This window comes from Phalacrocorax aristotelis, chromosome 16, assembly GCF_949628215.1.
Source record: "Phalacrocorax aristotelis chromosome 16, bGulAri2.1, whole genome shotgun sequence".
Lineage (NCBI taxonomy): Eukaryota > Metazoa > Chordata > Aves > Suliformes > Phalacrocoracidae > Phalacrocorax > Phalacrocorax aristotelis.
In genome coordinates this window covers 9538182-9815949 of record NC_134291.1, presented here as the reverse complement: position 1 = coordinate 9815949, position 277768 = coordinate 9538182, and the positions used below count along the sequence as shown (strand labels likewise).

The window sequence follows — 277768 nt, the reverse complement described above, 5'->3', positions numbered from 1 at the left end:
AGCTCTGCTGAGGGAAGCGTAACTCCCCTGCTCTCTGGGCTGTCGGTGTCTGGTGAACGGGTGCCCTTCTGTTAGGTAAAATTATTTTATGTATGTAAAAGCATTTTATTACTTTATATTATGTAAAATTATTTTTTAAGAGACACCCCTGAGGCGGAGTTTGCAGCAAACCAGCAGGCGCGTGGATGAGCCCCCCTCCTGCAAACAGGACCCCGAGTAAAGAGTTTTCAGAGGAGCCGCTCATAGCTCGTTGGGGGAGGCTTATCCCAGCTCGATCCAGCGCTGTGCAAAGAAAGGAGAAGGCTTATCTGCTCTGACAAGGGGCGGTGCGGGGTTGCTGGGCTGCCGGACCGTTACCGCCTCGCCTCGCGCAGCACCGGGGGACGGCGACGCGGCGGTTGTCACCGGGTCGGCCCTGCCCGGCGCCGCCGCGGACCTTGGCCGCCGCTCCGGCGGAGGCGGCCTGAGGGGCGGCACAGCGGCGCCCGCTGGGGCCGCGGGAGGGGACGGGGCGCCCCGGGCCCCGCTCCGGTTCCTCATTTTCCTGCCGGGGCTGCGCCTCACGCAGAGCTGCGCTCCGCGCCGAGCACCGAGCGGCGATGATGGACCGCGACCGCAACAAGACGCTGCTGCTGGAGCTACAGAGGGCCGCCGGCACCGGGAACGACCGCTGCGCCGACTGCGGGGAGCCAGGTAACGGCGCTCCGCCCGGCAGCGCGCACCGCCCCGCTCCCCTCCGCCCGCCCGGCGCGTTCCTGACAGGAAAGCGGGAGTGAGTGAGGGGCCCGCCGGGCCCCTCCGGCTGTGCCGCCGTCCCGGCGTGCGTCCGTCCGTCCCCGCTCAGCCTCCCGCCGTGCCGCTCTCTGCTTCCCTCAGCTCCCGAAGCGGGGCCCGCCGTCACCTTTTGCTTCACGTAGGGCGGAGGCGGAAGCAGGTGGTTTTCCGCGGCGGGCCGCGCTCCGCCGTGCGGCTCCCGGCGGCGGCCGTTCGGGCGGGCCCCGCGGGGCGGCCGGGCTGCGGGCGGTCCCGGCACGGCTCTCCTCAGCCGGGCAGGGCCGGGAGCGGCGGCGGGAGCCCCGCGGGGCGCAGGGGGGGACAGCATGGGACGGGAAGTGGCCTCAGCGCCCCGGCAGCTTCCTCAGAGTTATTTGTAGTCGGTGCACAAGGCTGGAGGAGGGGAGCCCGCTGGGTGGCTTTCCAGCTCTGAGGGGAATGTCTCTGCACGGGGGTTTTGGCGCAAAGGCACCAAAGAGCCTCCCAGAAAGCCCGTATCAGGCCGGCGCCCTGCGCTTGTTCGAGGTGGGAGTCACTCTGGCCGAAGCGAGCAGCCTGTCGGTAGCCTACAGCACTTGGGAGAGACGACAAGTAGCTTCTGTTTGATGCGATAAGGGAGAAGTGGAGGGCGACATGGTGAAAGTGGCTATCTAAGGAAACGGTCTTGCCAGAGCTCTGCTCAGGATGCCTCTCAGCATCGACTTGTCAAAGTCGCTTCAGGATGCAGTAGCAGGCAAAAGCATGCGCTTTCGTGGGCTGTGGAGACGACTCCTTGCTCTGGGTGGCTGTGCTGTGTCGTACGCTCAGTAGTGCTCACAGTCCACAACATCCTTCCATTGTTGATTCAGCAACAGCAGCTTTCCATGCAGAACTAATAATTAGCAGAGCTTTTACATCACCACCCAGCTGCCTGTGCAGTCACATTAATTTTTAAACAAATAGTCGGTGAAAGAGGCTACAAATGCAGGGGCTACATTATTCATTGGAGAAAGCAGGTGCTGTTCCTCTGAACACAGTGAAGTGACAGCCATAAAAAATGGAGTGGGATTTGATGTATTATAATGTGCAAAGCCTGGGCTGTGCATCAGATGGGCTTTTTTGCCCTTGCTGTGTCTTTTCCCATGCATTAGTTCATTCTTTTTGTTTGTACCTAGATCCAGAGTGGGCTTCTTACAAACTTGGAATATTCATTTGTTTGAATTGCTCTGGAATCCATCGCAACCTTCCTCAAATCAGCAGGGTCAAATCCCTTCGGCTTGACTTCTGGGAGAACGACCTTATAGAGGTACAGAGGAAAAAGCAGTAATTCACTTTTTTCCACATTTCACCATAGCCTCCTCTGCCTCATCATTCTTATGTCGTCCACCATGGACAGAGGAACAAAGCCACACAGAGCAATGTTAACTCCATGGGTAATTTTAGGATTTTTTTTCAATTATCTGCTCAATCAAATTACAATGATAGGTGTTATAACAGGTGCTTTTAACAGCCTGCAGTGTATTTTTTTTTATTAGAACACAGTAACTCCTCATTCTGGCTTAGAAGCCCACAGATATTTCCAGATAGTATGTTGTATTCGGTGATCAACATACCTTTCTTAAATATTGTTTCAGCCTCTCATCTTTCAATTGAATTTTGCTAATAATATAATCACAGTTAATGTCTAGGAGGAGGAGATTAAGGTATAAGGAGATCATAAATACCTTTTCTCCTAATTTTCTTTTGTTCTTGTAATAACAACCGCAACCTTGCATTCCTCCCCATCTGGTTCAGAACTGTAAATACTGGAAAAGGCTCCGCCACCTAAAAAGTGCAAACTATAGTGCCAAAGGGAATTTATAATTATATATATAGATGCACTGAGAGTTATGGCAAGACTGAGCAAAAAGTGCAGTGCTCCGTTTGATACAAGGTTAATTTTATGTTCCTGACATGGTATTGATTTTGTAGTTGCACACCTAACTGTAACTCCTCTTGTATTTCAGTTTATGAAGACGCATGGGAATCTCTGTGCCAAAGCTAAATATGAGGCGAAAGTCCCTCCCTACTATTACATCCCTCGTTCCCATGATTGCTTGTAAGTTGATGATGTATTTACTGCTGCAGACTATTGAACTACTGCTTTCCTCTACAGGTCTCTTTGGTTGGTTGGTGAAAATAGAATAGAGGCAGATTAGCTTTATCCATGTTTTCCTCTTTCAGGGTTTTAAGAGAGCAATGGATTAGAGCTAAATATGAGCGTGAGGAATTTGTTGCCACCCAAGTCTGCCAAGATCCTTGTTCTGCAGGTAAGAGTTAGGATTGTCAGGGAAAAGGTGTTACTCTTAAGGCCGACAGCAGAGTGTTATGTTTGCAACTTCGAAGATCTTTAAGGTTGGCTTGTCATATTTGAACTGTTGGATGTGTGCAGGCCTTGCTTTGAGTCTAACTTTGAGAAGAAACTCCTAAAAAAAAGGCACCTAGACAAGTGCAAGGGTGTATTCAGATCTTACAGTTCTCTAGTTCTCCACTGATTTTTTCATGAGGTGAAAATACTCAGGTGAAGAAGAGGCTTGAAAATCTGTGCCACATCACCATATAGATAGACAATGCTGCTATTGTGCTGCCCTTCTCTGACACATATCTTGGCCCAATCTGCAGGTAGCCGTGAAGGATTCCTCTGGAAGCGTGGGCGGGAAAGCAGACAGTTCCAGAAGAGACAATTTCTCCTATCAGCAAGGGAAGGGGTGATGAAGTACTACATCAAAGAAGTGAGTTCTTCAGCCAGAGTTGGCTGAGGTAGCTGGTCAACATCCAACCTCAGATCCTGCTCTTCACCAGCAAAATCCAGCATAAATAGCTTTGTCTCTAGTTTTGCAGCCAGCCTAGCCTGTGTTTGGAGCAGCCCAGATGTTTCCCCATTAACATTATGTGGTATCTTAGGCAATTGCTCTTTTGGATTTAGCCCTTTTCCTCAACCCTTATCTTAGCCCTGCAGCCTCCTTTTGCTTAGTGAACAAAGGAAATGTATAATAGCAGTTGAACAGCAAGATGAAGAAGAGATCTGTCAGCAGCTGTTACCTCTTATATTACCAAAATATTCTCTCATGAACTGATGCAGCATCATCCTCAACATTTCTCTCTTATGTGGGAGAGTGTAGCTAATTGTTCTCCAACTATGAGGCTGGAGACAGAACCTGTCCCTTGCAATTCAGACACATCCCTCTCAAATAGCGACCAGCATTTGTCAAGGAAAGTGAGTCACTCTTTGCAAGTGATTTTATGTAGCATGTAATTAAGGCTTTATATTTCAGATACATCCAATATTCAGATATTTTAGGATGCCCACTTTCTCTTTAGTAGGGATCTAGTTCTCATACAGCTAATCTGTCCTCTATTACCTTCCCTGAGAGCACTTTAATACAGTGATGCTTTTCATTTCACAGTCCAGAGGTCCAAAAGCCATTATCAGCATTGAGAATCTGAATGCAATGTTCCAGACAGAGAAAATCCAACATGCTCATGGGCTGCAGATCACATACAACACAAACGGTCAAACAAGAAACCTTTTTGTCCATCACGAAAGTGGAAAGGTGAATACCATGGAGATATTGGAATAAGTCAGGTGCTTAGATGTTGGATTTATATTTTGGAAGAGATACCCTGGTTTTATTTGAAGTCACTATGACTTGTAGGATATAGAAAGTTTGCAAATCAACTGATTAGTTGACACTAATCACTGATTAGTGCCAAATGCAGGATTTGACACTAATAACTACAACATCTCGATCCTGTTCTGTTGGGGTATATATTCAGCTTCACACCCTGAATAGTGTTAAGGCCTCAGTGGGGCACATATGTAAATCCCTGTAAGGTAACTGCCTAACGGTTTTATACAATTCTGTGGTTCTATTCTTTGAAGCCTCCTTGACACGCATAGAAAATATTGTTGTTCTGCATGATTTCCAAGCAATGATCATTTTAAGAAGTATGTCTTTGTGGTTTATTAGATTTCTGTTTCTTCCCTTGTCACAGTTCTCATGTCTTTCCAGGTACAAAGGTTTTTAAACAATCCATAAATGAATCAACTGAAAAAGCCTGTGTACACAGACTTGGGTGACTCTCCATGCAGAGAATGTCTGGGACCTCCCTGGTGGGGCGGTTTTACATTATTTTGGAGGCTCGGTGTTTTTCAGGTGCCTGGGACAAGTCACTGACTCTCTCTGCCCCTTGGGGAGAAAGTACGTCTTTGCAAAGAGGAAGAAAGGCATTTCGGAGAGACAGCACTCTTACTCCTTCTTGTTGTTCTTGTCTTTATGTTTGTATTTCCTGTTTTCCCTAGGAGATCGTTGACTGGTTCAATGCCATTCGGGCAGCACGCTACCATTATCTCAGAACGACCTTCCCATCTGTCCCTGAGCCTGAGGTGAGAACTGAACAGGGCTTGAAGTAGTCTATGCAAACATAGCATGGGAAAACATTTTCTCACTTCTTCTGCCAGAGTCAGGTGCTCAAACAGCAGCAGGATCTTGGGAATGGACAGAAGAGGTAGAAGGAAAGGCCATACTAGATAACATGTGAAAACAGAGTCAACATTTAAGGCCTAAAAGTCTCCATGTGATCCTTATAAAGTGTAATCTTTCAAAAACCTTATGTTCCTTCTTATTTCAGATCTCTTTTTACTGAGCATCCAAAAAAACCCCAGGCCCCAAAAGCCAAAACTGATGGTGATTAGCTTTGACAAAAACAGAACAGAAAAGCAAGCTTGAATGAGACAGACTTTTTTGTGTGTTTGTGTCCTCCTAGCTCATACCCAGGATCACAAGAAATTATGTCAAAGAAGGATATATGGAGAAAACAGGACCAAAAGTAAGTGCATACTTGGCAGTACACAAACAGGATTATTCCAGATGGAGAACATTTGATAATTCTATAATGTTTACTAGTAAATTATTTGTTGAGTGACTATATGTTTCCTGGGTTGATAAAAGACATTACATTCAAGCATGTCATGTTTTTTGGGATCATGTTTTATTTTGTGTGGAAAATAAGACTGGGAAGAAGAATCCCCCTTGAAGAGTAAGCAAGATGGATTAGGTGGCAGTGGATGTGCAAAGTACTGTTACGCAACACTGGATGGATTGCAGTATCTGCTAACTGCAGCTCTAGAACAGCAGCTCCTGCTAGAACAGAACATCACATGCTGACTCTTCTACTTCCCTATTTCTCTAAAGTCAGTACCATGTAAGTCACATCTGCTTATAGCAGCAAAGTATGATTGAGCAAATTCTCTACAGTGAAACCTGTGGTTTGGTTTGGATTTTGTGGGAAAGTATATGGGCCACTACTCCTGTAGGAGATTTCAGGCTCTGCTGAAGGAGGAGAAAAAGATCTGAGGTCTTGTTTGAGCATTACCACTTCTTGCCTTGCTGTCCTCTGAGTGAACTGTGCAAAGTACCATTAAAACGTTCAGTGGTGTAATGCTGATATTGAATATGCTGGGGTTTTGGCCCAGCGCAGTGCTAATGTCCTAATATGTCTTCCTGCAGGCACTTGCACAGAGAATATTCACAGCTACAAGCGTGCCTAAATTCTGCTCAAACTGAATTTGGGCCCTAGGAGAGGACCCTTCAGTTCAGCACAGAGCAATGTACAGCTCAGGGAATGGTCAGATGAGTATAGTTGATGGAATTAGCACTTTTTAAAAAACCTGCCATTTGTCCCTACCATCGTGCATCCCGCAATGCAAGCCCCCAAACCAAAATGCTGAAATTGCACACTCTCATTATGGCCACTGGATCATTCTCTGCAGTGCTTTCAATTAATCTGTCTGCTGCAACTTCCTTAATCCTGGTACTTTGATCGCTGGTAGAACCAAACTTCCCTGCCTTACCCAAAGGATTGTCACTGAATGCAGATCTCTAGTGTGAACCCAGGGAGAAGGGAGCTGAGGGCTGCACACAGCAGGGACTCACCTTTTACCAGTTACAGGGATGAATGAAATGGGACTCGAACTCCGAGTCATTTAAGCAGTCCAGGGATCTGCCTTGAGTAGGCTGAACGTCCCTCTGGGACTTGGTCTTTAAAGAACTTCTACCATCTCCTTGCAGCAGAAGGAAGCCTTTAAGGTGCGCTGGTTCTGCCTGGATTCTCAGGAAAGGAACCTGATGTACTTTAAAACTCCACTGGTAAGAGGAGTGTTCTTTGCTGTTCCACAAGCCCCTTCATGAAGTTGGGTGGGGAGGAAGGGTCTGTTCTCGTCCAGCTCTTCCAGTGGCTGTGCAAGGCTGCAGCAGGCTCAGTCTCAAGAGCCAATCTCCCTTGTCAATGGATCTCTTTGAAGCTGAGCTGTTTGAGAACTCTGGCCCTTACAGTGGCAGTGAGGGAGATCTAAGTCTTTTAAAAGTAGCTGCTACTGCCTGTAGTGTTTATAGCCCACTCTCTCCCAGCCCTATTGTGCCTGTGACTTTAGGCAAGATGCACAATGTACCAATAACAGAGGCTTGGCAGCCCCAGTATCTTGCTTCCTAGCCCTGCTCTAGCCATGAGAATATCTTTCCTTCCTCCTTCTGGACACCCACTAACCAGCTTTGTAAGGATGGGTCCCTCCCTCCTTCTGAGAATGCTCGTGAGCATAAAAAAAAACTCGGGTGTGTTTCCTGCTGCCTGTCACCAAACTGGTGTCCCTTTCACGCATCCCCAGTTCCTGCTCCTTGTCAAGGGAGAGAATAGTGTCTGCTGGAGCTGCACTGTCCGCTGGCTAACGGCTGTCTTCTGCTTCCTTCTTTCTAGGATGCGTTTGCACAGGGCCAGGTTTTTATTGGAAGGATGGAAGAGGGATACAAAGTACAAGCTGGCTTGCCCCAGGGAGTCCGGGTGAAGAAGAGGAAACCAGCGATCACTGTGGTCACGCCAATGAGAGAGTTTGTGTTTATATGTGAGAATGAGAGGGAGCAGAGGGAATGGATAGATGCCTTAAATGGAGTCATTGCCCAGCCTTTGTCTGGTTAAGACTAGCACTGAGTTCTGGTGAACTGCATTTCTTGGGCTGTGTTCAGCACTGCTCTGTGGCCTCTTCCTGTTGGCAAGGATGGTGCTCAAGGCCCTGCAGTGACTCTAGTTTACAGGGCTTCTTCCTTCAATGGCCACAGGCACAGGAAGGGTGGCAACAGAGAAATGAGTAAGAGGGAGTGCAGAGACTCAGAAATTATCTGTGCCCCTGCAGAACCTTGCTTGAAGTGCCTTCTCTCTTCCTACCCTTCTCTGCTTTTAAGCAGAGGAGACCTTCCTAGCCTGACATAGGGATGAATCATCCAGTGTTGTCTTCTGAGAAAAAAACCCAAAGTCAATGAAGAAAGTCTGACCACAGAAGGGCTGACATTCATTTCCTTGAGGACTCCTGCAGGTGCTGTTCTATCAGTTCCTCCTTTTCTTGGCTTGGTCTGATGTCAGAAGGACTCCTGTACATCCTGAAAGACATACCTGACAATGCAGCCAGTGGCATATATCTTGCCAGTGCATGGTGTCATCTGTCGCATGAGTACACAGGGACAGTGACCGAGAGGCAAAGGTATCATCTGTCAAGAAGATGCAAGGTGTGCTGTTGGGTACATCTAAGATACCATTCATGCTGGAGTCACTGGAGATCCTTCTCAGGTATGAGCAGAGTCAGGCTGCTACACTCCACCGGGCTGTGGCTCCTGTCCAGACAGGGACATGGTTGTTTTAACAGGGTGGGTTTAATGTCTTTTACAGTATTACATTTCTGACACAGCAAAAAATAAAAGCCAGGGTTAAATTGTGGAGGATACTGTAATGGAATCACTCTAACGACAAGTACTCCTAGCTTCTTGCTTTCAGCAGTCTTTGCTGTTTGAACTTTTACGAATGGTAAATTCAACTTGTGAACACCAAATTTTCCCAAAGCAACCCCACACAGTGCCCCAGAAAACACATCATGAGTACAGGATGAACATACGCTGATCTGTCTCGCCTCCTAAAAAACAGATGAAGCTTGATGAGCTTGATTAGTCTAAAGCAGAAACTAGTCCTAAAAGTGTTGTCTTCAGTGACTTGCTTGAAGACACTCGATGAATGAGGACCAGCGCTGGAAGTGGGGGGCGAGTCCCTCCTGCTCAGGTACCACTTACATCTATTCTGTGCAGGAAGTGGTGAAGATCTGCACTAGCTGATACAGCGCACTGAGTATTATCTTGCCTCAAGACCAAGTCCGAGATTTTGTTCTACGAAGAAACCAGTTGTTTAGATATTTAATTCTTCTTTTCAGATAGCCTTAGTCTGCAAATCAAGAGGAAGTCCTACAGACTAAGTTTCTGGTGGTGCTTCCACCTTTTGCTGAAAATTGCCAGCCAGTCTGAGATACCCAGAATAGTTTTCTTCTGCAGAAATGAGGAAGTGCCAATACTTGCAGGGATTAGTGAGATTAACTCTTTCCCCCCCACCCCCCCAATAGCGCAGAAGAATTGGTTGAGTTGGATCATCGTTCTGCCTGTCTCAGCCAGCTCATCACCATTCAACTCTGAGCAATCTGCAGCAGTTTGGCTTGCTGATATGGTCCCATAAACTTCCCTGTGTCCCCACACTCTTTTCTGATTCATTCTAGGTCACGTGCAGGTTCGGCAAATCTTTACCAACTTAATCCTGCAACCCTTGGAATCAATAGCAAAGCACCTTCTGACTTGTACAAGGACAATGTTAATTGCTGTTTTGAGATGAACTGGGTAACCCAGGACAACCTCAGAAGAGTTCGGTCCATGTGGTAGCCTGAACTTCTCACGGATGGGGCTCTGCAAGTCCCACTGTGCGGTTTCACTTGCTCAGTTGCTGCGTCACTACTTGGTCAGTAGACCAATCACGTCAGCAAATCTGATGTGACTTCTTACAAACCCGGGAAATTCCCTGTGAAAATGAAATCGTGTAAATAACTGTTTTGGGGAGTCATTGAAAGTCAAAGCCCGGTCACGGGGAGCTCTGCGACCTGCTTCATTCCTACAGCCAGCCCAAATCCTCGGTCCAGGCGGCCGGCGGAGGAAGGGCCGGGCCGGGCCGGGCCTGGGCTCTCTGCCTGCCGCGGGGAGCTGCCCGGCTGAGCTACCCCGGCATCGCACCGCGGACAGGCTCGGCGGCGGGGCACCCCTGCCGGTACAGCGCAGCGGGCCCTAAGGGCGCCGGGCTCGGGGAGAGCCGCCCAGCCCCGCCGCTCCCGGCGCCCTCCAGCTCCGGGCGCACGGCGGAGCCTCCCGGGGGGCGGGAGGAGCCGCCCGGGGAAACGAAACTGAGCGGCTCCGCTCCGCCCCGGGCCGGGCCATGGCCGCTGCGGTGGGCCTCGACCGGCTCCTGCGCGCCGTGGACCTGAGCTGCGCCTGCTGCCTGCAGCTCTTCACGGACCCCGTGCGGCTGCCGGCCTGCAGCCACAGCTTCTGCCGGCCCTGCATCGAGGAGTACCGCAAGGGGAGGCAGCGGGGCGGCTGCCCGCTCTGCCGGGAAGGCTTCGAGCTCAAGGACCTGCGGCCCAACCGGGAGCTGGCCGCTTTGGTGAGCTTAATCTCGCAGGAGGAAGCGGGAGAGTTGGAAACGCGGGACGAACCGAAACCCTCCGGAGCTGTTGCCTGCGACAACCCCAGCCCGGCAGAGCGGCGACCTCGGGAGAAGGTATGGCCGGAGGCATCCTGGGGCTCCTCCCCGCGGCACCCCCCGGGACATCCCGAGCTCCTCCCCGCGGCACCCCCGGATAAGTCCGGCCACAACTCCAAACACCTTACGAGGGTCATTAGCCTTGTCACAACAATCTCGTGTACGCTGGGCAGGTGGGTTTAGCTGAAGCAGTGGTTGTGGTTCAGGGGTGGTGAGGACGTGGAGCACTGCATAGCTGATTTAGAAGAACAGCTGTACGTATTCAGCTGCTGTACAATAGTAACAACTAACGGTTCTTTGTGCTGGGTGTTATTTATTGCACAATATAGCATTGGAGACTCCTGAAAGGGCACATAACATTATTATACAGTGCTGCAGCTCCACCCAGCTGAATGGCACAAAATGGACTGGTTCTAGATCTCCACTTAAAATAACTCCCAAACTTGGAGGAGATGAGAAAAATCTATTGACCTTCATTATTTTAGCACATATGTATCTAAAAAGTCTTCAGTCTCTGCAGTTGAGCCAAAGGCTTAAGCTCATAATGATATTTGAACATGTAATTGATGACTGTTGTATGGTGACTTCATTGCGACTATTCCTATTCAGAATTAATTGGGTCTTCCAGACACCTCTCAACCAGCCCAGTGCTTAACTAATGTCCATGATATAGGTATTTTTATTATCCTGCTGCTTAACCTAGTCATGCTTTCTTTGAGGGTTATGTAGATAAATGGTCTAACTTTATCTCTTCCTCACTTTAAAGGAGGAAGAGATATGGGACCTCTCCAAGCAACTAGAAATGACTGCAGAGACCATCCAACTCTTGAAGGAAGATCTCGCTAAAGCAAAGGTACACATTGTACATGTACTACCCGCAGTTAGCGTCTGTTTCCGCTGCCACCTGGAGACGTGATTGACTCCAGCATAGCCTTCCAGCCCAGAGTGGGAATCTGCCTTTTCCTTCTCTTGCTGTCACAACTCTGTTTTTATTGATGAGTATGAACTATGGTGCCAGCTATACTAACTCCTGCCTTGGCTGGCACAAAAGCCACTGGATTTGTGCATTGTTGCCTTTTTCTGCCTACCCCAGGAGCAGCCCAAATGTTTCTGGAACTCTTAGATGCAAAATGCAAATCATAAAGTTTCTAAGTTGTCAAGCCAAGGCTGCTGGCCATAAAGTAGTCAAGATCCTTAACGTGCCCAAAATCTCATTGCAGGTAATGCAGGATAGCGTCAAATGTATTTTATTCCTTTGAATAAAGGTAGCGGTTCCTGGTCTGCAGGGGTCAGTCAAAGTGCATGTTAGATGGGGCAGTAGGTTCTCATATTCCACACATCTTTTCTAACAGCACAATGAACTCCATGTTTTCTGCCTTTCAGGAATATGCATCTCAGATCAAAAGCCAGATTACTGAAGATTTCTGTTGCATGAAGGAATATGTTGAAAGACAGGAGAGAAACACACTGATGTTTATTGAACAAGAGGAAAAAGCAGCTCAACAGAAAATTGAAGAGACTATTCACCAGCTCTGTGTTGAAGCGTACGAGCTCACAGACATCAAAGACCAAACAGTAAGTGATGAAATAAAGTGGCAGAATATGAGTAGAAACTCTTATGCTAAATGTCTCAGACAGCTGAACACGTACAGAGCACTTTCGTGTCCCCACTGCACTGTTCTCGCTAGAGACAGTGATACTGATCCACAGACAGTGCTGTTACCAGGGGAAGTCTGGAGTGAGAAATTCAGAGGGACACGTACTAAAAAAGACATAGGGTGAGGATGCAGTTCAGAACTAGATTTGTTCCAAGCATGTTGGTGAGCTGGAGTGAAGTGGGGACTGCATTGCTTAAATCCAGTCCTGAGTCATGTTGAAGGTTAAGATAAGATCCTCTGTTATCTTTGTATTTTCCAGAATACATATATATGCATATGTATGCAAGTTAAAGAACTCACAAAGTTATTAAGTACTTTCTAACAACTTTCTTGGGGAAAATATGTCAAGAGCTTTTAAAAGAGGCAGTTAAAGCACTTCAAATTCTGTAGAGCCCATTTTGATGTTGAAAACAATTCCAATGATGCAAATTAGCTAGCAGGAATTTGGAGTGGGGCTCACAGGGTGTGACAGTGCCGAAAGACAGAAGTGGACTGCCAAGGCACAAAGGCCCACCTTGGAATTCACCTCGTGTAACTCTGTATTTATACCTCATCCAGAGTCCTGTTATGGGCAATGAAAAGAAATGGGTACTTTTAGAGCGTGAGTCATCTGGCCTACTTGAGACGCCCACCTGCAAATGAGATTAATCGAGCCTTCAAAAGGCCTGTTTCTTTCCACAGACTATAAAGGCAGACTAAGAGAACAAGCTCAGATGTACATTTCCACATTTTCTAAATTTAGGCAAATGAGGCTTACCCTTTTGTGGGTATTTTATGCTAGATCTTATACTAACACATTTAAAAACTTTTTTTGGGGGGTTCTAGAACAAGAAGAAAATTTAAAATGGGAAAGTTTGTGTATACGTATGGATACTTAAGGAAATTGTAATATATAGAAGTAAAAGTACTCCAGTTCTTAGTTTTCTTGGGGAAAACAAATTCTTTTAAAATTAAGAATAAACTATCCTTTTATATCTTCTGTAAGATTTCAGGTTAGTTCTCTCAGATAAGTATCCTACAAAGGAGGCGCTCAAGATAAAAAATAAGATTTTAGAGAGAGCACTGCTGTTTTTCCACTCTGGCTTTATAATATAATCTGATATGCTAGATGACATAACTGCTACTGTTTACCTCTTCCCCTTGATTCTTTGATGTCATTATTAGAGTAACTTACTCAAGAGACATAGGTACCCAGGCTCACCTTCAACAATGCATAAAATTACACTTGATGAGAAGCTTAATGTCGTCAAAAGTGCTGTAGAAGATCTTAAGAGAAAGATGGAAATTTTACTCTTGGAGAAGTTCACTTGGCAGTTCCCACCGGGTGAGTTTTCTTTATTTTGAGATCTCTTTTTATAGAGGCACTGAGTCTAACAAGGTCCTGCATGTGACCCCCCCTCAATTCACTCCCTTGCACAGGGGGGTCAGGCTGCTGTAATTTGACACTACTTTGACCCCACACTGAAGATTTGTATGAAGGAAGTATTCTTACAAACAGGTAGGTCTGCAACTTTGGAAAACAAACCAAAAACTTCAGAGAAATCAGATGTGCATGTGTGTGATTATTATAAAGCCACTTGCAGTTTTGGAGACAACGTGATTAATTTATACTTCTTTCATGGGAGCCCAAAAGAAAAGAACGGACTGACATGCAGATTAGTAATGGAAATTAAACATAATCCATTTAATTTTTTGTTTTTTTCTAAACACAGAGTAATGTAACCACAAAGTCTTTGCTAAGAGCAGACATAAAATTCCCTCCCACCAAAAGCTGTGTCTAAGCAAAGCTTTAGATCTGGAATGGCCTTTGCTATGGAGATCTCCTTCTCCCAGCACTGTCCCTCTACTGTAGAAAGACCACTGAGTGGTTGTGAGAGCAACTTAAGACTGACCTAAAACCCCACTGCCACTGAGGGGCAATCCTCTCCTTCCCATCCTTTCCAACACTACCTGCACTGATTCTCAAAACCCCCAGATACTTAACCCTATTTTCACCTCAGGGTTTTTCTTATCTTGATCATTTCAGCAACTGAGTTTACAGCTTTGCTCCACAATAATTTTCACTAGCAAAACCAAGGAATCAGTGGGCAGAGGTGTGGGGCAGGATCTTCTAAGGATGGCTTTCATGATGAAACCAATGTATTATGCAACTATACCAGACAGTGCTTGCAAATGAGTCTTGTAAATATGTGCTACAGTGTCACAGAAAAATAAAAACAGCCCTTAAAGTGGTAGATCTGAATGTCAGGCTTTTTGGTCAGCAATTAGAGTGAAAAATTACTTTGCTTATGAAATGCATGTGCAAGTAACACAAGAAACACATGATAGAAAAAAATGAAGAACACTCTAAATGCGTTTATGACAGAAACTGGCTTATCTGCATAGAAAGATCCAACTGCTTTACCCATTCGACTTTTTTGACTGCTCCATTCGGACCGCACTCAGGGCAGCAGCGTACATTTTTGGATAAAAATGTTTGCCTACACATCCTTTGATAATTTATACAGTCAAAATCTTTGTTTTGTAATTTAACCACGAGCTAGGTTTATTTAATGTAAGATTTCCTTTAGAAGCATAAATACTTGCTATCTGCATTTTGAAGAAGTGCCTTAAGCTTTAATTTTTTCTTATTTAGTGCAACCTCCAGACTTACATCCAGAGGCAAATGTCTGCTCATTATCTCCAGAGCCTGCAGCTACAAATCCAGAACCAATGATTTCAAGCCAGTTTTCTCAGTGTAAGTATGCAAGCCAGCATGACTCTTCAATAACAACATTCAAGTGACTACGGGACTGTGGATTTGCTGAAGAAAACTGTACTTACAAACATCAGCAGGAGATCTGGCTGTTTACCCAAAGCACAGAAACACAAAGAAGTTGCTAGGAATTAATCAGTTACTGCAGCATAATGCAATGCTATACCTGACTGCATATGCAAGGTAAAAAGGATAAGAAGCCTGTTCCACAGAGGCACATAGGCTGCGTCGTAGCTTGTGCTGGTCCCAGAGCCTGAGTTGGTGTATGGGCAGTTACTGCACTGTTTTGCCCTTTACGCTGTTAAGCTGTAATGACTCCAGTTGTTGCCTGAACTCTGCATCATTTTTACAGAAATATTTTCACAGTCAACACACAGTACTACAGCTGTAGCTTGAGACACAGTACACTCAGGATACAGTTGTTAGTGTTTGGTTGTGGATTCTTGCTGATTTGCAGGATTGAGTTTTGATTAAGGTTTATTGTACGGTCATTGGTTTTCATTTCTGTCCTTGCGTAGGGATGCACATCCACTATTATTTAGGATGCATGTAAATGCTGAGGTGATCTGTCTTGCTGCCTGCAGGTGAGAATGTTTTCCCTTCTCTTTTCTAGGGGCAGATGACGTGACTTTTGATCTCACAAGAATATATAAGCGGTTAGCAGTCACAGCCCAGAACAGGAAAGTGATGGTTTCCAGCTACCTCACTGATTATGAACCATCGCCTAACAGATTCTGCATCAGTCAAGTGATGTGTTCACAGAGCTTCTCTACTGGGTGCCACTACTGGGAAGTAATTACCGGGGACAGTGATGGATGGGCTGTTGGAGTTGCTCATGAAATGATTGGTAAAAGGGACAAATTAGGAAGAACAGAGCATTCCTGGTGCATAGAATGGCTTGGTCCTGAAAAGCGGCTGTCAGCATGGCATGGGGGTCAAGAAACATTATTACACAAGGAAAAACCATTGAAGGTTGGAGTTTTCCTGGAGCTACAAAAGAAGATGGTGTCATTTTACTCCATTGCTGACACAGAAATGCTTTTGCATACATTTGAAATCAATACCTCAAATCCTCTTTACCCTGCTTTCTGGCTGTGTAGTCTAGAAAGAAATGGATCTTTAACTATAAATCACACAAACGGGAGATAAAGCCTGTTCAGAAAAGTGACAGTTTTGCCCACGACTTCAGTATTCAGCACAGGAATTTACCAAGGAGTGTACAGGTACCCAGGCTCTCCTGGAAATTGGCAACTGATACTTGCTCTGCTTTTCTTCACGCTGTACTCTGATCTTGCCATACTTCATTAAAGCAATTCCAGTGTATGCTAAAGGTGGTAACCATCCCTGTGGGAGCGCGGTGGATATCTTAGGCAGCTGTAAATAGTCCCAGGATATTCCCAGGAAGGAATGTACCAAGGAAGCTCCGAGGCTGGGGATAAGCCCTTCCCATGGACCTAGTTTTTCCAAAAATTTTGGACCTAATTGATCCAAAAAATTACAGGAGGACAGATGATGCCTTTATATTCGGTCAAGTGACTTCCCTTAGAAAGATGTGACTGAGTAAGGAATGCTCAGAGGGCAAGAATGTTACTGATCTCATGCATGAAAATCTTTCTCTTTTGAGTAGGTACTAAACTACAGGAAACAGGCTTTGTATTTGAGGACCTGATACTTCAGGGAGGTCTCCCAGAAGAATATGGTGTAAATTTGGGGTTGTCCTGTGCAGGGACAGGAGTTGAACTTGATGATCATTCTGGATCTCTTCCAACTCAGGACATTTTATGATTCTAACATCATCTCAGTGGCACCGTATCTTTTTGTAGTCTTGCCCAGGCCAAAGGGTTGATAGTCCTGGTGGTGGTGTGACCACAGGAATGGTTTTGGAAGCAGATATTTTCAAATGTGTTTGTACCAGCTAATAAATCACGTGGTCACTTTATTGCTCTTTCAAAGAGCCAGCAAACAGGACTGTGTCATGGAAGGGACCATCTTTTCTTCCAGGGGGCCACAGGAAACAAGAGATTCTATGAGTTTCCTTGCCAGCATGCAGGCAATGTTTCCACCCTTGTTTGTCACATCTTTCTGCCTGTAGGGAGCTTCCTGTTGCCTGTGTGGGGTGAAGGGGCCAGAGCCAAGGAGATGCTGCAAAACCTGCAGACAGCTGAATTTCTGAGAGCACTGCTGCTTCATGCAGACAAACTGAAAACAGAGCTCCCAAGAAGCGAAAGCTTTTTCAGGAAGGCAGCATCATTCCAGAATGAACAAAATACGTTTAACATGAATAAAGCATTTGCCATTCAACTAGCTCATTTAGCCAAACAGAACTCCATAGCTTTTGAAGTTATGGACAGAACTGCTGCTAATCGTCAAGGTTACCCTCCTTTGCTGTCACTGCACACTCTGAAAGCACTTTGGACCAAATGCACATTTGTGAAGGTCTCAGAGGTGCGTGCATCAGCTTCTACAAGGCTGGGGGTAGCTCTGTGTCGGTGTCGCCAACAGTGTAACGCCTGGCTAATACTGCTGGCTCTCGTTAGGACCGCGGCGTCCTTCCTGCTCCGCCTGCAACAGCACGATGCACTCACTGGCCATCTCTCATTTCCCAGATACGAGTTGTGCCGTACTGCCCAGCAGCTGCGGTTTGTTAGGGCTTGCATCATAAATCACCACACAATTTGAAAGGGCGTGCGTTGTCTTGGTGCCGATGTGTTCCTGCGCGCCGGACGCGCTCGGCTCGCGCACCGCCGCGGCCAGCGCCGTTTCGTTACAGCACGCGAAATCCGCATGATGGCTGCTTAAGGGCAGGAAACCGAGCCACCGTCCCGGGGCAGCCCCGAGCAGAGCCGCCCCTGGAAGGGCATGGGGAGCAGAGGACGGCCTCCCGCCCGGCCCGCGACGGAGGGCGGCGGCGCAAATCGCCTGAGGGCGGCGCGCAGGCGCGCGGGCCGGCGCTGCCTGGCGTGTCCCTCGCCAGCCGCCGTAGGCCGCCCGCTCGGCGGCGGGGAGGAGGCGGCGTGGGGCGGAGCGCGGGTCGCGGCGTGAGGGGATCCCAGGCCGCGGCGGCTCCGCTTCCCCCGCCGAGCTCGATGTGAGCCGCCCCTCGCCGGGGCCGGGGCGCGGGGCCATGAAGAAGGACGTGAGGATCCTGCTGGTGGGAGAACGTGAGTGCCGGAGGGGCAGGGCGGGGGGCCGCTGGCGTGAGGGGAGCTGCCGTCGCCGTGGCGCCGGCTGTCACATCGCCCTGGGGCGGGGCAGCGGAACCTTGATCTCTGCCGGGCTCCTCCGCCCCGGCGCGGCCGGAGGGGAGCCCCGCCGGCCCTGCCCGGCTGCGGCGGTCGGGGTCGGGCGCGCCGTGACCGCTCCGTACTCGGTGGCCGCGGCGGTTGGGAGGCGCCGGCAGGCCCGGGAGGCTGTCCGCTGTCCCCCGGCCCCCTCCCGGAGGCGGTCCTGCCCGGGGCCGCGCCTGGCGTCCCGCGCCCCTTTGCTGGGTACCGAGCTCCCGGCGGCGGAGTCCGTCCGTCTGCCGAGTCGGTGTGCTTCCTGGGCGCCCTGGAGATGAAACTGCGTAGAAATTCTTGCCCTGTATTTGGCCGCGTCCTGTTTAGGCTTTTATTTTTGTGGAAACAGAACTTAAGTCTTTACTGAGTTTGTAAATCCGTGGCCAGGTGCGCTGCCGGCGGTTAGCAGTCGGGTGTTGTGGCTGGGACAGGGAGACGGGTCCCTGCTTCTGCCATTAGCTTGCTGCGTGACCTTGAATGAACAGCGCGCACTTCTGTGCATGCCAGAGTTCCAGTGGGTCTGTGTTTTCCCATGTGCTTCTGAGATTATGTCCTTAAGTTAACACTTAGGTACCCAAATAAGTGGCTGGGCTTTCAAAGATACAGCTTCTTACTGATGTGAATAGCAGCGACGCGCTTCTGTTTTGTTAGTTTGTAAAGCGTGCTTAAGTTGCTCACGGGAAAGAATACGGAGCAATTGCCAAGTGTTATTAGTCAAATTACCTAATTATACTAAGAGTGTAGTAATACTAACTAGTACTAGAATTGAATGCCTCATTTACTTTTATAGTGTAGTTCATGCAGATATTTTGTAGTGCAGGTTGACTCTATACTGCCTAGAAAGATCCTCTGTGACTCCTTTAGAGAGGAATCATGAGGGAGGTGATACCACGCAGAAAGAGGTAACTCACTAATGTTGTATTTGGCTAGTTTTACAAGACTCAGTTTGTTTAGAAATATATTTGTGGAGTTGAATACACAGCTGAATTCCTCTTCAGAATACATGCCCTATTTACCTTATTTTCTTTAGCAATGGTGTGTTCTGAAATGCTCCCGTGCAGTGTTTTAAGTGCAGGTGCAACAGGTGCTTTGATTTGGCAGCTAGGTTCACAGTGGGTTCAGCTGGAAATCTTAAAGATCCAGGTCTCTTAAATATAGCAATATATAGTACATGGCACGCGTCAGAGGTTGTGAGCATCTTGATATTATATTTTTGTTGGAATTGTAATGGACAGAAGGATAAACTTGCTTTACAAATCGGTAAAACTTGTCAGTTATGCTGTTAGTACTGGTTTGTGTATGTTTGTATTTATATATCTATTACTCTGAAAGCACAAGTTAGTCTAGACCATGTAATACTTGTTAGATGACAACAGCAGATCGTCAGGTTCAGACTCTGAAATATCATGTGAAGATCTTTTGTTGAAAGTCTGTGCCAAAACACAGCCTTTTTTATCCACAGTGGTCTACATTTTAGGCTTACAGTTGTTTTAGTCCTAGTATCCAGGGTGCAAACATCAATTTTTAATAGCCAGTAATTTTCAGAATATGTTCAGCATGTTATTTTATGCAGCGTGACCTAAAAGACTTATATAGGAGGAAAAAGATGAGTTAATTACCACAAAGCGCTGTGCTGTTTTCTTCATCCTAGTCAGCCAATACTGTTTACGCTGTTACTTCTAAGACTATAAACAGAATTGGAAAGGCAAATGTTTGACCTAGATTCAAGCAAAATAAATCTCTACACTTGAACCTATGGATTTTTCTAAAAAAACAATTGTAGAACACTTGGAAGTGTATCAGAAGCTTAGAAACACTGAGCATCTTCACTAACCAGCAGTCCATAATCTTCTATTTTCAGTCAAACAGCATTAACAAAATGAGTTTCTATGTCTCAAAGCCAACATGTTTTGTCACCGTTTCAAATTAAAGCTGACTTGGTCAGATGCAAAATATGCTGCACCATTTTCAGTAATTATCTAATAACTTTATTTGCCTGTCTGTAAGGTACTTATTTATGGAAGTAGGAGAGCTTTTAAAGTTCTTTTGATTCTGTCAGGATGAAACTTAAGATGTAGTTTATGCAAGAGGACACCTGGCAGCGTAAATGATGGTTTTAGCTCATACGAGTATCTTTGATGAAAACCCAACCTTATTGCTCTTAAGAAACCTGCATTGTACTGCTCTCCAGCTAATACCCCTGGTGAAAAATATACAACTGTTTTCCCTAAGGAAAACAAAAGTGGTTTTCCCCAGGATACCTTTTTCTTTGCTTTTCATAATTTTGGAATAACAACTCTTTTAATTTACCATGCTGAAGAAAAGCTTTTATTTCTGGATGTTAGAAGGCCCTTTTTTGTTATACCAAAAATAGGCGTGGGTAAGCTGAATGTACTTTGACTAGATCATCACTTCAGTAATATCGTTTTCTGCACAAAAACAATTAGTCTTAATTTCATCTCTTCCTCCTCCCATATTCAGAATTATATACAATTAATAGACAAGTGTAAGTGCAGTGACATTAGCAAAACAACTTCTGTCAGTTGGTGATATTATATATTGTTTTCAGTAGGAACAGTGATGCAGTCTCTGACTGACTGCCAGCAGTGTCTTGGTTGGTAAAAAATGCGTGCTAGAGAAGATGCTATACAACCAGCACGAAACAGGTCTTGGCTTGAATTGAGGGCTGTCAGAAATACACAATCCCAGATAATATTTGAATCTGAACATTGTGTTTTTTAAGAAAAGTCTCAAACAAGTAAAGCAATTTATTAGTCATCCAAGGCTTTCAAAGGAACAGGAAGTTGACAGATGAAAGTTTTTAGAGCGAGGGGAACCCTGAGAAAAGTTACCAACTCTTAATTTTAAATGGTCACATTAAAGATTCCCAACTGTGATATCAGAAGTCTGAACTTTGCAGGTAAACTTTGAGTCATGTACTTGATCAAATACAGTTAAATATTGAAGCAGAGATTATCATCATCCTCTTGGATTAAGAAAGCTGTGACTTAAGAAGTGTTGGTAGTTTGGGGTTTTTTTTTCTGCTTTTTGTGGGGAGGACAGCTCCTTTGTATCAAGCTGATTATGCTCTTGCGCTTTCAAAGTAGTCAAGCTAGTTTGTGGAGACTTTGTCTATTGGTGATAGAGCCATGCTTTCTTGTCCAGCTCTTATCCTTGTAGTTTAGTACTAAAGCACAGTGATTGTATCAAGAATACTATAAAAATAGTTAATTCCTAAATTCTTTTCTGTGTGCTTTCTTTTTTTTTTTCTATTAAGTTGTATTGGTGCATTTCCAGTTTGTTTTGAATTTTTGTTTGTTTGCTTAAGTATTCTGTATTAAGCTTAAAACCTGCTAATTCTTTTGGTGTAAATCAGAGCAGGGTTTGATTCCCTTCTGGAGGAAGTGCAGAAGTGTTGTAAAACCTTAGGATCCATTTCAATAAGAGAATTAGGAGAGAATTGCTGTCATCTGTATTTAGTATGTTTAAACGACAGATGAAAAAACAGATAAAAAGCCTTTAACATGGTCAGTTGGAAAATGTTTTTAAAATACTTACCATTTTAAGGTGGGATGCAACTATTGAGAGTAACAAAACCAAATTATCTAATCTTTGTTTTTAATGCTTTGCAGCCAGAGTTGGGAAGACATCACTAATTATGTCTCTTGTCAGTGAAGAATTTCCAGAAGAGGTAGAGCATCCTTATTATTTTTCTATGTTTTATATCTATCCTGGTGTATAATTTTTTTCAAGGACTGAGTTAATAGGCTCTGCTTTATTTTTTTTGTAAATAGGAAACTTTAAAATAAAGCCTAGAACTGCAATGATGACTTCTGAAGAGTTATGTAGGTTAGTTTAAATACACCTTTGTGTGAATATTAGGAATTTAAATTTTATCTAAGTTCCTTCCTTGTTTTTCGCATGGTTAATTAAACTAAATTTTTGATATCTGAGGAGTGGTAGGGGTTTTTAAAGCAGTTGAAACTGGTCATAACTGGCTGCATATTTCAGCAGTAGAGAGTCATAAATGGGAAGGTGCTGAAAGAGGCAAGACCCTCAAATTTTTTTGGAGTGTTAAAGAGCAAGTAGATTGAAAAATGAATGAGAACAAGGAATTAAAAAGTCACGTTGTATAACTTATAATTAACCATATTTTTGTAATTGAGACATTGCTTTATTTCTATTTTTGAAGAATGTTTTCCTGGCTCGAAGTAAAGAAATGCCAAAAACTGTTACTGCTTTCTTCCAGAATAAAAGTAAAGCTACTTCTACATTTCATTCCTTTAAAAAAACAGCACATAGTTCTCTTTATACCTTGAAAAGAACTGCAGCTGCTGCAAATAGTTAAGCTTTTTACATATAAACATGGATGTTTATTTCTTCTGATCACAAGTCTTAAAATAGACATCATGTGCTGCTTTTTGAATCTACACTGCGCTGTGTTTAATGCAAATCAGTAGGTTACCACAGTTCATGAGTCAAGATTAGATTGTTAACATAATTGAATTTAATTCCCAACCTTGCAGGTGAAAAGGAGCTCCAGTTTTTGTTTGTTCTTAAACTGCTCAGGGACCCATTCCTTTGACAGATTTTGTTGATGTATATAATGAATTTTAGGCCTCTATTCACTTCTCAGCATCTTCCTGCTGTATAATCTAGAATATTTCTCTAAAGTCCTGTGGAGAGAAAAAGCATCAATTATACATAACACAAAATCTGCCTGAAATTACAGAAATAACTTCTAAAAAGATATTTCATCCTATATAAACTGCTGAAAGAGACAGGTACAATTCTTGCAGGTCAGTCATGCAGATCGGAGCTCTATGGGTGTGTGTAAAGCAGACATTTCAGACTTTGAAATAGTGTTTAATAGACTGGGTATTATCAGTAATCATTCTTGATGAAGACATAAGTAGAGCCTGAAGCTTTACAAAGAGCCATTCTTCCAATGATTGGCTTTTCTTTTTTCTTTTTTTTTATTAAAAGAAAACAAAAGTATCATGAACGTTCAGGGTCAGCAGGTAAAAGGCAATAAATAAATTATTATATTACTTAAAAAAAATGAAGTTGTGCATTAAAATTAGCTTTAAGTTGATTCTTTCTGAATATGGATTAGTGTTCTCTGGAAAAACGGCCAGCAGTCATAGCCAATATTTATGCAATATTTACAATATTTTGCAGAACACACTTTTTATTAGTATCATGTTTTGCTTTGCAGGCTTTTCTGAATTTAAGGTTTAGCGCTCTGTCAGAAGCAAGGAACTTGTCAGGTTATGACTGTATAAAAACTGAGGCTCGTATTTTGTCTGTCATGCTCGTTTGCTGTATCTTGAACATTTTCCTTTTAACAACTCATGCGCTGTTTGCAAGGGTAGTTCTTGTATTGATTTCAGTGGGAGTAGGATCAGGATATCTAGGGCAAAAATTAAAACGTTTAAACATAGATTAAACAGTATTTGTCAATAATGGCATGCTAACTCTGATGTGACTCTCCTGCTGGAGAATATGCAGCCCCTTGAAGGAATTGGTTGAATTTCATAACACCCCAAACTGTAGAACTCCTATTTAGATGACATTTTTGTTTAAAGTAAATTGCAATTCAGGTTTTGTTTATAGTTTTCACTATTAAAATAGTTCCCTGTAGGTGGTTGGGTGTAGTGGATTTGAGTTTTATAGAAATGTTCACTGAGTCCCTTAACAGCATTGCTTTCTTGCAAAGCATGCAAGGAGTTCCTTATTCAGTAAGTAGACTAATAAAGAATGAGAAAGTAGCAGTGACTTCCAGTACACTGCAAAAAAAGCTCCCCCCCCAAAAAAACCCCAAAGTACTTGAACTACTAATAAGTTGTCCTATTTAAAGCTGACTAATTGGCAGGTGCATTATTGTATATGACTTTTTGACCATTTGGATTTTCTGGATTATCTTTAAAGGCTTTTTTTACTGTTTCTCTACAAACCAAGGTTCCGCCACGAGCTGAAGAAATCACCATTCCAGCTGACGTCACCCCTGAGAGAGTGCCAACCCACATAGTGGATTATTCAGGTAAGGACTACACAATACCGTTACTGTTTGGCTGATTTGGTACGGAATTGTTTATCTAACTCTGTAGCCTCTTTAACAGTCATACTCGTACGGGACCAAAGCTACTTGTAGAAAAGACTAGATTAAGTAGAAACTCATGGGATAAAACTAAGGCAGATGATGAGGGCTGGTCCTACTAATTCAAAGCCTACCATTAACTGCTGTTGGTACTTCCATGAAAGACAGTCGTAACAATATTCCAGTGATGTTTGTATTCGTTGTGTGAGGGACCTATTTACTGGTTCAGACAAATATGGGTACTTTAATGGATTTCAAAGCTATTTTTCTTCCTTTCAGTGAAGAGTTTACTAAGATGCAGGAGACTTTACATACCTTATATTCTATGTCTTTCTAAATTTCTAAGTTTGGACACCTTAACCTTCTGTGTCAGTTTCATATTTTGTATTTTCAGTGTTTGATATATTCTGATCTTCTTGACCGTACTGAATAGATAAATAGGCTCAGTAGAGAGGGCTCATATGCTATCATAAATATATGCAACTATTTCACAACTAGAAAAATCCTTCCACCATTTATAATAGAAGCCAAGAATTAGACCACTTAGCAGATGCCTTCCTGTCTTCTCTCGCCCACCACTGCTGAGGAAATATCTTTGGTGTGTTTACCTATTTGGAACAAAAAAACAATGTGGGTTTTTTTTTGTTGGACTTGAGCTTAAATTTATATGGAGTGAGTTTTTCTTTCTGTTGGATGAAGTGTTTCATAGATTCACTTAACAGAAGCATGGTCTCACTAAAAAAAAAAAAATCAACACTGGAATAAAAGTAACAGATGTCATATTCTGGTGTAAAAGTTTACGTTATATGTCAATATTGATACTTATTAACCCAAGAAGGGGCTGTTGATAAATACAGGGGGATGCAAACTATGACTTATTCCAGAAAAAAACCTGTCTACAAATGTAATTATTCCTCTTTAAAATAGCTGCTAAAAAACTTGTGTGCAACAGACTGTTTGTCTTGCAAGATAATGGATCAATTTAATTATTGTTACAGTAGAAGCACTCTTTAGTGCATTTTATAAAAAGATGTATAAATAACAAGAGCCTTCACAAGGCTGTCTTATGAGCATTACAAAATACCCTACTTCAGTTACTTAGGTTTTTCAGTTTTGTTGGCAAAAATGTTTGTTTAGTATTAATGAATGGCTTATTCTATTGAATGCAGAAGCAGAGCAAAGTGATGAGCAGCTTTACCATGAAATCTCACAGGTAAGCGTGTTTTAGTGTTTACTAGAAAAGAGTTTCTGCTTTTGGAGAAATATTTCAAGTTCTCTGCATTAGATGAGCTTCAGTTTGAATTGAAAAAAAACGCAGCCTATCTTGGTTTTTATTTCTTGGCATTTCGTTTTGTTTTGTGCCGTGTGCTATAGTAAACCTTTCTTTATTTAAGAAAAGTAGGTACTGCCACTGTGTTGGTGAATTGAGCTTAAGCTTTGTGCTTCCAAGGGAAAGGACAGCACCTAAATATCTTTTAATCAGAGGTCAAGGGATTGACAGTTTTTGTGAAGAAGCAATCCTACCTGGGAGAGATCACTTTTGGTTCTTTCTGTCATGCTGTACAACTGCATTTATGAATAGCAGGGGATTCGTGGTAATTGTATAATTCCTTCTGTTTCCTATTTTCAGTTCTTTCTGAGCACCTTTGCACATTTTCTGTACAGTCTGTCACGGTGTTGTGTTCTATTTCTGGCATTTAGTGTGGTACTTGGGTGGAGGCTGCAAATTATGATCCTTCAGTTTAGATTTCCTGGTAGCAAAGGTCTCTCTGCAGACATAAGCTGTGAATGTCACACTGCAAGACATGCTTTTTGGTACTTCTCAACATCTAAATAATTTGGTGTTATTTGGTGTAGCTGTTGTCAGGCTACAAGTGGCTTAAGCAAGTCAGGGACACAGTCTTTGACTAATGGTGGAACTGTTCTTACTCTGATGTTGTTACATGTGGACCTTAATTGTCTCTGTTGCTCTAGAGGCTCTAAACAGTGGAATTTCATGCCTTTCTTCTCTTTTCATTTTAGGCAAATGTGATTTGTATAGTATATGCTGTTAACAACAAGAATTCTATTGATAAGGTACGGTAATATATTTTACCCAGTTATTGCTTGAGATGTAACTTGTGAACTGTTAATTATTGGCAAGCTGAAAGCTGTATTAGACATTTAAAATGCATAAGATGGTGTTTTGAGATCGAGTTGTTAGGAGAATGTACAGGTATATTATTGCTTCAAGTCCATTTCAACATCTGGGTTTTCAGTTATTTCAGTCATCTGAGAAAGTTGCTCATTAATCAACTCCAATTTTTGTTTCCTCCTTTGTGGGTAAATATGTGCCCTCTGGGGAAAGAAGCAGTAGCAGTTGTAGTTGAACTTGTGCACAGTTCAGTCATATAAAATTTGAAAATGTATTTTTCATGTTTGTTTTTAACCCCACTTTAGGTAACAAGTCGATGGATTCCTCTCATCAATGAAAGGACAGACAAAGATAGCAGGTGCATAAGTAAAGATGAGAAGTGTGAATTAGGCTGCACATCGATGGGTGTCAATGGACAGTGTTGAGGATGTTAATTGTTTAAGAAAATCAAATTCTAAACTTAAAGTTTATATGAGAAGTCCAAGCAACAAGAGATTTAAAGTATGTAGGTCTGTTACATATGCCAGCAATGCTATTTATTTTGAATTTCATGGGCAGCTTTTACCAGGTGTGTTCATATTTGTTATGGTGTGACTAGTTGTGCCACTGTGGTCTGTATAGGTTTCCTGCTGATGCTGGTTTTGTATAATAACATGATCAGTTACTTTTGTGTTTAACTGTGTGTTCTATATAGTATCAACAAGTACATTTCTGTCTAAGTGTATACCAAAACAATTTGCTTAAGACTGCTATTGTTTAGTTTTGCCTGTTGGCTGCCAGTGCTATTTAATTACATAGTGAAAATAATATAATGGCTTCCAGTGGGAGGTGGCATGCTAAATTGAGATAGATCTTTTTATCCCTTTGTCTTTAAAGCTCTTAACCTTTTTGTGTTTTCAGGCTGCCTCTTATATTAGTTGGAAACAAGTCTGATCTAGTGGAATACAGCAGTATGGAAACTATCCTTCCCATTATGAATCAATATACAGAGATAGAAACGTGTGTAGAGGTATGGAAGACTTTCTGAAGTTAGAATGAGTAACAAAAAAAATCCATTCTTGCCAAGCATGTATGGCAACTTTCTTTAATAGAAAAGGTGATTTTAATTTTTGTTAAAAAAATATTCAAATAATGTCATTATCTTGGTGAGTTTGTATGTTATTTTTCTTTAGAGAAGATTATACTATTGCATAATCAAATGTTACTGTTAAATTCTTCTAATATTTAGAGCTTCCTTCCATCCTTGCCTTCAGCACATGTTTTAAATTTGATATTAAGCCAGACAGATGTCTGCAAAGTGTTAAAAATTGAATTAATTGAATTAATATGTGTGAATATGCCTCTCTTCCCCCCCCCCCCAGTAGATACAACTTTTTGATTTATCTGTTATTCGTGCAACAGTAAAGAAGGTCTCACTACAATTTGCTAATTACTGAACAGTTACAGGGGCTAGGTGTCTTTCTTCCAAAACAGCACTGTACCCACAAGAGGGGGCTAGATCTTTAAAACTTTGATGCTTGCTTAAATTTCGGAAGAAACCACCAGATAGTCAAGAAACTAGCTAATCAATGTAAGGATTTCTCTTGCAGTGTTCAGCCAAAAACCTGAAGAATATTTCTGAGCTATTTTATTATGCACAGAAAGCTGTTCTACATCCTACAGGTCCTCTTTATTGCCCAGAGGAGAAAGAGGTATTTATACATAGATTCTAAGAATAAATAATATGGGGGGGAGGAAATTAATCACTTTCCTGTTCTTTCCTTTTCAGTGGATTTTGCATTTCTTACTGTGTTCTGTTACCACCACCCCACCTTCAAGTGTCAAGTATTGTATTAGAGAACCATGGTGATTGTGTTGTGTTGTATTAACCCGATCTGCCTTTCCTCTTCATTCAGAGCAACAAAGACAGTTTTTTGTTGCCCATATGAATTCCTAAGTTAAATGAGAAGCTTTGGTAATGGCTGTAAACCCAATGTAATGTGAACAAGATCATGTGTTCGATTCAGTTCTCTTTCAGATATGTTTCACAGTAACTCCATTTATTTCAGGGAAACTACTCCAAACTTGGCCTGATGTAAGGGATAGAACTTCCCTGAGCATCTTGTGAGACTTTGGCAAAAGGGATAAGAAACAAGTGATGCGGCTAGTTTTTAAATAACACAGGAAGTTAGCTCAGAGTATTATGGAGTTTGTTTTTTTTTTTTTAAATTCATGGGGAAATACAAATAAAATCTTGAACCATAATGCCTGTGTAGTATTGGGCAGTAGGAAAGTTGCTTCAATCATAAATACTTCGTTAAGTAGAGAACCAGAGAATAACCCTGTTTTGATTTCTTTCATCAGAATCATCTTTATGAGTTAGTAATGTTGTGCTAAAATTGTTGTGCTGAAATCTTTTTGGTTTTCCAAACCCAAACTCTATGCAATCTGTGTGACCTCTGTGAAGAGAAGAGTCCATCATCACTGTAGTTGTTGGGAGAGAATTACCACTGTCTGTTTTCCTTCACTCGGAAGGTATCCCAGCAATTCTTTTGTCATAGAGATAGTCCGTATGATCAATGCTTTGCCTCATAGATGAATGAGCTCTGTGAAGATTTTCAGTATTTGATATTTGAAGCCTTCTGAAGCCATAGTTGAAATAGCAATTAGAGATAGTGTGCTTGGTTAGAAGGAGTTGACTGTAGTTCTAGAGCTGTTTGTTTCTGCAAGGCACTGGGATTGCAAGGCTTCTTTTTTTCCCCACCAAAAAAATGTTTGGAGGGGAAAAAAAAAAAATCAGTGTGGGTTTTTTTAAACCTTTCTGTAGTCTGAATTTAGAGAATGGATTTTTTTTTTGTTGTTAATAACTAAGTAGTGCCACCTTCAGCTTGTGAAGAGCTTGAGGCTCTTCTAATAATTGAATAGAAAGACATTTAGTGTGGAATAATTGCCTTAAATTTATGGCTATAAATTTCCTAGATCAGGATTTTGTTCCCTCTTGCTTTTTATTTTTGTGTATGTGTATGAATGTCTCAATTCTAAAAATGAAAAATGAAGGCTAGTATTTGTTTTAATGTGATTCAGTGTTCAGCCTGATGTTATTCAGTGTAATCTTTTTATATTCAAGCTTAGAAAGATACTGAACTTTCTTTTATTCCTTAGATGAAACCTGCCTGTATTAAAGCTCTCACTCGCATTTTTAGAATTTCTGATCAGGATAATGATGGTACTCTCAATGATGCAGAGCTCAACTTCTTTCAGGTAACTCTTGCATGACTTTTCACCATGCTTAATAGTTGAACTATGTAATTCTAGAAAAACAAGTGATTGTTTTTGAAGGAACAGTAGTAAGGTGAATTACAAGGGAATCAGGTGTAAATATTAAAAGTCTCAAGTGCCGCATAGAAATGGTATTAATTTTATTTCTAACAATTGTTTGAGTTTTAGTTTGAGAGCAAAATAAAAAGATCTGTTTAAATGAACAAGCCCTAGTGCTGGTATTTAAAAATAAAATAAAGTTTGTACACCTCTGTTTCCACTAAGAAATTGGATTGTCCTTTACTAGCTTATCAGAATGTTTAAGGCTGTATTTCATACAGGACATGCTGTTTGTCCAGCTTAGTAGCCAGTGGTCCTAACACGTTCTTTTTGGTTTTTTTTTTTTGTTAGAGAATTTGTTTTAATACACCACTGGCACCTCAAGCTTTGGAAGATGTAAAGAATGTAGTCAGGAAAAACCTAAGTGATGGAGTTGCAGATAATGGATTAACATTAAAAGGTAAGCCTTATTTAACTCTTAAAAGATATGTCTTTTGTACAGTTGATAATCACTCTTACTTTAAAAAAGCTAGTCTTTTGGAGTATGATCTCTGTCTTGCTTCTTTTAGACTACAGATGTTGGGTGTAGTGGCAGTATGATATCAAAGGATGATCTAACTGAGGAATACCGGAGTGAATAAAATAAGGTCTTTCTTACTTCTTGTTACAGAGCTTGGAATCCAAATAAGCATACTGATTCAAAGGAGGTTGTCTCCTAGATAAGTTTGTGACTTGTCTCTAGGCTCAGTATCTGCAACACTTGTCAGCAAGGTGTGGTGTCTGTCAACATTTTAACAGCTGTGTTGTACAGATTTGCTCAGAGCATATGGCGAAAGTGAAAGGGGAAAAAATGTTTTCCTTCTGAGCATCAGTGTAACTGTGGAGCTTACATATGCAATAGGACTCGTGAGAAATTGTAAGGAGTGGGAATCTTAAGGCATAGCCTTACTAAACAGTGAAATCTCAGCGTTCATTAAGCCCTGAAAAGTGCTAAACAAAAATCCTACCCGGTTATTTTGATACAGGAAAAGTAAAGGCAGTCTTCCATGAGACTACTTAAGGCTTACTATTTTTAATTGTTGAAGTATTGTTGTCTTTACTTTCATACAGCTAGGTTCTTCTAAAATGCTGGTACTGGAAGAAGCAAACAACAACAGGAAACCAAGTGGGTTGTTTTAAGGAAACAGTTTCTTGAAGGGCACTTCTAGAAATAACAGGTTTTCTGAATCTTTGGTCTGTGTAGGTAATGCTGTAATGTCACCCAGGAGGTCTAAAATTGGAATGTGTATTTCAAGCTTTTTTGTTTTCAGTGTGATACTGATTGTATTAAAAATACTTCTAGCAGATAAAGCACTTCAGGGCCTTAACATTTCGTCATTTGATTTTTTTAGGTTTCCTTTTTCTACACACACTTTTCATTCAGCGAGGAAGGCATGAAACAACTTGGACTGTTTTACGTCGCTTTGGATATGATGATGACTTAGAGCTTACACCAGAGTACTTGTTTCCTCCGTATGTGTCACTTATTTTATCTTTCTTTAACTTACATGCATTTAATTTATGCTGCCTCCTGCTTTGGCAGGAGAAACGGGTTATTGTAGTGTATTTAACACATTGTTACAGCAAGTATCTCCCTTACTTCATGACCTACCAGCCAAAATCCAAGTGACTGAAAATTCCAAAAGAGCAACTCCTGTCTCTTGTGCCAAATAGTGTACTCTATCTCTCTTGATAAGAAAGATGGCAAAAGAGACCCTTAATGAGCAACTGCTCAGATTTATGTTCTAGTTTTGTATTGTATGTGGCTACAAATTAGAAAAGGCTTGTCAGTATTTTCATAGTACATGAGATCCTTTGAAAATCTCCAAATTAAAAAGTTAAGAGATTGACCAACTCTGTGGCTTATTTGAAAAAATTTAACTACATGGTTTTCTGTTAAACCCCTCAAAACGCCAAACAACCAAACCAAACAAAAACCTGATTACTGTGTAGCTATGTATTATGTAATAAAAAGACTCACTCATAAGTTCAGAATTCCTAATAAAAAGTATGTGCTTTGATCTCTTTAAAGACAAATTAATAAAGCTAAATGCAAAGGTCAAATACCAAATGTTGTAATTCAAAAAGTTAGTATTTTGAGTTTTAATATTCCGTATTTCATAACGACATTTAACACTTCTTGTATTTTCAATAAACAGGCTAAAAATTCCTCCAGACTGTACAACAGAATTAAATCATCATGCATACTTGTTTCTTCAAAGTATTTTTGATAAACATGATTTGGTAAGCTTTTACTTCAAGAGCATGCATGTCCTTGTACTTTAGAGCCTAGTTTGCTCACACTTTTGCTGGCTAAAAGTGTGGTTTTGTCATTATGTCATTTCATTCAGAAAGCGGCTGTAGCTTTGCAGTCAAAACTAGCCGACTGTTTATATTTCTGTCCACAAGGAGAGTGGGCAGTTAGAGTTGTACTACCAAATTTTTTTAACTAGCCCATATATTTAGTCTTATTTAAAAACAAGAACAATGATTAAAAATAAAGCAGCTCAGTTTCTTATAGCCGGTTTCTTGAATCTTGCAAGTGTACAGCAAGAAAATATCAGTTTAGAATAGACATGAATTAAGTGATTTATGTCTGATATCCCATGCTTGTTTTCAGGATAGAGATTGTGCTTTGTCTCCCGATGAATTGAAAGATTTGTTCAAAGTCTTCCCTTATATGCCATGGGGACCTGACGTTAACAACACCGTTTGTACAAATGAAAGGGGGTGGATTACATACCAAGGGTTTCTCTCTCAGTGGACGTAAGTGCGATGCATTACATTTTAGTAGTTGAGGATGTTGGGTATGCATTTGTAGGTTGTTCTTAAAAATCTAGTAGAAAGAGTGGAAGTATAATAGTTGAAAATTGACCCAAGCAGTCATGTTTTTATAGCCACCCAGTGGCCTAATAAACAGTTGTTATAACCTGTTCAGGATTTGGCCAGTACTTAGTGCTAACTATGAACAAGTGTCTCTTGAAACTGGGGAATTCTCCCTGAAACTGGTCAAAATATTAATTTCTGTCGTTCTACTCTTTAGAGACGGCATGAATAATGATGTTCAATAATGAGGTGGGTTTTCCTATTGAAAATACAGAAAATGAGGAAAACGTTATTTGCTGAGGAAGAAAATATGGTGTAAGTTTATAGGCCTCAGCAAGTGCTGCCTTCATAGTGTTGTGCTGACTATTAAGAGCAGTCCAGTTGGCACCATTTACCTAGTACATAGTGCCAGGAATACTTCTGTCATGTCAATCTGGAGATGGGAGGAAAAAACTTGTTTCAGTACTGTAAAGGACTGCTATCACAGATGCTGACAACTTAGAAACTTCTTTCTATCCCTGCTGCTAGACTAACCACATACTTAGATGTGCAGCGTTGCCTGGAGTACCTGGGTTATTTAGGCTACTCAATACTTGCAGAACAAGAATCTCAAGCATCAGCAATTACAGGTAATTCAGAAAAATTTTTGGTACAATTCAGGAATTTAAATTTAGAAATCTGCTCAGGGGTAAATTGTTTGAACAAATGGTCTTTTTCACTTATATTCTTTTTTACTTTCTGCTCAAGTCAAACATTCGATTTAATATTTTTGATTGTTTTGTGTGCATTTTAATGTAAGTGGACAATTAATGCTTTCACATACGTGCATGTACATCTTGTGAAAAATATTTTGTGTTTTTTCAAAAGTAACAAGAGATAAAAAGATAGACCTCCAGAAAAAGCAGACTCAGAGAAATGTTTTCCGATGCAATGTTGTTGGAATGAAGGGCTGTGGGAAAAGCGGAGTTCTTCAGGCTCTTCTTGGAAGAAATCTAATAGTAAGAAACCTTTTGCTTATATTCACCTAAATATGGTTTTGAGTTAAGGTTAAACAGCAAAACCAATTGATCCTAAAGCTTTAACGATTACTGAGTTTGGAGAGTTCTGTGAGGGAATACAGAATTATTGGTTGGTTTTGTTTTGTTTTGTTTTTGGTTTTGTTTGGAGGTTTTATTTTTGTTCCTTTCTTTTTTTTAGCAAATGGCTATTGTGTTCAATAATGACTTGTGGTAATTAGATCAAGGACTATAGCTATGCATTTAATTGCAAAATAAACCACAGATTACTGTAATTTTCATTCACTAATAAATGGAGTAAAACAGCTGTTCACATCTAACTTAAAGGGGCAAGTTGCTGTGGTCTAACATGAAATTCTTCATTTTCAGAGACAGAGGCAAATACGTAAAGAACACAAATCTTACTATGCCATTAATACAGTCTATGTATACGGCCAGGAAAAATACTTGCTGGTAAGGTTGTCTCATTATTGTTTGCATATGACTGCTTAATCTTATAATTCAGTGAATTATTTGGAGCCTTCTGCAAACAAATTTCAGTTTTAATTGTCTCTTCTTCATAAATATGGATCATCCCCCCCCTCCCCCCCGGGCTCGGGTAACTTCTGGTTTTACATGTTGTTAATACTTTAAACTGAACATGTTCAGGACCTGTTATTTTTGAAACCATGACCTAAATTGTCCCAGTCCATTATGTTTATGCTGGAGGACATCAAATTATAACACATGATAGATTATCAGCAGCAATCTACCTATTTAGTAAAGAAGAATCTGTCACATAGGGTGATTAGGATGGCTGAAGTTAATCTTCAGTGGGTGAAATGCTCTCTTTAAAGCTCGTTCCACTGTAGTTTTCCTTTATGATAATATGATATATATATTTTATATTTTTTTTACCCCCAAGATCTAGTCCTCTGCTTGGTGGTTTTCCTTTGTAGGACGAATGCCAGTTTCTATGGGAATCTAAGACTTTGTGTTAAATTAAATGTAACTTTTTATGCTGAGGTTGTGATTGCCTGCAGATGTGATGTTAACAGCTCACATATGTTGGCTGTATGGTAAATTCCTACTAATTCTTTTTCATTAATTCTGCTTATAGTTGGTCCATTAGTTCTAAGGCTACATAAAAATGAGCCTTACTTTTTCTCATAATTTTTAAGTTATAAAACTCTTAACTGCATAATGACAATGCTTTTTTCCCTCTCTGGCCATATTTTTTTCCAGCTACATGATGTCAGTGACTCTGAATTTCTAACTGACGCTGAGACCATATGCGATGCTGTCTGCCTGGTATATGATGTCAGTAACCCGAAGTCCTTTGAGTACTGTGCCAGGATTTTTAAGGTTTGTATAGTTCATATATACAAACCTTTTACATTTACATATCTTTTCACTGACAAGATACTCAGTTCCATTACTGGTCCTATACACAAGTTGTAGTGTTTAAAATACATTTTATTTATGAGTGCTGGTTATATATGGCTGATGCATTAAAAATGCAGTTTTATTATTCACACAAAGCTAACATCGACTTGTGTCTATAAAATATTCTGCTTCTAGAAATGCCTGACTTTTGTGCAATTAATATATCTTAATGCTGCTACAGACAGTTCAACTCAGGCTGTTCCAGGTTGAACGTTGTTATATTCTGTTTATTTCACTCTTTTTTCTTTAAATTTGCAGCAGCACTTCATGGATAGCAGAATACCATGCTTAGTAGTAGCTGCAAAGTCTGACTTGCATGAAGTTAGACAGGAATATAGTATTTCTCCTGCTGAATTCTGCAAAAAACACAAAATGCCTCCACCTCAAGCCTTTACTTGTAATACGGTTGATGCACCGAGTAAGGATATCTTTGTTAAACTGACAACTATGGCAATGTATCCGTAAGTACTTGAACCATTATATTTTTCATATTGCATGGGTCACGCATAATACCACTGCATGTCATTGTTAGCCACGAGGATGGAGCTGCCTCACTGAGACTTAGCAACAGAGAGACATAAGTGAGTTTAGGAGAATCTTCAAATTCTTTCGGATTGAGGAAGTTGGTGTGTATCTAACATAGAAATCAGCATCAGCTATTGTTGCTAAGGTATTTTTTTAAAGAATATGCTACTTCATCCAGCTTCTGTTGCAAATTCCATTAAATATGTGGGGTTCTGTTCTGTCCTTACCATGAATGCATAACTCAATGTCAGTATTCGAATCTTGGTATTATTGAGATACTTGTAAATAAGTTGTACTGTAACCCTTGTTAATAGCTCACCTGACAGTTGATTACAAGTAATGACACTCTTTAGTGAGCAACAGTTCCCCCAATGCACTGCTTGAAGCTTTTTTTTTATTTTCAGGGTGTTTATTGCTATGTTTTCCAGTTCATTAATAGATCTTATATTTTTTTAATTTCTGTATAAACATCTTCTGGACTTCAGATAGAAGATACACATTCTTCTTCACTAGACATCTCACTGTTGCTAAGCTCACTTTGCATCTCTTTGGTGGGTGGAGCTTTTAATATGGTGTTGAACTACATATTACAGCAAATGGAGTCTAGTATGACAGCTGACATTTGCTTTAAAGTAAATAGAACTAATGTCACTTTCACCCAAAATAATAGGATTTTTTTAAATGTTTGAAATTGAATTCATTCAATTAGATTTGTAAAGCTTTTGTTGTGGTTTTTTTTTCTTGTATTTATTTTGTAGCACTGGAATACTGGGAAACCACTAAAGTGTAGCACTGACCAAATGTCTTGTCATATCAATATTCTTGCTTCTCCCTTAGTTTTCAAGCATGTGTGTTTGTTAGGGTGGGAAAGATAGAGGTTAACTGTCACTTTGTAAAGTGTGCATTCAAAGTGGTAGAACATGTGGCTTACTTTCCTTTGAAAAAGGGGTGTTACCTATTGCTGTGCAGACATACTCAGAAGCCTTTAGATGCTTTCCTTACAAACTGAAACAAATTCAGCAAACATTTTCATTCATGTTTGTGCATTGCTGTTAAGATCTGCATACGGTGGTAATGCCAAAATGTCCACGATGTAGAACATCGGACCTCAAAATTCTGCACAGCTGTAGTTGTACCCTTGCTTCCCCGGTGTATTTTTTTTTCTTCTCTCCTTACTCATTCAAATGTACCTTTTATTCCTAAATCTCTCTTGGTTGTGGCACAGTCCTAATGTGCACCTGATTTTATGAGCAAGATTTCAACTCCTGTCCTTCTGTGTGTTTTCGCAGCCATGCCCGGTTACGCTGTATGTGCGCCTGCAACAGGTGTACATTTTGCATCTGTCAGAACTTCCTCAACTCAGACTTGCTGCAATCTGTAAAGAACAAACTCTTCACTGCAGTTCTTAACAGGTCCTTAACTTTATTTACTAGGTACCAGGTGTGCTTTTAAAATAAACGTTTTTTGAAAAAGCAATTGGTAACCTTATATACTGCAGATTTTTCACTCCATAGCCACAAAATAGGCAGGTACTTTAATAATTGTCATAGAATTGTCATACTTTGTTTAACCTGAAGGTACTTATGAGCTTAGTCCAGTGATTTCTTTGAAACATTACCAATTTGGTAGTTGATTCAGGCACTTAGTGATTGCAAAAATACTATGGAGGAGTTAAGACTGTGTTTTTAGGGAGCTGGTAACGGATGTTAAGTAGTGTCTATAAATCTGTGTAATGTGTCTCACTTGAGGCATTATAGGTTTGTTTAGTATAGATTAGAGGTAGTGCCTCTTACATATCAGTTACACAGATACTTTCATAAAGGTTCAGCTTGACTTATAGCAGCATCGTATAACATATTACATGTGTTTAATTGCTAGTTTGATATTTGGGAATTAATAGATTTTTCTCTGTGTGTTGTGCTTGGTTTACACAAAGAGTGGATGTTTTGTATTTTAAAAAAAAATCTAGAGCTTTTAACATCCAATTCCTCTTTGAATGGAATGCAACATGTAAGAAGTGGTAAATGGTTAAACACTTGCATTTGCAGATACCTTGGAAAAAACCAATTGATAAAGAGAGAGAACTGGTTTTTGGCATCGAAAAGAGTGCTATAGCTTGTCTTGTGTGTACTACAGGCAGTTTTTCGCACACAATTTACTAACACCTCAGCACTTGTCATTGCACCGCAGAACGGGAGTTCAAACCAAACAATGTTTGTAGTGTAGTGGTTCCATTCTTTATAGCTTTCTTGGAGGCAACTATGATAAATGTGTTTATTTGAAAGCTGTGGTTGGAATATCCTGACATGGTGCTGGTCCATGTATGTTACTACTTTTTACTGTTTTCAGATGTGGCTCCTCCAGATAAGAGTGGCTGTCTCCTTTAAATGCAAGTTATGCGCATGGGAGGCCTACTGATATACCCACCTACAGTATTGAGCATCTTTGTGAAATACCACTTTAATCCAAGATAAAAGTGTTAACCACAGAGCGAGAGTTCAGAAAACGGTGAAAAAATCATGAGCTTAAGAAAAAACTGTGAATCTGGGACTGTTCATGCTGCATCTCTTCTACAGGAGTCATCTCTTGAAACAGCAGTCTGTTTGCATATTGTTGCTCTAAAACTTCATTCAGCAGTCGCTACTAGAAAATCCCAGCTCCTCATTACTGAGGCTGAAATCACCTTTGTAACACATCCTCATTTTTTGGAATGATGATGGGTTGCTACATTAGCTGTTGTGGCTTGTTTCTCTCTTGTATGGGCCAATGGTTTTTTTGAGTCCTGCATTAGACATTGCACTAATGTTCCTCTGAAATACTGTCAGGGACTCGAGGTATTGAAATCTTTTTATGAGAAGTCTTGGGATGCTGTCATTCCACACCTTGTCACTAAATAGCGTGGAATAAATATAGGAATGCACTACTGCCTAAAAGAGTGTGTAATTTGAGGTAAGGAGAATTCCTCGTAGCCTTTTCTATTGACCCTACAAAAAGGAAAAATTATTTGCTAGAATATCTTTGTCTCCAGTCATTCGGTTTGTCACTAGGATTTTATTGCAGGTTCCCAGCATGCTTACTTCATTTCACAATCTCTCTTCCAGTTAGGTCTTTGGGGTGTTTCCTTACAGAACACGTTGCTGCAGGTGATTCGCCATTCAGTACATGGAGTACTGTATAACTGCCTATATAGTAGAGTTGAGATACCTGTGAGCAAGAGGGAATAGCTCCTAATTGTAGACTTAGGAGGGTAAAGATGGTTTACTTGATGAAAAATGTTAGCTCCTTAGATGTGTTTTTAGTCTAATGATTTGTGATAAGATTAGAGAAAGCATTTGAATCAAGGAGGACTTTCTGATACAGTTTATGTGACTTTTCTTGTTTTGCCCTTACATGTGCTTACCATTAGGCCAGGTAGTTGGGCAAAAGTTAGGTAACTGATTTGTAAAGGAGGTTTCCCAAGAGGATTTGTTCTCCTGATCCCTTCCTAGTCTGAAGCTTTAGACAGGAAGTAGGTAAACTGAAATTTTCCAGAATGGACCCTTCCCATATTATTTGTTGCTAAGTAATGCTTAAACATCGCTGCCAAGGCAAAATATCATATCATATTTGAATAGTCCCACTTTAGCAATTAAAGGAAGAACATTGCCTCTATGCGACTGAAAAATCTAGTCATGCCCACCTGCAGTTTCTCTTCTGCGACAAACTTTAGAGACTCTCCTTGGGGTTTGTAGGCTGTCAGAAAGGCAAGTTCAACGAATGTGGAAGTTCAGCTTGGAGATGTTTATTGTGCAGGAAGGGGATTGTTGGTTTGAACTACCCAGGATCACACTTTATTGGTTCTTTGAGGAAGAAGGCACTGCATTGAAAGCACTGTACATGCATGTATGAGACTTGTTACTATCCTGTAGTATTTTTATATTTTTAACTTGCTCTTTCCTTTAGGTGTTCATTTGTATTTGTCTGGCTGGCACTTAATCTCTCTTTACTACATTGTTTTACTGCTTTTTAAAAGGAAGGTTTCTGCTTGTGTCATTCTAACCCTTTCTTTAATGATGAGCTTGGATTTTTGCCTTTTTTTTATTTAACTCCAGAGCATCATTTTTAATTGTGTTTTTCTGCTTTCTTAGTTTTAAATCATTCACTTGTTGCCTTTTGCTTGTATAGTAGTGGCATTTTTCTGACAGCTAAGTTAATTTCAAAATAAAATTATTCTAATGTACGAGAACTGTGTTCAGTGAGGGAAGACTTCTCAGAGTATGTTTTTTCTTGGAAACTTTTTAAATATTGTGGAATAGAAGTGAAGTTCTACTTGTATATAAAACATGGTGGTTTCAGGAATTATATGTAAGATTTCCCCCCTCAAAAAAACCCCGTCCTTCCATGAAATTAAAGTTAAGGCAATAGTTTCACTTCCCTGTAATAGGAAAGTTTTAAGATGATAGCCCAGGATTTATTTTTCACTGTATGCAGTGTATGCAGATTATTTTTCAAAACTATAGTATGTTGTCATTAAACTTAATTGGAGAGATCTGTCTCTATACTTAGATGTCCCCCAGATTGCGACAGTATAAGAATATTTTATTCACTTATTTTCATCCTTCTCTAAACTCTTCACTGCCCCAACCCAAGTAGAAGTTTGCAAAGCTGTGTCCCCTGATTTCTTTCCAAATAGAATATACTGAATTGGCATTTTACATTCTTTTTAGATTTTGTAGATAGTAAGATGTACTTGAAGCTTTTCATGTTTTAGATGACTAATGCATGGGGGAAAATTCTAACTGCCAGAAACAGTTTGCATCCTGGGAAAATACGTGCCTGAAGGGAAGCTGCAGCGGCTTGCGCATGTTATGCGATGGTTTTGGAATTCAGTTGCTTATATTTTATTGTTGGAACCTATTGTCTGTCAGAGCAGGCTGCTGCTGCTTGCTGGCTGCATTAACTTGCTTATAATTTTGGTGTGAGTAGCCATGTGACTAGCCTGTTGGCCTTGCCACTGTGCTCTTAAAATGCTTTTGTAGTTATTACAGGAATGTTTTTGAACTTTCATAGTTAAGGTTAAACTTTCCCAGACCTGGGATTCTTCTGCTGCTGACATAGGGAAAAGTGTCAGTATTGGCCTGTAACTCCACAATTTTCTGTGTGTAACCATGACAGGCATGCTCAGTTAACCTCTTGGTAAGTGCATGTTGCAAACTTGGAGTTGTTAAAGTCTCTTAGAAGAAAGATTGTACAGATCTCAAAGATCTTATTCAACAAGTGACAAGTAACTTGGCTCACTGTTAAGGGTAGATTGAATAAAAATCTGACTCTTCCAAAATGTGCATTAAAATCTGAAATTTATGCCAAAGCTAGTTGTTACTAATAAGCAAGAGTTCCAAATACAGCTTCATTTATGGAATCCTAACTATTGCTACTCTGCGTGTGTGTATATGTGCACATCCATATAGAAGTTTAACCCTTGAAGAGAATAATTTTTCTAATTCAGTTTCTCTCTTACTACAAGGAAGCAATAATTTCTACCTCTGGTGAAAATTAGTTTCATAAACACAACTGCACTGAAATTAAATTTGAACATTATTTATTGAAGAGATAGAATTTTTTTAATATGTATTGAGAAAGTTTTTCTGTATTATAGCCACTTTCAGTCAAAGAACCTGTGCTGGAAACAAATTGTTGAACCTTTTTTATTATTTCAGACAGATTTTTTTTTTTCCTTTAATCCCTAATATTGTTTAGCTGCCGTTAAAGTTGCAAAAGTGGAATTTATGACAGCATAAGGAACATTTAAGGAAGAAAAAGTGGAAATTTTTTTAAAGGTGCAAAGCAATTAGACATCCATAGGGTTCTGAATTTCAGGAATTATTTTTGGGCTTTGGATTTTTGGGCTGAGATGTTCAGAGGGCCCTAATTGTTTCTTACTGAAGTCAGTAGATTTCATTGAGGTAATAAAACAAACCCCTGCTTTGATTTAGTTCCTTTATTTAAATGAAAGAGTCAGTTACTGTTAGGCTTAGAAAAAGGATCAGAGTCAATTTACTCTCCCTTTAGACATGAAAAGAGGATTTTATCATGACTGAGAATATGTTAATTGTTTTTAAAAGGATGAAGCATGCTCAGCAAGTTTCTTGCATACCATTAAATATGGACATGTGCAAAAGTCAAAACAAGGCAAATTACAGGAATCAAAATTTAGATGTGAGAGTGCTTTATGAGGCAATGCAAAAGCATTCGTTTGCAATTTAAACAGTGATTTGCACTTTTAAAGGGGTGCTTTTTAAACTATACAAATAGTTGGGCATTTGAATTAACCAAATTAAACTCGAGAGTTGTTAGTTATACAAATATTTGCCCAACGGAGCTTGTCCCATAATTTATTAAAATCATGTTACATAGAAGTGATTTATTTTACAACTTACAGATCTGAAGACAAGTGTTTTATAGTATTACTAAAAAAACCCACACACAAATTCTAAAGCTCTTAGTAGTGATAAAATGTAGTCTTGAATTCAATTATCAACAGTAATGAGATCTTGTCAGTTTAGGGCTGGTGTGTTGGAGTCACTCCAGTGTGTTTATCACAGGTACTCCAGCTCGTGTGTATGGTGCAGGAGTATTGCAGTATCCTCTTGATACGTGAAAGCTGAGGCTTTGGGGTGGAGTAGGAAGAGATTCAGTTTCTTAAGCCGTTTTCTTTGTCCTTAAAGCAATGACACTTAGCTACATAAAATATTTTTTTTTTACTTCATCAAAAGTACAAACTCGTTTACATGTTTTTCCCCAAGAACTAAGTTTTTAACAACTGCACAAGAATCGGGCTAGATGGCTAAAAACTATAAATTCTCTGGGCTTTGTCATTTGAGCATATTTGAGACACTTGCTGTTGTTGAGCCATGCTATGAACTGCAAACTATGCATGTGTGTAAAAAGGTTAAGACCCTACATAGATGAGTTGGGGGCCATGCTGTTAGCAGACGAGGAGAGCAGTATTATGCAGCAGGTGCACGCCGTCAACTCGGTAGAAGATTCCATCTTCATGGAGTCATCTCTTGGTCCACGTTTACTTGAAGACAGGTAACAGCAGCCAAACTAAGGTGACCTTGCCATTGCCTTTTCTCTTTGTTCCCCATAGAAAACCATTTGACATATAGTTTGCAGAGAGTGTGTCAAAACTAGCTGTAGAAGAACTAATGCTTGCAGGAATTAATGAATTTGAGCTGTTCTGTAACCCAGCAAGATATTCTTAAATAAGATTAGGATTTTTTAAGGACCAGCTGTGTTTTGCTATCTGTGCACTGAAGAGCCTGTTTTTCAGCATGTGGTATGACAGTACACTGATTATCTATATGGCTTTTGTTGCTCCTGCAAATGTCTACTAAAGAATGCCCTAAACTGGTTTTGTGTATTTTGATAGCAAGTAACAATTCCCGCTTTGTTAAACAGCTTGTATGCTATAGATCTGCAGTTCACACTGTATCAACTCTCTTGTGCACCGTCTACGCTTAGGATCTCTGTATGCTCTTTGTACTTAATACTCCTCCAGCTTTCACTGAGTAACCTGTGATGATTAATACAGGCTAAAATACGTAGGCTAGTGAAGCTCTCTTGTAAGTTCTATCTTAAACAAAAGCAAACAAACAAAAAAACCCTTTACTATTGTTTAGGAACTTCTTGTGCTTTGAATTATGGCATTTATGATAACTTGTTTTAAACAGTAGCTCCTGCTTTATGGTAAGCTGTCATACTTGAGACTACTTTTGAGGATGGCTAGACATGTTTAACTGAGCATGCTCAGACTTCTTGCAATATTTGGGAGAGTTGGGTCATTGGCTGTCTACTGTCATGCAAGATGTGGCTTTTTGTGTCATACAGTCACTTCATACTGTTGTTACATCTAGTCTTTTTCTGTTGATGCCATTGTCACTGCTTGTTTCACTAGCACTTTATATTAGCTTTCAGCTTGGTGTTGGATGACTTTCTATTGCTGTTCTTGTGACTGTACTGGGAAGAAAGGGATTTACAGATGGTCCTTCTCTTGATTCTAGCTTTTGGAAAAATATTACTTGCTACTTGTCAGTAAACTTTTTTTTTAAGAACTAGATATTCAACAGGACTGGAAAGATTTTCATGAAAAAGCAGAAATATACAAACTCAACAACAACAAAAAAAGATTTTTCTGGACAGAGTTGTTCTCACTATGGGTTATTAATTATTTGCTAGCTGGTTTTGTTTTCATTTTCTGAATGCTTGGTGGTACTCTTAAAGAAGACATGCTGCCCTCCCCACATTCATGACTACTGATCTGCTCTTGCAGTTCTCCTCAGCTGTGTGAGCTCTCTGACTTCAGTGAGATCTACTGATGTGATCAGGGCTGCAGATCAAATCCTAAGCTTTTAAGAAAAGTTAAATGACTGCGTACGTACTTGTAAGGCTGAATTGTAGGCTGCTTGCCTGTGACAAGTGTAGTGATGACTTTCCAAAAGCAGAGTAGTTTAGTACAAGTTGTCTGATATTCCTGTCAGGGAATTAACCTGGTTTTGTATGTGTGTTAAATTTCAGGCATGTGACACAAGCGGACCTCAAGAGCTCTACGTTTTGGCTCCGAGCAAGTTTTGGTGCTACTGTCTTTGCAGTTTTGGGTTTTGCTATGTATAAAGCATTACTAAAGCAACGATGATCTGAGAAGAAGCACATCTGGCCCTACCAAATAAATAAATAAATAAAACTTTTATGTACATTCTGAATGCTTTAAATTCTGCTAGAAATATTTATATATGCAGAGTTACTTTATTAATATTTGTAATTCATGCATAAGATTATTTTAAATTATAGCTCTAACTACAGTATTGCATAATGTGTGGGGAAAAAAGAATTGCATCTTAAGAGCCAGCTAAAATGGCTCAACTTGTGAGGCCAAAAGGGAATTTGTTGTAAATAACTTGTACATATTAAAGCAGTAAGACATTGCTTCCCAAAAAAGCTATTCAAAATATTGTTCTTGGATGTTTCACCATGGTGACATACTAGTGTATAGTTGAAATTAATTTTTGGTTGAGTAGGTTCAACTCAAGGATCATATTCCTCAAGGATTGCTTATTTATTTCACATTCATCTGAAGTGACTTCATCATTTTGGACTATAAGCTATACCAGGTGGAATTTGTCATTTTTCATTCTTACCTATTCTTTTTAACTGATGAACAAATTTCCCCACTAACTGTGTGTTTCAAGACAAAGTCACTGTTGCTGTCCTGGCCTATGATTTTGTATGTAACATGACCAGGGACACATTTAGCAGTCTGATACTTCTTTTAAAAGGAAAAACTGCCAGATTAACTTCGTATGCTGTGTGTAATTCATGTTTTTCATTTTCCACTATGTTCTGTTTTATAACCCTTACGAATCAGATGAGCAAATTTGTATATTATAAATGTTTATAATTCAAAAGTGTTGCTGTTTAATTTCTCACATTTTTCAATCATACCTGTTGAAAGCTGTGTATAACCTAAAACTAAAATAGTACACAGTGCCTATTCTACTGTAGTATATTAGTTGCATGGACCACAGTGCATTCTGTAACTGGCTGGAATTACATATAGACGCAGCTTTTTTAATGATCAAGTAAATCAAACATTAATTCCTCATGACAAACCTATTTTTCCATTGCTGGCCTTTTCAAGTATTTCAATAAAATAACTGTGTACTGTGTTTGTGGGGTTTTTTTTCCTTTTTTCTTTTTTCCCCTTTCTCCTTCCCCTGCCCTTGAAGGGTGGACTTTATAAAACCTTGTCCTCTATCTGAGAGAATACTGTCCACGTCTTCAGTTGGTGGAGCTTTAATGTCTCAGCTATATAGTTTCTTTGATTTGTCTTACAACTGTGCTGCCTCCATTAGAAGTATATTTCTGATTTTTATCAGAAGACAAAAGTGACTTCTGTGATATTTTTAAAGCAGAAACCCAAATGCATAGTCAACCATGAACTCTGTGTTTACTGTCAAGGACAAAATAGAGTAGGACAGGAAAGTCAATAGTTCAGTGTGTTGTTTGGGAGAGCTGATGCCTGTGTATTACGCTGACCTTCTAGAAAAGTGAGGCGAGAGGAGGTGAATGAGAAAGTTCTATCAACAGAAAATTAGAAAGCTCCCAATCTGGAAACTATTACACTCTGCTTAGAAAATTATTAATTTTCAAAAAGTTTTTGAAGAAAGGAGGGCTAATACTTTTCTGGGGAGGTATGCATGCTGATATATAAAATCTTATTTTCCCTGGGAAAGTGATCATGAGAGACCATCTCTATCTATATCCTCCTCCTACCAGGTAACTGGCGACCACAGAAATTAGATTCCCCCACATTAACTTGCTCTTAAGACTGGAGAAGTCCTGGTCTCTCAGCCTCTCTCTATTTCCTACCTGTTCAGTGGCCTTCTGCTAGTGGACTCGTTCCAGTATGTCATTGTTGGTCTTGTACTGGGAAGCTGGAACTGGACACAAAACGCAGTATGGTCTCACAAGTGCCAGTTTCTGAGTAGGGCTGTGGATAGTGCTTGTGGAAGGTTTGTCAGGGAGGTGAGCAGTATTTCCTACTGTTTTGGTGAGATGCCTCGTGGCATCCATGCTGCAGAAAATAAATGCATTCATGTTATGTAGAGCTTTGGAACGGGTGGCCTGAGCAAGCACGTTTCCCTGTCCCTGAATTTTTACAGTACTTGTAGCGAGCTCATGGTGCTGTGGAGCTATGGCATGTGAAAGCTGAAGAGTGCACGAGGTGTTCTCAAGAGTTGACAGATCACTTGTTTTGTAGTTTGTTTTTTTTTTCCTTTAGTTACAACATGCCTTGGTAGAGGGAGACCAGACTGTGATAGAAAATAAGAAGGAAGACCACTGTGACAGTGTAACTTAATCTGTGGGGATCTTTGCTCATCTGGGCCTGTCGGTCTTTTAACATCAAAGCAAGCAGGGAAAACCAGATATTTACATGCCTTGAGACTTCTTTGTGTTTCTAATAGGAAATTCTAACTTAGTAGATCTTAACGCTGCTGATTATTCCCACCACCACTCCTCAATGCCATTCTGAAAGGATATTTCAGGACTTCATTTCTCACAAGTTTATCTCAGACTGTGTACTGATGCTGAAGTGCCTTTAGAGAGACCAATGGCCCTGCGGCACTGCCTGGCACATCTCCGAGGCTGGAGTTCTGCAGAGAGTCTGCTATTTTAAATGAGTCTGTGGCTGTTGGCTCCAAAACACTTCTGAGTATCTGACACTACGTTCTGGATTTCCAGTTAGGATTCCCTCACCTTCCAGAAGTGCCCCCTCTTTAAGTATTATGTTAATGACACAGCTCCTCTGTGCCAAGTACGAGAGCGTTGTAACTGCTATTCCAATTATTCCGTTTGTTATATCTATTTATTATACAGTTTTCAAACCTGTCTGTATTGAGCCCATTGCCGTATTTTTCTGCAGGGGAGGCTGGTGTGGACACCTGGATCTCCCTGGAGCAGTTGGCCTCCGCTGTGGGATGGCCCACGCGTGCCGTGCGTGCCGGCCTAGGCCGTCCACACACATCGGCCAAACGGAGCGCTTTTCGGGCTCAGCAAATAGAATTGTTGGCTTTCTGTCAAGGGCTTGTTTGGCGAATATTTTCGTGTTAATTGTGCTCGTCGCCCACGCAGCGGAGAGGCCCTTCTGTGGGAGTACGGCCGGCCCTGGGCAGGCGGGCCTGCGGAGCCGCCGGGAGCGGCCGCCAGGGGGCGCGCTGCCGCCGAGCTGACAGGCCGCGGCTCCGCCCGGTACTGCCGCCAGAGCAGAGCGGGGTGGGGGACACCCACACACCGGTGGGGAGCGGCTTTGCTGTGTGAAACGGCCCGGTCAGCTCGGCCGGCCCTCGGAGCCCGGCGGGGGAGAGCCGCGGTGGTGCTCCCTGGGCCGTCCCGCACGGCCGCGGCCCGACCGCCCCGGAGGGAATCCCGTGTCCGGCCGGCAGCGCCCAGGCGGGGTCGTGTGCGGGGAGAGGAACGTCCCTGCCCCGGGCGCGGCTCTGCCCTCCCTCACGGCCGGGCCTCGGGGCTGCCGGCCTGCAGGTGCAGGCCACGGCAGATCGCCGCCTACCTTTACACCAGGTATAAACTAGGCCTTCTCCATTGGTTTAGAGGCAGGAATTTGCTTAGACTGAAAGCTGGGAAGAGAACACAAGTCCTGGTACCTAACTGCTGCTGCTGTCTTTGGGCAGTGGCTGGTGCCCTTTGTGAAAACCCGTGTAGCTGTGCCACTAGGTAACAGCTACGGTGTTCACTGTATCACTGCCCAAGACCTCCTGGGTCCTGTGTGGATTATAGTCACTGTGAGGGAAAAGCATTCTGCTCGTGGAGCACATGAAGACCAAACAGTTGAGCTAATGCTGTTGAGTGCTGGCTGGTGCAGCCCAGTCAACTCTGCTCCCTCGCACTTCCTTAACAGTGATTTGTTTTCTTTCCTCTGATCCTGTCAGTTTGCTAACAACTTCTTTCATTGCATTTTCCAAAACCAGACTCCATCTCCTCTTCCTCTTCAGTCCGATGTGGGAATTGCCTGGCCGTGGTATAAAGTCACTGCATGGACAAATATCTTGATTCATCTTCCTTGGAGACGCATCCTTCGCCCCTCAGCTTTGACCTCCTGTCTGAAAGCTTGTCAGTTCAGGATTAATTGTAAGCATGACTTGATTTTATGTTGGAAATTAACCTTGAGTTACTAATTGGTCTCCATTTCAAACAATTATTTTACTTTGGAATGAACCTACCAATGTGTGCTGTGATCCCATCAGGTGACAGTTAAAAAGGAACAGAGACATATTTATAAATACTGTATGGCTGGCCTGATACGAGAGCTCCCTCTTAAGACAACTACACAAAAAAGGATTAGGGGCAGATTTAATTCTTTCCCCAGCTATAACCAAAAAGACAATTAGAACTAGCTGCAACCAATAACAGTTACTGGGGCAGAAGAGGGTGTCAGGTGGAAAGACTAGAGTCTACTTTTTCAGTGCCAGAATTGAAAAAGTTCTAAGTATAACATGCGGAATAGGGAGGCTCAGGAGGGTAGTCTTTCAACACAGGTCAGAAATCAGAGGAGAGATTGAACCTTATTTTTTCCCCCCACAATTCCTTCCCTTCAGGAGGGAAAGTATCCATGAATCACGGAAAAACCAAAAGGCAGCACATGTAGTTTAATTCATAATGATCGTAAAAGGTGAGCTCATATTGTCCCAGCCACAAGGAATATCAGTGATACTGAAAGAGTCCTTTGGCACTGTTACCTTTTGGACACAGTTTAAATCCCAATCTCATACTATCTGTGGTCCTTAAAGATCTTTTGCCATTTTCATGAGTCTGAAAGAGTTAATCTGACTGGTCTGATCCAGTCCCAACTTTATGTGTGCTATCTAACTTCTGGCTAGAGTTGTGTCTGGGTGCAGTGTTTTTTACTTCAGAAGTTGCCTTCCAGGGCTGGCCGAGCTCTGGTGCAGTAACCAAGCAGGGTAGGTTGCTCCATTTAGTTCCAATTGTGAGAGCTGGGCAGTTTTGTAAAAACCCTTTGAGGTTACTTTGGGTGGAAAAAGGACCCATGAACAAACTGTTTTGATTTGCTCTAGGAGGCTTAACTAACAGATGTTGGCTGGGTCCCTACTTTGAGGGCTTCTTGTTGCATATTCATGAGCTGATCTTTTTAGCCACTTCCAATGCAGGAAGGATGTATATCTACATTTTGTCTGCAGGGTTAGGAATATAAAAGATTGCCTACTTGACTGAATGTGAAAATGGATTAGGGTTTATTATTTCAAGTTCTTTCTGTCCAGGTGTCTTCTGATGCCCTTCTGTGTTCTGTCTGCATCTGCTCTGTGGTAGCCCACAGTTCCCTAGTTTCTCTAGCAATTACTGTTTTCCAAGGTAGAGTCACTAGGGTATGCAATGGGGAGAAATGACAGTCTAAATTAAGAGGCTCTCACAGACTTGGAAGATGATAATTTGTCTGTAACAAAACTAACTCCTCATTAGAATACTGTTAATTTCCTTTCTGTGACAATTATAGCACAGCACTAGCTCATATGTGCAATGTGCAGAGATATTTCCCTGAAAAAAAAAAAATCATTTCCACTAGTGAAAAACATTCCTTAGAGGAGAAAAATGAACTTGTAATTTTGCAGCAGTTTTCCAGTTTAGTGGGAGTTTGGTGTTAAGGTAAGGTTTTGGGGTTCTCTGTCTCTCTCTCTGGCATTTATGTTAGACTTCACGGTTAGCATTTTCCCGCTAGCATCTGGAATCAGAGGTGATTCAGAGCGTTTGACATGGCAGTCCCCAACTGTGTGGAACCTGTTACCCCTGAAATGCAGCTCATTTATTCTCTCTTTATGTTAAAAAACTCACCTCCCACCTCCCTACAGACATCTCTAATGATTGCTGTTTCTTTCTATTGGCATAGCATATTTCTGCTTATCCATCTGTTTTGAAGTTTTGATGAGGTTTAGCTTTTTAATCAAAAAGAGATTGTTTTTATAATAGCTGTTTAGTGCCTGGAATATTTTGGCAGTGGTAGTGTTGTGCAAGTGAACTGGGTTAGTGTTTCTCAGAAGTGCTGTGTTTGGTAGCCTGTTCTTATGCTTTGGGAGAGCAGGCTGGACAGGCTTTAGACAAGTGAGAAGTGGATGCTCTGCTGAAGGAATCACCTTTAAACCTGAAGAATGTGTGCTCTGTTTAACTGATGATGACAGTTTTGCTCATTAAGGGGAGAGAAGCCCTCTTGTTCATCACTTGCACTGGAAGCCCCTGAGGACCTTTTATTTTGTTGTCATTTTACCACCTGAAGCCAGAGGTAGAAAAGTTCTCCGCTTCAGGTCCAAAGGTGTTTGGTTTACTTCTTGCACTTGCTTTAAAACTTTAGCTAGAATCTTCAAAATACTGAAGGGAACATTTCTTTAAAAACTATCTTTTGGCTAGGATTGTGATCATCTGGGCTCAGAACCATGAACAGAGGGAAGTTTTTTACCTTAGCCCTCCTTGAAGATACCAGATTCCTTTCTAACATTTGTTCAGTATGGGGTATCTAGGCAGTACTACAGGATAAGGTTATCATCTTAACGCTTTCATTTGTTCCCCATATACAGATCATTTGCAGGATAGAGTTTTCCTGTTGCTCTTTCTAAGGAATCAGACCAAGTGACAGAGGAGATCATTGCCTTTATTTGACCTTGCTCGGTTGCATGGGATGATATTGGCCCTGACCTTAAATTAGTGCCAGGCATGCAGGATGCTAAGATGTGGAAACCTGCTGTTCCCTGGTGGCTGTAGGTTTGTGTAGCTCATGTGGGCACATGGAAAGAACTTGGCACCATTTCCCTTTTCCTGCAGAAAAATCTTTGGTAACTAAGAAGCTAGGACCCAGCACGGGCCTGCATGGTTTTGCATCACTGTGTGGGATAAATTTGTTCCAGATCAAAAGTAATATGTAGTATGGGGTTCATGACAGCTGTGGATGGGAGAGACAATCTCTGCTGTATACTCTGCTACTGTTTGTTAGATGGAAGATCCCATTCAGATTCCAGAGGTATTCTATCTGGGTTTTTTGCCGTTGCTTTTTAAAACAAGCTTGTAGGGAAAACAGAGACTTCTAGCTGGCTCTGTCCTTGGGGCTGAGGTGCATCTGATCTGGTGTTGGGGCTCTTAGGTCAAGAAAACGTGGCCTGCAGTGCTGGGTGCTCTCTGCTCTGACTCTGGGCTCGGTCTAGCTTTGGCTGTCAGCACAGCAGGAAGCAGAGGCACTGGCACCATGTGGATCAGCCTGGCTCTGCTCGCCCTTCCCCCTTGCCAGCCTGCTATTTCTGTACTTGATGGGAAGAAGCTAAAACTGCTGGATTTTTGCCTTCAGCCAAGGCATTCCTCAAGTTCCTAGTCCAGGCTCCAGATGGCCCAGATACCCATATTGATATATAGGAAGAAATAATTATGGTAAAGAGTTTAAAACCCCACACCAACCCCGAACGGTGGGACTCTCCGGAAGGGAGAAGTTGGCTTCAGAAAGCCTAAGCGCGCCATGCCGCCTGCCCACCCTGGCTCAGACTTGGGCCAGGACCCCAAGGGCAGGCAGCTGGAGGCGGGACGGCAGGGGGCGAGGGCAGGGAGGAAGGGGCTGGGGGCTGCCCGGTGCCGGCCGACCCCCGGCGGGTCGCTCCGCCTCCCCCGGCCGCGGGCAGGGGCGACCCGGGGCTCCCCCGCTCCTTTCTCGCCGCCTCCCAGCCCGCATCCTCGGCCGTGTTGCAGCTCCGGGCTCTGCCTCCAAGAGCCCCCGGGGACGCGCAGCCCCCCCCCTCCCCGGCCCGGCATGGCTCGGGGGAGGCGCCGGCCGTGCCCCGGGCTGGGGCTGGGGGCCGGGGCTGGCGGCGGGAGGGGGCCGGTGCCCGACCGGCGCTGGGAGGGGTCACCTGCCCCGTCCGGAGCCGGGATGCTGCCCGCGCTAATTGGATGTTCCCTGGATGGAGGATTTCCTCCCCTCCCGGCTGCGGGAGTCATGAAGACAGGCTCGGCTGCGCTTGAAAGTTTGCCAAGCAGCAGCGAGGTTTAATTTCTTTAAGGATCTGGGGAGAAGGGGGGGGGGGGGGGGCGGGGGCTGGAGGGGGACCGTTTCCAAGCATGGGAGACAGGCTGCCGGAGCCTCACGCCAGCTCTTCCCCTGCTGTGGCTGCCAGCTCGGAGGCGGAGGAAATCGAGGTGCTGGACTCCGAGGATGTCCTACCTATGGCCGCAGAGGATGTAAGTTTGCTCGGTGTCTTTCCCCCCCTCTCCCCCGGGCCGGGTTAATCGGCTCAACCTATTTATAGACGAAGTCCGGGATGGGGGGGGAAGAACGGGACCGGTGACCCTCCGGGGCGAGGGAAAGCCGCCCCCCCGCCGCCCCCGGCTCTCCGCCGGGCCGTCTCCCTCCCCGGGGCCGCAGCTCCCCTCTCGCCCCTGGCCCGGGGAGCCCCGGCGGCAGCGGCCCGGGGAGGCAGCCGGTCCGCCCGGTGCCCGAGCCCGGGGCGGTGCTGGCTAGCTGCGGCTGGCCGGGCAGGGGCCGCGGTGCCGCACACAGGGCCGTCTCTAGAGGCTGGAGAGGGGCTGGCGCCTCGGCTTGAGGGGCTTCCTGGGGACGGAGAGCTCCTCCAGAGTCCCGGCCATCCGGAGGGTGACAGATGTGAAACGCTCCCACTCTCGGGAGCCTGTTTCCTCTTCCAGCCCCCGAGCAACAAACAGCCGAGGAAGTTTTTTCCCTGGCTCGGCAATGCTGATAGCGTCTCTCCACCCTCTGAGCCCTGACTGCACCTGAGCGTGGGATAACTTGGCACCGAGTGTCTGCCGCTGCTCATCCAGCCTAGAAGGACATCAAGTGGTCCTGCGTGCTCTGAATCTGCTCCTGCCAGGCTGGGCAGCAAAGCCTGCAGAGCTGAGGCAGTAGTTCTGCATCTACTGGTCTTGGAGGCAGGAGCTTGCTGTGCACCTGCCTGGGAGCAGTGAATGTGAGCAGATCCTGCGTTCCTGGTGCATCCCAGGACTGCACGCAGCTCTCCTTCCCAGCAAACTCTGCTGGGATGAGGGCTGTGCAAAGCGCTCAGTCTGCAGAGGTGAAGCGCAGGCTCTGTTCCTGCCAATGGAGGGATGAAACAGTGATACTAAATGTCTTTCTGAAGCAGACTCTGTCTCGGGTCTTGCACTGATATGAAAGCGGCACTTGTGAACTAAGCCTCCAGCAGTGGCATATCCTCTTTCCCCTCTACTTTTATGACACTGATGGAGGAACCCGCCTGTGGCTGCTTAAGGGCAATGCTTGCTCATCATCCCCCAGCCCTTCCTTCTGAATCGCCTAGAATTTGGTTGCTGTTGGATTTTCCTCCCAGAGGGTGGTGGAGGAAGTGCAGTTGCCTGGTAGAGCTGCATTCCCCAGGCTGTACTCCTGAGCACTGTACAGTCAGGAGGGAACGTATGATGATGCAGTTTGACCTCTGCTACAACTCTGCCAGACGGTCCTAAGAGTAGCATGCCTGACCCAGGAGCAGCTTTCACTCAGAAAGGGTGGCTTTCCAGGAGCTTTCACAGCCCATGTTTCCAAATCCCTGTGCTTGCTTACCTCAGACTGTGACCTTTACTTCCCTGACGAATTTTCTGCTTGCCTGGATGGTCTACAAGAAAAATTTCCTGTTGTGATACACATGGGCCCCTTGGAGTTACTCCAGCCTCTACGTGAACACAGCCATTAGCAATTCAATCCTGCCAGGGGCCCAGGAGATGCTGAAGTGCTGAGTGCCTGGCAGGATTGAGCTCCTGAGACAGGCGACCATGAGCTTTCCTTGGTGAAATCTAGATTCTCATCCTAGTTCTGCTACTGACTTGCTGCTTGACCTTGAGGTAGGACAGCTTGGGTCTGATCCAGCTCACAGCCTCTTGCCATTACTTATGCTGGGATCTGCATGTTATTTGACTCTGGTAGCTTGTTTTCTGCAATCAACAAAATGGAGCTAGAGCCTGCAGTTACTTATGGGAAGCTGCTGAGACCTGGCAATAGATGATGTGGCAGAAGCCTGAGGTATTGTATATCATCTGCAAGTCGGAAGAGCAGGAAGTGGTGTAAATGGCCCCCCTCCTCCATGGCCAAGATTTCCTGCTGAAACAAGCAGGCTACAGAGCATCATCTATGAAAATTCAGGCTGCTCCACACTAGGAGCGTGACCCCCTGAGACCTCACTGGGGGTTGATTTTCTGTTATTATTACATTTGAAAGCTTGATGTCAGCGCTCTGGCTTGGCCAGCAAGAATTGACACAAGGTCAGTTCTTTATGTGTTATTAACAACAAAAATATTACATGGTGGAGGTTTGGCTGTCACAGGCTTGACAGTGTGTAACAGCTGAGCTGTGATGTCATTACAGCTCTTGGAGCAGCGTTCCACAAACCCAGGGTTCAGGCAGTCCCAAAATGTTCTGTTAAAGTGCTGGGCTGATTTATGATGATAAATGGGAGTTTATAAATGGATAGAAGCATGGGGAGGAGGGGAGCCAACAACTTAACTGATTAAATGGAATTCAGTGGCCTGGCATCCCGCTGTCTCCCCAGTCAATTCTGCATTAGATCTGCCTACCATGTGAACGGAAATGTTCTTCCAGGACTAGGTAAGACTTTCACCAGAGCTCTGCTTTGCATATAGCACAGTGAGGAGACTTGGTTCTGTGAGTCTGATGTTTGTTATTTTTCTCATTTTGCTCTTCTGGGAAGGTGAGTGAGGCAGAAACAAAGTGGTGTGTGAACAGCACTTCAAACAGGAGAGCTGGATGTGTGTGGTTTTCTTCTGGGGACCCCAAGCTGGTGGTTACCCTACTGTTGCCTCATGAAAGCTGCTCTCTTCTCAGCTGGACCCCAAATCCAAGAGAGACAAGAGAGAGCCTTAAACAATTCATTAGGAATTTCCTCTGTTCCATGGAACTGTGAGGCAGCAAGCCTGGGGCAGGGAGGTGACCTGATGTCAGTCTTTCTACAAAGCATAAATTGGAGCCAGTTGCCAGCTTGTTTTTTCTGTTCCCAAGTGACAAGGACTAGTGGAATGTTCGCATGGTCATCTGTGTTGAAGTGGAGCTTCTGCCTATACAGAGCTTTTAAGGCAGATCTGCTAGAACCGAAGTTGTGGGGTAAATCCTTGCAGTGGGCTCTCTCCAGGCTTCCACCCTCCCACCTTGCACAAGAGGAACTACCTGTTTTTCAGATGTGGACATGTGAGGCTCAAAGAACTGATGGGTTATCAAAAACCTTGCAGCAAGTCCCTGCCAGAGTTAGGAGCAGGCAGCAGAAGAGGCTCTGACAACCTGGCAAGGTGGTCTGTGAGTCGGTGTGGGGCCACAGGACCTCCAGAAAGTGATCTAAAAAACCATTGCTAACTCCTCCCTCCCCTCAGTATATACCAAGCTTTCTTGATCCCTGTGAGTAAAAAAGCCTTTTATTCCTTGCTTGCCCGCAAGTAGACAAAGCAGGGGAAAACAGAATTAACACATGAATGTTCTGAGTTCATCCTGATTTGGATTTGTAAATGAAAACTGTCTTCCCTGTGGTTGGTAGATTCCCCCTGCCTCCTCCCCCGGAAGGGTAGGTGATTCTGGGATGAAGAAGGATGTTGGAAATGGCACTAAATCATTTGGTTGTTCCTCTGTTAGAACATACTTCTACAGTTTACTGCATGTTAATGCCGTTGCTCTTAAACCTTCTTTTTCTTCTTTTTCCTCCCTTATGCATTGCCTCTCAGCACTGGAAAGCCCTATTTGATCAGGTATGTGAACAACTGATATATTGTCTCTGTCTTGTGAGCAAAGAGTCTAACCTCCAGTTAATTTCCTCTGTACTAGATTTTCCCTGCATTTAAGATACAGCCTAGGAGTAATGTGCTCCATGCTCCCAGTTCCCAGGATGCTGGTGTGCAAGTGGTAATGATCACTACTGCTTTGGGCCTTCCTCTCAATTCCTCTTTAGAGTAGCCAGGGACAGAAGCAGGCCCAGCCTGGCCATCCCCCCTAGCACAGGGTCTGAGCCGAGATGCTGCAGCAGGTGCTCTGTTTGCTGCCAGTTGTGCTGTCCTTGCTCTGTGGATTAAAGGTTCTCCTACTCTTTGAGGCAGAGAAGCTAAGACCTGTAAAACCAGCACTGTGTTCTTTGAAATGGCTCCCCAGCTGCTAAGCTGACTTCTGTGGGGTTACAACCTCCAGGGGAGGACCCGCTGCTTTAAACTTGCACAGAATTAAAGTATCTGTTTCTGCACCAACGCTATGGTTGTATCACGTAAATGCCTTGGGTTGGATCTGTAACTGGCTGAAATCAGCATGGCTCTGTTGAGCTCCGAGTTACAGCTGCTGAGAATTTGGATTGTGGATCTAGTTTGTAAATTATGTTTTTAGCTGCTTTAACTGACATGTTTGCTTTGTGGTATTTCTTCCATCTGCCAGGTTGAAATGTGAAGCAGCTATAAGCTGAAGGATTTTTCTAGGGTTGAGTTGCTTCTAAACTGCAGCACTCTCTTGATGTCATAAACTTCTGTGCTGTTGTGTGTGCGTGTAAACGTCACCTTCTGTAAGGGAGCTTACTCTGATGCTGGCATTGTCCTGGCAATACTAAAGTTCGATGGGATTTCATTCCTGCTTTATGAGGCGATAATCTTGCTTCTGCATCTGGCTGAACTGCAAAGCCAAAAGCTGTGGAGAGTCTCCACGAAATGATGTTCTTGGTACCCTGGGGGTCCTGTTATCATTCAGCTAATAACTGGACTGCCTGTTCTGATGAGTGCTCCTTTATACCCAGTTAGCTGGGTCTGACCACTAATCCATGCGTCTGGATTGCAGTACATTTGTTTTTGTACAGTCAGGCAAGCTGGCAGTCGGGAATTGGATTACTATAATTGTTGATCACACCTAAATTGTGTGGTGTATTGAATTTGCTGGGGCTCGTAGGGTATGCTGCCACTCAAAAGGTGGATGCAAAATAAATTCCTTGTGGTCTGGGCTGAATGTTGGTTTCAGCTACTTTGAATTCTCTCCCGTCTCAGACATTGCCCTTAATTTGGAGTCTGATTCTACAAGCATCCTTTGAAGTCATTGAGTCCTTGTGGGATGGGGCTTTTGGCTGGTAGCTACCTCGGGCTCAAAGAGAGGAATCTGTAATTTCCCAATGGACTTGCTTGAATAATAGATGGGATTTTTTCCCTTCTTTTTTTTTCTTTTTAAGAGAGGGAAGAGTTTGACTGTTGGATTTACAGAACATTACCCCAGTGACAAGGGAATGGGCTGTAAAGGCAGACCTTCAATAATTAGCTATGTTTCAATTAGGGCTGCAGCTGAAGTTTAAGCCTTGTCTGTAAGGCTTTATTATGAAAGAGAATGCAACCTGTGACAACTAGTTGTAAGTCCTGAATAAATCAATAATGTCCTTGTTGCCTGTGGGCAAAGCCAAGGAGCTGACGTCTTTCTCGAGTGTTATATCGGCAATGCAATGCAATTAGTCCTGCAGTGAATTGCAAGATGCTGTTTTCATGGAACAAGGTTGCTATTCCCAGCAGCTCCACGCTGGTAAGAGAGGGGAGCATTTTGTTTAGCCCTGATTGGCATCCATGTGAAGTATGAGGGCAGCCTTAATAACTAGGGAAAGCCTGTATGTTGAAACTTGGAACACTTGTGTCTCTGCCTGGGAGATATGACCTGGCCTTATGTGTGCTTAGAGTGGAAATGGGTGGCCAAAGATACATGTGCCCTGTGCATTGGTGACTCATGGGCTGGGACTGAAGTTTGGTAGCCACCTTCTCAGCTGAGACGTGTGGGCCTCTGCATTCATCACCCCCCAGGAGAGCAGCAGAGCAAGAGAAGGCTCTGGAGAAAGTGTTGGAGCCATTGGGAATTCACAGGCTGGGTGTCTCCAAGTGTCTTGTTTCTGAGGTGGTGGAGTATGAGGGCAAACAGTGCAAGGGAGGGGTCAGCACTTCCCCCCCTTGCCTTTGGGGGAGGGAACTAAGTTATTATTAATGCTTTTTTCTTCTGTGGGGAGATTTTTTTAAAAAATACTTCTGTTTAGGTTTACTGACAAAAAAGCAAGTTTCTATTTAGACACACAAAATAAAAGGGTTTGGGTTTTTTTATGACCCTCCAACACCTTAAATTAAAAAATCAAAACTTCTTGATGAAAATTGCTGCTCAGTCACAAAGCAGTTCTTTTTGCTTGTTTATTTTGGGGCAGAGGAATGAGTGACAATGCTTTCTGGAGGAGTTTTATTTGTTTTAATCCAGCTCTAATCTGTCACACTGGGAACTGTCAGTGACTCAAGCCAGTATCTCCAGCCCCTTGCAGGTTGCTTCTTTTTAAGAAGTAAAAGAACTTAAATATGGCAAAAAGGCAGATCCAGAACTGCTTCTTAGGCTTTGAGGTTCAAAAAAGCCCATTCCAGGGCAAAATCCTGACAACAGTGAAGCAAGTACCGAAACTCCTCCTGCATTTAGGGGGGTCAGTGCTTCACCCAAGAGTTCGGGAGCACGCAGACTCACAGCTTTCCAGTGCTGCAGCCAGGCAGTTACAGTACAGCTGCTGCTTCATACTGTGCTTATGAGATGCGTTTTTTATTACGAGGTCATGGCCCTCGAGCAGCTTTAAGTCATTTTATATGGGAACTTTTATAGGGATTCATGCATTTATTTATTGTGCTTATAAACACCCTCCACCCACACACACACATTAGCTCCACATCTGCTGCCTTCTGCAGAGCCCGCAGTGTCGCTGAGCGCTCCACGCTATCTCCGTGAGGAATCCAAGCTCTGAGCAGAGCAAAGTATTGCCTCTCTCCATCCCTCTGCAATCACCTGGGATTTTCTTCGTATGTTCTTCACTGGTCAAACCCCCTTTTTAGTTAAACTTTTGGTAAACTTAAAAATGCAACAGTCCCAGGACGAGGTTCCTGACAGTTTCACACTTTTCTGTGCTAATAAGATCCCTTGTTAATTGCCTTGCACGCAGACATGAGAATATCTCGCTGTCCTTGTTGAAGCCAAGGTGTCTGGTGGTTAGAGGTGAGTCTGCAGATGAGTCTTGTGAGGGACTGTCCCTGCTTTGCTATGTCCTTTCTAGGGCCTTGGGTGCCCTTCTTTGCCTCCATGTCCCCAGTGCCCCTGCTTTAGAGAGGACTGCAGCTAATCAGTATTATCCAGCCCTTGGTTGTGCTGGGTGAAAGGGGTGATCTACAAGGATGATGTTCATTATTAGGGCAGACCTGCCTTCTGACGGTGGCTTTTAGCCGTGTTAGATGCCACGAGCTTGTATGATCTTCTCTGTTTCCCCATCCCCATGGCTTTTGAGATTTCTAGGGTGAGTTATCAGCCCTCATCTTGGAGTTCTCACTTCCTCTTACCCATACTCTGGTTTGTAGTCATGACAACAAACTTGTTTTAAATAGACACACACAAAACTCTCCAAAAAGACCCTCCTCACTGGCTCAGCACCTTGATCCTATTGCTTGTCAATCTAGGCTGTGTTTTTGTTGCAGCTGCTTTAGAAACCCTGTATTCCTTCCTGAGACTTGTATGTGGGTGTGATGGCAACAGATGAACAGAGTTTATAGGGAATGCAGAGAGATGCCAAGTTACCCGGTCTGTGTGGGCAGCTAATGGAAAACTTGAGCTCAGAACCAAGGCTGTAGAGATATCCTGGACCAGATGCACACTTGCCAGGAAGAGTTCAGTTGCCAACACTACCAGCAGTGGGTGCAGCTGAACCTGCTCTGCCATGGTCTCATAAAACATTAAAATATGCTTGAAAATATGCTGACTTGGCAGCCTTCTTAAACCCAGGGCTGGTTCCTGCACGACTGAAATTGCTAAGCAATCCATAAAATCAGGTCAGCTATGACCATGGTTGGTGGTAGCCGAGAAAGGGAATTACGTTGAACTCAATGATCTTTTATGTTAACTGTGCCCCTTTTCTCTGGATGACCTTTAACACAGGCAGGACGAGCTATTTCCCACACTGTAAAAGAAAATCCACTTTGTTTACTGGGGCACTGTTGAGCTAAACATCACACTTCACTTTGAATAGTTTCCCTGACTGTTGTTGCTGGCTAACCCCTGCTGGCTGTGGTGGGAAGACCTTGCCAGGCAGGTCTCTCTGAACTCTAGGCTGTGGTTTGTGCCTGGAGATTTTACCACTTTCTCTGACAAATTGCCTGTGTCTTACTGTTGGTTTGTGTGGATCACTGGGAGCAGGAGAAGCAGAAATTGCAAGATGGGGAATAGGAAGTGGTGGCAGAGAGGTGATGGAGTCACTATCCCTGGAGGTGTTAAAAAACTCTGTAGTTGTGGCACTTCAGGGCATGGTTTAGGAGACATGGTGGTGTTGGGTTCGCGGTTAGACTTGATGATCCTACAGGTCTTTTCCAACATTAATAATTCTGTGATTTAAGTGGAGTGGTGCTGTGCAGAGGAGATTATAGGAACTGGAATTGGGAAATAGTCATAGACTTCTTACTTCATCTTGTAATGTGAACTGGAGAATCTGAAGTGCTGGTGGGAAGACTGCCCTTGGTGATAAGAGATTAGCATCCAGGCCCTAAAACCAGGGTCTGCCTTGTCTGCTACATTAGATGCTTCTGTGAGCGTGACCAAAAATTTGCCCCCTTCTCCCCCTCCACCGAGCTGTGCATTGTAAAGGGGAAAGACACTTTAAAAGCTACAAGGGTCTCTTGGCAATGCACAGAGGGGGTTCTGCATCTGCCCTGCGCCTTGAAGTCTAATCTCATTTGCAGTTGTCAGTGTGGGCTGCTGGAGGAGATGAAAGGCAGGGGACAAGGAGGGAGAACAGATTAGTCTCGAGCAGAGGGCACTGGGAGTGCACCTGCCTCTGCCCCGCTACCTTGAGGAGGGGCGGCAATAGCAGCTGGGCATGTGTCATCTGCCGCTCTTTGAGGCACCCAGCCATGGAGCACACGATTAATGACTCAAGGGGCTGGGCTTTTGTGAGTGATAAAGCCCTGGGATTTAGGCAGGGCTCTTGGGCCTTTTTTTCTGAGCAACACCATCGCTTTACATTTCTCAAGTGGCGTTTTGGTCCCAGGGAGCTGCTGTCTGGCCACAATGCTTCCCTTTCTCCTCCCTCCCCAAACTGGGCTGACCTTTGTCATGCAGCATTAACCCTTTGACTCCTCCACTTTGGGTTATGGGGTTGGGAAAAAAAAGAGAGTCCCTTCAAATTCATTGCCCTGTGGACAAACTTGAGGGGAAGAATGGGCTGGTAAGAGAGGATCTGTTTTTGCTGAAGGAGATTGGTTTGCTGATGCTGTCTGGATTATCAACCCCTCGCTGCCTTTTGCCAGAGGCTCTTTTGAATACAGCAGCCCACAGGAAAGAGGGGAGGGGGATTTACCCTTCGTTCAGTCAAGGAGAGAAACTGAGGCACTGAGCAGCAAATAGATGTCTGAGAGACTATTCCCTCTGCAAGGTAATGCCTTGTCTTTCACCATGCCTGGATTAGCCTGCGTCTGTCCCCAGTGTTGTTACAGTGGATGGCAATGTCCGAGCACTTCAAGGCTTATACCCAGATTTGGCTTTTAGCCACGGTACCCTGGAGTGATGGCTCAGCATGAAAAAGCTACCTGGAGGTCATTAATGATCTTCCCGCTTCTTGCAGGATGAAAAGCAAAAATTCCCCAACTTCATCCTTAATCTTCTAATACCTCTGTACTCTGAACAACAGCCAGCCCCTAAGCTGGATGGGAGTCCCTGGGACTGTCTGTATTTACACGTTCCCTGAAGCATGAAGGGTTTGTGATCAGCTGCTCCATTTCCACTTTCCCTGGCTATTCGGATACTCCTCTCTCCAGTCCCACCAGCCTGTACGCAGACCGTGGGCTTTGATGCTTTTTGCTGCAAAATGTTGGGAGTAGAAGCCATCAATATGAACCAGACATCAGCAGTGTAGCAAACACAGCGCTATTAAGCGTCTGCTGGTAGAAGTAGGCATCTCCTGAAATGTTTCAAGGAATCATAACAAACACACCGAAAAGCACATGGAGGCTGAGTCAGTCTTACACAGCCCGTGAGTTACTGGCAGCTTGATGTCTCTAGATTTGTAAAAGACTCGGGAGGCTTCCTACTCATTACACATTTGCTGCTGTCGTGCTCTCATCAGCTTCCTGGGAACCTGCACATTATAGAGTGCAGTGTCCAAGAGGGGTGGCAAGCTGCATTCAGACCGTTGTATCTTTCTCCTGCCTCCTGATCCCAGCTGCAGTGAGAGGCTTTTTGTAGCGTATGCTCTGCCACTTCAGCTGAATGTGCGGGGAGGTTTTTAGGCACATAGATCCTTGCTAATGAATTGATCTCAAACCCTGTCTTGCGCATAGAAAATCACTGAAGCAATAAGAACGTTTAAGCCTGCATGTTTAAAGAGAAAGGCGGGGGGAAAACCATAAACGCAGAGTGGATTGATGCTGTTCTGCAAATCAGCTGGGGCATTGTGCTCTGTGGCTGTATGCTCTGCTATGACGGAGGAGGGAAAGAGATCATCCTGTCTCCAGAGGAACAAACCAGCTGCTTAGCAGGTAGAAACAGTTTGGATGTGCTTTTCTACACCATCATCACTTATGCCTGTAACATTTACAGGGCTTTTAAAGTTACTCCCTACCAGACATGGAAAGCAAGTGTTTCTCCTCTGCGGTAGGAAGTATGATGTTCCTGTTGCCTTCCAGTATTTGCAGTCAGTGCAAGTGTACCGGGGCACGTTTGCAAATTAAATGCAGCAGTGGGCGTGTTTGAGTTTGACAGCAGCCAAGGAAGCTGTGATCTCTTTCTGCCTTCTCGCTAGGTATTGTACAATGTGTTGATCTGGAATCAGCTTGGTACCAACACACCATGAGACAAAGCTATGGGGTGCAGGTGATGATGGGCTGTTTTCCTACATCATTGTACATACAGGCTGCTGAGGAAAGCTGATCTCTAAATGCTCTGGATTTTTATGTGATTCAAACCTTGCAGTGTTTGCCTGTTCAAGCTGTAGCACTTGGGACAGTCACTTCTTTTCCTCTCCTCTCCTAATCTCCTGAGTGGTGGTATCCCCCCCAACTCAGGTACTCATGGTGACCCTTGGGATATTCAGTCGCTAGAGACAATATGTCTCAGTGCAACGTGTAGTGAAAGTCTTGAAAGTCCTGAACAAGTACCTGTCCTGATACTTGTTTTTGAGACCAGTCATGATCTTTGCCCTGGACGGATTCCAGCTGGCTAATTGTACTTCTCTGACAGTAATTTCAGATGGAAGAGTTGGCTTTTACTTTCTGTTGTATGGGGTGAAGATCAGCCAAAGGAATCCATGAGATCTGACCATCTGACTCATGGTAAGCCTAGAAAGTGTTTCTCTTGGATGCTGTGTTGGAGTTAGAGAGCCTGGAGATTGACTTCTGCCTTGAGCTGTCCCTGTGTTATGTGGGTGTCTTGTGCAAGGGCTACTGTCATGCTCTCATCACCTGCTCTGGGACCAATCCAGAACTTCCCAGTAGAGACTTCTCTTCCTTCTTTAGAATGCACAAACCAGTAAAGAACTGTAGGTTCTCTGGAAGTGACCTTAATTAGCAGTGACTATTTATTGGTGCCTGTAGTGTGGGGCTGTCCTCTGTGCTGGGGAATCATGAAGAGATTGTACAGAAGCCTCTCTTGGACCTTGAATTCCTTCAACTCTAAAACTAAAACCCCAGCACTAACAAGACACAGAAAATGTATGTATTTTTAGTGTATGTTCCGGTTGCTTAGGAACAGCTGTCTACAGTGACCCTGTGTTGCTGGTGAGAAGAGTAACGATGTGTGAAACTGATGTTAAACAAGCAGGATCAATCTTACCCCTAGGGACTGTTCTTCATGTTCTTTGATATGTGACATACTCTAAGTAGCGTATTCTCTGGAGTTTCCTGAGGGGAAAAATAAACAAGGCTGCTGGAGGCAAAGCTGTTCGACTGCCATCAAACCTCCGGTCTCATGCGCTTCTTCAGGGCAGTGTTCCCCAAGGAAGCATCTCTTTAATCATGAAGGTTCATGGAGGCAGGTGCCAGTGATGATGGAGACCCTGCTTTGTGTAGCATACTTGTTTGTGATGTATGATTGTAGTGAAGTGCTTGTTGATGACAGCCTACAGCCAGTGAGACATAGCCATGCTTACCTCTTGGCAGAGAAAGGATTAATATTATAAAAAGTGAAAAATTGAAAGTTTCACAAAAACTACTGGAGGACTTGATCCTGTGTGCTCTGACTTGGTCTAGCAAAGCACTTGAAAACAAGTGTGGCAACTGTCCTGGACCCATTATTTGTCTAATATCAACTGTATGTTTTGCTGGGGCTGGTACCAGGACAGCATGTGCCCTAAAGGGTTTGGAGAGCAAATTGGGTTTTTAGTTCTGCCCCTTGGCTCTGAAATGAAGCCAGATGCTTGTTTTCCTCCTCTGGCTTCCTGCCACTCCTCTTGCACGTTTGTTTACCCTCACACTGAGAAATGATGGGAAGTGGGCCTTGAGCATCTCTCATTGCTGCAGGCTGTGGCCTCCATGGAAGGATGTTGCTTTTTAGCCTTGTTGTCTGCACTGGGGAGGAAAATGAAAGTGTTTGTTGTGGTTAGTTCTTCCATTTGAATTACTGCCTTTTCCCTTAGCTACCCTCCCTTGGTTGTTAATAGAGGAGTTGCTTTTGCACACAGTCTTGTTATCATTGGATTTATGTTTCTGGTTTGTTCTCTTTCCTGTCAGCAGGGAAAGCACAAACATTTTTCCTTTGTGTGTCCTCTGACAATAGTATGTGGGTTTTGGGGAAACATTTATTTTCATTGATTGGTGCATTTAGGGAGCCCCTTCCGGGGGGACTGCTGTGAGGAGCATGGGAGATGCTCCTGCTGCTGCTATCTGTGGTCTCTGAACTGTTCCTGGTGACCATGGCTGAGGAATAGCTTCCTTCCAATCTAAATACAGTGTCTAAAGAATCTTTGTAGAGCTGCATTTTTGCTTTATCATGCATGGACTTGCCAGCCCTGGGAACTCTTTGGGGATGTCTTGTGCATATGTGTCCAGGATTGCTCTTGTGCCTTCAACATGTTCCATATTCTGGTGTTGTATCCTCTAGAGCATTATAAACTAGAGTGTACATTGGCTTTTTTCAAGGATTCTCCAGTTTTGGGCATCCCCACCAGAGGTGTTTGCTCTTGCAATGCTTTTCAGTCAGTCTGTATCCCAGAGGCTGTGTTGTGCAGGCTTGCTTGTGAGCTCTTCACCTGACAGGAGCCTCCTGCCTGCAGTTGTTGCCTTCTACAGCATTTGGAGAGGCCAAAGCCATGTCTTTTTATGAATGATTGCAATGGCCAGTGTATCTGCCTGTCAGGTGTGACAAGAAACCGTTTTTGTGGTGGAGAGAGCGGCAGCATAGCTTCACAGTTATATGTGAGAACTGAAGCTGGCTGGAGTGTGAATGCTGTACAGTCCCCTTCAGCAAGGCAGGCGCATTGGGTGACATCTGCCAGGGTGGCGATAGCCAAAATGTCTCCCAAAGAATTGTCGTATGCGTCTTAAACAGCATTTTCCAGCCCTATTCCCTCTGTTGCCCCTGAGCTGAGAGCTGCCGTTGCTGCATTGATTTATGGGATCTTTTAGGGTTGGTACTGATGGCCAAGAAGAGCTGGTGCAGAAAGTAATTTGCCAGCTGCTGATTTATGGCCCTAGTAAATGCTCCTGAAAAGCATAGTGAGAATTTTCTGGACCTTACGCAGTTCCAGCTGACTGGAAGCTCCAGGCTGTTATTTGACCATGTGGAGTAATAAAACTGTGAAAACTAATTAACTTTTGGGCTGGCTGCAAAACAAACTAGTTCATGCAAAAAATTACTCCATACTTGCAAGCAACAGAGACTTTATGGGCTTATAAGCCTGTATTTAATGGCCAAGCATGCAGTATGATGTGTGAAGTATGTTCCTTTTGCTGACTTCTAAGGCTGAACGGAATATAACAAGTTCTGCTGACCACTGAGGATCTGAATACCAGCTTGGGATAATGTTCTCTTTCGTCCTTATCATGTGTGGGTGGAGATTTGACACAAAGCTGCATTGGACTGTTACTTGTAGTCTAAACCAGCCTGAATTATGCACACCCAACCTAAGCATCATTCAGGGAAAGATGTTCTCCGCAATGTCGGTGCCGTAGTCTTTGAGGTCATTCTCTGCTCACTGTTCCCCATGAGGTGTAGCTGAATGAGGTCTTTCCCAGTGGGAACACCAAGGGGTTTTTCTGATGTTAGCAGGCAAAGAGTCAGCCCTGCTCAGGACCTGCCTCCTGTGATGAGGATGTTCTCTGTGTGCCAGTTGTGGTGGTGACATCAGAGAAGGGATGTTTCCAAGTGCCCCAGTATTCTGTTCTGTGCCAATGATGAGACACTTATCAACATTGCATAGATGATCCAGCCTCTGTCATCTTACACTGATTTGAAGGGAGGGAATGACTGGGCTTTCTCCCTGCTTAATTCAATTACTAAAGTAACCTCCCTCCTGTCCCATTGCTCCTGCATTACTCAGTAGCTCTTAATACTGGATGTCTAACTGCCTGTGTGTTAAAGTCAAACTGTGCCTGCTGACTCCTGTTCTCCTTTGCTAGGGTCTGTCAATTTATCTGGTGGCAGAGCTTTGTGCAGAGCCTTTGTTCACTGGGACACATGGTGCAGCTTTGCTGTTCTTCTCTGGTTGATAACTTATCACCCCAAGGGCAAAGCTCACCCTTTTGCAGGGCATGGGCACTCTGGAGCAAGCTATGCAGTTGTGTGCTATACTTGAGCTGTGGTTTCTCAGAAGGCTGCGGGCAGTGCATGGCCTGTCTTCTCCCCCTGTTGAGAAGGGAGGGGAGGAAGGCTGAATATTGTACCAGGTCCCTTTGCTGCCCCACTACATGACTGTGGAGTGAGGGAGCCTGATCTGGAACTACCTGCCCAGCACCCAACTACAGGCTGTGTGCTGGCCGGGTCAGTGCCCACACCAGGGTCACACACACAGAGCGTCTCATATCTTGATAAGATGCTTGTCATGATTACTGATACAGGAGCAGGTATTTGGAATCTGAGGGAGAAACCGTCTTAAAGGCAGAACAACTATGATGTGACGAGATTTAAATTTATTTTTTTTAAAGTTTCCCCCCTTCTTTTTCTGAGGGATGCACTTGAATTGTTGTGTTACTCAGTACCATAGTACCAGCTAGCATGGGTCTATCCCAAACTTTGGTTTTCTCAGCTAAGCTAAGTATTATTGCAGAGCTATTATTTGACCTAAAATAAGCGTGTGCATACTTGCTGCTATAGAATTCTGCCTTTTCACGCAACATACTAAGTCTCTGTGGATTTTCACCTCTCTCCCAGACCTGGCAGACAGTGCAAAAGGGAGCTATTTTTAATCTGAAATGTTCTCTGTTTCGAGTCCAGAGTATAAAATGTAGTTTTTCTTTTGACAAGTTTCATGGCTGATTGCTATAAAAAATCCTTGTCTTTAAAGGAAGGATAAAACTTCCTACTGGAAGGGCAAAAGTTCTGATTTTGGGTGCTATGGATCTTCATTCCTTTGAGAAACTGAAAAACAGTGGCAATCACTGTCCTTAGACTGAAGAATTTACCAAGAAGGAGGAACAATTTAGCAAAGGAGTCCAGCAAAGTCCAGTGTGGTAGAGTGGTATCAAGAAACGCATTACCCTCCAGGAGGGGAGATGATGGTCACTGGATTAGGAATCCTCTGCCTGAAACAACATTTCTGGCAACCGATGAGATCAGCGTAACTGGAAGAACGGTGTATACACACCTTTCATCATCTTCTTGCTGACACTACCATTCTATCATCCCACTGGAGTCACTGCCCCATCTGTCCTCTTTGAAAGGCTGGCATGTATTGTCCAGGAGAGAAGATGACTATCTGGTTGGAGTGTTCTCCCTGCCCACAAGAAACGGGGACAGAAAAAGTTTCTTCCTCTCCGTACTGTATGGGTGTTCTGTGCCTCAGCCCAGTCTGATGGGTCAAAGGGGAGGTCACTTTCCAGAGCAGGTCCATCCTCTGTGCTGACTGTCCTGCACCCAGGGGTGTGATGATGAGGACAGCAAGTTGTTGCCATCAAGGTACAGACACCTGTCTAACCAATAAGGGCTGAGACTGCTGGCTTCCTTTTGCTGTAAAGGGAGGAGGAGGGAGAGAAGTAGAGCAGATCTAACTACAGGCAGGCTTGAGTTGGGGGAAAGCAACATGCTTGGTTTTGCCAGGTAGCTTTAGGTCAGGACTTCAGGCCAGGCAGTAGGCTGGATGCCTTGGGTGTGACAGGAGCAACGTTGCAGCTAATGAAACACAAGGTGAGAGGAGCTCCTTGCAGTTGTATAGGCAGGATTTTTCCTTGCTGAGTAAATTTCCATCCTGGTTACCAACCTGGCAGCACCCTGCAGACATAGCATTGGCCTTTGCTGTAAGGACTGCCTAATGCAGCCCGTCGGTCACAGCATCTGGGCATCTGATAAGGCTTAATGGGACAGCCAAGCTCTGAGCCCAGCAGACCACCCACAGTACTACTGCCCTGCAGTGTGCTCCCGTCTTTTCTGCCTGATGCAGCAGGGAAACAGCACTCATCTCCTGGGGCTAGCTACAGCGTTGATGTTTCTTCCTGGCCCTTGTCTCACTGGTGTTGCTCACCAGACATGTCACTAAGCAGCAGCAGAGAGAGACCCAACGGCTCAGATCTGATTAACCTCTACAACTTTATCCTACATCTTAACTGGATTAGCTGCAGGGGGGGTTGGTTTTGCTGTTGTTCCTGTTTTTTTCTTAAACAGGTACTTATCACTGTGACATCTGATGCAAGCAACAAGTTAGAGTAGCAAGACCTGTGAATAAACAAGTGGTGTTTGCTTCTTCCCACTGCTCAGCTAGCAGCTCCTGCCCTTCCTTTCTGCAAAATTACGGTAGCTGGTGGCCCTGAGTAAGCCCTGCAGTTGGAGCTCTTGGGAGGTGTGGATCTCACTTTACAGCCTGGATGCCAGACCAAGAGCCCCGAATTTGCTAACTGCAGTTCTGTCACTTTTGGAGAGGTTTTCTGATAACACTTTGAAATGTTCAAAGCAGTATTAACTTTCCATGCCCAGTTTCTTTCATCTTTTCTCTAAGCTTTTTAGTTTCCCTTGAGGCCTGATTCTTCTGTACCTTAGCCTTTCTGCTTGTATCACTGCAGTGGCTGTGGGCTGTAGGGAATTGGCCTTATTCAGCACTGCAATAGCCCTTCCTCTTCAAGGACTTCAAAGATCATTCCTCAATATCAGTTCATCTAGTTTCACAGGTGGAAACATAGAATAAAGAGATCAGTGATCATATCCTGTTACAATGATGGACAGGCTGCTACAGAGCTAAAAAAGGCATGGAAACGATTTGATTGTGGGATTGCCCCTCATTCCTCAAGCTGCTGTCTACTTGCAAGGTGCCCAGCTGAGAAAAAGGAGAACCAGTTTACAGGAGACTGTCCCCCATGTCCATCTTTCTGCCTGCAGCACCCAGTTACCTCTTCAACAAGCTTAAAATAGAAGCCTTTCTCCTTGCCATAGCTATAATTGGCCCTGGATGGGGTACTGGAGAGGGTCATTCACCTCCCTGGGATGACAGAAACGGTGCGTGCTGCTGAGAAGCTCTCTCTTATATCTGTTTCTAGATAGCTGTGCACAAAAAGAGTGAATTGTAGGTGTGATATCAGAGCACAGCGCTGTTCCAGGAGGAATAATAGATGTACCAGCACCACTTTAGCTGTTACAAGATCAAAAGTGCTGTTGAGTTAAAGCTGGTAATACTGCCTGGCTTGACAAAAGGGCTGAGAAGTTGTTCCAGGGTTTTAATGTATGTTCACATAAACTGTCTTCCATAACGAGGATCTTTGAATTGAGTCCGTGTACGTTAGCATGGGTTTTAGTGACTTGGTGAAAATGTAACTCCAAGGAATTCCCTCTTTGCACGGGGCTTGAATGTGATTCAGCTGTGAACTCTGTGTGCATCACAGTTATAGTCTCTAAGTAGAGGGTTCAGTGCTGCATTGCATCTGGGGGGTCTTTATGGGGTGTGTGGTCGTCAGGCATGGACTCTGCTGCTGCTCGTAAAGAAAACATGATCATTAAGTTGAATTATGATGGACATTAGTTTACTTTTCCAGATTTAATGTATTCACGTATTTTGTGTCCATTGGCCCCTCAGCCGCTTGCAGGCTGGATATGTAAATTGGTAGCTGCAGAGGATGACTGATGCATTAATAGGTGGAATTTGATGCTTATAAAAATGAATGCATGTAATATTGTGTGGCACTGGTTTGCTTAAATTTTTAAGTCGCCTGAGGATTTTTTACTTGGAATTTCGTGGCTCAGGCTGTATTTGTTACAAAAGCAATACAAGTGGAGAGGCCCTGTGGTTTCAGAAGGTTGGCTGTTCTTTTGTGTGTGTGTATCACTTACACTTTTTCCATATCAAATGTTATTCCAAGGAAGCTGTGAAGATGTGAAATACAATGATATCTGAAAACAAAGCATTGCAGTCCAAATTCATTGCATCCACAGAAATGTCTGGTTTTGGAGATCTGTTCAGATTTTTTTTTCCCAGGAAAAGCCAAGTTTTAGTAGATAATTTTTCATTATTAGGTTTTCATGGAGGGATGTAGAGGGCTAAAAGGATTTGGCGGGTCATTAAAATAAGCACAGATCTGCCACTGGGGTTTTAAACACCAGATGAAATCCTGGCCCCTCTGAAGGGGCCTCATTTGCTTCCTTTGGGCCCCATGCTAATTTCATTACTGATTTAAGAGGGGTAAGGACTTCCCCTGATTTTAATTTTACAGTGTTTCTTTAAGCATGCAAGCATAAAAATATTAAATTTCTTTTGCTGAGGGTTTTATTAAAGGAAGCTCACACAACATGCACCCCTTCCATGGTAGAGCGTTTGTGTGATAAATCTCATTTTTCATGAGGTGGTGATGATCCCTCAGATACTGAGAGAGGCTGCACTCTGAAAACGTTGGCGCTTCTTGCTTTTCCCTGTAGCCCTGAGAGACACATACTTCAGCTCTTCATCACTTATGCAGGCCTGGCCTGAAGGGACAGTAGCAAATATGAAGGGAGAATATCATGATACGCACCATAAAGTTGTGCCAAGGAAAAAGGAATATCCAAGCTCAAATGATCTTTTCCCCTGAGCCTTCATATATTTTATTTTAATTTTTTCTAAGGTGAAGTGCTGGCTCCAAGTCCTGCTAACAGCCAGCATCTTTCATGTCAGGGAAAAAGTTCTTTGCTTGTGTCTTCCTTGGCCACAGCCTCTCTAAGTGCTGGTGATTTCAATGCAGCAGAGTTTGGCTGTGGAAAGTCTATTGTTACTGTAATAATGTACAGCTCTGCGGTTACTGCATCCGTCTCTGACTGATCTGTTCTCATAAGAATGTATGCCAGGGTTAGACTGAACAGTGTCTCCGTTTTGCAGCCTGAGGAAATGCCCCTGGTTTTGTGTGTTTCTGAGAAGGCAATTGAAAGAACCAGATCTGCTGAGTGGGCAGTGGGAATAGAACCAGGGTGAAGTACCAGTGTGGGGTGGCTGGGGGTGTGGGTGGCACCTTCATGGCACTTCTTCCCAACACTGTGGTGTTTGGGGGGGGAAATCCCCTAGAGGCAAGTAGGGGTGCTTGGTTATGATGTCTTGCCTAGCTAGTTGTGGTTGCAGAGATCTGCAGCCTGCTATGGGCTGGTATAAGCCCATCTTTAAACTTGTAAAAAAGCTGCTGTGTTTGCTTGAAGGACATCAGGCAAGTATGCAGGCAAAACCCAGGTGCTTTTCTTCTGAAGGTTTGGTTTCTCAAATAGTTAGTGCCCATGGTTTTTGGGAATCTTAAATCAGTGAATTCAGTGGCAGCTGAAGATGTTTGACATCTTTGGGTATCAGTCACTCTTTGGAGCTGCAGAAGGCAGCATTGCACTGAGGATGCTTTGGCCAGGCCACTCTAACCACCAGTTCCTTGTCAGAGAGGTCTGGCCTCCTTCGTGTGGGCTGGGCTGCAGCACACAGCTCCACACACAGCAGCCAGCCAGTATGACTCAAAGGTAAAGGCATGGTAAGAAGTATAGGACTGAAAAAGACCTCAAAAAATTTTCTTCCCTTCTCCATCAGCCCACCATCACAGATCAAAGTTATCTAGGCTGTCCCATTTCTTTGTTGTAGGAGGGATTCTCTCTTTCAGCTTGTCTGAGCCCAGGTCCACAAGGCCTGGGAACATGAGTGAATGGAGAAGCTGTTCACCAGGACCTGCTTCTTATTGTGGCACCAATGGCAGTTTCTGAAATAATTTTTACTTTAGCTGCCCCCAAACTCTGTAGAGGTGAGAACTGGAGCAAGCAAAACTGGTCAATTAAAATGCCGTATAATTTTCATTGCCGTAATAAAGACTAATGTAAAGTAAAGTTAATTATTTTATGTCATGGGACAGGAATTAATCTCATCTAAGCAACCCAGTCTGTTGTACGTAGCTACTTGCTACAACAAGCGGTTATCTATGCAGTGACATTTTCTAGCACAGGAATGCTAAGGGAAGAGTGTGCTCTGTGCTGAACACAGCCATGGGAGTTGGACCAGCTTGTTTTCTAGCTGTGTTCTCTCCCTTGGTTGACAGGCAAAGAGGCTGATGGCCAGCTTCCAGTTAACAGTTAATACGGGTATTTTGCTAGCTTGCATGGTAACTATGCTGAAGATCCTGCTATTGCCTGAGTAATCTCATTTCTGAAGAGGGATTCTGTTGAAATCTTTGTCCATGGAATGAGCTGAGTCAAAACTCTAGTTTCCCCTCCATGCTCAGGAAATACCCAGACTAGGGTGCAAATCCTCAAATGAGCAGGAGCTCTGTGCCTATCCTACATGGGACAGAAGTACTGCAGAGCCCAAAGCAGCTTCACAGCTGGGCCACAGCTACTTTCTTTCTAGTGAGAACAAGCACCATGACTGACTTTGTCACTGGCTCACGTCTGTCTCTGGGAGTGCAGTAAGATTTGCTGTCCCATGCATGCTTATGTGTAGTATTTTACTGCAGAGCTGAGTAAGGTTAAAATCTTGCCCGTGTATCTCCTGTCTAGCTCCTCGAAGTTGCTCAGTGTGATGAGCAGAGCCTGGTTATATCTGTTCTCCATCTGTCTCTTCCTCCCTCATCTTTCTATCATTAATTGTTAGTGTCTGTCTTGAAGGATTGCCTCTTACTGTGGTGCTGATGGGATCTTTCTGCAGAGGATTAAGTCTGGGGTGGATTGACAGGAGACCATATCCTTGCTGTGGGAAGTTTGCCAACTGTGTGCAGGCTCAGTGCTGCTGCTCTTCCAGTTGCTCCAGTTCATGTCAGGACATAGGCAAGTGTGATTTGCAGCTCCACGCACCCTCACCAGGACCAGCTGGCCACATGTGGCCCAGTGCACTGCGTGCTGGGTTTGGGAGAGGCCTCCTGCACCCGGCTGCAACATGTGGCCTTTGTCAAGACTTCCAGTCTGTCTGCATCCGCTGCACCATCCCATGGAGGTGATTTCATACCTGGCTCATCAGGTGGTTTCCACTGTGCAATCACAATGCTTTAATCAAGGATGTAAATAATGACAACAGCATTGTGAGGAGTGCTGGCAGTAGAAGTTGAGATGTCATTTCTTACTGTATCATGCTCCCTAGGTGGCTAATGTGTTGGTAAATCACAAAAGTGCTTTCCTGTAGCTTTGCTTTCTGTTACTGCCTCAGCTGCCAGGATTTCATGGGACTCAGATCTCAGCTTTTGGCAAAAACACAGCCTCCTTTCCTTGTAAAGGTACTTAGTATGCATTTCCAGGGCCCTGAGGCATAGCTGAAGGCCATACTAAGCTCACTGAATGAATCCAGGCCCTGAGAGATGATATTTCATTTTGCTTTATTTGGTTTGCTTTCCCATGGAATCTGTATTTTTTCCTGTACATGCATGGGGAGCAGGGGAGAATCTGTTGGCACTTCAGAACTTAGGAGTTTCCCTTTACCTCATTGGTCTCCTAATCTGCTCCTAACAAGTCTTTGGAGACCCCTGTTGCTTTTTCCCGAAGGTGGTATGTGTCTGCAGTAACCAAAGGGTAGCTGTTACCTTGCAAGTTCAGTCTGGGACCTGGGGGCACATTTACTCCTTGCTGCCAATAGCATAGGTGATGACTCTCTTTTTCCATAGTTGGGACAGACTGGTAGAAACTTCCTGTGTTTTGAAGCTATCACACTGGGGAGGGTTTCCATGTGTGTTGATGCTGTCTACAGCTGTTGCATAAAAAGTATTCTCCCTTCTCTCAGTCTAAAGGAAAACTTTCATATCTAATCTGTCTCACACTTTGAATTTCAAAGATAGCCAAGTAAAACCAGCAGAGTTGGCACCAAAGGGCTCAATTTTGTGGGCTTCTTGGAGAGAATGTTAAAAGGTGTTCACAGGGTTTAGAAGCATTGTTAGATTTATTTTTTGGGTTTTTTTTTTTTTGTATGAAAAATCCCACTGGATGGTATTCCCATGTCACTTTAAACCACTGAAGATAACATTTCTTTTGCTTCTTTCATTAAAACTATTTTTATCCGGGCTTGTGGGACTGTGCAGGTAGAAATTAAAACACTGCTTGATATTTCCTTGCCCATCCTATCTGTTCTTCATCCCCAAATCCTTTTAGCTCTCCCCAGCTCTCCCCCCTTCTCTCCCCAGCTTGCCTTGAAGGGCTGGGAAAGCCGGTGCTGGCGCATTATGTTGCCTGTCTGATTGTTGTGGGGTTGTGTTTGTGCGGAGAAGGTCACGAGACAAAAAGACCACCAGGCAGGGGTGGGGGGGGCGGGGGTTCAGTCCCTCTCCATTCAGTCCTTGTGGCGATGGGTGGGAAGAGTCTTGTTTGCATGACAAGATTTCAGGGGGCGATTGCTTTTTTGTTTAGGTTTCTTCCATGGCTGCTGCGTGGGCCCTAGAGGCCTACAACAAAAGTAGAGCATATATATGAGATTCATGGGGCTGAAGCGTGCTGAGATAACCAAGCGGCAAACCCATCAGTGCCGGAGTGACCAAGCCAAAGCCACCTACTCTGTGTTTGCGGCCTGGAGACTGTCAGCAATTGCTCTGGGTGGGGTGTTTGTGCTATATCCAGTCTTGGCTCTGGTGGGAGCTCTTCTTGGGTGTCTGAATCCTGTGGGCTGAGATCCTTAGCTGGATGAATGCTGTGGGAATTTTATGTCTGTGGAATGCGGTGGGGGGACAGCTCCATGCACCTGCCACAGTGGCTATGCTTCCCTGAATATTTTTGAGACTTCCAACCAGTGGCTTTTATTTTCAGCATCTGCCTCCTTCTTTGCTCATCAGTTCCACAATTCTGATAACATCCTTGTGTTTCAATAGTGCTTGCTTCCTTATCATCCCTCTGAGAAGCTGAGATGCTGTCCCTCAGTGCAGCTCTCCCCTCACCCCCCATCCTTAGAAAGCAGCTCAGTCTATATTTACCACTGATGTGCACAAAGGCAAACATTGTCAGGGATTCATTGTAACTGTCCCAATTACCCCGAGTTCATTTGCATAAGAAGATTGACCAGCCTGTAGTAGTGGCTTTGCCTTGGCTGTTTGATATGGGACACTGAGATTTGGGGAGCAAAAAAGAACTGGAGTTCCCAGACTGGATGTGGGACAGAGAGAGAGTGACGGTTTTGGTCCCTAACAGCATGGGTGCTACAGCAGCTCTTCCTGGAAGGAGGGTAACTTGTCAGCTCCCAGCCTCCGGCAGCACAGGTCTGCCTGATTCAGTGGTAGTAGCTGCCAGTTTCCCAGTGATGCAGATTCAAGGAACCCCAATCATGCCTGAGCTCCTGGCTGACCCATCTGAGTAAATCCTTCTCCTGTGTAGTGTGTATTTATGTATTTATTTTTAGTAGGTGTTGACCCTGCTTGAATGCTTTCAGACTAAGCAGTGACCTGCCTTGTGTTGTCACTTCCCTCAGGCACATGGAACCTCTCCTCATGTTTGGATTTCTTCTGGAGAGCTAGCTGTTCCTGCAGGCAGGCACTAATGGGAGAGGAAAGCAGCTGGGATGAAGCATAAGTCAGGAAGCAGGCTGCAATGGTATGATCTCTTGACCCAAAGCAATAGCTAGTGCTGTTAGGGCTTGCTTGCACTGCAGCAGCTGCGCAGCTCACATGCCTTTCACTGAATTGAGAATTATTCATATTCTCTTTCCCTGCTTGCCAGTGCCATTTGTAACATGATCTGCCTGTGCCCAGGCTGGCAGATGGAAAAGCAAGACACTGTTCTGTTTGGAGTGATGGTTCTTCATGGGCTCAACTGGTCTGCAAAGTTGCTATGTTCAACCTGTCAGCTTTGGCAGAGCAGCCTTTCTGGAGCCCCTTATAGTCCCTCTGCCACTGCTGCGTGTGTGCATATACCTGTGCAAACACAACGTCAGTCTCTTAATCTCCCTCTGCTTCCAGGAGACACTCTCATACTTGGACATCTTGTTGATTGTGGATATCACCCAGCTTTTACTAGTCAGTTATTAGGTGGCAATGTGGAAATGCTTCATGGAGGTGGCTGGAGCACAGGCAGCTCGTCTCAACTATAGTAGTATTTTAAGACTCTTGCATCCTTGGGTGAATTACTTCACCTCTTTGCCTTGAGTTTCCCAGTTCATAAAGTAGAACTCTGTCTGCTGAGCCAATGGCAGTGTTACCACTGTGAATCATAAAGAGCACAAATTATCCTTTCAAAATGCACCATGTGCGAGAGACCTGATTGCTAAGGGCCAGATCCCAAGCCTGTGTTCTTTATTTTTGGACCTTTCTGAGAGGGATTGATGATCCAACCCAGACTTCTCAGGATTGCCTTTGCTATTTCACTGGGGTGAGGAGTGGGGGGAGAAATCCTCATGTCTTTTCTCAGATGAATTGCTGCTTGTGCTCTGACTCCAGGACACACATTTTTTGCCTGAAATTAACTGCATTGATATTGTTATGTTTGCTTGGTGCAAGAAACATCAAAAAAGAAGGGGGCAGAACCAGAGTCTCCAGTTGAGGCACAGATGGGCCCCTTGTGGTTCCTCTAGCAACGCTATAAAAGCCAGTTTGTATGTTTGGCTTCCCTGATGTGTTGAAAAGGCAAAGTAGGGTCAAGTCTTAGATTTAAATTTGTTTTCCTTTCCATTGTGTTTGTTTTTGAGGGCTGTGTCAGCTTCTACTGGGTTTCTATGACCTCTCATTTTAGCTTGTGTGACAGTGGTATCTATTTATAAGCGAGCGAAACATGAGCTTCAGACACTGAATTAGCTTTTAAATGGTCACTCCTGATAAATAAGAAAGATTTTCTCAGCATGAAGTAAAGGGCTACAACTTAAAGACTTATGCTATCCCTTTTAGAGTGAGTCACTGAATCTTTTCCTTTGCAGTTGGGAAAATTAGGTTTGGCACAGGATCATGTAATGGGTGACTGATAGACCTGGGAGGATAAGGGATACCTTGGCCTATCTAAACCTGCACACCCAAAAGGGATGGGAGTGTATCCAGTTTTCAGCTCTGCCAGTGAGGTTCAAGTAATAAGATGTGTCCTTTCTGAACACTTTATTTTCCCCAGCTGTGAAAAGAGTGGAGATGGGTGAATAACGATATATAAGGTTTTGTTTGCAGTTCCCCAAAAGATTGGGAAAAATGCTTTTTGTTTCCCTTTGAGCAAAATATTTAGTTTGCCTTGAGCCAAGCCATCTGGGCACTCTTAAACAGAAACATAAATGCAATTTTCTAATGAAACTTTTTGAAAATGGTAATGTCCAGTATTTTGGCCTTGTAGAATCTGAGGGAACTTCTAAACAAACTGTGTTCAAAGCTAAAGCAAAATCACAGGAAAGTCTTGGCATGGCTGAAATCTCCAAGTTTTTACTTGGGAAAGTTTTGGTTTGTTATCCTGGCTTTAGAAACAGGAATGCCCTGCAAATAACACTGATGATAAACAGTGTTTCTATGTCACGCATATAAAATGCATCTTGTCCCCCCTTTAGGGTAGCATTACACTTGCATCTCTCAGGCTGCCTCTTTTAAGTATCTTGGTGCTTTATCCCATCAGCTGTTTCCACATCATTGGCTCAGTTTTGCCTTTGATGGCTTCCTCTAGCCTTTGGTGGCTGCTGTTTTTTGTTGCTCTGGGTTCATGAGAATTTGACTGGGAGCAAAGAAGGTGCCTGATGTTTGGCGGAATCGTACAGGGACATACGACGGTAATACTGTCTGCTCCAGGCAGCTTTTCTGCTCCTGCATTAAAGTTCATGCTGTGTTACTTGTCTTTCTCTCTCAGGCCTTGTCAAGTCCATGTGGGAAGCTATTCTGCCTGCACTGTTCACTCTGTGCTGCTCAGCGCTCTCTCTGCCTCATTTCTCCTCCCTCTTTCCCCTTGTATTCAAGTGGCATCTTTCAGTCGTCCCCATTCAGGTCTGTCTTTGCTCTCTGCCCTATGTAAAACTTCCATGCCCTCCCTACCATTTATCACCTCTTGCTCATTCATGTCCCTCCTTGCCTTTCTCCATTCATCTGGGCTTCCTCTCAGCCCGTCTGGGCTGCCCTCTCCTCCTGCCCCTTCCACAGTCCTCCCTTTGTGTCTTCGCACTCCCTTCCCTGTCACCGTCTGAAGCACAGCAGTCTGCAGCATGCTCCGTGAGGATACTCTGCTAGAAGTTGGCCCCACTTAAAGGGCTAATTAGTCCCCAGTGGAAGCCAGGTGGGATTGTTTTGGGTGGATTTGGCTCTCTAGTTACCCTGCAGGTGAGATTTTTTTTTCCCCTCCCACTCTTTTCCTGCTTCCCAGAGATGCATCATGATGCATGAACAGGAAGAGTATTGCCATTTCCTAACCTTCCTTTTCAGCATGGTCTTTCTGTCTCTCCCTCTTGGCTTCTTTCCTCTTTGTTTGCAGTTGTTGTATTTCTCAGGTGACTCTTTTGGGTGTGTCTCTGATTTCCTCATTACTGAGGAGTGTAACATGCATTCTCTCAATTATGCTAGCTCTCTAATTATGGTTGTTACCTGTGCCTTCTGCTTCCTCCTTCTGATCATCTGCATTTGGGTCGTATCAGTTTTGGAGAGCCATGTCTGCACTTGAAAGTGTGATTTAAGTGTCCCCCAGAAAATAGAGCTCGAGAATCATTGTAGCCAGGGCTTGTTGTTTCTAAGTCTTAATGCAGCCACAACCTGTGCTTGTGCTGCAGACTCAGCAAATACAGACCACGGGCCTCTGCCAAAGATCCCTCAGCCTGCTGTGCACCTGGTTCCCTGCAGCTCACACCCATGCCGGTGGCGTGCAGACATCACTGTATCCTACTGAGGTAGCAGGCCTCTTAGCTTCCCTGCCGCACTGCAGCAAAGCAGGAGGTCTGCTCGCCTGAGGGTGCCCGTGGGGGCTTCAGCTTTGAATGGTTAAACTGCGTTCAAGCCAGCCTGGTCAAGTAAAAGGGGAATATTAGAGCTTGGGAAGAGTGCACAGATTTGTCAGAGGAAGCAGGTGCTCTTTAAAGCATGTGTGAGCCCTGTACACGAGAAATCTGATCAGTTCAGTAAAGAGGCAGAAAAGAGGTGGAGGCAGGCAAGCAGAGGGGCTCTGTGAGTCAGTGTGGGTTTGACTGACAGGACGAGTGCTCTGTTGTGTGGGAGGCTGTGAAGGGAGTATCCGCTGCTTTCTCCCAAGGCAGTAAGGAGTCCCTGATGTGGCTTAAGCAGGGCCAGGCTCTGTGAGGACTCGTTAATGCTGTGCAAAGGATCCTGTCCCCTGATAACTGTCTAAAAGAGGGATTTCAAACTATCTGCGGTACCATTTATTGTCAGGCTGGTGAATGTGTAAAAGGGATTCCCTACGCACTGTGTTTGGGCCCCACAGAGATGTAACACCTTGCAGGGCGCAGCTAGCCCCAGGCCAGCCCTTCATTTTGTCACCTGCAGGGAGAACTGCTCCACTCCAGCTGCAAAGCTTGGGCTAGGGACCTGCATGGACAGCACTTCTTCCTTTGAAGTTGCATTCCTGTTGTGGAGACAGTGTGTCTGTTTGAAAACTGTGGCAAAGAGAAGTCTAGAAACAGTGTGCCTTGCCTTGCATTGGTATTCAGTAAGGGCCTATAAGAAGCCAAAAATGCAGCTTGACTTTTCTGATTTGTGGTTATGCAGCTTTGGCACTTGGACACATCTCTTCTACCCTTAAGCCAAAGTATATTTGACATAGCAAACACTGGGAAAGTGCAAACACTGCAGACCTTACCCTTGCAGTCCTCCATGCAGGGATCCTGCAGTCTGGGTGTCATCCAGGACTGATTTGGGTGTATCTCCTAAGAAACAATGTGAACCACCACAGCTTCCAGCAGTCTGGCTCCTTACTGCAGTTGAACACCCTGTGATCATCCTGGAAAGACACAAGCTAGAATTGCTTGCTCTCAAGCATTTAAATGATAGATGTTAGAATAATAATTAATACTCCCAGCTCCGGGCTCCATTTGGAACCAGCCTGCGTAGAGTACTTCTGAGATGGTTATGTTGTTGCAGTGTAATGCCAGATGCCTACAAGGCATTGCAGGGAATCATGCGATACCTCTGTCTCCTCTTCACAAGGCTGACATTATTTTCTGCCCCAGTTCAGCCTGGAAAGCAGAGGAGTTTCTTTGGTAACTTCTAGTGCCCATGACTGAGCAAAGCCAGATGTAAAATCAGGATGAGTTAAATACATTTCCCGGTCTGTTTAGTAGTTTTGCTCTGTGGTGGTTGTTCTAACCAGAAGGGTGGTTGGAATTCCAGTATAGGTGGGTCATTCGGGTTATGCATGTGTCACGGTGGTTGTTAGTTCGGACTTTAAATATATCTGTTTGGCGTAAATTTTTCTGAACCCTAACGACTTGCAGTCAGGTCAGAAGGGAACTGTTGGGATCGTTTAATGGACGATGTCATAATGAAGGCTAGAAGATTTTCCGAGTAGTCTTCTGCCTGACCTCAACCATACCCCATCTCCTAGGAGAACTTGCAATTCAATTTCAAAACTTCTGGCGAAGTTAGTGACACATTTCACTTGTTAATGGTAAAAATAATCGACTTATTCTAATCTAAAGCTGCCCAGCTTTGACCTCTAGCCCCTAGATGTGATTATACTTTTGTCATAGTGGAGAATCCTCTACTGCCAGATTTCTGTTCCCTTTGTGGTTCTTCTGGACAGTGATCAAGTCATTGCTTAACCTTCCCTTTCATAAGCTAATGAATTGAGCCTGTCAGTGAAGCTAGTCAGACTATACCAGTAACAAAGTGCCAAATGCAGAGGTAATGTCATCTCATTTACAAACCTGCAGGTTTGTTTCCTTTTTTGAAAGGCAGTGTTACCTTGAGAGCACTCAGTGTAACAAACGAGGCTTTCCCTTCCCCCCCAGAGTGGCTGTTTCTGAAGATGGCATTCCCCATCCTGTAAGCTGGCTGGCATTCCTGGCGCCTGGCCACATGGCTTTCCGTTTGTTTTTACTGTAATATGTATTGTTTGCAAGCACTCAGCTTTACCAAAAGACCCAGCTCATGCTTAGTAACTTGCTGCTTTAGCTCATCTGTGAGCATGATGCAGACTTATCTTACGCTTTCTAAGTCACTAATGATAATTCTGCAGAGGCAAGAATGAATTCTCATAAGATCCCATTAGTGGCACCTCCATATCTCTCTAGCTTAGTTTTATTGTTGAGACCTGTCAAATAGGTAGACTTTAGCATGTTGAATGTGTGACAGCCTGAGTTTGTGTCACACTAAGTCCTCAAACACAGGGCTGTCTGGGGATGTCAGGTGCCCTGCAGAACTCAGTTATACCAGCCGTCTTGTCTGATGATATGCGCCAAGTTTGTATTCTCATCCAGATATTATCAGCTGAATATAATCTATTTTCTGTAGCCTATCCTGACTGATGTTAGACCCGCCCTCCTTCAGTTATGCATTACTCAATATCAGTCATCTGTTTATTTGCTGTGGGTTGCTATTAGGCCAACAGACCTACTTTGTCCCATTAAATTCTTGTCACAGCCCTGCAATTTTAGGAGGAGTGTGGGTGCCTGTCACCATGTTTCAACGGGAGTTTTGGAGCCATGGTTGGACTGGCTGCATTGCTGATTCAAAGCTGGAAGAAAGGTAAAAAGCAGATCTTGATGTTCCTCCAGTGTTCCCAGACTTGCAGAAAATCATTATTAGTACTGGCTTTTAAAAATCTTTTGGGTGCAAGTTACCTTGCCCTGCTGATTCAAAACTATCTAACTTTAGCAGCTGCTGTGTAACATTCTCCAGTTACTGGTGGGACAGAAAGTGTATCATTATTGTACGGTAGAGATAATTCATTGGGTTTTTGTCCAGATACAGAACAGAAACATTTAAACTACTGATTCTTCTGCACTGGTAACGCCTATGCTACTTTTCCCAGATAATAACAGACCAAACCCCTGTTTTGAATGAGAAGACATGTCTGCCTCATCTGTACCAGCAGAGACGCTGCTGTGACAGGAGATATTGTCAGTAGCATTGAATTTTACAGAAATGCTTGTGTATGTTTAGTTAACCTGGAGGTGAGCAGGGATCTGACTGTAGGAGCTTGACCTGAAATACAGCCCTAGCTGAACAGCTATTCTGACCGTTGGGGATTTTTTGGGGGGTTGTGGGTTTTTTATTTGTTTGGTTTTTGTTTGTTTGTTTTGTTTTCTCCTTGTAGCAATAGTGATTAGAGCCTGCCTGTCTCCAGGCTGTGACGCTGACTGTGCATGGTATCCCTTCTCTTGAGTTACGTAGTCCAAATAAATGCAGTGTCCCACTCAGAGTGTATTGTATTGCATTTCAGCTCTGAATGAAGTGGCTTATGCATTATGTCCCCTCACGATGTAGAAACCCTGAGAGATGTAATTAATATTGGTACAGGAGTTTGAGATTCTCCAATAGGACATGACTAAGAAGACGTAAAAAAGAATTATGTGGTGGTAAATGAGAATATTTTATGTCATGGTAGTACGGGTATTGCTGTTTTCAGCTTTTGATATTTAATGTGCCTTACACTGTCCAGATGAAAAGTGGGTTTTATTTTAATTAGACGGCAGAACTCATTGCGTCAGGAGATTGTGGAGCCCTAAAAACTCGATAAATTCAAAAGGGAGAGCAAGAGACCGGGCATTTGTACATATAATAATGTCTGGGCCAGTGCTGACAAGCAGATCTGGAAAGAGTACTAAACCTCTTGCCTAAGGATTTAAGAAAAGGTTTTAACTGTTATGGTGGGTTTGGTCATGGCAGTCACTCAGCGCTCTCTTGTAGGCTTCATCTTGTCCACAACCTCAGAAGTGTGCAGATGGTCAACACCAGAGCTAGGCTGGTGATGTAAAATACACGCCTTGCCAGTCTGGGCTGTAACCTGCCCAGCCTGTTGCTGCAGCTGAGGGCATCTATCCAGTGAAATGTGCAAGGTTCCCAGTGCTGGGTCAAGATGAAAAATTATATTTCCACCTAAAAAAACCTCCACCACTGTTTATAGTGCCTCAGCTTCTTTCCATTAGTCTTAATGCACTTACATAAATAATAAAAGAGGAAGAAGCAGAGCTGGAGAAGCCTCAGTCTATAAACATGTCTCTTTGCATTAAGCCTTGTGGCATAATGGAGGGCACCTCCTGCCATCCATGCTGTCTCGTTATTCATGTAATTACCTCCCTCACTTTCAGTGCTGCATCTCCTTCCTCGTCTGTGCTGCTCATAATGGCGCTTCTATTTACCTTGGCTTCTTTCTGGGGAGTGGCTTTGGTTTCAAAGCCAGCACAGTGGCATATTTTGAATAATTTAGTTCTGGGTGGCTTGTACACCGTGTGTAATTCCCCAGCTGAGACTGGAGGCTGATTCCTGTGAGTGTTCTGCCAGGAGGCTGATGTGGAGAGAGGCAGTAGGATCACTCAGCATGGTGGGTTGTCGAGACTGCAGAGGACTGAAAGGTAGCTCAACAGATCCTGTGAGTGCATCTCTATCCTCACTGTCTTAGCAGGGACTTGCAGCAAGACACCCACAGGCAGTGAAAGGATAGGGGAGAGAGTTGCATTAAAAATGTGTGTAGAGAGAGAAACATGGATTTGGGTACCTGGCTGAGCATGATAGGCTTCCCCAGGAAGCTGTGGGCCAGAAATTCCCGGGGTCTCAGAGTGCAGGATTTGTTTGGCCTGTGGTGGCTTGGACTGGGATCTGAACCTCTGTGGAGTTAGAGTTCAGTGTGGTGTCCAGCTGTTGTTGGTTTTGGTAAGTCTGATATGTTTCTGTACATGAAACCTTGGCAGAAGGCCAGCTCTGTCATATTGTCCCTGTGCTGCTTGGCCTTGTGGCTTGCTGATTGCCCTTTGCCACTGCAGCTATCATCTAGTCATGCTCTGTAAGCATTCCACAGTCCTCGCTGTGCTGGGTCATGCAGGCACAGGTACGTTGCCTGTGCCTTGTAGATGACGAAGTCAAGGCACTACAAGAGGTGCCTTGGCTCACTCCAGAAATCTTGGCAATACCTGGGCCCAGAGCCCTCTTTCCTGTTTAACAACTGAGCAGTGGTGCACTCCTGAATCTTTTCATTCTCCTGTTCATGTTGAATCTGTGCTTCCAGTGCCTGTCTAGATGAAGTGCTTTTGCAGAAGGTAACAACAGATGGTAGTAATGTCAGTCCTTTTCTTGTCTTTGTGCCTAAGACAGTAGGAGAAATAAATTAGAGCAGAAATGCCTCTACAGATTGGCCAGCTAGCTGATGGACCTGGTCCTTCAGGCTACTCAGCTCTTCAAGGGAAAGGGAATCTAGACCAGCTCCATCCATCTCCACTTTGCCATGCGCTGTGTGCAGAGAGACACTTGCCCAAATCCAGGTGATGGGCCATCTGCTTTGTGAACACCTCCCCGCCTAGGTGAATGCTGAGCTGGGGAGCTCTGTGCTCTCTCACCACAGCTTTACAAGGTGCAGGTCTGTCTGTGGACCCTGTTTGGTGAGTTAGTGAGGGTATATCCTCTGTGCTTAAATGCAATCTGGCTTTTGAGAGCTGGATGATGTTCCCAGCCCTTGGGTTCACCTCGGGTCAAAGCAATCTAACATGCACTAAAAGTACTGCTGGACAGCCCTTAATCACTTTATATTGTCTGGGCAGTGGTGGCTAAATTCATTATTTACAGGGAAAGAGAGTGTGCGTCACTGGAGCCAGCACTAATGTTTTGCCACACATGGTCAGGCAACTCAGATTAGGTGACTTTTAATGGTAAGAAGCTGGCTTCTGAGGTGGAGGGATATGCACTACCTTTGGCTGGTCACCTTCTCTTCTGGATCAGGGTTTCTCCTCTCACATGCACCTCCCACTATTGGAAGAGAGAGCAGGATCATTAAGCTGTTTGGAAGATCATCACCACCAGACAATGGTGAAACTCCTGTTGAAACAGCCCCTGCTTTTTGCCCTCTTATTTGGATTATAAGGCAGACTTTCATCTTCTGCCTTGTCATTCCTTTAATCTTCATCAAAGCAGCAAATGCTACATATACTGTTGCCCCATTGTTTTGGTTTGGGGTGGTTTGTGTTTTTTGTTTTGTTTTTGGTTTGGGTTTTAAAAAGCATGGCCCCAGAGACTGTGGAAAGGTAGAGAATGGGCTCTGGTAAAATGTGTGACTATCTTGAGGAGAGTTTCAATGCCTATCTTTAAATGTCGTTTCACAGCTTCACCCTGGAGTCTGTCAATTCCATGTATTGACTTGGAGACTCTTGATTTAACTACAGCATGGCCCTTGAGGCTGGAGATGGTATGCTTGGTTCCAAAGCTTGCTAGCATCCCTGGATTGCAGAGACTATGCCATCTAACGGTCTGAGTTTAAGTGCACAAAGCTCAGGGTGGTTTCTGAAACCCTTGGAGATAAACAGTTTTTGCTTGTGATTGACTCCCTCTGTCCAGTGGGAGAGGGCCTATGTGTGAGCAAGATGCAGGCCTACTATTGATAGCTGCTTTCTGGTGGGAAATAAAGCTGCCATTGTCATCTCCATATAATAGGAGGGGAAGCTAAAGCTCAGGGCAATTTATTTCCAGAATCTGCCTCCTAGCCTGGAGCAAAGCTGGGGTCAGTGCCAGGAGGCCTGACTGCCAGGCCACTCTCTCCCAGAAGTAAGGATACCACCAGACCATAGAATGATTCAGATTCGAAGGGACTGATCCAACTCAAAGCCAACTTCCAAATTAGGTGAAGTGGCTTGGAGCCTTGCCCATTGCAAAGACAACTTACAGCTTAGGTGATGCCAAGACAAAGCCCCTCAATGGCAAAACAGTGGGTGGTAACAAGTTCTTCGTTCCTGCAAGAGATGTGCAATCCCAAAGCCAGCCAAGGGTCCTCGTGTTGTGCCCAGTTCAGCTGTTGACTCTCCAGCTGCTCCAATGCCCCAGAGGGCTGTTTGCCATGGAGGAGAGGAGCAGCTGTCTGCGCTACGTGAAATGTCTGTGTTTTCCCAAGATACCCATTGTCTGTCTGCAGCACCAGCCTCCACCCTACTTGCTCACTCAGCCATGGCTGATGTGTCTTTAATTAAAGAGGAGGAACAATTTAAGATTTCATTTTCTTTTCTTAACCGTATTTCCTATTTCCATCAGAGTTTGCAGGGCCTCCTCCCCTTGTTTTTGTCTTGTAGTTTTGCTGCGGGGCCTTCACTTTATGGTGTGTCTGCTCTAAAATAAGGAAGAAATAGGAAAACATAGCTTGTTTTGGGCCAGGGAATGACGATCCTCGGTCAGATGGCTGTTACGGTCATTAACATATTTACATTTTTGCTTAAGAGCCTTGCTGAGGATCAAGGGAGTTAAGGGTGATTGTCATTGAAATGCGGAGGAAACCTTGCATGAAATTGCCGTTAGTGTCCTATTGTTCGGGGGTGGGGGGGTGGAGGGGGGGCAAACGGCCTTCCTCATCCCTGCACCCATTTGGGCTTGTCTGCCCGAGTAGATGGGGAGAGGCAGAAGTAACTCTGCTGAAGGAAGCCAGTGTGCTGACTTAGCTGCTGGGAGGCTTTGCCTGGGGAGCATTCCCCGTGGGGCTGGACCTGGGGCTCAGCGCAGCCATGCTGCTGGCTGCCGGTCATCGTCTGTCCTCTTGGTGAGACAAAGGTGCTCGGCTGGGCTTGTGGCACAACTGCCCCTTAACAACATCATCATGGATAAATACATGAAGCGTCTAGCAAAGGTCAGTTGCCTCTTTTATAATTGATGGACCCAAGTGTTTTGAGTGTGCCATCACATGTTGTTTTTCTCATGTGTGGGGGCACATGTTCTGCAGGACCAGCTCAGCCCCTTGAGTTTTGTGGCTAGCTGAGATATCAGAAACAGGGTTTGAGGCAGTTTGAAGTGTTGGGGTAGATTTTGAGTGCTGTGGTGACAGATGAGATTTTTATATACTGAAAAATATTATTTAAATGTAAATAAGAGAACTCCATTACAGCTGGGGTTTATAGTAAAACAGGTTGTGGAAGCAGTGGTCTAGTCCTGCTCTGAGGCAGGTCTTTTTAGTTCAGATACCAGTTGTTCATTGTTCACCTCTTAATCTTTCAAGCTGTTCAGATCCACTGTTTTGGTTTAAACCTATTTCTAATTAGTATCCTTAACTTAGTGCCAAAAAGAAAATTATACATAGTAATATGAAAGAGGAGAACAGGCTCCCTAGAATGTTTACAATACTGAAAATACTAGCTACCTTCTGTCACTGCTTTGATTTTGGTGGGACAAGCAGCAAGACAGTGAGCTGAAGGAGGAATGCTGGTGCCTATTGGTGTGAGAAAGAAGCATCCTTGGAGCAGAGGCTCGTTCACAGCCACCAGACAGGCTTCAGCTGTCTGTCTGTTTGGAAGGCCAGGAGCCAGTAACAGGTATGGACAGTACCATCTTGAGTGACAGGATCATATCCACTCTAGCACTAGTGAGTCTGGAGTCATTAGCGTGTCCTTGTGGGATGGTTTGAAGCTCTGAAGTGGTTGTGTAATTTCTGTTCTTGGTTACAAAATATGTCTTTTTGGAATGCTTTAAAGCAGAGCAGTCTGGGAAAAGTGGTTTATGATCTGAGCAGCTCTTGTGCTTCGGGAGCCTGTGTGCTTCAGCTCTGTATCTCGTCTGCCCTTTGAAGGAATAGCCACGTTCCGCACTGCTGTGACCATTGGTCTTTCCTACAAAGTCAGAGAGCACGCAACGTGGGGAAGAGAGTTCTGTGCTTCAGTCAGTGACCCTCACCCTCAAAGCAGGTTTTTAAGCCTTCAAGGAGCAAATGGTTTTGTCCTAGACAAGATAGGTTCTGACATCATAAATGTCAAGATATAGTTAAAGTGATGCAGTTAAGTAAGGTGCTGATTAGGTCAAATGTTTTCAGGAAACAAGGATGAACACAGCAGTATCTATGGGATTGCAGGTGTTATCCATTACCCGAATGACTCATCTCCCAGCTTCTGCAAATTCCCCTTCAGAAAGGGGGTATTATACTAATAGTACTTTATTTCCTGGGTATCTGTGCCTCTGGGATTGGGCACTGCACACTTAGGCTGGCTTGGGAGTCCCAGCAAGAGCCAAAAAGCATCAGAGCCAAGTCTGATTTTGGAGCTGGTTTTAGAATTTAATCTGTTAACTCAAAGCATGAGAATGGGCTGATGGAGTAGGGGAGCTAAACTTCTCCAGGGGTTAATACTAAGCCCTTGTTTAACAGTAAACAGCTGATGAGATCCAGCTTTGGCTCTGGGTGCTAGCTGTCAGGAAGGTACATCCAGGCTAGCTCACAAAGGCAGAACAACCCTTGGCAGTGGGCGGGGGAGACTGCCCAGCTCTGACTGCCCAGGTCACTTGGTTTGTTTTGTTTTGTTTTGTGTAATCCTCTCACCCCAGCAGCTTCCTCACAGACGGGCAGCTGCTTTGACAAAATAGCAGACCAGCCCTGCTGCAGCAAGGGGCTGGGAACAAAGGTGCTCTGATGGGAGGAGATGAGCCAGATCCTTGCACACTTGGGCACTGTGTCCTCTAACTAAGCTGCCTGTGCCTGAGGCTGGTCTGCTTTATAGCTGCTCTATTGCTGCAGAGCAGTGCCAGCCCTGCGGCTGGCAGCCTGCATCCTCTGCCACATCCCTCTTCTCACCTCCTCCCTTGCCAAGGCAGCCTTTACTGCGCTGCGTCAAATCAAAGGCCCAGTGCCTGTTCAGCTTTTGCTCTGTGTTAGGAAAGAGCGAGGATTGTCAGGGCCTTTTTGGCTCTGCCAAGGCCTTTTATGTCCCAAATGTTTCCATGAAAAGACTCCCTCCTGACCACCCTGCCCCCTGACAGCCACTCAATCCAGCCAACAAGCTTGATATCATTATTTACAAAAGGAGGCCAGTGAGTACCAGGGTCCTCACAGCCAAGTTTGGGAAATCAAAGGCAAATCTCCCAGCAACAGAGCTGGCAGAGATGGGGCTGCACCACAGCTAGTGTGGGCTGCTCTGGCAGCTTGCGTCCACTAGTTTTCAAAGCACAAAAGAAATGCGCTCAGCATGTTGTTAGTGCTGGCTTTGTCTGGGCTGGGGTGGTGCCTGCCTGTGAGCTGGCAGCCCCTCGAAGCATGCCCTGGGGAGCTCAGGGTGGGTTAGAGGCCACTGGAAGCAATCATAAGTTTGAACAGCCATGCAAAGCTGTCTCTTTTCAGTCCGTGGCATTTCTGGGAGATTAACCACTTAGTCTGAGGGAAAACAGTGATGTTTTTGGTCAGAGTGGGATTCACTCCAAATCTCACCTGGAACTTTCCTTCAAATGACTGGTTTACATTCTGAAAATGGCATGTGGCTGCCTTGTCACTTTTAGTTTGACATAATGTTCATCTGCTTTGCTCCCTGTCTGAAGACTTTCTTTCCAATCCATCTTAAAATATAAAGCTCTTCAGCAGTGAAAGCACTTGCCATTTTGAAGGTATCTGTAGAGGTGATCTGGAAAGGTGACTGTCAGAAACACTGAGCACAGAAAGGGCTCGAGGATGGATGGCATGTTCCCATGTTGCAATTGTTCTAGGAAATACAGGAGTAAAACTGTTTTCAGTATGTTTTATCTCACAGACTGCATCTGTGGTTTGCTTGATATCCAGACAGAGAGGGATACAAAAAACAGCCAAGAAAAATGATGATGCAGAGGGAAGGAAGGTGAAGGGAGCTGACTTAGCTGAAGCGTGGGTGGAGATGAGATGGTGGTGTGGATGATGATGCCTGGGTTCACCCTTTTCTGCACCAGGGTGCTTTGTAGTCCCTGGGCAGTGAAAGGAAGTTGAAGATGAGGTGATTGTAGGGCAATGTGTTACCAAAGCCTAGAGCAACCCCTGGGGTCCTGTGGGTTTGCAGTGATTGATGAATGCATGATGAATGTAGAGCTGTGTGTAACATGGAATGGTTAATCCTGGCACTTCCCATCCTATCCCAGTTCGATCCTGACAACACCGGCTACATCAGCACTGAGAAGTTTCGGTCCCTTCTCCAGAGACACGGCTCGGAGCTGGACCCCCACAAGCTGGAGGTCCTGCTGGCCCTGGCAGACAGCAACTCTGAGGGGAGGATCTGCTACCAGGACTTCGTCAACCTGGTGAGTGCTCTGGCTGGCAGAGTCTGTCAGTCCTTGGCTCTGCTTGTAACTTCGCTGTTGAGAGACCAGTTGCTCTCCCTCCCTGCCCATATCAACACCAGTGTTTGCTGTGTCCGGGCATTGCGTTCTGCCTGGGCTTGCTGAAGCATTCAGTGGTGACTGAATTCTCAAGCCGAGAGTAAAGTTGCTTCTGATTTTTCCAGGGGAAAAGTTTGCATAGGAAGAAACTGTGGGAGCTGTTTTAAGAGCATGGAGCAATAGTTGCTGCTAGTTCAGAGGCTTTTGCTCTCAGTATCAGTTGGTAGCTGTCATAAGGAGCCATTTGTTTAAAGCAGAGGTCTGTCAGTCTGCATGTCTCCTGTTTTATCTAGAGACTTCACCACTTCCAGACAAAAATACATAGATAATGTTGTGTTGACTTGCTGGGTGGAGTCACATTGCACTGCTGTAAGCATAAACAGCAACAGGGATAAGGAGTTTCTAGGTCATGTTCATTTTATCCCAGGTGAGATGTCTCAGACTGCATGAGTCATGATCTGGATACCTCTCTATCTCTGCTAATGAGTCAATTAGTGAGGGGATCTCTCTGTTTCTTGTCAAGGCAGTTTGGTGAGTCAACACAGATGCAGACATGTGGTGTTAGATGCCCAGGATGGCCTAGAAACATTGTTTGCAACATACCTATCTTGAACAGTGGCCATTCCAGAGCTTTTGCCCTGTTCTTGCTCTGTCATTCCCCACCTGAGTCCCAGCAGATTTAGTGCAGCATTAAGAGAAACCTGGGTGATGCAGTCAATGAGCAATGAAAGTCAGTGATGTCTCCAAGGTTTTGCTGGAAAGCTGCATGTATTCTTTATTGCAGAGTACAATAATTTGCATCTCTGTGTGTTCCTGCAATCAACATGGGGATCTGATCCCTCCATTTGTCATGGTCACTCATGCATGTGTTCTTGGTTTAGAAAGAAAGGGTCTTCCATATGTCCTGTCTTTACATTAATCAGAAAAGTATGAGAACAGGGCACAGCTGTCAAGGATCCAGGTCACAACCTCAGTCAGGCTGTGGTCAGTGTGAAGGTGGAATTACTGTGATGCAATGACATAGATCTGCTCTATCTAATCAAGTTGTCTTGTTAGCCCTTTGCATGTATTTAGGTATAGAGTGAAATAAATGTAGCAGCTGTTAAATAGATCACAGTGAGTGTGAGGTTTTCCTCAGCTTCAGCCTAGCAGTGTGGTCAGTAGTACTCTGATCAGCAGTGTGTTTATAGTGACAGCTGCTTGTTCTACACTTTGGTATATTCAAAGTTCCATACAAGCATTCACTAATTGAGCTGCACAACACTTAAGTAGCAGGAAGAAGTATCATCTAATTTCTTTTACAGAAATGATGGCCTAGGGCCAGCCAACACGTTGACTCAGGAATAGAACTGGGTTTTTTCCCTGTTCTCCTTGCTCCACTGAGCTTGGGAGCAGCACAAGCCAATGAGAGGCAGGTGGGAGGTGAAAGGCTTGGACATCCTCTTCCTTTGGGGAATAGGAGATTGTGCCAGCTCACGCCCACCTGATGTGATCTCTGCAAAATGGCAAATTTCCTTCACTACTATTGAATGACTCATGTAAAGAAGCCATTGATTTTTCTGTAATCAGTGTCTCTATCCTCATCTGCATTTTTTGCACTTTCTAATCAATAGGCAATGGAAATGCCAGAATATTAAACTAACTACAGATGACATCTCTCTTCTCACTCCTCCTCTAGTTGCTATTGATTTCCAACATCCAAACTTCTTAGGGCTCCTTCTCTTTTCCCCTAGTTTCCTGCTCCCAAACCTGCCTTTTGAACTTCCTGATGGAAAGAAATAGCATAGTTGACACAGAATCACTGTGAAATTAATTATTTCCTTCACTTTATAGCTGTCAATCCTGGAAACTGTGTGGTGGTGTTTAAGTCCGTGCCTGTGCTTCATGATCATCAGCCATCTCTTTTTGCTCAGGTTAATATGTCTGTTTCAGAAGCTTAGCAAGAATTGATCTGCTCCCAGTAATACTGGTGCTGGATGTGGGGAAGGGAAAGGCTGACCTTTTACTAGATCCACAGAGGTTTTACCAGTATGGCTCTGTGTGTGTGGTTTTCCTTTTCACCATCAATATTCATGAGCAAGTACTCTGACATGATCAGAGAATCTCATGGCCTCTCAAATGTGTCCAAGGTACTGAAACTTTGAGCGAGAGGTAAAATTGCATTAATAAAGCTCTGACCACTGGAGAGGCCTTGAGGGGAGGCGTGGGGCTGGGTATCAAAGATGCATTACAGTGCAGTTGTCAAAGCAGAGGTGTGGAAGGAGGGAGACTCCTCTGTCTGTGTGTGTCTCACAAGCAGTTCTTTTGGTTTCTTTCCAAGCATGGGGATGGAAGGAGCTGATGAGCTGCCTGCTCAAGCTACTATGAAAAAAGTTAACTGTATCCCAGCCAAAACTAGTACAAACATGTGCTGTCTCACAGAACCCAGCAGAAAGTCGAGTTTAACCACTGGCCATCAAGAGAATTCTATCTTCAATGGTCAGCTCCTGGGATATAATATCTTCTCTGTTTTTTCTCTCAGCTTTGCTAATGTTGATGAAAATCAAGCAGGGGGTGTCTTCCTTTTTTTTTTTAGTGTTGTAGAACCCTTGATCTTTGCTGCATCCCCTGGAAGTATGACAATGTGATGCTGCTTATTGTGCAGGGTGCTTGGCTATTTACTAGAGAGTCCGATGCTGAGAGATGCTATTAGTGACCACAGAAGCAGCTGTAACTATGAAATTATTATTTCCAGAAAGCACTACAGGCCATAAACCTCACAGAGCAATAGTGTTAGCACTTTGTTTCCTTCAGGGCACTGCATGTCCCAGAGAGGGCAGTAAAAAAAATGCTTGCACCCATGTGCTCCAACATCATCCTGAGCACCAAGAGCTCTGCCTGCTCTCTCAGACACTGTGATCCCCAACTAAAGGACTGCTATTGAGCAAAGCTGTGTTATCCCCTCATGGCCAAAATGTATTATGAACTTCTAGATGCACCAAAAATGTAATTCTAGGACTTCTCACCTTAATAAGGAGACCCAGATATACCCACACAAAATATATGCCTGGTCTCAACACAGCAAAGCAGCTTAAACTTCTGGAATTGAAAATTTTGCAGGATGATAATAGACCCTATAAATCACTCAGTAAATAATTTGGGTAATGAATAAATTCAAGGAAGCTGAAGACTCCTGGTGTGATCTGCAAACACAATGGGCCAAAAAAAAATCAGATGGGCAACTCATTGGAGATTATTTCTCCTCTGTACGTATGAGATTCATCTCACATGGTTATAAAATACAATGCTGCAATCATATCCATTTCTGTTTCTACACTAGGGCTTGCAAGAAAGTGGTTTCAGATGGGATTTCTTATCCTGTGTCTGAAACAGTGCAGAATAACAAAAGTGTTTCCTGTACAAGTGGAGACATCTTGTGCATTTCTGTTGTCTGGTTGCTTTTCTGCATTGTGAAGAGAGATGCTAAAAATACACAGTGAGGATTCTGGCTATGAACAGCACGGGCCACAGGAGGTCATAATTAACAAAGCTGTTTAACTAACTTTTGCTACTTTTAGAGAGAAGACAGCCAGGAGGTAATTATAGGTGAGATGTTATTTGCTGGGATCCTTGCTGAGCAGTGGTTGCTGCTGGCAGTCCTGTTCTACTTCACATAATATCCTGTGAACTGTAACAGCTGAAGAGCAGAGCAGCAAGGCCCTGGAGAGACTCAGTCTATTATTCTCTGGCTAAACCTTTCTTGTTTTATCTGCCTGGGAATGTGGATTGTTGCTTTGGACAGGCTGGATGGTGGCTTTACCACCTCCTCACACTCTTGGTGTGTTCCTCTTCAGATATGAGCGGAGACAAGGGGGTGCAGTGGAGCTTCTGACACCTTACTTTGCTTGATGGAGAGGCAATATGAAGCCAGTTCAGGCTGTGGTAGTAGCTTATATTCTCTTGTGAAAATCAGGTAGGTGACTTGTAGCCTTGCTCTGGACGAGGAAAAGTTTTAAAGAACCTTGTGTTTAAAAGCAACTCTACAAATCACTGCTGAAACAACTGTGTTGTAAAAGCTGACCTCAGTGCATTCATCATGGTTCAGATTGGATCTGCCAGCCTGGGGCAGGAGGGCTTGAGGAGAAGAGAATGTGGCTGTACACTGGCACTACCCTGGGAGTTGTCCCTAGTGCACACTGAAGGTTTCACTGTCCCTGCTATGGATTTCATGTTCAAAGGGCCAGACTGGAAGTCAGGTGGACCTAAGTTTTGTTCCTGGCTTTGCAATAGACTCACTGTGAAACTTGTGGAAGCCTGTCTATGCCTCGTGGGTCTGTTTCTGCAGCAGATGGGAGGAGGTAGGAGTTGCATCTCTTTTGGGGTTCACAGTTTTGTCAAAGTCAATGGCAGTTCTCCAGCGGAAGAAGACCCAGGTGCTGGGGAACCAGCTCTCTGATGAGCATTTGCTTGAGGAGCTGTGTTGGGTCTAGAAGAGCTGAGGACAAATGCTGTTTCCTGAAGGCAACAGTATTTCAGCATGTTTGGGAGGAATCAGTAAGCTCTGAGGCAGAGTTCATGGCACTTAGGAAAAACAGAACATGCTGCTTCCAACAGAAGTGTTTAGTTGTAGCTTTGTAGTAACTTGAAGCTGATGTAGTATCTCAGTAGTGAGTAGAATATATTAACTAATTTAAACCCACATCTTTTGTTTTCCAGATCAAGAATTAACACCTGCCTTGCTTTCCCTGACCTTGCTGGCTTCTAGGGACAGGCTAATTCTACCTCATTTTCAGTGAATACCACGTTTCTGTTTTTGTTGTTTGTTTTTTTTTTTTTCTTTCTAATGTACTGTGTAACTATAATCGGGTCACCCTAATGCAAACTTTGCTGGTGCTAGGACACGTTACCCTCCAGAGAAAGATTTCCTTTAGTTTTTGTGATTTCCTTTCTGGCTTGCTCAGTGTGCTGCCAGACTGCAAATACTGTCTCTTCAAGTAAAGAAATAAAACTGCAGATGCAGGCTAAGAAATCTGCAGCCTTATAAATGACAGATACGCAGGTCTGTTGGCCATCAGAGGGGGTGAGAGGAAGATATCTTTGCAGAATTTTGTTTCTTCATGGAAGAGCGTGGAACATGATTAGCTGTTGGTGGAAGAAGGCTGTCTTGTGTTATTGCTGTCGAGCTGGATGTTCAAAGGGGCAGTTGTTATGGCAAAATACTGTTGGAATCATAAAACTAAGATAAAATATGGGATGTGAAGGAGATGAAGTGACTACCCAGAGTCTTATGGTCTGTCTACGCCAGTGGATGCTATAGAAATACAAAGGTTAAGATTTAGATGCTAACTTTTCTGTCCTTGGCAGGGTGATCTGCATAGGCGTTTGAAGAGGAAACAAGACTGGCTGAAGGGATAAAATACTTTGGGATTGTGTAACAACCCACAACCAAAAGCAGTGAGCCCAAAGTGGGTTGTGGAATGTTATAAGCGGGAAACAAGCTGGTTCAATGGACGCTTCGGCTTGCGCTATACAGCTTCACCAGTCTATAAAGCTTATTTCGTGGCTTATCCTAATGAAAAAATATATCAAAATAATGAATTCCCATTTTAGTTTTAACACTTTTGTAGACTTGTAAGAGTCTGTAATGCAGTATAGAAAGATACTCAAAGATGCACTCAATTTAAGGATGATTAAACTTAAGCACGTGCTTAAAACAAGCTAATGCCTTTGCACAGCCCTGGGTTGAAGGCCTGTGGGTGTGTAATTAGCATGCCTCGATTTAGTGAAGTTGTGTTGGAAACTTTCCCTTCTAGGCAACTTATTTGAAACTTGTTAAGGATAAAACCTCTAAAATGGCATTGATGGTGTCATTAAATGGTGTTCTCTTGAGGATGTTTCAACCATATTGACTGCAATAGGAAGTGGGGAGTGAGGTTTTTTTGCTCTTTTTCTTCAAAGAGCCAATGGAGTTTAATGAGATTTTAAGCCAACCTATGAAACTAGGAATTAGCAGTCTTGTTCCACAGAGGGATGGCAGTTTTCTCTCTGGTGTCCTCAGTGCTTTTCCCTTTGCTTTGTGAAAGGCACAGAACATAGGCTGGTAGCCATTAAAATACATGTTGTCTTAGAGGTTGCAAAGGTCTTCCATCTGTGAGAGTTTTTTTCTTTGTTCCTTTTTTTTTTTTTCCCCAGGGCCATGTATTTTGCAACTGTTCCACAGACCTGCTGGCCACTTATGCCTCTAAAAGGGGGCATTAAAGCACCTTTTCTGACTTGTGAGTTTTTCTTTTGCAGAGATCTGAGATAGCAGCACACCCTCCCTATCAGTATTCACCAAATGAAAAGTTCACATTGTTTGCATCTGTGGAAAGACTTTTGTCCAAATTCTCAATGTGTTGTTTTATCTTAACAGAGTAGAGGTGGGACATGCCTCCAGGTGGGCATAGGATTTAGTAGGCAATATCCAGCTATGTCAGAAGGATCAGTTCTGCAAGGTGCTGAATGCTTCCCGCTGTTCCCTTAGCTCCCTATTCCCTCTTGCTCCGACTCCAGCCTGCTTTTCCATTGCTTTCCAAGGCTTCAAAAGAAGCTGCGTATATCTTGCTTAAGACATTTTTCAATAATGCATGGCTGGAAGTCATTTGTTCTTATTAGCCACTTACAGCGATAAAAGCAAGGCTTGGTTCTGTCCCTTGTGTGGGTTGGGTGCCTGTAGATTTTTCATGGCTGTCCTTTCTGCTTTGAAAGGTGCATAACTCTTGCCTTTGCTGTTTCAGTGCTTGCAATAGTAACACTTTTACTTGGGATACTTCCTCCAACCTGTCTTGAACTGAGATGAGGGGAAACAGTGAAAGAAGAGCTGTAGCTAGGAAAAGAGATTACTTTTTTTAAAGGAGAAAACATTCAATTTTATCTTTTGGCTTTGTGAGTGTGTTTGGGACAGCACCAGGAGGGCTGCTTTGTCTTCGTGGAGGTGAGCTTTCAAGAAGTTTCATACTGCATTCTTTCTGTTGGATAATGTGGAGGTGAGAGAGTTCCTCTACACCATGGTTTGCTTGGGGTTTTTTTTAATGGTACTTAGAAGTACTTTGTAGCACAGTCATAAAGCAGCTATAAATTCCACTTCAACTGTCTTTGCATGTCCTTTACTGAACCAGTTGACAGCCTGCATAGGAGGCTTAGGTGAACAAGGCATTGCAGGAACTGTATATAATTCTTTATTATCTGAGTCACTGGGAAGATAAGCAATAAAGCCTAAATCTCCAATCCTCAGGGGAATCCCCAGGCAAGACAAGTTTGCCAAAATTAATATCTCCTCTTCCTGCTACATTCTTGTTCATTTTCTAGTGAGTATTTTAAGCTTAAAAGGCCATTGCAGAATAACCCAGGACCGAAGTTCTAGCGGTCTTGTCTGGTGTTTGTCATTTTGTTCTCACTGTTGCTGATCTGGAAATGTTTGTTGCAGTCAAACCTGCAGGTTTTGTAGCTCTATTTCTTCCCCTCTGTGCTTCTAATTAGCTGTGCTGTTGAACTGTGGCAGATCCTCGGCCAAACATCAAAAGGACTTCCATCTGGAGTCCTCTGGGATGTCATTGTTTCCAATGGGACACCCATTTAAGTGCTTCCACTGTCCTTGATTCACTGTCTTGGCTGAAAGTATAGGATTCCTGAGCTCTCTTCCTGGCCTTTATTCAGAGTTACAATAATAAATATTTAATTTTTAAATGGTTGAAAATCTCTTACTCCAATATTTGATCTAATATTATGCTATTATGAGTAAGGAGGAGGTTTTCTCAAGAGATAGATGAGAGTGGTCATGTGATGGTGTCCTTATCCTCCTCTTACCTCTCAATGTATTAAAGCCCTTATTGAGGTGCAAAGTTCTTACTCCAGGGAGTGTGTCCAGAAGGGATACCCCTTCTGCCTTCATGTTGTTTTCCTTCCCATTTTGAAGAAAACTGGTGATTTTTGTTGTTCCAAGAGCCATGTGCATCTCCTGAGGAGGGAAGAAAAGCCATCAGAGGGCCAGGTGAGTATCTTGAAACTTAATAACTGGGATGCAAGAGCTGCTTTTGGAGTGTGATCACCTTGTACGTTGATCAGAGTCCATTAGATACTGGCTACACGTAGCAGCAGAAGAGAGAACTTTCTTCCAAGTGAACTAGTCTGGCAAATAATCATTATGCCAATTAAAGGGGAACAACATAGAAATTTCCATCCTTAACCATCATTCCTCAGCTGTTTCTAATCATGTACAGTTCAAACTTGAGAAGCATGGTGTCAACTTAAGTGGTCGTTTTAATTGTGTATGTATCTAAAATACACACTTGAGTGGGAAATGTTATAAAGATGTTTTAAAAATTTTTGCTTCAGAAAATAAAATCTTGATTCATTTTGGTTGTGGAATCCCTCCCAGCACCAATGAAAAATGGAACAGGTATTGGGGGGGGGTTTGAAGTTTCAAACTCGCTGTGTTTTGACACAACGTTATTTGAACTACAATGTTAGTCTTGTCCTGCAAGCAGTGTTCTCGCAGTTAACCTTGAAATCTGAATGTAGTTTACCTTTTCTAATGGAAGTGCTGGAAAGTCTAAGCCTGGCACATTTATTAGGAGTCCAGATGAAACCTTGAGCAGGGAATGCTTCTGCAATGACCAGGATAATTTATTAGGTCTCTCCTGCCTCTAACTTTTCTTGACTCCCCAGAATAAACCACTGCTTGATCAGAGCAAATCAGGATGTTGGTATTTGCTTTTTTTTTTCCATTTGATACTGTTTGGGAAAGTGCTACCAGGTTGGCTTAGAGGATGTGAACATCTGTGATGGATGAACTTGATGCTGAGCTATGTGTTTTGTGAGAAGCAGTCTTTACCCACATTAGCATTTTGTAGAAGTGCAGAGTGAGGGAAGGAAATAAATGTGAATCTTGAAAGCAAAATTGATTGGAAAGGCTGCATTTGTAAGTAAAGTGGATTATAAAACTGGAGCTGACAGAGTCTTTTAAAAAGCTTGTGCTAACTTCTGATTTAGTGTTCTGTGTCTTGAAGGATCAGAGCTGGAGAGCCGAATGCATTGCCCGTCATAGTGTGGTATGTTTAAAAATAGCCATAGACCAGCCTCAAAGATGCCAATACATAATGGGCAGAAATCCATGTTTTTCAAAACCTCCTGTGTGAGGCTGAATTAAAAGCCATAAAAAGGGTACTGTGCCCCACTCAAGCCATGAAACTGGAGATGGGGAAATGCTACATGACTTGGCTATTGATTATCTGGGGCAGCAACAGTAATACAGGTAGCCAAGAAACCCAGAGAAATTAGTCTGCCAGTGGGAATTGACAGCTTCCATTGCAAGTTGCAGATTTTCTGGGACTAGTTCTAGATTGGTGTGTGTCCTGAACGAGAGTAGGGCTTTTAACTTTACCAAAGTTTGGCACTGTCCCACAGTAGACAGTAAGGACTCTTATCCTAAATCTTGACATTTTCAATGTTGAAGACAGGTTTGGATCTAAGTAGGAAAAAATTTTCCTTTCTGGCAGATGTATCAAACCCATCCTTTGGGCAGAGCTATAGCACTAAGCCCTGTTTTGTTTTGGTATGGTAATACCGAAGGGCAGAGGTGACAGTACATGGTTACCAGTCATGTCAGCTTGGCTATTCTGCAAGGGAAATTTCTTTCTGTCTGCATAATAACTTTTAGCAGGCACAAAGGACTAAGGGAGTGTGTTGTTCCCCACCACTACCTTCATCCCCCACATACTGTTTGCTGTACCCATCTGCCTGCAGCTTTAATATCATGCTCATTAAAGAAGTCCCAGATCAATTGCGTGAAGAGAAGTGGGGTGGGCTGCCCTGAGCTTCTGGAGCCATAATAATGTGCAGGCCAACAATGGGGCTAGTGTTCTTTCAGCTGATGAATAAATACTTGGCTCATAAATACCAATATTATATAATTCCAAAATCAAGTCAGCAAATTGTGACCATATGGGAGACTCTCTGTTTGGGAAGATCTGAGTCTTCCAAAGACAGGCTGAGGAAAATAAGCTTCTCATCAAGAGTTGGTGAGAGCAGCGGTAGTGACTTAATCCTCTGTCTCTCCTCATGCCCATTCCCGCCTAGTTTGAGGTCAACAGCATGATTCAAAGGCCTGTTGGGTTATGTGAGTGGGCCTAAGACTGTTGTGTTGGCTTGAGCCCTGGCAGTGAGCTGTGCTGCCTCTTTGGAGACATTTTCCTCATTAGTGTGATGGGCAATGATTGCAGGTAGGGCACCAGCAGGGTGTGGTCTTACTGAGAGGCCTAATTTTAACAAGTGCTCAGCACATCCAGTCATCCACATTTTAGTGGATTGTGGGGGCTTTTCAGCATGTGTTAGTATGCTCCTGACATTGTGGGTCCCTGCCTCATCTGGGTGTAAAACCACGCCAAAGCTACAGCATTTTGAGGGAACCTGGACCTTCTTTCCGTATCCTCTGCTCTAAAGGAGGCCTGACAAATATTTTTATGTCCTGTCCTGGTGGCAAGAGGTTTAGTTAGTGGTAACAGCTCTGAAGAGTTACAGTTGTAATTATGGGTACCAAAGGCTTTAATTTTCTAGGTAAATTGAAATCTGGCTCCCACTGACACAGCACCTACTGCTGTTGGTGGATGCAGGGATTATCTTGCTCCTTGTCAGTCACGTTCCTTCCAAGGAATCTGCTGGAGTGTCACAATTTGGGAAGAATACACTTGGTGCTGGATACCTCCATGTGTTCTGCAAGACTGCAGCAGTTCGTGACCTGCTCCATTTAATTTGCAGGCAGTTTTCTTGTTGCCTCTTTGCTAAGAGCTGATGAATTTGAATACCCAGTAGACCCTCTATCCTGGGAGAGGATTCCAGCCACCTAAGAAGTTGACTTCAAAGGTATTTTCCACCTCTGAACACTTTGATCCCATGACCTCATATGTGAGTTAGCCATAAATGATTTCTTAGGCATTTGCTTTTGATAGTATTGACAAACCCTAGAAACTCTTAATCCATTTATTTGTTTTTCTGTGCCTATCTCACGGTATCTGGGGGGTCTACCAAAACTCAATTAGGAGGAAGAGGCTGTGCCTTGCTACTTACAAGTGCAGTTGATGTGATACATCATACCTGTTGTTCTGAGAGGCTACCAATGGGCAGTGCCTCATAGTGTATAGAAATAATCTTGCGTGTGTTCAGGCATAAAAGGTCTTTCTCCAGCAGTCGCATGTGCTCCACAGATAGCTGTCAGCATTTCGCCCAACAGCTTCCCTTGCTTTTGTAATATCAATATTTACTGGTTTTTTTCATTACCACTTTAAATAACTCTTGGCATTTTATCATCCAGATGCGGCCAAAAACAACCAATATGGAACACCCTGTAAAAATAATGGGGTGTGAGAACAGGTAGTTGAGAGAACAAAGCTATGACTGTCTTTCGTCATTCCTTGGAAGAAATCACATTGTCATGAGCTTCCATTTTAGCTTCTATGTAGGGTGTGGAAAGTCCTGTGTTTTGGTTTTGTTTTGTTTTTTTTTCACTTTCTTGGAGGAGGGAGGCAGAGCTTTCTGTTGAGCAGAAGGGCTTGAAAGCAGTGCGGCCTAGTGATCAGAGAAGTCCTGCAACATGGATTCTTCTAACTCTAGCGTATGTCCTTGGGCAAGTCACTTAGTGTTGTGAGGTCCAGCTTCCCACCTTCCCAGGAGAACCAGAGGCTTTGTTCATCTGAGGTACAACTTCACAGAATCACAGAATGGTAGGGGTTGGAAGGGACCTCTAGACATCATCTTGTCCAACCCCCCTGCTTGAACAGGTAAGGGATCCTGCAATATCTTGTTCTTAACAAAACTAAGATGGCCTTTCCTGTCTGTTTTGGTTTTAGTATGTTGAAGAACACCTTCAGAAACATCATGCTGATGAATTTGCGTTGCCCTTGCTGTTACTTGAGCTCTTTGGCCAGCATTAGCAGTAATGCAGAGCAGGACACTGAACTGATGGGGCTTTGCTGAATTCAGATGATCGAACTGACCAAGTCCCTTTTTGCCATGCTCAGCAATAACAGACAGGTTCATGGTGCCTGTGTTAGGATCTTCTGCTGAACAAATGCACAGAAATTTCTGTTGTGAGCCTAGCACAGACACAAATGTTGGCAGCCTTTGGAGTTCCCTGCCCATCTCTTTCACCAGTCTCTGCAGTGATGAGGTGATCGTCTGCAGAGAGTGGTCAGCACTTCTTGGTGCTGAACTGCAATGATTTGCTTTGGTTGACTCTGGAAACAGTTATATTTTCCACTGAAGTGCTGCAGCAGGGAAAAGCACTGCCCATTTTGAGGTTAGAGGAAAGTCATGCATACCACTGTAGTTAGAACAAGCATATCAGCAACTTCAGACAACTGTCCGGTATCTTCCTCTGTAGCAGGCAAACTTATAGTTGCAGTCTGAGTTTATTCTCGTCTGCAAGAGGAGCAAAGACAGAGAGAACAGAATGAACTCTGCGAGGGACCATGTACAGTACATCTCTGACAGGCTGTTCTGAACGAACACGGAGCGAAGCCGCCTTCTGTGTACACAGTGAAGTCATTAGGTGGCTAAAGCATCTCACAAATGGGAAGGAAGGCCTTGCACCTGGTGGACGTTTCTCAATGAAAATACTGTCTTTCAATATGAGCAGGCTTTCTTAATGCAACAGATGATCACCAACATTTTTTTCCCCCCTCATCTTCCCTAGTTTTACATAAAAGCTTTTGGATGATAGACTTAAGACTGGAAGAAAGATTTTTGTGGATTTTATTTTTTTTGTTCTTCTTCTTTGCCTTTTCTGCTTTTTTTGCCAGAAGTGTTCTTTTACAGGTGTTTTATGAGCGAAGGAAAGAGAGCACAAAGGTTAAATACCAAGAAAGGAGAAAGAGTTTTTAGGGTAAACCTTTTCCTCACTAAAACAACTCAAAAAGAGCAACAACAACAAAGTTTTCCTCTTTTTTTTTAAAAAAAACTTTAAATAGATCCATTGCCTGTCAACTTTGCTCACATCCATGAATTTCTGCATTGGAGGGACAGGCTGCAAACGGAAGGCTAAGGAGGGATGGGCAGCTGCTGGGAGAGCGGGTTGCAATGCCATCACCTCAGATGGCCCCTTTGCCTCCCTCCAGTGATTATCAGGAGGTGGCTCCCTGCAATGATTACTGTGTTTTAAGCAGCTTGGTCCAGCTTGGAACAATTACTCGGCTGCCTGGGCACTGAGAGCACAAGCCCTGGGCTTTGCTGTATTTGGGTTATTAGTTGAAACCAGTGTGATCCAAGACAACTGGAAGCCAACGCTCTTGAATGTCATCTCTTATTTGGTTCTGGGAGACTGAAAGTGCTGGTCATTTCTGAGATCAGTTAGCAGTCCTTTCAGAAGAAGGACCAGGCTGTCACATTTGCTTTGCTGCCTTTTACTGTAAAAAGTTCCCCCTACAGTGGTCTTTATGCATAGTTAACCTTTCATGCCTTCCTGCCAAAGATTCAGCCAGTACAGATAGTGACTCTAATGCAGCAGATTTGTTTGACATCAGGGCTAATTAGCAATTATCCAAATCTTGGCGCAAGCACTCTCAGACCTGATTTTTATTCCTTTTTTTTTTCCTCCCCGTCAAGCAGGCTAGGCATAAAATTCCATCTGCCTAATTTGCAAATGCAGTTGCTTTAATTATGCACCCAAATAGGGAAAGTGTATGCTCAAACAAATAGATAGCTAATTCTATGCATGTAAGATGATAATGCATATATAAATTAGCTGTATACTCCAAAGCCTGTACCATCTCAAAACCTGCCCCCTCTGAAGATAACTGTTTTAAAAGAAGAAATCCTTTCCTCTTGCAAGTTCACAGCAGCCAAGACAGCCTGTACACCAGTTGAGTTTGTTCTTTCATTGCTGTTGCTCGTGCAGTTGTTTTTTTAATACAAAGGGATAATTTTCTTTGCCCAGAGCGAACTCCTGCCAACAAGGACCAGAATACAAGGGTTAGATGCTGTGAATGTACCTGCTGCTACGCTCAAGAAATTCTCTGTCCCAAGAGATGGCAAGTGCAGGGAAGTGTGATAGAACAGGAGGAGCCAAGGGAAAGAGGACACAGAAATGTGGAGTCATAACTGATGGTGAAGACAGTGGATGGAAGGCTGGCGAATGGGCCAGAGAGCTCAGCCAGGGGCATCAGCAGCCTCTGCTCTGCCTTGCCAATGTTCCACCCTGACCTCATTTATTGGCATTGTAATAGCACACTCCAGTACTGCTTTTCCTCATACCCATGTAGGTCACTCTATGATCATCCTGAGACTTGGTTCCTAAAGCTCCAGCCTAGTGGTGGCTTTCCGGCCTGCCTGGACCTGGTGCTGCCAAACTGGCACTAATCTCCCCGGATGGTTGTGCTAGGCCTTGCTTTGTCCTCATGGTTTCTTTTTTTTCTTTTTACTCAGATGAGCAACAAAAGGTCAAATAGTTTCCGCCAAGCCATCCTTCAGGGGAACAGGAGGCTGTGCAGCAAGGCACTGCTGGAAGAAACGGGACTGAGCCTTTCACAGAGGCTGATACGGCATGTTGCATACGAGACCCTGCCACGAGAGATAGACCGCAAGTGGTACTATGACAGTTATACCTGCTGCCCTCCACCCTGGTTCATGATTACCATCACTATTGTAGAGGCAAGTACCTTAATTCCCTCTCTCTTGGAACCCACACCACACTGCCAGAGGCTTTGCTGGGATGTCATAAAGGGCTAGAGTGGGACTCGTTTAGATCCATACAAGGATAAGTGTGAAGCTGATAGCGGTTTTGGCTTACCTCTGTGTGTGTGTTTAAGTGGAGACTGTGATCCTATCTGTCTCCAAGCATGGTTGTTAGTCATTGAAACAATTTGTATATGAAACTGCAGAATCTGGGAGACTATAGCAAAACTTTTTGAGGAGTGAGGATCTGGGCAATTCTAGGCAAACTGGTAATTCAGGTATTGGAATTAGAAGAAAAATTCCCATACAGTTACCTCTGTTCTGTGATTGGAGAGAAAAAGGAGGGAAGAGAAACTGGATTAAATATTCCACCTTGCTCATCTGTTGCCCAAATGAGATCTTTGGACAGTTGCCAAGTGATGCACTGGAATAAGCGCAGAGCAGGATATAATATGGCACTAATCAGTAGGGTGCTGAGTTCCTCTGGCTCAGTGACTGGTGTGTTACAGAAAGCCATGTATAGTTATACCCATGTGTTGCAGGTTCCTTAAAACAGGGAACTCATGCTGTGTGAAGCTGTAAAATGGGAGAAAAGTTATTGTATATTTTACTTTCTTCTCCATGATTTTGAGCTGCAAAGTGCTTTTCAGTGAGAGAAGGCATTTGCTAACCAAGGAATCTCCCTGCTCTTCTAGGTCGCCTTTTTTCTTTACAATGGAGTGGTATTAGACAGATTTGTGCTGCAAGTCACCCATCCCTTATACCTGAAGAATGCATTACTTTACCATCCTCAGCTCCGTGCTCAGGCTTGGAGGTACCTTACCTACATATTCATGCATGCAGGGTGAGTACTTCCAAACCGTGGAGATTCCTTACAGCTCAAATTCCCCAAAGAGAGGGAGGAGGAGGAAGTGACAGAATCAGCTCAGAAGTAATTTTTTAAAACTCGATTCTAAATTGTGTATAAAAATGTGAAGCTGTCATGGAGTGTTGGGCCATGATGGGCAAACCTTCGCAGCTCTCTGAAGGGAGGAGGCAACATAAGGAACTTAACAGATGCTGCTCTTCTCCCCAGCAGTGTTGGGACCACACCTTCCTCCTATTGTACATTTTCCAGTGTGTGCTTCCTGAAACTCAGCAGATCGAAGCCCAGTGTCACCCTAGAGGAGCTGTGCAAGTGGTATAAGAAGTCTGCAAAGATACTGGACTGGTATTTAAAAACTACATGGTGCATTCTTGCTAGGCTTCCTAGTTGAGGTTGGAAAAGGCAATTAAATTCCCTGTGCCTAGGGTATGTCATCACTCAGTAATGTTGTCCCTTCTTTAGGGACTGAGATAATGCCTAGAAGCCTGAGTCAAGATCGAACTCCCATTTTGTATGCATTGTACAAAAACCAGTGTTCCTGAAGAGCTGATGATCTTGACTGACCGGATGGACGGAGAGTGGTCCATCTAATGTAAAATGAAGGGGCACAGTAAAATGAATCCTCCTTCATCCTATGGGAGGTGTGTAGCAGATTTGGAAAGAGAATGCAAAGTGTGGGTGTTCTAATTCTGGGCTTCTCAACTGTGCTAGTCCTCCCAAGATTCAGGGAGACTTAATTGTGTGATGTTTGTGATGCCGTGGTGATGAGAGTGTGTCACAGGAAAGTTGATCCCTGTACAGAACACTCTACCTCCTCTGAGCAGTTTCTCAGATCATTATCTTCACACATTCCTGGCAGATAATTGCAATTTTCTTTAATTCTGTCATTGAAAAATCACAGCAACAAGCTTTTTAGCAGTAGTTTGTAGTTTGAAACTGGATAAAGAGTCTTTGTTCTTAAATAGAACAAATATTCTTATCAGTCAATGTTCTCCTATGAAGGGCCAGAAAGATCAAGCTGATCTGTTCCTTTTTCCATGTCTCTGGTGGAAGACATGCTGTTGCCTCTTCTCTGCCATGGAATAACTGCCTAAGTGTGTAACTGCCTTTGAGCACAGATGTGCCCCAGATCTCTGGATAAAAATCATAGGACAGAACAGACTCCACCCAAGGGGAGAGTAGGAAAAAATTTATAGATGAAACTTCTGAACGTGGCAACATCTGTATTCTACATGCTAAATCGCTCCAGAAAGTCCTGTATACAGGTTTATACCTGTATACAGGTTTCAATATGCAAGTGGAGACTGTTTGGCTTAGCTGTGAGGCTGGTTATGTAAAGTGAGAATTGGAAGTTTCCATCACTGAGGATGTGGGGAAAAACAGACTTGTAAAAGGAAGAAAGGCTTGATTTTATCTAATGTTAGCTAATTTGTATCTGGGTTTTCTTCTGGTGGTGTTGTTCTATTATATAACTTATATAACCGCAGATTACTTTGGGATACTTTTGAAGAGAAGCACCTGCACAAGGACAATTCTTGCAGCATTTAAATGTCTTCCAGTATCACCTGTGGCATGCTTTCCTAACCTGTGCAAGGTCACGCTTTCCTGTAGCAGGCAGTACTTTGGCACTCTTCACACTTACTGGCTGAAAAGTAGCTCAGGTTTATTTCACATCTGTGGCTGGCTCAAAGTTGAACAGAGGGGAATGTGGTGTGCAGGAGACTCATTGGTTTTTGTGATGGATTCCAAGTTCTTTAGCTACATAGCCTTCAAAACAATGGGGGGTCCTGCTGGAACAATAAACCCCATGATTTATCTACAGTATCTGGAGTTAGGCTAAATGTTCATTTATTGCTAACTTCTGTGAGTTAAGTTCCTTTCATATCAGGAGAACAGATAAATCTTGGAAAGGTAATAACATTTGTTAGTGGAAGCCCATCATTCTCCTCTTGGTTTCAAATGAGAGGCTAACACAATGCCGCGGGGTCTATTGTTATCCTGCTTCCAGCTGAGACTTTAAAATGGTAATGCAGGCTGCTCCTTAATTTAGTGCACTCAGTCTGGTTTTTCTGAAGAGCAAATGACAGCCGGAAGGTGTCAGTGAAGACAGCAGTTGCTAAGGTTTGGCTGGCTGTGCCTCTAGAAAGATTCCAAAAATGCATGGGCTGTGTGTTGGTCCTGACGGAGGGAGCTTTGTCAAGGGCTGAAAAGGCAGGCAAAGTTGTAAATTCTGCCCTTCTGCTTTCATGGAAAGCAGACGTTGATTATCTGGGGCCCACGCATTTGTAACACTGCCATAACTAATGACTTGCATTGATGCTCGGTCCCATTTGTTTGGTCCCGGGGAAGGAGTAAGTCTTTAATAAATCAATGAAATTGTCATTTCAAGAATGACGCGTTCAGCACTGGTAAAGGCTAATTATATTTTATGGGTGCTTATTGACTGTGGAGCCTTCAAAGCTCTTAGCATGATGGGAAGGAGAATTGAATGGGATTGCTCCTGGAAAGTCTTTTAAGAACAGCTGTGAGCCAGGGCAGTCACTCTGGAGTCTAGGATAAACTTTGCTGAGCTCTTACAAAAGCTTCCTTTGAAAAATAAGGCCTGGTGCTTTGTGTGAAGCTGTCAGGTGCTGCCTCATGACGTTGACTGTGTGCCAGCCAAAGCTTCTTCCCCCCGCTCTGTAAAAGGGCACTTGGATGCTTTGACTCTTTTCTGTGATCACAGTTTGACCTTTGCTGGTTGTTACTAATTTAGTTCCTAAGTTCTGCGAACACACAGGATCAGAACGGGTGCCAGAATATGCCTATGCCCAGTGGCTTCAGAAACCTTGAGCAGGGTAATAAAAACACTCAGTTACATGCAGGAGTTTCCCATGATGACAAAATGCAGTGCTGAGTGTCTTCTGCAGGAGAGAAATTTATCCTTGGAGAGAAAGTCAGTGGAAACAAACCTACTAAGATATCCAGAATTCACCGTTTCCTGCAGTATCATTTCTAGCGTTTTTTTGCAGTCCGACTTTAAATTCTCATTTATGAGACTGTTCTGTCATTACTGCATCTCACCATCAACGTTTTTCTCTGATGTATATGGGAAATTGCTATGGTAACATGAAGAAAGACCAAAACAGTGAAAATGCACATAACTTAAACCAAAGATTGCTAGTGGCTGTCTGTGAGCATCCTTTTCTTGTATAAAATAGGACGTAGATTTTTAGTACTTTAGCTATTTTGCGCTCTTTCACCCAAAAAAATGCTAGTCTTCTGTGCTAAGAGTACCACTGTGCCATTTAGGTCCACCTGCTTTGTAAGCAGATTTGGGCACTCTTCATACAGAGAGCACTACAGCCCTGGGTCCAGTGTGATGTGGCCATTCAGCAAGGTCACAGCCCCGTAGGCCCAGGGTAAATCTCAGACACTAGGGCAGTGTTGAGAGGGACCCTGTTCAGGGGCCTGGTGCTGCTGTTACATCACTGGAAGATCCTGAAGATGGCAAAGGCGCAGGTAAATATTTGTATTGAGCTTTGAAAAGTAGCAAGACAGTTTTGTTAAGTACTGTTGATTAGAACAACAAAGAACTTGCTTTGAAGCTATTGACACAGTACCGGAAAAAACTGCTGCACTGGAGTCTTTATCAAATAAGCACATCTTAGCTGTGCATATTGCAGCCTCTAGGCTGCAAGTGGTCCTGCATGTCCTGATGTGCACAGCAGGGTTTTTTCTACAAGAGCAGCCTTGGCCCAGCTTTCCCCCTTCTGTTCAGCAGGAGTTTTGCTATTGACTGCAATGGGAACAAGGGTAGGTGAACAGAGGGCTTCAGTGAATACATCTTGTGTCTCACTGGGCATCTAACCAGAGTCAAAAATGCCCTCTGCTTCCCGTTCTGACCATGACCACATTGAAGCAGGGAGAGCAGAAAAGGGCAAGGGTCAGATAGCAGAAACAGTAATGTGGCATTATGTGCCATAAGAAAATGGCAGCTGTCTTAGGACTGCTAGGCTTACCTTGCTCTTGACTTAATATCTCCTACCCATCATGGCAGTGTAATATATGCAGGGAAAGGCTGTATCATTAGGAGGGGAGAAGAAAGGAGCAGGTCAAGTTTCTGGCTTCTGTTCCAGGCTTTGCTGCCATCTTGCTGCTTTTTTTGGATAAGTCATTTAACTTCTTCAAACAAACAAACCAAAACAAACAACAACAACAACAAAAGCTTACTAAGAACCAAACATGCTATGAGGTCTGTGGCTGAAAGGACCTGAGAAGAAGATAATGAGCAGCAGGAGGGAAGAAACATTGCTGCTCTCAGTCTGATTTTTTTTTTTTCCCCAGGAACCATTGTTTTTTCCCCAGTGTTACAATCTGCTTTCATGAAGCGGGTGCTATTTGATTTCCTTTCCATGATATCTCTGTCTCAAGTGTAGAGAAGGGAGACAAAGTTAGAAAAGAGGACAAATGTTGTTTTTCCTTGCCACAGGATAGAACACCTTGGACTCAATGTTGTCCTTCAGCTCTTGGTTGGGGTTCCCCTGGAAATGGTGCATGGAGCTGCAAGGATCAGTTTTGTGTACGTTGCTGGAGTTGTGGCAGGTACGTGACACCTCTGGATGCCCCAGATGGAGAAGCATCTGAAAATGGTCTGTGCTGACTTTTGTCTAGGAGAAATGTTTTGTGACATTTGAGTGTAGGAGAAGAGCAGTCACTGATCTTCTGTGAGTTGAAATTCTTTTGGAGGCTGGAAGTGGGAAATATGCTATAACTTGACATCTGTTTCTAACTAGCCACGGGCTCTGTGTTTAGGAGACCTGCAAAAAGAGCACCAAAAACCTGTTACTTTAAAATAGCCTGGATTTAGATGGTCTTCCTGAATGTGGAGGTCATGCTGTTCCTTTCCTCTTGTGTCCCACAGAGGCCTAGAAGAAAGGCAGCATCACAGGCATCCCTGCATGAAGAGTCTTTTTTTTTTTTTTTCCAGGTCCTGTGCCAGTTCTTTCCTCCATTTGTCCTGTGCTGTCTGCTTTCTACAGCCTGAGTAAGCAAGAAGTATTTGGTTGTAGGTTGTGAGCAGTGCACAGGAATCTGGAAATTAATTTAATCATGAAGCCAGGGGTTTTGATTGATTTTTAGTTTGTGCTGTATTGCTTTTATTTATGTTTGGCATTTCCAGCAGTTTGGAGGTGATGGGAGTTAGCTGACAATAGATCAACATCTAATTAAAACAGGAGGAGAGTGTGAGAACAGCCAAAGGCTTCACAGTGGAACTCAGACAATGATTGACTGCCTTAGTGCAAGATTTATAGTGATTTTTTTTCCAGCTACTTAACTTTATTTTTTCCATAATGAGCAGATAAAGCCTGTGTAAAATAGGCTGCATTGGGTGCTAATAAATCCTACCAGGAGAGTGACTGTGGAAACAATAATTGGACTAGGACACAGGGCTAGGCATGGTACAAACACCATGCTATTTAATGCAGAGAAAGGAGTTAGAAGACCACCTCCACTGTCCCTTGCCTGTTATTTTAATAAGCACTAAAGCGGTCCCCAATCTGCAACTTTCCAGACGTAAGCTTTCCTTCATAGATACATGTACCAAACCCTGGGGCTTCATTTATATATCTGTAAATACACATAACCCGTCTGTGCCAAGTAAGCAGACCAGGTTGGCATTGAATCTGCTGCAGCTGAGCCCAGGCAAGCACTGCGAGTTGCTAGTTACCTCTCAGATTCCTGTGGCTGTGGACTTGCTGGCAGGGTCCACAGGGCCAGAGGCAGGTTTTACTGGGCATTGGGCTGGGCTGAACACCCAGAGCTCTGGAGGCTTGTAGCCAGTGCCTGAGTGAGGCCTACTAGCCCACTTAGTGTTATTGGTTCATTTCTGCTACACAAATAATCCTTTTTTTTTTTTCACAGATGAGCTATCACATCCTCATAGGCTTGTCTTTCACACCTTACCAACCTATCAATTGTGGAAGAAAGTGCCAAATGGAAAGGGGAAACTTCCCTTCTTAGTGCAGGATGGAACAACAAATGTCACCGAATAGTCCCACACAGAAAAGCATCCCATGATACCCTTCCTTGTTTGAGTTGTTAGCCAATTACTAAACATGCTTTATTCTTTGACATGCCAGGAGAGAGAGAAAGAGGCATACTTATGCTGAGGATCTGACAATATAAAGATAACACAGCTCTTAAACAATCGGGAATAAACAGTAAAATGTAGACACAGGCCACAATGGCCACTCCCTACTTTTTATGTTTGTTTTTTTTTTTCCTCAGTCTGGCTTTACTAAGAAGACATATTGAGACTGAGATTGAGAGACTTAAGGTATATGCTCAGTGCAGTGTCCAAGGACTTAACTGCAGGTTCTCATTACTCCTTTCTTAACTTCTCATTAACTTTTTCCTTAATGGCAGTGTTTAAGAACTGAGAGCCTCAGGCCATACAGTGAAGGAGGGACCTAGCAGCAGAGTTGGCTGGTGGAACCTCAGCACTTTCTTGACCCAGAATCAGCGGAGCAATTGGCAAAGAAATGTGTTAGATTACGTACTACCGAGGACGCTCTCAAGATTTGCCATTGTGTTTTTTTTCCCATTCCTGCTCTTCACAAAGATCTTTGTTATCCCTGCCTTGTGACACCAAGTCTGCCTTTGTTTCTCTATCTCTTAAATTACTCTTAAAGTTTGCAGCAAAAGGAGCTTTGAGCAGATCCAAGCCTCCAGCTGGGATAAGGAGCAGTGTCTGTGTTTGGATGTATTGATATTAGTGGTGTCTTTACGTGACTGACCTGTCATTTTGCTATCTTGTGTTTACTGCCTCCATCCAGGTTATTTTTAGCTAGTTTTACTCTGAAGTTTTATAAGTAACCGGCTGTGCTTTGATCAGAGGCCTGTGCTAAGTTACAAGTTCCCAGTTCCTTCTCACTGTGCAAATATTTGTCTTGCCAGCACGGGAGCTACTTCTATTTTATCTTCAGGTGAGGAACAAGACACAGGCATTTGTCTGTCTCCTGCATCCTTTTTATTTTAATCAGGGTATAAGTGCCTTTTTGCAGCATAGGTTTGAAGACACGTTGCTGCATTATTTGGCTGCTTTTAAAGTAGGTGCAACAGAATCAATCCATCACTGTCTTGGCAGTACTACAGGACTGAGTTAGCTTCACAAATCAATTGATTCCCCGCCCCCCTTTTGCCCCCTTCTCTTTATCTGTATATTACTGACCTGAAGCAATTAGCAAAAAATAGACAGTAGCAGGGATGTAGGGTAGGAAAGAGTGTGTTTATTTGGCTGGCAATTGTCACAAAACCTTGTTCTTTCTTTCAGGGTCCCTGGCAGTGTCAGTAGCTGATATGACTGCGCCTGTGGTGGGCTCCTCTGGAGGCGTGTATGCTCTTGTCTCAGCTCACTTGGCCAATATAGTCATGGTGAGTACCAGAATGACTGTCTAACCTCTTCGGAAGTGAGTCAGGTCTGGTGGCCCAAAGGGATTGGGAATAGGGCCTAAGCCAGCTGTTGGTCATTCAGAGCTTGCCCCAGTCAAGAGTCTTGTCCTAGCAGTGTGGTCCTGGAATGGAAATGTTATGCTGCAGTTGGTGCCATGACTGGCAGCTTGCCAGGAGAGGCCAAAGATGCTGGTAATCCAAGATTTATTAGTGTACTCCAGGCTATCAGCTCTCCTTGCAAGGGCTGACAAATGTTTGGAAGAGCTGCTAACCGGCTCTGCAGAAGCTGCAGGCTTGTTTCTGTCTGCATGCGCCATGTGATGTTAGCAGCTACCTAAGGAAATTTAGTATTTGGTGAATTTGTATGCAGAATATCCCTTATCTCCATTTGTAAAACCCAGGCTGAGGCTGAACCCTGGGCATACTAGTGATGCATCTTTTTGCCATTTCACCTAATGAAGTACTTTGAAAAGGCCAGTGAATACCAGCATTGCTATTCCTCTAAGATCTGGAAACAGGACCTCATCCAAGGTCTTCAGCTAGGTGGTGGCAAAGCCCAACGTATCTGCCTGTGTGACTCCTAAGCTGACTGCTGGGCAAAAATGGCTTTGCTGAGAGACCTCATTTTTCTGTGGTTAGGATTTGTGTGGTGGTACAGGGCTGCATGTCTGTCCTGTACCAGCAATGTCAGAGCAGGATAACCATAAAAATGATGGTAATGTGGCCTGCCCTGGGGTGTGAGTGGGAAGATAACGTGGGTCGGCTGCAGTAGAGACAGGAGGTCTGTTACGAGTGCTGGAAAACATGTCAGTGTGGCAGCACTTGTGTCAAGCCTAAAAGAAACCCTTGTATTTAATGCTTGTATGCAGTGATGTCAGCAGTCTCGAGCGCAACTCACAGTGGTGCTGTTCCAGGCAGCCTTTGTAGCAGCTGGGAGCAGGGAAGTGAGTGGTGTCCTGAGCAGAATAGGTCTCCTTTGCTGTCTTCAAGCTTTTTAGAGCATGAATGATCTGGGGGCTGTTGCCAGATTAGGACAGTAGAGTGTCTGGCAGAGAGATAGGGAGCAGAGGAGAGGTGCTACCCCTATGCCACGGCGTTTCTCCTGGCAAAATGCCTCCTCATGTACAGTTATTTTCAGTATGATTTGTGTTCCCTGCCACTGGGCCAACAGCAGCAGCAGGGAGTTTCCTCTGCCTCACAGGATGGTAACACAGACACAGGGTTTCTTCACAGTGAGATTCACAGGGTCAGAGGGAGACATTGGAGGAAATTTTGGTTTGCTTTAGAGGAAGAGGCTCTGCCAGAGGTGTGTGGAGACTCTTCACCAGTTGCCTTACCAGACTTCTTAAAACAATGCAAAGTGGCCTGTCATTTTACTACTCATCGGCCTCCTCCAAATCTATTTAGCAATTACTACCTTAGCATCTATATTTCTCCATTTTCCACTGCCTCTTTTCTCATCTGAAAGTACTTTTACCGCCCTTCCCATTCTGGAGGAGATTTTTGCTTTACTTTCCCTCTCTTCTCTCTCTCTGCTCACTTAGTATCTGGATGTGATGCTTCTGCATGGTGAAAGACATGCTGGCCATTTGCTGGTAAAGCACACAGTCTTGCACAGGTGCTTTGAGTGTGCTGGGAAGAGGAGGAACTGTTGCAGGGAGGGTCTCTTGAATCTCCTGTTCCCTTGTGCCTCCTGGTAACCAAAGGAAATGAAAACATTCCTGCTTGTAAAAAGAAGTTTTCTTGGAATTAAATACATAAAACAACCAATGGGGAAGCAATAAAGCATGTCACCCTAAGGAGAAGAGTAAGAGGAGGAACTGTAAACAGCTACATGGAAATGAAAACTGAAGGAAGCAGCACACTATTAATCAGCATGAGTTCAGAGCCTTCTGACTGGGTTAGGTGTCTCAGTGGAGAGACAAAATGAGTTACTTATTTTGTATGATTGCATTTTTGCAGTCACAGAAGTGGTTTATGGACAGATCCCACACAAACCTTGAATATATGTATAATGTATTGCGGAGTATTTCTTTAGCAGGCTGAAAAGTCACTGGGTGCCATTAAGGTTAGACTGAAGAGTTTACAAGCATTTCTTCTTTTACTTTCTCAGCTAACCCTGTATTCCTTCTGGCTAACTTGGTATCTCACACTGCTTTCAATGGGCAAAATTTTATTTAGTCACTTAATGTTGGCATACATCTGAGTTCACCAGAGCATGATCTCTTTTTCTGCTCGGAAATTTTGTGCAAGTGTAAAAGGAGGAATTTAAACATTTCTCCCAGAATTTCTGACTGTCATTCAGAGATTCTTATTCCACTATATTGATTAATGACCAAGCCTGAAGACAGAGGAGGCCAAATGCAGGGTTTCTTATGGCACTGTTTCCTTGGTATGCTTTAACTGAGGTCTTTATTTTTTGTGGGTGCTCTGCAGAAGATCCAAGTTGCAGAATTTAAGGGAGCCTGAGGTGCAGGCAATAGCACTGGAAAAGTGCAGTAGGGCTTGAATGCACTGAGAAATTGCCTGACAGGTGACAGTGTTGGGCTTGCAAGTGATTCATGATGAGCTGTGTGATGTTAACCAGAATGATGCTTGTGTTGAATGCTAGCTACTACTTAAAATAATTTTATTTGATGTGGCCTTAATACAACAGGGTTTTGCTGGGTAGGTAAATTGAAATATTTTCAGAAGTCAGAATTTAAAGTGAAACATCATACTAACATGTTAAAAATTAGTCAGTCTGAAGAACAGAGAATAGCAAGGATCTCAGGCAAGAAAAGTCAGTAAGACTGACAGGCAAAGAAGTTGTGGACTGTCCATAACTTGGACATGTCTGTATTATATCCTTTATGATTATGTTCTCTGAGATTGACAGAAGTGTGTTGAGTGGAGAGTTCACAGCTAGGCGGCAAAGGCAATGAAAGGGGCTTGTTTTAAGGGATGGTCACCCTTCATGCTCTTCCATTGCAGAGCTGAATGTAAAATCCCTCTAGGTTTGCATGCAGCATCACTTTGTTTTCCTTGTCTCTTTTCCAGAACTGGTCAGGAATGAAGTGCCAATTCAAACTTCTGCGCATGGCTGTTGCCTTGATCTGTAGTAAGTATCATGCAATACTTGGCCCACATGCAATCCTGTTTCATTCGTCCTTGTTATAAGAGTTCATGCTGATTCAGAGAGTTTTGACTTTGCAGCAATTTTGCTAGGAACTTGCGGCTGGACCTTCTGGCAGCAGAAGCCACATCACTCGCAAAAATGCAGATTTTGGCTTTCAACACAAGCATTTGTAAATGAGGATTTGTTGTAGCTTCTGGCATTTGTGAAGACCTGGGACTTAAATGTCTTTTCTTTGAATTCACAAACAAGCATTGCTTTTGTAATGATAATACTTAGGTTTCCTAGAGCACTTCCTATCTAGGATGGCAACAGCATTATACACCCATTAATGATTTATCTTCCGGTCATATCCCTAGGGTGTCACGATAAGGGAAACTAGGCTGTGGATTCATCTTAGACAATTGTCTTCAAAGTCGTAACTTTTTTGTTTAATGGTTCTGGTATAAATTTTGGAAGGCGAGTATTCCCCCACCTGTCTATGCTCCCACAAACCCAGACCACTTACCAGCCACTGGGGAGACCTCATGCCTGTGCACCACAACCCTTACATAGTCGCAGCTTCCCAGCTCTCCTCTGCTCACTGTACAAGGCAGCTTCTCCCTTTCCATCTCTTCAGGGATGCAGCATGTTGCCTGCAAGATGGACTTAAGATGGGATAGACCTAGACAATTAATTCCTTTTCCTTCTTTGTTCCAGTGAGTTTTGAATTTGGAAGAGCTGTGTGGCTGCGATTCCACCCCTCTGCTTACCCACCGTGCCCACACCCCAGCTTCATGGCTCACCTAGGAGGAGTGATGGTTGGAATCACCCTCGGTGTCATCATCCTGAGGAACTATGAGCAAAGACTCCAAGATCAGACTTTATGGTGGATCTTCCTTTCTATTTATGTCATTTTTGTCTTGTTTGCCATATTCTGGAACATTTTTGCCTACAGCCTGTTGGATCTAAAGCTACCTCCCCCTCCTTGAAAGCATGGGACAGAAAACTCAAGAGCGGAAGTCATCTGTCAGCTATGTTAAATGTGTGAAGATGGAGGATCTATTTTTATATTTAACTTAGGGGAGGATAATTCTTCTGAATGCAAGTGTTTTGCTGGAGGAGATGCTTAAGATCTCATGAAAGCATGGGCTGATCAGTTTGTTCACAAATCTAGCAGGTATTGTAGTACTGGCTGGCCTGGACCCTGCAGTTTCTCCACTGCCAGGGCTCCCACTGGGTAGCTTGTACCTGGGCACTTGTCACTTGGTTTGTTAGCACACATCAATATTTTGTATGAGGTATTTGTATTTTCCAGGCCAGTGCTGGAATTATGGCCAGTTGTTGAATGAATCTCCTCAATGTTACTGAACACTAAAAGGGAAAAAGAGCAGAAATTTACTAATTAGAGACTCGCATGGTACTCACAGGCAGCTTGGGTTTGGTTTCTATGGACACATCTGACTGTTCAGCCATACCAGTGCCACTGTCTAATTACTTGAATGGTTCCTAAGATATTTTAGCCTATGGTGAAACCTGTCTTATGCACCTTTCAAAGGAATCAGCAGAACTTGATCACCCAAAGTGATGGAGACTGGTCTTCAACTACAGGTCAAATGAAATTGCACTATAAACCTTGGGAACTCTTAGAGTGTTGTGGATACCCAGCCAGAGGTGACTTCTACTGTGCATGTTTCACTTGATTTTAATTTTCTTTTTCCCCTAGCCTGCTGTGGCTAGAGGGCATGACTGGGTTTCTTTTCTGAGAGATGGAGAAAAGGAGGGCAAACGTTCAATTGTGTGTTTATCAGCTGACAATCAGATGCTGTTTTCTTCTCACTTTGTTTCTGGCCATGTTGATCTAACACCTGGCCTGCAGTGAGCTCCTGGCAAGGAACTCAACTCTTCCAGCAGGTTCTTACTCGAAAAGTGGGACCAGGATCACCTGTAGCAGCACAGGGTGGGAACTTTCTAGTCTTTACAGCCATACAGTCCATTTGAGGCCAAATCTGTCCACTGAAGTCAGTGGAGTTAAATCAGGTTGTATGTAGCACTTGGTTTCCCACTGAGTGGAAAGAGTGTTACAGTGATCATTGTGAAACTGATAAAACTGGTTTTAAATTGACTGCTAATTTTGAGGATGCCTCTTCCTGAGGCAATGGATGTTCAGGGGCTCCAAGCAACAGTTAATCGCAGTGATGCCTTTTTCTTTAACATTGGTCAACCCCAGGTTTTAGTAACCTGTAACTGGTTTGTAGCACAGTCTGCACAGCTGCCTGCATGGACTTGGGGACCAGACGGGAACATCTGTAGCACAAGCAGTGCTTATAAGTATGCTTCTCTGTAAGGGGCGTATGTTATTTTGCTTCTCACTTTAGAAAGCTGCCAAACTACAGTCCAGGAATGCGGATGCCCTCCTTTTCTCTCCCCTTTTGCCCACCTAGTTTGATGGCCTGGATAAAGCAGCCATAAGAGTCTCTCTAGACTAGCTCCTTTCTTCCTTTGTTTTTCTATTTGCATGCTGGTGCCCAGGCACTAGCCGCCAGAGCCTTCCACAGCACATCTCACAGGCACTGTAGCAGTTGTGTGTGTTCTGTAGCGAAATGTCTCTGTGTCGTGGGCTTTATTCTCTCAGCTGTGTAATCGGTGCTGCCAGATGTTACCACAAACTAGTAGGAGTCTGTCTTTCTAGAGGGGGAACATTCACAAGTGCTTATCAGCTGCCCCTTTCTTTGCCTCTTACAAGAAAAATCTCTCTGGAAGGGTGAAGTTCTGCTCCCACAGTATGCACTAGTAAAACTCCCGTTGCCTCTGGGAAAGGCAGGGGTGAGAAAATAAGTGTTTCTACAATGTAGAATAAGCCTTACCTGCAAAATAAGCAAATTTTGCTACCTTTGTGCACAGGAATGGGATCTCTGAGGGCAACTACACCATTGTTGTTCTGCAGGGCTAGTACGTTGCTCATGGGCCCTCAGCAAGGAACAAAAGGGAGGGATAAGGGTCAGAGCTCTGCTCATTTTGGAGAAGAGGATTGGTTCCCTATGTCGTTTTATCTCTGCAGTTTGGATCCAGATCAAAGCAGTCGTGAGAGTTTGCATACGTCGTTACAGGTCAGGAGCTGGCCAGTGAGTTTCGTCTGTGGAGATCATCTCCTAGGAAGCAGCAGACAAGCAGGAGAGCAGGGAGTTAGGAGAATATTGACAGAAGCATGGTTAACACGTAAGGAGGATATTCCTTTCCCCATCTGTTGCTAAGTCTTTCTATTTACAGATGCCTTTACACATGAGGTGAGCAGAAATGGGAGTTCCCCTGGAAATTTTAGGAAAACATTCAAAATTTTGGTAGAAAATTCCAGTCGCAACAAAACCCAGATTATTTTGCCTATAATTTACCAGAGTATAGTATGCACTGATTCACTTTTATTTTTGGTTTCTCAACTGAAAGCTAGTTAATGCCCATCAGTTTCTCCCCAGGAAAGGTTTCTGTGCCTGCCAGTGATGTGTTCTGGGGTGAAGGAGCAAGCTGCAAGTTCAAGGGCCACCTGTTTCTCTTTCAGCCTGACCCTGGCCAACATATCTTTGCCTCTGCTCAGGAGTAGGATGAAGCTGAACAGAGTAATCCAGGTGCCCTTCTTTCATCCTTTATCCATAAATGAACATAGTTTACATGAACTGGTCAAAAATGGCTCTGAGGTTGATCTTATGACTTGTTCTTTTTAACTGTTGTTCATCTTTCTGACTTCCATTCTGTGTCCCCATGCCCTGCCTGAGCAAGTCTACCAGCAACACCGGGGATCAGAAAGACCAGACTTTAAAGCACTACTAGATTTATTGTGGGTGAAGAAATGAAACCCTCTCACATTTGCGTTCATCACAGCTGAAATCTCTTCCTATACATAGACCAGGTTGTACACAAAGCCTGTTTGCTAAGAATCTATTGGCTCATGGAGTCAGGAGCAGCACAAAGTACTTAAGCTATTGTATTTCTTTTTTAATCACTGAAATTATAGTGTGAAAACTTTTTATGTTTTTACAGAGTATCAGGAAACCCAGATATGTTGTCTTCTAATGCACCCAGGAGTGCCACAGTGCTGCAGCACCAGAGAGCTAATAGCAAACAGGCTTTTTTTTTTACCTCCAGATGTCCTTGAAGCTGCTGGCTTATGTCAGAGACGTAATATTCTCCATTCTGCTATTTTATGGTTCTAGCTTGTCACAGTCAGCAACTTGTTCCTGAAAGAGCCGTCCACAGAGGGGCTGGTTTTGGTGATTGTTTTGATTTTATTTCAGCTGCTGCCAGGATTTTACATCAGTGTGATAAAATGTGAATCTGTTGAACCTTACAGATGAGCAGTGCTAGAGCAAAAGGCAAGGACTGTTACCAATTCACAGATTTCAACAGTGTGTGTTAGAGGAAGTTATTTTATGCTTGTGTCTTTGAGTGAGGACACAACACCTGGGGGAGAAAAAAAGCACCGTTTCTGTGCTGGAGTTCCCATTTAGTAAGTATATTGCCGCACATGTTCAGTGAGGATGGGTCTAGGGAGTGGTGACACAGGCTGGGAGAGCCTGGGGCACTGGCTCCTTCAGGGACACGAGCCAGCAGCATGGTGATAGCATGGTGGGATCCGGCTCAGAGCCTCTTGCTGATCCCACGTCCCAGGGGAGAGCTGGGAGAAGTGGCTCAGACAAAGTGGCTCAGGGATCCATGGAGAGGAAGAAGGGGAAGAACTAGGTAGATCAAAGTCCACAGGGCTTGCAAATTGCACCTTTTATTCCTAGATGCTTGGAGGCAGGTAGAGATTAATTTTGCACACATCAGTAATAATATAGGAAGGAGGAGGGCGAGGGGGAGGGTTCTAATGGAGTGATGGGAGAGGAGGTTACCAGAAACAGTCTCTGAGTGAGGTGTAGAGGAGTCAAAAATGCTGATGAGTTTACTTTTGCTGAGTTCTTAAGACAACATCTCATGTCACTATTTTCCCCATCAGCTGATGAGGAATCTTGGCACTTATGTGGCACATTGTGATTCTTTACTACTCGCTCCTTTAGCAGTAAGTTTTATCAATGGGGAAGGGGGAGGCTGGAGAAATTATTGCTGTCTGAGGTTGCTGGACTAAAAATAAAGCTCAGGGATTCTGTGTCCCAAGACCTTGCTCCTTCTGATGGATGGTACTGCCTGTATGTTTTAAATCAGATTAGATCAATTTGAACTGGGGTATGAAGGTAGAATCTGGCACATTTAGAGCTGGTACTAAAATAACAGCTGTCTACTGACCTCACAAGACAGCTGCTGTTTTGTGCCAATATTTAGTCTCACAGGATAGCGGGTAAGACTTTCACACATACTTCAGTGAGTAAAGAGCTCAAAGTCTGTTTACACAGATTCAAGCTCATCTCAATTGCTTTGGAAACCCCATCCACTGGCTTTACCCAAAATGGACCTGGAGAACATGGATGCAGTTCAACACCAGCAACCTCTGGAGGCAAACTGGGGTCTAAAGAACAAAGGCCAGCACCTCTGGGGTTTTAGCCTCTGAATTTTGCTGCTGTTCTGTATGTTTTATAGTAGTGGCTGCTCTACAGTGCTCTGTGATACGACTCAAAAATTCCTTCTGCAATCACTGATGCTGAGAGCTGGTTATAAAGGAAAACAGTGCATTTTTGCAGCTTTATTAAGGAAGAATCACACATAAGACAGAAACCAAGCTTGTTTGAAGGTACATGTATTTTAATGTCACCATTAATCATTGGCTTTTAATTGGAAAAAGCTTTTTAATGAGGTATTTGTGAAATGCCAGTAGTAGTACAGAAAATTGATGTTTCGGGGTACTTCACAACACAGAGCACAAAATATTCCCTAGGCCTGATTTAAGTAGCAGAAGTACCTTAATTTCCAGTGAGCTTAATAGATACGTTAGTCACTGGCTGTCTTCTGAATCCCCCACAGTGTCTGTTTAGTTTGCAAATAAAGCTAGATTTATGCAGCTTTTCTTTTGCTTACTCTACTAATGCTAACACCACAACCAAGTGTTAAACATGAAGCACTAAACAATGTAATTTTCTGCCTTAAAATACTAAATAAATGATACTTTCCCGTTAAGGGCTAGTAAAACAAAATGATATTTGCGAGGTAAGATGCTACAGTATGTTTCCAAATATTTTTGTATTGTGTACATTCTGTATATTCTTGTTGTAACAATATTATTTGAGCGCAGAATCCATTAAATTTTTTTTGTTGGTGTTTTTTTTGATTTTCTGTTCCTTTTTTCTTTTTTTATTGAGCTGTTCTACGTCACATGCCAAAAAACAACAAAGAAAAAACTTTCAAAGACAATTTTATAAGTTTGTCTACAGTTAACACAGTATTATCAAAGGAGCAATTGGTTCTGAGGTCTGCAATGTAATCTTTTAGTAATGAGATTGCTAACTCATTTTTATGTCTCTCTAAAAGTGTCTGTCTAAAAGATAAAGGGGAGAGTGAACTGCTGCTTTATTTCTCCATGAGATATAATGAAGATGCAGAACCAGCTTGGGACTTGTGTTGAAATTCAGGTCTTGTCCCACCATTTGATGGCTGACACTTCAGTGCAGTGGTGACCTCTGGACTGCAGGGAAGTTGATGACCAAGTACATTAGACTGCTTAAAATTTCTTACTGGGGTGGAGGATTGTTCTGTTTTAACATCAGTCTCTACTGAATGTCGTAAAATCTTAGAGCCAACATGTTCTCATCTCTTGAATCGATAGTGGGAACAACATACCCAGGAAGTTCTACAGCAAACCTCCAACTGATTTAGCTATTACGAGATAACTGAGCTTTCTGAGACTTGTAAACGTCTTTATTCATTAGTTGAGGCCTTTCAGCAAGGAAGGGTAAGGTGGGTTTTGTTGGGTTTTGTCAGTTAATACAGAAGTGTTACTGCCCGCTAGCACCATCTGTTCTTCTTGCTGGCTAAAATAATTTTAGAAAGGCAAACTGAAGGACAGAAATATTGCCAGTTCCAGCGTATCTGGCACAGAGAAGGTGCCAAAAGCTGGCAGCCTTGATACACAGCCCTGATCACACAAAGTCATAAAACTCATTATCATCTTATTCCCATAGCTCCCATCATGTTCTGTATAGTAAGCATTGCAGCACATAACTGTTGGACAGAGAAATACTAATTGGTTTATATGCTGCTTCTCTTGGGGGTGGGGGTGGGGAACCCAAAAAACCAAACCAAACCAAACCCTGATCTTTCAAACTGCAAGAGGTCTGTAGCAGTTAAATCTAAACTTGTGCTCTTCATATAGGCCTGGGGGATTTTGTGTTTGGTAGGTTTGGGTGTTCAGAGGAAGTTTGTTCATTTGTTTGTTGGTTTTGGTTGGTTGATGTTTTGGTGTGTTTGGTTTGTTTGTGGTTGTTTTTTTTCTTCTCCTAAAGGGTTTTAAATCAGACCCTTAAAACTACAGCAAAAATCTTTCAGGTTTGCAAATAAAGTGCACATCTCAGCATCTTCTGACCTTTTCTGTGCTTCATCCTGAGCTTTGAACAGCTGATTGCTGAAGGAAGTTAAGCTTGTAACTCTCCAGGTGTTCATGCAGCTAAACCTGCTGCTCCTGCATTATTTATGATGATTTTGTTTCATTTCCTTTAAGCTGGGTTTTTGTTGTTGTTTTTAATAGAATCTATAATGGGAGGAAGCCAGTAAAGCCTGCAAATTCATGAGCTACCACGGTGTATTTCAGTGTGTGTGTGCGCTTGTGAGCATCTTTTGTTTAGCAGTTAAGTAACTGAATAGCAAAGTCACTGCAAAGCTGGCAGAAGCAAGATGATGTTAAAACTAAGGCTGCAGAAAGCAAGCAGTTATGTTTTTCATAATGCCAGCCACCTTCAGGGCTGGGAAAATTCAGGAAAAGGAACTTGCAACAGAAAAAGCTGTGACTGAAGCTGTCCACAGGTAACAAATTCAGCGGGACTGATACTGAACAATGCATTGCCTTGGAGAGAAGCCCCAGCAAGACTAAGTAAAGTTTTACAGTTAAGGTTAAAAATATCTGGATTTTGAAGAGTTATTTATAATTTACCTAGCAAACAAAACAAAAATCTTATTTAAATGTGTAGTATGGGTCACAGGATAATAGGACAATTCAGGTTATAAGGGAACTTGGAAGATCTCTAGTCCAACCTCCTGCCCGAGACAGGGTCAGCTAAGAGGCAGTGCAAGTTGTTCAGCCCTTCAGCCAGTTTATTCTTGAAAACTTTCAGGGCTGAAGACTGGGCAAAGCAGTTGCATCTCAGGAAGTTTATCACCACCAGCATTGCTGTGCCTGGGACTGACCTACTCACTGTAAACACTAAGGCCAGCCTGCAGAAAACCTGGGCTCACAAGGCACTGGCCCAATTCTCCACCCAGATGCAGGCACAAGAAACAGGACAGGAATACCGCAATAACTTCTTACACTCCTACCATGTCACAGCTACCTCCTTTCTGGCAGGTTTTTCTGCACACCAAGCTCTTCCCTGCCTTCTTCTGATCAGGCAAAATACTAAACAATCAGTGCTCCAACTTTGTTCAAAATGTACAAGAGCAACAACGGGTGATGTTTTACTGAGTAGTGCTTTACTTACTCATGAATAAAATATTCTGAAGGAAAACATTGTTACTTCTCAGAGCTCCTGCAAATGAGAGACTAAGGGGTTTGTTTTCTTCCAAACTTTTATTTTCTGCTCTGACTTGCCCACGTATGTTACGTGTCACCTCGGCTGGCAGTATGACGCTTGCAGACTCCTGCACGTAACCCTAGCAGCTCCTCTGCATTGTGCAAATAAAGGCTTTTAAACAGGAGACATTTGTCATTTAACTTAGGCATGCTATTAAGGATTTGAATGTGTTTTATTGTAAAACTTATTATAGTTTCAACACAGAGGTGTCACAGGAAAGCATTCAACTTTTATCATCACAGTATACAGCACTGGCAGAACAGTCAAACCTAACTGCATTGGTAAGACTGTTACCGTTTCAGGGAGAGTAATTCAAATGCGCCAAGGCAGGCCTTCAAACACCCTCTGCTGCAAAGGGAAGGAACAGCAAGTTCTGCTTGTATCAGGTTTGCCGAAATAGTCCTTGTTTATGGGTCACTCAGGCCTCATGAGTTTTTATTCCAGCTGTACCCAAAGAGTTTAAGTATTCTCCTGACTAAATGTAGGTAAGAATTCAATGCTGAAACACAATGAAATGTCTGAATAATTAACTTGGGAAACTAGTCTACTTCATTTTCTGAAGAATTTTCTATTAATTTAAGATCATATTTAATCTGCCAAATTTTCAGGTTTAATTCTGCACGACTGAAACACATATTATTTACAGTTATGCAAAATGGGTACCAAGAACATAAAAAGGTCTTGATCACAACACAAGCTACCGAAGAATGGGATTCATCAAACGGCCTGGGAATTTACCGTGTCCGTCCAGTGTCTGCATGCAGACATAACAGCACATACAAACTGATTCCTAAAACTCTGTTCAGTTTCATACCAATTAACAAGTTGTTTATCTAGTAACAGAAGAACAAACATCCAATTTGAAAGTAGAATGTGGAAACTAGCTACAGGCTTGTTACCTATGTTCTCTTATATAAACAAACATAATTAATTAACTTACTATGATTTATCCATGTTTATGCTTCTTTATATATTAAAACAAAAGTAACCAGATCTTAATGATTAGACATGATCATTTTAAAAATACTTTAACTATTTAAAACCCTGAAATGCTTGCCAGGTAAGGGATTTTGTGTGTGTGTATGTGTGTGTGTGTGCAATGACTGTAAAAACCAAATGTCATGATTTCCTCAGGAAAGGAGCGGCTCAGTTGGAGAATCTGGTAAGCACTGAAAACTATGCAGGAGTTTGTATAATCCGATATTTACACATTTAAAAAAGCTCATACTGCTTTATCTAAAAAAGAGAAAAGGCAGATGAAACTGCAACTTAGGTCTGACTTGGATAATACTTTTAAGTAGAAATTTAAAATCCTGCAATAGTGAAACTAAGCTCAACAGAAGAAATTAATGATTTATACAATACACTCAAACGAGTATAGAATGATTAAGATAATTTTAAGCCACTGAAGTTTCTCTCATGAATTCCTCAAGGACAGTCACTACACTTCTGGCTTCTGGCATTTCTGCATGTTCTACTTTAACAATCTTCAAAAGGATGTCTCCACTGCCGCAGTTCTTTAGAAACATGTAACACTTGAACAAGGCGTAGTGGTTCATTTCAGCCTGGCGGATAAACCTTTTTAGGTTGTTAATGTCTTGTATAGCCTGGGAAAGAGAGTAACAAAGCATTTTCTTATCCTTCCTACATGGAAAGAAAACATACTATCACATGGAAAAGTGAAGGAAGACTAGCAGAAGCAAAAACATTTCCAATTGGAATTTTATATTACTACTCAAGAATAATGTAAGAATTGAGTACTGCCTGTGATGCATATTACCACTGTTACTGTAATGGTGCAAAGTGTGCTGTCTACACAACTTGATAATGCCCAAACTTGGATCAAGAGTTCTCTTCTATTATGGCAGATCGCCTAAGAAGTGTTAACTACTGAATCCATGTTACCCAATTACAGGATATCTTGTGTGCGCAGCTCAAATTAACAGTATTTAAGGAAAAACAAACAAACAAATTCATTTTAAATACAAGAAAATGCCATTGCAGTACTCACTGAAGGAATTTTCACACTACTTTACATTCTGGTCTTGTCAACTACAGTAAAACCAGTCCTCAACTTTAACTCTGAAGTTTATCACTTTATGATGTTTAGGCATCATAATTAACATAAAACTTTTATTTGCTGCAAAGAGAGTATTTGCTCCCTTGGTAACCCTGATTGCTTCTCCAAGTCTTCAACATGTATGAACAGGTACCTTCAATTTGAAGTTTTCCAAAATCTGCCGGAAGAGAAATGGATTTCCACCTTCAGCACCATTCACAAAAGCACGCATCCAGTCCTCGCAGAATCTATTGCTTCCTGTTACATGTTCAGGAACACAGAGAAGAGATGAGAAGAAGTGAATGACCTCAACATAAATACATAGCTGCATTCACCTGGTTTAATCACTCTGACATAACGACTGGTAACAGTATATACCTGGGCCAGGAAATTAGTCTTAAGAAAAACAATACATGTGGAAAAGAAAAGCAAACATAGCTACAGCAATTACATGGAATTCTGTCTTCATTGTTGAATCCCTTTTCACAACATTTGTCAAAAGTACAACAGGAAAAAAAAGAGTTTTGCAGCTTCCCTGAAGCGTACAGGTCATAGCTTCATGGTCTGCAAACTAAATGCATCGTGGATTTTATTATCAACCATTTTCAAATGAGAGTTTCAGTGTATCTGGTAAAACAAACTACTCTGCCACCTCACAGGAAAACAGATGATGTAGTTTCCAGCCAGAATCCAAACTTTCTGGGCACGAACCTATGAGCTTCTAAATACCCTCAACTACCTCTAACGTCCACAGCTCTCAGCAGCTGATGGATACAAGTGAGTAACATGAAGTACTCTCACCTGCATTATGCAACTGAGGCTGAGGTCCACTACAGTCTACAACCATTGACTTGTGCTGTTCCTCAGTCATGGCAATGCACAAGGAGGTCATTGTGCCTTCCTGAACAAGTCCTTGGAGGCTGGCAGCTGCCAGAAACCTGACACAAAAAGCTCTTGTGAACTGCTTGCTTCTTTGCAATTCTTAAACAGCAAGAACAGGAGACTGTAATACACAAAAGCCAAGTATCTCACAGTAGCTCAAAGTAGCTTTACCTGCTAATGTCTTTTTCTGTTCTTTCATCTGCGTTTTTTACTTCCACAGGAGTGTAACTCAAAGCCTTAAACAACAACAACAAAAAAAAAAGAAAGCAAGCTAGATGCAACTTTGGTATTCTGTGGCTGTCTTGCAGTTACTAGCAATAAATAATGTACTTTAGAAATTTTTCTTTTCAGAGAAAGAGTAGAAGCTAAGAGAATACTCCATATTACAGTCATTGCAGCTGGTTTTGCATTCAGAAGAGATATAGCAGTGATACTCTATTAGCTACTCCATCCAAAGCCTCCTCAAGCTTGGGGATTAGAGCTAGGATTAATTTCTCTTTCCAGTGAATTACACGAGGCACATGTGCAACATAACATCCCTTTGGTTCAGAGGAAGGATAGCAGGGACAGCCTTCTCATGCTGTTTCTAATTTTCTCATTCTAATTTCAACTCAGACACTACTGTGTAATTTAAAATGAGTTAACTATAAAAATTAATAGAAGAAATTACTATGTGCTTCCTTAGCAATAAAACAGGCAAAGACTAGTTTCCCTGAATAAAATTTAAAAAAAAAAAAAAAAAAAAAAGGTGTTCCTTATTTATTCCTGGCTTGGAAAGCAAAGGCAAGAACTATTTTTAACATGTTGGAGTCACTGAGGCTCCTTCTGAACCTTTTTTAGGAAATACACTTACAGCATGTAACAAAAAGGCAAGTTTCTCCTGGAAGAGCTGTACTACTCTGTGAATAGGGCATATGGCGTTCTCAAACCAGCTTCTCAGGTAGGGGTTAACATAGGTCTCCAAGGTTTTTTGCTGTAAGAAGTTGAAACATTAAAACTTTAGCTACAAGTTAGATTTCTACACAAATAAAAGCCTATAAATAATTTATTCAACCTAAGCTATTTGGATGTCAGAGCCTTCTTAATTTCAAACCACAGCAAAATAAAATGAGTTTGACGTTTAAAGCTACACTGTATCAGCAAGGAAGGGCTTTGCAATTAAGAAACAGACAGAACTATAATATTGTGGTATATACTGAGGAAAGACCATGCACACAGCAGACGGGATCAGAAAGGGACTTAAAATGTTTATTTTCTAGTAGAAAAATCATCACAAGAAAACCACTAAAAATCCTAAAAATTCAGAAGTGATAAGAATCCAGGTGGACATTGATAATTTTCCTGTAGGCCATTACCTTTTATTACTCATTCTTCTCTCTGAATTTGACTACAAGTTACCCGTAAGAGATTTGACTGGCACAAAAAAGTCCCCCTTTTTTGTCCTTTTGATTTGTGTGACTGATAGCACTTTAGACATTCACTGTCACTACAGTGAATCAAGTACCTGTCACAGTGTTTCATACTGGTACTTAAAACACCTATTCTGTCTCTATAAACTAAATCTTCCAAATTGCCTTAGTAATTAAGGTAATAGTAATTTTCACTACTTTAAAAAAAAAAAAGGCCTTACCGCCAAATCAAGGTTTATCTTCAGACTTTGAATGTATTTGTCCAGCTCAAGTCTGAAAGTATCTTCTTAAGGAAAATAAGATGCGTTGGTTAAGACCTGCATTTTTCTCTTTCAGTATATGGCTGTTATTGACATTTTCAATTACTGGAAGGTGTTCACAAACAAGCTGATTTCAAGTAGGAAACAGACAAAATGAGAACATAATTTTTACATCATCTCCCTCTCCACACAGATAAAGAAAGTTAAAGGTAAGGATATAGTTCCAGACCTTTCTCTGAGCCGCCTAAGAAACAAACAACATACTCTGGAGCACTGATGTCTGATTCTAGTGTTGCCATTTCTAGAAGATTTTCATGTTGGAAACGACAGTAATAACAACCAACTTTATATTCTGGTATGCTATGCAGAAAAACAAAACAAAAAACCCAATTATTTCGTTACAGAGACATGACAATAAGTAAGTGCAAAAAGCAGACATACATGATTTCTGTAAAGAATTTTCACCTGCTAGCACTAGTAGCTCCTATGGGCCTATATAGAGCTCTTAGACCTTCTCTTTTTTCCTCTGTAGTGCAATCAAGTAGTTTAAAGAGAAACAGTCATAAACATGTATGGTATTTTTTAAGTATTCGAACAGTAAATTATTTACAGTATTTTTCTCAAAACTACCTAGGAGGAAAGTGCCATTGCATAAAGCTGTTATTAGCAGCAGCAATAGACTGAGAACATGGAATCAGGATTAAACCTAAGTGCAGCAGCAGATGGCAAGATGTGCAGTGCTGCCAGTGTTTCTTACAGTTTCTCATCCACAAATAATTTCTAAAATTTACCTCAGCCCCACTGACGCTACATTCCCCATTCCATCAAACAGGGCTCCTTTAGTAAGACGCTTAGTGATAAAACTGCGCAATTCAGTCTCTGCTTCAGCTGGTAAGTTAGTGTCCAGCAAGGTGAGGCTTTAAAAAACAACAAGAAATCATTAGCAAAAAGCAGACGTTATTGTTTTGTTTCTCTGAACAACAGCAGAACCACCTGCTTCTAGAAGAGGGACCACTTTGATCTCTCTTTGCCTTACAGCTAGCATGCTCTGTGACTTCTGGCCCATTCAGTGGTTTACCCAATAGACCAGAAGTCTGGAGCTGTGGTGTCAGCTGATGCTGAACTCCTCAGCAGCTATGAACAAGTCACTGCCCCTCTTTGTTCCAATGCTTCCCTGGTTGTAATACAGAGCAACAATTCCACTGCAGAGCTTGCGGAAAGATAAGATGTCCATTTAAAATTGTTTAATAGATTTTAATCATCTATTATCTACATGAGGACCTAGGTCAATAAAGAAACATCAAGTATTAGCAGCAAAGAAAACAAGAGTTCAAGAGATTATAGTTGTTTAATACATTATTTGAGCTCTGTAGTTGTGTCCATTCCCTAGGTATTCCAGAAAAAGCACCCGGGGACTTCAGTATGCTTTCACAGAGGTTTCTGCTTTGAAGGGACTTCAACGCCCTTGCTTACCACTCGCCTAACAGCAATAAGGCAAGGACTTCAAAATGGGGAGTTACAAGCGATTATACAGGTCTGCAGATCAGCTTTACCTGAAGTCTTCGCTGGAGGGTGTCTCTGCTGCCGCGCTGCTGGGACTGCCATCCCCACCGCCTGCTCCCTGCTGTGAGGATCTGAAAATCAAGCCTGGTTGATTTGACCAGCCTTAACACACACAACAGGGAAAAGGGGCTGCAGCGGGGAAAGGTATGGCTCGAGGGTGTTTTAAACAGGGAATAAGGACGTTATGGGAGGAAAAAAAAATCTCTTCCGGGAGAGAAAGAGGAAAAAATAGAGAAAATTGAAGCAGCTACTGTCAAGGCCTAGAAGCGGCCCTCCCCCGGGCGGGCCCTACACGCCCCGGCCCCACCAGGCCCCGGCGGCGGCGAGCGGCCCCTTACCTGCAGCTCCGGTAGCTGTAGAGACTGTGGTAGGTGCTGCCGTGCCGCTCCGGCCGCCGCTCCTCGCCCGCACCGCCGCCCTCCTCGCTGCTCTCCAGCTCCCGCTCATCGCCCTCCGGCAGCGCCGGCAACATCCCGGCCCGCCGCCGCCTGTGCCGCGGGGGAACGCGACCCGCGCCGCCCGTCCGCTTCGGGCCCGCCGCTCTCCGCCCCGCAGGCAGGGCAGGGCGGGCGCAGTGCGGGTGCTGCGCTACAGCTTCTCCCCCTCCCCGAGTGGGTGTACCCCCGGCCGTGGGCCGGCCGCGCCGCTCTCCGCCGGCCGGGAGGAGCGTGGGCGGCTGAGGGGTCGCTGCGAGGCGGCTCCCAGGGGCTCGAATCACCCGAGGGGCAACAGGCCGCGTCGTCACCCGGCCTGGAGCTGCGCCGGGTAAAGCTCGAGCAGCTCTGGTTGCTGCAGCTCCCGTTTGTGTAATTTACTGAAAAAAACAAAATGGATGCTATAGTACCTGTGCCTGTGCCGGTAATCTTTCAAAAGCTGTTCACTGATCTAATCTCAGGACCCTCTCAAAGCATGCTTGATGGGATTAGTGGCGCTGCCTGTTTTGAGGGAGGAAAAAAAAAATGCCTACTCTGCTTCTGAAATGCTCTTTTTTTCTGTTAAAACAGCACATTTGTTAGCTTGGCCTCGTAACGCCAAAGTTCTCACAGACAAGCCCTGTGGCCAAGGGCTGCTGTGGGAAGCTGGCAGGTCTCCCAGGGGCTCAGGGACACTCGGGGGGCTAACAGAGGAACAACAGCTGGTGGGTGTAAGAGGGACCAACCCTGGCTGGGCACAGGGAGCTCAGGGAGATGCAAGGACTCAACGTATTCCAATGTTTTGTAGTGTTCTTTGGGGGGGGGGGGGTGTGCTCCCAATGCCTCCCCATCAGGAGGCAGCTGCACAGACCCAGGTAACCACCACCAAACCGCTGTGTGGAACAGCCTCTTTAAGAGACACCGGCTTCTTGCCCAGTCTGATTTCATCAGGAAAAAAACAGTTTCTCCTTGACATTAAACACGGAGGTGGGAAACACAACCATACGCCCCAGAGAGCTCTTCGCTGCTGAAGCCACACCTCAAATACCATGTTCAGTTTTGGGCCCCTCAGGACAAGAAGGGCAACTGAGGTGTCGGAGTGTGTCTGGAGAAGGGCAATGAAGCTGGTGAAGGATCCAGAGAGCAGGTCTTATGAAAGGTTGAGGGAGCTGCTAGTGTTTAGTCTGGGGGATTCTGAGGGAAGACCTTATTGGTCTCTACAACTACCTGAAAGGGGGTTATAGTGAGGTAGGGGTCGGTCTCTTCTCCCAAGTAACAAGCAATAGGGTAAGAGGAAATGGCTTCAGGCTGCATCAGGGGAGGTTTAGATTGGATATTAGGAAAAATTTATTTACTGCAAGAGTGGTCAGCATTGGCACAGGCTGCCCAGAGAGATGGAGTCACCATCCCTGGAGGTGTTGAAAAATAAAATGTAGACACGGCACTTGGGGACATGGTTTAGGAGACCTGGGAGTGTTGGGCCGACGGCTGGATTTGATGATCTTAGAGGTCTTTTCCAACCTTAATGAATCTACGATTCAATACCCCCAGCCCACCGTGACGGCGGCTGAAACAAAACGGCGGCAAGGCGGGACAGCCCGCGAGGTGGCTGGGCCGCCGGGAGCCGGTCACGTGGGCAGCCCCTCCCGGCGCGGCGCATGCTGGGAGCTCGGAGGCGGTGGCGCCTGGTGGGACCGTGGCGGCCATTTTGTGCCTGCTTCGCTCGCCTTCGTGGAGGCGCTGCTGTGGGCGCTGCGGCTCGGGAAGGGGAGAGCTCGGCTGTCTTCTTTCTGTTAGGTCGGGGGCTCCGCCGCCATGGGACGTAAGAAAAAGAAGCAGCTGAAACCTTGGTGCTGGTATCCTTCCGTGTGGGACGAGGCGGGTGTGGGAAGCTGGGTGGAGGAGGGGAGCGGCCTGGCCTAGGCGGGTCTCCGTCCCGTCCTATACCACTCTCTGCCCGGCGCCTCCCTGGGACGGGGCTCTTTCCTTCTCTTCACGGCCGTTACCGTTTGGTTCTGTGCTTGGTCCTGTTCCATTTTTGAGCTCCTCAGCGCGGGGATGGGGCCTGGTCTGTGCCCTTCCTCTGCTTCCTCCCCCCCCGCGGCCTAGTCCGCCAGCGCCCGCCCGCCTCGCTTGAGGCCTCGGGCCCGCGTCCGCTCGTAAGGCCGGGGCGGGCCGCAGTTTCTCCGTCCGTCCTTGCTGATCCTGTGGCCATGCCCGGCGGGACTGCCGAGATCGTGTGGAAAATGGAGAACGGTCTTCATTCTCTGGGGGTGGGATGTTAACGGAAGAAAACGCTGCCTGTGATAAATACAGTTAATTCAAGAAGCGGGGCAGATGTGGTTAAAAGACAACTTCAAAAAAAAATTTTTTTTGGGTGGGGTGTTCAAATTTCTAATTACTTTATCGAAGTCACGTAGGATTTCTCATTCAGAAATACCGGTGGATTTTCCTTCAATCGTTCCTTCACAATCTGCTTTTTTTTGGGGGGTGTGTGTGTGTGATTGCAGATTTATCTTTTCTCTAAAATGTTTCTGCCCAATTTAGAATTGTTTAATAAAGGACTTTGTAAGTTGCTCTGAGATCCTTTACCACTTTACGTTGGAAGGCATCTGTGCTTCTACTTTAGGTATTAATATATTTCAGGTTTTGGTGGAAGCGAGGGTACGCATTGTGTTAATAAGGAACAGCTAATAAAGAATGTGTATTTGTCTTGCTTAGGATATGTTTGGAGTGTTGGCTGAAATACTAAAGCTGACCGGCAGAAAGGAAATGGCAGTTTGCCTCTTCTGTCACATAGATGCCCAGAAAGATCTTCACTTGAAATGTTTCTGCTTAAAAACAGAGAATTCTTTCATGACCACAGCAAATTATGCAGTGTTGTAAGGATTGATAGCTGAATGACTGGAAAAGGAATTTTTAACTGAAACTTTTGCTCTCTTTTATAAATGTTAGCTACTGATACTTGTTATTAAGTAGGGACTTCTAATATTTAGCATCACTTCCCTTTTGTGGATTTCAAGTCTATTTCTCCTTTAATGCTTTAGCAACTTTTTTTTTAATCTACACATATGCAGAGAAGGAATGAGTCTGCTTAGAAATAACTAGGACTTGAAAAGCGTTACACAAAATATGGATTAAAATTATTCTGATTGAGTGCACACATCTTGCCAGTTTTGTGCCTATCTGAAGAGTGAAATGCTGGATGGTGTAAGGGGGAGGTTTGGTTTCAGGTGTCCGTGAAATATTTGTCATGCTTTGAATGCTCAGAGATACTCCCTATGGGTTTGGTGGGGTTGTTTGTGGTTGTTTTTTTTTGTTTTGTTTTGGTGTTTTTTTGTGTGTGTGCTTTTTTGGTAGGAAAAGAAAAAATCACAATTATGCTAATTAGCTTAATGTTGTATAGAAGGTCACTTTCAGCATTAGATGTTTCCTTAACAGTCTTCAATAGGTATTGTAACAGGGATTTTGATGATGAAAAAATCCTTATTCAGCATCAAAAAGCAAAGCACTTTAAATGCCATATATGTCATAAGAAGCTGTATACAGGACCTGGTTTAGCTATACATTGCATGCAGGTAAGACATTTTAGACTTAAATAATCTAAAATTGGAATTACTAGTGAACTTAAAAAGGTAGAGGTTTGGGGCCTTCCAGAGTCTTAAAAACCAATGAGAAAAAGACAGCAATGGTCTGTTCCTAGATCAGGAGTTGTGCTGTGTCAGCAGTCACGTGGAGGGTATGCAGCAGAGATCTCTGCCATCATTTTTGGGGTGTAGGAGGAGTGAAGGAATTTTGTTGTCTTGGTGTTCGGAAGACAAGTTTATATAAACTGGTTTTCGAAGCTAATAGTAGCTAACAGTGATTAGGAAGCACGTGTCAAGAAACGGTTTGGCCAGAGAGGTTCTTCCCATTAAGGATGTTCCTTTTGTATCTTGAAACTGGCTGAAGAATGCATAGAATCTACCTTGAATTGTGGTCAGCAAGAGTTTGTTCAGTTTTTTTTTTTTTTTTCCTTTTCCTTTAGGTACATAAAGAAACAATAGATGCTGTTCCAAATGCTATTCCTGGAAGAACAGACATTGAACTGGAAATCTATGGCATGGAGGGCATTCCAGAAAAAGATATGGAGGAGCGGAGGAGGTTACTTGAACAAAAAACTCAGGGTAAAGTGTAATCTAGCTAGTTATCTGTCATTTCCCTAGTCTGTTGCTTATTGATACTAAGCTGTGTGATACAGGTGTCACTTCTCAGAAGAGTAAGGGTTGGGTTTAATGCCTTCTCTAACTGCAGCTCTAGACATTTGTGAGTCATGTAGAAGGATGAGAGAGATTTTTCTTCTCCTGTTCAGAAATAGCTGCATGCCAGTGCAGCTGTAACAATCACCTAATGAATGTGGGGATGGTGGTTTTATTTTTAAGGGTAAGGGGAGGAAAGGCCAGAGGTGATACAAGCCTGATGATGCCCAAATACTTGGATTTCTTTGCTATTTAAGTATACATTTGTTTGAATTGCTTTGGTTCATTCTGGACAGCATGAGACTGACATGAGGGAAGACCCCCATTTATGTTGAGGGTCATTACAGCGCGAGTCCCTTTCCTTCACTTTATTGTTTGTACATATAGATAGGCTTACAGTTTTTCTTCTTTGTAATTCTCTGAATTTTTGAACACGATAAGATTTGAATTTTATTACTTTTGTTCCAGGTAGAATACCCCAGATAAAATGAACTTCATAGAACATAATTTGCCTTCAGTCTGACTATATACCTTGTATTCTTTAGCAGAGAGCCAGAAAAAGAAACAACAGGATGATTCTGATGAGTATGAAGATGATGAATCTGCGGCTTCAACTTCATTTCAACCGCAGCAAGTTCAGCCACAGCAGGGGTACATTCCCCCGATGGCACAACCAGGTTTGCCTCCTGTGCCAGGTGCACCAGGGATGCCTCCAGGTAAGATGGTCTTTTAAGCTAGTTACAGAAAGGCTGAGTAAAAATACAAATTGCTGCTTGTATGCTGAATAATAATCTGTCCTTTCTAGTATTGGGTGTTAGAGGTCACAAAATAGTTTTGTGAGGTGCACAAAAGCAATTTCTTTCCTCTTTTTTTAATTCTTCCCCCATTCTGTGTGTGCATGCACATCTTCCTTTGTGAAATAGATTAAAATAGCTAATGCTTACATCTAGATTGAAGGAATGTTAATATGGTAGTAAGACAGATCAGTACTTTGAACATAAGTCTACCAGTGATATTTGTTTGCAGTATTTTGTAGCAAGATTTTAAAAACGGCAGAAAGGCTGTCGTATATCTAGAGACTGCTAGCATAGAACAGGTAGCTTATACATAGGCCACAAATGCATTGAAGAAAGTATTTCAGTCAATGACTGAGTGAAAGCTGGTATCTTCTTGTATTTTCTGTAATGATAAGGCATGTTCTTTGGACACTACTAAGAAAAGAGTCTCTTACAGCTTCCTGTAAAGCATTTATCCAGTCTAAATTTATTAGATGAGATTTGTATCTCAACTGTATGTTGTCAGAATTGTTTAAAATTTATTTTTTCTTCTAAGGTATACCACCATTAATGGCAGGTGTTCCACCTATGATGCCTGGAATGCCTCCAGTTATGCCTGGAATGCCACCTGGGTGAGTAGAAAGGAAGACTTAATATTACATGTTCATACTGTGTATTGTAAACTGTCACAGAAAAGTAAAGCTAATTAGAAAAATGTATGTAGGAACCTGTGAACTCTGTAACCTTAAGACTAACCAAAGAACTGGATGGCTGTAAACCAACACTAAAAATACAGCCAAACTGTGAGTTCACGTATAAAGTATGTTGCCTTTGTCTTAACTTTATTGAGTAGCAGTATAATAATTTAAAGTTTTATTATGTTGGTTTAGAGCCTTCTGTGAACCACTGTTCCTTTGTGTGTTGCACGTATGTTGTGCATCTGGTTGTCAGTCATCAACCTAACAGGAGAAAAATGCTGGATAGTTATAATTTGTCTTGTGTTTTGGGCAAAAGTAAGATGTTGATTTTTATGTTTGTTTGGGGTTGACACCATACCCTATCACAATGTGTTTGGAAAATCACAGTTAGATTTTTGATTTTGTCATAAATTTTCACAGATTACATCAGCAGAGAAAATACATGCAGTCATTTTGTGGTGGAAACATGTAAGCATCTCATTAATGTAATAATAGGTACATTCATTATGCCATTTTATATCGTGTTTTTGATAAGCTTGAAACTGTCTTACTGAAAACCTCTGAATATTGCCTAAGAATTGGGGGAAAATGTTTAGTTAGGTTTAATTATTGTATAATACCTGTAGTTTTAATGCTTTATCTAAATGAATATTAAAAAAATATATGCTATGAGAAATGCATTCTACAAAATATTAATGAAACAGACCCTTAGGGACTTATAACTGCTCTTGAAGCAGAGTACAGCTCGAACTTTTACACTGTGGGACATACTGCAGGAACTTTGCTTCTAAGCTTTAAAGTTCACTGAGGTGAAAGGTTGTTCTCTTCTGAGACATAAATGTTGTTTTAACAGCCTTTGAATTTAAAAATTATGTCATAGTTGACCATCTCGTGCTCATTATGACTGTAGGTTTTCTGCGTGGAAACCGAACAGAATTATTTTCAGGCTTGCTGGTGCTCGGTCCTCCTAAAACTCTTTGTTAACTTCAGGTGAAGTAAAAGACAAAATTATTTGCCAGAAGTTCACTGCACTTCCATTTTGGTGAAATTTTGGGGGTGGGGTGTTATGTGTTTACCTAGTTTAATCTAAATTTCTGCTTACTTAACCTGATGATATTTTCTTTAAAAATGAGCAAAGAATAATTAGGACTTAGGAAGCAATTTTGTTTTTACTGTGACACTAGTTCTGGTGGCAGGAGGCAGCGAGCATCCAGCACTTTTTCTTGGGCCTAACAGTTGTCAAAATGGGTGGCAAGACTGATTTTTGCCTTCTCCAACCATCAGTCCAAAAAAGGGTCTGATGGTAATATGTTCCCAGTCCTCACTGCTTCTGCATTGGTTTTTCCTTCTGTAGCAGTGGTAGACAAGTTGAGAATAAAGATAAGACTGGGTAGCAATTTGCTTTGCAGAATGAATGCTCACCTGTTGATGATGATGATTTGAAACTGCAATGGTGAAGGTTTCTTGACTTTATCATGCAAATAGAAACTGCTTCTTAGTGGGGTTTTGGTGTGCACTTTGGCTGCTCCCTGTCTGCTTATCTTGCTAACTAAAGTAATAAGCGTTCCTTTGTTTCCCTAATCCAGCTTCAAGCATCTGGAAAAATTTAAGCAAACTTAAGTTACACATGCTTTTGTTCCCTGTAAAGGAATCACATATATTCATTTATAGCTTTCCAGTTTAAAAGCACTTAGTGTTGTAGACAGCTTATTTTTTATGAGTTGCAGCCCTGTGCAGGAGGAATTTGCTTATATTAAGGGTAGTACGTGTAGTTTAATTTGTAATGTGGTTTACCAGATAGGCAGTATCTAAATGACTCCTTTTCTGTTAGGAAATACAGACCATGTTTTTTTTTTCCCACGTATCAGTAGCAAGGGAAAAAAAGTCCCAAACCTGTTCTTAATATGAAGGAAAAATCTGCCATAATAAGGACTTCTCATTTGGAAAAAAAAAAAAATCCCCCACAAGAAAACCCCAAAAACCTGCTTTTCTGTCCTTAGCATAGGAAATATTTAACATAATTGAAACCCCAGATGCTTTCTTGCCCTGGGATCTCTGCTCTATTTTTATCAGTACTTTGTGGATAGTTTTGCAGGTTTGGGTTGCCTGCAGCTCACTAGAGGAAGGAGAGCATGTTAAAATAGTATGAGGGTGCTGTAACCACATAGACTTGTAGTGTCAGAAAGGAGTATTAGCAGATGTACAGCAATTTTAGTGTGACTGGAGTTAGCTGGTTTTCCTACTTCCAGATTTTCTAAGATCAGGTTCTTGGAACACTGCTAAAACTAGTAGCCTGAAATAGATTTCAAGAGACACCAGTTATGGAAATCTGATAATGTGGAAGTGAAAGCTTGAGGAATTAAAGTTCAAATAAAAAGTGTTTGGAGGTTTTCTTTGTTTTTGGTTTTGACTTTTTTTCCTTGTGGAAAAACACTTGTGCCTGTGGAGTCAGCTGGTTTTGAATTGCCTCTGTTGAGAGCTTCTAGAAATTATTTACCATAATTTTTTATCTAAATACAGGTATGTGCCAATTGTCTTAAGAGTTTATCATGAGTGTTCATACCAGTGCTCATTTTCTGTTTAACAGGATGATGCCGATGGGTGGAATGATGCCTCCTGGGCCAGGGATACCACCTCTTATGCCTGGCATGCCACCAGGTAGGTCACAGAATCACAGAATGGTAGGGGTTGGAAGGGACCTTTGGAGATCATCTTGTCCAACCCTGCTGCTTGAGCAGGTAGACCTAGGGAGGATGGGCAAGATGATCTCCAGAGGTCAGGGTTGTTGAACTCAGTGTGCTGAGAGCTAAATTATATTTGCTTATTTCCATTGAGATTTAGGATTTATATAAAGAATATCCAGATTTATGCCACGAACTTGGTGTGGATTGGTTGCCACAGAAGCCATTCTTTTGCACACGTGAAGGAGTAGTTTTATGCCTTTTGATTATGAATGATTATTTGTATTTTATACCATTGTGAATGTAAAAAATAAAAGATAGTTTTCTCCTCCTGTTATGCTTTCTTCAGCTTTTGTGCTGCCTAGTCTATTTTCAGCCCCATCTTTTAATGTCTGTGGCTGTAGCTGGAAAATTAATAGTGATTGAATTGATTTATTGATAGCATAAACTTCGTCATTGAAGCTCTAATAGAAAACAATTTGATTCATTATTACTCTGAAGTCTTTGAGGTTACTGCCTACGCTTGGACGTTTATTGGTGACTGTTGACATTACGCTTTGTCGTGTTTTATTTTACTATTGCATTAAAAATACATATTCTTTGGGGAAGTCTTTGTTCTAAGGAACACTGAACAGAATCCTCTAAAGGAATATTCTTACTTCCTTCAGCCTAATTTGTTACTGGTTCTTTCTGGTTTGTAGGTATGCCACCGCCTGTGGGTCCTCGTCCTGGGATGCCTCCAATGACACAAGCACAGCCTGTTACAGCACCGGGCATTCTTAACAGACCTCCAGCTCCTGCTGCATCAGCACCTACCCCCCAGCCTCCAGTTACTAAACCACTCTTCCCAAGTGCGGGGCAGGTAACGTATCTCATAGCCTGGAATCTATTGTTACATTCTTCATATTGCCACTGTGTGAACAGTGTCTATTCTGTATTTTTGAGGAGGCCTGAGAAGTGACTGGTCAAGTGTCTTGCTTGTGCTCTTAAGTTTAATTCAGTGTAGTGCTTGAATGAATTTTAAAAGATTCTTTTGTTTGTCTTAAAACAGCCATGAAACCAGACAGAAGTTCTGTAAACACGTGGGGAATGAAGGAGTAGGCAAAGCACTTTTTTCTTTAATCCCTTCAGTTTGTCGGTTATGAGGGTGCTTTGGGTGGGTGAAGGGATGTGTTAGTCAGCTACAGGAATCTTACTGCATGAAACTACCTAAAATTTTCCAGAGTATGAATCTTGACATGACTTACTCTCCTGTTCTTTTCATAAGAGTTTAGGAGTAAGTTACGGTAGTAAAAATTTGTTTAAATGTTTTGGGGAGGGAAGTGGGGAATTGGTAGTAGCTTATGACCTCTACCCTTCGACTGCACTTGTTTAAGTCCTGAAGCTTTTACTTGCTTTCAAGTATGTTGCAGAAACCTTCATAGTGTACTATTTGCATTTTGGACTTCTGCAGTGAAGATTCTCATTTACAAAACCAGTCTTTTCATAAGAAAGGGCTTAGCATAAGAAATCCTTTCATCTGGATACTTTCCACCCATTTGTTTGGAGACTTTTCACTGTTTCCTTTCTTTTATGCTACAGATGGGGACACCTGTCACAAGCTCAAGTACAGCTTCCTCCAATTCAGAAAGTCTGTCAGCATCTTCTAACGCTCTGTTTCCTAGCACAGCACAAGTACGCAGGAAGTCACAGTTAAAAACAAATTGCTTTGCAACTTAACCCTTTGGACCTTTCTGTAAAATCCAAAATTGACTAAACATCTTCAGATAATTTCTGTTATATTCCTGATTATGTTTAGCTGGTAAAACTGCAAGAGTCCTTGATTGGGAGTTGCATCTGACTAGAAATAAGCATGTCAAAGTCCCCAATTTTTCTTAGTTTGAAAGAATGAAATGTTACATCCTGGTTCTAAAGGGTTAAAAAGGCATGAAAGCAGTTAAATGCATTTTAGTGGGCAGTGGTTAGCTTGATGCATGGTGAAGGCTTTTTAGTTCATGTTGTTTAATATGGTGCATCATAACGTTAGGGAATTTTGTAATTTGCATTATGCGCAAAAATGGCAGTATTCTCTTTTGGCAAGTTCAGATAATTGTAAATGTATAGTGACTAGAAACAGAAGCATTCTCTCAACTAAAGCTTGCTTTGGAGATTGCTGCGTCTTCAAGCAAACATCTTGTCTGACAGTTATAATTTAAGAAAAAAAAGTAGAAAAGATGAGATACTGGAATCTGTAGTGGATATCATATCTGCCTTCAGTTGATTCTTAATTCACAAGTGAGATTAAAGGTCTCTAGAGAGACATAGTACTTTGTGAAAATACTGCAGTATTTTTATAGAGAGAACGCTTAAAACAAAAAGCCTGGCAAAATAGAGCTTTCTTAAATATTTAAAATACTTGTATACCTAATTTTAATGAATACTAACATTTTGAGCTGTACTCTATAAACTAATGGTTGCTAAAATATGCTAATAATTCAATGATAGAACAGTGACTTTATACTTATAGGCTCTTAATAAAACAGTGATTCAGGAGAGATTTAGAAATTTACCAAATACAGGATTTGAGGTAGAATTTTTGGTAGTGGGTTTTTTTTGTTGTTCCTTTTTTCTAGTTGTGGCTTTTGACCTGCAAATTTTAGACTTTCCAGTGTGTGTGTGTATATGTGTGTATACTGGGATTTATTTTGTTTTATTTTCAGTTGCTCTAGTATGTGATAAGGCTGAACTTTACTTTTGTCAAGCTTGTTTTAATTATGTATCTTACTGGAAGGTTTCAGAGGTTTAAGAGACATCATTTAAGTTTCTTATGCTTTGAGAAATAAATATTGATCTATCTCTGTGTTTCACAGGCTGCAGCAGCTGTTCCAGGTCCAGTTGGTACTGATTTCAAACCTTTGAATTCTACACCTGCAACAACAACGGAACCCCCAAAACCTACATTCCCTGCTTACACACAGTCTACAGCCTCAACCACTAGCACGACAAACAGTACTGCAGCTAAACCAGCTACATCTATAACAAGTAAGCCTGCTACCCTCACAACAACCAGTGCAACCAGTAAGTTGATCCATCCAGATGAGGATATATCACTGGTAAGTTAAAATATTTTCATTGTCTTACTGAAAAAATGGAATTTATGCTGATATGGCTGATTACATAGAATTGCATCTGCATTATGTGTATTTTAATAATGGTGAGAGTGCAAAGTGTGCAGAATTAATATAAGACAGCCATGTATCAAGAAAACTTTGGTTGCAAAGTGATGGCTGGCAGCAGGATCACCGCAACAGATCTAAGCTTTTTTTTGTTGTTGTTGGTGATAGGAGACTACTCAATCCAAAATACATTTTGGACTTTTTCTCTGTATTACTTGAGCTTGAAGTCAGGTAGATATAGCTAATGAGTGTAGGACAAAAGATTTACTGGTTTGAAGTGGTCTTGGTGCTATTACAGCAGTCCAGAATATGGAATTTGAATTTTAAAAAATGAGCCTTAATTTCAGTTCAGATTTCTTTCAATTTCTGTTTGGCTTTTTTGTCTCACCATGTTATTAGGGAAAGGCTTTCTTCAGTTGAGAGAGGAAGACAATTTGTGTTGCGTGCAAAATGCTAGATTGGCTGGTATTAATACAGTAACTTTGAAGGAAGGGGGAAAAATCCAGATGCTACTGTGTAATGTTACTAGTAGCAGTCTCTGAACTTGTACTTGAAATAGTTCAGGACTGTACTGTAATCTACTTTGTTACACTTTCATTTACTTCGTTTTTGGTGAGTTTTAACCTTACAATATGTTATGGTTGTCTCTTCCTGGTTTTAGGAAGAGAGAAGGGCACAGTTGCCTAAGTATCAGCGTAATCTTCCTCGACCAGGACAAGCTTCCTTGGGTAATCCACCAGTTGGACCAATTGGAGGTATGATGCCACCACAGCCAGGAATTCCTCCACAGCAACAAGGAATGAGACCTCCCATGCCACCTCATGGTAATCATGTTTGCCAGCTTTCTTTTCTTGAAAAGACTTTGCTATAAACTTTTATAAAACTTGAAGTGGCGTATATGGAGGGGGGTGCGTGTGAAGATTTTCACAAAATGCAACTTCTGCCCATTATTTAAAAAAAAAATAAAATTATTTGCATCTTAAATGTTCTGTTTATAGGTCAGTATGGTGCTCATCACCAGGGCATGCCAGGATATCTTCCTGGAGCAATGCCTCCATACGGTCAGGGACCTCCGATGGTTCCCCCTTACCAAAGTGGACCTCCTCGACCTCCAATGGGAATGAGACCTCCTGTAATGTCGCAAGGTGGCCGCTACTGATGCTACTACACACGCTCTAATAGGTTTGGAGATTAAACCTTTTCTCATCTTGTGCTGTTAATATAGCCGAGCTTCCGTCAATTAAGGCTTCATTGTGACTTTAAAAAAATAAGTATCTTCCCACATGCAAGGAGCTATTGGACATTCTTATTTTACACGGGAAAAATTATTTGGAATAATAACAGGAACTTTTCCTGATGTTGCAATTTATACTGTATGGCTTCTTTTTCATGTTTCATCTAGGTTTTTAGAAGTGAAGTATAGTAAATATGGTTCGTTAAATTGTGAAGGCGCTGGAATTACATGAACATACCACCTTAAAGGCAAGTTCTGTAACATTATGTTGCTATTTGTGAAACAATGCCTTCACAGCACTTCAAGTGCTGTTGGACTTCATGTCCCCAACATAGTTTGGTGAGGGCTGTAACTGTTCCCAACTACTTGTACATTTAAGTCTGAACTTGTAACAATATTTAATGTATTTAGAGGTTCTCCTGTTTCAGGGTTTAAGTAAACTGACCCACTAAGGTCGTGTGACTTTTCTGTACTGTTATAAACTTCATTGTAATAAAAGAAGAGAAAAATTTATATGCCTTCTTATTCATGACCAGCTGTGGACAACTGCCTGAAAGGTTTGTACAGATGCATGCCATGGTAGCTACTGGTGTAATGAACACAGTTATTGGTGCTCTTTTGGTAAAATCTGAATTCCTTGTTCTAAAATTAAATCACTCCGTAGCTGCACGTCTGAGTAGACAAAGACCTGTACACTTATTAATTGACTCCTCAAAAATGAGGCTGCAGGAGGCACATCTTTAACTCTTGGTTGTAACTTCTCTTAATGCTTATGTTTCTTTTTGTGCTTTCTGGTCCTCAATAAATTCTGAATGCTTTCTAGTCCGGGCACTTACTTGTAGGATGTAAAAGTGATTGCTTTAAGATACATCCTAGTGCCAGATGTGTCCTGTAAGTTCATTCTTTGACTGACTCTTTAATGTGCAAATGCATATGAATTTCAGGAGCCTATTAGATGAAGATTTCTAGAAGCTTAGGTGCATGTCACATGGGTGAGTGACTTCCAGTTGATGTTGTATTGAAGTTGACCTGCAAAAGAGAAAAAGTAGCTTGACCACCTTCTCAGTGTATAAAAGAGACAGGGGGCAAGAGGAATCTGTTATATGCTGTATTTTTACTTTAAATATTCAGAATTTCAGATCTCAGTCTAAAAGATGAACCATCCATTGTGTGCTATGATCAGATGTTGGCTGAGTGTCTTGAGCCATTTAATGGAAGTATCTAGAGTAAGAGACCTTTTTTATGCAGTTATGGCCTAACTACAGTTTTCGGAGAGGTCTTCCCATATGTATTAGACTTTTATCTGTTTATAAGAGTAGTGTGATAAATTACTGTCAAGGTTGTAATTTTCTGAATGTTTAACATCACTGTGTTAGTGTCGTATTTCTGATGAGAATGAAAATATAGAGGCAGACTTTTTGGAGGGAAGGGAAGTGAGAGCTTCCCTGGTCTCTTTACAACAGGGGCAAAAAAGGAGTGGTGAATTTTTCATTTGCAGGTCAACTTTAAATACATGTTCCAGCCTCAAGCCTTATCTGTGCAATTTAATTTATGGGGATATCTCCTCTTTTACAGTAGGTTAGAAAGATTATCAGCATTTTTGTGTCAGTTTATGTTCCATAGATGTTTTTGTCAGCGGTGGAGTTTTTCGCTTACTTACAATACTGAGCACTATGGCTCTTTTTCTTGAAAGTGTTGGGGTTTTTTAGCTGCACCTAAGTACTTCATGTGACTTGATTCTGCACTGTCTCTTAGTAGCCCAGAAATACAGTATGGCTAAAATATTACATTGTCTCTCAGCTTCAAACTTGGGGTCATAGAATGGCTTATAAAAGCACTAGAGCATCCAGTACAGTCTTAATTACAGCTGAATGGCCTTAGTTTAACCATTAAGAATTGTCAGGCACTTTCTGAAGTGTTCAGCGGTTTTAAGACCATAACTCCAAGCCTCTGTTGAGAAGCAGTTCTTACTGATCAGTGTTATCTGCTGATCACCTGTCAGATGTGCAGTATTTGGCTTGCAAATGTGCTGAGTCAGCTTTCATGTCCGATCTTTTGTTAGCTCTTCACCTTGCTTTATACGTGTAAGTAACAGATAAAACTGTTTTGCTTAGGCAATGCTATTATATTCTGGTTTTCTTAGTTTTTCTTTATCTAATAAGGATAATTACAAAACACTGGAGAGATTTTTACAGTGTCTTACATTCATCCTTTTGTAATAATATCCATAAAATTCGTCTGTTATAAATTGATCTTAACTTGTGCTTTTAAAACTACAGAAATTCTTGCTTTTTCTGAAGGTTATATTGCTGCTGTAAGGATGCTTTGCCCTCCTGCCCCTAGTAAAGTAAATACCTTCTCCCTTCAGTGTCTTTCTGCAACTCACTGCTGTGTTGTTTTCAGACCTCTGCTTTTCCTGGGACAAATACTTGAAAACCTTACTGCATGTACTGTTAACTCAGCATATTCTGCAAATTGTTTTAATTAAGAGTTTCCCTCTTTTAAATAGTGAGTGTCTCATTGTTCCGATAATAGTACTATTTTGTAGCTAATACTATGTAGACTTAGAGCTTGAACTCATTCTAAGATTGAATTTTCCTTAATAATGTTACAATAATCCCTCAGCTAAGTACTGCCACGTATTACTCATATGGTACTCTAATAATGTTCAGCAAGCAGGTGAACAACTTTTCCATGATTTTTCACATGGATACTTACTCTCCTGCTCCTGTCATTTCTGTGCTATAAGAGCTGTGATGTGGCTATCTTTAGTTACTCTTGTCTCTTGTGTGTACTCTGTAAACAGGCGGGTGTTTCACTGCATATGTTGTCTGTCGGTCCCTGCCTTCATTTCTTTGGATACTGCTTCTTAATGTTCAGAGAGTTGGATTTATGGTGCATTTTCCCAAAAAGAGGAAAACTACTTTGAATGTAGTAATTGCTTGTATAAAGACTAAGGCTTGGTTGACAGTAAAAAGTTTAATCATCATAGTTGTGCCAGTAAAATCCCTAATGTAACGCAGCCATGCAGGCAGTTTTTTGCTTTAGTTAATCTCTCCCTCAAAAGAGGTTGCAGAAACTTTTATGATTACAGAAAAATATTATTTTTATACCTGTTGCAAGGCTGTAGTGATATGATTACGTGGGCAGAAGCTTTGTTTTTCAGTTGTTGCCTAAATCTGCCACAGCAGATCTTACAGTAAAATTAAAGCTTGCAAGTAGATTTTGATCCATCTTTAAATTGTAATGTAATGCAAATGTCAAATGCAAAAAACCCAGGCTGCACAAAAATGTAAATGCTTCAACATCAACAAGAAAATATTTTTAGCAAAATACTTGTAATTTATGGCATCTAGGGCTTGTTTAAAAGGTTCTAAATTATTTTATGCATGGCCTCTCAATATCATTATCAGAGACTGATGTCATATCTGCTGATTTTTTTCAGAGTGAAAAGGGTGAGGCTGACATGAAAGAACCTTGGAAAAGCCCATCTAGTTTTTCAGAAGTCTTGATATGACTTTTCTACTGCCTTTAGAATATCCTTCTGCCTTTGACAAAGGCTGCTTTAAATAAAATCTTGAAAATTTAGCTGGTGTATGTGGACTAAAAATTTCTTCTTCTGGAACTTTTGGTTTTTTTTCCTTCCACAGTGAGATTTTTTTTTTTTAGGTGCTGGTAATAAATTTGAGGCTGGGATAGATATCTAATAATTTCAGTGGATGACTATTCCTCGCTCTGTGCATGCATGGGAGAATATAAACAAGCTTCTAGAAACACATTCAGCTGCATCTGCCTTCTGTGGTTTCCGCACTTCTAGCATATGGGAGCCCTTGAACAGTATTTACATAGAGCTGTATAACTTGGATAAAATTGAATGGAATCCATAAACTGCAGTTATTTTATAGGAATCAAAGAATTTTGCATAGAAGATGATAAAAAATAAAATGTCAAGATTACTTCAGTTTTATAAGCAGCACGAAGGGCATAATGACTCTTCGGTTAAATTGAGAACTCTGATATACCAGTCCATGAGCTGGGGCTGCAATTTAAAATGGTAACTAATGACACTTAAAAATAATAGTAAATGTCTTAATAATTGTACTGGTCTAGCTTCTACATAAATACTAAGGTGAGGGTGAACATTTTCAGTGGCTGATGGAATCTTTAACCCTACTTTTTGTGATCTAGTACAGTAAATCCTATTAGTTATGGGAAAAGTGCCCCAAGACAACTGACTTATGTTCCATTGATCAAGGTACAAAGCAAAACAAACTGTCCAATTCAGAAATAGCTACCAAGTGTAAAAAGTTTTGTTTGGGCCTAACAAAATAGGTGGAATAGCAGTCATGTTCTTTTGTTTGCTTGATCACTGGAATTTTGTTAACTTTGAATGCATGTCTTTCACTTAATTGGGTCATGTTTTTTCTAAAACTTAAATTTTTCTTCTTCCTATAGCCCTGCCATAGGACAGGCTGAGGCAGAGTCTCAGTGTTGCCCTGTTCAGTCTGAGGCAAGTGGGATTTATTTTATTCATTCTGGGGGCTTTCACAGCTTTATGGCTGTTGGATATTTATGTCCCCAAACTTGCAGCAAGTTTGGTGAAGGCCCCTAAATTTACTTTAATTTAGGTTTTTTATTCTCTTTTGGTAGTTGGGCTCTATATTAATATTTATCTTTTTATTATTGTTGTGTTTTTAAGAGTGTTAGGGGGAGGGAACATGTTTTAAGATGTTTGGGTACCTTTTCTGTTACAGGAATGTGTTTGTTTTAAGGCTGCTCAGGTAGTCCTTTAGCCACACTGCTCCCCTCCCCCTCTTCCCCTGCATTGCATTTGTGCTATATTTGGTTTTGGTTTTAGTAATGTGACTGTCTAGTCTCTGAGCTAGTGGCATGTAAATATCAATTACTAATGTTTCCTCTTCTGGGGAGATATATCTATTGAAGTGCTTAAAATACTTAGGTTTTTAACTCGCAAGTGACATTTACAGTCCAAAAATTGTGTAGCCTAAATTATAGAATACAGTTTCCTTGGAGGAGGTTAAGATGTTAATACTGCTGCATATGTGAGTTGCACCACAACAAATATTAATGTAGAGCCCTCTGAAGAAACGGATATTCAAGTTGGTAAACTAGAACAGAAGAATGAGAAATGGAAGCTGCAGGTTTTTCAGTTTGTCAGTTTCAGGGAAAACCTTTTCCTCAGTCTCTTGAATACACCAAACTTGACATAGGGCTTTTTTTTAAACCTTGGGGAATTCTGTTGCATATTCAAGATTTGCTTAGGTATGTGGTTATCTGAAGTTCCTTCTTTCACACAGTGACTAGCAAAAAATTCTACCCCTTGTGAAGAAAAATGAGCTTTAGTGTTGCTGCTCGCTCTGTTGCACACATATTGGCTTTGAAGGCTTGAGGTTGCTTAAAGACAACTTCAGCTTCAGAAGAACAACTTTTGTCTTGCAGCCTATTAGCAGTGAAATAGAAAATAGATGTTGGAGTCAGGTTTGATAACTTAAATTTTGGAGATACTTTTAAAATTTGTGGTGTTTTTTGATGAGCATAGACTGTGTTTCATTTCTTCGAGATTTTGCTAAATAATGACCCCTGATGTGATTTCAGTAACTTTAAAGGATAGAGTTGTAATTCTTAACTTGGATACAAGAGTGGATTTCACATTCCTGTTGTACTCTTCTGTACTTTGCCCTTTGCATTTTTCCTGTAAAAGGCCCTCCCTGCATCATCTGGTCTGACTGGAAAATTGACATATCCTCTGTTAACTGTTTGAAAAGGATTATTGAGCATGATGTTGCTTTTCTAATTCTAATTGTGGTGCCCTTGATAACAGTGAAGATGAGGACAATGCTCAAGATATACTACTGCAACTAGTATTTGTTTCACATATTCAGTCTATAGAAATGTTTGGCTTAGTTCTTATTTCCCTAGACTATCTAAGGAAACAGTTTAACCAAAAACAATACGCAGTATGGCCTATACTTCTTGCTTTAGTATTTTAATCTCTTAGAGACTCAAAATGAAAGAGGCAAATTTCAAATGTCTGATACTGAACTTTGTTACCAGTTTCCATTTAAGACTGATGCAGCACTAGGTAATTTTTATCCAGCTACTTGATTCAGCTTGTCATCAAGCACACAAAGCTAAAATTCAGATATGTATGCTGTCTCGTGTGCAGTGGAGCACGCTACTTAGATCCACACTTGGGTTATATCTTTCAAATCTAGTTTTCAAATTCTGAGAAATTGCTTTGATCTGTTTTAGTTGAAGATAACTAGGTTTGACATATTCACGGAAAAATGTTTCCAAAATGCAGTTCCTGTTTTCACTGTGTCATTGTTTAAGCTCTATACTAATACGTTAGAGCAAGTGAACCATTTGTTTGTGTTTTGGCATGTTTTGTGAGTAAAACATAGCATTTCACCACATTGCTTGGGATTTTTTTCCCCATGAAGCAGCTTCTATACAACTCCAAGAAGATTAATTTAACACTCTCTGGGTCTGAAAATTGCATTTGACATGAAGACAATCCCACGAGGTGTTACTGTATGAATTAAACGGGGTTTTGACTCTGGGTTTTCCTGCTACACTGCAAATATTACTTGTAATTCCTGGTGATTGGCTCACACATCCTTCATTTCCATCCTTTACATTCCTGTCCTTTTTCTAAGTCTCTAAAGGACTGGACAGGACAGGTCTTTTTGTTCTCTCTTTGGGAGTTGGTAGCTTTAGATTACATTTGTGTTATCCTGATCTGTTACCACAGACAAACGTTTGTCTTTAAATTCGCAGCAAGTAATGATACACATTTTTCATTTGCTTTGTGTCTTGTCATAAAAGATACATGTGCAAGTGCCATGGCATAATGGCTCTCTGCTTTTTGCTGGGAGTATTTCCTCAGCTATTAGACCAGCTGGCCTGCAAAATTCTCATCTAGTGCAAATGGTTCTTATTTTGCTCTTTTTGTGAAGTTCTGTCAGTGACATTTTCCTCCCTGCCTACCTGTGTGGATCTAAGGGGGATAGTTTAAAAAAAATACACTGTAAATGAGATGCCTTTGAGGGATGATGGAGTGTTTTCACTGACATTCAGTTTTGCAACTCTCAGTAGCACAGCAGTCTGTATCACAAAGTTGTACATCTCGCTGTTCATGGAACTTCTTTTCTAATGATGATGGTATTTTAGGGACTTCTATAAATATTAATGGAAGGAGATCTTGGGTAGTTTGGCTTTCTTTTAAGCTTATGTGGAGGTGTATGACTTTATTTTTTTTGAAGGGCAAGAATTACTGATATTCTGCTAAATTGGGTGAATTTGCACCCACATTTTTTAACAACAGAAGTGAACGGGAGATGTGGCAAATAAAGTCTGTACCACGCGTGAAGTTTTGTCTTGCTTTAAAATTGTGTGATGAGTTTGTAATGTGTTCCATGCCTTGCCTAATAAAGATTGTAGCCCTTAAATACTCTGAGGAATAGGCTACCTCCCAGAAGAATTTTCTTAGAAGTGTGTATACTTGCAATAGAAATAATCAGGCCAGTGAAATAATGGTAGTGACTGGGTTCTATAAAATGCAGGTATCGGTCACTACCATATTTTCCTGTAGTAGCTGGGGTAGGTAGATACTAGTTTGAGTAAGAAAAGTTTTGAGGCAGCCTTTGAAGGGATCAGATAGAATCGAAGTGATTCTGAAGTGCGATGTATATAACATTCTTTTTGAAGTTCAGAGCTTTCTTACACACTGCGAACAGCAGCTTTATGCAGTCTTTTGATTGTCAGAGCACAGATTCTCGTTAAGGCTCTACTAGAAGAAAATACAGTTTGAACACAATATTTGTATAGTGAATGCAATTTTACCTTTGTCTTGTGAAGGTCTGTTTGAGGGAGCCAGGCACTTCAGCTTGCTGCTTTTGCAGACAGCCGCTTTCTGTCTTGAACAACATGATCCAGGATGTTATCCTCAGTCCTTAGCATCCTGATGAGTCAGTATCGACTGTCCATGAACTGTCTGTGAGGGTTGGTATTTATACACCTGATCATGATTGTGAATAGTGTGGTGCTTGCACCTTCCGAGGAAGTGTACAATAACTTCTTTTATTCTTATGGGCTTTCTTGCAGTGGGAACAACCAGCAACGTTGCTGTTTTAATGACAATGAATTTAACTTCTCCATAAATATTGTCTTGAACTTGTCTTAAGGTTTTTACTTCTTGGGATTTGAAGAAGTTAAATGTTTTCAGTTGTACTGGCATTAAAATACTATTCTCTGAAAACATAACGGACACAACTTAGCCTGAAGCTTCCTTAAAAACTTCTCTTGGTAGCAGTTAATGTATATCTTTCTGTTAGGTAACTGCCTTATACCAGATTCAAGCTTCTGACATATCAAATTTTGTTTCTTAAATTTTGTCTAAGTCTTACCCATGTTCCCAGGTACTGTTCAGAAAGGGGGCCTGTGTAGAATTTCAGCTATTGCTGCCCTTCAGAGCCAATATGTATAATGATTTTCGCTAACAGCAGTTTTGAATTACCAAAAACTAATGCCATATAAAGGAAGCTATTTCACTGTCTCCCGACTTAGGAAGTTACATAAAACTTTGAGATAAAGATGTCATGCAGAGCTTTTTTCTTTCTTTCTTTTTTTTTTTTTTTTGAGTTCCTTGCATATATGTTACTTGCACTGAATTCTTTAGCTTCTTTCCCATGAATTTTAGTGGAAGAAAATACATTTTGCTCTTTCATTTGTAAAGTCTAGAATAAGAAAACACACTTTATGAGACTGATTAATGAAGGAACCTGGCAATGTAAGTATTGTGATTTCCTTTATGTTTGTGGTAGGCAGCAGGATTACCATGTTAAACTTCTGGCTTATGTATGAAAAATATCAGAAAAGTAAGGGCAAACTGAAAGTAGTTTTATAGTTGCCTTTACTTCATATGCTTTTCTTAAGCAACAAATTGCAGTAATTGAAGTTTGGCAGCTGTTTTAATTAAAAAACTAAATTATGGGTTAAACTCCTTGGTTTAATACAATTTGTGTTTCTGTTAACTAGCAGCAGAATTTCAGCATTTGCTACTTACTGGTAGAGAAGAAAAATTCCACAGCACTGCCAGTACAGGTTAGTTTAATCTGTAAGTACCTGATGTTCCTATTTGAAATAATTTGTTCAAATGATGCCACTTAAATACATGAGGGGAATTTTGGTCTCTGAAATATGAATGTATCTGTTATCTACTACTGTTTTCAGTAGTGAGTGAACATCTAGCTTTTTTTTTGAAGATCTGCCATGGTTTTAACTACACTTCTGGGTAGGTAATATCTGCAAGCACCTTTAAGGAAAATTTAATATGCAACCTTAAATAGCCATTGGTGTTACTGAAAAGTGTGAAGATCTGAAGTCGAAGACACTTCTTCAGTAACATGCCTATGATAAGAGGTTGTTTTATCAGTGAACCAGTTAATAGGATACTATATTTGTTGTGTTGGGGAATAAGCATTTGTAAGAATCGTAGCAGTAATGTAATATTTCTTTCAATTTTCTTCAGCTATTACTAATTACTGTCTCCTACCAACAGAGTCTTACTTTGTTAGGCCTTTAAGCCAGGAACTTGTTCTTCTCTGAGGCGTGGGGTTCTTTTTGTTTTGGTTTTTCTGTTAGCCCATTTCAGCCCTTCAGAGGCTACCTACAGTGTGGTTTTGCCCAGCTGTTTTGTCTTACTCTGAAGTTACCGCTCTGCCTCTATTTTTCTCCTTATGTCCCATTCCATATTCCTGGAAATGTTGGCATTTTATTTTTATTTTATAGACTATTTTACACCTTGAAAGAAAATAGGAGAGATTCTTTGTGATTGGATAAAAGATGCAACCTTCTCCAGAACAGCTGTATATATTTTTATTTAAGCTTTGTGTACCTCATCTCTAAATACCGGCATGGGAGATGAAAACGTTCTGCGCTGTAGCACATAGCATAGTTTCACAGCTGGATGAGCTGTAAAACTCTGTGCTTTAATTCACTTAAGAGCATGCTATCACATGGTGAGTCTGAGGGGCTTTTGACATCATTGGTGGATAATTATGTAGAAACTAGGTATTGGGAAGACCATTCTAGTGTGGTAGCTGAACAGACACTTCAGTTTTGCCAGCTCATCTGTATGGACTAGAGTAGTTTCATGAGTGACTTGACACTTTGAGCAGTATTGCTTATTTTAGAATTTTGAAATCTTACACGACACTGCAGAATTCATCATACTAACATAAAAAGTTTCAAGGGGATTGTATCTTCCAGATTTTCAGGATAGTTACACTTGAAGCCCATCTCCTGGCATCTTCTCTACATCAGTTCTCAGTCTTTCACACTAAATTGCTTTGTCTGCAAAACTAGCTACATGCAAATTTTTGAATACTGTTCCGTAGGTGTTTCTCCATAGAGGAAAAAAGTTGTATAATAAAATTTTTAACTTATCTTTGCTTCTGTTTTCTTAAATCTTAATGGCAGATGTGCATGAATAATAGGGATACCTTGCTGCGAGGCCATTATCCTGTTAACAATGTATGCATCTTTCTTTTAACTTCTGTGGTTGATCCTAGTTGATACTTAATGCAATGCTCAGTACTAAGTCGGAATGAGTAACTGATTGCTTTTGGCTGCTGAATTACTTTGTGAAGTCTCAGTTTGGTAGTGGTTGGATGCTGACCTGCACTACTTGTACACCAGCTTGGCAATCAGTGGGGATAACTAAAGGATAGTGGTGTCTCTCTAGCGTCTCATCAACAAAAAGTCCAGAGTAGATCCTAATACGAAGTCTGGTAGAACATCATCTCTTTGTGAAACTTTTTATGGCAATTAATTACCATACTTTTTGGTAGAACTAAGTTTATTTTCTTTTGAGACAGGACCAAAACAATACTAGGAATCTGAGCTTTCATAACCAGATGAGCAGTTGTAAGTTGTAGCTCAACTTCTGATGCACCATTACAGCAGCTGACTAGTCTTATGTGGTTCAGAAGTCTTCCTTCCCAGTTCTCATGTGGTATACATGGAACAGTGAGTCAGTTAACACTATTACCTTTTAGACTTCTGCTTAATGACTCCGAATCACCCCTTCAGTAACAAGATTCTCTGTGCAGTGAACCCAGACCCCAAACTGGTTTTAGTACCTTCTTCAAGCACCTTAAAGCACGTGATTTAATTACGTCCCCCCCTCAGTAGCAGTACAGCCACAGAAGTGAGTGTATCATGAGGGTGTTTTCTGTAACTTGATACTGCTTTTGTATAAGTAATATGAAAGGGGTGGGATTCATTGATCTTTTCTAAAAGACAGGTGGCAAAATATTGATGTTGGATTTAATTTGGGAAAGTGAAAGACTGGTAAGTATGTGCATCACTTTAATGCATGCAACTAATAGTAATAGTAACTAGCTTGATTTTATAGCATCCAGTTTACAGAGTCAGAAAATATGGAGCTAACATCACTTATATCCATTGGGAACCTCCTATGAACTGTATGCTTCAGGAATGGATCGTTGCACATATACAAGTCTGTAATGTGTATCTACCACTTTGTAACAGTCTCTGATTAAACAGAAGTGAACCACTCTTTCTGTGTATTTTTTTTTCTCCTCTTGAGAACCTTGAGCTCCTCTTGAGGACCTATTTAAATTATTATTGCAACAAATGCTAGCTGTTCCAAAGTGTGTGTAAGTATGAAATCCACCTTCACTCATGTTACAGTTTGAATAACTGTGCTAGCTCTCTGATTGTCTATAAACTGCAAAAACACATTAATGTGAGCTTTATCTTAGTGTTTTATACCTGCAGGCAAGCAAATGAATCCTGACTTCTTAATCTGTACTTCTGTTTGCTGCTCATCTGCTGTCCTTCTGCTGAACTGACTGTACAAAAGAATTGACTATTTAAGTTGGAAAAGTCGGGCGCGTATGGAGGAAAGTACCATAATAGCATTTTCATAAAACCTGGTAGAGAGGGGATGATGTTAAGTGGTCTGTTCTAAACCCTTTTAGAGCAGAACGCTGGAGAGATGAGGTAGCTTTGAAGATGCGTGTCCTTGCAACTCTTGTCTACACGATGAGAATGGATTACTCTGCTAGGCCAGTCTGTCTCATTTAGTTACCACTGTTTACTCAGATTAATTTCTAACAGGTGGTAAAAGGTAAAATCAACTATTTTAGTGCTACACTACCTGGAGCAATTCATGGCACTTTGAGTTGGATATGTGTGATGAGGAGGAGCTTAATACTGAGTAAAGGACCCTTTAGGGAAGACTACTACTTTGCATGAGCTCTTCACTAGAGTTTGTCCTCTGGCCCTTTTGACTCTAGGGAAATCTGAGGGGGCATTTGGAAAACAAGGGAACTGCTTTGCCCTAAGCTGGTTAGAGCAATGGGGTTTGTGTTGCCTGGCTGGTTAAAGCAGTCCCAAGTTCAATTTATCAGATGCTTGGTGAATTTGGATATGACTGGGTATAGAGTAAGAAGGCTGGGTCTATGCTTCCTGCCCTGTAAGCCTCAGCAGGATTTTTGCAACTTAGTACTCCAAAGGAGCTAGTCTGTAGGTTTATGCTTCCCCCCACCCCCACCCCCCCCTTTTTTTTTTTTTTCCCTGTGGGGCACAGGGAGGATTGTATTTATAATATCCTAATGAGGTAAGGAGTTTGGATCTAAGCTTTTGGTTTCTAAGAGGTAGAAACAGGTATTTAAAAAGTAAATTCCTACTTAGGCCTCAAAGGACTGGGGAGTCTGCAGTGGTGTGGGCTACAGGGCAAATAGCTAGCTACCGTATCAAGGCAGCTGCCTGTAGGCAGGAAAGAAACAAGTTACAAGGCAGACCCTCTTGGCCAAGTCTGGCTTTAATTTTTCATCATAGTAATATCTTTTTGAAAACAAAAGCTGTGCTTTTGCCACAGAATTTGAGCAGGCTGTATAAACTTAAGTAGTTCATGCTTTTAGCTCCCATGCTTTTCAGTAAGTTTGCATGTGCTGTTCTGCTCTGGGTTGAAGCTATCCTTATGTCCCCATGCTAGACTTAAGAAAGCTGCTTTTCCTCAATTAACTTTTCAAACACATCCCCCTCTCCCTGCCCTCTGCATCAGGGGTGGGGGGACAGAAGGCTTTCTGTAGCACCCTGGGTCTCTTGCTCCTAGCAGTTTGGATGCTGTGATGGTTTGCTCCTCCCCTGCACCTTCCTAGCTCATCTTGGGGAAAGCTGACTTTGATGAGCTAACCTCTTAAGGTTAAGCTTAACCCTTACGCATTCTCTTAACCCTTGTGAAATCTGCCAGCCTGGATTTCCCAAGCAAGAAGTGCAGCCCTCCCAAGAGTATACTTTGCTGTTGTGGGTCTTGGGTTGAAGGCAAGGGAAGGAGACAAGCATGCCTGGCCAGCGGTCACAAGATTTGTTTCTTCTTCCTGAGTCCAGAGGGTGAAGGCTTTGACTAGATAGAATAAATCATTGGTTTCATCCTGTTTGACTTTGTTCATTCTGAATTCATAGCGGCTCACAATTCCTCTTACAGTTTTTGGCTGTGCCCAGATCTTGGCCAGAGGTGGAAAAGAAAATCAGACCTTGCTACTGTTATAAACTACATTTCCAGGTAGGGTAGTTAGCCTCATGTAGAAATAGTAGTTCTTCCTAAAGGTTGTTTATTAGATTAAAACTTAAGTTATATGACAGGTTTTCTGGAAATTTTAGTGACAGTACGGGTATCAAACAATGCGAAACTCCCAAGAATAACAGGCAGTTTTGTTATTAGAAGTTTAATGTGACATGAAGGTTGCTGACAACAGACTCCTTTACATTTTTCAAATTAGTAAATCAGGCTAGACAATTTTCAAGTGTGGATATATGCAGTAGACACATTTGAGTAATGTACTGTGTGAGCATTTAGATAATGCTGCAAAAATGCTTTGCCATGTGCAGGAATAGTTTGGACTATGAAATCGAAACAGTGCTTACAAATAATCTTTTGTCATCCATGTCTAACTGCTCACGTGTCTCTGCACCCCTCCCCAGATAGAGGCATATCTAGTATGGTTTGTAATATTTACATGGAGAAACAATACAAGAGTGGGGTAAAATTTGAGACTTCTTTTTATCAATACTTATGTTTGCAAAGTCAGCATAAAAACTGTGTACTTTTCCTCTGCTTCTGTACTACGTATTGGCTTGCAGTTGATGGGTAGATGTATTTCATACATGGTACATTTTAGCAAGCAAAGTATGTTACAGCCAGCGTAGCATACGTGTCCTGAGTTCACTACTTGTTGCTGGTTCAGGAAGAAAAAATGGCTCTTCACAGTGGACAGGTTCTGTTATTGATCAGCACCATCCAGAAGTTAACTAGAAATCCTAATGTGTGACTTGAGAAGAAAGGGATCCCCACAATACCTTTTTATTCCAGAGCTCAGCTCTCCAAATACTAGGGAGGAGGAGAAATAGTGAGTCTTTTGTCTCCCTCCCAGCCCCCAAGCAAATCCTGCAATTACTGCTGTCTTAAGTTTGAAATCTTGCTTTTGGTTACTCCAAAACTGTCAAAGGCTTTTTTATTTTTACTAGTAGGTTTCAATTTTTTTTTTTTAGGTATTTGTTCATTATTGTAGTAGTAAAGTGTGGTTATCTTGCTGCCTGGTGTTCAGCCAGCACAGTCCACTTTTTGCTTCAAATGACACTGGACGCTTTCAGTGCTGTATGTTCTAACAGCGCAGCAGGTATTGTTAATACACTAAATACCTTGTATTCTGCTGACAGTTGGGTTATTTTCAACCTCAATATTGAAAGCAACAAGACCATTAAATGAAAAGCCTAAATAAAAGGTCACATTTTCGTTTCCAGGAGGCACTGAATCACGATGGAGGGGCAAGATAGGAAACTCCTTCACATGGCCACGTATAAATAAATTTCTGTCCTTGGTCCAACCAGAAACTCTTTTGAGAATGTCACGAATCTTGGCAATACTCCATACAGTTCCATGTAGCCACTTCATTCTCCTCTCATCTAAGGAGCCAGTAATTAATTTATCAATTTTAGTTTTGTGCACGATCTTACTTAAGCCATAACCCTTTCCCAGAAAAAAGTGGGTGTAGATTCTTTTCTTTCTGGTAGGAACATCTTTCATCTTGATGTCATATAAACGTTTCAGGGTTTGAAGGGCTGTGTTTAGAATTTCATCTTTATCTGGATTAGGCTCCTTGTCTAAGGCCTCGTCTGGCCAGTACAGCAAGGTGAGCAAAAAATAGGCGCTTGCTGGAAATGGTCTCTTTCCTTTAAAGAATCTTACACTGAGGTCACGAAGAGCTTGTGGTGGAAGAAGTTTGGCTGATCCTGGTGCTAAGCATGCCAGTGTGATGTGGCACAAAATGTAATTGATCAGATCGTTGTCCTCCAGCCTGTCCCGTAGCGGGTTCTCGGTATAGAAGCTAAGGATCTTTTCTAGCTTTTCAGCTGACCTAGTCTCTTTCTTATCTGTTAAGAATGACAGGATATTAGTGACACTACCTCCGCCACTCTTATAAATATTCATGCGTCTGATCAGCGAGCTCTCAACGGCACTGTTGCTGTCCTCAATAAGTGATGTTGAGACGAAGAACTTGGCATATACCTCAGACTGTCTTTTTAGCCATTTTCTGGGATTATAAATTTGTTCTTCCTTTTCATCTTTTTCATCTTCCTCTTCCCTCTCGTGGTTCTTATCTGTTTGGAAATAACTTAGGTCTTCTGAAATCCATTCCAGAGCATTGTACAGATTCTGGCGTAAGCCTTTTAGGCGGGAGTGAAGCCTTGCCCATGTTTTTTCAATGTCTTTAGGAATGTAATCTGTGACCAGGTATTTCACAAGCTCAGAATATTCTCCTTCTGGACTTCTGTGAAATATATGGACTGTGGACAAAAGCCTAAGGAGACGACATCCTACTTCTACTTCTCCAAAATAGCCAGCGTTGTTCATACTGTCACGTTCTGCTTTTGCAGCCCGTTGCGCAGCCCTGAAGCATTTCATAGCTTTAAGAGCCATCTCTATCTTTGGAACGATGCTTTCAGGAGTGTCTTCTTGTGTCATTTTATCCACAGTGAAACTAAACCACTTCCTGTAGACTTGACCTTCTGTATCTAAAATGTAAGAATCATTTGGCAAATGAAATTTTGCAACCCCTGCCCAATATTCTGCATCTTCAAATTTTTCATTGTTGTAATGCAGTCTGGCAAGCTGCTGCGCAAAAAAAGGATCTTTTCCAAGGAGTTCATATGCAGCTTTTAAAACAGCAATAGCTTTTTCACAGTCTTCAGCTTTACAGACATGTTCAATGAACGGGGAGAAAAGAGTGTCGGTATTGTCACCTCTGCTTCTTTTATCACGTCGAATAAACAGATCTCTGATGAACTTTATGAATTCCTCTCGCCCGAATCTGTTTTCAAAGAGCGTCTTTTCCTGAAGAAGAGTCATTGCAAGTTGACTCTGAGGTTCATTCCCTGAAAGCTGATAAAGAATTTCTTTTGCAACCAGACAGTGTATTATCTGAACGGATGAAATATAGGTGGTGCTTTCCCTTAGCTCAATAAAAATCATTCTTACTTGTTCACTCAAGTGACTTTTGAAATCGTATGCTCTTGCTTTCCTTTCTGTATATACCCCTAGTCCCAGAAAAGCCTCACAGTGCGACAGCGAAACATAAGAATTGGGTACATAAAAATTAAGCAAAGCCACATAACACATCAAGCACGTATCACGAGAATAACGGTCTATGTCTTGCAATATGTGCCCTACAAAGTCTCTCACATACGCTTCATTGAACTCCTCGCACATCAGGACAAACGTAAGTATGAATTCTGGCTTGACATCTTTCTGCTTCAGTTTTTCAAGTTTGGTTCTGAACAGGCTTTTTTCTGAGTCAGTCAGCTTATGAGTGACAGCAACTGTGTCCAGTGGAGAGGCTTTGCAAAGCCTTTCAGGGTCATTGGATCGTCTGCAGCACATGAGGATGAAGTAAGGTCTGGGGGAATTAATTTTCCTAGTTGCTACAGCATCCATTAACTCATTCCTTAGTTCTTCTAAATAGTCTTCATCATAATCCTCAATCAGGAGGAGCACAGGAAGACAATGACTGATTTCTTTTTCTTCATAGTCTCTAAATGCAAGTGCATGCTCACAAACAGTTGCAGGTGAATACGAGACTTTGATAACAGCACATCTTAAGTCCTTTCTTCTTTTCCATAGGACTTGCCGTGCTATTGTGCTTCCACCACTTCCAGGATGGTGAAATATCTTCAGTTTAGCCACAGAATAGTTGAGTCTGCTTCCTTGTAAAATGTCATCTAGGAGCTTGCTAGCATCCTTACATGCTTCGCGTTCGATGATTTCCCCACAGCGTCTCTTATCAGCAAGCCAGAAGTTTTCCCAGATGATTTTTCTCCCTCGGTAAAAATTTTGTTCTATTTCTTGTATTTCTTTTTCAGTCAAAAGATCTAATTTGATATCATCACATTGGTCAACGCAAAGGACTTCTAGGGAAAACAGTTTCTCCTCTTCGAGCGAGGGAAGTGTACATAGCCCCCTAGTGGACACGGGCAGGTGTCTGGGTTGTGCTGTGCAGGGCAGCATTGATTGGATGGTGGCGTCTACGTGACTTAATTTCATGCCCACAATACTGCATTGTTCCAGCGTCTCAATGCTGCAGGATGCCTGAGCCAGGTTAGCCCACTTCCAGTAATTTTCTCTGGACTCTGAAATGCAAACGATGTATTCTGCACCGTTCATCTCTGTATAGAATTCCTGAAAAGTGTCCACAAGTGGTTTCTGCACTGGTGATAGCAATAGGAAAAGCACAATGAAGGACCGCTTTGGCAGGATTTCGTCACAGATACGAGTAATTGCTTTCTTAAGGTATTTCTTTTTTGTTCTAATCCATGTATTTTCATCACAAGCTTTCTCATCCCCGAGGAAGTCACTGCGCCCGTTACAGAATATCCAGCTGGTCTGATCAAACAGGCACAAGTGTTTCTGAGAGGGAGGGTTGCCAGTCTTACTTTCATTGGAAAAATCCTGTAAAAAGTAAGACCTTGTTGCATGGTGTTCTTTGTACTTGCTGTACAGCCCTGACACGTTGGAATCTTCATCGAAGTCAAAGACGCAGAAGATGTTCAAGTGCATTAAAAAGTTGATGTAGTTGAGATTGTCCTTGTCGCATCTGTTAGTGACAAGGATGTACCGTAGGGAATCATCCATATAGCTTTTGCCATCATTTAGTAGAATTGATAACTTCCTTCCTAAATTTTGAGATGCTTCTGTATGTATTTCTGTGCTGGAGAACTCAGCTTTTTCTCTTTGAGCATCCCGGTCTTGTAAACCCTGAATAAAAGTAGCTAGATCGTTGTGCTTTACAGGTTCAGATTTTGCTCCTAGCCTCTGATAGAGAGCTCGATCTTTTGTCAGGATCACCTTCTGGCTGCCTTCGTTGTATTTTGGCAAATACACTTCAAAAAATCTGTTCTTTACTAAACTGGATGTTGGTTCAATGTCAACCTCCACCACAAATCTCTGTTCCTGAGAGTCTTTCGAAATCACTTCAACAAAAACAGGCGGGTGAATACATTTCCTTGCAATTTCTTGTACGTTTTCGTCAAAACATTTTTCTATATAATCCAGTGCATCGACATAGTATTCTCGCTCTTTGACCTTTATGCCAATGATCTGGCCGTGTTTCCAACCCTGATCCTCAACACTGTCCATGATACCAAAATGTATGGTGCCATTTGTTCGAATGTTCATGCAGGCTGAAGCAAATCTGATCACTTCGCAGGCAAATTTTGATTGCAGTTGATTTCTGTCCAGCTCTGCAGCGACGGCAAAAGATTTATATTCGTGGCAGGGAGTGATTAAACCATTGACTCCTGATTCTGGAGCAAGAACTCTGTCTTTCACGTATTTGAAATCAGTATCTTGACTTCTAAATGGTCGACAGTTGCTGAGCTCTAAAACTTCAGTATTTTTAAGTTGGGAGTTGTTACTTCTCCTTTGCCTCCTGCCCGAAGTAGAAGCTGTGTTGTCTCTGCTAGTTTTATCTGATGGACCACAGCTGTCTTCTCTTGAAGTTTTCTGAGCAGGGGTGTTTCTGGGCCTTACTGGATCCGTTTGCACATCAGCTCTGTCAGACGTTTTGCTGCTGGAATGCTTGGCTTGCTGTGCAGTTTCCTGTAGCTGCAGAAGTTCATTTCTCTTGCGGATTAACATGTGAATTTGCCCCCCCTTCATACCTATGCCTTTGAGGAAAGAGTCATCCAGTTCCATCAGTGCTGGACCTGTCACTTCTTCGGCATGTAGCTTTTCTACGTATTCTTTCTTGATTCCAGTAGATTCGAGCCAACATTGGACGTGGTTCTCGTCCCATTCCTTCACAGGTAACGTTCTGTAATCTACAAGTTAAAATTATGTATTAGTAATGCAACTGAAAACTCGTTAAGGTGCTTGACAAGGCGTTATAATCCTTGCAAAACTGGCCGTGTTGAATGCTAGATTGAGAAGACAGTCTCACTGTGACTGGTAGAAAGAAAACATGTCAGGTCTGATGACTAAAAGCATTTTTAACTTTAACTAAAAGCAGGAAACCATGAGGGAGGTTTGGAAATGATCCCCAAAGGGAGCCGTGGAAATAACCCAAATTGTTTTTGAAGGGAATGATGTGATAAGGTTACCAGAACTGACAGGCTGAATTCTCTAAGCTAGAGAGGTTTGGGAGATCATTTACCCACTTGAATCTGTTTATATTCTGTTTAAATGAAGATAGCATCAATACAAACCACAAGATGGTGTTAAGAGGACTGATTAGTTCCCCACTAGAAATGAACCCTTAAAATGCAGATATTGAAAAGCAGATTACACATATAAAGTACAAATTTTCTGAAAGCAGCACATACCCATTGCCTTGGATGAGGGAAATCCTGCTGTTAGTGAACAAAGCCCTAGAGGGGGGGAGAAAAAAACAACCTGTTTTCAGACTTACAGTTCAGATTCCTGTGTTAGTTAAGTTGACTAACTTCTGTTTTTTCCCAACCCCTCTACACCTTTTTGGTCCAGTATAGTTTCTGTACCTCTGGCCCAGTGTTGCCAGCTGCACTGCTTCTGCACGCCTGTGCTGTGTGAAGGCAGCTGTTTTGGCAAAGGAGATGGGGTTTTGCTGGGGAAGCATGTGCTGGCAGCTGTGCCCGTCTAACAGCTACTTCTGTTAAATACGGGCGAAAAGCGAGGCCCAGCACTACTGTGTCCCCTAGATTTCATAGTATCTCTTGCTTTTTATTCCTGTCTTTTCTCACTCGCTCTCCCTTTCCCTGCCTCTTGCTCTCATACTCCCCCCCTCCCCTTTTTCTGCATGTAGTCTTTCCCCCTCTGCCTTTTTTTTCCCCTCCCTTTTTCTCTATATCTCTTCTGGTGCTCACTGGATTTTCCACAAAGCGGCTCAACTCCCTGCTCAACCCAACAGAAGATGTTTTTCTTTTTAATGGGGTGTCCTGGCCTGATACCTGAGGTCTTCTGCCTTGCTCAGGGTCCATTTACAGGGATACAGAGGGACTGCCGCAGGAAATGTGTTAAATGAGCCTGCTCAGGGTAACACCCGAAATCTATGACAATCTGTTGTAATCAGCAGTAACGATCCATGAGCTATGGCCTAGTGAACAAGGGTGACAGCGGAAGGGGCATGGCAGTGGTTGATGTTTCTCTTACTGTAGTGTGACAGTTCAGCTCTGTGCTGCTGCAGGAGGTGTCTGTAGCCTGGCCAGCTCCATCCCTGCGGCTTGTGGTGGTTCAACAGCAGCACTCGCAGCCTCTGAATTCAAGGTGCCGGCAGCATCAAAGGCAGCCGAGCTCCGCGCAAGGTCCCTGCAGTGTCTGAAAGTACAGAGGCTGTAACTGAGGGAAGGTGAGGCACGTGGCTTGGCAAGAGGGGAGTTCAACAGAAGGTGGCGGTTTGGGGAGATGCTGGGTCTGGCAGAGTAGAGGATGCTTGGAAAAAAACTGGCTGGAACAAGTGCATATGTACTGTTCAAGCACCTGGTCAGCCCCGGAGAAATGCTGAGGGCTGACTGAGCCACCAGCTCTGGCCTGAGTGGCTCTAAGGGGAACCTGTTACGGGACTGCGCTGGGGTGCCATAGATGTAAGCAGAGCCCTCTGGAATAAGTGTAAACAGGCTGGTTACAAAACTGGGGACTGATTCCGGCTGACATCCAGTGCAGCCTCCCTGGGAAAGGGGGCTAAAACTGTCCCTGAAATACTGGCTATTCAGTGCCTGTGGCCAGCAGTGCACCTCCCAGGGCTGGGTCTGTACAGTGACGGCTTGGGGTGAACCACCGCCCCGCGCTTGCCGTCCTGCCCCAGCCTGCTGTCACAGCTGACGTCAGGCAGCGTTTTGGGAGAAAACGAAACTTAATGAAGAACAGAAACTAGGGTGGAGGTTGGGCAGCAGCGGGACTGTGCGGGGGAAGCGTGGTCGGGGCCGCATTGCCCTGTGCTGGAGGGGAGCTGTAAGCCCCCTCCTCCCCACCCCTTTTTAAGAGCAGCCTGGGGTGGGGGAGTGTGCGGGAGTGCTTGCGTGGGCCCCGCAGCCTGCGCGCACGCTGGGGGCCTGGGTACTATCGGCTGCAGGGGTGGGCAGGAAGGGCTGTACCCACGGGGCTCCCCCTTCCCCGAGCTGCTCAGATACCCCCTCCCCACTGCTAAGCAGCCCGTTGCCCAGTGGGACGGGGGGTGGGGGAGCAGAGGTGGGAGTGTGGCCGTGCAGGGAGAGCCCCGCTTTTCCGAGTAACCCGCCAGGCTGAGCATAACCTCCCACCGGCCCCCACGCAGGACTAGCACGGCGCAGGGAGGGCTTACCTTGCGGAGCCTGCCGGTGACTGAGCCGGCTCGTGTGCTCTGCTGCCAGAGCCTGCCTGCTGGGAAAGGGCTTCGAGGGAGGGAGACGATGCGCCAAGCTGCTGGCCTGGCGGCACCCTGACCCTGGGGGTGGCGCTTCTACATGGTCCTACTGCTATTGAAACTAGTAGACGTGCATTCGTGATTATCTGCCAAGTCTCCACCCTTTCGCCACAGGGCTGTGGCTGGGTGGTGGTGCTTTGCACTCCAGGGGACAGTCTCTGCGGTGGCAAGGGCTGCACCCCGAGACCATGGGCCACACTAACACAGGGTATGGGTCAAGGTGCTTGGGTAGGTGTTAGGTTATTGGTGGGGGTGGTGGTTTTTGGGTGTTTGGTGTGTTTTGTTTTTTTTAAAAACCTAGGTAGAGCCCCACCCCACCTTATCAATCACCCCATACCAGCCACCTGCTCATGGCAGGCCAGCTCACTGAAGTAAATAAGCAGAGAGGTTGGCAGGGGCAGCAAACAGCAGTGGCTCATCAGCCCTCAGCCTTCCACCTGCCAGCAAAGTTGTCTTACAGGCTTGCTGCTTTCCTGTAAATCATGTGGTCGTTTGTTAACTTAGTTCACACACACAAAAAAAACCAAAAAAGCCAGGAAAACCCGCTCAGGGCAGCATGCACTCGTTCCAGCCATTTTAGTGGCTCTGTTCACCTGCCCAATCAGCGAGACAGAGGTGGCTGTTAGAATAACCTACTGAGGCTCCTGGGCCTTCAAAGAGGCTGGAGGCTCAGCCCCACCTGAAAGGAGAGGGAAGTAGGGGCGGGGAGAGGGGAAGTGGGGGCACACATATGAACACACGTGGGTGGGGTATTTTTTTCCTCCATCAGCATCGTGGCAGGAAGGCAGTGGTTACAAGCAGCTCCCTGTTCTTAAAACCAGGCAGGGGCCGTGCCTGGGCGGGCAAGATGTGGCTGCAGCAGGGCCCTCAGCCCCTGCTCACCCTCTCCAGCCCCGAAGCTGGGTGAAGGCAGTGTGGCTGTTCCCCAGGCACACATCGTCATGAAATGCTGTGTGGATCTCTTAAGCTGAGTACAAGTCTTTATTTAGTAGACTTATAAAAGACCATTACATGAGAAGTACAAAAATATGAACTAGGCTTTGAATCTTCTTAGGTAAAACTACCTTTTTTTTTTTTTTTTTCAAGCTTCAGAAACATAATTTGCACAGTTGGCATCTTAGGTAAATTGCTCTCATACATAGTAAAACTAAGGAAAAAAACCTTCCCATAAAGTAGCTCCAGAAAAGTAGCTGTACCTACCCAATCATACACATTACTGGCAATAATTTAGTAGTTTAAGACACAATGGCACAGTCATACAAATTCTCAGTTTGTCATGTCTCCTTTAATGAAGTCCATCGCAAGATGCAGTATCGCTTTCCTCTTCCAGTTGTTAGACCATGATTAAATATAAACACAAAACCAATTAAGACTGATTTGGCATGCTTTATACTTGTGCCACTTGGATTTGATACGACTTTGTAGTAAAAATTAAATAAATATAAATATGTTAAATAAATATATTGTAAAAGAACACCCTGCTTATATCATATTAGACCTCAGCATTTCTTCATCCTTTGCGCAGGCTTAATGCTTTGTCACAGCTTTAGGGCCAATGAAAAGAAATACTGCATCTTTAAACACACCGCCCCGGTGGCTGTAAGGAGCAACCCCTGCGAACAGAAAATGGGGCTCTTTCACAGCTTTATCGCATCCATTAAAAACACTGCCTCTACGTTCACTGCTCCATCCAGCACTCCTTTCCTACTCTGCTGCTTTTTGCCCAGGACTTGTCTTGCCTCTGGCTCTTTTATAAGAAAGTAAGGAACACTTGCAGTAGATAAATCATGAGCCTCTCACGGCTGACACCAGTGTAGTTTTCTGAAGTTGCTTGTGTAGATCTGTTCTGGTACTGTGATTTAAGTCAAGGACTGTTCAAGCTCTTCCATGAATACTGGTTGATATTCAAACACTGAGGCTTATTTTCAAAGCAGATAAACCTTTAACGGGTTGTGGGTTTTTTTTTTCAAGTCAGTATTTTAATATAATGTCATTTTATCTGCTCAAGTAAGAGGGACTGATTTTCCAGGGTAGTGCTGATTAAACAGAGATTGTGATTATCTAAAACACAGGAGAGCATGTACAAACGATTCCCTTTACCATCACTGTGGGGTGCCTAATGCATCATGTGGCGGTAGTGCAAGGCAGGTTCTAATGCTGTGCTACAACTAAGAGGCTCCTTTTGCTGATCCCAGTCCCACGTGATTATAGGATTTCAATCACTGTATTTTGATTCTTTGTAATAAAACACATCAGTTATAAAATCAAATACAGTCAGGCATATTGTGTGACGGTTATATCCAGCCTTTGCCCTCTGTTTTCACTGTCTTGAGAACTGCCTTGGAATAACTCCATCACCAGGGTTCACTGCTTTTCTGAAGTTACCACCTGCTCCTTGGGCTCCTACCATCTCCTGATCCAGCACAGGCAGAGGTACAAGGCACTTTTTGGAAGCTTGGTTTCTTCAAAGAGAGAGAATCCAGCTCTTTGATCCCACTTTTCCCGGCTAAAGGTAGGCCTGTTTCACAGCCCTGTGCTTCGAATGTTGGTCCCAGAGAAGAAAGCTCCATCCCTCTCCTTTCAAACAGTGTCTCCTGCAAGGCTCAGCTCTGCAGAGTCCTGGTTATAGTAATGCTGAAACAGTCTTTCTTGGCAGCAGATATGCATAGCATTGTAGGTGTGTAGGAGCAGGTGAGGGAACCGAGCTGTAAAGTAACACACAAAATCATCTGGGATGGAGCCCAGGGTCTCCTGCACTTCGGGAGGCAGCTCTCTGTAATGGTGCTTCTGTAACAGAAAATAGAACAGGGTAAAACTCAGAGGGTATGTCTTCAAGGTTCCTCTTTTAAATAGATCTGCCTTTTTCATGGCCAAGGTAACCTTGTCGTGGCCTACAGTGAAGGAGCTCAACACCTAAAACAGGGGAAGACAGACACAGACTGGCAACAACCAGCAAAGGGAGGCAGAACCATAGTGTGTGTGTTGCTTACGGAAAGAAGTCTTTTACCTTATTTCTCATTGCCCTCAGAAGGTCCCGTACTGAGCCTCCTTTATAGGATCTGAATTTTCGAAGATCTGCAGAAGAAATTATAAAATTTCTTTTTGCGTCTTGATGCCATTTTAGTTGCTGGCCTCAAAAGGGAGGAAGGTAGGCATGCCTTCAGTCACACAACCTTACAGGTGTGTTTCAATACATAAACATGTACTTTGAAAAAAGTATTTTGCTGACCAGTAACAGTCACGTGCAAACACAGACAGTGTTATCCTTCCTTTCCTGTCCCGGAAAACTGGGACCAACAGCACGTAACCCCTTTCCACTCTGCTAAAACTCAATCCATTACCTGTCTGAAGAGGAACAGTGATGTGCTCTCTCCAGTCCATTTTCACCACCTCTCTTCCGCCTCTTTCTAATTGCTTGACTATTGGACCATCTAAAGACTCTTTCTCTATCCGGTCACTAACATCCTGAAAGAGACATTCAGGTTATTTCTAGCTGTATTTCCCAGCTTTTCCCAACAATTTAAAATTGCTGCTTCTGGCCAATTACAGCCTCTCCTGATAACAGAGTTCTGATTCTGCTTTACCCATGACAAAATACAATACAATGCATTATGCTTGGGACAGGGATACAGATGTTTCTTAAATGATGATGAGTTTCATCATCTGCCAAAGCCTTTTAATCACAGAGTAGAAGGTAAGGCTGGAAGGAACCTCAGCTCCTCAGCCAGTTCCCACCCCACACCAGGATTATGTGTGCACCTTCACTGCAGTAGGCTGCCCTGCTCTTGGAAACCTGCCTGGCAACATGTTCTCCTGCATCGCTACTGTAGCTGTGAGACACCTTCCTCACCCCAAGTTAAGTGGGTAACATCATGTTCTGGCCCCCCTGTAAAAGATCATCTGTAAACTAAGCCAGTTTCTTAAGAGACACCACCTAGGTATTACAGCTTTGCTTCCTTGTTCCTTACGGTAAGGTTGTGGATCCTATCACCTCAAACAGCCACAAAGCTAGGGGAGGCTGATGTCAAGGTTTGAGGAATGTCCACAAGAGGCCTTAGAACGGAAAGAATAGAAAAAGTCAACACAAACCTGAAAAAACTGGAGCTGTTTTTCCAAACTCCAAAAGAATGGGTGTTTCAGCACACAGCTGGCAGATGGACGTTTCTGAGGGTCCATGTTTATCATTTGCTCTATTAAATCACGAGCAACTATGTCTTCTGCAAGGAAAATGGTGATAATTCTTAGGCCGCAGGGAAAGCTAATGTTTGGTACTTTAGAAAATCGTTACGTTCTCTAATGTCCTCCAAGACGATCCTGAACACCAGCCCCACCAGCTCACGTACTGCCCTCATCGATGTGCTGGGCAGCCAACAGGAAGTCAGAGCTGTTGAATCAGTGCGATTATGAAGATCAAAGTTCAGCTCTTTCCTGCCCTTTAAATACATGAGATAACTCTACAGTCAAGCTTGCAGGGTGCCAAATTTTGTACCCCAGAGAGATACTTTGAGGTACTAATTCTATGAACTTTAGGAGCTTTACTTCAGGCATACTTTTGGAGTACAACTTTCACCACTGCCAGGTCGGGAATCGCGCTGGGTCATAGTTCTGTCATTTCTGTTGGTATTTTAACATCCATGGAAAGTTCACTAACCGCTGTAGTGCTTTATGTTTACCATGCTTTTCTTACCATGCCTCCCTGCATTTAAGGACTCCAGGCTATATGCACCCAGCAGAATGTTGGCTTGCCGCTGTAGAGATTTGCCAAAGGGGTGGCTGCCTTCAGACACCACATAATAAAAGACACAGCCAGCTGAAAAGATGTCCACGGTATATGTCTGCAAATAAACAACCCTTAATAGCAATAACACTTTTCCCCCCCACCAAAGACTTTGAGGTGTCATCATGGGGCGGTTAGTTTGCACGTAAGAGCAGAAGAAAACTTTTCAGAATCACATATTCAGCTGCAAGGCAGCATGAATGTGGGTTGGACTGAGTGGCCTTTAAAGGTCCTTTCCAACCCAAACCATGCGATGGTTTGCTGAACGCCCAGGCATCAAGTACTGCTTATCTTGGAGTGACTGCAACAGTGTGCCACCTCTGTTGGTTGTGCTCCTTCTCCTGGGGGAGCCTGGCGGACAGATGAAGACTTACAGGGTTCTCTTTGCAGTCTTCACTCAGCATCTCTGGGGCAATCCACCCTTCGGTGCCTGGCACCCCCGACCGACGGCTAAAGCTGTGCCTGCCCACTGCCAGCTTCTTGCACAGGCCGAAGTCTGAAATCATCGCTTTGACTTTCCCATGGGCGTTAGGCATCGAGATGAGGATGTTATGGGGCTTCAGGTCCCTGTGGACTATTATAAACAACCATTTATCCACTCCAGGCAATCCGAACGATATTTGTCAATTTTTAATGCATTTGTATTGTAAACTGTTCACAAGGCTGAGCCACCGTTTGTTCAATCCAAGCCCTTACCTCAAACTATTGTCTTTGGTAGAGGCTCATCACTGTTTTTATCTCATCACCACTAGTCGTAATGTTTAACATGACTTCCATCCAAAAAAATGCAGCACCCTGAAAAAATGCTTTACTACTCCAGTGCAGCAGAACTTGACAGGAACAAGGCTGGTGCCAAAGGACAGACACTATGGCTGCCAGCGTTAGGTGGAGCTTCTACAACTCTTCCGGGATTGAATAAACAAGCTCCCAGCACCAGACCAGTTACTCTTCTTTTTTTTTTAGTTAAGAAAACGTACCACTCTCCATCCAGTACTGAAACAAGAGGCATTCTTACCAATGCTAAGGGAGTGCAGGTAAGCAAGACCAGATGTCGTCTGTTGCAGGAGAGCGATGGGTTGTAAGCCATGGTGGCTGAAGGCCTTCTGCTCGACATACTGTACATTACAACAGAAAAACAGAACGTTCAGCCACAACATTGCTTATCATTACCCTCTGCATAAACAGTAGGTATATCCTCTGAGCCCTCCCCCAAAAAAGGTTAGACTGGGTAATAAATTGTGTGAGCTGGTAACACACATAAACTCTTCCTGTTTGGTGGCTTTTGGTTTTGTTTTTTTGGCTGAGGGTGATGATCTCTAAAATGTCATTCAGAGCCAGAATTCTACAGAGCACTGTGCTCCAGAAGCAAGAGTAGAGGGTCTTCAAAGTCTGGATGGTAGGAGGGGGAGGATGACTAGAAGGGAGTCCTTCACAAGAAAGAAAAAAATCAAAGGACAAAAGCTTCTGTCCTTAAATCAGTACAGGGTTAGTGATGGCTTTCTAAAGGCCTGAAAACACCTCTGCCGTAGGAAAGTGTAATTGTCACAGAGGTGACGGCAGCAGGAACTACATCATCTCCTATGGCAGGCACTTAAGTAACTTCCAGGCAGAAGACCTTCACAAGCACTGTTGGTTTGCAAGTGAGCCCTCACCTCCTGTAAAGTGGCAGCACACAGCTCGATGGCTATGTACTGAAACTGCCGGTCCTTCTCCGTGCAGAAATAGCGGATCACATTAGGATGCTCATCTGACTCTCGCAGCAGCTGTACTTCACGGTCTGCAAAGCTGAAGCACTCAGGAAGAATTCTTTTCACTGCAACATCGCGGTTATCAAAGGTCCCTCTACAGACAGGAAGGAAAACCACATCAACCTGTTACAGGTGTCTCTGTAGACAAAGCACGTACAAAGCCAGTGACAGCAGAAGACATTTTACAGAGGCACATTAAAGCATTTCTCATGCTGAAACCAGATATGTTTTTGCTGGTTTTGTCTAGGATAGAGTTAATTTTCTTCACAGTAACCAGTAATTTGGTGAGGCGGGCTTTAAACTGAACGACTTGGCGGGGGGAGGGATATCCGTTGTGAAAACGCTCACACCAGCACATCCAACGGGGGAGTAAGTCAGGCCAAGCAGTGTGGTGATAAAGGTTCCTTAGCTGGCTCCCACGAGGTGAAACAGCAGAGTAATCACCTCAAGTGTACGTACACAAATGCACGCAGTCTAGGTAACAAACAGGAGGAACTGGAGCTCCGTGCCCACTCAGAAGGGTATGACATCATAGGAGTAACTGAAACATGGTGGGACACCTCAAACGACTGGGGCATTGCAATGGGCGGTTACAGGCTCTTTCGTAAGGACAGGCAGGGTAGAAGAGGTGGGGGAGTTGCTCTCTGCATTAAGGAAAACCTTGAATGTATCGAAGTCAACTATGGTGATTGTGACTGCTCTATCGAATGTCTCTGGGTTAAAGTCAAAGGGGTCATCTCCAAGCAGGACCTCACAGTGGGCATCTGCTACCGACCTCCTAACCATGATGACGAAGCTGACGAAACGATATCTGGGGCACTAAAGCGAGCTTCTGGCCAACATAACCTGGTCCTGATGGGGGACTTCAACTACCCAGACATCTGCTGGAAGAACAATATGGCAGCTCACATGTCATCCACCAAGTTCCTGGAATGCACAGAGGACTGTTTCCTGATGCAAATGATAGATGTGCCAAGCAGGAAGGAGGCGCTGCTGGACTTGCTATTGACAAACCGCGAAAGCCTGCTTTGTAATAGCTCGGTTAGTGGTAGCCTTGGCTGCAGCGACCACAATATTATGGAGTTTGGGATCCTGCTGAGTGTGCTGAAGGTCAGCTCTAAGACAAGGGTTCTGGATTTTAGAAGAGCAAACTTCAGTGCACTCAGGGCTCAGTTGAGAGGGATTCGATGGGAAGCTTCCATGGAAGACAAAGGAGCTGGTGATTGCTGGGAGTTCTTCAAGAACTCCCTATGGAAAGCACAAAGCCAATTTATCCCCTACAAAGGAAAGGGAAGTAAGCAGAGCAAGAGGCCCCCATGGCTCAACCATGACCTCCTGGGTCTACTCAAATCCAAAAGGGAGGCATACCAGAGATGGAGAAGTGGAGGATTATCTGTTGAGAGCTACAAGAGCATAACCAGAGTGTGCAGAGATGCAGCTGGAAAAGCAAAAGCCCAGCTCGAATTGAAACTGGCTGTAGATGTGAAAAATAACAAGAAAGGGTTCTTCAGACATGTCAACCATAAGCAGAAAAAGAAGGAAAACATAGGCCCACTGTTAAACGGAAAAGGAGAGTCAATCACCAATGATGCAGAAAAGGCAGAGGTCCTCAACACCTTCTTCACCTCTGTCTTTATCAGCACTGTTGGGTACCAGGCTTTGGGAACGAAATTGCCGGTTGATCCTAACACTGACCCACCATCAGCGAAGGAAGAGTTAGTATATGAGTTACTACAGGACCCTGACCCCTACAAATCAATGGGCCCTGACGCCATCCACCCGAGGGTGTTGAGAGAGCTGGCTGACATCATCGCAAGGCCACTCTCCATAATCTTCGAGAAGTCGTGGAGAACGGGGGATGTCCCAGAGGGCTGGAGGAAGGCAAATGTTACCTCTGTCTACAAGAAGGGCTCGAGGGAGGATCCGGGTAACTATAGGCCCATCAGCCTTACTTCAATCCCTGGGAAAGTTATGGAACGAATCCTCCTGGGGCCGTCACAAGTCAAATGAAGCACGTGACTGGGAAAAGCCAACATGGCTTCACTAAAGGCAGATCGTGCTTGACAAACCTGGTGGCCTTCTATGACACAGTGACTTGCCTGGTTGCCATGGGGCGGGCGGTGGACATTGTCTACCTGGACTTCTCCAAGGCCTTTGATACAGTCCCCCACAGTCTCCTCCTGGAGAAATTAATGCGTTATGGCCTAGACAAGTGGTCTGTGCAGTGGGTGGGGAACTGGCTGACAGGCCGCACCCAAAGGGTGGTGGTAAATAGCTCCTTTTCCAAGTGGTGACCTGTCGCAAGTGGAGTCCCCCAGGGATCAATATTGGGCCCAATGTTATTCCATATCTTTATAAGTGATCTGGATACCGGCATCAAGTGTAGCCTGATGAAGTTTGCTGATGACACCAAGTTGAGTGGGGAAGTAGACACTCCAGAAGGGAGAGCTGCTCTGCAGGGAGATCTGGATAGGATGGAAGAGTGGGCCAGCAAGAACCTTATGAAGTTCAACAAGGAGAAGTGTAAGGTCTTGCACCTGGGAAAACATAATCCAGGAGCGCAGCAAAGGCTGGGATCCACCTGGCTGGAGAGCAGCTCTGTGGAAAGGGACCTGGGGGTCCTGGTGGACAGAAAGCTCAACATGAGCGAACAGTGGCTGCTGCGGCCAAGAAGGCCAACAGGGTGCTGGGTTGCATCAAAAAGGGCATCGCCAGCAGAGAGAAGTCATCATCTATCTCTACTCAGCACTTGTCAAGCCACACCTGGAGTGCTGTGTCCAGTTCTGGTCCCCGCTGTACAAAAAGGATGTGGCCAGGCTGGAAGGGGTCCAGAGAAGGGCCACCAAGATGATCAAAGGACTGGGAAGCTGCCATGTGAGGATAGGCTGGGAGAGCTGGGTTTGTTCAGCCTTGAGAAAAGGAGGCTCAGAGGGGATCTCATCGCTGTGTACCAGGACTTAAGGGGTACTTACAAAGAAGATGGAGACTCCCTTTTTACATGGAGTCACATGGAGAGGACAAGGGGGAACGGACACAAGTTCCTCTTGGGGAGGTTCCGATTGGACACCAGAGGGAAATTTTTCACAGTGAGGACAGTCACCATTGGAATAATCTCCCCAGGGAAGGGGTTCACTCGGCCACGTTGGACACCTTCGAGAGTCATCTGGACAGGGTGCTGGGCCATCTTGCCTAGACTGTGCTCTTCCCAGAAAGGTAGGACTAGATGATCCCTGAGGTCCCTTCCAACCTGGGATTCTGGGATTCTGCATATGAGGCTGCGTTTTGGATTTGTGCTGGAAACAGTGTTGATAACACAAGGATGTTTTAGTCACCGCTGAGCAGGGCTTACACAGAGCCAAGGCCTTTTCTGCCCCTCACCCCACTCCACCAGCGAGGGGCTGGGGGGTCACAAGGGGTGGGGAGGGGACACAGCCGGGACAGTGACCCCAGCTGACCCCAGGGATGTCCCACACCGTATGACGTCATGCTCAGCACATAGAGCTGGGGGAAGGAGGAGGGAGGGAGGGATGTTCAGAGTGATGGCATTTGTCTTCCCAAGTCACCGTTACATGTGACGGAGCCCTGCTGCCCTGGAGCTGAGCACCTGCCTGCCCACGGGAAGGAGTGAATGAATTTCTTGTTTTGCTGTGCTTGTGTGAGTGACTTTTGCTTTACCTGTTAAACTCTATCTCAACCCACAAGTTTTCTCACTTTTAGCCTTCCGATGCTCTCCCGCATCCCACCAGGGACTGGGGGTGAGCAAGCGCTGTGTGGGGCTTAGTTGCCAGCTGGGGTTAAGCCAGGACAGTCATTAAATATTTCTAAGGGAATTAAAGTAGTTTTTGCTAGTGAAGAAACACTGCATGAAAATGTCCCAGGCACATGCAAAATACTTTTTCAAAAGTTTCATTTCTGTTCTGGGGTTGGGGGGTGGGTGGGTGTGGGGGTGTGGGTGTGTGTGTGTGTGGGTGTGTGTGTGGGTGTGTGTGTGTGTGTGTCTCTGTGTGTCTCTGTGTGTCTGTGTCTGTGTGTCTCTCTGTGTGTCTGTGTGTGTCTCTGTGTGTCTCTGTGTGTCTCTGTGTGTCTCTGTGTGTCTCTGTGTGTCTCTGTGTGTCTCTGTGTGTCTGTGTGTGTGTGTGTCTGTGTGTGTGTGTGTCTGTGTGTGTGTGTGTCTGTGTGTGTGTGTGTCTGTGTGTGTGTGTGTCTGTGTGTGTGTGTGTCTGTGTGTGTGTGTGTCTGTGTGTGTGTGTGTCTGTGTGTGTGTGTGTCTGTGTGTGTGTGTGTCTGTGTGTGTGTGTGTCTGTGTGTGTGTGTGTCTGTGTGTGTGTGTCTGTGTCTGTGTGTGTCTGTGTCTGTGTGTGTCTGTGTCTGTGTGTGTGTCTGTGTCTGTGTGTGTGTCTGTGTCTGTGTGTGTGTCTGTGTCTGTGTGTGTGTCTGTGTCTGTGTGTGTGTCTGTGTCTGTGTGTGTGTCTGTGTCTGTCTGTGTCTGTGTCTGTCTGTGTCTGTGTCTGTCTGTGTCTGTGTCTGTCTGTGTCTGTGTCTGTGTCTGTCTGTGTCTGTGTCTGTCTGTGTCTGTGTGTGTCTGTGTGTGTCTCTGTGTGTCTCTGTGTGTCTCTGTGTCTGTGTCTGTGTGTGTCTCTGTGTGTCTGTGTCTGTGTCTGTGTCTGTGTGTGTGTCTGTGTGTGTGTCTGTGTGTGTGTGTCTGTGTGTGTGTGTCTGTGTGTGTGTGTCTGTGTGTGTGTGTCTGTGTGTGTGTGTCTGTGTGTGTCTGTGTCTGTGTGTGTCTGTGTCTGTGTGTCTGTGTGTGTTTTGTTTTTTTTAAAAAAGACCTAATGCAAATAAGACATTCATTGGTCTATCTAATGCTAAAAGCATATATTGTCTTCTACCTGTAAACAATTGTCCCTTCAGCACCGTGTCCCAGTACATCTTTTGGGTTAAATGAAATCTTGCCAACCATCACTCTGTTTGCATCTTCATCTGAACAAAAAAAGAAGAAACAAGGACTGGTTTAGGATGGGTCAAGGCAGTCTTTTACAACTGTACATCCTTCTGGGCCAGTGTAGAAAACTCTTTCTGATCACATTTACATTAACAACACAGATGATCAAAGCAAGTGAATCTGCATTTTGGTACTCATGCTGAGTGGGCAAATACTCTCTGGTGACCAAATAATCCAATACACAGAGTCAAAAACATTCTGTACTCAACACCTGACCTGAGGTCTGGAAAGATCATGTCTCAAGACAGAATAAGAGACTAGCGGCTCTCAGCAGACAAACTTTCTAGAATGTTTTATAGGTATCTTGTTGAATTTAGGAAATGCTGACGGACAGTTAATGAAGTGGGTTTCCTAGGAGTTCCCCTGAATAGCATTTGAAGGGACAAAAGAGTGCACAGGAAGATCAGGCAGGAAGGCAGGCTGTGCTGCATAACCCTTACTTCTTGACTCCAGTTAATAATGCTACTATGTATTTTTATTGAAACGAACCTCTCCCTAGAATGGCAACAGGTTATAAGTATACACTGCAGTGGACAACATAATCCCTCAAATTGCAGTTATGAACTGGATGTTTTTCTAATCCTGCTCAAAGTTAGGGCATGGCACACCTGCACAGTGTTTTGCAAATAGTCAGACTAAATGAGAATGATGGTCCTTTTCAGCTCTCTGATCTATTAAGTATCATCAATAAGTATTTTAATTGCTGTGCAGTATCATCATACAGACTGGGGAAATACAGAGACTCACAATAAAAGACACTGGATCAACTTTACCTCCATCTTCTTGCTCAGTAGAGAGGCAGCTCCCAACATCAGATGTGGAGATGCTGGAATACGCAGAATGGTTTGATGCTCTGGGGGACATATTTGGTGTGCTGGTAGCTGAGCTCTCTGTCCGTCCATAGGAGGTGTCCAAGAAATCTGCTTCTGGGGGTAGATCACTGGGAGCACGGAAGGGCAGCTTCTGTTGCTGCAAAAGCTGTATCTTCTCTTCCAGCTGATGCTGCCTCTGTTGCTGATGATGTACACTCTGTGAGAAAGGACCTCAGTTCCGTAAGTGGAGTGAAGTTTCTTACAGTCACAGCACAAAAGGGAACCTATAACTATTGGGGTAGCCACGTGCAAAAGGTGGGAGGAAAACTCTCTCATTATGACACTATCAGCCAAGTAGGCTGGGGAACTTTCACTCACATGATTTCAATTTCATTCTGAACTTCCATTGTAATGCTGAGAAATCACACTGGTTGGTTAATAGGGCAAAAGCTAGCTGCTACTAGGTTGACTAGGGGTCTTTAAGCCACAGAAGGATAAAGGCTTTGATCCAAAAGCTGGAAAACCTGACAGCTTCAGGTGAAGAAGAGAGGAGTGAAGCCAGTGTGTTAAGATTATGTCCATGAAGAGTAACACATACAAAAACTAGAATTGGTGGGATGAAAAAAAAAACAACCAACTCCAGAGTTGGTACACATGCCCAGAGAAGTCACTGTTATGTCAAATTTGTAGCCTTTGCTACCTGCTGCACATCTGTGAGGAGGGGAAAAAAACCCAAACTGTTGTGCACTACTAACTCCTGTATCATTTCTTGGGCTGCAAAATGTTACTGACTCTCTGAAAACTCAAAAGCACATCAAGGTAAGTCAGCATTACCATTGGATAAGTGATGATAAAAGCCACCCAACCCACAAGCAGGAAAGTGCTGAGAATGATTGTAGCCATGTCTTTCAACATGGAGTCCACAGGAGCCTCTGGCCGAGGGACAGGCCGAGCGGGCTTCTCCTCAATATCCTTCGGAACAGAAGGAGGCACTTCCGTTGAGGAGCCTTCAACGATGTCAATAACCTAAGAAGAAAAGGAAGCTCTGTTAGCCCGATATCCTCATAGGTAATGGAGCATTCATACGCTGCCCTATCTGCTAAATAATTTTGAATAATTTCTAGTCCTACCAAAGTCAAAGGAAGTTTTGCATGGGGGGAAAAAAAACCCAAACAGCTGAAAGCCCAAATTCTGAAATCAGGAATGACACATGATCATACCAGTGATTCTACATGCTAAGTACATGAAAATCTGACACAAAAGAAGTTAAATAATTCCATATAGCTCTACTCCTTTACATTCTTCAATCATCCAGTAAGATGATTATTCTTGTCACAAACCTCTTCAATAGTGGCTTTATCAGAGTCAGCCGGAATCACGTTTTCAGGCCTCTTAGGTAAGTTGCTTGGGAATTTCTCCAGGATCTTTGTAGGGGCAGATAATGGTGTTTCATGGTGCCCTTTAAATAGAACACATTTGTTGAAATAAAAAGTTGTCTCTTTTTATGAAAGATACCCTTGATTTCAGCATCTTTGCTGAAGAGCATATATAAAGTTGGTTTACAAAAGGCTTGAGAACATCACAGAACTCAAAACATTTTTTCCCCCGTATTCTTCCCAAGCAGTCACAGGTATAGTGATCACAATCCTGAAGCACTCTGCTCAAGCACTGGCTGTGGATTTGGTCCCCAACCATTAGAGGAACATGCATTTTCCCACCTAGCTGGCTCACTCTCAAGGAAATTTTGCTTTGTGATGTGGCCTTGAGGTGAAGATCATGTTCTAGATATGAAATGGTTCTGAAGAGAATGAATCACGCTGCACAAAAAGGAAGCCAGAATTGATCCAGCACTCAGCTACAATTGCTCTTCACACTCCTTTGGCTCGTGCTATCCAAGTAAGTGAGAAGAGGGAGAAGCTACTGTGCTCCCAGCTTTTGCAAGTGGAGTAGACAGAGGAAGACTCTTGCTTGTGTATAAAGCAGGAAAGAAAAGGGAGGGAAAAGACTGAGGGCATGGGTCATTCAACGCAGAGGACTGCAGAGAAATATCAACTGTTTAAAGGGAGTTGCCTGACGTATTGCAAGACCAGGACAGTATTAACAAATAAAGGGATCACAGGAAGAGAAAGGTGGCCGTTAAAGAAGATGAATGTTACACCCCGTCCCTGCCACAGAGATCTTATGGCATATATCACTTAAAACTGAACTTCAGACAGTTCTTCATTTTTGAAGCAAAATTGTAAATGCCCTGAAAAGTCAATTCCAAAACTTTGGGATTTAGGACACACAGGACAGGCTGACACTTTATTATCCTCAGCCTCTGTGCCTTAATCCTCCATTTGTAGAATGGGGAAAACATGACCCTCTGATCCATTTGATGAGAATTAACATTACGCACAATAAAAAAATCCAAAGGAACCAGAATACAATATTTACAGTAAATAATGAATTATCTATACCCTTTTCCAAAGGAGGTGGGCAAACAAACAATAAACAACTTGCCACATATTGAGCTATGCACTGAATAAAGTGGGGGCCTTGTGAAAAACAGTATGCAGTAATATACTTAAAGACATTAATTGATATGCAAATGAGGACGTATTAGAAACGATTACTAGAATTCAGTAATGACTGCCCGAGTTTAGGCAGTCATTGTGACTGATTTACAGCAGCTGAAAAACAGCTCTGAGGTTTGGATTAGAATTGTCCACCAGATGGCAATGTGACCCTGCAGGAGCGGCAGACCAGGGCCAAGCAAGGGACCTCCGATACCTATTAAAAGCCAGTCGTTCCAATAGTTGAGTTTGTTCTTTTCTTTCAGTCTGCCTGAAAACTTTACATCCGTACTGGGGGTGATAACACACTCGCCATTGTCTTCAATTGTGACTCCTTCTGTTTTTGGACCCTCTAGTAAGGGTATGGCACTGCCGCGGGGCTAGAGAGAGAGATTATTGTTACAATTAAGGAAGCACTGTGTCCCTATAATATTAAATAGGCAACTAAATAAAAAAATGGAGATCAAAACTGGTGGGCAATCAAAAATTACTGGCAGCAAAGTCACCGTAAGTAAACACAGCCCTCAGCAACTGCTTCAACAACCTTGGACATTAGACCTTCTAAATTACATGTTGCCTAGGAGATGAGATTACTCTCTCTTTTTTTAGAAAAGTTAAACAAGATCTTTATTTCCTACCTGGACAGCCACAGCGTGAGCAGAACAAAACTGATGCAGTTCCCTATCTATGGGGAGTTGCTTTGATGAACAAACAGCAATTTTAACGTTAACCACAATGCACCAATGATGGCGCATAGCAACCTCTGGTCCACTCCCGCTAAGCTTGCCTGGCACAATTCCTGATGAGCTACAGTTACTTCTTTGCAGCATTTGAAATGATTCCTGAAACATGGTCATGCACTCTAAGGCTTACTGTTAATTGTTTCGCTAAATATTTAATTTGCTATGCATTCCTTTATAGCAATCTGCAATTTAAAACCAAATTTCTGTAGACGTACAGCTTTCAGTATTTTATTTTCTGTTTTAACTGGATTCCTTTGCCACTTTACAATGGCAAAGTTGTCTTTATATATATATTTATATATATATATATATATGTATGTATGTATGTATGTTTCCATTTCAACTTTCTTTTAAACCCAGGATGGTACTAATTCTGTTAATGCCCTTTTTCACAGGTGTCATTCAACTCTTGCAGCTCCCAACTTACCACAACAGTTACTCCTTCATGCACCATTGATGGTGACGCATACAAACTTGTGGAGTACTTCCCTACATATAGAGTTGGTCTGGAAAAAAACCCCAGTGTGTGTTAGAAAGAAGCAGACAAATTAATGTTTTACCATCTTAGCTAAAACCCTGGCAACACAATCCTGCATAACTAATGCACGAATTTCTCAAATCATCAGTATTCATATCTTGAAAAGCCTGGATCTCTAAAATTGTTTTAAGTGCTGCTGTACTATGGAGCCATTCTTTTTAATTATGAAAGCATTATTAGTTGATTATTCACGTCACAAGTACTCATTTGTCATAACTCATGTCCTATTTCTGCATTATTCAATAACTGCTGCGCATAATACTGCCACATAAAAACTGCCAGAATGCCACGCACCTTTTTTATAATGTGAAAGGCTATGCATTATAAAAACCAATTCCATTCTGCATTATAAGAAACTATTTAACACAGAACATATGATAAAAGTTATGACGATACATTTCCTAAGTTTAGGATAAGAAATTTCTTTTTTGGTCTCTGCCTTTAGACAGTAATATTTCAAATATGACACAAAATAACAGCTGGAGAACTAGAGCTGCTTTTATGTATTCTTTTCACCATCTTGAAACTTGTAGAACAATCCTTAACTGAATGTATATAAATAAGGTTTTAATGACAAAGCTCTGTCAAATAGTCAGTGAGAACAACAGGAATATTGGTGCTCACGTCAGTTTGCTCTTGGTCTCTGTTTCCTTTGGGAAAGGATATTTCCACTTGGTAATGTGTCCAACCTCCCCAGACATGAATGTCAAATATCGCAGAGTTTCTATCCCCACGTTAGTGTGCATAACTTTCCGTAAACCTTCACGTTGCCAGATGTAAAAAGCTACCACAGGAGAAGCGTAATTCTGAATCCACAGTACGTCCCCAGACTCACTGTCTACGGTCACCACCAGTCCATCTCCATTAGACACAAAGTGGGACATTTCTACAATATACAAATATACAGGAGATTATCTGGATTGCTGCAGACATGCAATTTTAATAATACACATAACAGTTGAAGCCTTATGTTAACTATGGACTCCATTACACCTTACATTGCAAAAGAATACCTGATCAGCAAATCAGTTGTCAGAATTAGGTTGAAAAAAGTTCAGTTGCAAGGCAACAGCATTGCAGTAGCTTTTTCTGGGTGCACCACAGTTCAGGTTTTCTTCCTCTCCTGCCATTTGTCACTAAAATTTAGTCATATCTCCAAAGCTGTACCTTCCCAGCTTCAATTTACCTGAAGCTATCTAACAGGCTTTAGATAGTATGGCATGTAAAGGATAAAAACTGGCAGATGCACATCAACTGCACAAAAATCAGACAGCTTGACCTACTAATTACAGAAAAAAATCAGAATCTTTTTGTCTGTATGCAAAACCCATGGTCAATATTGGGGGGAAGAAGACAGCAAGTAAATTCTTACTGTATTTTATGTCTTCATCAGGCAGAGTAGCTGCATAATCAAAATAGGTGGCATTCCATCGCAGCTCCTTCTTCTTGGTGTCATACATCGTGATTGTGTACTCTGTTAAAAAATATACAGTCTGTGAAGTAAAAAAACCTATGAGAGAATAGAATCAATCACCTCAAATCTGAGACACTCTTCAAAACACCTCACATACCACTTACTGCTCTCTGCATTGCATTTTCCCAATGCTCCTGAGAAATAAACATTTCATAGACGTTAAAAGACAATACCCGATCGACCCCATATACAGGATGCTCAGAACAAGCCCTGCAGACAGCTACTGCCCACACTACCAGCATTTTGTTTTTACTGCACAGCTTCTGATGTACTTTGTTTTTCTTCCAAGTTTCCAAACCCTGCATTCTAAAACTCAGTATACCGTGTTCTGTATCTGCACTATCACATTTAAAGAACACATCAGTATAGGGGTTAAAGAACAAGTCTATAATGCTTACTCCTTTTTCTACATGGTGTTGGTCTAATTTTGACAGTTATTTAGAATACTGCATTTGTAATTTCAGTGGATATGCTATATCTCCATTTCCTTTGAACAGATTTTATAAAAGCTGTATTTACAGAGCAAACTTGGGTTCACAGCTGCTACTGGAATGCACTGTTAAATAGACTATAAATGCCACTTAGTCAACAAGAAGAACAATGGACCGTGCCCACTGCCAAAGTTCAAAAAAAGTTATCTTTCTTTTGCTATAGAGTTAATTTTTCTGTGTACACCCTAAAACCATAATTTACAGAAGTTTTTCTAAGAAATAAACTTGAAAACCTGAACTGATCACAAAGTCATTTGTTATGATCTGAAATTTTCAAAATAACAAATTTTCTTCTAAGCTGCAGAAAAAAAAAAAAGCATATGACCTGTTCTCCCAAGATACAGGAGGGATGTTGATGGGCAAAGACTTTCTGCAAATGAGGAAGTCAAGGTTTGCTGTTTCTCCCCAGTCATGAGGTCAATCACGTACCAAATATCCTGCTTTTTACCTGAAATCATAATTTAAGCCACATTACTATTCAGTTGGAAAACTGCACTTCCATCAAGCTTTTCAGTCTTCTTTTTTCTTTAGTAGGCTCATGAACTTCGCATGAATAAAGTATTTTTAATACAACAATTTCTCACAGTCAGGCCCAGTTCCATCATTTAGCACTACCAGCCAACTCCAAATATTGACAAGAAAAACTAAATCCAGTATTTAGAACAGTAAGTACTACTGGCTGAATTATTTTTCCACACTGATATTATCTAACAGAGTTCTGACTGTAGAAGATCCTGTGAGCTCGCAAAAGAGGAGACTGAAGTTCTAATGTTGACTCCTAACATCCCACTCAAGACTACGTGAGCCATGACCTTAAATATTTTGATGCTAACACACGTTGCATTTACAAGCTTAAAATAAACGGTTTTCACTCCTTTACTGGAGACATGCAAAGTGGAGAACAAGAAGTAGGTATTGGTCATTCAGGCGATTTAAAAAAAAAAAACTAAATTCATCCTGATCCTTCACACATTCTATGGTTGTGATAAGTAATAACTGTCCTTCGTTCTCCTCTTCTTTTCCAAAATCCTTCTGCAACTAGAATGAGTCAGGACAGCGAGCCATAAATTTGTTATTACTTGTAGTATAAATTAACTGCCAACATTTCACATAATGGAGGATGTCTAACTGTGTTGCTGTGGGATTTCTTATTTAATTGTAACAGTCAGGCAGTCAATGACATTTATAAGCAAAAGATGATTTTAAGTAGAGTTGATGTTTTGTTGAGAGATATCTCAAGAAACCAAAACACCCCATACAGGCTATTCACTGCTTAGAAAAGCTATTCTCTCCTTCAAGAAGAGTAGCTGATTTCTAATCTTCAAACAGTAATTGAATTCTATATTGATCAGATTTTCTGTCATTATAAAGGTTCACGTAAAACCATAATTAATACCCAAAATAAAGCATATTTCCATGCAGTCTGTCTGGGAGTCTCTACATTTTATAGTCGCTTAACACATTGCAATCTGAAAGAGATTAAATTTGAGCTCACCCATGTACAGGATCCCATCTGAACTGCGACAGGGAGATGCTTGCACCAGTTCTGGGATAGTAAATGGAAGCTTCTAGGGAAAAAAAACCCAACAAACAATAAAAGCATGTTCACATTGGTGTGACAGTCCTCACATTGTTCACAGGAAAGAGTGGTCAGAAAACTTTAGAAATCTCAAAATACAGTTTTTTATTATTACAGTGCCTGAGAACTCAAAATGTCAGGTCAAGGCCCTGCTCTGCAAACCCAGAACAGAGAGAAGTCTGTCTCAGTGAGTTTACAACAGGAGAAATGCATGTAGAAAGGAAGAACTCCTTGCAGCTGAGAGGTTAGGAGGCCAAGACGCTGTGGTTTCAAGGTCTACCATCATCATTTATAAACTGTCTGGGCTGCAACACACCACGGTTTAATTGCCTCACCTATAACAGTATATAATGGCTCTCCACAAGACTGTACAGTAACATTTAAAAAGGCCAGATATCTTCAATCAAATGAAACTGTTGAAAGGGGGAAGCATGAATCACCAACTGTAAGAGTTCTTGAGGTACTGCCAAGCCTGTATTGCACTTACAAAATGGGTGACGATCCCTACTAAGTTTTGAGACTTTTTCGGGATGAGGTCACAAGCACAACAGACAAACTGCACCAACAATGAAGATCAGGCCTTTGCTAAGTTTACTAGAATATGCTAAAATCACTCCACTCTTGCTTAAACTTTTATAATAGTGATTCTAAACAGAGATTAAATTACTTCAGTTGAAAAAGATAACAGATTAACAGAATAAAGGAATAGATTAAAATAGATTGCTGTTCTTGGATTCACCCAGGAAAAGAACCAAGAATCATTGTGCAAGTTATGATCTGGCTGCACTGCAGGGCGAGGGGAGTAGTGAGTAAATACTAAAAATATTTAATAATATTGAAGTTCTTAAGGGAAATCATATCAGCTGCCAGAGAAAAGAAACTTGTGGGAAGACAAACATTTTATCTGAGTATTACCACAAGGTTTAAAAATTAAAGTCCAATGTTAGCTAATGTGTGTGGGTTACATGGATTGGCAACTACTTTGAAAAGGTTCAGCATTTTTGTCTGCTTACTAAATCTTATGAAGACATCTTCTAAAGGTGTCAGCACAGAACATATATTAATCCTGCTTTTTGGCAGATGGTTTTAGAAAAGTATTTGGGTGAAAGTGATTTGAATTATTCTGGGTATACCTTTCCTATCAAATCGTACAGAGATTATTCAGTATTTGGATAATACCACATATATTTTGCCATCATCATCATTTTAGCAAGTTTCAGAAAAAATAGACAAAACATGTTGTTCATATTTTTGAGCGGAAATTATTTCCTGAAAATCACAAGAAAGGTGGCAACTTTCTGCTCTATTAAAAAAAAAGTATGCTTTCAGTCTGAAAAGGGGCTATCAACATAACATAGGGCACTGTCATTCCAAAACCTTGTATCCTAACACTGGCAGAGACCAGAGACACTGGTTTTTGGCTAGTCTGATCAAGCTTTTCCAAGAAACTGCTGCATTTCCATTCAGCTGTACAGAAGCCTGCAAAATTTTACAGTACTGTCAAGAAAGCAGAAAGTTCGCTGCGGACTCACCCTTCGATTAGGGCACTTTTCTAAACATTATCAGAGGACGGAATTGAAAAAATATACTTACAGTCAAGCCTTCGCTATTCTTGCCACCAAGCGTATACAAACTGCCATCATTTGGGTCTGGAAGAAACGCTGGCCTAGGATTTAAGCAGCAATTATAAATGATAAAAAATGTACTGTGCTTCTCAGAGAACAGGAAAACAACCAGGGTCAATATGGGCTTTACAGAGAAATTAATCTGACATTAAATTTTTTACTTTGTATTATCCATTTCTTGAAGTTTCATTTATTAATTGTGAAAATGAAAGCATATAAAAATGTTTCAGAACTGATACAACATAAGATTATTAATACATTTAAAAATTCAAAGATCCAAACGTGGCAGTCAATCACTCGGGTGAAAGCTTTGAAACAAGATCTGTATGCTTGTAAAATGCCACAGGATTAAAAACAAACCGAACAAAAAAGAGAGCATAAGGAAGGCAAGGAACAATAAAAGAGTTGCCAGAACTAAGTCCATTTGAGAGGTAAAGGCAATCCCCCCACCCAAACTACAAGAAAAACCGAAACAAACCCCAACATCAAGAACAAACCACAAAACAAAAAGGATGTTATCACTGACTTCAGAGGTATAAAGTCAAAGCCCCAAATTTTCTAGTTAAATGTGAGTCTGCTATGCTGGAGGAACTACTCTGAAGTAACAGCTTGAGGGTTTCATTTTAAGATTCTGGTAGTGATGGTGGTTGGGAGTTTCCTATGCTTCACTATTTTTAGTCTTTTATTTGAAGAGAATAAGTAGTACAAAACCCAGAGATCACTCTCTAACTGTTTCTGTCATTTTCAGAGCTGCTCAATTCAGACCATAGGAATTAGCACATTTGATCTCTAAACCTGAGTAAGGGCTTGAGAGAACAGTCTGCAGACAGGACGTTTCTTCTTAGCACTACAAATAAGGGAATTATATGCAGCTAATTATATCCTTTCTGTATCTGCTCTCTAAACCACCTTAAATTGACTTATGCAAGGTATGCAACTTTTCTAGAACATAGATCGTTTTGGTTCAAATTAAACCAAATTTCAAGATATCAGTGAAAATCGAGCAAGCAGTAAATACGATAGACAAAACAGACTTACTCTTCCACATGTATTGGCACCTGGAGTACAGGATCTGCAAAAACAGAAGAAGTCATAATACTGGCAATTCAATTTCTTTAATGCACTTGATACAGGATTAAGTCAGGCCTGCAACAGCTTGATCCTTTTTGAAAGGCAGAGTTTGAAAGGGGCCACCTCAGCAGCCTCAATGGTCTCATGTTTGATCGTGAAACTAAGTTTGTGAAATGGGAAAGCACAAAGCACCTGAGAAGTTTTAAACCTTCTGAAGTTCTGTGTTCAGTTTTGTCCACAACTCCCCAGCTACCCCTGGGGAGGGGCTCAGAGACAACAGCAGTACTGGATTGTATCTTCAGTTTTGTCTTTATTTCTCACTTGGACAGAGCACATAGAGTCTGTTAGAACTGCCTGTATATATGTTAATAAAAACTCTTGCTTTCAATATATGTGTGTGATCGCTGGGCACTGGCTGCCCAGAAGGCAGCTGACCTTAACTTGCAGGAACTGCTCTCCCTGTGCAGGCTTCAACAACCAACTTTACTTGAAAGCAAGCTGCAGCTAATGGAAGTTTCCAGACACTGTGAGAAGCGGGATACAAAATACCTATCTTTTAATCTGTATTTTATGAACATTTGCTACTTTGTGTCTCAGGCACCTTGCGTATCAGACAGGTAAGCATATGCTTTCTAGCCAACTCAACATTTAATTTAAGTTGCAACATACAAATTGAAAGCCTAGTGCTACACCAGCTGAAACGAATGGGAAGACTGCCAATGACTTAAAAGCAAGACTCCAAGTCAGAAAAAAACCCTTAGTTTCACTTCCTACTCCACAGTAAAACCTCTGTGATCAGCATGTCACTGAAAAGAAAAACACAAGTCTGCCAAGGGGTATACAAAACTACCTCAAACCCGATTTTTTAAATATCTCCCCACTAAAATTTATCCAACAATCCACATTACATAAAAATCAAAAAGTTTGGAAACGATCTCACAGTAGTTGGTATTCTGAATGATCAGAATCGCAGTTTAGCTTTCATCAACAAAAAGAAGTTATGAAAAAAAACCTGACAATGCTAAATCTAAATCTTACATATTAAAAGGTAAATGGAAAACACTAATTTGATTTTAATGTAAGGTGATGTGACCTCAAAATTACTGAGGTCTCAGAAAAATCCTGAATTATGGGATTTTCAATCCCGATGCCAAAACGACAAAAGTTCCCAATCTGTAAGACATACTCTACAATCTCCAAGACAAACGTGTGCTTATTTATGGGTGTACTGGCAGAAAGAAACTCAGAAGTCAAGAGGATGCAAGGTATCTTCACTTCTGCAATGGAAATAAAACAATCACACTAGAATAAGCCTGAGTAAGGAGAAGGAAGATCACCAAGCAAGCAAATACTGTTTTTTCACTTGTTCTGCCTCCATGCAAACATCATGATGCTACAGGAAGTAAATAAGAACAAAAACAATGGTGTTTGGACAGCCTTTGATTGGAAAACTAGCACAGATTCTGGACAGCTTGAATGTACTGTGATATTTGCAGACCTAAGCAAGACAAGAGCAAGAGATTCAGGGTTCCTTACATGGGTCTTACAAAGTCTCTACCACGCTGCAGTATATTGCACCACACTAACTGCTGGGTTTGATATTAATGGCCTAGGAAGACATCCCTTCGTTTTTATAGAACAGATTAAAAAACCCATAAGAAACCCCTACCCAAACAGATGTCTAACAGCAATGCAGCTGAAAACACTAGTCACCAAAAGATGCACATATAATATCAGAGACAGAAAGAAAGCACAATATGAGAAATAACAGTAAAGCTGTTTCTGTCTTAATCAATTTCTTTTTAAAGTAGAAAATATTCTCAGAGCAGCTTTGTTCAAAACATAACTACTTTTTTTTTTCTTTTTTTTTCTCTTTAAGCCTGAAAAACGTTCCAGACACATCCTCAAAGCTGTCAGAATAAACTACTCAAAAACATATTAAGCTTCTGGGAACAATCCAATTAACTGGAGAGGGAGCAGTGCTCTACTCAAGCACTGAATCAAACTATGCCTAGCAAACTCACTGCTCAGCAAGCAGACTTGTCAAGTTTCATGCTTTACCTATTTCCCTCATCACATGGTTAATCACCAGTGCACTGGCACCTCCTGCATTGGCAAGAACAGTGTCAAACACAGTCTCCCTCCACATCACAACGAATTCCCTGTAATGCAGAGGCCCTGCAGACCTGCAGAGCTGTGTACCGGCTCTGGGAAGAAACCCACTGGAGGGCACAGACACAGCCTAGTCATGTTATCTTTTACTCAGAGCCTCATACAATTATCTCGGCAAAAATGCTGAGATAATTTAGCTGGTACTCTTAACAATCCTAGGCATTGACACATAGCCATAGAACATGGATAGCAGGAGTACCTATCTTGAGCAATTTTCTTCTTAACGATGAATTATCACCATTACCACCATTCATCGATGTAAGATGGGAATGCTATGCAAGTGTAGAGCTCCACATTATATCATAAACTCTATTTAATCTATTAAGAACCCAAGTACACATCAAAAAGCCCCAAGAATAATTAACATTCAAACAAAGGAGCTAAGTGATTCATCGTTATGTATCTGCCTCTACAGACCATGTTGCTTAGTCAGACCTTTATTCTACATCAAGCAATTCATTTCTATCCCTTGTGTGAAGAAACTGGTTTCAGGATATGTCGGGAGGAAGCCCCCTTCCCCCACCCCGCTCCAAACTTACAGTTGATTATATGCCAATTATTTCTGTGTTTGCTTCAAGTATTCCACAAGCTTTACGATATCTAATGCAACACATGTTGACTTACATCATCATCTCTCCATTACTAAAGAAAAGCAAGAAAGAATAAAGCATTAGCTGACCATTACATAAAGTGGCTCAACTCCAGAGTTGAACTGCTAAAAGCAAATGCACATCAAGGGTATATACTCAGTGTATCCATATGTCTAGGTGAAATGAACTAAAAGAAGGAGGAGACATTGAAGACCATACAGACCACAGGCTAGAGTTTCTATAATCATAAATGCTTCATGGGAAGGGAAACTCTCACATTTTTGTGAAAACAGCAGCATCATCAATCAGCAGAAAATGGCACCTGCCTCAGCTGAAGTAAGATTTAACGCAAGTGCTACAAGCATAGCTAAAGGCAAAAGCCAAATAAACTTTGCAAGCCTCCTGATGAACTGATTACACAGAGGGTGTCTCACTTGGTAAAAAATGAACTGTTGCCTGTGGTGATGATGACTATTGCTAGACAACAGCAATCTTCACCAACAGTGCTTGAGCAACTTTGTCCTATCTATAAACATCTCCTCCTCAAATGATCGTTACTGATAACAAAGCTGCACAACTTGTTTTTGAAGTGGCAACTGACTTCATATGCATTGTTTAAGTATGGTAATGCAGCTTGTCTTTAAAATCACTTTCTAGTCAGCCTAGGCAAAGCATAAGAAAATAGTTTCTTGTCCAAATTATCTTCAGAAACTTTTAAATTTAAATTTAATAAAAAGACTGCTTATTCCCTGAATTAAATGGAGGTGTGAAGTTTTTATATGGTAATTTCATATAACACTAGTACTATCTGAATCAATTCCAAATTTTCTAACTGCAGTTGCTACATAACACAAGACACTCTACAGGAGAACAAGACAGAATGCAATTTCCTCAAATGTATCAGTATTTCAGGGTTTTTTTTCAAAGAATGCTTAGGAACACCTGAACAATCACAGGAAATTTGAAAAGGTAGCTTATGTTTTCTAGCAACTCATCCTGGTTTGTCTATGACGTTTGCAGGAGAGTCTGGTTACTAATGCTTTCCTATAGCTCCCTCTCTGCCCCCAAAATACAGTGAATAACAACAATAATACAGTACAGCATTTTTTGACTAATAACTTGCTTTCACTTAATTTTCTAAGACTGGGCAATCTATTAAAAAAAAAAAAGTGCTCCACTCTGCTCCAACTATCTCAAAGGTCTGAGAAGCTTTGCACGATTTTATTGACAACGTAGTACCATGATAACGAAAGAACACACACACAAACACATATTCTATTTTTATATATATGTGTGCAATATTTACTTGCACTAAGCTTTCACTCCGAAGCTTATATTTCAGAAAGCTGTTGGAAAAATGTCACTCATAAGAATTTCATCAACAAATGTATCCTACACTTTAACAAATGATGCCAGAAATCCCATGAATGTCTCTTCAACTTCTGTAGTGAGTTCTTCTGAAACACTCTTGTGTAACAGAAGACATGAATGAAAGCCTTATGACAAGTTCCAAGCTGTTCGGCGTATGCTGTACAGAAGCATCATGCTTATGAGAATAAGGCCTTAAACTTTTCTTTAGTATCATGTCTTCAATATCAAGAACAACAGTGCTTCATCACAAGTGGAAAATATCCTGCTTTTACTTGTTTTCTCAGTAACTGAAATTTGATTTACTAACAATGATTAAAAAGGTAGATGGAACAGATTAAGTTGTTATTACAAAGCAGCAGGAAATTTTTTCAGTACTCACTGGTTCATGAACAAAACCACTGATTATTCTGATGGCTTCCTGCAACATTTAGGTGCTGTATATGAACTGTTGGAAAGCCTTCAGTATCAATATCTAATTCATTTCCATGCATGAGGCTATTCAAAATAAGTGAACACAAACTGATGGAGGAGTTTATTTTCTGAAGTGAAAGGAATTCTCCTTTCACTATTAGCGCCATCCACCTGGAAAGACAGGCTGTGGAGACTCATTTCTCTACATTTATAGCTACTGGGGTGGTGCAAATTTTCTAATTTTCTTAACACTTTCATGATCTTGAACTAAGTTTGTAGCTATGCAGAGATACTTTGAAGACAAACAATGAACTCTTCACAGTCACTTTCATGTGGTTTGGGACATATTCCAAATTTATTTCAAAGTTTGTTTTGACATAAGAACTCACTCTAAGATAAAAAGATAATTTGGCGTTTAATTTATTGTTGTCAGGTCTTGCAATAGTTTTCATATGCTTGAACACAGACTAGTAAAAGAATGAGTCATCTTATAACTGAAGTCACCTTTTGCTCCACAGTGGGTCAACCAGAAAAAGTTATTGCAAAAGTCAGAGAACTGAGGCCTTATCTTCTCTTCAACAGCTCAGCACTCATGTGTTAACATGCCGAGACTGGAATCATGTAATCCTGCTTTCAAAATTTCCCTGAACTGCAGTTCCCTGTAATTAGGTAAGTCATTCTAATAGGTCTGATATGTTCCAAACCCAGTAACAGTGACAATAACCACTGAACAAAGCACTAAGTATTTTGCATCAGAATGAAAACTTTCCAAAGAAGATGTGATAAAACTGTGATAAAAGTACATCTGCCTCTTCCTTAAGCTGGCATACCCTGTAGCAGAGGAAAAGCCAACTTCTTGCAATGTCCTACATAAAGCTTTTGATATGATATCCTGTCTGAAAGCTTTCCACTTTCTAGACCAAGAAAACAGAGATGTCAAAACAACATGGGAGAGCGAGGAGGGAACAGTTAGGAAGCAGGACACCATCCCATAACTATCTCCAGTGCTAGATGGAAGATTGAGTTTTCTATATATACTTCCATGGGTTTCCAATTTGTTTTTCCTGCAGCCTCCACTAACACAGAGTATGTTAACAAATTCCTACACTAAAATCCTACAATTCAATACACACTAGCTTTAGCTTTCTGATCTGGTAATACACACATGTGTAAACAAGCACGTGTGCACAGTATTAGTAAAATTATTGCCACTGATAGTCTTCGTTAAATTAATTCAGCAAAGCATAGTAATGCCCACAAGCACAAAGAGTTCAAGGGAATCAGTAGAATAGAAATACCATTAATAAGACTGCTGATACCTCTCCTTGTCATTGCAGGACTTCAATAACTGTTATCCTGTAAGAACTGAAAAGCTTTCATTTTTACAAGTTAATAAAAAGATTTGTAAAATAACTTATGAAAAAGAGAATTAAAAGGTCATTGATCCTAGATGATAAAGATTTATTCTAGAACTCTAAGAGTTTATTCACAAGTACAGCAGTTATTAGAAACCTGTTATAACATAGTGACTGCCCGGTAATTTAGTAAACTATTTGGCTCAGTTGTGCTTCCCTGAAATTAACATTTTGACCTGGCAGCAGGCTGATGTCTCGACACACTTTTGGTTGCACCATGGCCAGAAAATATTTGTGCCTGTATCATTTGCTTGTGAGTGGGCAGAAGTATGTTTCAGGTTATTCTGAAATAATCTAACCTATATTTTGCAAACACATATGGAAAAAAGTCATATATATAATTTTTGAAACTATAACCATAATGCTAAATATAACACATTTGACTTTTCTCCATATTTCACAAACACATGATAAGATAAAATTTGCCCTTTGATCAAAAACCAAGTCTTTTTTCAGTGCACAAGATAGAGTCGGACATTTTCATCACTGTAATGTGCCCTTAGGTAGAACCAATGACTGAAAAGGGGAAGTGGGAGATTCTGAAACAGCGAATGAGTAACTCGCTGCCCCACTGGAATGAGCTGGAAAAAACGGTTTCCTGACCTGAGGCCCCACCATAAGGTTTGGGCTAACGGGCCAATTGAAAATCATGTCATCCTCGCCTACTGTTGCAATTACAGCAAAAAATGAGGTTAGACACACTAACAAACTATCCTCTGGAATTTGCTGAAGAGAGTACTGTTCTACAATTGTTTGGTTTTGGTAATCCTTTTTAATTTACAGCTATGCACAAAGATATTTTTTCTTGCCTGGGAATAACCACTGTTACTAAATCAGGACCTACAGATCTCAGGTCTGCCCTTTAAAATCTACATATTGCATACCATTAACAGATAACAGTCTTTATACCTCTGCCTTATCATGACTAGCCCACTGAAGTTCATAGGTTATGAGGAAGGTATCAGAAATCAAAACCTTTTAAACTGATTGTGGGCCATAGGTTTTTTGATTGCTACAGAGAACTGAAGATTTCTGCTGGCTCCAGATCTAGACCCAAATCTGTATATATTATATATTCTTCTGGCAAATTACTTTGAATTAGTTCTTAGGGGAAAAGCCTTTAAGGAGCTGGTGAATGAAAAGAAAGAGATCGCTCTAAACAGTACACAGAGGGATACCCAGAAGTGACTGTCAGAAGAGCAGAGAAATACTCTGTCCGAGAGTACAGTTTGAAACACTGTATTCTTAACATCTCAAAATTCAATATTCTGCTCATTAACCTAAGCTCTTAAGTTAACAAAGACGTACAGGATGATTTTACAAATTTTACAGGATCTTTTACAAAGATGTGACAGGACAGTCCTAAAATCACATTCTTAAAGCTTATGCTGAAATCAGAATTGTGAATATAAAGTCTGACATTAAGGAGAAAAGCATTCTCCAGACTCCATCTTGCCAACAGGTTTCTTGTCACCTTCTCTATTACTGTCTACTTTCTTAGCTGCATGTAAAAGCAAGCCTAAAGTGCTGTGCCCCTGTACCTTTCAAAGAGATCTGATGGAAGAAGTTTTATTTCCAGCAATTTTAGGGAAGAGATTTCATCCTAAGTAATCTTACTGAGGATGCCCACTGAGAATCTTGCTAGTGTAAGTGCAGAAACCGTGGGAGCCTGTCACACTGTCACTGAGAATGGACAGCTCCTTTTATTGAACAGACATGGCACTAAGAGCCTTATTTAGTCTCTGATCTTAAATGTGTGACACACCCATTCAACACCCTTTCAAATGAGCGCCTTTCAGTACAATATGTTTTTGTGGGGTCACAGCAGGAGCAAAGGTGCCTCTCAGAAATGTGGGGGAGAAAGGTGTGGGTTATTTCTATAAACTTTCCAACCACATTCCAGCTTTCCAAAGCCCAGGGAACAAGCAGCATCAGTTACCTGGCCACCAAAAAACCCTGAGAGCTGTCAGATAGTCGAACCCATCGAAGCCAACAGGAAATGAAGGTATTATGCACCCTCAACAAAGAGGTCCACAATCTCGCTACATATAAGTGCCGGGAACTCAGCTTTATCTTGGAACTACTTTCAGAGTCCTATTACTAACTGACCCATATTTTTGCCCGCTTTATGGGGAGCAAAAGTATTGAGACTGCGCTTCTTGCCAGCACTACATGAAGGCAGGAAAACCAAACATGTTGTTGTGGTGATAACCACTGGCTCATTTACTCTGCATACCTAAGATAAGCTTCATTGCTAAATTAAAACAAGCCACACATGGCAAGATTTTCCATGTTTGTTTAAGTACTGCCTGATAATGAACACTGCCATGGTTTTTTTCCCAATGAAAAGAAAATATCTATGAATTGCCCTTTGTTAAATACCTTGCTGCTTAAGTGCAGTAATAAAACATTCTCTTCCTGATGAATGCCACTGCAGCACTTCAGGTGACCTCCACAACTTCTCAAAGCACATGAACTACAACACATGGTTCACTGGCTGATAATCTGGGTAAAATGGCACCTACAAGAACACTGCTTGCAATGCATGCAACTTCCCACTGGATAATTCTCTATAACAATACAAGTATACTGTTGACAGATAGAATGTCCCCAACAACTGTGTTTATGCACTAGTATTAGTACTGAATTCTGCACTATTAACTCTCTCCAGGGCTTTAGCACAGCAAGACAGTAAGGACTTTTATGGCCTATTAATTTCCAGCACTGTTGCATTTTGTTGGACTTCCCACCCATAGGGTGACCACCAACAGGTGCAAAAATAAATAAAACTCCTCCAATTACAAATTAATTCACCAATTTATATGTACAGGTCCTTGTTCCACATACACTTAACTAAGTTAACTCATGAAACACCTTGTAACAATAACTACCACTATCTTTTTTCATTGACCCTTGTGTTGTTCTGTTACACAGAAATAAACTAATGGGCAACAAGTGCTTTGCAAAAAGCCACTGAACATACCTCATGTATGTAAGATGCAGAATAATACAAAGAGGATGAAATAAAAAAAAAGAAGTCCTATAGAACTAGATTATCCAGTCTGGCAGTTCTACTGTACCAACAATAGTATTGCAACATTTTTGTTTTAAACAAAGGAAGTTCCTTGAGCAATATACTCTGACGAAGATCCTTTTCATTACCAAAGTGCCTTCATTTCTTCCTCAGAAAACCTCTTGCTACTTACTAAGTCTGGCTGCCAACAAGTACCAGTTACGATATCCTTCTGGGATAGGGCTACATAGTGTATGTTCATGTCAGCTGAATGACAAGCAAAAACCAGTAAGCTGCTCCTAGCACCACAGTAGCCTATTGCAACAATAAAGGAGGAGGCTGACAACTTCTTTTTTATTCAAGACTGTTCAGGGAAAGGAGAGGTCTCAATTTAAATAGGATGCGGGGGAGAAAATGTAATCACACCTACTAGCCAAGATCCTTCAAGAGAATATTTGCCCACCTATTTTACTTCAAGAGGAGCTACAAAAGCATTCTTTGCTCATTTATGAAGTTAACTTTTTGTCTGGTAGATTTGCATTCAAATATGAACGGGTCCACAAATAAGAACAACTGGTTTGTACTGCATATATCAGACATGCACAATTTGTTTCCTACCATTTCAGCTCACCTACTAAACTGACATCAGGTTTAAAAATAGAGTACAGAATGATGCAATCACTGTGACTCCTTTCCATTTGACCTGCTTTCTAATTTATTTCCCAAAATGAAGGAAAGTGCTACTATGACTTCTACCACACATAATCAGAGTCCCACTAAAACAAATTTGTATTAAGTACTGAATTTTTCATTATGACAGAGCTACCTCTGCTCAGTAATTAAAATTACAAGATAACTTCCAGTCACTGAGCAATATTAAATTTCTTTACACAAGTGCAGATCTTCTATTTAAAAAAAACTGTGCTGCTCCTAAACATCTATTGCAGGAAAAAAAAGACCTGAGGTTTGCACAATATCCACTGCACCAGTGAATGTAGGGTATTCCAGAAATAGAATCATGTAAACCCTTTGCTACCAATTCTACCAGCTGACACTCTCATTCGATGTCTATTCCATTCTATGCTTGCTTATATTGCACTCATTCCCATAAAACATGATACCTACCAATTATACTACAGCTTAAACATATGAATTTGACTCCAGAAACACTGTACCTTAATTCTGAAGCAAGAGCAAAAATAAGAAAGAGAAGAAAGTATTTCCCAGACCCAACAACAGTTTGAATTGTCAATTGATTTGACTGTTACTACTGTTGCTGAGTTGAGGGCACCAGGACACCTCCTACTCACCTTCTTTTAAAGTCCACTTGATTGCTCCTGTCCTCTTGCTGACAGCATGCAAACTTCCATCAAGAGTTGAAACAAACAACAGTGTTTCCGGCACAGTTACTGAGCTGGTGTTCTGGAAAGGAAAAACCCACACGCTGAATGTAATGATTTACTACAGAGTTTACTCATAACTATCACACAATACATTGCCTAGGGCATCATCCTTCTTTTTAATTGCACAGACTGGACAACTTTCTCACCCCTTTGAATTCAGTGATTTTTTTATTTTATTTTTTTCCTGTCACTGTTATGGAACTGCTTACTATGCTAAACTCCCCTAGAGACAAAATGGGAGATGCTTTAAATGAGTAATCTACCTACAACTCAACCTCCATTTTCAATCTTATATCTTATATCAAAGTCGTCTTTTACTGGAGAAACCAGAGATAGAGCTGATCTAGGAAAGAACTGATACAAAGACTATACGATAAGATAGCTAGGGTAAAGCAGCTTCAAAGCAGTTCACAGAACCTGAGTGTTAATGTCAAAACCATGCTACTACCAAGTAATCAGAACATACTTTTGCCAAGTTTTAGTCCCCGAGAGATGAAAAGATATTGGCTGGGTAGAACACTGATAAATAAAACTGAAGGGTGATCAACACTCTACGAGGCTGGCTGCAGCTGAGACAGGCTGGAGCTGTAAGTATGTAGGCTGTCTCTGAACACGGGCAAAATATTTAGGATAGATGCAGCTTAAAGGCTACAGAACCATACTGTTAAGCCTCTTAATCACGTTTTTGTACCTCATGTCTGCAGAAATACAGTATTGGAAGTAGATAGTAAATAATACTGTCTAAGAAAGTCCATATGTATTAACACATCCTAGAAAGCACTCAGCTGCAGGATTCAAACCTCAATTTGACATTTTAGTCATTCTGCCACTGGGAACACGTCACTCCATATTTACGCGTATGGGTACAGAGCTGTTTGGTGCCTGCTGTTATTCCTACAGCACAAGCAGCTTTTGAGCCCAGCTATTGCAGAGCATGTAATTTTATTAAAAGGGCATCATAAAAACATTGAGGACTCAGAACTATGTAGTTGTTGTGGGAACAGTGAGGCTAAGGCCAAAGTGTTTCATTGCACAAAGCAGAAAAAACATGTTAATTTAACATCTACTCTTCTCTTCCTGACTAAAAGATGATCCCGTACACCCTGTGACTGACCCGTTTCTGTTCACCAAGTCTCAAGCTATCACTCAACTAACTTGTCATTTATAGACTGAATCTGCATGCCACCTGCTATGCTTAGGAAGTTTCAGAGTTAAATATAATTCTTAACCTACCACGGTTCATGAAATGAAAGTGTGTGCATTTTACATAATTAATAATGTCTTCAGTGACTTAAATTGTAAAAACCAATTATCAGTCATGTTAGAATTACTGCAAAGCAAAACACAATTGTCGAATTAAAATGCATGGATATAGGAGTAACTTTCTTTGGAAAACTATACATTTTTAGTGCAACTCAACTAAAACTTTAGACTTTTAGGTAAAGCATAAAGCTAAAAGGATATTATAATAAACTAATAACTAGCCAACTTTCAGGTCACACCTACAAATATTATATATGGTTCTTTCCAGTCATAATGGAAAGAGCTGCAACAGGCAATTGTAAAACACACAGCACAGAAAAAATGAAACTACAAGTCAACAATACACAAACCATAAATCAGAAATAACTGCTGGAAGTCCAGGAAAAAAAAAAAGGACATGTATATTAACGCATAAATACAGTTTCCATTATCTGACCTAGTTAAATTATGCAGGCTGCACAGACACCTGCACTTCAATAAAATATTTACAGCTGCCTCTGGAATCAAACTCTGCAATGTTTTTTCAAACAGGGACACTGAATAGCAGTTCCTCTCATGCTGGCCTGTAAAATATGCAGCTCGAGATGTGACTAATTAGAACTGAACTTAGAGTATCTTTCTAGCTTAATGACCTTATTTGTATGTAAGAGCAAAGAGAAGCTGTATTGTAATGAGTTCTCATTCTTTTGTTAAAGCAAACTACTGTAGCCATCGTATCAAAGTAATTCGTGAAAATTTTGCCCTTCAGGTCTTTTTGTATATGAACTCCCAAAACAACTTAGGATGGTGTAGTTGACTGATAATCATCTAGTCCAGTCTTCCCATCTTCCTTAAATAAACGTTTAACAAGCCAGATCCACTGATTCGGCAACCAAAAGGGGAAGACACAACCCACACTCCATTATCACATCCATCTAGGGCTGAGAGCGATCTAATTGTGAGGCTTAATCTGCCTCCCCAAGATTTACATTTTATACCCATCATTGCCTAGCTGCCTGCATAAAACTATCCTCGAACAAGAACAAGAAGGCAGAAAGCTTGGGGTTGCATTCTAGATATCTTTATAGGTATTTTGATGCAAAAGATACAGCTCCTTTGCAAGGAACCCCTTCCTGTACAATACTGTATAATCTAAGAATTATAGTAACTAATCTTCCTAATCTGCAACACTAATGAGCAAATGGAGGAACTAAACTGACAAATTCCCTCTCTCTTATCATTGGTGTGAGGCTAATGCAGACTGGACTTATAATACAAATATTTTGTGAGTGGGCTGTGAAGTGGCCCCAAAAGTATACCATTCAAGGAACACCAGGAGGCTGAAAAAAACCTGCATTTGAACAGTAGTAGCAAACTACTACTGAGCTCAGAAAAGTTAGAAGACTTGCAGATTGAACTGATCTCACCACATATAAGCTACTTAAGCATGAAAAACCATCTCAATTCAATGGAGTACTAGCAGTAGGAACAACTATTAGGAAACCCTCCATATCTTAGAACATTTTCTCCATAAGGTTACTTCTTTGGGTGACTCCAGTAATATACATGGTTTATTATTTTATTTTCAGTCTTTCTGAATTGCTTTTATGGCACTTCTGCTGCAGTGAAGCTCAATTCTGACTTCTTTCTCTGCCTCTCAGAGTCTGTCATTCATGAATTAAGGACATTAAATTTCACCACAATCATGGTAGCTTTCTGGTTTGCTTTAATATTCAACAAACAATTTGGATTAACAGAACAGGGAATCATCTATTTGTTTTCCCTTCCCATGGAACCAAATTCACCTCTCCCCCACCCAGGTAACAGTGGGGAAACACCCTAATGTGTCACATCACACAAAATGCCAGCTAGCTTCTGATACACATTTTATACAGGGGTAAGAACTTGAGATGTAACTGGGAGCAGTCATCCTTAAAAACATATGTATATGTACAGCCACATACTAGCCCAGAGGTGCTCATGCAGTCATTACTAATCATCCTGGTTTCAAACTATTAAGAAAGGGCAAAAATTTCAAAATTTACTAGAAACAGTGTTGTGATGAAAACAAGAAGCAATGGATGGTGGTAAAAAATTTATTCCAAATTAACCTTTGTGCAGTAACATCTTGCACTCATATATTCATTTTCACTTGAAGATCTCAAGACATTTTACCACCACCCCACCCCCTAAAAAAAACCCAACCAAAACCAAAATCAAACCAAAACTTTTCAGGCTTTTGTTTTAGGTAAGATGCAACTGTTATTTCATTTCTTTAAGTATTACCTGAGAAGCTTTGTAACAAATGAAATAACTTGAAAGCCTCAGTTACATAAAGCTGTCCAGAGTGCTCTGGGCTTACAAAATAGAAACAAAACAAAAAACAGGAACCAAAGACATTGAATCTCAACTAATTGCACAAACAAACTGTGCCTCTTAGGTTAACTGCATTTAATGAACACCATTCTCAGCTTCGAGGTGTTGCCCAAGATCAGACAGCAGGTAGCCAGTTAAAGTGCGAACTACGTATCTGTGCGAGTTCAAAGAAGAAATCACAATGAACTGCAAAATTTGAACATCTTATAAGCTGGTTTTGACTCAGACTTTTGACAAGCCCGCCAGCTTTTTCATACCAAACAAATGTGTATTGTCACTGCAGCTGTACTCATGAAAAATCCCTGCTGCAGAGAATTTAATTCTTCCTCCATCAGATTCAAGATAAGGCAGAAAACACTTTCAGGCAATATTTCAGTATAATAACACATACAGTATAAATCCTGTACATTATACACCATGGGAAACACAAGAAATATCTGTTTCTTCACAAATACCTTTCTACCCTAAACCTGCACCATGAACAAGAACATTTTAAGTTAAAGACTGGAATAATTGTTTGCTCTTCTATCAAAAAAGATATACCAAAACCATCCATTATCCAAACTGATCATTTTAGTTAACAAATACAGTGAAACTGCATCTAGAGTGAAACACATCAAGCTGATCAAGAACATACAACTGTTAAAGGCAGGAAGTGAAAATCATTGAAGTTCCTTTAAATTGCAGGTGGGAATTTGACTGACACCCAGAATGTCATGACTAGTGTTGAAGTTTAGCTGCACATAAAATACAACATATAGCAAATCTACCACATCTTCCATGTACACACACTAGGATTGTTTTTCTAGGCTACTTTTTACTCATTGCACAAGTTTTTCTTATCTTTTACCTTCTTATCTTACAGAATCAGTATATTCTCCGCAAAACATGTCCTCTTCCTGTCTTCTTACTCAGAAGTTAATAAAGTGCCTATCATCTGCACAAAAAATGTGCCTGTAAAATAACCACCATGACTGTGGTCGGGTGTCAAATATCAGCAATATACAGTATATAGAACACTTCTTGTACATCTGTAGATTTAACATTTTCATATTTAACATTTGAATATCTATTTGATGTGGCATCAAGACTATAGAAATGATGGAATTAAACACAAGGTCTGAACCTCTCACCAAAACATCAGTAACCTTCCAGATTACTGACATTTTAGAAGGTTGCTAGTATTTGGGATTGAATAGGAATTACTAACGTGCAAAAAGTTCCCCTGCACATTCTGCAGTCACAGGAGTAAGAAAACTTTTCTGTACATCTACCCTCCAGATCACTTACAAGCTAAATAATAAAGAAAGAAAACCATAGCTGAAGAAGTTATTCATGCAAGCTTCTGCTGAAAACCAGATGAACGCCTGAATGTTGCCCACAGGCAGAATGAACTAGAAAGTTCTCAGGTGTGACTAATTTCATGAAATTACAATAGCTTTTTTTTTTTTTTTTTTAAGCTTTTCAGTGTAGTATCCTTGGTTTGGGAAAAAGTGCCACTCCCAGCTACCATTCTTTTGGTGCCTACCACCACTCTGAGGTTAACAGGGAGATGTGAACTCTTCCTGGAATGGCAAGCGCTTGTGGCATTCACAAGCATCACAGGAACAGAAGGGAAGGATACTCTGAAAGAGGCTGTTAGGTCTATCGAGCCAGAGAAATCACCTTCTTTCTTCAGATGGCTCTGGGCCCATTTCTGCTCACTGCCCAAGCAGTTTCATTGGGAGCAAAATCAGCACAGAGGCACATTTTTCACTGACAAAAGGATTCTGCCACATGCACGCATCTTTTTTCTTCTAAACACATTTAGGCAGCATTGTGTTCCTGCTTGGCTCATGTTCTCCACTCTAACTGGCTTTGTCTTAATACCACTTTTTTTCTAACGCTTTCCTTTACCTCCCCCCATAAGTCTGTGTTTTAAGTTTTACTACTCTTGAAAGGCTTGCTTATGTGTAGCCTTCAAAGTCGCATTGATGTGGTCACTGTAACCCTGTGTTTCAAAGATACCATCTTCTTTGGGTGAAAGACTGAATACAGGGCAAATTTCATTACCTCTTCCTTTACTTCTAATGTTGTATTTGCACATAGATAAAATACCATATATTAAAAATCTTCCATTCATTCATACTTTTCAAAGCGTACAATATCATGCAGTTGACATTAACCACCTGAGTAGTATAATGACATTGCTGAAACTTATGACCTAAGTTTAAAAAAAAAAAAAGACAAAAATACCCACAACAGATGAGTCTGTAGACTTTGCAGTGCAATATTGCTGATTTATTTTGACCAATATCTGCAGTAGTCACTTGGAGAAAAGGCTAGGGAGTTGGTATAATAGTATGGAAACAAGGTCTTATTCTTTTAAATTGCATAAAACAATAGACAAAAATGAACAGATTATTTAAATCACTACCTGTGTTTCACCGAGACTCAGTAATAAAAACCACTTCCTCTTGATTAGTGGTTTTTATCAGTGGCTAGATACTGGAGTCTCAAGGTTACAAATACTCAACAGACTTGATTTTGAACACAAAGCTTTATAATTAATTGATTAATCAATTAATTAAAGCCTGGAATTAGCATTGTTACGAAAAACTATGAAAATTATAAAACTTGTATGTACAAGCCAAACTTGTTTTCATTTTTGTGCGAAGTGTGCAAGAGTGTTCGCCACCACAAAAAACATCATAATCTCAGTCCTGAGACAGACTCTGGTATACACAGATACTGTCCTCCCTGCAGGGGTGGGCTCTCAACTGTTGTGATGCAATGCAAATTCTTGAAATAGGTTTTCATTCCATACTGCAATTCTATTTCTAAGGAGACACAGCAATTGAATACAAGAAAAATATGTCAGGACATGAAACAGCTAAGCCAAAAGAACTTAATTTAGGGAGCAGAGAAAATGAGACAGAAGGAAAACTTGGTTTGGGTCATCTTTTATTTTATCTGAAACTGCAACAACGTCTATTTTAACAACTACCCTCTTTCGAACCAGTGAGAGCTTCTACGGCATTGACAGTCTGTACTCATAAAAATCCTCCACTCTAACAGTGATGCTAAGTGACGGATTTACAATATTCTGAAATTATTTGAGGAGTGATTTAGAATTATTTTTTAATAATTTAATTCAAAACAGTTTTTAAGAACTTTCAAGCTCTCATTGAGTTAAACTTTGGCAAATGCTCTAAAGTGCTGACTGCTAATAATCTGTAACAGCCCCAAATTTGGGACTAAATAGAAAATCGCATTTTTAAGCTAGAATAGAAATATACTATCTAACAGAAATAACATTTTAGAAATAGAAATGCACTTTAGAAATACTATTTAACCCTGGCATAAGAATCTCCCCCTCAGTCCAGATCCACCATGTCTTTAGAAAAAATATTTTAGAAATCAAAGTAACAAAATTACTCCAAACAGCTCTGAAGGACCCATGGAGTCAAACAAAGGTCAGTAAAAGCTGCAGAACAAGTTCTGGTGTGTTTGTGTATGTCCACTGTACAGTTCTGCCAAAACCGATATTATCTTCATTCACTGCAACATTTCAATTTTTCTTAAGGGTTAGCAGAGCAATGCCCTATTTTGTTTTATTGTGTTAGAAGAAAACAGATCCCCACGTGAATAATTTCTTCCATTAATCTACCTGCTTAAAAACAGTACTTTGGAAATACAGGACACTAAATATGCACAAATCCCATGGAAGTCAGTGGAAACGGCAGATAGAAAAAACAGGCCACTCAGTTCCTTGAGGTTATCGTTCTGTAACCTAGAAATATGTTTTGCTGTGGGGGCAATACATACAAGAGGTTCTTCAGGTATGAATAAAGAACAGGAACACATGGTAGCGACACCGGATGTGTGATGGTGTATTGCTGACTCTGAGAAGTGTTATTGATCTCATAGAAATAACTGAGTGCTCTCTAGTAAACAAATGGCAGTGCCATGTGTTACCAGGTAATAATTTTCTCTTTTCTGAGTCTCAAGTAGGAATGAACTTAACTTGTAAAGTCTGATAGATGATAAAGGATAGTTTGCTAACTGTAATTTACATCCTCATAGTTTGTTTGGTAATGCTCGGCTTACCAAACAAAAAAGTTGACAAGATATATAATCACTCAAGGAAAAAATCCTATATTCCTCACTACATAATTAGCTTAACATACTGTACATCTGCATTTTACTAAAAAACAACTTCAGCATTAACAGCACCAGACACCTTCCTCCCAATAAGAAAAGGCCTATACCATAGTTTATGCTACTGGAATCACAATTGGTAAACCAATAAGGATGCAAAGCAAAATATTTTTAAACACTAGCACACACTGCAAGGGATTGGCATATTCACCACAGATAGCGTATGATTCATTACCCTTTTTTTGACAACTATCCCCTAATTACATTGCCAGGCTAGAGGCTAAAACTCATTATGCATAATAAAACCATGCCACAAAAACTCTTTATAAAATTCAGTAACTATTAGAGGAAGTTATCCAGTATAATGAAGTCAATATATGAAAGACAGATGACCCAAAAATATACCTTCTTTAGAATATGAAATCAAATCTACAGATCTTTTCACCTTAAACTAAATTCCAACACATCTTTGCTAGCTATTTCTCATCAACACTATAACCCAGTTCCAGTGACTTTTCATTCATATGCCCATCTATACTACAACAGGAAAAACCCAAAACTACTGGAGGCCCACTCCAACTGTCCTCTGACTTGACTAAGCTTTGAGTAGTCCTCTACAATACAAGCTCCCAGCTAAGTTTTCAGACTTGGGTCTCTCTGTAGACCCAAAACTTATTACAACAATCACAAGAACACCAGCAACCGATATGAGTAGAAGGGCAGAGTTATGAACACATGAATTTACACTCCAGGACAGAACCATCTGTGATAATTTTAGGTGTGCGAGCCAAGTTTGCATTCCCCCTGCAAAAAAACCTAAACTCTAATATAATAATTTTTTGAGCAACCAAGGATGTCTGCAACTCAAATAACAAAATGCTAATTAACATAGGGATTGAAGACGTCCTCTTTAAAACCTTCTGCTGTCTCACATATGTTTTCGTGCCTACCAGTTAACTGACCTAACACCTCATGCTGAGAAAAAGAACACATTAGAAGGAAAGACATCTGGCTACGGCTGGGGTTTTCCCATGTCAAGAACAGCCCGCATGTGCTGCCTGTGCACACCATGTACCAGAGCACTGAAACTAGTTCCACAGGCTGCAGGAAGGAACAGACCCATGTTCCAAACGCCAGCTTAATCCCAGAGAGGTTGTTATGGAGAGGTGCACCAACTCCATGTTAAAAGAGAAACAGGCACAGTTTGTAACATCCATGGCTCACAAAAACCAAGGGTTTTCAAATTACTGAGAGCTATAAATCATTACTGTATAATATTTACAGTGACCATTTATTTACTGGCAGCTGTATTGCATTTCTCCTCGCTGTATCTGAGATGTCACCCTTTTATAATGTGTTCCCATACATCACTAGGGCAATTCCAAGAGCTATACACTATCACCTAAATAACAAGAGACAGCATTTCATCTTATAAAGACAAGACAGGAAAGGAAGCCCTTGTATGAACAAATATAAATTGTAGGAAAACAACATTAAATTTGGGATATAAAGTAACAAGGAGTACATTTATCAGATGAAGAAAATACAGAGCAGATCATCACCAGTACTCTTAAAAGAAATCTACAGAAAACACAATCTGCAACATCTTTAGGCAACCTAATGTTTTTCACATTACCTCAATACCAAGAATCATGTGCCAATCTTTTTCATGGGAATGTTACTCAAGTGACATTAACAGTTCTGAATAAGCCTTCCCAGCTAAATGGGTTAATCACAGGTGAAATGACTGGGACTAAGTTCACAGAAATTAAAACTAGCTCTGAAAAGGGACTGAAGTATGGAATAGATGTCATCTTCGAAGTCACAGTGAGGACTACAGCTGGCAGAGCAAAGACCAGGATAAGAGCAGAGAACAGAAACAGAGAAATGGAGAACCTGAGATCAGGTACTGATCTGAGGTAAGATGGCAGGGCAGGGAGATGAAGAGGAGAGAGAAATCTGGAGAAAAAAGGGTCTGAATTCTACCAGGGCCAGAGTCTAGGATTTTGTGACTATGCAAGTAATACATATACAGAATTTACTAATAACCTGTTGATTCAAAAAGTATTTCTAGTATTTAAAAATACTTTAGTATTCTTATCAAGTACTATTTTTAAAACCTAATGAGCTGCAAATCAGTGTTTTCTTACAAAATCTGAACCCCAAACCTGTCAGGACCCTGAAGAGATCTCAGTCCAATGTTATAGTCCAGACTACGACAAAGACATTAGCACTCTACAATAAAGATTTTAAAGTCATTTTTGTTGACAGCCTGCATTTATTTTTTTCCAGTTTCCTAATGAAATAACAACACTAGGTATGCCACACATCTTCAGTACTAAACATGTTTACTTTTAAAGAAGGGGAGTGGAGCTATTATATCCCATGTGTAAAACAAAGCCTTCAGCTTCGCTTAACCTGAACTATAACCCTGTACATTACACCAGGATTTTCAGGTAACAATGAACAGCCCATCAAAGAACATAACCTATAGCTTTCCTCTGCAACACTTCAGTGTAATGGAAACAGTAAATGCCAGCTGGCCTTTTCATTGTCTCCAGATCCTGAGAATTTACAAAGAAGAGCACCTTTCAGAACTGAATATTTGAAGGCTTAGTTTTCCACCTCAGTTCACACACAGTAGGCAGCACCCATTTTAAAGTACACTGTTTAAAATTATTACCTCTGTACAAATAATATGCTCAGCACTCCATCTGCTTTGCACCAGCTTCACGCAATACCTTATAACCAACCTGGTTGTTTCTTAAGAGGTTTTGTAGGGCAGTGACTTGTGCACTTCATCCTTTACCTTTGAATTTAGGACTGTAATCATTTCTGGAAACCAACCAAGCGTATGTTCATTTAGTGCATGTTGCTATCTTTGCTCTGGAAACAGAATGATCAAAGCACTGTAATACGGTATACAGGGCTTGTAGCTAATAATTTGTATTTGGACATCAACATATCAACAACTTTGGGCATTTTTTTCAGAAAGGAAACAAGGCCCCCCGCTTGTGAGGTTATGAAGGGACAGAGCAAAGATCTTGCAGCATGTGTCACCAGTTCCTCTACCCACCTACATAGTTTCAGCTTCCAAAAGTTTCTTTGTCCTACTTTCATCAACTACTTTAATGGGAAGTTAACTGTATTTTAAGGATTGTTATATATACCACGTGTCCAGGCACGGTGCTATGGGCTCTAGCTTAGGGCACAGAAGCAGGTACACAGCTGTTGAGCTGCATCAGGCCGGCACCCTGCAGCCCCCCACCCCTGCGCACACACGGCATTAACGGCAGCAGAAGGGAGAGCGTTGTGGCTTCGCAAACACCGCCGATGCGGCGGGCTGCGGGCACCCACGGCAAACTTTCAGCAAAGCCCCGGCGAGACCCCCCGGTGGCGTCCGTGTGCTCCCTCTCTGCGGGCCGGGGGGAGGCGGCCTGCACCGGGCGAGGCCTCCCCCGGCCCTCAGCGGCTCGGGCGCTCCCGCACGGGCCGTGCCAACCCTCCCCCGCCGCCGGCGGCGCCGGCGCTGCCCCTGCCCTCCCCGCCAGCCCCCCGCGGGGCAGCCGCCCTCCCGGCCCCAGGCCCAGCGGGCAGGCTCAGCCCGGGCCGCGCCTCCCTTACCGCGGGCCCCGGCGAGAGCAGCACCAGCAGCAGCGCGCCCATGCAGAGGCGGCGGCGGAGCGGCTCCATGGCTGCCACCCGCGGGGGCTCCCCCGGCCAGCCCCCCCCGGCGCGGCGCTGGCTGCCGGCCGCGGCGTGCCCGGCGCTCCCCGCGCGGCCCGGCGGGGCGGGGCGGGGCCGCCCGGCCCGGGACAACGACGTCAGCCGCGGGCAGCCCCGCCCGCGCACCGGGACCGACCCGCCGGGCCGCGTCCCTCCCGCCACGGGGAGGGCCGGGGGCTGCGGGGGTCGTGCGCCACCGCGACGCCCCCCGGGGCTTCGTTCTGCTGCCGGAGCCTCCCGGTTTGTGCTGAGCCCCGACAAAACGGCAGCCGGGCGGGGGCGGCTCGGCCGAGAGCCCTTGGCATTTTAAACCGCGGGGTGCAACGACAGCTAGCCGGCTGGCGCTGGGTTTGGTTTTTAAACACCTCGTGGATAAATTCGGGCTTAACGAATAACCGCCCTGCTCGCTGTGATTTCCCTGCTGATTTGTGGCTTTCGAAGCGGACCAGGCCAAGTTTATCTGGTGCCCCTCCTGTTTTGACAAAGTCACTGTTGACCCCGGTGCGCCTTGCCATGCCTTAAATAAACGCAAAAACAAAGCGCGTGCCTCTTTGAACGGAAAATCGAGTCCAAGCTCCCCTGAACAGATAAAAATAAACACACAAAAATAACTGAATCAAATGGAAGAAGCTTTAAAAAGAGGAGAGTAAATTTACAGTTTGGTGAAGGCGTAAGCTTTCAGACGCCTATTTATATAACAAAGCCACTTTGTCCTTGCTACATATTGTTTGCTTTTTAATACTGATATCATTAACGGAGCTGCAGAGCACACTGCGTCCTAAGTACACAATAGGCACATAACAGATCAGCTCTGGCAGCTCCCTCTTTTAATAACCGTGCCTTTGATTATATGGGCAGGAGACATACTTACGATCTAACCTGCAAGTTTGAATACATAAAAACATCCTGGAGCTACAAACCAGACTGAGATTTCAATTCTCCGATACTGAGAACTGCGTTTCTTCATGGTGGTCTTGGATTTTAAGTATTCACACCACTTGAGAACAAGCAGACCGTCTCCCACACCGCTTTGTGCGTGCCATGGCAACAGCACGCCCAAAGAAGGCATCTGGACCCCTACCACACGTGCAGACAGCCCCGGTAACCCGCACAACGGCAGGTAACCCGTCTCAGGTAACGCCTGTCTCAAAAGCACAGGCGAGGCTGTGCAAGGACCAGGGCCCCCCCGCGGGGAATGCAGCAGGACGCTGCTTTCGCCCGGCCAGCCCGGGCCCCTGCAGGTGCCAGAGGATGGCAGCATTTCCCTTCCCACCGGCCGCCGCCGTCCCCGCAGGGAACCGCCGGGCCTGACACGCAGTTGCCATCCACCCTGCGGACTGAGAGCTGGCGGGCCAGCGCTTAGCTTGTCGTTGCCTCTTTACAGGCGACTTCATGAGCTTTAAACGGCACTTCACGCCATGCCACGTTAAGGGAGGAGCTTCTCAGCTGCGTATGCCACTACCAAATCGTAATTATTTAACACAAGTGCCTCCCACTGGCCTCACAGGACGTGGGAAAAACGTCAAAAAGAGGGGCTGAGGCGGCGTGAGCGTCACCGCGCGGCCTCCCGCGCCCCTGGCACCTCTCCTCAGAAACCGAGGAACCCCCTCCTAGGCGGGCGGCTCAAAGGTCCCAGCAGGGCCTAAGCTTTTACATTTTTAAGGCTTATTGCTTAACAGCAACGAAGCGCGAAAGCAAGCTACTGAAAAAAAGAGTACTACCGTTTCTGAAAAGGCGAATAAAGTTACCCAACAGGCCGGGGGAGGGCGGGCTAACCAGGCCCTACCACACCCCTCTCTGCTCCGCCTGCCGCCATCTCAGCGCTTCCCCGCCCACCACCACGTGCAACCGCCCCCAGATGAGCACGTGCCCCAGGCTTTGAAACCTATTGGGCGAGACAAGGAGAGGTGGGGCGGTGGACGCTCTATAAAACCGAGCGGGGGGGGGTGCTCGCCCTTTCTCTCAGCGTAGCGGGGCAGAGGTGAGAGCGGGTTGTGGCGGCGGATGGACGGGTGGGCCGGGCTGGGCCGCGATGATGTCTCTTGACACGTGTTAGACTGCTGACATACGTGAAGCAAACCTACTACTGAGCGCCCAGGCTGCCGCCCACCCCCAGGGGCGGCTGCGGTGCACCGCGTTTGTAACCCTCCTTTTTCCCTCCGTGTCTTGCAGGGCCCGCGTAGCGACCGGCGAGTAGCGGCCTGGCAAATAAAAGCTGCGTGTACCCCGCAATGGCGTCCGGCTGGTTCTTTCGCGCCCCTTCCCCGCACTGCCTTTGACCCGGCGGGGTGCCCTGCCCGCGGCGCCGCCGGCCAAGCTGCAGTGCTAGAGCGAAGCGCTTGTTCATAACTGGTGCTGCTCGGCCCGACCCGGGTGGCGCTTTTAAAAGCAAGTCACAGCTGGTCTGAGCGAGCCCTCCCCGCCCTCGCGGAGCGGGCGGCCGCCGCCACCGCAAAATGGCGCCAGGGCCTGAGGGAGGCGGCGGGGGCCTGCTCGGGGAGAGGGCCGCGGTGGGAGGGGAGGGGGAAACCGGGGTGAGAGGGGGTCCGCGTCACTCTACTGGGCGATTCAGCGTGACATTAACCCATACCAAACCACTGCACTAGTTTTTTTTCTTGAAGCAGTTCATGGTTCAGTTTGTAAGTGGGGCTTAGAAGTAGCAAAACGCCCGGGATTCCTGCCAAACATCCGGTGTTGGGGACCTTCCATGCATGTAGCAAAAGAATCAAAATTGCTATTTTGCTGAACGTTCTCCTGTGAGCTAAGATGCAACTACTTAAAGGGCCTCCACCTTCTGTTGTAATAGATGTGCTGGTGCTGCCCTGTAGGTGGAGAGGCACGATGTTTTATGTATATAGAAAAGTTAGAGCTGTACCCACGCTGGGACCAGGATTAGACACACAGGAGTAGTAGCCAAGTCTAAGCAGGTGCTTTAGCTTAGAGAGGTTTTCACCGTGAAATCTGTTGCGGAGGGTAGTGCCTTCTATATCTGTTCTGTAATTCCTGGTAATAATTTCAAGGTTGTCACAAGTGTAAAGATATGTTTTTAAACCATGTTCCTCATGTGAATACTAACTGCTGCAGTGAAATTTAGTTTTTATTCACTACAGTAACAGTCAATTTAAGCTTTTTCTTCTAGAGCTAGAACAGTGTCAGCATTCGTTAACCCTAAAATCATCATATGCCTGTTCAGGTATATTAAAAAAAAAATCTGAGAAGCACATAGCACACTATGTTTCAAAAACTTCATTAGAAAGGCAACTTGCAAAGAGAACTTGCAGAAGACAGTAGCTAAGCGGTATGTACAAACAAATTTTAACTGAATAATTGTTTGACATGGGATAAATTTATTTAATAAAACAAAGCAAGCAGATCGTAGTTACCCACAGTTTATGAAGTGCAATATGACAATCTTGTGTAATAAGTCTAAATCTGTTTACACATTAGTGCATCTAGTCCTTCGACTTTAGTTATTGCACATAGAAATTAAATCATATAAAAGACCTGCGTACAAGACATGCAGACTTCATGAAAGGCAAATAATGCCTACATAATCAGAGCAAACCCCCAGAGTATACACAGCCTGGAATGGTCAAGGAGGACTTCAGGTAACAAATATAACCTACTAATATTTCAATTAAAGGTAACCAAAATAGGTGTTCAAATATAGAATTAATTTTAAATATATTAAATGCTAGTTTTCTTTTATGTTTCAGGCAAGGTGCTGTTTAAAAATCCTTCAATATAATAGCTTCATTTAGAGATGGTAAATCATCAAGTTATACACGGAAATTTTGATTTACATCAAATGGTGACAACACAACATACAAAAAAGTTCTTAAAAAATTACTTCTAAAAAAAAGCAAATCATGTTACAAAAGGAGAGCTAAAACTCACCTTCTTTGTAAACTAAAACATTTTCTGACATCCATGGACAGTTGGCAACACTGAGTATCAGAAAAACATATGTGTTAAATAGGGGATATGTAGTGTTCAAATGTTGAATTTACTGCATATGTTTTTGTCTTGAATCATCGTACCCAATAGAAATAAAAGGCAGTTCACCCTTCCCCCCTTGGTTTTGGCCATTAATTAGCAGAAGGTCTTTAATTGCACCACAATCAGCTTGAATAACTGCAATGCTTGAATTCCAATTCCACCAAGTCCAAAAAACCAATGCATGGAGGCCAAAGTCCTTCAGTCACAGCTGCTTTCACAAACCTCAAGCAATTTGATGCCTGGAGTTGCACAGCTGTAAATTGAGAATTTGGTCCCATGCTTTATGCGTAAACACAGTGTGATGGAAAAGACTCACAGCAACAAACTCTTAAGAAAAGACTTGGGTGTGTTTCACTGTAGCAAGAGGCTCTATACCCAGTAGGGTAACTAAGTACTTCTGGTAATGTGCAGTATTAGACATTTCATGTGTGTGCTCATGTCTTTATAAACATTCAGAATTAATCATGAACCAAGGTGATTGTACCTCATTATAAGGCGGCTTGCTATGGTTTGGTCTCATGGCTTAACTAACTTTTTCTCCTCATTTACAAGAATCTGACAGTCCCACCTTCACTGATAGTTGTGTGTGTTTTATGGCTACTTGCTTCCCAAAAAAAAGCACAAGTTCTGTATGAAAAAAGTAATATGTATATACCACACTGAATCGTAATATTACCTATACATCCAATTTACATTCTTTTATCCTGAAAGCATTTCATATTTTGACTGCTTGACACAAGCTATTGACTGCAGAAGTGAAAGAACATAAAACAGTTCATTCTACACCTCCAACTGCCTGAGAAAGAAAAATATTCTTCCAGTTTTATAAATTATTTCCTTAATTAGGATTTTTTTTTCCATTTGGCACGCAGTTCCCTTGCTGCCAAACAACCTTTCAATGCTTTAATGCACATTAACCTAGCATGAAAACATAAGCTGAACAAAAGGTGTGTCATCAAGCTCCTTGATCTATTACAGTTAGGTTCCTCCTCCCTCCCGCAAAGAACAGGTCATCTTAGCCTCCAAGTTAAAATCCTGATGGCAGCCAGTACAAAAATAAATCAACTGCTTAATGGAATGAAACTTCATGTAGCTGAAGTACACAGGAACAATAACCAGGCAAGTGAGCACAAAGGTATGGTTATAGGCAGTCCTTGGCGGGGGGGAAAAGTGGCACAAATTAAGGATGAGAACTACAGCACAGTTTATAAAACCATGAGAATAACTTTTATAATACTGTAAACTGCAAGAGTCTTCACATGTCATGGTTGATCGGGGGCCTCGGTGATCAGATCTTTAGGAGGGCATGTAGAGGAGCGGGGATCCATGGCTGAGTGCATTAAGGGAATATAAACATCATCCATGTTTGGCATGACAAAGATTTTCTGTGAAAAAGATGCAATTAAATCAAGTTACATTTCATACGCTGCTTGAAACTTTAGTTTTCTGATTTGTCTAGCTGAAAAAAATGCAACAGATTTCCAGATAAAAGGTCCTGAGTTCAGCATTGTTTGAGTCAATGCCTGTAAGGAAGCCATAGAGTGTCCATTAACTGAAGCCATTTAGTTGTGTTACAGTTGTAGGTGAAGCTCAGAAGGATGATCATCTCTGCACTTTCCATTAAATTGAAATGCCACTACCAGGAAACATACCAACTTTTCCTAACTCTTGATGCTTTCTCAGCTCTTACCCATGTATTTTCAAACTGTTCTTTTAATGAAATAAGCAGTTTTGATTTCTGGTTGATTGTACACATCGGGGTCTGGAATGATTCTGGTCAGAAAACTGTTTTCCTATTCTACAAGTATTTTACATTTGGAGTTTTTTTCCTATTTTGCACTATGGTCAAATGTGATTTTTTAAAATTATTTTTAAGAAAGTAGTAACAGGACCCCTTACTGCTTCATCTGTTCTTAATTTTAGACAGTAGTTTGGCCCTCTATTTTCTCAGAATGTGTAGGATCATGTTTTTATTTAAGTACTACAAATTCTGACATAGTACCTATTTCAAGGAAATGGCATTTTTGTCTCTAAAAATCATTCTGACAAGTGCTAAGAGAGACTTCCATCCAGGTCTACACATGCTGTCAAGACCACCCAGAAGTCAGCTTCAGCTGAGTTCTTAACATCCTTTCCACTGAACAGGAGCAGTGGAGGATACCAACTAGTCTTGAATGAAACGGGACATTCAAAAATTAAAAACCCCGCCCCTCTAATAGACTAGAACTATCATTAATGAAATCAAAATTTAAAGGAAACACACCTGAAACTCTTGTTCTAGTTTCCTCTCTATCCAGTCAGTTACATGAACCAGAGTTACTTCTCTCTCACCAAGTTTTGGCCGAGCTTTTAACTCCAGGTAGGGAGGTCTTCGAAAGCCATACCTTAGGGGAGTACACAGAACAGGTTTTATTATAAACACTCCAACAAAGCATATACTTAAATGTATTAACTGTCAGTGTTCTCTTAATAGCAGTTCCTACCTCATTTACCACTAGTTTGTATCACACCTCTTCCAGAACCTATTTCAGCTGTTTCACCTTTTTTCTTAGCTGCAATCCCTTAGGTAGCACACACCTGAAACATTTCCCAGTTCTGCAGTAAGTTCCTCTTACCATATTCTATCAGTAGGTGGAGGTGGAATGTTAATTACTAGTGTTCCTCTGCACTCTTGTACTTCAACCGTTAGCAGCAATGGAGTATTGGAGACCTCTTCGATTTTCTTCTTAATAAACTCAGTCTCTGTTGCTTTCTGAAAGTATTTTGACTTAGTTATTTTATCCACAATTCTCATGATCTTACTTGTCCGATGTCCTCCAACATACCTTTAGATAAAGAACAGAAAAAAAGTACATCAAGGCAACTTTTTTTAATCTATTGTTTGCTAAGACACCCAAGAATTTCCCATTATATCATCGGAGTTTTGATATAAAAGTTCTACACATATCCATATTCACATATCCAAGCAGTATCTACGAGAGCCTGCACACAGCAGCAGTACTCTGTCAGCTACAAGTGGCAGGCAGAAATCTGTCCAGTCTGAACACTCCTCCTTCCCAGATGGCATTGGAAATGCAACTTTTTTTTTTTTTTTTTAAATTGCAAATATACTTACATCATTTATGCCAGCAAGTTGGCATGAGAAGTGACAAATACACATACCAGCATAGAAGGCTCAACCATCATGCCTAAGCTATTTAACAGTATGTCTCGAACAAAAACATTTTCATTTTAAGGTATTGTAGCATTTACAAGGAGTATAAAGGTGGTGAAAAAGAAAAGGAAGGTGATTTTGGCAGTGGGTAGAATGGTATTCCAAAAATAGTTATCCATGCCTGCAAAAGGAAGCTACTTTTCCTGGAAATAGTGTCAGATGGCATCCAGAGCTTTAAGGACCGAATGTGTCTTATCTCACACCTATCCTATTTCAGAAATATACACTCTAAGAATAGCATGTTTGATATTTTCACACACTATATTATACCTACTTGTGGCTCTTAATGTTATGCAGCAGAGATAGCCTTGCTAAGGAGACAACACTCTCCTATCCTGCAAAAAATTCATGTTTATCCAGCCTTTTGCAGAACTTTTTCCTTAGCAGGAGATAAGACAAGAAACTCCTCAGCTGATATAAAAGGGTTGAATTAATTTCAACTTTGGATTTTACACTAACCGTAACTTTACCCAGATAAAGTAGTTACTCTCTCATCAGATCCTATAGTGATCGTAATGCAGATTTTTGAAAGCTGAAAGTATTTCCTTACACTATTTGACTTACAAATTCTTTGTTCTCCCTCTTTGTCCTTAAAAAGTTCTTTATATTATCTATATATTTTTCACAGATGTGAAACGCATCCATTGAAATAATTCCAACAATTCATCGCATAGTTTTCAGAAGGTTTTAGGAGTAAAACTCAAAGGAAACTCCCTTGAACGTTTTGATTATGTCACTGAGCCTTTTGGTATATTCACTGTAAAATCACTGAGAAGTGTTTAGACATAGGAAACATTGTGATTGTCTGAGATATTTCAGTGTTACTACAGATTTCTCACTGCGTGGCATAATTTCAATCATATGTAAAAAGCAAAAAAAAATCAGAACAGCAGGCAAAACAAGGAATGATGTGGCAAAACTGACATTAGGAAATTTTATTTTCTTTAAAATTCTTGCAAAGCATCAGAGGGCAGTATTGCATAGCCCAGACACTCAAAGCCTTTCAAGGGAAAAAAAAAAGGTGACAAACAAAACACAAAACCTTGAGTAAGAAAGCTAGGCTTGAAAAGCAGTTGTTTTCTTAAAGAAAAGAACACACTGGAAATAAGGGATCACAGGATCCACGCTGGAAATAAGGGATCAGCAGGATCAGTATGGGTATAATACTGTACATAAAGTATTTCAACTTCCCACACAAAACCCTGTTCTTGGCTCTGCTACCAGGCAAGACATGCTGGGGAGGGTCCCCACAGGTTCTCTGGCCTAAAGACTCGGCTGTCTCTGTAAGCTGACAGTGAAGGAATTAGATGTCAAATGGAGCCCTATACAGGTCACTCTGCGGAAATGCTGTATAGTGAACAATGCTCCCAGCACGGTAAAACACTCAGCAGAGCAGCTTTCTTTCAATCTGTAGTACATGGCTTGATTGCTGCTCTTTGCTCTAGAAATGGGTGCATTATGTTTTCTTAATTGCTTGGATATACTCACACACTGACATCCCGAGTGAGGACCAGCATTATAGGACCAGAACAAGATCTCAGTTACACTAAATTTGGACATGCAGTGGGGAGGAAAGGATTAACAAACACAGCTCACCCTTCTGCTCCTGGAGTCACCTGCTTCTCTCCTGCCAATTCAGGAGCATCGTCCTCTTCTGAAGACCCAGCGCTGGAAGATTCCTCATCACTGTCTGCAAGACAATACGCCCTTGGCCTGAAACTGAAACAATGCGATTTGCAGGTCAAATGTAATATTCTTAAATAGCTATTCATCATGTACAGCTTTAGCTGACATTACATGTATTTCTATTGGAGAGACCAAAATGTCCCCTCCTCTTTTTTATAAACTATCTAAAAGAACAAAACCAAAACCACTCTGAAGTCAGTCTGTCAGAACTAGCTTCAAAACAGAAAATTTGTTTTCTCCAGTGGAATGCAGTCCTGCATAAAAGAGGATGGCAGGGGAATGGCTATTCTGCATATTCAGATCAAATGTGGAGGTTATTTGAAAATCATTTGAAAGCATCTCCATTGCTGCTTGTGGCTTTCCATGGAAGTTGAGCGGTATGTACGCTTGACAGGGTTTTTTGTTTGTTCGTTTTTAAAACTCTGACAAAGACATGTTTTTAAGCTGAAAGGTGAGACCATGCAATTCTGTCTCCTACTAACAGTAAACATAGGATTCCAACTTAAAACACCACCATCTACCAACTGAAACCCAGAATCCCTCAGAGAAGTTAACTGAGATGCTAACATATATACTGTATCTTCACAATGTCTGTGCCTTTCCTTCACAGCACTTTTAACACAAGTCAAGAAATTCCATTTTATCTACTCGTACATACATGCAATTTTTGCAGCACAGACATATCTCCAGCAATGGTAACACATGCAAAGCATGAGAGAATCAGATCTTTGTCATCTGCCTCCAAAAGGCAGATGCACAACACTCACATGTGTTGTGCCTCCAAATGCACAACACTCACATGGGCAGAGCAAAGTTGCCTAAAGCTATTGATTCACCTTACTGTAGCTACAGCGTGTGTCATCACTTACCAATTTCGTGTAGAAAAAAGGCAATTTTATTAACAGAAGTAGTCTAACATAACCCTGGGAAGTAATATTTCTTAGATGTTCTGAAGAGATACTTTTGTCCCATACAAATTTAGGCCATAATTTCCATTTAGTATCTTTGTTGGAAATATTCCTTTCCCTACTATATTTGTAGGGAAATTGACCTTTGGGCTTGTGAATTTTTAAGCTCTTCTGACACAGTGAATGATATTTACAGGATTTAGGGTTTTGTTTTCTTTTTTCTGAAGACAGTCCAAGATGGAATAAGGCAAAGAATGTCATGGGGAGAAGAGGGGAAAGAAGTAAAGTAATAAAATCAAACAAGTGCTGCTCATAGGGTACAAAATATCACACAGTAGTAACTAATTCCTAGACTTCAAGTATGGAATAATTTAGGTACACAACCACAGAAAAAATTTCAAATCTTTTAAACTGATTAAAATTAGGAAAGGATACAGTAAGTATGCTTCAGTATTAACAGATCCTCTACCGAATACAAGAGCTTGAAACAGTTACTCAACACAAGCTTCAAAAGCACATGGTTTTAGCCCTAGGGACTATAATATTCTACAGCTTGTTCAGAACACAGTTTATAGCTGCTTTTTTTTTCTTTTTTTTTTTCTTTTTTCTGTGTGTGTTTGTGTTCTTGGAAATTTATTTGAAACATTTAATAACCCCACACAGGGCATGGACTGAGGCTACTGTCTGCTATTCTGTACACAGAACAAAATGTTAGTTGCTGCATGAAGTCCTAATGCAAAAGGACAGTTCAAGTACAGCTCACAGGGCACAACACTTCTTCCTAACTGCCTATTTAAGAGCCGGAGCAGTAATCCCATGACCTTGCTACACTGAAGAATTTGCTACCCAGGCTATGGAATCAGAATTGTAAACCTCCTCTTCTTACCCAGAGATGCATTTTGTACCCCCAGAAGAATGAAACAGCACACCAAAGCGAACTGCCTCCCTGAGGACTCAGGGCGTGGTGGACGGTTCATGTCACTGGCCCAAATAGCAATGCTGGAGCTGTATCTCAGAGAGAAGTTCACATTTTTAGGTAAGATTCAAACTACACATTTTCTGCCTGGGTCCGACCTCACTTCACTTTCCTGTGCACATCATACCACCCAGTTCACAGCATGCCCAGTGTGTTCTCAAGGCTCTGAAAGGTGTCGCCTTCTTACGGGAAGGTGTTTTATTTGCCTAGGTAATGGAGCCCTCCAAAGTGCCTCCAAAAGCATGCACCGACTGGCCAAGACCACAAGATTTCCTTGCATTAAACAAAGCAACAATAAATAAGCTTGAGTGAGATTTCAGGAGGTCTCTGCGTACAATGGACCATTTATACGACACAAACATTGGCAGAAACACACTTTGGAGCTACAGTATTGTTCCTGAGCAGATTGCACAATATTTTATGAATTGCCACTTGTCGTTTTATTTTACATGGTACAACATCGCAAAAAAGACTGATGGGGTAAGAAACTGTGGTAATTTTGGGTTAGCCTGCCTGCATTTGCCTAATCTCCAGCATAGTAGAACCTGCTACTGTATTAATTTTATAAAGTTGGCAATTAAATAGTTTTCCACCCTTTTTGAGCACTGCATTTTCCTGAGCACATGCAAGACAGCATTGTCAAACTGTAGAACAGCACGCTTCACTTCTATTTCAAAGAGTAACGCAGCGGCAACGACAGAATGGACCGCAACATTGAACCATTTGTCTCGCTTTACACTGACATACCCAAGGACAGTGAAAACTCAGTGCTGTTTCCCCCACCCTCCTCCTTCTGGATGAGTAGATGCCTGCCTTAGGTGAATTTGTGGTTACTGCATGTCAAGAGGTACTTTGTTCTAGGCTCTTGAGGGCTAGAAATGAGCATAAGCAACCAACACGCACCACTTACAGACAATACAATTGTGGATGCAAGTGCATGCGGAATAGTTTGATTTGTCACAGCAACTGTCAACTGATAATTAAAAAAGCTCATAAAATTAACACAATGGAAAGCATAGATGAGAATCAAACTGTTCTATACTTCTCAGAGTCTTTAATTTCTTTATAATATCCATTGTATTTGGGCGGGGGGGGGAAGGAAAACAAAACACAAAACCCAAAACAACCACAAAACAACAAAAAACCCAAACTAAAACAACCAACTAACCAAAAAAAATCTCAAACTAGAATATATTAGACTGCTTTTTATGTAAAGCTGGCATGGTACCTGGCCCTGAGCATTTGAAACATCACAGCCTTGCGCAGGGAGCAAGATGGTTAATGGCTATACCTTCAAGTAATTGGTTGCTTAGCTACAGACATTTACATTTGCATTGCTGGGGGCCTGTTGCTCAGCTAGAATCAAGCTGAATTTTAAATATTAAATCAATGCATTCACTAATTATTTCTGAGGCCATTCTTGCACTGAACAGATAAAAATACACCAAGAAAATCCTGAAGGGATGGGGGAAAAAAGCAAGAATTTGTTTTCTATAGACGTTTCCTTCTCTATCCCCCATTTTTTGTGTGGACAAGATTAAAGGAATTTTTCAAAAATCAGACCTACCAATTATAACAATGTAAATTCAGAAATATTTATTTCAAGCAGTGACAACAAGAATCTAGGTCGATTTTAAATCCTATGAATTTCTACCAGTTATGAGATCATTCAGCCATTAGTTTTTTCACATTTATTTTCTTGTCATGACTGCACTGTAATATAGTGCTGCTTTAAGTATTACTTCAAGGTATCTCAGAATAAATCAGAGCTATGACACGAGTATACAAAGCATCTAGTATCTTAATTCTGACAGACCACAACATTTTATTCGTATCTAAACAAATGGCCAGATTTAGAAAATATTTTCTTGATTTGGTGGCAGTGGTTGTACACTAAATCAGAGACCACCTACAGTTCAGGGACTGCAGATTTCTTAAGTAGAAAGAGAATACAGTACAAAGAATCAACACCCCACAGCTGATGGGATGGATATTTGACAGGCATCACTCACCAGGTTAATACAAATGGACAGATTGATGAAATTCAAACATCATCATAAAAATGAGAGGGAAAGCATAAATACGAGTTAGGTAAGTTACAGTACATGCATTTTCTAATTGGTTCATCTATAAGGCATTTCACTTAGACATAGCAGGTAAATAGAAGTGGGATATGACAAAAACTGGAGACTAAAGCAGAGGTGTGATTATTCCCGTGATGCAATAAAGCTACTGAAAAAGTCTTTACACAACAATTACACTCTATTTACTTTCCACAGTTGTTTACTATTACATGGTTTACAACTGTAGCTGTACCATGCTGTAGTAGCATGTTACATGTGTCTATCTCCATACCGGCTTGCATCTCCAATATTGAAGTCTTACTGGCTAAGACCCCAAATCAAGCGTAAGACAAAACCAGACTTTAGTCACAAAACATTTTAAAATCCTTAACTAAAAATTATATATATTTAAAAACTGATTGTACTACAAAAGCCTTTTATTAAGATAATTATCAAGGGTGTAGTCAAACATTAAAGTTACACAGAAAGACCAAGCTCTACATTCACATGTATGCAACCTCCCCCACCTCCTTTCAATCTATTGCAAAGAAAATGTATCTTTTTCACTATAAAAGCTCATGCTTGACTCTGCTATTGCAATACCTTACCCTTCTTTGCCAATCTCTCCAACTTTAAGCGCTTCACCAAGCGGCTCTTTACCAAGTTTGGTCAGGTTCATCTTGGTCTCTAGGGTCATTAGAAAAGATCCATTGTAGGACATTTCCAAATCAATCCAAAGTCCTAAAATTAGCAATAACAAAAAAACCTCATGTCACTTTAAGAAAAGTTACAATCACTTTATTTTAATGTCAAGCCAAAACTCGCTTAAAGAAGTCTATATACCACACTTTTTCAAAAAACTACTTTTTCATCAACAGATTATGTCACTAATTCACAAATCATTAAAAACTTATCAAGGCATGTTTTCTGTTCACATTAAGCTTATGCAATGAAGTTCAGTGTTCAGATATGAATGAAAGCCATGCTGAAAGACAGATCAGTGAATACAGCTTATGATCTGGAAAAAAAAAAAGGAACATGATTTGTGCCCACATAAATTACTCAAGAGATCTGAATCAAGATAATCAATCAGGGATTCACTTCAAAACTACTACAGTACTGCTCCAAACCCAACAGTAACGGGGACACCCCTCTACATTACACTGTCCAAATGAAGCAAAACTTGAAATGACAGAGCAATATTGCTTGTCACCCATCACAACCTGCAGTCTCTTTTGCTTTCAACAATGGTGTATCGAAGAAATATGAAAAGGTTTGCTCAGTAACTCAGCTACAGGCATTCTTCTTATGACTCATAGCAAGTGGGATCATTACTTAGAACAATTCTCGACGTGTAGTATCAAGTGAAATCGTATTGTCTGGGCAATTTTTGCTTATTGCAATCACCAAAAGAATTGCCTTGGGAATAACTGCAAGACTGGATCCTGCCTTGTAAGTGACACCCAGGAGACCCACTGATTAAAAAAAGCTGTACGGTATTTGTGATCCAGAGATTAGAAATCAGATGCCACTAAGCATAGATGATGTATCTTCCTTTTCCAGGCACTGCAGCTGCACACAATATGCGCTACCAGTATATGGTACATCAACTACTAAAGCATTCTACTTTTATTTACTTATTCGGAAGCAATTAACAGTAACAACTCTTTGGGTTTGATCGACGCACTTTTTCAGTTAAAGAATAACTGTTTTATCTTCTGCAAAAACATATCAGAAGAATAGCATTGTCCCCAGTCCCACCCATTTATATTAACAGAAATACAGCTCCCAAAGACCAGGTCATGGATACACTGTAAGATTACACCTTGGAAGCAGTACTCAGGGCAAGCTGCTTCTTTATTAACCCGAATTATTCTTTTCCATTATACAGTTTTTCTAATGCTGTTCTAAAACAAAACACAAGAACTTAAACAGAAGCTTATATAGATTTTTCCTCTTTACAGTAACAAAGTAGCAGTAAGATCATCAGAAACAAGAAAACAGCTAAACAGACCTTTGGCTAACCGGTGAGTCAGCATGCTTCAAATGTCAGTGTTGTTTTAACAGTAGATCAAATTAAGCAAAGGATGCCATTACTGAGAGAGAAAATTCCTTCTGGCCAGAAAACGTTCATGCACATTTTCCGGAGGGAAAAAGGGAGGTAGGGAGGGGAGAGGGGGTGAAGAATTGGGCAGATGGTACAATTTATTCAGAGTTATCTGGTTGCCTAGCCTTGACAGAAGTACAGTGAATACTACAGCATATGCTGTCACCCAAATAGGACTGTATTAACAGAAACAAGATTCCCCACCCCCCCCCAACATTGTCTGTTAACAAATTTGGTTACTTAGAGGAGCCATATAATTAAAAAAAATATTTTCCTCATGATCAAGCAAGTTACAACAATTACAAATTCTACCACAAATGTTTGCTTGTCACAGTTCAACTGAACAAGGAACTGAAGGGGTTAATTGTTCTCACTGCTGTTGCTGGCTATTAACTGAAGCCAAGTGTTCAGCCGTCTCCTAAATCCCATCTCATGACTCAGAACTACGGTCTTTGGTTACAACTTAAGTTATGAGAACCGAGAAAGGAATTTAAAAAATGTTTAAATCTAGGCAAAGGCAAACACTCTGACAAGACGCCCAAAGCACATGTTCATTTAAAAAAACCCACGAAACCACTTGGCGAACATCATACATTTAACAATTTTTAAAAGTTTTCACTTAGTTTTCTGTAACTCAGAACAAAATTTCTACCAAAGGTGAAGCCATTTTGCTGCTGGGAGCACTGGGGGATGTCAGAAGTACTCTGGAGTACTTCCAGGCAGGAAGCATATGACAAGCAGCAGCAATATGTTTTAGTTCCCTGAATACTGATTGCACATGAGCTTATTCCATCTAGTAAATTCTTATTTCTCTTAAAAGACAGTTTTGTTTCTCATGACAACAAAACAATTTGCTCTTTTCAAACATATTTCATTTATAAAGCTCAGTGGAAAATACACTTTCAAGAAGTTGAGAGCAAAATATCCAGTGTTTTACAGATAAGGCTTTTCCCCAAAGAGCTGCAAGTCTCAAGTGAGATACGGGCAAACAATAGCATTTGGATACAACAGGCAGCATTAGTTAACATGTTATGTATGTCCAAGAGAATTTTAATAATTCCCCAAAGTCTGTTTTGTTCACACTTTTATGAGGTTAGAGCTTACTAACCTTCTAATGCTTTTAGTCAGTGATTTGAGTGGCACAACATAAACATAAATTTTATTTAGTTCCTCCTAAATTTCACGCATCTGTTATTCTTGCAAAGGTCTGGTGATAACTCTTCATCTGAGTTACAGAAAAGCACTGTAGTAAGAGTAGTAGACAAATGAGTCTTACATCAAAACTACAGCTAAATAAACCTTAAAAAGACCAGGCCCAAACTATATAACATGAGCAAAGGTGAAGCCTAAATTGCTTCTAAGCAGACACTGGCTCGTTACCTAATACTGTGCACAGCTGAATTCTATCACAAATTCTCCATCATGGGGAACCACTGTTGCTTGACCTTTAAGAACAATGAGTAGAACTAAAATCCTGAAGAGACAAACCACCCCAGTGAACAGCAACCCCCCTCAAATCCACTGAGTTGAGCACTGCCATATCCTCCAACAAGCACTGCAAGAAAGGACATGGTACTACATACCTGCTGCGTGTTCAGTACCCTCATGCTCTGAGAAGATACTACATAAAGAAACACGATAGTCTGATCCTCTCTTAGAAACACTGTGCACAGGAGAGCTGGCAAAGATTGATCCTGTTACAATTTTCAGCTAGTTATCTTTTCAAACTTTGCTCTGTCCACGTTTGTTGTTACTGTTCAAATTTGCTACTGAAACTTGCTGAAGTTTGGCTCATTGCTGGTGTGCAATTAGGCTCCTAACAAGTATTGTAAATTCACTGAATTCCTACAATCTCACTACCAGTTTACTGCTTTTAGCACCATCTAGAAATTATTTTGGTATCTTCATCTAAGAGTTGAAAGAGCGGTTTAAAGCAAAAATAAGTTGTTTGCCATGCAATCCATAGCTGCACCACAACAGGTCCTCCAAGGAAATATTTCCCTTTAGACCAATTAGAAACTTCTCCACCTTGAGTTAAATAATTCTCTTTCACTTCTCCAGCCTAGAGTAACAATATGGTAACTAAAGCAGTGAATGGAGAGAGGAGACAAGTTAAGAAACCCTTAATAAACTCAGAAACAATTCAAAATTAAAAACTGCTCTGATTACATGTCTTAGAAGACACAAACTCCTCTCCTCATCATGTAGAGCAAATACCTTTCAGGCTAAAAAACATTAAGCCAAGTTTTTCTTTTTTTGAAACTACTTAAGTGACAAGGGTATCCTCAAATATACTCCATATGCAAGCCAGAAAGAAAAGAAAAAAACCACTTCTGATTCATAAAGCAGCAGTATGAAAGTCATTCAGCTTAAAAAAATATCCATATTTAATATTAAGGACATAAATTAATTCTGTACTTTGAAGTTTCTTTTCAAAGCAACACTATATTCTTTCCTGAGTTATCACAATTATATTTTGTAAATCACTGTTTTCAGAACACGGCAACTTTTCTTGGAGAGAGCCAAATCTGGTTTTTGCTACGGTACAGAATCAGATCTATCTTGAGGGGATGTGCATTGCTCTCAGTAGTCCATGACAGAGTATCAGATACACCCCTGCACCTCTGTCGCATGCAAATTTTAGTTTAGTTCAGTAATTATTTCCAATGGAAAGACATGATCATATTTCCATAACTATAAGGTTATGTTTATACCAAGCCTGATGCTACTACTACTGGAGACAGAGACCACTCAGTATCTCCTCAGAATAAGCTCTTATTAAGTGTACCTTCCTCCCATTAAAACACCCACAAGATAAACAGATCAAAATTCTGTTCTCCACAGGTACAAAGGCATGAACCTGGCAAAACCAGAAGAGTAAGCATGTATTTTACCTCTGTGATCAACAGAAGGTTTGAAGGCTTGAAGGATCTTCGGCACTGCTATCCCCATGTCAAGCTCAGTCAGAGTTAGCTCATTCATGAAGTACGGCAGCTAAAAGGATAGAATGTAAAAATCAAATCCGTGTTATTGGAAACATCATTGTTTCCTGAGAGAAGAAAGGCCACTGAACTTAAGGAATGGATTGAGCTGAAAAGCCACCAGTGAAAGAACACAAATATGATTACACAAATTTCTTCTAATTCTAGGATTTCACAGTTATCAGTTTCAAAATAATATTTTAGGGAGAGATTCAGCATCTGAACTTGGAATGTATTTAAAACTAGCTGAAGTTCAGATGCTAACCTTAAATGTCCAGCATGCTTTTCAGTCAAAGCATATAAAAAGCTCAAGAGTGAAGTATAAATCCTGTTTTACTGTGAACAAGAATCAAAGACTTTGAATTTTAAATTCAGTCACATATTCTATAGTTGCAGTTATATCAATGTCTCAGCTATTTTTATCTTTGGCAAATTCTTTCACAGCACATTAGCTTTTAAATCTGTATCATAATTTTAGTATAACAGGCAAGGAATCACAATGATTTTTGGGTGTCTATTTAATGGAAATATTTCTGATTGATAGAAATTTTCTCTCCTGTGAACAGATAGTGCTTTAACCTATCAAAAATACATCCATCCCCCATCCCCAGTCTTTCCCTTAAACTGTTTCCAATGAGATATCTGGGTACCCTGCTGTCACAATTGTGGAAACAGCCAGGGCAGAATTAGGTTACCGCTTATTTCCCAAACCGCAAGCAACACTATCTCACAGCTGGTGCTGGCAGCTCTATTTCAGAGCTTTTGTAAGCAAGACTACATCTTCCTTTGGCTTTAGGAACAGGCGAACTCCTCCCCAAACATCAGGAGCTAAACAGCCCTGTGATTAACTACTGCTGTTCAGAAGTTACAGAATGCAAAGGGAAGATCCAGAAATCATGCAACAGCGTCACTCCTCCCTTCGCCCTTTGAGCTTAAGCAGTTGATGCACAATTACATCCCATCACCCCACAGACAGCTCTCTTCCTCACTGTTACTCCCACTGAGCTCTCCAGCAAGCAGTGTACCTCTGAAGTTAATAGGAACACATTAGAATTGTGGTTCCCTGATCTCCTCCATCTTAAAGGCAATCTATTATTTCCCAAAGCAGGTTTCATGACTTAGAACCAGTTCTGTTTATCCCGGAAGTAAATACAATAATACTTCTACCTTTTACATAAAAAATTCACAGACAAATAGTTAATTCAGCTGTAGATTATTTGAAACTGAAGCAGCAAAGTTAACATGTTGAGATCTGACAGTGAAACAGACAGCAAAACTGAACTGGAAATCTGCATCACATTTATTTACTTGTCTTTTACATACAAGTGTGAAATAAGCATTTCTTCTACTGTTTTAAACTCTATGTGTTTATTTGTGGAATGTGTAGTGCAAGTCTCCAGATTAGGTACCTTTATTTTGCTAAGTTTCATTTGGATCTTCTTTGACACTAGATCAGACCAATACTTTTCTCCTAAAAAATCCCAAAATATTCTTCCAAGCAAAGCATTCACCCAGGCCTCCTGTTCTTCTTCATCTTCCACATGGGCATCTGGTAACTGAAAACACAGAGCAGGTTATTCAGCTCTATAAATTCTAGAAACTAAAGGTCAGAAAAGGCCTCATTTACATCAGAAAGTTCAGTGTTATAGCCCAGCTTAGCTAAGGATGCTAAATGCTCCACACAGACAACAGCTTTACAACAGCATCAGCTGGCCTGACATGAGCTTTCTTGTCATCATCCTGACATGCAACATAGTGAATGAGACTGAATAGATAGATTCACCTCTGGCAATGAAATGAGAAAGTTGTATGTAACTTAACCTCTGGCAGAAAAAGCAGATAAACCCAGAGTAGGCAGACTTAGAAATGTGTCTGTAGTAAAGACACTCTGTCTTCCCAGTAGGATCTAGAACAGCTACCCTACTCTTCTTTTGTTTTATCAAAAAATAGGAAAGCAAGACCCAATCTTACATCCTAAAATCCAGTTCAGAAACATCACAAATACATGATAAACAAATGCAGAACAGGGAAACAAATTCTTCCTTCCAGTGCTTGTATATAGGATTCAGGAAACCATATTGTTCCTTCTGCTGCATTGAAGATTTTGTTTACAGTCCAAGAGGATTATGGCTTGGTCTCAAAACACTTGGAGATACACGTTCAGATGTTGCATCACTGACTATAGACATGAAAGCAAAGGCAGCTGAAATAATTTTGGGTGTGTACATGCTATCATGTATTTCATTTAAACCAGGAGATTTCCGTCAAGGAAAGACAACGTACCTAACGCCTTTCAACTGCCTGCAATGAAAGGAGAATTTGCCTTTCATTATTAGAGGCAGAAATCCTGAAGCCAGCAGAAAAACAGTGCTTTCTAAGAGGAGTCAGGTAGATGCTACCATTCTGAACATAATTTCTTGGCAACAACTGCTCCCAATGGCTGCAGCCTCACGCAGGCAGAATTGCTGGGTTAGTAGCTTCTGCTGTGACGCAAGTCTCCTGCCAGCACTGTTGATCTATTTATAGAATGATTTCTGACACGTGCCAGATTCAGCAGCTAACTCATCACTGCTTCAGGGGTTGTCGGGGGCTAGAATATCTTTTTTTCCTGGGGGAACAAACGATGTGTTTATTTGTACGCTATACCATGGCTTCCTATTCCTTTCTAAATATTGTATTCCTTTCTAAATATTCTACATTTCTAAATGTTGCATCTGGCAACAAAGATGCATGACATGAATAACACCTTTTAAATGAATGTTGATCATACTTAAAATTAAGGATCAATTTATTAAGAGTGTCATACTTAATATCAAGGTTCTGTTTATTAAGAGTGATTCAAATGCAGTCCAAGAGGCCAAAGGATTAGTCAGAGCTATAGACATTGTTCACTATTATGCTGCTATGTACTACACAATACCAACACATCAGCCATTTAGTGTTGCTTTAAAAGACATTTAAAAAATGAAAACCATACAATCCATCCATCCATGCCTTATGTCTTTTTGAGCAAGGCTGTCCAAATCAAGCTGTAGCCTATACAGTTCCACTTCTGTCTCTCCACCAACCCAAGCAGCAGGTACAATGCAGTCAAAACTGCACCACTATTGTCAAAGCCACAGCCAGAGGACCAGATACACACTAAAGGCACGTTCCTAACCCTATTCATGGCAACAGGGCCAGGACATCACCCTTGAGAAGAACTGAAGAGGTTAAACATTTTCTGAAACATGCAACAGAAAAACAGTTCTCAGGGACAAGACAAAAAGCATTGCTTCATGTGATCCAGAGTGCATGAGCGAAGCCAAATGTGGGGCTGAAAATAGCTTTTATAGTGTAATATCTGCACTGAAAACCTGCTACAAACAGCATCCACAATGAGCAGAAAACGAAGATCAATTTTACTACCAAGTACTAAAAATTCCGCTTGAATTGTTTCAACAAGCCAGGACCTCAAAAATGTGCTTTTAGCTCAATCTACTTCAGAACAAACACAGAAAAAAATAACTTTTACTACTATGAGGGAGTGAGGTTTGTGGAATTTTGTTTGATTGTTTGTTCTAATCTTAAACATAATATGTAAGTTCTTTTGGGACCAATGGTTTTTAGGGCACACCTGTGCATTCCTAATGAAGAAAATCTACAGCCATATTGCCTTCAGCTCTACAATCTTTTAGGTACAAGACACTGCAAAGGCTAGAAAAAAACAGCGATGTTCCTGGGTGATAAGAAATCAAACCTGCATGTTACATTAAGAAGAAACGGGTCAACAGGGAACTGGCAAGCATGAAAACCCACAGTGACTTTACATAAAGTTTAGGTCCAACCTGTAGTTAAAGAAATTAATTTTTCTTTCTATATAACTAATTTTTGAAGTAGTAGTTAAGGTAAAATACGTCACCACTTCTGATGCATCTTTTTGGGAGAAAAGTATTACCTTTTTCACAGCTGTAGGGCTGCTATCTGCACTGAGGACTGGACTACCTGAAGGGCTTTTCTTTTCATGTGGAACACACTTTGCCATATAAATACTGTAGTCCAGAAGCATTTTCTGACGCACGTGGCCAGCCAGATCCTTGTGCTTCGGCTGGGTTGCAATTTCTTCTGTGCTTCCCTTGCTGCTGCTTCGGCTGTGTGTGAGAACCCCAGATTGGCTGTCGGTTCTACTGTGTGTTGGCAATATCCCTAAATTAAAAGAAATAATACCTGTTTAACAGAAAAGGAACCTCACAGTCAAATAGCAGAGTGTATGATCAAACACTTAAAGGAACAAAATTAGCTTCCAGATATAATTTATTCTGAAAAAAGACCATTCAGAGTAGTGCTTTCTCATTTTGAAGGGTAAAAGTAAATTCCACTACTGTGGGCTTAGGTGGTCCTAAACCCAAATTAGTCAAAATCTGGTATGATTCAGCACTCAGCAGGACGTGGGACTGGAAAACTCACCTGATCAATAGCATATTTAATGATGGACGCTCACATATGTATAACATACTGCAGCCCTGCTGGGGAATGCCTAAAATCAGTCAGGTGATTAAAATGTACCTATAACTAAACTTCTTTTTCTTGAATTTAATTATAGGCTGTTACAATTTAAAGGACTGTCAAAAGCATGTAGCTATTAGAATTTTAATTAGTCATTAATTCTGCATCTGCTTTTCAAGAAGTTATGTGCCAGAAACGATGACGCTAAGCAATTTTTTAAAGGCTTTTCAGAGAAGACAGAAAAGCATGAGTCATTTAAATTTAAAATCATATCAGAGGACAGTTTTGAATTAATATTTCAAACATTTGATTAATACTGTAGACTAACGTGTTTATTGGTTCAGATATATATCTTAGCACAGGACTTTTTATTTAAACACAAAAATGTGTTTCCTTGTGACATTAACTCATGAGAAAGCTCTTTAGTCTTTACAGAAGACTGATGTGGAAGGAAGAATGGAGGAGGAAGAATGGGTAATACATTAAGAATAGTTGATAGCATAAAGCCAAGCATATAGCCAAGAGAGGAAAAGGCAAGGTGGAAAGGTGGGAATGAGAGGCCAAGATAAGGAGCAGAAGAGTGTCTTCAGTATTATTGGTCTGTAAAGATCACTATGGCTCCACAGTTGCTATAACTACCACTGGGGAAACATAACTTTGGTTTATTTCTTTTAACACACACTTTTACTAGAATACAAAATTTGCATACCTGACTTGCTCCCACATAAGCTGGATGGCTTCTTTGCTTCAGATTTCATCCTGGATGCGAGAAGAAACCTTCTGAACCACTCCTCCTTCTCCCTACCTGTCCTTCCAAAGAGATAAAGCACTTGATCCTTTTGGCTAGTGGACTTTGCTCCATCCTGAGGTTTCTTGGATTCTTCATTGTTTAAGTCCACTTTTTCAGCAGGTAATTTTTCCTCTGTATTCTCTTTATCAGTCTGGGCCTTCGCCATAAAGTCATCCTGTCTAGCAAGTTCAATGCAAATAGGGTACTTCTTATTCCAAATCCGTTTTCGTGCCAAACTCTTAGGAACCAGGGAAATCTGAAGGATAAATGAAAGGGTTAATTTAACTTACTTTTCAGTTGTATCTTCTATGCTTCTCTAGTCACATAAAAGAACATAAGAACATGAGAGATACAGATCCTACATTGGATCTGCTGGGTGTAACTGACTTGGCTGGTTGTTGTCCAATCCACTGCTGTCACTAGGTCTTTGGTGAGCCATAGCCTTGGAACTAAAACGAGTACCATTCAAGTAGCTTAGACATCTACAATCATGTGGAGAAACTCAGTTTTCATTTAAAAGATCTTATTCTCATAGTTATGGAGAAAAAAAAAAATAGAAAAAAACCAAGAACCTTATTTCTGTGACCACAGAGTAGGTAATGAGAATGTAAACTGAGTTTTAAAACTCAACTTTTCAGGCCCACCTCATGAAATTGAATGTTTGAAGCAGAAAATAGTCACATCAAGTATGTAAGCATCAAGGAATAAAAGTTATTTTATTCCTTTATATAAATTATATTCTAAATTCAGTACATTCAGAGAGAACTGAGACAATGAAAGTGATGAGAAGAATAATAGGAGTTAAAAATTCTAATATAGGGGCTGAATTTACTGGCATTCTCCAAAAACTGTGGGTAAATACCTTGGAGAACAGTCATAATTTGCTTATTATATTCAGGGCAGGCAGCACTTCTGCAACCAACTGGGGGTGGAGGGAGCGGGAAGTACTGGAAATTTTTCTAAGATACCATGGAGGACAACTGTCAGTCAAGTGCTCTTGTAGCATGTGATAAGCCTTGCTTGTCTTCATGATGGGAAAACCTGCAACAGGCAGGAATCTAAGTTTTTGCTTTATCTTTTCCACCTTCTTCCTTCAATGGAAAGCAGAGCTGACAGCAACTCCTGTCCCATACCGATTCAGGAAAACAAAGGGAGGTTTTCCTCACTGTCGCCTTGGTCGCTCTCTCCCTCCAACTCCCACAGTCAACTGAAGCATAGTTTCCTCCTACATCTGTACTGCCGAGGCCCTCTATTGATGCAGCACATTAAAAAAATCCATTCTTTTAATAATGGGGTATTGATGTATTACTTAATACAAAGCCAATGGAATCAACTTCACATGGCAACTCTTCACAGATTTGAGGGAGGCAAATAACATGTAGAAGAACTGTCCCAGCATTATTCTTGATGCACTCTTCCAACTGCAAAAATCTCATTCCCCAGACACTGGCTATCAACAGCGAGTCATGTCTGTTCCAGCCACCTCTTGCTCTCCTCTTTTATATCTATATACAATGTAGGTTCCCCCCATTCCAGTGAAATGCAAGTATTGTCTGAATGGCCTTGGGATAGAGACAACCACCAGATTATGCATTTTGGTATAAACTTCAGAACAGTCACGCAGTAATCTAATGTATGGGGAACAATTCTCTAAAGTCCCATGTGTTAACTTCTGCTTTGAACTGACAGAGGAAACTCATGCTTTTCCTTTACTGTGTAAATACGTAATCTTTTTTCTAAATCCTGCTCAATCTTCCTCCCCAGCACAATCTTTTGCAAGTTAGTCACGACAACAGTTTTGTTTACATAATGACAGCACATGAAACTAGAGGACCAAAAAACAGCTAAAAAAAAGTTTCAAAGTATTCTTTGTTAAAATCAGATATAAGTGAGGCACACTCACCTTGCTTTCTGTAAGTTCATAAATTTTCTGGCTGACATATGTGACTTCAGGCTTTGGCTCATTGTACACAGCCCTTCTAGAAATATTTTTATTGGGTTTTGAAAGTCTTAAGGTGCTTCCTTCGAGTCGCACATAGACAGAGTGGGTCAACGTAGCATGGTATGTTTCTGGATCATAACTATAAATTTCATTCATCCATCCCTAGAGAAGAAAACAGTTGTTAACAGGCTTTTAAAAGCTGCTGGAAAACCAAGTACAGCGCATACATCAAAGTTTTAAATAATTATTCAAGCTTTTGCCAAAGTTATGTCACTTATTGTCCAAACACAACAAAGCAGTAAATGCCCTAAATGAGGTAGCACCAAACTGACGGAGCATGAGATGAGCACTGCATCCCAAGCACACAATTTGTTTTTCCAAGTAAATAATTTTTATGTAGTGCAATGCCCTTCTACCTCATCTTCATGAAATGCTGTGAGATCTGGAGACACAGGCTTGCTGGGAAGAACCACAAGGCAGCCAGGCTGTAAGAGCATGCTGCAGAGCAGCCTGTCTGCTTACAGCAAACACAGACACTTCAATCGCCAACAGTCAAGGCAGAGCAAACAGTCTGTCTGTTTATAGACAGCACTGACATTTTAATCATGAATAATTAAGGACTGAGTGGAAGACCACAATGGAGTTTGTTTTAACACACCATCACCAGTTAACATTATTTAACAAGTTGTGTAACTGCCCAGTTACAAGACAGGAGTCATACATGTGGGGATCAAATTTCATTCAATTCTGTGCCGTGAAAGAAACAGAAAACAAACCAGCCCTGCTGTAACAAGCCCGTAAGTGCTGACTATCCATGGGGGTGATGTTACTCCTCTAACGTCTGCTTACAGAAAATGAATGATAAATGGGGCAGAAAACAAGCCAGAATACTCATTCAAGGAGAACAAGTTTTCCTTCTCTTAACCTGCCCTACAACATACTTTGATAATTACTTCTACCTGCACATCAAAACCTTAACTTGGCACACTCAATATTCATCAATATCAACAGAAAGCAAAAGAGATAGACTTAAATAGATGTACCCCAGAGCATAAAGTAAAACGGCATCTTTATAAATGCCTAGGTGAGTATAGTGGGGGGAGAGCACCTGCTGCTGGGAGGAGGGGAGAACTGAATGAACATCCCTAGTATTCTTCAAAACAAAAAAGTTGTAACTACCTTATGCAAAACAACCCAGGAATTACTGCAACATTTTAACTTAAGAAGTTTCCACCCATACATGCAGGTGGTGGAGTCACCATCCCTGGAGGTGTTCAAAAAAATGTGTAGTCGTAGCACTTCAGGGCACGGTTTAGGAGACATGGTGGTGTTGGGTTGACAGTTGGACTTGAAGATCCTAGAGGTCTTTTCCAACCTTAATGATTCTATGATATGTAAAATTTATTTTAATGCTTCAGTGCCATATAATTTCTCAAAGTAGATAGCATACTCATTCTTAGGTGCCATAGTAACAATGATACCTATGTTTTGCTTACTTCAACATTTAGCTCCATTTTCACTATAAACCCTGGAAAACCTAGATAAATTAGCATTTCTTTTGTGTTCAGGAAAGATTAAGTTATTCAACTTTGCTCAGCTCCAAAGCAGACTACCTCTTTTATTAACAAAAACACCTACACAAACACATGCTCTTTGAAGAAGCTTTGTGTTTGGGTTTTCTGCTTACACTGAGTTATTACAGCTACCATATAGGAAATACAATGCATGAGGAAGAGTTTTCGATAAACTATCAAGGTTCTGCACAGCAGGGTTGATGTATATTTGAGCACATCCCATTTCCTTCCTAGAAATTATTAAGCCAAGACATCTTTGAGCAGACAGCAATTAATTTTGAGCCAGGAACTCCAGCTGGACTTACTGAAGCACAAGGACACCACGTGAGTTGCCTAAAGCCGCTGTGAACCATTCACTCTGTGCAGGACTGGAACATCCATATGGCCCACAGATCTCTGGAGAGACTCCCACCTGCCCCCCAATCACATCTCCAAGCTATTTCTAGCTCAGACGCCAAAGTCTGGAGCCTGCACCTAGGCAAATGTACAGACAAAAATTCGCTGCCTCAAAAGTTTATTGCCTTCTCTTGCAAGGCAATTCAGCCAAAGACCACACAAGTTGGCACAAAGAGAAAGGGACACTTGGAAAGTGGATTTTTACATAAAGCTTAGCCACATGAGCTTTTTTTACAACTGTAATAAGCTATGATTTATTTTCAATAGGAGGGTTGGAAACCTCCAGGTATGTGTGGTACCCAAAAAGGAAGGTCAGGGTACACTGGAAGTTTCCTTAACATCCTGCTTGAGATGGAACTGGCTGGAGTTTTCAGTTCAAGTTCTGGTGTCAGAACAGAAGACACGGAGCAATGAAAACAAGGTGAGATTTACACATCATTCTCTTGACTGCCGTGTACCATAGTGAGAAGTAAAAAACCATGAACATAGCTTCAAAAATGAAAAGCTGAGACGACATGAACCCCTTGCGACACACATCAGATGTGCAACTTTGTTGTACCTTCTCAGCTACTATACTGCTGTTATCCGACACCCTTATAGTCACATTTAATTTCATCCCTCCAGCATGTACTGAGATGCCATAGCCATATCCGTGAAGGCATGAGGCCCAAGCTACATTAAGTGATTTAACCAAGTCCAGTGAACCTCTGGTAGCACAGGAGTCTGAATCCATATGCTATGTCATCCACCAGACCAGCACCTTCCCTCCCTATCCTGTTTCTTCTGTAACAGTGCCGGTACCAGACTTTCTGCCAGAAGTTTTTCTTACCCTACACAACTAAACAGCAGAGGAGAGGCCCTTTTGAAGATCACCACCTTTTTCCCAGCAGCAGCAAGACACACTGAATTTAAAGGGCAAAAACACACAAAACAGAATCTCTGCCTCCTCAGTTTGTATTGTCCCGCTTCTCTTTCAGCATTCAGGAGCCTTGGGAAGTCCCACCTGTTTTCTGATCCCTACCATACGCCCAGGCTTTCCACTTCAAACAAATGGATTAGGTGTATAATCTGCCAAACACACAATTCTCAAATCCTGTACTGCCGCCCACCCGCTCGCTGTACGTAACAAACCCAAGAGAAGTGCAAATGCTGCTTCTCGTAGCACAGCCATCAGGTTATTAGAGACTGAAGAACCTGTCCAAGACTTAAAATGATTTCCAGCTGCCTACAGTACTGAACTTTCAAAATCTAAAACTGACAAAAGATAAATGCATTTTCTGCCTAAAACAGCAGCCTACATAGTGATTTGTAGACAAGGATGAGCTTGGTTGCTTCATGTATTTAAGGCATAGGCCAAATAACAAAATACAGAATTTTAAATTCAAACATTTGGGATTTTATTTTCAGACAGTACCTAGCCAATAGCCAGGATGAAAAAGATAGCATACTGCATTACTACAAACCCTCCTTGCACATAAATTTTTAGTTTCCTAATTTCTAAGGATGCCCTGTTTCCTTTTTGCACTCAACTTACAAAATAGCTTGAAACACAGAGAAACATTGCATGGCCGAGAGTGAAATGTTAATACTTCACCAATTTAGGGTTCTTCACTCTATTAATGAATCTGAAAATCTGTGCCAGCTGCAGGAATTCCCCCCCCCCATTATCAGGGGAAATGACACCATATGCCTTTTCACTTCAGCAATTTCTATTTTTGTAAATTGTTTCATCTAGCAAAAAATCATTTTTTGAGAGGGTTATCCAAGAAACCGCAAAATTAATTCCAAAGTTCCTGCATTTTAAGAACAATTTTATCAGAAATACTTCTTTGCAAAAACAAATTGGAACCAAAGATTCACAGCCTACGGAAACGGTTTTGCAATGCATCTAAACAGAGAAGTTACGTTACCATAACACACTAGCAACAGATGAATTTTCCCAAACTACTGAAGCAACAATGGATTTCCTTGTGTAGGAGAGGAGTGACTGTATGATGGGTCTTTTTGTGTTAGCGAAGTTGTTAAAATAAGAAATTTAGTAATTCAGGGAGGACAATGACCATAGTCATATGCTACTCTGCAGCTGCTTGCCATTTACACTGATCCTGTGATCTCCGTTTATAGAGGTCAGCAGTTGCTCTGAATTCACAGCTGAAATTAGGAGAAAGTGCCTCACCATTGGTTTGGTAACTAACCTGAAAAAGTATCCGGTTAGAACATTGGGCAGCATGGCTTTTATAGCAAAGGTCACAGTTACTATTCAAAAGCTCATACACGCGCTAACAGGATCTGGCCTGTTTGTTCGGCAGCAGAGACTGAACTGGCTTTCAGAGTGCAGCACGTCACCTCTGTCACGGCAGCGCTATCAACTGAACCGGCCCTCCGGGAACGCACGGGTCTACGGAACACAAGCGCTTCCACGAACGGCTTCAAAAGGCCCACCCCGGTTTACTTCTCCCTTTTCATGACTCTGGGCTGCAAATTTTTTAGTCAAACTGCAGTTCAACAGAGTAAGTCATGAGAGTAAAAACTGCAGAGTCAGGCCCTGTAGAGTATCGACTTTTTAATGTTATTTAGTTTAAGTTCTCAGGCATTTTATACCTCAACCTGGGAGGGGAGATGGGGGGAACTGCAAAAGATTCTTTAAAAGGATCCAGAGGGCCCGGGGCACAGACAGGTCTGCAAGTAAAAATAAATAAAAATCATTACTTCTAGGATATTGTCAAATACAAAAATAAAAGAATCGACGGGTCAATTTCACAATACAAGCCCAAATCTGGATTACAACTGCCCCCAGAGTTTCTTAGTGCTATTAACAGATTGATTAATATCCATTATCGTTAAATGATATAATCAAATCCTCCAGCACCAAAATTCTTGGAAGACTGTTGATCACTCAAATCACATCAGTTGTATTTGCATCCCTCTCGTTACCGCTATTTTATAATACTTCAATAGTATTTTGCTTGATAAATGAGGAAAAATGTATTGCAGCTTTTTGAGCTTTTATTGACAGGGAAAATAAAGACACAAAAAAGGTCTAACATGGGCCAAAGTAACCATCACCTAAACAGGAAAACACACTTGCCTGCCAGAGGCCACTATCAAATGAGAAATCCCCTGAGTGATATTCAGGAGCAGCGTTCTGGTAAAAAGCTGTCTCTTTCTGTACAGCTGTGGTTCAGAAAGCTTCACTTCTCCAGCAGGCACTGCCAACATGGTCTTCTCATAAAAGTTTTTTCTAATGGAAATGGTAAATTTATGATTTCCATTTTAGCTGTTATTTAAAACCTTTTGTATCAGCCAGCACAACACAAAGGAACGCACACTTGAAAAGGCCAATAAGGAAGCTAGATAAGACAAATGCATTAAAAAAAAGAATAAAAAATGTGGACAGAGAAGAAAAGGAAAAGGAATCTAGAGAACTAAAGGCTAAGGGAGGAAGATAAGGAAAACACAGACTGAAGATGGAGGGGGTTTGTGTGCATTTTCTGGCTGGGGGGGGATTTTCTCCCTCCAACACCAAAGACATTTGAGTGAAATACATACAGAAATCTACAGACGCACACAGTAACCAGCATGACAGTGTTATTCTTTCACATTGTAAAGAAACAATATTGGGGAAGACAATATTAATGTTCAGGTATTTTGGCAATTGCTGACGGGAATTTTCCCCTAGTCCTTGAAAGCAGGGAAATGCAAACTTCTCAGACAGTATTTACATGGGGAAGAATGCACACATTCTTGTAAAAACACAGCCTGACAGCAGTTTGGCAGAATCCCAACTCCTAGAGCCCCATAAAGGGATCTTACTCATAGCATTTATCATAATGGCATGAAAGCAGTTCAGGCCAGAATACAAGACCAAGCCCTGAAGAGAACACCTTTATGCAAGAGCATCAAGTTTGATTTTCCTATATTCACGTGAGTTTTGTTACAGACTAAATCTTTGTCTCATTTTTCAGAGGATCTAAACTGTACAGTGCTCATTTTGAAGAGGCAAATAGAAAATAGTTGTATGAAGGGGGAATAATAACTTGTAATCTGCTAAATCACATTACATTACGTTCCACTTCAATATGGGCACTGAGCTGGTTTTTAAACTCCTGAAGCATTAAAAAGCCCTTTTATAGGGATTTACATATTAAAGACTATTACTTTGTGTGTTAATGAGTGCAAGAAATACTTATCACATCATACAAATCATTAATCTACATTCATATAGACTTCTCTGCACAGCTCATTTCTTGCCTACAGCTATTCTCGTAAAAATGTATCTCCTGGATAAATGCACCAGAATATAGTTTAAAGGTTCCTGAATCGCAGCTAAGACCTCAAAGAGCCATCTTAACACCAGCCAACACTGAGCATCAGGATCTTTACCAGCTTTCAAGTATCAAGGCAAATTGATAGGCAGGGTCTCAGCACCTAATTAACAAGGACAGAACTTAAAAGTTTGTAAAGATTTGTACATGTAAGCAGCAGGTAAATCAATTGAGCAGACAGGATTGTTCAGTCTACATTCACAACAGCAAAGACCACAACTCGTAACATTCAAGAAAAACAGGGAACACCAACATCAGGGCTGGGCATGCAATTGCTTTTTGTATTTGGCAAAAGTTGGCTTTTATACCCCATTTCTCTAACTTTTCAGTTACTTAAAGATACATGATATTAGCTGCCAAGACACTATAGATTCTACAGCATATAACCAATACTATATGAATTTAAATTCATGCAGCCTTTGTGCTGTTACACAACTGGAGATGCACCTTCAGAAAGCTCAGGATGGATTTAATATTTACACAGATACAAGAAAGCATTCACAAATACTCCAATAGGCAAGTGATATCAAATGAGGGTTATACCACTATCATTCTGAAATGCTTCTGTTGCCCACCAGAAACTAGGAGATGCTTTATCATTCAGAATTCTGCAATTAAGAAAATAGTATTTTAATTCATCACAGATGGAGATCAGGTGAGGCACAACAGGGACAAGGAATTAGAATGTCTGAAGACATTAGAATGTCCTGAGCTGGAAGGGACCCGCAAGGACCAAGTCCAACTCCTGTCCCTGCACAGAACAACCCCAAATTCACCTCATGTCTCTGAGGGCCTTGTCTAAGTGCTTCTTGAATATCCCCAGGCTGGTGCCGTGATGCCTCCCTGGGGAGCCTGTTCCAGGGCTCCACCACCCTCTGGGGGAAGAGCCTTTCCCTAATGCCCAGCCTAACCCTCCCCGGCACATCTTCCTGCCATTCCCTCGGGTCCTGTTGTTGGTCACTAGAGAGAAGAGATCCGCACCTGCCCCTCCTCGTCCCCTTGTGAGGAAGCTGCAGAGCGCCATGAGGGCTGCCCTCGGCCTCCTCCGCTCCAGGCTGAACAAACCAAGGGACTTTAACCACTCATCGTACAGTTTCTACGTACGATGAAGCACATCGTATGAAGAAGCACAAAGCTACTGAAGTGAGTGGTTGCGTGGATCACAACTGGGCAGACAGCAACATGCTGGACGTATGAAGTGACAGCAACTTGCAGTATCTGAACAAGAAGTGGAGGTGAGGAAGGACAAAGGGGAGGGAGGATATATTTTCTAAGAGCTTGATTTAAAACACAGCTCTCGGGCACACATTTTACTGAACTGTAACCCATATTATACAGTACAATATTCAAGATACCTGCATGCAGCACCACAGACATCGTAACCCATGAGCATCCCTTTCATCACTCATTCCTCCTCCCATTCTAATTAGCTAGCATTTGAGGCTAATCCACATGCTCTCCAACTATCTATGCTTTACTTGAACACAACGCTTTTGAATTTGCTTAGGCTGAACAGACAAGACAGACAAATTACTGCCTAGATAGTAAAAAACCCCAGAAACAAAATACGTCTCCCAGGATGCAGCTTCAAACACAAGTGTTATTTTACACGATAAACACTGACACTACTTGCCCTCAGTAGTTCAGCTGGATCATTTCAAATCCATCAGCAAAACCACTTGCCCTTTTTCTTTTGAAGCAATTCTGGTTTTCTACTAATACTTAAGGACACTGAAGTCTTATATATTCTTGGATACTAGATCATTTGTGCCCCTGCCAAAGCCACCTGCTGCTAAAACAGTATTTGCAAATGGGGATAATTCAGCTCATTTATACCTTCAGAATAAATCTAGTTTACTACTTCTACCCAAAATAATGCACACACGTGCACGCACAAAATGCCATGACCTCACCTTCAGTATTTCAGGTTCTTTGATGTCTAGAGCTCCTGTATTCCATTGCTTTTTCATACTTGTATGCAATTTGAGATATTCATGAGTACGTGGAGTAAGAAGCCAAATCACACAGACAGCTATCATAAATCCAAGGGCCATTCCAAGTAAGAGTCCACTTAAGTAGCCAGGGAGAGGGATAATAAAGTAAGCATAGACTAACAGTGTTAAGAAGTATAAAGTTTTCACTGGTATTTTAGGCTGCTGCACATATGGATTATTTTCATCTTCACTGCTGAGCATAGTACCATTTTCCTCAGTCATCTCTGGATCGACCAAAGTTTCAGTAGGTTTATCAGTTTTGCTTTCATCCTCTAGTAAGGAAAAGTCTTCAGAATACAGTTCACAAAACTCCTCATCCTCTCTGCTTGCTAGTGCAGACAACGAACATTTTTCAAGTACGAGTGAAGTTTTCGAACTCACGTCCTTTGTGCTTGCAGACTGAGAGCTTTTGGTCTCTGTCTCTTTTGCATGTTCCTCAGCCGCTTTTGACTGATCGTTCTTATTCAGGTTAGAGTCGCTTCCATAGAAGTCCCCTTCAGAATCACATTCTTCTTCCTTAATGCTATAGTTGTTATTGCTTTCCAAATGGCCATTCAAACTGGAAAGGTTTGAGAGTTCTGAAGCACTTGAAGATAAGGCTTTGGGCCTGTGGCTACTACTTTCATCACCCATTATTTTACTGAGCAGCTGAAAAGGCTCATAGATTACTTCAGAAAGGCGTCTTTTAGTATCTTCAATTTTAGCCTCCATTTCAGGTACTTTAAAAAAGGAACGAGTGTCAGAGGGAGATGTTAATGGAGATGAGGGAGCAGTTTTAGAATCACCACCTGTAGCTCGAGGTTGAGTGAACTGTTTGAACAGATGTAAGTTCAATTTCGAGTCGGGTGGCCTGTAAGACACAGCTTCAGATTCTTGTTTAGAAGTATCTGTAGACAGAGATTTCACTAAGGTTTTCATTAACTGTCTATGTCGCATCGGTGGGGTGGGTTCTTTTGGTTCCACATCTGTTGAAAGGGACTTGACTAAACCTTTAAAAGGCTTTGAACTAGAAACTGTGGATGATACACTAGAGCAGACAACTGATCTGGAAGGGGATGAGGATGGGGAAGATGACAGGCTGGATTTCTGTTCCACAGGTGGTGTACCTGATAAGCTAACTGTATGACATGTGTGTGATGATGGAGACAGGACTAGTGGCACTGCACTGAATACTTGGGATGTGGAAAGAGAATCCAACAGCTTTACAGTTTCTGCAGTTGACAGAACTGCAGGCGATGAGGACAGTAGTGATGCGGAGTTGGCCACGTTAAGCGAGGTAGCTGGACCAGAAAAATCATGGCCGGTATGCTCAAAGCAGAGGTCTTCCTTGGCTTCAAGTGCTGTTACAATGCTTTGGTCATCTAGTTCCTCATCAAGAAATTCCTTAAACTCCTCTTCCTCCTCTTCTTCCTCCTTCCCAAATGCAGAGAAATGAATAGTGATGGTTTCTCGGGAGACAGATCGCTGGACCTGCACTTTTGGTGCTGACTGCTTTGAGGACATTTCACCGGTTTTCTCTGCATGGCTACTGTTCTGACTTGTCATTGCAGGTCCCAGAGATGTATCAGAGTCTGTGAAGAAAACATAATACTATATTAAATGCACTTTTTCTCCCCTTCAAACATGCTTATTTTCAAGCCTTAAGCCAAACATAACAGAGAGGTTACACACAACAGGTCAGTCAGTTAAAAATTAAAACAATCTGGACGCTCTTCATCTCACTGGATTTAAAGCTGGCTAGTTATGTTATGGACTCTTACTAAAGAAACTGACTGTAGATTTCATTGCATAAAATATATCTATATTTTAATTAATACCCCCTTCACATCTGCTTAACTACCTCATTCTCAGTATCACTGAATGCAAGAACAGATTCAAAAAAAGGCAAGGTTTTGTAGTACAAAGACAAGTTTCTACAAAGATACAAGACAAGACAAAGACATAAGTAAGCCATGCTTAGGACAATTGGTGATCATGGATAGGCATGGAGAGCATTACCACATTCTCTTAGATGATCTTGAAGGAAGAATCTCACACAACTTTAGGTAAAAAAGAAAAAAAAACAACCAACAAAACCAAAACAAAAAAACCCCAACCACCCACAACCCAAAAAACCCCACCAAACCAACAAGCAGAAGATACTTATGCTCGAAATTACAGATCTAGTTTATTGTTTGCTAGTTAACATATTTCCACATAGCACAAAATGGCAATATTAAGAAGTGCTGTGCTGTTAAAATTACCCTCAAGTTTTCTGAAATGATAGTTCATCTCTGAAGCACCACCTCCCTCTTCTCCCCACTAAATGCACTTCTGAGTTCCAGAAGCCCTGTCGCACGCCAGCACACTGAAATTCTTCACTCCTAACTCTCAGTGCCTTGTACATACAATAATTAATGCTTTCTACTTCTTTTAAAGAAAGCAAATTTGAAACTCAAAGCAAGGTCAGAAATATGTAAAAGCCTTCCTGTGTGGGATAGTACCTTCTCTATTGGTCTATAGGAAGTAGAGATTTAAATTATGTTTTATCATGTGTGCTATCATGGTTTATGGTTGGACTTGATGATCTTAAGGGTCTTTTTTAACCTAAATGATTCTATGATTCTATGTAGTCTTTGTCTTTCCAGGTTTTGCAAGCTATGGACAAATGATCAGGATACACAACAGTCCAATAATTGCAGGCAAAACAAAGGGTAATTGGACAGAACTTGAAAGTTATCCTCCTGTATTCCAGGACTAGATACCTTTTACAAATGTATTTTAGCAGATTCCCAGTACAGCAAGATGAAGTAGCTTCAAACATTTCAAAAATGGACAGTATCAAACTAACTGTTGTCAAAAAGATGTGGGTCAGACTTCTGCAGATACAGCATGTTTGAGATCTGTCTCAGATAATGTATAAACTCAAAGAATTTATTACTGCTAGCAGTTTTGCTGTAATTATGTGTAAGGACGCTTCAGTAGAGGCAACTGTTCTTCTCACTAAAACAGCAATAGTACTCTTTGAAAATACCAATTTCTGATCAGATTGGTATGCATAGGCTGCTTATGCAATAAATACACTAAGATACTGCCTTTTACATTATTTCAAGAGTTTTATTGACCCATGAAAGTGGACTTAGCATATATTTACATGGAGAGGAAATATCACACATTTGAACCAAGGCACTGGTGACCATACACAAAGATGGATCAGGAATTACAAGAGTAGCTCTGCCGTTCCGGCTGTGAGGCACCACTTGATCTTCATTGTCAAGGCAGCAAGTTTACCACTTCAGTAACTGAATTATTTTTCAGAAGCTGTTAAAATGCTGTAATCAAACTGTCAAGCTGAATTAATGAGAGGCCTTTGCTGATGCTTAAAGAGCAGTTCAGAAGAATGATTATGTGGTGGTGAAGAAATGTGCACTTCCCAAACAGTTGTGGTATCAGACTGTATAATCCAGCAAGCCAGTGCCACCTGTTCTGTCATCATCTTCCTACTAAAGGTTGTGGCCCTTTATACTTGCTAATGGAGCTGTTCATGTAAACATTCTTTAACCTGTCAGTAAAACGAGCTGGGCTAAGCATTTTAAAACAGATCTTTGTTACCCACCTTATCCGGTAATGTTGGAACAGAAGCTAATATCTGTCCACAACTTTGTACCCACTAGAGTTGTCCATTTTATGGCTCCTAAACTATTGAGTGGTATATTCCTTGCTTCTAGCATTTTTGTGCTTCCCAATTCGGTTGTACAGAAGGAGCTGGACTCTACCCTGCTTCGTGCAAAGACTCCAGAAATGTTAATTTCCATTTTCAGTCCCAGTTCTGCTGCATATGTCAGGGAGCCAGTCTGGGTTCAAAGAACCAAAAAAAGCTTCCAGCAAGAGCTGCACTTGCACACAATGCTGTTGGCATCAGCTTGAACAGTCTGACCCTTTCTCTTCTGCCCATTTGGCACTAACCATGTATCAATAATCTAGCAACACAGGAGAAAAATATTAACTACTCCCCTCACCCCCAAATAACATTGAGCGTGTTATTCTCAATCAGCTAGGAAGTCATGGTTTTGGTTAGCTCTTTAGCACACTATGTTTACACTGTACAGTTAATTACCTTGTGTTTAAACATGAGTTGCCATGTCGTGCTAATGCACTGCTAATTACCTGAAACAGATGAAGTTTACTTGCACACACCAAATGTACTGAAAAAAGATTTTACTGCTTACTGAACAAGCAAGTTGGCTTTGGTTTGAGTTTTTTTTTCCATCATTAACACAGAAAGGAAGGAAATTCTTGATTAGCCAATATCTGCCTACCCTTAAACATGTTACTATACCACAAATTATGCCTTATAAAAGCACATTCTTAAATCAGCACTATCAACATGACAGCAGCAGAACATTAACATAATCCAACTGCTTTCACTTTAGCATCCTCAGCCCATGACTTACAAGATAACTCTGTAGTTTCCACGCCCTCAACATCTGGCCCAAGTGATATTTCAGTTCAGGGCGCTGGTTTCCAGGAACTACTATTTTTATTTCAGCAAATAATAATTTTCAGCCTTTCTAAATCAATTCTGTTTATAGGCTGGCTTTGCTACAAGGCAGTTCATGCTTTCCCCAAGCACAGCTGTTCAAAGCTGTAGCTTGTATCACATTTGCAAACAATTAGTACGTTAAAAGCAGTGTACAATACAGGAGAAATATTGCAATTCTATTTACTTAAGAGAGCACATGTGTTTTGGCCAACAGCAGGTATTTCATTACAGGCATTCTGAATATCAGTTGTAATTAAAACAGTAGTGTGCTCTCTCCATTATTCAAAGCTTTTAACAGCTCTAACCCCTCTCAACACACCAGATATCCTACTGAGAGTAATTTCTCCCCCACAGACACAGGATAGGGGAGATACTCCCCTGCTCTGGGCAGGCCCACTGTTTCTCATCCATTCCAGAGCACAATTACTCTTTTTTTTATTGTGAACGATTTGGGTTTTGTTTTTTTTTTTCAAAGTAGATGCTGAGCAGCTTTTCCACAGTGAATACAACAATAACATCCCTGACTTCTTCCACTGCTATCACTACTGACAGCTCTTCCACTAGGTGTTCACTTTTGATAATAAAGATATTTCATCAGGTTCTTGAATGATATGTTTGTACCCCTTAAATCATTCTAACAGATTCACTTCTTACTGATTCCTGGCTACGTTTTCCTCACTCATTGCTTCCCCTGTTTCCTACTCCTCGACTCCTCTCCCAGCTGTTTGAAGACCTGGTGTTCCCAGCCTCCCCGTTTGAAGGGGCACAATTTTGAAGCAACTGTTTGCAGATTACATCAATATTGCAGAAACGGATGTTTTCATTGAGCCTTATTTTGAAAGCCACACTCTCCCCACCTTCTCTGGCTGCCTCTTTCTATCTGTTTTCCTGTTGTTCATTCTGAAGATGTAAGGTATCCGTTTTATTTATGTGGCAGGCAGGCCGGAATAGTGATCTTAGATCTTCAAGCTTCAAATTATTCAAAACATGAAACTACCTGGAAGGGAAGGAGGCTGCTTGGAAAATAATTCCTTTCCCCCAAAGGTTTGAACTTTGGATGTTTTTGCAGGGTGGAATGAGAGTTGTGAACCAACTGCCACCACTTCCACTTCTTATGTTAAGGCACCTCACCCCCCCATCAGCCACAAAAGAGCGATTTCTAACCCTCACCTACAGGCATTGCTTTTAAAGCGCTACAACAACAGGAAACAAGCCAGGTCAACAGCGCACGCACGCTGCCTGGGAATAGAAAGTATTTCTTGCCCACCCCTTCCCTGCAGAGTGGCGAGGCAGCACGGCGCAGGAGCCGAGGACGCATTTTTACCCAGATGACAACACGTCTCCACCACGCTGTGATGCACCTGCTGACGAACAGGGACACCCAGGGAGAGACCAGGTGTTGGCCAGCGCTGGGCCAAGTCAGGCCATGACACCTTTTATGACTGTCGCTACAGTAACACATGCTCTTACCTACGCCAGGAATGACTAACTGGGAGCGTTCACAAAAATAGCCCAAGCACGCAGGCAATCTGTCCCTTTGCCCAACAGCATAAACAGCCCTCTCCAGAACTTGCAAACCCTCTTCCTTTTCCCTGCAGTGGACAAACACACACCCCATCCATCTTCAGCTGAGCCCCAGAAACCACCTACTTCACAGCACTGAGAAAACACACGGCACACTGTCGGCTTGCTTTGCACAGAGAGAGGGCGTATAAACCATCCTCTCATTTACCAGGTGAGAAGTGTTTCAAGACTGAAGAAATCAAGCTTATGCTTCACAAAAACATGTTGATTTTTCAGAAACTGGGGAGGGAAGGGTATTTATGGTGCTATCAGGTGTCTAAACAGCTTGTTTACTTTAACTACTGTATTTTTACCACTGGGCATCAGCTATCCAGAATGTGTTGCCTGCTCATGCCCATTCCACTCTCTAACAAAGAGATCAACAATTTGTAAAGCAGAAGTCACTCAGCTAAAGGCAAACAATCTACAGCTTTTCCAGCAAACCACAGAAAAGCTCAATCCACAGTACAGGGAGAAGCAAACTCAAAGGAAGAAATTTCTTGTAATACTTCTGCTTGTATGTGACTTCTGGTTATGGTAGTGGAACTTTATTTTACAACCCTTCAGTAGTCTTAATTCAAATGGGCAAGGCTGAATTTTGACCTCAGACAGACACCCCGGTTGCAACCACAAGCTAGGGGAGGTAGGGAGCCCATGCACACATGGAAAGGAAGACCAGGCTCACAAAGCAGATTCAGAAGAAGGCTAGAGCATCAGACCCTCGTGGCTGATCAGAAGGCTATCAGCAATTAGAAAATTCACAAACTATACATACTTGGGTGCACCTAGGATCAACTGGGATGCTTAACAGCATTTACTCAGTCTCATGGTTCACAACCCCACTATTCACAATGCACACCTGGACTTGTTTTCTCACCCTGTAAGGCAAACTCAGGTGCAATTCCAGACTAGCAATAAGAAAACTTTAAACAAACACCTTCTACTCATCAGACATTTGGCCCTCCACTAGCATAGTGCAGATTCTGCAAGCTATATAGAGTTCCTCAACTAACAAGGACAGTTACCTACTTGTTGTACCCACCTGGAAAGTAACACTGAAGAGTCATGCAAGGCTAGACATCTTTGGAAGGTGGAAAATGGTGTCTCAGGACACAGGTTCTTATCTTAGAGAGGAATCACAAGTCAGCAACTAAGTCAAGGGGAAGTCGGGAATGGGGGAAGAGCAACATGACTTCAGCTCCAGCAAGCAAATGATCCACTTTCATGCAGTTCACTTATTTGGGCTACTTTTGGCATTGCACATTTAAATCTAGCATGAGGGTGGGGGTATACTGCTACAGATATTCTTAACAATTCCCTTCCTCTGACCAAAGAAACAACCAAACTATGCCTTCATAAACCCTTTGGAAAGGGGATTCAGTCCTTTTGCCTTCCAAGCAACCTCCAGATCACTGCAGGTCCTTTCAGACACCAGTGACATCATTACTTAATTTCTCCTTACCCTACTGTAATTTGGCAACTTCATATCCAAGCTAAAGATCAGTGTAAACTAAGTCAATTTGGAAAATTAGTAATATTTTAGAAAAGAGAATCAAATTAAATGCAAACAAAAAGTTTCAAAATTATTCACCCCCCACTTAAATTTTACATTACACTGAGGACTAGAATTGTTTCAGAATTGCACAGAAATTCCTCGTATTTTAGCACCCAGCTGAGTACCTTTAGCCTTTTTGAAATTTAATCATTTTAAAGTTCACAGGTAGAAAACAATAACCTGTTCTCTTCCAGTTCTTGAGAACACGTTGAGATTGACTTCTGTTTGCATACGCTTTCAGAGCTCACATGAGTTACAGTAAGTCATATTTACATCAGAAAAAGCAAACTTTTATAAGCATTCGTACTTGAAGACACTCTAGTGCCTGTTTTAGACAATTACATTGTCAACTTTATAGATAAAGCAAAGCAATTATTTTCACACGAACAATTTAGAAAGTGATTGAACCAATGCCCAGAGCAGCAAACTAGGACCTCACTGTCAAATGACTAACATGTCAAAGGTACATACACCACGCTTATTTTACCTAGTCATATACAGTTCGATTTAGCCACATTTACTAATTAAGTACGGGATAGTCAGTAGCAAGTCAATGTTTTTCATAATCATTCAGTTGGAGAAACAACAGATTGGGTAACTAAATTCACACATATTGCAACAGCCAACTATTCCAATCACATTGCTTTTTGCAACATCTACACAAGGGAAAAAGGGTATGCTGTATTAATAAAATGCTTTCATAAAAATCTGCAGCAAGGTTCAAAACTTCTCAGGGTATTTTCCCTGCTTGTTGCTACTAAACAGACCAGAAAAAGCATTTTCTACAGAACAGAAATTCCTTTCCTGCTAAGTAAAGAAAAAGTCTTACAGGTTATTAATAAGCATTGTAATACTTTCCGCTGTATCTGTCAGTTGCATCGGAAGAACAAGCCCTAAATACTACTCAGGAAGCCACTAACTTGATTACTGATAATGCCACAATTTGACTTCATGCAGATTGCCATCACTGTTTAAAGGGAAAGATGTTTAACTGGTGGTGTCTCAGATTTGCCCAATAATCCTTCTGTGCCACCACTCTTTCAACAGGCACCTCCTGCTTTGGCAAACTGCCATCACCTAGACTGGGGAAAATAGCACTTCTTTAGGACTAATGGGGCTTATTATTACTTTGGGTTACTCGATAGTCATCTCCAAGTGTCAGACTGAAGACAGATATATGATTCATACTCTAAATCTGTCCTCCATTTGGTAGGAAGAAGTGGTGTGTTTGTTTTAGACTACCTTTACAACATCTGTGTGGTATGACAGAAGAGCTACAAAAGAGCTCACATTAACATAGACAGGACCACCCTAATGCATTAAGCCACTGTTCCCAAACCAGGCTAGAAGCATTCTACGCGTCTCCCCATTTGGGAGTACCTGCACAAGCCAATAGAATCTGAAATTCATGTTTGCTCTCAGAAATTATAGATTCCACTCGATTTACTAGAGGCTTAACCAGTATCTTCCTTCCAGCACTGAGGGATATGAGAGGACTGTTGCTATTCTTTTTGCTTATTTAAAATAAATAACAGAGCTCTCAGCATCAGACAAAATTCCTTCTGCTAAGAGATAGAAGACTTCATTTCAGGTCCTTTGAAACAAAGCACAGTATTAGTGATCCTTATTGCTTACAGTCTTTATTTAAGCGACAGTTTAAATCTCAAATACATCTCCAGTAATCCATTACCACTACTTTGCCACACGAGTAGCCTAGAAAGCCAATTCCCATGTATTTATCCCAGAATGATCTCAGTGAAGCAGGGGACACAGCTATTGGAACATTATCTGTACATAAATTTCATCTTATCCAGCAGATTTATACCATAAAAGACAAAAAAAGGATACAAAATCCCAATGTCAACATCCTTTCCTATCCCCATTCAAAATTCTAATTATGACAAATTAAATCCCCCTGGCATCTCCACAAGTTAATGTATCCCATGGTTAACATCTATTATTCCTTTTACATCCACTAGTCATTACTTTTAAATGAACTACATAGAAAGTGTTAGTAATTACCATCACACAACAGCCCCATGAAATCTTTGTGTCAGGGATCTAGTTACCCATCCAAGATAATACTTCAAAGCTCACTTTCCAACAGGAGTAAGAAGGAAGTTTTGCTTCACCTTTCAAGTTCACGCAACTGGATTTGAGAAACGGGGGGGGGGAGAGAGGAACAAAACCCCAGTAATACGCATTTTAAATCTAAGCACAAAAATGAAAAATTTTATATCAGTATCAAGTACTATTAAAAGAATGCAGTCCAGCATGTTCAACAGAAGTCAACGCTAGGATCACAGCCAAAATAGATGATGCCACTCACTATGGACTAGAGCACACACACACACACAAACCTTCCACAGAGCATACCTCTAACAGAGTTCAACCAGGTTATGACAACTAAGCTGGTTAACTTCTAAAGTACCTCCATCAGGAGTTCTCTAAGCCTCATTTAAAAAAAAAAAAATCATATTTCTGTGCAAATGCTTTTAAGGTAAGAATAAGCCAAGTTAAACAGCCAGCATTTAGGTACACTTCGGGATACTTAAATGAAAGATCCTAAGCAAGATTTTAAAGTACTGTCAACGAGATTATACTTCTAATGAAAACTATAAACCTATCAGAGAGATAAATAAGAGGGGTTGTTTACTGAAGGCTAGGACAGAAGGGTCAGGTAAAATGATAATGGCAAATAAGGAGTCTTCAAAATTACTGGAATTTTTAAGGTGGGTGCTGCTAATAAGGCCCTTAATACAAGCTTGTATTTACAATGCTTCAAAATAATCAAATAAAAATTGTTTAATGTTAGCTAAGCAAATCTATTCTATTTTAACATTTTCCCCAAAGACCTAAGAAAGGTCAGCTACTGCATTAGTTTCTCTGCCTTCACTGATAAAAGATTAATTATTAATCTTTCCTATTCTCCTTCCATGATACATCACTTACACCAAAACCTTCATCAAGCTGCACTACAGTTTAATTTTGACAAAGACAAAAAGGTAAGGAGTTAAACATTGTCCAGAAATTCAGAAAAATTTAACTTCTTCCTATTTAATGTTTTGCTGAACACTGAAATGAAGTGGTATTTACAAGAAATTTAACATTTCCCCTAACAGAAGAAATAAAAGAAGTTGAAGCTTAAAACAAATCATGCAGTAAGTCATAGAACAGTAAACAGTGGGTGGAGGAGAATCACTTGATTTTGCTACATATTGGGACATCTATTTTTTAAAAAACATGAATATATAGAACCACAGAAACACTAGGAGCTTTCTACAAAGAGAATGAATCGCAGCTGCAGGACAGCAGAGACTCGCAGGATCCTCACCCTCTGGCTGTAACCTGATGGCCACAGTCACAGAACAATGTCTGGGCTCTGCTGGCCTCCAGAAGGAAGGCACAGTCCCAAGAGGACTTGACTCCAATGAAGCAACATGCATCAGCACTAGACTAAGAACAGGGCAGCAGCAAATCTGCTAAAGTGTGAGGCAGAAAACTAGCCAGCCAAACATGCCTCTGGTAGTTAGCACAACGCTTCCAAGCTGCCAGAGCTGGGAGCTGAAACATGTCAGCTAGGACTTCTGCAGTTCAACAGACCTGATGACATGCTGTCATGCCATGATGACAGAGGGTGCTGTCCTGCCATCATATCGGTGTAGTGTTTTCCAAGCGCTACAGGTAAAATTTTATTTTGCAACAGAACTGCTTCTCTGAAATTCAAAGGAGAAGCTGGAAGAGGTACAGAGTGAGTATTGTTAATGTTAGCTACCAGTTGAGCCCAGAAACTGCTTAACGTGCATCTCTTCAAGGGCTCTTGTTTCAACACAGCCTCTACTAATGTTTGTTTCCCAACCAATTGCAATACTACTGGTAAAGCTCCTCAATAATCTGAGTATTATATATGTTGGTAAAGCACTGTGAAAAGAACTGTTGTAACAGCAAAAAGTTGCTTTTATCATGCACTCAACTCATAAGGTAGGATTTTTTTTTTCCAGATTACTCACACACTTTCAGTAGGGCCCGAGGGAATGGCAGAATGGCAGGAAGATGTGCCAGGGAGGGTTTAGGAAATATCAGGAAAAGGTTCTTCCCCCAGAGGGTGGTGGAGCCCTGGAACAGGCTCCCCAGGGAGGCATCACAGCACCAGCCTGGCAATATTCAAGGAGCACTTGGACAAGGCCCTCAGAGAGACAGTGTGAATTTGGGCTGTCCTGTACAGGGACAGGAGATGGACTTGATGATCCATGCGGGTCCCTTCCAGCTCAGGACGTTCTATGATTCTATGATAATAACATATTCCTCGGCTCTTCGCAGCAGATTCAAACTGCACCAGAGTGTAATTTCATTAAAGAAGGTTTACTCCCAGTTGGCACAAAGAGAACAAAAAAAATTCTAGCACATTGTATTTTCTCCATTCATATGGTTTCCTCCTACGAACTACTTTACTCTTGCTTATCATTCACAATTGCAAGCAACAAGTAGCATCTTTTCCTTCCGAAACACTCAGCATTAAACAGTTGAAAGGGACCTTTTACTAGTTCCCTAATTCCCTCAACAAAACAATACAAGATAATAAAACCACAGACAAATCCCGCCTCTCTCCCTCCATCACAAGTTTTTGAGATTTAGTCATTTCCTATACCATATATTGCTGTCTTTATAAAGTACCTTCGAATACTTATTTTTTCCAGGTGAACTAGTTGCTTGCATGAAAACTACCCCCAAAAAATAATTTGGCCATGAGAGAGAAGAGAAATGCCCCATATAAACAAAGGTTTACAGACCCAGATCTGAAACTCGCTGTAGTAAGGGATTTAGAAATGAACACATGAAAACCAGAGCACACTCACAGAAAGGCAAACTTTTGTCACAGCCTAAAGCCAGCTTTTTCCACTTTTATCTTCTAAAACCACTTTACTACCTGGCTGAGGCACTCTCTTCAGAGTCACCCTGACAAGCCAAATGGGAGTAAAAAGCCACCGGTCTGTTAACAATTCTGAGCAATAAATATATAACTGCTGCATGTGCTCTCTTTTTAAAGGGAGGAGAGACTAAATCAGAATCTGCTGGTGCTGCAGAAGTCATGCATCTCAATAGAAAATGTTCTATTATTACAGAAATAAAGCATCAAAAGCTTACACCTAAAAAATTACACCCTATGGCGAGGTAGAATATAAAACTATGCAGCATTGTAACTCTGTCCCTCCCATCGCGGTGGAATGAAAAAAATAATGAACTCCTCATTAATCTGATGAAAGATTATCTAAAACCTCTGTGGATTAGTCCACAGTTGAAAATGCTGTCTGCATCACTGATTAAATTAAAGGTCACTATAAAAATCTTTAGGGGAAATTTTGACCAAGTGACTTACAGAAAAGCATGTTTCCAAAATGAAGTAAAATAAGCTGCCTTGAATACTAAATTAAAAAGGGCTTATCAGAATTGTATTACAGGCTCATTTTTCCCAAAAATTCAGAAGTTCATCAATAGGTAAAACTGCCTACAGGTAACAAGTGAACATTCAAGGAGTTTTTTTACATTTACATTCATTTCACCAACAAAAATATTCAGTCAATATTCACAGCAACTGCAAAGTTAAAATAACCACCATACACCTTCGTATGAAAACAGCAGAAAAGGTATTAAATATGCTTGTCCGCATGAAGCTAAACACAAATACACAGATGTGCAGCACCAATTAATAACAAACTGTAGGTCCCCATGTAAAATGTAGTAAGGAAAGATCATTAAAAAAGGAATGGAATCTACAGATTTACAAACCATACCCCATAGGTATCTAAAGAGATTTTTTTCTTCCCCACTGGATTTTTAATGATTCGTCAAATTTTCCACTTCATACGTACAGCCTTCATTCTAATGTTATGTTTTGCAGGACAAAACACAGTAGACAGTCATGGCTTCTTTATTTCTCAGAGATGTTTTCAAAATTAGAGAAGGAGGTATTCTCTGGTTTAACTAAACAGGACTAAAGCACTTAAAAGTATTTAGGTCTGGACCAAGCACACATCCATAAGCAGCAAGGCAATAACTCTTAGAAAAATAGCTACAGAACCACGATGAACCAGTGATGCCACCTATTCCAGAAGGTCACAATGGCAGAGCAGGAAAAAAGCCGGGGAGGTGGGGGGAGATTCTTTCCACTCAGCCTCTCACAGACCAACTCAAAGAAGTGGAGTATCTTTGCAACACTGCATATACTCGATGAGCCCTCCTCTCTACCAGCAAAGTCCTCACAACTTCATCTATACAAATGTCAGCAGGACTTTTTGCTACCCTGCATTGCCGCACATCTGCGAATGTGTCTTTGCATGCATATTGGGAATGGACAGGTCAGTATGTTTCCGCTAAAAGAAATGTCTATGTTGTTGTCTACAGAAGGTTACTTACACTGACATCTGTTGGGTTTTTACCAATGTGCTGCAGCACATTATCTCCATCCCCTCCAACACAGCCACGTCATTGCAGTTGCCTTTACAACCCCTCTACACCCTGTGAGAAGCACAGAAGTACAGAACTCCCTACAGGAATGTAGATGACTTCACATATCTAGGATCTTGGCATGCCCCAGGCACAATGCCCTCATTATCTGAGGATTATCTGGTTTCTGATCTTTCTCATCCTCCAGCACTGGTGGTACTTTTTCAACTTTTGGATCCCCAGGCAGTTGGCAACAAAACAAAATAACTAATCAAAGCAAGGCTACTCTCAGAATTGTCTATGGGAAGGAGGAGGGCTACATCTGCATTTTTAAAAAAAAAAAAAAAAAAAGGAAGTATTCATACCTCACCAGAAAGGTACTTCACACATGAAAATTAATTAACTAAGGTACCTGAAGATACATAGCAAGCTACAACTATTAACATAGAGAACTACTGTTAGAGGGCACGTTGATTACATTTGCTTACTTCCTTGCATCTCATCTACCTAAGGAAAGCAAAAAGTGCCTTTGATAAGTGCAGAAAATGCATTCCAGATAGAACAGAACAGGATTTCTCAGAAGTTTTTACAAGCATAACCCCCAGAGGGTCCAAAGGACAGAAACGCTTAGGAAAAGGACAATAAATAGGACTTCATAACATGCAGGTCTTTTCAGAGTTGCAACTGAGTTTGAGAAGTGGTGAGACAAAAGTAATTCAAGAGTAATTCAACCCAAAAGTAAGACTGTTCTGCAAGGTTTCTTAAAAAACATTGTTCCTAGCACTTCGAGAGGCAGTCTTGCCAACAGCTCTATGCTATTCATTGAGTAGTTTTGCCTGTCATTGGATTCCATGAAAAATCAAGGGAGAAAGGTATTACCAGCATTTCATGCTACCTGGAAACTCCCAAGGCAAGAAACATAAATCAGGACCACATGAACAAAAAAGCTCTTCATGATCTGATTTTGGAAGGAAATGGCTTATGAACTAGATTTCCAGACTTGTCCAAAAGCCCTGAGCAGGTAATCATGTTATTTTGAGTTTCAATATTATTAGGATGGCGAGAAAAATTTTCTTTTAACCTACCTCACTGAAGAGTAGTGTTCATACAGTACTTGGAACAAATAACATCATAGAGAATCACTAACTTCTTAAAATGGTAATAGCAAAGACTAAGAACCCAGTTAAAACAGCTGAAGAATCATACAACCCATCATCTTCTAGCAACAAGTGGGCAGAAATCATAAACTACTATTATTAGCTTCTATGCTTTAAATTCCAATTCATAGTAGGATCCATAGAAGGTTAACATAATGTAAAGTCAGCTCTGAAGAAACTTTGTCCTAAGAATAGCAGGAAAACAAAATGTCAATTTCAGAATTGGTGAGTGCCAGACATCTCTCTCTGCTTAAGGCAACATTCATCTCATTTCATTCAGATTTATGTTCCGCTCAAATACCTAGAAACCGAAACGCAAAAGTTCAGCAGCAGCATAGCTTCCAACTGCAGGATGCAATGCAGTGTGATAACAACAGAACATCATAGAATCATAGAATACTTTGGGTTGGAAGGGACCTTTTAGAGGTCATCCAGTACAACCCGCCTGCAGTCAGCAGGGTAATCTTTAACTACATCAGATTGCTCAGAGCCCCATCCAACCTGACCTGGAACGCTTCCAGGGATGGGGACTCCACTACCTCTCTGGGCAACCCTGTTTCAGCACTTCATCATTGTAAGAAATTTCTTCCTTATCTAAATCTACCCTCCTCTAGTTTAAAACCATCACCCCTTGTCCTGTCACAACAGGCCTTGCTAAAGAGATTGTCCCCATCTTTCCTATAGTCCCCCTTTAAGCACTGGAAAGCCACAATAAGGTCTCCCTGCAGCCTTCCCTTCTCCAGGCTGAACAACCCCAACTCTCCCAGCCTGTCCTCCTAGGAGAGGTGCTCCAGCCCTCGGATCATTTTTGTGGCCTCCTCTGGACCCGCTCCAACAGGCCCATGTCTGTCCTGTGCTGAGGGCTCCAAAGCTGGACGCAGCGCTGCAGTGGGGTCTCACCAGAGCGGAAGGGCAGAATCCCCTCTCGTCCTGCTGCCCACGCTACTGGGGATGCAGCCCTCTGGGCTGCGAGTGCACATTGTTGGCTCATGTCCAGCTTTTCAGCCTCCAGTACCCCCAAGTCCTTCTCTGCATGGCTGCGCAAAATCCCTTCATCCTCCAGCCTGTACTGGTACTGAGGGTTGCCCTGACCTGGGTGCAGGACCCTGCACCTGGCCTTGTTGAACCTCAGGACGTTCTCACAGGCCCACCTCTCCAGCTTGTCTAGGTCTCTTTGGATGATGTCCCGTCCTTCCGGTGTGTCAACTGCACCGCTCAGCTTGGTGTCATCTGCAAACTTGCTGAGGGTGCACATGATCTCGCTGTCTATGTCATTGATGAAAATATTAAATGGCACTGGTCCCAGTACAGACCCCTGAGGGACACCACTTGTCACCGGTCTCCATATATCAAGCCGTTGACCACTACCCTCCGGATGTGACATCTAAGATATTGAAATTTTCCCAAGACTGAAATGGAACCTAGATGGCCCCTACAACCTGAATTTTTCCCATGGTAAAGCACACTTTCTGCTTATCAAGAAAGAACACCACAAAACCAAACACACAACACAGAAACACTGTCAAACCCTGATGAGCAAAGATATTAAGCAAGGCTCAATTAAAAACATTAGGACAGACAAACCAGACTTTCCCAGCTCCCAACTATCAAGACATAAGGCATCTGAGGATTTTTTCAGCTTGCCAAAAAGCTTCTAGAGCTTTGCAACTGTCACACACATTTCAGAATAGTCTCTCAAAGATTAATTTTGCATTAACAAGTGGTTTAAGCATTTTATGATTAAAAATACTGGACAAGAGAGAGAGGACAAAAAAAAACCCACTCAAGTGCACAGGGCTGAAGCAACCATCAAATTCAGAGTTTTTATTATTATATATATATTACAGTACATTAAAATATTTTACAAAATCCACAAAAGTATTAAGGCAAAAGAAGTAGAAGTATGTGGCAAAAGCATCCACGTGTGTTCTCATTTAAATATGTGTTTTGTTATCTTTCACATAGTATTTAGAACTCTAAATGTTTCAAGGTGTAAACTTATTGACAGACATTGGCAAGAATCTCCCCTGGGCTTTGTTATCCTGAGCATGAAAGAGGTCCCTATCAAAACCAGGTAGCTAAAATCAAAGCCACTAGCTTGATTTGCATTCCCTTCCATTTCTTGCTTTAGACACAGAAGAAAGCAAGAGCTAATGGATCAGTTTAATACATTAAAGCTTTCTGGTGATTTGGGGTTTTTTTTCCCTCTTTTGCCCTCAAGAGCTACAATACATTTTAATTGCAACATATGATAGGCCAATTACAGATTGCCTGACCTTAACAGCTGCTTTACAGGCTTGACTCTTACTGAAATCAACTGAGTCAGAAAACGATGAGCACCTCCCACAACATATTTTTTTAATCCTAATTGCTAAGAAACTATGGCAAGTAGATACATGAAAGAAAATCAACTTCACTAGCAATCTGAATTAAGAGGATCATTTTACATAAAAGTAGGTATAAAGGCACTTTATTTCTCATACAGAAAATCAGTATACTGCGATGACAAAGTGAGGTCCTTACACATCTTAAAGCCCTTTGGTTCACACTTCTAAGCAACAAGAATGTGAGAGGATCTTCCCTACTCTGTTTTGCTCTCTGAAAATGTTAACTGTTAACACCTCTAGAAAGATAATTTGTCATGTGAATATTCTCAAAAAAAAAGTGAACAAAATAAGATTGGGAAGAACATAAACAGTGCTCTTCTCTCCTTTTTATTCAGCAGCATGGATCTATCCCAACATAGAATCATTGAATCATTAAGGTTGGAAAAGACCTCTAGGATCATCAAGTCCAACCATCAGTGTGACACTACCATGTCTCCTAAACCATGCCCTGAAGTGCCACGTCTACATGTCTTTTTAAATACCTCCAGGGATGGCAACTCCACCACCTCTCTGGGCAGCCTGTTCCAATGTCTGACCACTCTTTCAGTAAATAAATTTTTCCTAATATCCAATTTAAACTTCCCCTGATGCAGCTTGAAGCCATTTCCTCTCATTCTATCACTAGTGACCTGGGAGAAGAGACCAACACCCACCTCACTACAACCTCCTTTCAGATAGTTATAGAGAGTGATAAGGTCTCCCCTCAGCCTCCTCCAGACTAAACAACCCCAGTTCCCTCAGCCTCTCCTCATAAGACCTGCTCTCCAGACCCTTCACCAGCTTCCTTGCCCTTCTTGTACTGAGGGGCCCAAAACTGAACACAATATTCAAGGTGCAGCCTCATCAGTGCTGAGCATAGGGGCCCCATCCCTGCCCGGCTCCTGCTGGCCACACCAGCGCTGACACAAGCCGGGATGCTGTTGGCCTCCTTGGCCACCTGGGCACTGCTGGCTCATGCTCAGCCAGCTGTCAGCCAGCACCCCCAGGGCCCTCTCTGCTGGGCAGCTCTCCAGCTGCTATGCCCCTGCCTGTAGCATTGCACAGGGTTGTTGTGACCAAAGCGCAGGACCTGGCACTTGGCCTTGTTAAACCTCATACAATTGGTCTTGGCCCATCGATCCAGCCTGTCCAGGTCCCTCTGCAGAGCCTTCCTACCCTTGAGCAGATCAACACTCCTGCCCAACTTGGTGTCGTCTGCAAACTTACGAAGGGTGCACTCGATCCCCTCATCCACATCATTTATAAAGATATTAAACAAGACTGGCCCCAACACTGGAGAACACCACTAGTGATGGGCCGCCAGCTGGGTTTAGCTCCATTCACCACAACTCTCTGGGCTCAACCATCCAGTCAGTTTTCTACCAAGTGAATAGTACTTCTGTCCAAGCCATGAGCCGCCAGCTTCTCTAGGAGGATACTGTGGGAGACAGTATCAAAGGCTTTGCCAAAGTCCAGGTAGACAACATCCACAAACCTTCCCTCATCCACTAGGCAGGTCACCCTGTCACAGAAAGAGATCAGGTTGGTCAGGCAGGACCTGCCTTTCATGAAGCCATGCTGACTGGGCCTGATCCCCTGGTTGTCCTGCACATGCTTGGTAAGCTCATTCAAGATGAACCGCTCCATAACCTTCCCCGGTACCAAGGACAAGCTGACAGGCCTGTAGTTCCCCAAACATGGTTTTCCACTGTGTGAATCAGGCCACGAACATTAAAAAAAAAAAAATCTCTCTAAAAGGTTTTAGTTAGTTAACAGTATTCTGAACTTTTTAGCACTCCTTGAGAAGTGTTCTCACTGCCTCTGGTGAAAAGTAGTTTCCAAAGGTCAATAATGCAGGAAGCAACACAGACAGCCATTACTTATTCTCTTGCAGCTCAGAAAGCAATTATTTGTTCCTTTATGGTATAATTCACTCATATAGCATGCAAACACAGACACAGGTCCTTATCTTAGTGGAAGGTAGACCTCAGGTAGACTAGTATGATGGGACAACATCTGTAAATGAAATAATTCCTCCAGGCCTCTTTATTTCAGAGATGCACATACTAAATTCTGATCAGCTACGTATGGTGCTGTAAAACATGCAGGCAGATCTCACTTTTGCAAACATTAATTGACGTAGTTGTCTCCAGGAATTTCATCTGACAGTCCCACAGGCTGAAAATGAAAAGTTCAGAAGGTGGGTGTCTTGTGGCAATACATCCCCCAATTCCCCAGTTGCCTTCTGAATTCACAGCGCAATATGAAGAGCTTAAAAAAACTTTAATGCATTTTTAAGGACCCCAGTTTTCTTTAAACTGAAGTAGTACTTATGCAAGCTCTCTACTGTCACTCTCCTTTGCAGTTACTCCCCTGTAAAAAAGAGTGGAAATCTGCCCTTTCTCATCCTATGAGATTTGCTAATCAATAACCAGGTCTTATCAGTGTTATGTTTGTCCAGCAAATGCCTTCGGCAGCGTAAAAGTTTCTACTACTGCAGACAGAAATACTGTCTATAGTCTTGTCTCAACTACTTGATAAAATAGGTAAGAACAAATGCAGTCCACTGTATGTGGGTTACATTTGTGCACGCACATGCACAGAAAGAGAAGTGCCATTGAAGTAGCTTCAAGGAAATTAATTTTAGGTCATCAATTTTAAGGTCTTGATTTGCTGGGAGATAAAAGAACAGAGAAAGCCACCAGACAGTTTCAAAAGGGCAAAGGGAAATATGCGTCTTTGAGCCATATCCTGCCTTGTTCAATTACAGTATTATGCAGGCAATTCTAATTCCAGACACATGGCAATGTTCTTACATACATGCTTAATAAATTTGCATTTGTTTATCAAATAGAGCAGATCAGCTATACAAGTGCTAAATTACATACACTGTTAATAAGTTTGAGTACATACATACTCTCTCAAACATCACCATACATCAGGGGTGTGGCTGTTTAAGCAAGGCTTTTAATTGCTGAGAGAGGTCAAGTCAGAGAAGCCAAGCATGGGTGGCAGCTACAGTTGTCTTCCAGGACAAGGTGACAAAACAGTGACAACTGAAGTGTGAGGAAACTGCATGCATCCCCAAGGAGCCGCCTCCGCCATGCCATATATAATTAAGGCTTTAGAGACAAGACTGCTTGCTCTTTTGGGGAAACTGAAGAAAAAACAGTGCAAGCAAAAAACTAGACATAGGATGGAAACCTTTTCAACTTGCACTCATCACCACATGGTAAGACAAACTCCTCTCCATTAAACCATGGAACAGCCTCAACACTTCCTCCATGAAGGAGTCAGAAGTGTGATAATAGCAGACAATGCCTTCTTTAATAGTCTGAGATCTGGATCGATCACACAAATCAGCATTTATTTGGCTTGGGGTATTGTAGGAAGAGGCCTGAAAAGCCACTGTTCACACCCACTTTGTGACTAGAAGGAAATTGGCAGGACAGTCATCCCATAGCAATTTTCATTGGTAAATATACCACTTAGGGCATATGGATGCAAGACACAGACTTAAAAAAATGTATACTGGGAAAGTAAAGTAATAAACTCTCATGGAGCAGCACTGTGATTTACTCATTTTTATAATTTAAATTGTGAAGTTTTAGCTTGATAGAAAGAACAATAAATATCTAGCTAGAATTTTTAAAATCTGGCCAATAAAGATGAAACAGAAGAGTTGTCCCAACTCATCAGAAAAGCAAGGGTTCACAAAATCTGTTCAATACTGAAAAAGAGTTAACCAATTCACATCTCAAAGCTGCCTGACCAAAGAAATAGACATCCATACAACCAAATATTTATGCTCTTAAATACAACACACCACTAAATTAATCTTTTCAGATACTGCGTTTCCTCCAACTGTTAGGCACAGATCTTCAGCTTGTCTGTAACCTCTAGACAGTGTTACGGCATCTTGGAAAACTCGGCCTGTTGTCATAAAGAGAATAACTGGAATTACAACACAGGAGATAGTTTGCTTGCACAGCTGGTTCCCTTCTCCATCCACATCTCTTGTTATTCATTAAAATAACAGAAACAGAATAGTAGCTTTTTCTTTTCCTTCATAAAAATACTTTTGTAAAGTTGTCCCACATTTGCTCAGAAGGTTTATTAAAGACCTGGCAAAGCCCTTATTAACTAGCACATTTTTGAGCTGACAGACATTTAGGATTATCTCCTGCATAGTTCTTCCCCCTTCTCCCGATTCATTTGTTTAATACTTCAAGTCCAGTTGAAAAGGAAGAAGTGTGAAAGTGATTAGACAAAAAGAACCACTACTGAGAAAGTCTTAGAAAGATAAGCCTTATCAAACTTCACAGCAGTTACAGACAACAGAAGAAACGTTTGGATCACTTTCATTTACCACCAAAATACATTTATTTATGCACTCAACCCCAAATGTTACACAAGAACATTGGGAAAGAAAGTGAAGCCCCTCTGGGCAACAGAAATGACAGATATGTATTAAGCAAGCAGAATGGAAATACCCAGCTTGGAAGGCAACCAGAGCAGAAGTCTTCACGTTGCACTGGGTACTTTGGGGCAGGGAGACAGGAACAAGAGGTGGGACGCGACCAGCGGGCAGGGAGTGGGGGCATGGGAATGCTATGGGAATTCTGTGGCTTAGTTGCAAGACTCTCATTCCTGGCCTCAGCTCTCAGAAACCTGGCAGAGCCCAGTGCGGGCAGGTTCTCAGAGTTTCAGGAGAGAGGGTAACACAACATACTGTGATTAGAAGCCAAGAGACAGAAAGCACCAAACCTAGATGATTACTTTCACTGTCTGCTTTCAGTATCACATGTTACGCAATACTTCCTAATCAAGCCACCACAATCACAAGCATGTAAGCATGACTATCTATCTCCCTCTCAAAGAAGCCTTATTCTTTGAGCCTGTCTGGGATCATAAAACAGATATTTTTCTTTCTTCAGTCTTAATCCTGACTTCCAGTGAAACAAAATTATTTTTGCAGCTCTCTAATTTCAGATCAGAACTTCACTGCAGCTCATGACGGGGTGCATTTACATTTCCGTCCTCTGTCATCTGCTTTGAAATTCCCAGTATCAAAGGAGATAATACCTTGGTCTGTGCATATATTTTTGCAGTCCTATTTTAAAACCGAAGTATAATTTAAACAAAACACATGAAATCCAAAGTAAGATCTAGAGTCTTACAGCTCCCAGTCCTCTTCATACGCTACTGAAGTCCAATATAGCAATTTTTAGGACTCAAACATCCTTTAGAAGAGCACCCCAATTCCTGAATATGCATTTTCATACTCTTAAAGAGAGGCTCTTTTAAGCTTGACCATCCCATCTTCCCACAGCTTCAGGATAATAATCCTGCATCGACAGGATAAGTGGTCCAGGGCATGCAATACATTCACCAGGACTAAGGGACATTCTTCTGCAATATTCCTGTCATCCAACACCAGTGGGGGCAGAGAGCGTAACAGTTTATAAACCACAGAGACTAGGTAATGAACATTATAGCCTAGTTTATACAACAATTAATTTGCGCTACCCTCCTGGCCTGTATGGGAAAACACCACTGTTTACTATGTTTTATTGATCTTCTGTCATCCTTTGTCCATCACTTGCCTTTTAGAACACTAACTTAACTGCTGTGCTAGGTATAGATTTGGGCTTTGCACAGCAGAATAACACACACTGCTGTTCAGAAAGGAGAGAGTTAAAATAAATAGGAAAGACAATGAACAGAGAGCTAAGACTTTGAGAAGCAGGAAGGCAAGACAGGCGAGATCGAAGAATATACCCTTTTTTACCATTATATTCTTATGTCCCTCCATAGACGCTAACAATCAGCTTCATCAGAGACAATAGTTCTGAGTACCCAGAGAATGAAGACAGCTGGTAAATAACCCAACACCTCAGAATGCCTCTCCTCACAGGGGGTGAAGCAGGAATAAAAAACACCTGCAAAACTCAGAGGGACCACTGCATCCTGCAGATATTTCAGCCACTCTAACCTACTCAGTCGTTACAACTTGCTCCTCTGCTTCCTACCTCCAAGGATTTCCAACAGAAGCAGGACCAGCCTTGGCTACCACAGGTAGTTTTTAAGCAGCTCCTCTCAGATGCCTTAATTGAGCAATTTCAGCTTAAGGCACTTGCTTTTTATTTTCCAGAGATACTGGTCATCAAGGACTCCATTAAAGGAAAGGGCGATGCATCTGTTACTCAGGTCTTAAAGGGATACCTCCGTAGCCCTAGGGATCCAAAATAATTAATTATTCTAACAGCCTTGCTCCACAGCAAGAAACTACAGCGAAGGCAGAGAGCACAGGAACAACACAGGCAAATAACTCTGTTACAGAACGGGAAGTCTTACACTACATTGGGCATATTGTTACTGTACTTGCCAGAGACAGTGGATTTTGCTCTGTAAGCATACTCAAAACTCATGCAACTAAGTTAGCATGTGGCAGCCTCTAGTGCAAAATTACTCCAGTAAAGGACTTGTGTGAAAGAACCTAAATATTACCTTAAAAGACTTAAAATTTCATTTGCGAAGTAGGTACTTTCAGGCCTACACTATGCAAAGCTTTGCCCAAATCCAAGAAACTCCATTCACTTCCAGTTCTTCTGAAGAAGACAATACTTAAGTGCTAAGTCTCCAGGTGGTTAAATGTCAGTCCTCACGATGCTGCCAAGCAAAGAGGCGCACAGAGGCTAAGGCTGGCGGGTTAAGTTACGTGTTCCTAGCCAACATGCAACCTTCATGTTTTGTTGCCTCACGCTGGAAATGGGATCTTGATCAATAATTAATAACTTTCTGCCTTCAAACTTCTGGGCATGCCACGTTATCAGAACCTTAAAAAAGTTAAACTGTCCACACACAGATAATTCACAATTCTGACAAGAACAGCAGGTCATGTATTTTTATGACACAATAATTGGGATTCTATCTCACATATCCAGAAAAGAAGCTGAATTCAACCACTTTTAGTTTTGTTTCAACTTTAGATTGTTTGAAATTGAATTTTCATGAAATTTTATTGAACAATACAACAATTTTCAACTACACTTTCGTAGTACAAAAAAATCCCCAACCCTTTACCTTGTGGCTCTGAACCATTTAACACAATCCTCGACAATAATGAAATGAGAGGTACACTGTTTTTTTTAAAATCAGCAATCAACAACACCTTCACACATACCACAACAATATGCATCAGTGCACTGAGGGAATAAACACAGAATGGGAGATACTGACAATCCTAAAGCTTTCACTATTTACCATAGTGCCTCTGAAGGCCTTACATCTTACTCTTACACTAGAGACAACACTGTACTTTACAGTTTTGCCTTTGCTCCCAAAATGTTAAATACTCCTTTTCCTCAAGCTATCTACGATTGTGTTACTCAGCTGAACTTAGAAAAATTGTTCCCAGATTGTATGTGTCTTCAAATTTGCAGTTTCCATTCCAGTCTGCACTCGTTCCTGTATTCCATGTCCTTTTCCAGTTAGCCTAATGAAGATGCTGCCTCCCCTATGGACCTGCGCAATAGAGGCATGAAGTAACAACAGAAAACACTTAGAAGTAGCGAAGCAACAACAGAAAACATTTAAGACAACCACCTCTCTGTCACAAGTTTCACCAGTATTTCAAAAACACAACATCCAGACAGGAAACAGCATATCTGAGACAGAAAGAGAAATCAGTGAAAAGATCCCAAACATGAAGAAGCCTGGCAGGCCTGGAGTTTGTGCAGTTTCCCACCAGTGAAGTCTCAGAAGAGTTCTCCAAAGGACTTCTTTAAAAAAAAAAAAAATTTCTGCCTAACCTCGTTGAGCAATCTCATTTTTCCTCCTCTCTTTCATTTCCTTCCTTCCCTCAACACTAATGCTTAATTCCACAGCATATACAGTTGTTTTCTTATTTCTCAGAACATGGATCCAGCCTTCCACTAGAAAGAAACAGCACAAGATGCCCTTGCCTTCATGTCAGGATGTTTGGAGAATTATGAAGGTGCACCACTCTGCTTGCTTCAACAGTTTGCTATAGTCCTTTCTCCCACCACACAGAGCAATTCACTCTCCTAAACACCAGCATTAAAGGACTTGTACATGGCATACTGACTGACAAATCTCTATGATAAAAAGGACACTGCTAAAAGCCAAAACTAAAAGCCCATCCAAGATCTTTCTTTACAGAATCCATACTCCTCTTGAAGAGCTGATGAACAAGGTTTCTGTAAATGCACAGACGGGACACTTGAGCACATGCCTACAGACACAAACACCTATGTCAAGGCCTCACACATATACCATGACAGCTAACGCTATCTTATAAGCAACATCCTTCAACAGAATTAGTTCACATAAGCACTACTTTTTTTCATATGAAGACTTCTTTTGCATTACATCACATTGTGAATGTGGTAATTTTCACATAAAACTGCAAACTGTGTTTTCTTAAGAAAACTTCAGTGAGCTACACAAAGTTATGAGCTGTAGCTGTAAGAGCTGCAGATGTCATAGGGCAAGAACGAAGAGACTACTCAGTAGGAGCCTTCACATCAGCCTAGCTTTCTGTAACTCAGGAAGAGGTTAAAATAGCTGAAAAACACTAGTAATCAAAAAGGTACTTAGAATAAGTTTCTTCTGCACACAAAAAGTACTGGAGAATTAAACTGCAGGAATCAAGCGTAATAAAAAAATCAGAAAAGCTACTAAACTGCTCTCCATCAAATTCTCTTTTAAGTCTCTCCTTTGTCATGATGCCTTAAAAAAAGCTTAATAATTTTATGATTAATGCACTGAAATCACTGCCTGTTCATACTGTCTCTTTCCTTCATTTAGTCATCTGTTGCCTCTTGAAATATAAGCTCTTTAGAGAGCATCTTTTCCAATCATTGTAGAGCACCTTGGAAAATTAAAAGTTTTTCATGAATACGGTTCCTAGATGTCACATCCCAGTGCAAATAAGTTGATGTTTTCTCCAGAGACAGAAGCTGAAAATAAATAAACAACTTATTTGCTTATAACCTAGAATTTCAAAATCCAACAAAGATATTGCCCTACAAGTAGCTTGGGACCTGACACGTGTGCTTGTCTTCTCTCCTTTATACTACTGTCATACAATCACAATGTAATTTTTGTTGAAAGAGACTTCTGGAGCTAGTCTGGTCCTACCTCTTGCTCAAAACAGGGTCAACTTCTAGCCTTATATGAAGGAGAGCACACCAGGAATAAGGCCAGCTATGTGCAGCATTCCAAGTTTGGTTCTGTGCTGGTTTTGGCTGGGATACAGTTAATTTTCTTCACAGTAGCCAGTATGAGGCTGCATTTTGGATTTGTGCTGGAAACAGTGTTGATAACACAAGGATGTTTTAGTCACCGCTGAGCAGGGCTTACACAGAGCCAAGGCCTTTTCTGCTCCTCACCCCACTCCACCAGCAAGGGGCTGGGGAGGGGACACGGCCAGGACAGTGACCCCAGCTGACCCCAGGGATGTCCCACACCATATGACATCATGTTCAGCACATAGAGCTGGGGGAAGGAGGAGGGAGGGAGGGTCGGAGTGATGGCGTTTGTCTTCCCAAGTCAGGGTTACGCGTGATGGAACCCTGCTGTCCTGGGCATGGCTGAACACCTGCCTGCCCACGGGGAAGACTGAATGAATTCTTTGTTTTGCTTTGCTTGCACGTGCAGGCTTTGCTTTGCTTATTAAACTGTGTCTATCTCAACCCATGAGTTTCCTTGCTTTTACTCTTCCAACTCCCACCCTTCGCACCGGGTGGAGTGAGCCAAGCAGTTGTGTGGGGCTTAGTTCCCGGCTGGGGTTAAACCAGGACAGTTCTGACTGTCAGAGATCTTGGGCCATCAATGCAAGACAGTACAGTGAAGTTTAAGACAGTATAGCAAAGTTTAGACAACTCTGTATGGAGGCTTTTCTTTGAACAGGTCTCTCACTATCCAGCAGGCACAAAGCCAACACTGCCTTACTGAACTCACTCATTTGCCCCTTAAGTACTGTGTCAGGACTGTTGAAAAATACATAGTATTGTTCTCTCAGTATTTCACTGTCCCACCATCCTCCCACTTGAAATCACAACACACCCTTTCTAGTGTCCACTTTACGTTACCTAGAGTAAGAAAAGTCATTGTTCATCCCCTTTATTGGTCACATGTGGCATCCTTATGCCTTTCCAGAGTTGAAATCAACTCTGAACACATTACATCTCTTCTAATGCTAAGTACACATTCAGGAGGGCTCACAGTATTAACTCATCTTTATTTCTCTAATCTCTAAGCCTATGTTACACTCTTATTTTCCAACATACATTGTCATCTGATTGTTTCATGTAGATCATCAAGGGCTTCTCCAACATTATGCTTTTATTCAAGCAAAAGTGTTTTAGAGCATACTGAATTAACATTACTGCTTACTGTAGACATATGATACCACAATTTCTAGCTCATCAAAGGAAAACAATAAATATCCAGAGATTTGAGGGACTTCTCCAAGCTCCAAGACTGCGTTTAACACCAGAATTTACTTACCCTCCTCTTCATTCTTCTAAACCCACAATTTATCCTGATAAACAAGCTTTATTTTCCTTCAGCTCCTGAGCAACTATCAGCTACACTCGGCGCACTCAGCACCACAAGTGACTCATCCCATGGCCGTAACAGGCTAAAGCTCCATCCTTGACATCATACAGAGAACAGGACAAGGGAAAAACAGCACATGAATCACACAGAATCCCAGGTTGGAAGGGACCTCAGGGATCATCTAGTCCTACCTTTCTGGGAAGAGCACAGTCTAGGCAAGATGGCCCAGCACCCTGTCCAGATGACTCTCGAAGGTGTCCAACGTGGCCAAGTGAACCCCTTCCCTGGGGAGATTATTCCAATGGTGACTGTCCTCACTGTGAAAAATTTCCCTCTGGTGTCCAATCGGAATCTCCCCAAGAGCAACTTGTGTCCGTTCCCCCTTGTCCTCTCCATGTGACTCCATGTAAAAAGGGAGTCTCCATCTTCTTTGTAGCCACCCCTGAAGTCCTGGTACACAGCGATGAGATCCCCTCTGAGCCTCCTTTTCTCAAGGCTGAACAAACCCAGCTCTCCCAGCCTATCCTCATGTGGCAGCTTCCCAGTCCTTTGATCATCTTGGTGGCCCTTCTCTGGACCCCTTCCAGCCTGTCCACATCCTCTTTGTACAGCAGGGACCAGAACTGTACACAGCACTCCAGGTGTGGCCTGACAAGCGCCGAGTAGAGCGGGATAATGAAACATTTCCTTATGTATGTTCGCTGACATGCTTGTGACTGGTCTCCTGCACACTCACATGACATAAGGTTGGTGGCCCTTCACATGTGCTAAAAGAGAAGCCTCCTGATTTCATCTAATGGATTTGGTTAAGTTTGTACAGAAAGGTGAGGTTAGAGCAGCACAATCCCCAAATCTATCAGCTAAGCAGCTGTCTGAATACAACAATACATCTTCAGTCCTCTAGCTACATGATGATAAACTTATTTCAGTTACATTATCATTTTATTTACCAGATAAGTTTCCCTATCTCTCATTACTTTGTTTACACATCTACCACAACAGGGAAATTACTGGCATTATACATCCTGCCCAGCTTTCCTGCTCCACATTCTTTACTTTCCAATACAGTTCTCTTAGAAGTTCTTTAGTTACAAACAACTAAGCATTTGCTATTAATATCTGAAACTACTAAGTGCTGTTTTTATGAAAAGAGAAGTAGGCAATTAACATATGTACTTTATTGGGCTGTGTCCTTCAAGTTTTCACTTGAGATTTCATTAACTGATTTTCTTTTCTGAAATAAAAGCAATATAGGCCATTTAAAGAAGTTCTTTACATGGCCGAAAAGCAAAGTTCATAAAAGAAGTGCTCAACTTACCAATACAATCCACAAGGAAAACCAAGAGAGTCCAGTAAAAGATGTCTCTGAGCACAGAATTACCTTCTTCAACTTTTGCTCAAGAGAGAAAGCACCTTTCCCAACCCTGCCTTAGAAATGCTACCTCAAACCTCAGCACCTACGTGGAGTATTAATAATACACCACCCACAGCAGAGCAGCTTGTTGGATCAGCTTTGAAGTCGATCAGAACAGTAACCTCTCATATCACAAAAGAACATGATGTCAGAGTTTTTTAAAGTCAATTCTAACATCAGAAACAGTAGTTTACTTTCTTCCGCTTAAGTTAAAGTGCTTTTACCTCTAATTTAGTGTATTTTTAATTTCGAGAAAATTGAAACAGGGTACTCACTCACACTGCCAGAATTTTAGTCAGAGTTTAGGAATACGGAGTTATTTTTAAATTTAAAAAAATCTTAATAAAAAATACACCCCTGAGGCTGTGAGCCTGCCTTGTTTTTCCCCAAGTATGCAGGCAAGATCATCTCAAAAGAGTTGTGTGAAACCAGAGGAGTATGACAAAGCATCTTAACAGAAGATAATCCTACAGCACTGAAGTCTTATGCTCATTTACCTTACAGTTACAATATGAAAGTTACATACAAAAGTTTAAATTCAACTCGGCTGTACACTTAACTCCCCTAAATTATGCATAGCAGTTCCTTAAGACGTTTGCTGACAGACACAAATCAAGTTGAGCAGAGGCATTTAGAAGGAACTTTAGCACATGCTGAAGAGACACAATAAACAAGATTCAGACACTGAACTGCGATAGAGAGGTAAAATACAAATGACGCTGAGAATTAAAAGAGAAGCAGAAACTAAAGAGCCGACACGTAGGACAGAAAGAAGGAAACAATTTTAGGAGACAGAAAAACCTCTCTCCTTCGGTCCTAAAAGCCCATTAGAAATGCTCCCCCAGTTCCAGCAAGAATAAGCGCTGCCGCTGGTTCCTCTGCTGCTTGTTTTCAAGGTATCACTTGTACTTCGGCAGCGCCCCTGCCAAACTGCATACCCTGCCTCAGCAAACCTTCATCTCAGTTACACCGGTGGAAGGGGGAAGTAACTCCATCCCGCCCAACCTCGCCCAACACCAAAAATAAACCCTGCCGGCCCCGGCCCGGGCCCGGCTCACCCGGCGGCGGCCCCGGGGCCCGCCCAAGCCCCCGGGCTCCCCGCGGGCCGGCTCCACGGCCGGACCGACAGACAGCAGCGCCCGCCGGCCCCTCACGGCCGCCATCGGCCCGTACCCAGCCCCGGCCGCCCCCCAGCAGCCGCCTCCACTCCTGCCCTAGGCCCGGCCCGGCCCGCCCCCGCCGGCCGCCCCCTCCTCCCCGCCCGCCCCCGGCCCCGCGGAGCCCGCCAGGCTCCCGCGCCTCACGCCGGGCGCTGCGGCGGCGTCTTCCCGCCCCGGCGGGCGCGGCGAGGAGCGCGGGCGCTGCCCGGAGCGGGCCGAGGCGAGCGCGGCGGGGCCCAGCCCTGCCCCGCTTACCTTACCCGCGGCTCATGGCACTGCCCGGCGCGGCCCCGGCGTCCCGCGGTCCGCGCCACCAGCGCCGCGCCGGGCGGCGGCAGGGGGAGGAGAGGCGGCGGGGCTGCCCGGAGCCGCCAATCCGGGCCCCGCGGTGGGCCGGGCCTGCCGGAGCCGCCGCAGCGCCGGCCGGAGGGGCGGGCCCGCCGCGGGCGGTGGGAGGCGGGAGGCGGCCCGCGGCCTGGCCGGGCGGAGGGGGCGCCCCGGGAGGGAGGGGGCGCCCCGGGAGGGAGGGGGCGGCCGGGGGCGCCCCGGGAGGGAGGGTTCGCCGCGGCCCTCAGGCGGGCAGCCCGCCGCCAAAGTTTCGGGCAGCCGTAAGAGGTGACGCAAGGAAACGCCTCCCCAAAACGAGGAGCCGCTCGGGGAGGTGGTAAATGGCCGGCACGGGGACTGTGAGATGCCGTCCTCCCCCGGTCACTGGGACGGCGTCCACGCGTGAGAAGTGCCGCGGTGGAGAGGGGGTGGTGGGTTTGCGAGGCCGCCGCGGGCCTTCCTCCACCGCCCGCGTTGGTGTTAAATCGCCTCATTCCTCGCTTCTGCACTGACCGCGTTTATGAGCAGCCGGTTGCGGGAAAACACGGCGTTCGGTTGGCGTTTGTCCTACAAACCCTCGTGTATTGGTTTCGCAGGCAAATGTTTACTGCTGTCATCTGTGACTAAGTTGTTTCATAGAACGAGCTGCTGCCTGCAGGAAATGTATATGCATGCAGACAAAATAAAGCTGTTCGGTTACACAAATGGCGAAAAATGATCGGTTACCCAACCAATGAGGCAGTTACCCTAGGAAGCATACCATGACTGAGGTCACATTATTTACTCTTCATATCTCCCATTTTGCAGCAGACTGTGAAAAAAAAACCTGTCAAAAGGTTGTTTTCCCAATAATGGTGTCATATCATAAATTACAGCCTTACCGCTGCTCCTACCCTTCAGTTAATTGCTCTTGATTCTGAAGACAGTTAATAATGAGAGAACACTGGGTCAGAGTGATGTTGGCTTTAGCTACAGAGGTCTGTTTAGCTACCCCATGGACTAATTTGGCTTTGTGAGTTCTCCTCACTTACCTTTACTTTAACAATTTCAGTTCGAATTAAAACGTGAATAATCCTATGAGATCTTTCAGACTCTATTTCATAGCAGTGTTCAAATTTATGACACTTCATGGGGTGATGAAGCAAAAGTTAATTTATTCTAGCCAACATCTAATGGGATATGTGAGTAGAATTCACCTTGCTCCGAACTAGCTAATGTGAAGAGTTTAATACACAGTTTTAATTTTCAAATAGTTTACTATCTTATGTACAGCTTTAGCTCAGCCAAGGCTTGGGGTCCTGTTACACTAGGCATTAATGTATATGGTAGGTCATAAGTTTTGCGGTCTAGTTCAAAAGCAGGTGCAGGTAGCACTCATCCTGCTTGCCTCCTTACATTTCAGGCACAATTCAGTGCTTGTGGAAGTAAACTATCGCCAGGTATCTTTGAGTTCTTCAAGGCTCTAAGTAGCTCTTTTCAAAACCAGGATTCCTGCATGTAACTGTAAAACCAGAGATGACTGAGAGTGGTCAGCACCCAGCAAAATCTACTTCATTGAGGAAAGGCCTGAGCTCACCAAATGGAGGGCCAGACCCTTCAAGCTGTCAGATGTCCGAGCAGTAAACCCAGCAGTCTTAAGTGTCCCTGAGTTGAAGGAACCCAACAAAAGGCTGCATTATGTGAGCATCACTGCATCACCTTTATTTATTCTGCAGTCTTTTTTTAATTAAAAAGACAACATTATATTTTAAATATATATACAGGTAAATATATGTACAAGTACAAGAAACCTAGGATAGGTTTCTTTCCATAGCTGTCATTCCATATAGGCAGACCTTTGAATCATTATACAAAGCTGATGTTAATGTTTCCAAAGTCTGAAGATAAGATAATGGTTGTTTTCTTAACAACAGGTTTTCCCTGCAGGAGCAGACGCCATGGCTGAAACTGTGACTGACAGGTTGGTTTTAGCTATAAATGTTTTTATGCTCTATTTGCAGCTAACTTAGGCAACAGATGGCCTAAAAGGCCTGACCTCAAGAAAGATATTTTTGCACCTGAAGTTAGATGCTCAGCAGAGGCTGCTTCCATAGAGTAAT

The 277768-nt window shown here is 42.2% G+C and overlaps 9 protein-coding genes, 1 long non-coding RNA gene and 2 other non-coding genes across 36 annotated transcripts; 8 read left to right on the top strand and 4 right to left on the bottom strand.

Annotated features, from left to right (window-relative positions):
• Positions 1-469: 469 nt before the first annotated feature.
• Positions 470-8556, top strand: ADAP2 (ArfGAP with dual PH domains 2). 3 transcript variants are annotated; one of them, XM_075111009.1, is made up of 10 exons: positions 470-693; positions 1929-2059; positions 2760-2851; positions 2977-3062; positions 3415-3524; positions 4200-4346; positions 5096-5179; positions 5560-5622; positions 6864-6941; positions 7546-8556. In XM_075111009.1, the coding sequence occupies exons 1-10, from the start codon at positions 600-602 to the stop codon at positions 7762-7764; spliced, it is 1104 nt and encodes a 367-aa protein (XP_074967110.1). In that variant the 5' UTR covers positions 470-599; the 3' UTR covers positions 7765-8556. The 3 variants fall into 3 exon arrangements, with proteins under 3 accessions (XP_074967110.1, XP_074967112.1, XP_074967111.1); XM_075111011.1 differs by lacking the exon at positions 4200-4346; XM_075111010.1 differs by lacking the exon at positions 6864-6941.
• Positions 8557-9952: 1396 nt separating this feature from the next.
• Positions 9953-16759, top strand: RNF135 (ring finger protein 135). The gene is made up of 6 exons (XM_075111008.1): positions 9953-10425; positions 11174-11260; positions 11791-11982; positions 13230-13389; positions 14701-14802; positions 15434-16759. The coding sequence occupies exons 1-6, from the start codon at positions 10081-10083 to the stop codon at positions 15967-15969; spliced, it is 1422 nt and encodes a 473-aa protein (XP_074967109.1). The 5' UTR covers positions 9953-10080; the 3' UTR covers positions 15970-16759.
• Positions 16760-17804: 1045 nt separating this feature from the next.
• On the top strand, positions 17805-45164 carry RHOT1 (ras homolog family member T1). 8 transcript variants are annotated; one of them, XM_075111005.1, is made up of 21 exons: positions 17805-17981; positions 21731-21789; positions 24060-24141; positions 25368-25411; positions 26221-26274; positions 26638-26690; positions 27233-27341; positions 27922-28023; positions 29474-29572; positions 29981-30089; positions 31021-31141; positions 31828-31912; positions 32289-32434; positions 33023-33123; positions 33362-33492; positions 33880-33963; positions 34735-34854; positions 35194-35396; positions 36750-36872; positions 42388-42531; positions 44017-45164. In XM_075111005.1, exons 1-21 carry the CDS (start codon positions 17945-17947, stop codon positions 44132-44134), a joined length of 2124 nt encoding a protein of 707 aa, XP_074967106.1. In that variant the 5' UTR covers positions 17805-17944; the 3' UTR covers positions 44135-45164. The 8 variants fall into 8 exon arrangements, with proteins under 8 accessions (XP_074967106.1, XP_074967100.1, XP_074967101.1 ...); XM_075110999.1 differs by having other exon boundaries at positions 17814-17981; positions 35197-35396; XM_075111000.1 differs by lacking the exon at positions 42388-42531 and having other exon boundaries at positions 17814-17981.
• A 45331-nt stretch (positions 45165-90495) lies between these two features.
• Positions 90496-117910, top strand: RHBDL3 (rhomboid like 3). The gene is made up of 7 exons (XM_075111454.1): positions 90496-90651; positions 105163-105387; positions 106107-106255; positions 110748-110860; positions 113592-113692; positions 116750-116810; positions 117525-117910. The coding sequence occupies exons 2-7, from the start codon at positions 105163-105165 to the stop codon at positions 117794-117796; spliced, it is 921 nt and encodes a 306-aa protein (XP_074967555.1). The 5' UTR covers positions 90496-90651; the 3' UTR covers positions 117797-117910.
• Positions 117911-125662: 7752 nt separating this feature from the next.
• On the bottom strand, positions 125663-132380 carry C16H17orf75 (chromosome 16 C17orf75 homolog). Its single transcript, XM_075111453.1, has 10 exons — positions 132021-132380; positions 131673-131753; positions 130911-131036; positions 130339-130479; positions 130081-130138; positions 129304-129423; positions 128622-128686; positions 128370-128506; positions 127723-127826; positions 125663-127116 (listed from the first exon to the last, which is right to left on the bottom strand). Exons 1-10 carry the CDS (start codon positions 132152-132154, stop codon positions 126907-126909), a joined length of 1176 nt encoding a protein of 391 aa, XP_074967554.1. The 5' UTR covers positions 132155-132380; the 3' UTR covers positions 125663-126906.
• Positions 132381-133743: 1363 nt separating this feature from the next.
• On the top strand, positions 133744-145390 carry ZNF207 (zinc finger protein 207). 13 transcript variants are annotated; one of them, XM_075111439.1, is made up of 13 exons: positions 133749-133951; positions 135547-135673; positions 136123-136261; positions 136879-137049; positions 137666-137741; positions 138228-138275; positions 140395-140465; positions 141190-141350; positions 142070-142162; positions 143338-143580; positions 144305-144467; positions 144642-144825; positions 145046-145390. In XM_075111439.1, exons 1-12 carry the CDS (start codon positions 133911-133913, stop codon positions 144800-144802), a joined length of 1494 nt encoding a protein of 497 aa, XP_074967540.1. In that variant the 5' UTR covers positions 133749-133910; the 3' UTR covers positions 144803-144825; positions 145046-145390. The 13 variants fall into 13 exon arrangements, with proteins under 13 accessions (XP_074967549.1, XP_074967540.1, XP_074967548.1 ...); XM_075111447.1 differs by lacking the exon at positions 142070-142162 and having other exon boundaries at positions 136882-137049; XM_075111441.1 differs by having other exon boundaries at positions 136882-137049; positions 144642-145390.
• Positions 145391-149257: 3867 nt separating this feature from the next.
• LOC142065389 (uncharacterized) lies at positions 149258-156480 on the top strand. The gene is made up of 2 exons (XR_012663394.1): positions 149258-149387; positions 152759-156480. It is a non-coding gene; the product is annotated as an uncharacterized LOC142065389 (long non-coding RNA).
• Positions 156481-158642: 2162 nt separating this feature from the next.
• LOC142065381 (sterile alpha motif domain-containing protein 9-like) lies at positions 158643-166967 on the bottom strand. Its single transcript, XM_075111423.1, has 4 exons — positions 166759-166967; positions 165612-165776; positions 164807-164851; positions 158643-164305 (listed from the first exon to the last, which is right to left on the bottom strand). The coding sequence occupies exons 3-4, from the start codon at positions 164808-164810 to the stop codon at positions 159624-159626; spliced, it is 4686 nt and encodes a 1561-aa protein (XP_074967524.1). The 5' UTR covers positions 164811-164851; positions 165612-165776; positions 166759-166967; the 3' UTR covers positions 158643-159623.
• An 855-nt stretch (positions 166968-167822) lies between these two features.
• On the bottom strand, positions 167823-211434 carry ERN1 (endoplasmic reticulum to nucleus signaling 1). Of its 3 annotated transcripts, none has more exons than XM_075111429.1 (22): positions 211033-211434; positions 199558-199669; positions 189243-189276; positions 188173-188245; positions 186496-186568; positions 185326-185448; positions 184408-184509; positions 183660-183921; positions 182925-183003; positions 181972-182134; positions 180540-180658; positions 180034-180225; positions 179161-179416; positions 178275-178365; positions 173290-173479; positions 172653-172752; positions 172012-172211; positions 171548-171695; positions 170950-171077; positions 170202-170325; positions 169868-169935; positions 167823-169647 (listed from the first exon to the last, which is right to left on the bottom strand). In XM_075111429.1, exons 1-22 carry the CDS (start codon positions 211099-211101, stop codon positions 169441-169443), a joined length of 2913 nt encoding a protein of 970 aa, XP_074967530.1. In that variant the 5' UTR covers positions 211102-211434; the 3' UTR covers positions 167823-169440. The 3 variants fall into 3 exon arrangements, with proteins under 3 accessions (XP_074967530.1, XP_074967528.1, XP_074967529.1); XM_075111427.1 differs by having other exon boundaries at positions 186496-186565; positions 211033-211203; XM_075111428.1 differs by lacking the exon at positions 211033-211434 and adding an exon at positions 210218-210256.
• Positions 211435-213160: 1726 nt separating this feature from the next.
• Positions 213161-213226, top strand: LOC142065521 (small nucleolar RNA SNORD104). The gene has a single exon (XR_012663443.1). It is a non-coding gene; the product is annotated as a small nucleolar RNA SNORD104 (small nucleolar RNA).
• A 172-nt stretch (positions 213227-213398) lies between these two features.
• On the top strand, positions 213399-213535 carry LOC142065522 (small nucleolar RNA SNORA50). The gene has a single exon (XR_012663444.1). It is a non-coding gene; the product is annotated as a small nucleolar RNA SNORA50 (small nucleolar RNA).
• Positions 213536-214461: 926 nt separating this feature from the next.
• Positions 214462-275722, bottom strand: TEX2 (testis expressed 2). 2 transcript variants are annotated; one of them, XM_075111424.1, is made up of 12 exons: positions 275598-275722; positions 244494-246145; positions 236247-236447; positions 234263-234599; positions 233006-233253; positions 230478-230624; positions 228982-229081; positions 224589-224721; positions 219944-220066; positions 217749-217958; positions 217397-217517; positions 214462-216518 (listed from the first exon to the last, which is right to left on the bottom strand). In XM_075111424.1, the coding sequence occupies exons 2-12, from the start codon at positions 246117-246119 to the stop codon at positions 216396-216398; spliced, it is 3369 nt and encodes a 1122-aa protein (XP_074967525.1). In that variant the 5' UTR covers positions 246120-246145; positions 275598-275722; the 3' UTR covers positions 214462-216395. The 2 variants fall into 2 exon arrangements, with proteins under 2 accessions (XP_074967525.1, XP_074967527.1); XM_075111426.1 differs by having other exon boundaries at positions 275603-275699.
• Between the last annotated feature and the right edge of the window lie 2046 nt (positions 275723-277768).

Bases quoted from the DNA above. Each gene is read 5' to 3' on its own strand.
- RNF135 (XM_075111008.1), top strand. From the start codon at position 10,081: ATGGCCGCTGCGGTGGGCCTCGACCGGCTCCTGCGCGCCGTGGACCTG. The intron at 11,261-11,790 runs GTACACATTGTA...TCTGCCTTTCAG, and splicing joins AAGATCTCGCTAAAGCAAAG to GAATATGCATCTCAGATCAA. The intron at 11,983-13,229 runs GTAAGTGATGAA...TGTCATTATTAG, and splicing joins CAGACATCAAAGACCAAACA to AGTAACTTACTCAAGAGACA.
- ADAP2 (XM_075111009.1), top strand. From the start codon at position 600: ATGATGGACCGCGACCGCAACAAGACGCTGCTGCTGGAGCTACAGAGG. The intron at 2,060-2,759 runs GTACAGAGGAAA...CTTGTATTTCAG, and splicing joins GGGAGAACGACCTTATAGAG to TTTATGAAGACGCATGGGAA. The intron at 3,525-4,199 runs GTGAGTTCTTCA...TTCATTTCACAG, and splicing joins TGAAGTACTACATCAAAGAA to TCCAGAGGTCCAAAAGCCAT.
- RHOT1 (XM_075111005.1), top strand. From the start codon at position 17,945: ATGAAGAAGGACGTGAGGATCCTGCTGGTGGGAGAAC. The intron at 36,873-42,387 runs GTCCTTAACTTT...GTGTGTAAAAAG, and splicing joins TTCACTGCAGTTCTTAACAG to GTTAAGACCCTACATAGATG. The intron at 42,532-44,016 runs GTAACAGCAGCC...GTTAAATTTCAG, and splicing joins CCACGTTTACTTGAAGACAG to GCATGTGACACAAGCGGACC.
- C16H17orf75 (XM_075111453.1), bottom strand. From the start codon at position 132,154: ATGTTGCCGGCGCTGCCGGAGGGCGATGAGCGGGAGCTGGAGAGCAGC. The intron at 131,037-131,672 runs GTAAAGCTGATC...TGTTTTTTAAAG, and splicing joins CCCTCCAGCGAAGACTTCAG to CCTCACCTTGCTGGACACTA. The intron at 128,687-129,303 runs GTAAGTGTATTT...TTGTTGTTTAAG, and splicing joins TTGCCTTTTTGTTACATGCT to GCTTTGAGTTACACTCCTGT.
- TEX2 (XM_075111424.1), bottom strand. From the start codon at position 246,119: ATGACAAGTCAGAACAGTAGCCATGCAGAGAAAACCGGTGAAATGTCC. The intron at 236,448-244,493 runs GTGAGGTCATGG...TTTCTTCTCTAG, and splicing joins AAGAACCTGAAATACTGAAG to GGATGGATGAATGAAATTTA. The intron at 234,600-236,246 runs GTGAGTGTGCCT...TTTATCCTTCAG, and splicing joins ATGAACTTACAGAAAGCAAG to ATTTCCCTGGTTCCTAAGAG.
- RHBDL3 (XM_075111454.1), top strand. From the start codon at position 105,163: ATGAGCAACAAAAGGTCAAATAGTTTCCGCCAAGCCATCCTTCAGGGG. The intron at 106,256-110,747 runs GTGAGTACTTCC...TCCTTGCCACAG, and splicing joins TACATATTCATGCATGCAGG to GATAGAACACCTTGGACTCA. The intron at 113,693-116,749 runs GTGAGTACCAGA...TCTCTTTTCCAG, and splicing joins ACTTGGCCAATATAGTCATG to AACTGGTCAGGAATGAAGTG.
- ERN1 (XM_075111429.1), bottom strand. From the start codon at position 211,101: ATGGAGCCGCTCCGCCGCCGCCTCTGCATGGGCGCGCTGCTGCTGGTG. The intron at 178,366-179,160 runs GTAAAGTTGATC...TTTTTTGTTCAG, and splicing joins TACTGAGCAAGAAGATGGAG to ATGAAGATGCAAACAGAGTG. The intron at 172,212-172,652 runs GTAAGAATGCCT...TGTTTATAATAG, and splicing joins CCTGCACTCCCTTAGCATTG to TCCACAGGGACCTGAAGCCC.
- ZNF207 (XM_075111439.1), top strand. From the start codon at position 133,911: ATGGGACGTAAGAAAAAGAAGCAGCTGAAACCTTGGTGCTG. The intron at 133,952-135,546 runs GTATCCTTCCGT...AGTCTTCAATAG, and splicing joins CAGCTGAAACCTTGGTGCTG to GTATTGTAACAGGGATTTTG. The intron at 143,581-144,304 runs GTAAGTTAAAAT...TCCTGGTTTTAG, and splicing joins CAGATGAGGATATATCACTG to GAAGAGAGAAGGGCACAGTT.